Raw genomic sequence first — 250,029 nt, 5'->3', positions numbered from 1 at the left:
TCCAGATAATCTCTACTACAATCATTAGCATCTCAAGAGCACACCATTTATGCCACCATCAGCATATCTCCACTATTTCCTTGACACTGTCTTCACTTCCACAACCACTATAATTTTCACATTCATACCACTAGAGCCACCATTTTGAGCAGCCTGAGCACCATCCACACCAACAGCACCACCAGCTCATCACCACCACTACTACCACAGCTATATCTTTAACTCCTACAGGCTCTCAAAACACTTTTGTGGATTCAATCACAGTGATGTTTTCAGCACATACCGTAATTATTATATAGAATTATAGATTTTTCTTGCGCAAACTAGATTCTTTAAATTAAAAGAAACGTGTGAAGGCAGAAAGATAGAGACTGCCATTTGACTTTCTTTTTCAAAGTTACAAGCACTAGGCCTGTCATCATCAGTACCTAGTTAGAAATTCCTTTAAATGAGCATGCAACCAGTGAAGTCTACGCCTTAACTCCCATCATATATTCTTGTTCCAGGCCAGTGGAACCCAGAGTACCTTGTCAATGGCAGCTCTTTATTTCTGTCCTCACAGAGAAAGTAATTTATGTTACAGTGACAAACAACAAACATTTTCAAAATGTGATATTGTAAATGACAAACATTGAACTTGTATAATAATGTATTGTAAATGTTAATATAATTTACTGGCAATAATGTAAAATAGTACAACTAATGCAAATAGTCGGTCCTGTAGATAGTGTACGTCTGTGATTATTGATGTGACACATTTGGCCTTGGTAGGGCAGGGACAATGATTGATAGTTGGGTCTGGTCTGGGGGTGTTTGGCTTGTCCATGGCTCAGGAGACATTACAACAATTGGAGGGGGGCTAAGAGACCTGAAAAAGTGTTCTTCTCTCTCTAAGGATCTTAGAGAATTGGATAAATATGGATCTGATTGTGGATCTGGCAGAAGAAGGTTCCTACTGTGATATAGGCTATTTGGATGTTTCCTTCCCAGTTGTTTGTTCTCAGGCTTAAGATTTGTAGAAACTTCTCTTAGATCCATGCCATCTGGTTTTTCCATTATCAAATTTGAATCCTCCTTTTCCTGTGTGTGGAGTATTTGTGCTTTGGTGGTCTGTGTGGCTGCATCTGCAAAAAGAGGCTTTATATTGTTTTTTGAACGATTAGAAGGTTGTTTGTAAACAGATGAAATCTCTTTTCTTTGCACACAATGAAATTGGTAGGCACCAGTAGTGCTGTGTCCATCAGTCCTATTGAATGAATCTTCTAACTGTGGTGCGGTCTTGGACAAAATAGTGTAAGATGCAAATCGATAATTGCACCAAGACTGGGACACGGCTGGTGGAAACCTTTTTCCACAGCATTGGACAAACTCTTTGGCCTGTGGGTTGGAGCTGTTGAGTGTATGACCATTAAGGTTTACTTTTAATGGCCTGCTGTAAGTGTGAATAACAGGGACATTTTGTACTGGAATGTATTTTAGCTTCCAGCCAGAGGTTTGAGCTGAAGTCACATGACTACTACGGGCATATTGTACTGTACGAAGTCTATTCCTGCCACTATCTGCCAGGGCAGGGTTGCCCAGTTTAGTGATAGAGATTCCAGTTACATAAAGGTTCTTGTCTCCACATGGCAGGCCTGGGAGCTGTGCTGGTTTCTGGACAGTTATAGGATGATGTACATTCTGCTTGCATGATGAATTCTTATAGGAAATGTGTCTTCTGGTGTGCTGTGAAGGGGATGTCCTCTGAAACTCCATTTCTGCAAAGAAGACACAAGAACTTAATATACCAGGAATGCTGTGTAGAGACCTTACATACTGTTTGTGTATACGGCAGTGTTAATTTTAACTTAAAATTTCATTTTTTGTCATGATGTTTTGACTAAATTTACATTTTAGTTTTAGTCCTATTTTAGTCATCTGAATCGTTTTCATTTTAGTCCTATTTTGGTCGACTAATATCTCCAGTACATTTTAGTAGACTAAAATCTAAATGGTTTAAATAAATTGTAATGCATTACAGTGCCTTGAAAAGGTATTCATACCCCTTGAAATTTTCCACATTTTGTCATGTTACAACCAAAAATGTAAATGTATTACTTTGGGATTTTATGTGAAAGACCAACACAAAGTGGCACATAATTGTGAAAGGAAAATGATAAATGGTTTTCAATTTTTTTTTACAAATAAATCTATGAAAAGTGTGGCGTGCATTTGTAATTCAGCCCCCCTGAGTCAATACTTTGTAGAACCACCTTTCACTGCAATTACAGCTGCAAGTCTTCCTAGGGATGTCTCTACCAGCTTTGCACATCTAGACAGTGAAGTTTTTGCCCATTCTTCTTTGCAAAATAGCTCAAGCTCTGTCAGATTGGATAGAGAGCATCTGCGAATAGCAATATTCAAGTCTTGCCACAGATTCTCAATTGAATTTAGGTCTGGACTTTGACAGGGCCATTCTAACACACGAATATGCTTTGATCTAAACCATTCCATTGTAGCTCTGGCTGTATGTTTAGGGTCGTTGTCCTGCTGGAAGGTGAACCTCTGCCCCAGTAAAGTCTTTTACGGATTCTAACAGGTTTTCTTCTAAGATTGCCTTGTATTTGGCTCCATCCATCTTCCCATCAACTCTGACCAGCTTCACTGTCCCTGCTGAAGAAAAGCATCCCCACAACATGATGCTACCACCACCACGTTTCACAGTGGGGTTGGTGTGTTCAGGGTGATGTGCAGTGTTAGTTTTCCACCACACATAGCGTTTTGCTTTTATTTCTCATTTAACCAGAGCACTGTCTTCCACATGTTTGCTGTGTCCCCCACATGGCTTCTCGCAAACTGCAAACGGGACTTCTTATGGCATTCTTTTAACAATGGCTTTCTTCTTGCCACTCTTCCATAAAGGTCAGATTTGTGGAGTACATGACTAATAGTTGTCCTGTGGCCAGACTCTCCCACCTGAGCTGGGAATCTCTGCATCTCCCCTAGAGTTACCATAGGCCTCTTGGCTGCTTCTCTGATTAATGCTCTCCTTACATGGCCTGTCAGTTTAGGTGGGTGGCCATGTCTTGGTAGGTTTGCAGCTGTGCCACACTCTTATAATGGGAGTATGGCACAGCTGCAAACAGCTGATGAAGACACGTGACCCTGTGTCGAACACACGTAGGGGAGGGGCCATGATGGAGCACGGAGCCTTTCACTCCACTGAGATGCGATGCACAGCTTATACCTCCTGACAGGCAAATTTTGAGGCAAACTTTGGAGACTGTTATCAGATTGGTGCACTCACGCACCTTGCAAATGTGAGTACCCTAATGTGGGGAGCTTTTATTCTAATAAACATTTATAAACGATATCACACTATCCAGTTTTTCTTTTTTATAAACGATATCACACTATCCAGTTTTTCTTTTCCTTTATTTCTAACTGTGGAGTTGCTGCTGAAAACTGTGTATCTGGATTCCATCACTGAGCCATGGGATGGCTCATAAGCTGTTTAGACTTAGTTTCAGAGCTGAGTCGCACACTCTGAGGTGAGCAGCTGTCCCCGGGGGGTCACTGGATGGCACTTGAGCATGGAATTCTGAGCACTAAGCACTAAGATTAATGCACACACGTATTTTTATGAACTGTTTTTATGGACTTTATGTGCATTTCTTTCATAAATTGGACTTTAAGAATCACGTAGCACATCTTGGATTTGATATTCACACTCATTGTGTGGCACTTGGCACTTTGTTGTATTTTTGCACTTATCACTGCAATATATTTATATATATTTTTTACACGGTAAATTTCAGGTTATATAAATGATTTTTTTCATTCATTATATATACAGTTAGTAGTTTAGTAATCGCTACTCTCATTCTAATGGTATACATCTAGTATATTATTTACACATTGCACCTTAAAATCACTTGTTTTTTTTATATATATATATATATATATATATATATATATATATATATATATATATATATATATATCCTTTTCTGTGGCTGGATAAGCCGCTTATGCGGTATGTTCAGTATACCTCATTTGCATTAATAATCTCCAGATTGATATTTTCACCTTAGCGCAGCGTATCTTTTGTATACATTGTATTGCACGGCATATGAAACTTGTTCTGCGCGGGCAGCTAGGTGATTTCCACATTTGAGGCAATATACCATTGTGGCTTGCAAAATCCCCTTTTATCTCTCTATAAACCCAACCTCTCTGTATATACCCAGCTTCTCTGTATACACCAGGCTCTCAGTATATACCCAGCCTCTCAGTATATACCCAGCCTCTCTGTATATACCTAGCCTCTCTGTATATACCCAGCCTCTCTGTATATACCCAGCCTCTCTGTATATACCCAGCCTCTCTGTATATACTCAGCATCTCTGTATATACCTAGCCTCTCTGTATATACCCAGCCTCTCTGTATATACTCAGCATCTCTGTATACCTAGCCTTTCTGTATATACCTAGCATCTCTGTATACCCAGCCTCTCTGTACACACCCAGCCTCTCTGTATGTACACTAGCCTATCTGTATACCCAGCCTCTCTGTATGTACACTAGCCTATCTGTATACCTAGCCTCTCTGTATACACAGCCTCTCTGTATACTCTAGCCTCTCTGTATACCTAGCCTCTCTTCTATATACCCTAGCCTCTCTGTATGTAACAATCCGCACCTGGTGGTAGGTAATGTGACAAGGTCTCTGGTGACCCCAGTGTAAGGGGGAGGCTCTCTGGGGACCCTGATGTAATGAGGGAGGCTTTGGAGACCCTGATGTAATGATAATATATAATGTTTGTATATATATATATATATATATATATAGAGAGAGAGAGAGAGAGAGAGAGAGAGAGAGAGAGAGACAGTACATGAGTTTATATGGAGAAGTGTATATGAAGAAGGAAGAGCTATGTACAGTATATGTAGGAGGTACATGGATGTATATAGACAATGTATATGTATGCATATGGAAAAAGTAGAGCTAAGTTAATGGAGAAGGTACATGTATGTATATGGAGAATGTACATGTGTGCATAAAGAGAAGGTACAGTATGTTTGTGTATATGGAGATGATATACACTGCTCAAAAAAATTAAAGGAACACTTTTTAATCAGAGTATAGCATCAAGTAATTTAACCATGTATAAGGATTGAGAAACCTCAAAAAACAGGCGGACTTTTGTAGGCACATAATGAGAGGAAACCTTGTTAAAAAGTTATATATTTTATTACATATAGGTTAAAAGAACATAGAGACATACAAGCAACACCCTATATGGACACGGTCAACAAATACCCAATAGTGCAAACATAGAGGTTGGATCTTTAATATAAGAGTTAGTACTCATAGGGTTATATATATATCTGAATAGAAAGGTCTGATCTAATATCGCCTCCACACTTGCTTGTCAATGCATTTTGCTAAATAGTAGCTTCCTTAGGACAGTACTGGGTAGGTGCTGATGGACCTGTATCCAAGGGTATAGGGGCACCACACAACGCAGACTAACGAACATTCAAAATGATCATAGGATTAGAAGTATATATGTATCAGGTCAGTGCTCATATATAGACATATACTTGGCTCCTGCGTATAGAATGATGGATAAACGGCTGTACGCCGCTTCCAAAAGGGCCACAGTCACATGTGTACCTAATATATACTAGGCACATGACCAACAGAGTAAAACTCAAAGCCAAAATGGGGGGTATAAGGTCATAGGGTATCAGACCAACAGCCAAAATCAGACACTAAGGAAGTATATATCTCTGCAGTAGAGTATTAAATCAGTATCGCTGTCACGAGTCACTGTGGGCGCATGACCACAGCACAGTGGGGGAGCCAATGCATGGTTTCGGCGGCCCCGAAGTAAACCGGCTTCAGAGAGACAGAACGGGGATCTGCCAGTGTAAACAAAGCAGATGCCCATTTTGTCAGGGGAGTACAGTGTGATCGTCTGTTCCTAGTGATAAGGAACAGCGATCTCTCAATCAAATCATGCAATGCCAAACTGCTGCTAACAAAGCAAACAGAATATTGGCATGCATTAAAAAATGGGATTAACTCAAGAGATAAAGCAATATTTCTCACACTCTACAAGACTCTGGTCCGGCCTCACCTAGAGTATGCTGTCCAGTTCTGGGCACCAGTCCTCAGGAAGGATGCACTAGAAATGGAGCGAGTACAAAGAAGGGCAATAAAGCTAATAAAGGGTCTGGAGGATATTAGTTATGAAGAAGGGTTGCGAGCGCTGAACTTATTCTCTCTGGAGAAGAGACGCTTGAGAGGGGATATGATTTAAATTTACAAATACCACACTGGTGACCCCACAATAGGGATAAAACTTTTCTGCGGAAGGGAGTTTAATAAGACACGTGGCCACTCATTAAAATTAGAAGATATTAGATTTAACCTTAAACTGCTTAGAGGGTTCTTTACTGTAAAATCGGCAAGAATGAAACTATTAGATAACTATTAGATGAACAACTACAACATACAGGGATATACACAGGCCTGTGCTGGCCATCGGGACTACCGGGAGATTCCCGGTGGGCCGATTGGCAGCGGGCCACTACAATGACTCAGATGTCAGACAGTGACTGTGTCACTGTCTCTCTCCGTCTGAGCGTCGCCTGGCGCCGGGCGGCTCCGCTCCTGCACTCGGCGGGCGGGCCGGCCGCCGGCGTCACAAAAGAACAGGCAGGCATTGACACTCCCCCAGGCACTCCCCCTAACAGCTATCAATATAGCTATTTGGGCGGCCTCTTTGTCCCGGCGCCGTGACGTCACTCACGGACGGAGGGCGGAGGCGGCCCGGGGACATAGGAGGAGGCGGAGCAGAAGTTCTGAACCACCACCAGCAACAAGTACAGAGAGACCAAGGCTATAGTGTCACTGAGTCTGTCATCATTCAAGTAAGCAGCAGTGCAGCACTATAGTAATAATAACTTTTCTAATAATAATAGTAATTACTAGTAAGTAACTGAATATACAGCATGGAGGGGGGGAGGGGTAAATCTGTACTGTATAAATGTACTGCCACTGGTCATGGTTAAATTATTCATCAGTTACCATGGCCAGTGGCATTAAATTAATAATTGACCAGTGGCATTAAATTAATATTAATGCCAGGCATTAATATTAATTTAATGCCACTGGTCAATTATTAATTTAATGCCACTGGCCATGGTAACTGATGAATAATTTAACCATGACCAGTGGCAGTACATTTATACAGTACAGATTTACCCCTCCCCCCCTCCCCCCGCCATGCTGCATATTCAGTTACTAAAAGTAACTGAATATGCAGCATGGCGGGGGAGGGGGGGGGGGTAAATCTGTATTGTAAATGTACTGCCATTGGTGATGGTTAAATTATAAAGTAACTGAATATGCAGCATGGTGGGGGGAGGGGGGGAGGGGTTAATCTGTACTGTAAATGTACTGCCACTGGACATGGTTAAATTATTCATCCATCAGTTACCATGGCCAGTGGCATTAAATTAATAATTGATCAGTGGCATTAAATTAATATTAACCACTTACCAACCGGCCCATAGCCGAATGACGGCTGCAGGGCGGTTGGATAACTCTGGGAGGACGTACTATGACGTCCTCCCAGAATTCCCCTCTCGCGCGCCCCCTGGGGCGCACACCCGAACACATCCGTGACCACGCATCACGGATCCTGGTAAATGACCGCTGATCGCGGCCGTTTACCATGTGATCTCGCCGTCTGATGACGCCGGTTCCTCTCCTCCCCTCCTGTGTACTGATCGGTACACAGTGAGCGGGGAGGGGGATGGATGGATGTCTGCAGCGCTGTGGGCTGTATGTGTAGTGCCCACAGCGCTGCACAGAGACATCCATCCATCCATGCTCAGCCATCCCTCACTACTATGCAATGCTGTGCAATACTCTGCAATACCCCCACACTACTCTGCAATACTCTGCAATGCCACCACAATACTCTGCAATGCTGTGCAATGCCCCCACAATACTCTGCAATGCTGTGCAATGCCCCCACAATACTCTGCAATGCTGTGCAATACTCTGTAATGCCCCCACAATACTCTGCAATGCTGTGCAATACTCTGCAATGCCCCCACAATACTCTGCAATGCTGTGCAATACTCTGCAATGCCCCCACAATACTCTGCAATGCTGTGCAATACTCTGCAATGCCCCCACAATACTCTGCAATGCTGTGCAATACTCTGCAATGCCCCCACAATATTCTGCAATGCTGTGCAATACTCTGCAATGCTGTGCAATACTCTGCAATGCCCCCACAATACTCTGCAATGCTGTGCAATACAACAGTTTATATACTGTTTTTGTGTGTGTTTGAAAAATTAAAGTGGGCCGGTCTGGATGAAGTCCAGGGCCAAATTTTTGTCCCAGTCCAGCCCTGGATATACAATGTAATACTGACATATAATCACACACATAGGTTGGACTTGATGGACTTTTTTGAACCTCACCTACTATGTAACTATGTATAGAAAATTTAAAGAAATGTAATGAAAAATAATGTAATGTGTAAAGATTAAAGTGATTGTAAAGTCTCGTTTTTTTTTTCCTATAAAAACATCAAAACATTTCATACTTAACTGCTCTGTTACAGTGGATTTGCACAGAGCAGCCCGGATCCTCCTCTTCTCAGGTCCCTCTTCTGTGATCTTGGCCCCTCCCTCCTGTTCAGTGCCCCCACAGCAAGCAGCTTGCTATGGGGGCACCCGAGCCGAGTCACAGCTCCCTGTGTCCATTGAGACATGGAGCCCAGCCCCGGCCCTGCCTCCTCTCTCCCCTGATTGGCTAGCTAACTTTGACGCCACTGCTGTGTCTCAGCCAATCAGGATAGAGAATCTCGGATGGCTGAAACACTTGACATCGCTGGACAGAGAGAGACCTTAGGTAAGTGTGAGGGGGGCTGCTGCACACAGAAGGATTTTTATAGGATAAAAAACCTGCCTTTACAACTCCTTTTAAAGCGTGTAAATATATATTAAAGGTGTAAAAATATTAATGAACAAAGCAAAAAAGTTTTATTTATCAATAGTTTATAAAATAGAAGTAAATAATAAAAAAAAATCAGCAGGAAACAAATTAAATGGAGAAGGAGAATAAGGTGTTAATAAGGCTGATTTAGAGTAAATTAAGAGTTAATAAGGGGTTAAACAGAGGAACAATTTAATAAAAACCCCTAAAAAAAAAAAAGTTTTATTTGACAAGGTTGCTTTAACCGCTTGCTGACCAGCCGCCACAGTTATACTGCGGCAGGTTGGCTCGGCTGCACAAATCACCGTAGGTGTACGTTGGTCCCCTTAATGGCTATAGCAGGCAGGCCCGGACTGGCCATAGGGCAGACCGGGCATTTGCCCGGTGGCCGGGGCCGTCCGCTCCGTAGCATGTTGCTGTTCAGACCGCACAGTGGGAGGTAAGCGGCGACCGTGGCCTGAACATGGTTAACACAGGCTGTGGCCACCGCTCGCCGCTACCGCTATGCGACCGTGCCTTCTCCGGCGGAACTTTTGGCTGCATGGGCTGAGCTGTGTGTGTCTCTCACACACAGCTCAGCCTCAGAGCCGCACTGATAGTACCGCTCTCTGCTCCCAGGGACTACTCCTCCTCCTAAAGCCAAGGTGTCCGCATGGTGGGGCAAGGGGGAGGGCTGCTGTCAGGACGTTTTCCCCCCTCCCCTTCTCTTGTCGGCAGCACATGTAAGGGGAAAGCTTCCTGCTTATTGTTCCTCCCTCACCATTGGCCACAACAGAGGGCCAATCGGAGAACTTGAGGGGCATCATGGGAAATGTAGTCCCAGAGATAGGTGGCCCAATTGTTTTCAGCAGGGAGCTGACTACACTCCCCAGCATGCACTCTGCTGGGGGGGCGGGGAGAGAAAACCTGGAAACAAGCTGAGAAGTGTCTGTAGCAGCTACTACAGGAGAAATTAAAAAAAACGAAAGAGAGGACAGTGCTGGGGGAACTAATAGCCCCAGCAACACCAGAGAGAGCCACGCTGTACCCGCACCACCAGAGAGAACCACGCTGTACCCACACCACCAGAGAGAGAGCCATGCTGTACCGCACCACCAGAGAGAGAGCCACGCTGTACCGCACCACCAGAGAGCCACGCTGTACCCGCACCACCAGAAAGAGCCAAGCTGTACCCGCACCACCAGAGAGAGAGTCTTGCTGTAACGCACCACCAGAGAGCCACACTGTACCCGCACCACTAGAGAGAGCCACGCTGTACCGCACTAGCAGAGAGAGAGCCACGCTGTACCACCAAAAAGAGAGCAGGTCAGTGTCACTGGGCAGTGTGGGCACAATAGGAGACAGACAGTACTAGCATTGTATGGCCACAATAGAACTGGGACACTGTAATATAAAGGGGACTGCACTGTAAAGGGGCACTGTAATCATTGCAGTGCCCCTTTACAGTACAGTTCCCGTTATATCACCGTGTCCCTGCACATTACAGTGTAGAGGACCGACACCAGCCACCCCCGTGAATGTCTACCAACCATCGTATCGTCCCCCCCCCCCCCCCCCCCTCCAGTCCCTGGAAAAGTTGGCTGCTCAGTCTAAAATGCCTGGGCCTATTTTTTGTCCCAGTCCGGGCCTGATAGCAGGCACGCCCGTGGCGTGCCGCCGGAGCCGATGCGTGTGGCCAGCAGTCCACTGGCAACCCACGATCGCTCCACAGAGAGCCAGAACTGAGATCTGTCAATGTACACAAACAGATCCATGTTCTGACAGGGGAGTAGAGAGAGATTTCTGTTCCTAGTGATCAGGAACAGCAGATCTCTATCTACTCCCAGTCAGTCCACTCTCCCCACAGTTAGAAACACCTCCCTAGGACACACTTAACCCCTTGTTTGCCCCCCTAGTGTTAACCCCTTCCCTCCCAGTGTCATTTATACAGTGGTCAGTGGCTATTTTAAGCTCTGTAATAATGTCACTGGTCCCAAAAAAAGTGTCTGATCTGTCAGTCCCGCTAAAAATTGCTGATCGCCGCCATTACTAGTAAATTTAAAAATGCCATAAATCTAGACGCTATAACTTTTGCACAAACCAATCAATATTCCCTTATTGCGATTTTTTTTTGTGGGACCATGCAATTGTCAGTTAAAGCGACACAGTGTGGTATTGCAAAAAATGGCCTGGTCATTAAGGGGGTAAATCCTTCTGGTCCCTGGGGTTGTTAATCGGTTTCAGCTGCTTTGGTGATAATGAAATCAACAACAGGTACACTAGATGGGCAACAATGAGACCAACTCCAAAACAGGAATGGTTTTACATGTGGAGGCCACTGACATTTTTTTCCCCTACTCATCTTTTCTGTTTTTCACTAGTTTTGCATTTGACTAGGGTCAGTGTCACTACTGGTAGCATAAAGCGATACCTGGACCCAGGCCCAGACTGGGAAAAAAAATAGGCCCCGGCACTTTGGATTGAGCAGCCCATGACATGTTAACCAGCCCCTTCCCTGCTCCCCACCCTGATGGATCCCCCGGGAGAGGGGAGGGGGGAACCGGGCAGAGGTGTGTGGGGGTGGGGGCGAGGGGGGACCATGAAAGAGCATGGGGGGGTTGGAGAGCACAGGGAGGAACCTTGAGAACATGGGGGGGGGGGATGAGAGCACAGGGGAGAGGCAGAGAACACAGGGAGGAAGAGGAGAGCACAGGGGGGAAGCGGAGAGCATGGGGGTATGTGGAGATAATAGGGGGGAAGCGGAGAGCACAGGGGTGCGGCGGATAGCATGGGGGGAGGTGGAGAGCACAGGGGGGCGGCGGAGGGCATGGGGGGAGGTGGAGAGCACAGGGGGGCGGCGGAGGGCATGGGGGGAGGTGGAGAGCACAGGGGGCAGCGGAGAGCATGGGGGGAAGTGGAGAGCACAGGGGGCAGTGGAGAACATGGGGGATGTGGAGAGCATGGGGGGGGTGGAGAGCGCAAGGGGGCAAAGAGTATGGGTAGGGTGGAGAGCAAAGGGGGGCAGCAGAAAGAATCAGGATAGGAGGAGCAGTGGGGGCGGCTGCATATAGAAGAATCATTCTCTCCATCTTCCTCCTGCAGTCTTGGAATGCCTGCCTCTCCTTTCCCTCTTGCAGGCATTCAGAGACTGCAGGAGGAAGATGGAGAGAATGATTCTTCTATATGCAACCGCCCCCACCGCTTCTCCTATCCAGGTTACAGGGGGCTGCACTCACGTTCTCTCTCTCATCCGGCTCCATGGTGTCTGCAGCAGGTGTATGCTCTAGCTCCTCCCCCCTCGTAGTCTTGCCCTCGGCACCGACGGCGGACCTATCACGGAGAGAGCGAAGGTGTCCTCTAGCTCCTCCCGCCTTCATGTTTCCGTCCCCCTGGCGCTGATGGCTGAGCTTAACTGGCAGCCGGGCGGCCGTGGAGAGGCCAGGTGAGCGGCGCGGGCTCAAAGAGCAGCCCAGCTGCCCTGGCCCACCGGGCAAGTGCCTGGTTTGCCCTATGGCCAATCCAGGCCTGCCTGGACCCTATAGAGGTTGCACAGGCAGTCCAACTCCTCCAGGATCGCACATTAATACCTGCCATTGCCAGAAAGCTTGCAGTGTTTTCCAGCACAGTCTCAAGAGCATAGAGGAGATTCCAGGAGACAGGCAGTTACTCTAGGAGAGCTGGACAGGGCTGTAGAAGGTCCTTAACCCATTAATAGGACTGGTATCTGCTCCTTTGTCCAAGGAGGAACAGGAAGAGCACTGCCAGAGCCCTACAAAATGGCCTCCAGCAGGCCATTGGTGTGAATGTGTCCGACTAAACAATCAGAAACAGACTACATAAGGTGCTCACTGCCCAGAACCATGAAGCTTGATTGGCATTTGCCATTGAACACCAGAATTGGCAGGTCCGCCACTGGCACACTGTGCTTTTCACAGATGAGAGCAGGTTCACCCTGAGCACATGTGACAGACGTGAACAGCCTGGAGAAGCCATGGAGAATGTTATGATGCCGGTAACATTGTACAGCATGACCGGTTTGGTGGTGGGTCAGTGATCGTCTGGGGAGGCATATCCATGGAGGGATGCACAGTCCTCTACAGGCTAGAAAAGGGCACCCTGACTGCTATTAGGTATCGGGGTGAAATCCTTGGACCCATTATCAGATCCTGCGCTGGTGCAGTGGGTCCTGGGTTCCTTCTGGTGCACAATAATGCCTGACCTCATGTGGCGAGAGTATGCAGTCAGTTCCTGGAGGATGAAGGAATTGATACCACTGAATGGCCCCCACTCCCGCCTGACCTAAATCCAATAGAACACCTCTGGACATTATGTTTCAGTCCATCCAAAGCTGCCAGCTTGCACCTCTGTTCAGGAGCTCAGTGATGCCTTGGTCCAGATCTGGAAGGAAATACCCCAGGACACCATCTGTCGTCTCATTAGAAGCATTCCCTGATGTTGTCAGGAATGCATACAAGCACGTGGGGGCCATACAAACTACTGAGTACTTCACTTTGATTTTCAGGGTGTCTTTGAATTCAGACATCTGTAGGTTGATAATTTTATTTTCCATAAAACGATGTGGCATCCTTCGTTCCTAACACATTACCCAGTCCATATCAGTATAGATATCCAGCATGATATTTTTCCCCATTGAGATCTGATGTGTTTTCAAAGTGTCCCTTTAATTTTTTTGAGCAGTGTAGTTATGTATATGCAGGAGGTAAAAGTATGTATATGTGAAAGGTATATGTATTTACAGTATATGCAGAGACCAGGATGTGTGTATATGTAGGAGGCACATGTACAGTGTAGAAGGAATTTGTATGCACATGTAGGAGGCACATGCAGGGCTGCTTGTAGAAATAATGGGGCCCTGTACAGCCTAACAAGCCCCCCCCCCCCCCAAAAAAAATATTAATACAATATTTTTTCTAAAAATACATGAAATCATTATTAGCAGACACAAACACAAAATAACTTATAAAATTCCTGCGTAATCTAAAATATAAAATTGTATTGAGTTATTAATTGAAGCTGTGTGTGTGTGAATGAGATCTTCACATGAGCGCTGTGGCCTATGGCTGGAGTTGTGTGTAGGCAGTCTATGTTACTCTATGGGGTACAGTGGCTCTACGAACACAGCTGCAGGTCTTAATTTGAAAGGCGTGTAGATGCAGGCTACAGCCCCGAAAATATGTGCATTTGGGGCCACCTACGCACAACTGCACACCTATCAAATTAGGACCTATGGCTGTGTTTGTATAGCCACTGTGTCCTCAGAGTGACATGCGGCTCCAGCCTCACCAACAAACTACTCAATCACACTGTATGGGCCAGAAAACCTGTGTGAATGAGGCTCCAATTTTATTTTTTTTGTCCTAATTTTTAAATTTTCATAATGTTGTGGGGGGGGGGGAGACTTTGATGAAATATCGGGGGTCTAAACAGACTCCTGATGCCTCACTTTTGAGACAAAGAAAGGGACTAAGGATATCGATTTCACCATCCCTTTCTCTGCAGCCTCAGCTACACTAGACAGTGAATGAACAGAAAGCACTCTGTACAGAGGCTTTCTGTTCATTAAAGTGGTGTTCCGGACAAAATTATACTTTTCAGATAAAAATACCCATATAATACACAAGCTTAATGTTTCTAGTAAAGTTAGTCTGTAAACTAAGGTCTGTTTTCTTAGTTTATAGCAGTAGTTTGTTATTCTATAAACTTACAGCAGGCCGTGGCCATCTTAAGTCTGGGCATCTGAAGCCAGACTGTATTTCTTCCTGGATCTCATTCTTGCAGATCTCGCACACAAGCAGTGTAATAGGTTTCAGGTCAGGTTTCCATAGCAACGGCAGTGTCAGAGGGAGTTGCCGCCCCTTCCCAGAAGGCATTGCAAACAGGAAATGATGCAATGAGCCACGGCTAGGGAGGAGGAAGTGAAAAATGAATACAGCAGATATACAGTAGGTGCTGAGAATTTTTTTTTTTAAATATCCAATTCGTTTGCAGTGCACAGTTTAGTGAGGGATGCTGAAGAGTTGTAAAAGTGGGTGGAACTCCACTTTTACAAACGGAAGAATAGTAAACACGGTTTACTACAGTATGCTTCAGTTATGAATGAACACAATGAGTGATCGGTATCGATTACTCATTGTGTTCATTCACAAAAGGAAGGGCCAGTAAATATGAGATATTTATTGGTCCTTTCCCTGCTCTCCATCCTGAAAGGACGGTGCACAGATAGGGTGATTGGTGCGGCGGGGGAGCAGTTACAGGAATCGTTGCCCTGTGCGTCTCTGCTTGCAGCAACTGAAAGCCAGAGAAGGAGAGGAGGAGAAGCCAGCTTTCAGCCAGTGGCGTCACTAGGGTCGGTGTCACCTGGTGCGTTAAAAAATGGTGTCACCCCCCTCCAGCATTAAGCCAGGCTAGTGCATCGATGTGGCTCTCCCCCCTTAACCTGCCACAATGGATGGAACCGGGATGTGAGGGATCGGAGGGGTGGATGGAGCCGGGATAGGATCGGAGGGGATGGATGGAGCCGGGATAGGATCGAAGGGGATGGATGGAGCCGGGATGGGATCGGAGGGGATGGATGGAGCCGGGATGGGATCAGAGGAGGTGGATGGAGCCGGGATGGGATCAGAGGAGGTGGATGGAGCCGGGATGGGATCAGAGGGGATGGATGGAGCTGGGTTGGGATTGGAGGGGGTGGATGGAGCCGGGGTGGGATTGGAGGGGGTGGATGGAGCCGGGATTGGATCGAAGGGGGTGGATGGAGCCGGGTGGGATCGGAGGGGTGGATGGAGCCGGGATAGGATCGGAGGGGATGGATGGAGCCGGGATAGGATCGGAGGGGATGGATGGAGCCGGGATGGGATCGGAGGGGATGGATGGAGCCGGGATGGGATCAGAGGAGGTGGATGGAGCCAGGATGGGATCAGAGGAGGTGGATGGAGCCGGGATGGATGGAGCCAGGCAAGTGCATTGATGTGGCTCTCCCCCCTTAACCTGCCACAATGGATGCAACAGGGATGTGAGAGATTGGGGGATGGATGGAGCCGGGATGGGATCAGAGGGGAATGGATGGAGCCGGGATGGGATCAGAGGGGATGGATGGAGCTGGGATGGATGGAGCTGGGATGGGATCGGAGGGGTTGGATGGAGCTGGGATGGGATCGGAGAGGTGGATGGAGCCGGGATAGGATCGGAGGGGATGGATGGAGCCGGGATGGGATCGGAGGAGGTGGATGGAGCTGGGATGGGATCAGAGGGGGTGGATGGAGCTGGGATGGGATCAGGGGAGGTGGATGGAGCCTGGATGGGATTAGAGGATATGTACTAGGGGGTGCTTTGGGAAGGAAGAGGAATTGTGCTGGGGGTCAAACTTCAAATCTGCCCCCTCCTTCTACTTCTAGCACGAGTTCTGACCCAAATCAAAGCCCCCTAGCACATATCCTCTAACCCCCACCCCCTCCCTAAAATCACTACTAGCAGCATAGATGTTACCTGTCAATGTCCCGCCTCCCAATCACTATGTTCCCCTCCCCTGCAATATTCCTGTTACTTACAGTACCTTAGCCCCGGGCAGATGCTATAGAGCAGTGTCCCTCCTCCTCCCGGTCTGTGTACTTGTAAGGAGGAAGCGGCTATAGTCCAGTCTGCAGTGAGTGCAGCCAGCGGGGAGAGATGACTGTAGCATGCGGGACGGTGGGATCCCGGGCACCTTATCTCTCTGCCTCACTCCCTCCTCCCCCACTCTAACTGCACATCACGTGCAGCTGAAGAGATTCCAGAAGGGAAGGAGGGAGCCGCGGTACCGGTACTTGTCTGAGCCTGGTGTCACCCTCTGGAGGGTGTCACCCGGGTGCGGACCGCACCCCTCACACCCCCCCCTAGCAACGCCTCTGCTTTCAGCTGTTGCAGGGAGAGACACACAATGGATCGGTTTCTGTATTTGCCCTCCTGCTGTGCCAATCACCCCCTCTCCTGCCCACATCTGATTCCCAAGCTTGCCAGGGCCTTGTACAGGAGGACTCATGCTACCCCCTTATCAGCGGCCCTGTGCACATGTATGACTATGTAGGTGGTACTGTGGTACTGTACACGTATGTATGTTTATACAGAGGCTAGGACCTATGTATACGTAAAAGGCACAGTTGTGCTCAAAAGTTTGCATCCCCTTAGAGAATTGGTAATATACAGTATGTACAATTTTTTAAATAAAACTTGAGTGAGCAGGCAAAACACATTTATTTTATTTCTTATGGGATTCACATTTAACTGTAGGTCATAACAAAATGGCACAATCATTAACCAAAACATGGCAACAAGTAAACAAATGAAATGACCCTTGTTCAAAACTCTGCATACCCTTAGTTCTTAAAGCGGAGTTCCGCCTGGAAAAAATATGAATTTAAAGTCAGCGGCTATAAATACTGTAGCTGCTGACTTCTAATATAAGGGCACTTACCTGTCCAGGGAGCCCGTGATGTCGGCACCGGAAGCGACCCGTCCCTCGGCTCCGTGTGTAGGCACCAGCATCCTTACTAAGGGAAACAGGAAGTGAAGCCTTGCATCAAGGACAGCATACAGTCTTTTGTAATAGTTGTCTATGAGGCCCTGAATTCTTGCAGGTGGTATAACTGCCCATTCATCTTGGCAAAATGCCTCCAGATCAATGGTTTTAAGGTCAAGAGTGATGGCCACTCCAGAACCTTCACTTTTTTCTGCTGTAACCACTGGAGGGTCAACTAGGACTATTATATATCTGCAGGTGAGAATTACTTTTAGTTTAGTTCTATATATGTGAATTGGGATGCCTTTCATAATAAAAAGGAATGCCCCATGGCTTATAAGCCAGGTACTATAGCATTTAGCAGGTCATAACATACTGTACATGCAACGAAATGGAGCCAGCCTAAGAGAAAAGATGATGGCTGAACACGGGGGAAATAAAGATATGAGATTTACGTCATCTGCAAAAGGCCCTTTAATTCTGTTCAGCCAGATTTGTAAACCACAGACACACTGCACACTTAGAGGGTGACACCATGATTTGATCTCACAGCCTTCCATATCACTTCCATAAACTATTAATGATCATAATTATACTGCTGATCCATTGGCCGGTGATCAGACAGTCCATGCAGGAAACTGCAAAGCTGTGGGAGTGAAAGGTGTGATAACCGCCATGAAGTATGTGAATTACTAGACTGGCTGACAGGTAAAACCAATCAAATACAGTATTTGTATAGTGTATTCAGCGGGCCACTTTGAGGTCCACTTTATAACCGCTATTCACTCTTGAGTGTTTTTCTGCTGGTTCCCTATGCCTGACTATGCTCAATACCAGTGGCGGCTGGTGCTCAATTTTTTTGGGGGGGAGGGGTGCAAACAAACTGAAAAATACTGGAAAAAAAAACATCAATTGCAGCCTCACTGTGCCCATCAAATGCAGCCACTGTGCCCATCAAATGCAGCCACTGTGCCATCAATTGCAGCCATTGTGCCCATCAATTGCAGCCACTTATGCCTGTCAAATGCAGCCACTTGTGCCCATCAAATGCAGCTACTTGTGCATATCAAATGCAGCCACTTGTGCCCATCATATGTAGCCACTTGTGCCCATCATATGTAGCCACTTGTGCCCATCAAATGCAGCCACTTGTGTCCATCATATGCAGCCACTTGTGCCCGTCATGTCTGTCATGGCTGTCTGCCCGGCACTTTCCCAATCTTAGTGGCGGGTCAGGCAGCGGGTGATGGTGGCGAGCTGTGGGATGGCTCCTGTGTCCTCCATGCATCCCCCTCCTCTCTTCTTCCATTCTGCCAGGCGTCCAGTCAGGGTGCCTGTGCCTTCAGCCAATCAGGTGACGGGTATTAGACCTGTGCTACCCGATTGGCAGAGAGGAGGTTCAGTGTTAGAAAAGCAAATATTCATTTGCTTTTCTAACACATCTGGGTGGACTACGAGAGCAATGCACTGCGCCACGAGTCCACCTTTTTTGAGGTGGACTGCAATGCATGAATATATGCATTAGTCATAGAGGGGGTGGCTTGAGAAAGGGGGTGGTGCCCATGCGCCATTAATGGACGCACCGCCACTGCTCAATACGCAGAATCCCACTCTTTCTAATTGTCCCTGTTCACACTTGTTCACCCTGTGTTTTATGCCCTATGCTCTAAAAAGTATATTGGCTTTTTTTTTTTAAGTGTATTCAAGTGTTTTTGCCCATAGACTTCAAAGGGTGTAAACACGCAACACACACGTTCGCAAGCATTTTTGTGACTGAAAAACTCCTCTCCTCCTCTTGGACTGCTCTCAGGAAACAAACACCTAAACCTTGATACACATGCAAAAACAGTTGCACAAAGCCAGCGGGTTTAATGAAAAGACTGCAAAAAGAATGCCGGCAACTCGATTGCTTCTTCTTAATTCTTTATTGAGCACAAACAGCAGTGCGACATCAAAACGCTAACATGTTTCGGCAAAAGCCATCCTCATAGCATACAGATTTACAATAAAATCAGTTTTATATAGGAAAAGGTGTCCATTCCTCCAAAAAAGGGGGCGGTACAATCCAATTTAAAATCAATTAACAATTAAAATCATGTGAAGTTAGTAGAACCAGAGAAAAGAGGGGAGGGAAAGAATGGAAACACAGACTGAAAACTCTAGGGCAAACAATTATTAACCCCCTGTGGAATCTTATATTATTTTAGGGGGTTAATAATTGTTTGCCCTAGAGTTTTCAGTCTGTGTTTCCATTCTTTCCCTCCCCCCTTTTCTGCTATGCTATGGGGAAGGCTTTTGTCGAAACATGTTAGCGCTTTGATGTCACGCTGCTGTTTGTGCTCAATAAAGAATTAAGAAGAAGCAATCGAGTTGCCGGCATTCTTTTTGCAATTTTGATGTATGGGACACAATGGCCTGAGCACCGTTATTCAGCTCATCATCCTATAAACATGCGGTAGAGCTTTGGGTGAGTTTTTGTCTATATTACCCTGAATGAAAAAACTGACCTGATTCCCCCATCCACACATTCAAGGTGGATGGGAGAATTCTCCCTGCTGCGATATTGTATTCTGACAGCAGGGAGACCTCCCAGCTGTCAGAATACTCTGATTAGCGATGCAGCCTATTACCTGCAGCGCTGATCTAGTGAAACTATATCAACAGGGCAGTTAAACAGAAGTCAATCGACAGATCGACAACCACAGTGGTCACACATGTATCAAAATTTAGGCTGCCCCTGCTGAACCGGCCGAATTTCAGTCCATATACGACCAAGCTTAAGGGTAACAAAACATTTTTTCATTTTGAGTGAAGTGGGAAATGATTAGAACTTCTGTTGAGTTTTACTGCTGACAATAACAAAAACTTGCTGTGCACAAGTGTGCTGTGCAGCCTCTCACTCATCTACTTCTCCAAGTAAAAAAAGGCTACCACGCTTTACTGCCCTCTTAGAAGAAATATAAAAAAAGACTGACACGCTTTACTGGCCTCTTAGAAGAAATATAAAAAAAGACTGACACGCTTTCCTGCCCTCTTAGGACTGCAGATGTCTTGATACCATAGCACCAGAAAAGCAAAAAAAAAAAAAAAAAGAGGGTGCACCAGCTTAAGGGCATTACCTTTGTACACCATTTATTGATAAAAAAAAAACAAAACAAGATAGATATATACACAAAGACAACTGTATACCACAAGCTCATCAAAATCATCGTAAGACAAAGTTGCCCAATGACTCGGGAAGATGCTGCCTGGGTGTATTTCGCTTGTGTTTTTCTAGGGAATTCCCCTCTTCATCAGAGCCAAACGATAAATTCCTTAACACTTGACTTTATACAGCTTACTAAAAACTTGTTTTTTTTCAATAAATGGTTTACAAAGGAAATGCACTAGGCCCTTTTTTTTTTTTTTGCTTTTCTAGTGCCTGAGTTTTACTGCTACCGGGGACTCCAGTAAAGAAATTTCTCCTCATTTCCTGTCTGCAACAAGGACACAAAAAAATAATTTTCTTTAATAGAGTCACAAAAGGCTAGAGCCCCTTTTTTTATATATCTGTGTCTCGGTTTCAGATTTTCTTTTACTTCCTGTCTGGTAACATTGTTGTTACTGTGACATGAAGGAAGGGGAAACAGAGGCCCAAATAGCAGTAAAGCTGGCCATACACGGATTAAAATTAGGACGGTTCAGAAGGGACTGGCTAAATTTCGATCCTTATGTAGCCACATCAATCTACTGATCAACTTATGTTCAACTGCCCTGTCCATATTTTCTCACTTGATCAGTGCCGCAGACAATAGGCCACATCGCTTATCTGTGTTTTCTGACAGTGGGGGAGTCTCCCTACTGTCAGAGTACAATGACACAGCAGGGAGGATTCCCCCATCCAAATCCAATGTGTGGATTGGGAAATTGAGTCAGTTTTTTTCACTGACCCACTGGTTGAATGAAAAACACTAGCCCATGTATGTAACTATATGTAACCCATGTATGGCCAGCTTAAGACCTGACAGGAGTTCTATTTCTTCCCCTATCCAAGATTAATATTAACATTTTTGATTGGACTTACACTTTAAGTCCATAGGACATCACATGGGTAACATTGTGTGCTGGTATTGACCTATGGGCACCACATTGTACACTGAAGGTTGTCTTTAGTCCATGGGAAGACATGGAGAAAAAGACTGGGAGAGACAGAAATTCATTTATTATAATTAGAATAATTGCTTTTCTCCTCACTCTGTCCATCTGTTTTTGGAATTGCCAGCAATTAATCTGCCAAAGTTTGCGTTAATGTGAAAAGAATCTTTGAAACCTCTTTTAATTACTTAATTCTTAATCATCATACACCTTCTTCCCATTTACTGTATCTTCAATAAGAAGAAATATGACATTGTTTGGGACTAGAATTCGCTGAACGCCAACAAAAGAACCTGTCATGGTTCCTATAATGTCCATAGTGGTGGAGCATCGCTGGTGGATAAAGAAAGGGAATCAGCCATTTATTAGTTAAGGGAAAAATATAAAAGCTTGTCCCCTTTTTAGGGAACAAGACATGTGACAATTTACAAAGTTTTTTTTAGACAGTTCAAAAATGCAGGAAATTCTCCTCTATATAGAACAGCCTAGTTTATTCTTGATATGCCCAGATATTATATAAATGAGTACTTAACCAAACAGAAAATACAAATGGGAAATGGATAAACACAATATCAAGTATACATACAGTACAACTGTTCTATATTTGCCAGGACGGACCCATTTCTTGGCCCTCCTTCTGATGCGGTGTCCTTAGCCATGTCCTGGGATCACTTATTTGCATTACTGCACATATAAATAACTTTTTATGTTGTTTGTTATGGTCATATAAGACTTTTAATTTGCTTTAATATATTCCCCTCTCAGATTTTGTATTATAGGCTGACAAGTAGGGAAAACAGGACAAAAAGTCAAAACATTTTTTTTTCCACTTTATTTTTTTAAAACACTGTACTATCTCCTTTAAAAATATTTGTTTTTTCCCTCCATGCATAGCAATTAAAAAAACAAAACAAAAAAAAAAAACAAAAAACTGTCACCTGTCATTAACAGCTGTTTACAAACAAAGCCATGTGATCACTGTGCAATAACTGCCAGGGTGGTCACATGATCTGTGCTAATTGGTTCCTGATTGTTAGTGGACAGTGTGGTTGTCACAGGTAAAAGAAAACAGCAATGAGCGCTCCTAGTTGTCATATTAAATGTGATTAGCAAAACAAAGATTGTATTCAAAACTCCTAGATACAGAACACAAAAAAAAATCAATAATAGAATACAACGGACCCAAAACAAATCAAATGTACCTTTATTGTGAAGAAATAGTAAAATGGACAAGAGATAGGCAAAATGTGGAAGCAAGGAGGAAAAAGTAAAAAAAAAAAGCTGGAGAGACTTTATTAACAACTTAAACAAAACTGCAAAATCCCATCAAACAAACTAGGGGAAAATTCAATTTCCAGGCCATATAAAAAAGCTCAATAGTGTTCAACTTTAATATCTGCAATCCTAGGTCTGCTGCAACAGCGCCACCTGATGGAGAGAGGCTTCAAGTCTTTATATTGTCCAGCCTAGGTGTGCACTGTTCATATACCAAGTACATTACTGGGCATTAAACCCAATTCACGCCAGGATAAGGATTGTTATTTCCAAAAAACTTACGTAAATTTAGATTTAAGAACGTCAGTCATGTGACTAAAAATAAAGATAATTATCTTTGTGAATTGAGCCTATTGCTTGTGACCACACAGCACCCTAATTGTGAATAAATGTGGTCTGTAGAGTCATTACTGGGGCATTCGGCTGCTGTAAATTTTGAGTTACATTATAATTGTAATGAGAATTTATTAGGTTTTTAAAGGAAACCTATCATGAAACAGAGCCACCAGCACTGATCCACTGGATTCAGTAGTTTAATTTGGAAGGAGTATGCAAATCAGTATCTGTTATTAGACTTGCTGCATACTTTTCCCTTCTCAGTGACAAGTAAAGTGCTGAATCTAAAGAGGATCAGCATTGTGACAACAGTGAAAAATACAAACTATTGTTATTCAAAATCGAAAAGCTCATCCTAGAAATAGTTTGTCGTTTAGTTAAAGGTGGTGCCTCCATTTGCCATCTCCCCTCATGAGATCATTTGATTGGTAACCTCCATCATTAATGATTGATCAGAATGGCTTTCTGTCCAGTTTGTCCATTATCTGCATCTGTTGGCCACTGTGCAATCTTTCTCCTAATTATTATGAAAGTTATCAAATCTTTCATCATATCTGGCAAACAGTCATCCTAGCTATGGCCACCGATATTGCCATTATATAGAGACTTAGACTTTCAATGTATAGGACTCCTGCACATGTCAGTGCCATTGCACAGCTGCTCAGAGGCTGTCTCTGTACATCTGGGTGGAGTTGGACACCTGAAAACCAATGAATTATTAATACATATTTGTGCTGATATGAAATTCCACCCCCTTCCTACTAAACCACACCCCAACCCTTCCCCACTCTATCACAGGGGCTGCAAAAAGCTTTTCTACAGCTTCACCAACGTCCAGGAAGGGCACCAACTGCCACGTGGGGGGGGGGGGGGGGGGTCTACACCTCACATGTGACAATAAAAAATATTTTCTGACCTTGAGTTGGAGAGAAAAACTTTAAACTTGTGTACGGACTTATGTACAGGCACAAAAATGCTCACAGAAAACATTCTCTTTTCAGTGCCAATTAAAAATATCATCTGAGCTTAAAGAGGCTGAATGGTATCAAGAGGCTTCTCTGGATAATTACAAGCTGGCCAGTGCAGCAATGTTATCAGGATCTGCAATCTGCATCAGGGTGGAGAGGATGGCGATTCACTCTGCTGCCGGCTCAGATCAACCAGGAGACAAATGATGGATATTTTCTTCTAAAAGGGTCCCATTTCACCTTCACAGATCTAACCAAAAACTGAATCAGCAATGGATTACCTTCTCCCAGGATCGATAATCTGATGTCAGTCAGTCAGGTTGGTGATTATACAATACGAGAAGGATGCTGTGCTGCTCCGATGCTCCGCCTTTAATTAACTCGATATTAAAGGGAATCTGAGTCTAATCCTGACAAGGCTGATTCCCAGGGGATGTATCCTTCAAAGCCCAATCGATTCGTCTCATGCTAATTATTATTACATCAATTTCCATGAAAGAGCATCAACTCTACAATCATTTTATATTTTATGGCCTGTGGAGTCTCAAGAAGGTGTAACAATAAACACTGAAAATGAGGGGAAAAAAAGGTCTATGGATGGTCAAGGAAAACGCAGTGCCAACTGTAAGAAAACACAGGTTGTCTCAATTTTCTCTGCTCCATTGGCAGTCAGTGTTCAACCTATATTGGTTTGCCTTTAATGAGATTTTAGCTTTTGTGCTTAGCCCTCATTCTGTTGTCAGTCCTGTTTTTTCAAGATGTTTTTAGGGTTATAACAAAGTAAAAATAAAACGTACTGAACTTCAAAACCGAGTTCACACTCATCATGTGACTTTGGGCATGTCATTTGGGCATGACAATTCTTACCCCATGTTTTTCAATGACAACTAGGGCTGCAACTAACAATTATTTTCATAATCGATTACTTGGCCGATTATTGTTTCGATTAATTGATTATTCGGTTAATAACTTTAAAAGTGTGGTGTATAATTTATGTATAATTTAGTTAATATGTAAAGTTTAAAAAAAAAGGCAATTTATTCTTAAAGCATTTTTTTTTTTTTTTTTTTTTACAGACACTTTTTTTTTTTATTAATCTCTTGTAAATCTTGAAAGAGTAAGCCAAGATGGCATGTTAAAAAAAAAAAAAAAATAAGAAAAAAAGAAAGAAATGTGTAACATGGGAGAGCCTTCTATCCATCCAGACAGGTCTCACCATTTTGGCTGAAGGTGCAAAGTGTCTATTTTTCTATTCAAACAGATACAAACAATGAAGAGACGTGTAGACGAGGGCTGTCCACCACACAACATCAGTCAACCTTATTGGCTGCAAACCATTTGTAAAGATGACATCATTAGGAGCATCAAACTGCAGTAACCAGTATCTGGTAACCTGGCAAATCAACTTTTCCGGAAATTCAACATTCTAGGGGAAAGTCTGTCTTTTCGGTATGCAAAATATACCCAGACCTGCTAGAAAGCACACAGCGTGATCCAACTGTACTCCAGGCGAAAAGGACTTGTGTCGTGAGATCCTTCAGGGCAGTAACAAAGACGCTGTTGTGGCAGGCGGTACAGTCCATTGACCTTGCTGGTATTTCTTACTTCACTTCCTGATTCCCTTACCGAGGATGGCGGCAGCAGCATCCGACAGCCGAGGGATAGATCGGCTTCAGGTGCTGACATCGCGGGCGCCCTGGACAGGTAAGTGTCCCTATTTTAAAAGTCAGCAGCTGCAGTATTTGTAGCTGCTGACTTAAAAAAAAAAATAAAAAATAGGCGGAACTCCGCTTTAAATATCTATATGCAGTGGTAAATATAAATAACCAACTATATGGTTAGGGAGACAAATCTATAATCCACTCTGAGAATAAAAGACAGAAGAGATATACTGTATATACTATTAGAGGTTGAATTTGGTAAATATCATCTGATTCAGAGATCTAAATTTTTTTATTTAAAGAAAAAAAAGTTAGAGTGTTTTGCAGATTTTCAGACAGAACTGTAATATATTATATGCTGGCCATACAAAAAACAATGTCTTCCTTCAAAAAAAGTCATTTTAAGAACGTTTGTTCGATTTTCTAATCGTTAGTTGGGTAAAATTGACATTTGTTTTCAACCACAGTGACGGGAAAATTTAGAAATAATAGAAAACCTCTAGATCAAAGGAATTTTCAGACAGTGTATGTGGTTTTGCTGCTCACACATTCACATGTTCTCAGGCACTTACTGACATGTATGGACGGTGTACTGAGCTGTACGTGTGCTGCACTTTAATACCTGATATGTACACAAATAATGCATTTAGTATGTAGGCCAACTAATCGGCTGGCCGATTAATCGATTATGAAAATAGTAATCAATTAATTTCATAATCGATTAAATGTTTCGGCCCTAATGACAACCAAATATGTGTGACTTAAAGCTGCGGCAACTTTAAAAAGGTTCCTGCACTACTCTGGTCCAACTTTCACGTGACTTCATTGCCATAGGCTGCAATGTAAAGCCTCAAAAGTCACATGAAAGTCACACCTAAATGTTATATGTGTGAATGTTGTCTGTTATTATTGGTCAAAGAGTTGCATCCAAGTCACACCCATCCAAAGATGACAGTAAAAGATGTCTAGGATTACACACCCTAATGGGCAGTAAACACTGAAGTAACCGGTTCTAAAAATTACAAACTACAATGTAAAACATGCCAGAGAATCTAGTAACAGAGCCAAATATCTACCCCATAAAACACAAGATAACAGACTTCATTTTGTACTAGAGCAGGGGTCTCCAAACTTTTCAGTAAAAGGGCAGGCAGAATAAATCAGTTTAATAAATGAGTCCCCTCGCGCCCCCCCCCCCCCCCCCACACCCCACACATCAGAGTCCCTCTTTACATCAGTATCTCTCTTACGTCAGGGGCCCCATGAGAACCCCCTCTATATTAGGATCCCCATCAGAATCCCCCCTTACAGGGTCCCTATTGAAGCCCCCATTACATCAGGGTCTGCCCTTACAACAGGGTTCTCCTTAATTAAGGATGAAGAAGAGACCATAAGCAGTCTCTACTGATCTGAATGCACAATATGTGCACATTGAGGATATGCCACTGACTCTAGTCGCAGGCTGGATAAAATCTTGTAGCGAGCTGGATCTAGCCCATGGGTCCTAGTTTGGAAACCCCTGTACTAGAGCAGAAAGATCCACAATACACTGTAACATACACTCATCACAACTGATAAATCCTTGTCCACCTGATGACTGGGGTGTGCTTGTTACCACTTTAAATCTCTCGCTAATGTTCCTCAATTTACCATCAACAACTACAGTGGAATAAACTCCATATAACGCAGTTTATAGAGTTTGTATGAAAACATCAAAAACATATTCAAAACTGTTGTTTGGCATAATTTATATTATGTATGCAGAACCTAGCTAGAGGAGCTTACAGTCTAATGGACCTTTTAGGGTAAACACTTTCAGTTTCAGGATATTTGTGTGTTAGGAGAAAGATGGTGCACACAAACATAGCTAAAACGTACAACCTCCATGCACATGATGAGAGTCAAACAGGAGACCCCAGTACTGAAAACACTACCTAATGTGCTCAGGCCTTCCCCACCCACACCCATGTCCTGTGCCTCATCCAGTGGCATAACTGACACCACACCAGTCAATGTAACTGCTGTGGGTCTGGAGGGGGGTACCAGAGGTTCTATTCTGGGTAAACTGCTGTAAACGGTACTTACTATCAAGTGGACCTGGCTTGATAAAGGGCAGTCTGTTTTTTTATGGGGATGGATTTGCTTGCTAGGTCCAGCATAGTACCAGCCAATATGAGAGATATGAAGTGCCTTCTTCATAGGAGACCCCCAAGCTGTTCTGACAGTGCTAGGACTGCATCCCACCATTTTACAGATGAGGATGAGGACTTTAAAGGTCAGTAACTTGTGCCAATGACTAACTATAAGAAAGATCTTTCCCTGACACCAAGGTACAGGGGTGACATACCTGGATCATTATTATGAGGTGGAGCTTTCCCTGGCCACCAGTGTGTATGTGCTGGGGGGAAGGGGGCTTTCCTTGACCACCAATATATAGGAGAGGTCCTACTAACTAATGTAAAGCGTGTGGACCTAGCCCTGACCACCATGTAATAAGAGGGCCTTTGACTGATCTAATTAGTAAGGGGCACGTTCCTTGATCACCAATATAAGGTGAGGGGGTGGGGATTCACTGACCACTATTATACAGGGGGGTTTCCCTGGCCTCCATTGTAAGGAAGCTTTTTACTGACCTGTAATATAAGGGGCTTTCTTTGACTACTAATGGAAGGGGGGGAAGGCTTTCCTTGACCAACAAAGTAGGTGGGTCTTTTCACTAACCAGCTATGTGAAGGGGGGTTTTCCAGTGACTTTTAATGTGAGGGGAAGCTTGTCCGGACTATAAATTTAAGAAATAAAAGGGGGAGCTTTCCACTCACCATCAACATAAAAGGAGATTTCCAAACATCATTAGCTTAAGGTGGTGGGGTATTTCTCTGGTATGGGTTCTTTTGATTTCCAGTTCTTCCCACATCTGATTATTGCCCATATAATTAAACTCGTTTTCTGCAGAAGCTGAATTTGCTTTACCTTAGGTTTTAGGGTATTTTGGATAGTTGATATAAAAGCACTATTGTCAGGTCTTATGAGATTAGATTGTGAAAGAGTTTGGTGTCAAGTACAGCAATCTGACAGTTCTTGTTACATCTAACTCTGTGACAACTCAACTTACTAGCACCACCATGATAACAGGCACACAGGGCTGGAGTTAAATAACACAATTGCAGAATAAACCAACACAGAATAAACCAATGGTTGGAAAAACCAATTACAGGCTGTGACTCCCCATTCTTGCGCAGTATTATGTTTATCATTAAGGTAGCAAGCCTCAGACATCTCACCTTACCATGTGTCACTTCCACAGTACTAGGCCTCTGGTGCCCCCTACTCTTCCTCCATACAGAGCCAGCAATGATACATCCGTGTCTCTGCCACAGTCCTTATAGTACTGATAATACATAACCGCACACTCAGAGTGCCAAGGGCGTCTTAACACTCATTATCCTGTGACTGGTGACACCGTGACTGTCCCAAGGGAAATGAGCCGTAATTTCTCCGGAGAGATCTCTATTTTTACTGTTACTCATGGAGCCGCTTCTACCTCTGGAAAATAATGATGAAACATTCTCCAAAACAACCACAAACATGTGCTGCTATTTGTCTCATTTCATTGGAATAACCTAAAGTATTGCTTTTTTGAACAGTGTTTTACTTCAGTGTCAGTAGTGATGGGACTTTAATATTATAAAATACTTCAGTGTAAACAGTATTTTTAGTAAGATTTTACAACCTCCATATTAAGAGAAATAAATGTCTTTTTAAAGAAATTTTTATTATGGGCCATACACACCGACCAGCCATAACATTATGACCATTGACAGTTAAAGTGAATAGCATTGATTATTTCATTACTATGGTATCTGAAAGTGGATGTGATATATTAGGCTACAAGTGAACATGTTGTCCTTAAAGTTGATGTGTTGAAAGCAGAAAAAATGGGCAAGAGCCAAATTGTAAAGTCCGGACAACTAGGTCAGAGCATCTCCAAAACTGCAGGTCCTGTGGGATGTTCCTGTTCTGCAGTGGTCAGGACCTACCAAAAGTGGTCCAAGGAAGGAAAACCAGGAAATCAGCCACACGGCCATGGGCAGCCAAGGCTCACCAATGCACATGTGGGGAGAAGGGTGGCCCCTGCAGTCCGATCCAATAGAAGAGCTCAAATTACTAAAAAAGGTTAATGCTGCTTTTGAAAGAAAAGTGTCTGAACACACAGTGCATCACAGTTTGTTGCGTATGGGGCTGTGTAGCTGCAGACTGGTCAGGGTGCCCATGCTTACCCATGTCCACAGCCAAAAGCCCATACAATGGGCATGTGAGCATCACAAGTGAGCAACGGAGCAATGGAAGTGGGTGGTCTGTTTTGAGGAAAAACAAGTGCAGTCCATGGAGGCCCTACCTCACAACTTACAGGGCTTAAAGTAGGGGTGTCAAACTCAAATTTCATCACGGGCCGCATCAGCATTGTGGTTGCCTTTAAAGGGCCGGTTGTATCTATAAGACTGTATAAATGTATCTACTCTTTATCATATGAAATAATTGACTGTGTATATGATTATTACTGGTTTTTGTAATAACTAAAGGATTAAGCTGTGAAGGACACAAAGCCCACTTAGACTCCTTGGGGGGGGGTTGGGGGAGAGTAGGAGCTTTGTCCTCCTCTCTGCTTCGGACTGCTGAGGCAAAGTAAGGGCAGAGTTGAGGGAGGGTGTAAGGGCCACATAAAATGGCATGGAGTGCCACATTCAGCCTGCGGGCTGTGTGTTCAACACGTGGCTTAAAGGATCTGCTACTGCTGAGCTGGTGCCAGATGCCACAGCATGCCATCAGAGGTCAAGTGGAGGAGTCCATGCCTTGACAGATCATGGTGGATAGTCATAAATGTTATGGCTGATCGGTGTATGTATCCCTTACTCATTTCTGTAGGGGGGAGGAGACATCTAGGGTCTCCCTTGTCTTAAAGCGGAACTAAAGCCACTATACTTACTTATTCTCTAACATCAGCATAGGATGAACGACTCCTGTGGATGTACTGGAGACAGCCATCCTGGCACACAGATTGTGTTGACGATCTAATCTGAACTGCGCAAGTGCCACTCAGTTTACATTTCGCAGAAAACTGCAAGCAGACAGGTAGGTGAACTTCCAGAACCAAAAGCACCTATATTTGGCACATGAGCATTAGAATTTGAATCATGGAGCAATGGAAGAAGATGGCTTGGCCTGCTGAATTTTGGAATGGTTTGAGGAACACAACAACGAGGTGCAGACTTTGCTCCAAATCTCAATCCAATCGAATATATGCTGGAAAAACAAGTCTGATCCATGAAGGCCCCCATCTTGGAACCTAAAAGAATTTAAAGGATTTAAAGGATTTGCTAGTGACAGTTTGGTGACAGATACCACAGCTTACCTTCAGAAGCATAATGGAGTCCATGCCTTGACAGGTTATGGTGGGTTCTCATAATGCTTTGGCTGATTGGTGTATGTGGGCCTCATAAACTTGAACATGGTAGTGTAATTTTCCATCTTTATAACTCAGCAAATTCCATTAAAATATTCCCCAATGCCCATGAAATGAAGGTCCTTGATCAGGCACTTTCTATTACAGGGTGGCATCGCAATGGGATTGATTTATTAAAACTGAGGAGTATAAAATCTGGTGCAGCTCTGCATAGAAACCAATCAGCTTTCAAGTTTTTTTTTTTTTTTTGAACAAGCTGAAGTTAGAAGCCGATTGGCTGTCATGCACAGCTACACTAGATTTTGCACTCTCCAGTTTTAGTAAATCAACCCCATTGTCTCCCAATTGTACTGCTGCATTGCCACCCTGTCACAAGGGCTTCTGATCAAGACTAGATAAGGCCATTTTAATATGCATGGTCCACTGTTGTCACTATCAAGAAATCCACTCTGAGATATGGCATGCAGCCAACACTGGAGTGTATGTAGACAAAAAGTGACTCCAAATGAGACTGTAGGAGATCAGCAGTACAGAGATACAATAAAGGATGAATAAAGGGGAAAACAAGCAATTTATTTATTTAAAAAAAGCCAATTGTTTATGATATACAGTGCACATGACAAACTAAATGTCATCCAGTTAGAATTTACCTCTACTTAATGCTGCAGGTTTGTCAGAGGATTGTCCTCATCTCCTGAACACTGCTAAGCACATTATACTTATGTGTCATCCAAGCCAACATAACTGGCAAGACACCATACTCCACCATGCTAAAATACAATAGATAAAAAAAATCTCCCAATAGTACAGATCAGTGCATTACATGCAAGAACAGTGTCCATGCAACGTTAAGAGCAGAAACAGGAATTTCACCATGCAACCACCAAGCACTAACAACAATGCATAAAATGGAAGTCCATGCTCTAACTAACTAAACTTAGAAAGATTCCCACCCCCTTCTTACTACCCTGTAGAAGAAGATGCTTATACTTACCTATTCCCAGGGTCCACTCACATGATCAGCTCCTATAGACCGGCTTCAGAGAAGAGGAGGCACAGCCAACAACGGATGCCCCATAGTAAGTCTATTTGTGATGTCACCACCCAGGCATTCCATCCGTTGTCGGGTACTCCCTCCTCTCCCCTGAAGCCCGGCCGTTGGGAGATCACATGACCAGGATAAAAGCACCCTAAAAATAGCTAAAAAAAAAAAAAAAACACAACATCTTCCTTCTACATGTATTATATTTTTGTTATGGGTTTAGTTATCCTTTAATACAGGAATCACTAAATGGAAGATTGTGGTCCTAGTAACCAATCACTTGCTGGTTAATATAAAAAGTTAACTGCTGGCAGCTCCTGTTCCCACTCAAGGCCTCCTGCACTTAGTTCATTACCATTCTGCTGCTTCCCGCTCTCCCTAAGGTAGGGGAGTGAAGGGGGGCAGAGAACACTTCTGTGGGGCAGGGGTGATATGAAAGGCGGCAGGGCTGGGGGGGGGGGGGTCTTGGATGGCAAGAGGGCAAAGCACACTACTGTGGGGGACAGTGTGATGTGAAAGGGGGGCGGTGCTGTGGGAGGGTGATGTGATGAGGGCAGAGCACACTACTATGAGGGGGGTCTGTGATGTGAGAGGGGGGCAGTGCTGTAGGGTAGTTATGTAAAGGAGGGAAGTGCTGTAGGGGGGTGATGTAAAGAGAGGTAGTGCTGTGAGGGGGGGGGTAAAGAGAGGCAGTGTTGTGGGGAGGGTTTAATGTGAAGGGGCAGAGAACTGTACTGGGGATGATGATTTGAAGGATGTCAAGAGGGCAGAGCACACTACTGTGGGGGACGGTGTGATGTGAAAGGGGGGCTGTAGGGTAGTTATGTAAAGGAGGAATGTGCTGTAGGGGGTGATGTAAAGGAAGGGTAGTGCTGTGGGGGGGGGGGGGGGGGTGGTGATGTAAAGGAAGGGTAGTGCTGTGGGGGGTGATGTAAAGGGGGCAGTACTGTGGGAAGTTATGTAAAGGGAGGCAGTGCTGTGGGGAGGGGTTTATGTGAAGGGGGCAGAAGACTGTACTGAGGGGTGATGATATGAAGGGGGGGGGGTGAGGACACTGCTGTGAATAAAGGGGGTGTGTGATGTGAAGGAGGTTCAGTACACCACTGTGAAGGGGGTGGGAGTGATGTGAATGGGCCCTGAGAATACTACTCTGAAGGGAAAACTTGGATGTGAAGTGGGGAACTATGATGTGGGGGGCACTGAGAACACCGATGTAAGAACATGATTACGATCTAGGAGGAGAGGGCTGTAATTTAAAAGATCCGAGTCATTGCACAAAAATACGATTTAAACCTCTGCTGGAAGATAATTTTCAGGTGCCAGTTTCTATAGACACACAGTGGCTGCAAAGTCCACATTTCTGCCTATAATAGCGAATATTTACTCAGTGAAGAGATGAAACCAAATCTGTAAATAGTCCAGAAAATATGAACCACACTGGAGAATTCATATGGGGCCTCCACCAGAACAGGGGGTAATAATCATATTGGGGTCCACACTGGAGCAGGAGGTAATATATCATACAGGATCTACACTGGAGGAGGGTCTAATGCATTATTATGGGGTCCACACCAGAGCAAAGGAGATTGCATCATGCACGACCCACAAGAGAGCAGGAAGTAATATATCATATGGGGCCCACACTAAAACAGGGGATAATGTATCATATGGGACACATATTAGAGCCCCAGAATATGATATTAATATGGGGACATAATAAGACAACAGAGCAGGGGGCAGTAGGCAAATTATTTAAGGCAGATAATGGAGCAGGGGGTAGTTTTACATTCATATGGGGGCAGACAAAACACTAATGAACTAAGTGCAGAAGGCACAACACAGCAGTGGATGGAGGGTGGGGTATGAAATCCAGCAAAGCAACGGGTAGTATAAGATTCATATAGAGCAGACAGTGGAGAAAGGGAATAGTTTAAGTTGGGGGTGGAGGGGGGGGGGGTTGGCAGAAACCAGAGGAGGAGAAAATATTACATTTATATTGGGGCAGACAGTGGAGGAGAGGGTAGATTCTTATGGTGGAAGGTACCAAAGGAAGGCATATGAGAAAATTCTAATATTGAAAAGACATTGGAAGAGGGGGTATGAGAAGATACGTAAGGGAAGTAGGCATCATAAGAAGTGGTATGAGAAGACACTTACTGGGGTAGATACCAGATGAGGGAGTTTGAGAAAATTCCCATGGGAGAAGATGCCAGAGGAGAGGGTAGGATTCATAGGGGGCAATCTGAAACTTATAGGGGGCAGAAAACACATTACAGCGGTGGCTGGCCCATAAGGGGCGCCGCCCCCCTAATCTCTATGCACCGGCCGCTAATGTCCATGCGTGGCCCTGGACGCATAGAGTTCTATAAGGTTTTTTTTTTTTTTTTTTGAAGCACATGATTATAGCCAGAGGCTCTAATTGGCACTGCAGCCCGAGCCTGCCCTCTTGTGACATTAGCAAATCAACATAGTTATTGTCTTCCTGCTTCCCCTTCCGGTCAACCAGGACAGGAAGCGGGTCCTAAGAACAGATTGGCCAGGAGGAGAAGCGACCAGATTGGCCTAGAGAAGACGGAGAAGCCCCCTGCGACCTGGATGGGGTAAGTGTAGGGCTGGCGAACGGGCAGGGGGTTTGTTTGCCGCCGCCCCCCTCTCAAATATATGGAACACCAGCCACCACTGCAACACAACAGAAGTTAGCATATGATTCATATGGGGGGGGGTAAATCCCAAAGAAAGGAGTATGAGAAGTTTCTTATGGGAAAAGACACTGGAAGAGGGGGTATGAGAAGATACTTATAGGAGGTAGGCACCACAAGAAGGTTTATGAGAAGACATTTTCTGCAGTAGATACTAGAGCAGTGTTTCTCAACTCCAGTCCTCAGAATCCACTAAAAGGCCAGCAAGATAACTGAAATACATCACAGGTGATATAATTTTCTGCTCAGTGATTGCAGTATTCTACTCTGCATCTCCCCAAGGTAATACTTAAAATCTGACCTGTTAGTGGGTCCTGAGGACAGGAGTGGAGAACCACTGTACTAGAGGAAGGGGCGGTAGAAGAGTCATATGGGGGTAGACATTGGAGGATGGGGTATGAGAAAATTCTCATGGGGGTAGACACCAGAGGAGGGGGTATGAGAAGATTCTTATGGGGTAAACACCAGCAAAGAGGGTACGAGAAAACTTTAAAGGGGGTAGATACCAGAAGCAGGGGTATGAGAAAACTGATGAGGAGGTAGACAAAAGGAGGAAGGGGTATGAAAACATTCTCATGGATTTAGACTCCAGAAGAGTGGGTATAAGATTCATGTGAGAGTAGACACTGGAGGAGGGGTATGAGAATATTCTTACGGAGGTAGACATTAGGAGGAGGGAGCCCAAAAGCCTCAGTTAGAGGAGACAGGCCTGTGATCCTCTTCAGCCTATTGGCTATTAGTAGAAAATATCATTCAGCCTTTCCCGGCGGATCCGTTCGCTGCCTCTTTCTCTTGTTTGGAAGCTGAAATATTTATCAGGCGAAAGGCTCGTTTTTCTGCACCTGATGTTACAAAGTTGAACACTGCACTCTCCGGCTGGCAATTAGCCAACGTGAGCTCCTGTGTCAGCGCTGGGACAGAGGAGACATGAAAGAAGATTTCTGCTTCTCTTCTAGAAATACATTATTAAACAAAGGAGTCTTCTCAGAAAGCAAAACAAAGCCGGAGCAATCTGCCCGGCGTACCTTGTTATTGTGCTCATGGAGCGCCTCAGAATCGCCGGCGTGTCACCGCTGCCACCCGGCACTAAGAGGAGAGATAAATATACTTTGTTTACAATTAAGAGCCAGATGTATATGCCGAGTGCCTAGTAACAGTAGCCAGTCGGAGTTTCTCCCAGCGGGGACGGCTCTCCGCAAACTGAATTATGTAGGAACTCATCAGCTTCGCAATGTTCTGTGACTGCAAGAAAACATTGTATCCATAAAGGAACAACATGAAACACGTTTGTTTTCTTTAGAACAACATTCATTAAAGAGCAAGAAAGAGATTGCCAAACATCAATGTGACTGAACCTTTGTATCGCCCGGTGCTGAGAACAATGTTCAGAAAATCTTCTGTACTGGAAAACACTTTGCAGAATACATCATTTTCTGGATGGAGATGTTACAGGGTGGAGCTTCTCTGCTTAGATTAGACTTGATTAGTATGGAGGCCTTGCAGACTTCTAGCTACTAACAGTGAGTTTAAAAGGCTGAAATAACCTTTACATGAATACAAACATAATTCTAATTCCCCCAACCGCAACTGAATCCTATCCGACTCCTATGCGCTGCCTAATTGTAATCTGACCCTAAACCTCTTTCGAAAACCCAACTCAGCCATAACCCTAATCCCCCAAAGACAACTGAATCTTACTCAGGACTCCAATGAACCCTAATCTGAGCATAAAATGTATCCCTAACCTGTCCCACACCCTAATCTAAACCTAGTTGTAAACTTCTCCCTTACCAAAATCCAGCCATAAACCTAACCTTCAACCAAATCTGAATTTCAACCCTAACCCTTATACACAGCGTACCTCTATTTGAAATGTGAAATATATTCTTAACCCGGCCATAACCCCAATTCCCCCCAACTACAACTGGATCTCACTCCTGTGCACAACCTATCCCTAATCTGAAAATTAAACCTTTCCCTTAACTTGCCTCTAACCACACCTGAATCTCACACCTGACTCCTGAAGGCAACCTAACCCTAATCTGAGCCCAAGACCTTTACCTAACCCAGCCATAATCTTAATCTCCCAGCTACAAATGACTTTTACCCCGGACCCCTTATGTACAGCATGACCCTAATCTGAGCCTGAAACCCCTCATTAACACTAACCCATCCATACCCATAACCTTAAAACCCAAAAAGGTACAAATGAATTGCACCACACTTCCTAGATACAGCCTAACCCTAACTTGAGCTTGAAACCCTAATCCAACCTCCCCCAACCCTGAAACAGCCATAAACCTAATTCCCCCCAGCCACAACCAAATGTCACCTCTTGACTCATATGCACTAAGTCTTATGTTTACCTGTCCTTAAACCTAATCCTAACCCAGCCACCCCTATTCCCACAACTGCATCTCACCCTCCTCTCTATAGCCAGCCCAACATTAACCTGAAATCCTCTCCCTAGACCTAACTGTAAGCCACCCGTTTACTGCAAAATACCATCTTAAAACCAGGGGAACAGGAGAAGAGGGGTCATAAAAGAAGATCCTATCTCAAAAAAAAAAAAAAAAAAAAAAAAAAAGGGAAGGAGGCCATACATACTATCCTGTAGTGGTTTGCAAGGGTTGTATTTTTGCATGCAAACACCCTCAAGAACTCCTTGAGGGGCTAAAAAGAATACTATCCGATGAGCTATCTATAAATATTGTCGTTCTTTGTGTAATACCTCATAATATAAGCAATCCAAAATGAATTTAATTTCTGGTAAATATACCACCTTTAACAAATGGAAAAAAAAAAAGACCCTGCAGGGAACAGAAGCTGTGAACATGTACAGCGATTCAATCTTGTATCTCTTACAGGACTCTTCCAAACTCATTCTACCATCATAGAATACATAAAGCTGATGATCAACCAAACAGCTGGGCCGTCTATGCTGAAGGGGCAACACACGTAGCTGGGATAGAGAATCACTTTTTGTTCCTCTGTTGCTCTGTCTTGTACAGTAACCTTGGTGTCGGTGTCGTTGTCCTAGTCTCCATCCATCCTCTCTGCATGTAGGAAGATGGCAAAGCAATGGAGGCTCTCTGGCAAAGGTCTTCTGGGAGAAATACACAATGCCCAGCAATCGGGGGATCACCAAGTAAGCACTGAATAAAAATATATACTGCTGCTCAGTCGTTTTACTTTACTGATATTTGCCTTAAAATATGTGGAAATAATAGCAGCCCATGCCAGAACAAGTTAGGAATTGTACATGCATCCATCGCTTTATTATACCTAATCAGAAGGGACAGGTTGAACACAAAACACCATAATATGGGTGTACCGCACACACAGTGTACAACATCCCATACCCCCAGTATTTAACATCCCAAAATACCATACCTACAGTATATAACATCCAAACATACTACACCCACAGTGTATAACATCCCAAGGTACCAAACCCACAGTATAACATCCTGATGTACCATACCCACAGTGTTTAACATGCTTAGGCGCTACACCCACAGTATATAACATCCAAACATACTACACCCACAGTGTATAACATCCCAAGGTACCAAACCCACAGTATAACATCCTGATGTACCATACCCACAGTGTTTAACATGCTTAGGCGCTACACCCACAGTATATAACATCCAAACATACTGCACCCACAGTGTTTAACATCCTGAGGTACCACACCCACAGCATATAACATGGCGATGTACTGTAACCACAGTGTATAACATCTCGACTTACCGCACCCACAACATATAACATCTCATATACTGCACTCATAACATACTATGACACACTCGCATAAACCATGTGTACCATACCAATGTAACACACCCATCTTATATGACACATCCACATAGCAGGCACACAACATAGCGAACACACTGGGGTTGATTTACTAAGGCTCCATTCACATCTGAGCGATCTGTAGCTGCTTGTTTTTTTAGCTTCTTGTTTTTGGAGCGGCACCATTCATTTGAATAGGCCTCCCTCCATTCCAAAAGAAGCTCATGTACCACATGTATGCACAGAGCCAGGAGCGTTTGCAGTCGTGATTTTTGCCACAATTGTAGCATTATTGGTCGCTCGAATGAATGAATGGCAGCCAGCTTCTAACTTTAGCTTGTTCAATTAAGCTTTGACAATAAAACCTGGAAGCTGATCAGTTTCTATGCGGATCTGCACCAGTTTTAGTAAATCAACCCCACTGCATATTGCACAGGAAATGTGTTGGAAGTAGTTTTACTGACAAAATTAATGCATGAAATGAGTTTGGTTTAGTGAAACTGCTACAAGTCAAAGTTCATTGCATTTGCTTTATGAAACATTCTGCTGAAGACATGATAATATCAAGACAGATCAGAAGAGGTAGGAGAAAATTAGTTTACTGATTAATGTTCAGATTTAAAATGACAACAGTTACAAGTGCTAAATGTCCTTTACAAGCTCACAAATTAAGAAGGAAGCCCCTACTACATGCTGTACATCACATGAACACCACAGTGGAAAACAGCCAATGACAGTTTTTGAAAGTTTTTTTTGGAAACCGCATTGATGGGGGTTGTCATTCCAGCACGATGGGAATCACAGTTGATTTCAAATTCAAGGTTGTTTATCACCTCAGTCACACCCCTCTCTGTGTGAGAGCTAAAGCTTGAGCAGAGGCAGCGCACTCTCATCAGAGCGATGGCGGAAATGAGCGCTATCTCATCAGAGCAAAGGCACAGGGAAGCGCAGTCTCTTCAGAATGAAGGCGAAAAAGTAGGGAGTGCCTTCTCATAGGAATGAGGGCGGGAAAGAGTACCCTATGCTTCAGGGTAAAGGAATATAGACAAGACAATCCCTGAAAGACTCTATTGCCTCTCCTACTGCCCAGATGGGGAGAGTGGCAAACACAGGAGGGAGGGGCCATCCAAGAATAGCCAAAAAAGTCCTGAGGATAAAAATTTCTTATGAGGTATTCATTAAAGTCTCTAATTTCTTCCTTCGGATTTTCTGCTCTTCTGCCAATTCGTATATCGGCCACTCAAGCCATTGGGAGGTCATGGTGCGCTGCGTACCTGCCTGTCACGTGATGGTAAATCTGTTCCAAAAGTCAAAACAGCCGTGTTAATAATGAATACTATAAACAATTACATTTTAATGAATACTTTTGCTTTAGACTAAAGACAAATGATTTGAGCTGGGATCAACGATCACATGTGTGGGAGGTCAAACAACTCGTTCAGGACTCTACTGTACCTGTCTTTCAATATCCGACAGCAGTGTACTGGCTCCAATACGGAAAAGTTCTGGTATTAGCCACTCATCGCCCAGCTCTTCCTTGATCAGAGACAGCCAGACCAAAGCCTCCTTCGCACTACGAATGCCTCCAGCGGGCTTAAACCCTACCTAACAGAAGACATAATAATCCTCAAATAAAATCCAAAACAGGACCACCATTTTCCGTCATACTGTATCTGACACAAATATAGCCCTTCCCTCCAAGTGAAAGGACCACCATACCTGCCTTCCCTCATACCTGACAACACTACCATGCTCATCTTATGTGACATTTGCCATCTACCCTCACTCTAATACCATCCGCCTACTGTGTAAAAGTACACTCTCTACACTGTATAACAGGACTATTCCTTCCTGTGTGCATACGATTGTGGTGCATTTGCAGGGCGGTTGTGTTAGTACAATGAGAATTTTAGCTGGTTGCTAAGGAGTGGGCTGAGAAGCCGGCCACTGTGTCCTTAACAACCAATGAGTCATCAGCTGTCAGCGGGCTTCCCTGCTGACAGGTGAAAAAAACAAAACAAAACACAGCGTGGGGTTCCCCCCTGGTCCATACCAGGCCCTTTAATTCAGATATGGATTTTGAGGGGAAACCCCACATCAAAACAAAAAACAAAAAAAACAAAAAACACACCACACACAGCATGGGGTCCCCTCGCAAAATCCATACCAGACCTTCATCCGAGCATGCAACCCAGCAGGTCAGGAAAGAGGGAGACAGGATGAGCGAGAGCCCCTCCCCCCGGACCATACCAGGCCACATGCCCTCAATATGGGATGCTCTGCCCCCTCCCACCCCAAAGCACCTTGTTTCCATGTTGATGGGCACAAGGGCCTCTTCCCGACAACCCTGGCTGGTGGTTGTGGGGGTCTGCGGGCAAGGGGCTTATCGGAATCTGTAAGCCCCCTTTAAAGGGGCCAACGAATCCCAGGCCCCCCATGTGACTGAGTATGGGGTACATTGTACCCCTACACATTCACCCCCAAAAAAGTGTAGTGTTACAAAAAAACTAAGACATTTTTTGACAAGTCCTTTAATAATTGAAGAATGTCCCCCATCGTAGCTCCAATGAGTCTTCTTCCTCCGGTCTTCTCCTTCTGACGTGGCGGCTGGCTTTCCAGCCTGTTCCTTAGCAACCAGCTATTGTAAGCACTTGTAGTGCAGTTTTAACAAGCTAAAAGCGCTTGTCAACTGCGCCGCAATTATACATAGAGCGTTTAGGGGGGAGTTTTTAATGCGCATTAAAATCTCCTGCACCTACTAACGTGCATTAACGCAATAGGAGCGTTTGAGAAGGGTCAGTATTTTGAGCAAGTGTGAACGAGCCCTTACACAACTTCTACCCTTTCCATAGTGGCCAGACTTCCATTCCCCACCTAACTGGACCTACATTTCCTTCCAGAGTGACTAGACCATCATTCCCCTCCTGAGTGACCAGACTGCCATTGCCCTCCTGAGGGGTCATGTGTCCACCTGGCTCCTAAGGTACTGGACCCACATCCTTCTCCTGAGGGACTAGACTGGAAGTCATCTTCTTGGTCTCTTAGAACCACCATCGTCTCTTCCCCATCTGCAGTACTAGAGTACACCTGTGTGACAGGACTATCACTATCCCCCTTTTTAAAACTTTGGGTAAAAAAAAAAAAAAAAAAGCATAGCTTATAACAGCATGACCCCCCTCCGATTTACCTTTATGCCAGTCTTCCAATAATAATCTCGAATTGCTCGAACCATGACTAGGGCGACGGGGTAAGTAGCGTTTACAGATTCCTTCCCAGTGGAAGTTTTGATGAAATCAGAACCTGCAATGAGAGGACAGAGAGCTTTAACAAGGCATCAGTCAGCAATGATGGCTGGTTCTGTGTCCTCAGATTTAGAACAACTACAGGAGATGGTTCCCGAAATGATGTAAACATTGCAGATAATATAACACACCAAATACGCTGTTGTAAAAGAAAAAAAAAAAAAAAAACGCAAATATAGAGGATCAAACACAAATCTCCCTTAATCCACTTCACCCGATGAACATGAATTCAAAGAACAAAAACCCCTCTTCACTCAGAACATGGAAGAGACCAAACACCAGTCAGCTCACCCCTCATCACCCAGAACACAATTGAGACCAGACATCAGTCAACTATGACTTATCATCCAAAACATGAACAAGACCCTACACCACTTCATCGCCTGAAACATGGAAGAGACCAGACAGTAATCACTTACCATCACCCGAAACACAGAGGAGGAGGAGACCAAACACCAATCACCCCTCATTACCTAGTACATAGAAAAGATCAGACACCAATCACCTCACTCCTCATCACCCAGTACACGACACACCTCTCATGACCTATTACTAGGAAGAGATCATACACCAATTATCTGTTTCCTCATCACCAGGAAAATTGGAAGAGGCCCTACTTCAATGATCTCTCACTCCTTATCAACAAGGACACGAAGAAGCCAGGCCCCAATCACTTCTCACCTCTCATCACCTGGTACTTGGATAAAATGAGTAACCAATCACCTTTCGCCCCTCATGATCTGGTACATAGAAAAGACCAGATAACATTCACCTCCCAACCATTATCACCCGATACATGGAAGAAACCCTACAACAATCACTTCTCACACTTCATCACTCGGAACATAGAGAAGACCAAACACTAATCATCTCTCATCACCCAAAACACAAAAGGAGATCTTACACCACTCACCTCTCACTCTTCATCGCCGGAAAAAACATAGTGATTAGACACCAATCTCTTATCACCTGAAATACAAAAGGAAGCAAGACACCAATCACCCCTCATCACCTGGTACATGGAACAGATCAGACACCAATCCCATTCTCACTCCTCATCACCCAGTACAAACAGGTGACCATACCTCTCACCTCTCTTTCCTCATCACCCTGAAAATGGAAGAGACCCTACACCAATCACCTCACTTCTTATCAAGCAGGACACAAAAGAGTTCAGACATCAATCACCTCTCACAGCTCACCACCTGGTAAATAGAAAAGACCATATACCAATCACCTCTCCAACGTCACCCAGAAGAGAGGAAGCCAGGCATCAATCACTTCTCACCCATCACCCGGTACTTGGATGAGATTTAGCACCAGTCGCCTTTCGCCCCTCATCATCTGGTACACAGAATAGACCAGATACCAATCACCTGGTACTTGGAAGAGACCAGAAACCAATCACCCATCATCTAGAACACAAAAGAGTCTAGACACCAATTACTTCTCTCTTCTTGTCACCCGGAACATGGAATAGACCCTACAGTAAATCATCGCCTAGTACATAGGAGAGGCCAAACACTAATCACCTCTAACCCTTTACCACCCAGTACACATAGAATAAACCAGACACCAATACCTCTCACTCCTCATTACCCGGAACATTGATAAAATCCTACACCAATCACCTCACACTCTAAAACACAGAGGGGACTAATCACTTTTACCCCTTATAACCTTGTACAAAAAGACCAGACACCAACCCCCTCTTACTCATCATCCCCTGGGATATATATTGGGCTTTACACCAATCACTTCTCACCCCCCCATAACCTAGTACAAAATTTAGACCAGACACCAAATCACTTCTCACCAGGTAAATAGAAAAGACTGAGCCAGATACCAATCATCATCATCACCCAGAACATAGGGGAAGCTAGGCACCAATCACTTATCACTCATCACCCAGTACTTCAGAGACCAATCACCTTTCATCTGGTACTGGGAAGAAACCCTATAGCAATCACCTCATCCCTTAGACATCACTTGAACATAGAGACCAAACATTAATCGCCTCTCGTGCCTCATCACCCAGAACATGAAGGACATCCTACATCACTTACCCCTCTCTCTCTTCCTAATGACATGAGCAATGGGGCCCAATTACGTCAATGATGGGACACAATTCCTCTCAATGATACCAACAATGGGGTCCTGTGACATCAACCATGGGGCACAATTCTTCCCACTTACACCAATAATAGGGCACAATTACCCTCACTGAAACTAACAATGGGGCATTCTTTTTTACCACCGACGTTGGGACCTTTTCTACTCCCACTGGCCACAATCCGGCCCATCTGAAGGAAAGTAAACTGGCCCTTTGTTTAGAAAGTTTGGAGACCCCTGACCCAGAAACCAACCCCCCTTAACCACCGCCATCACCTGGAACAGGGAACAGACCAGACAAGAATCATCTCTCACTCTTCATCTCCAGTAACATGGAATGGACCCTACACCATCTACCTCTCACCAGCCAGTACATAGAAGAGACCAGACACTAATCACTAATTACCTCTCACCCTTTATCAGCCGGTACATAGAAGAAGCCAGATAACAATCACTTCTCACTCTTCATCACCAGCTACATAGATCAGATCAGAAACCGCTAACCTGTAACCCTTCATCACCCGGTACAAAGATGCCCGATATCAATCCCCTCATACCCCAGTACATAGAGTCCAGGCAACAGTCACCTCTCATCACCCATTGCATAAGGAAGACCAGAAATCAATCACCTCTCACCCCTCATCACCCAGTACATTGAGGGGACCAGACACAAACTAACCTCCCACACCCCATTACCTAGTACATAGAGAAGACCAGACACTAACCACCTCTCATCCCTTATCACCCAATATGTAGAGGTGACTAGACACCAATCAACTTAGAGACGTGACCAGACCACATACATGGTTGGCTAGGTTTCCCCTTACACACCTAATCACCTGTCTGAAGGGCAAACAAGAAGCTCTCTGCCTTGACCATTATACGGAAGTCACTGAGCTATGTGGCATATTGAGGGGCAAGCTAATATCAGGCGCCCCACCCCCACACTGCGTTAAATCATCAGGCGCACAATGAACGTTCTATGCTGGCTGAGTAGTTCCAGCTTTTATAAGGCCTATAATTACCAGTCTCCCTGGTACAGTTTCATTAAAAACTTTCATTAAACAACAGCTGCCCCTGTATATGGTCTTCTAATCAATTTGGTCAAACAGAATGACTTTTAATCAGCTGTTGATAAAAATAGAAGATGAAATTTTAATTCTAATAGATTAAGCACAAGCTGAAGACAGTCTTTAGAATCCATCTCATCCTGTTCTCCAGTGGCTTTAATGACTATTCAGCAACTCATTACTAAATAGAACAAGATGAACATTTTCCAGTTCATTAAAGAAATGTACTATGTATTTTTGCATTGTCCTCATGATTCGTTACAGGGAGTCTTAATTACATGATAATGGATAATGGTTATTAAATGCAGTCTGCTATAATGAAGCACTATTCATTTGTGTGCCGCAGAGACAGCAGAGAGGGCACAATAAAATTACTACCTTCAAAAGATTAACGGATCAAATTATTATTCAATTCGCAAAATCTTTTTTAGACTTTGTGGAAAGAAGAAGAGATTAAAAAGTCGCATTATGACTGAACAGTCCATTCTGTTTCTCTGCAATATCTTAAAAAGGTATTACTAACATAAATAGCTTAAGCCGCGTGATTAGCAAAACACTATAGCTATAATACTGAACACCAGGGATGTTAGAAATGGCGGAGTACACAGTAATAATCCCGCTAGCCTTTTTACCAAGATATTGCCATTCTTTGCACATGTGATCATCAAATTCTCGGCAGCACCAAAAAACAGAATAAAAAGCAGTCTCAGATAGATAGATAGATAGATCTATATATCATTAATCAGTCCTTAGCTGTGGTAGCTGTATTAGTTCTCTTTTTTTTTTTAGGCTTTTTCTGGTTCAGCAAGGACCAGCCAAATTTTGACCCACGTATGGGCATCCTGGTTGTAAACAAGCCGATATATTGTTTCCCGAACAATTAGTGCCACAAGCTATAAGCCGGCAACACGAATCATTGTGTTCTGCTGGCAGGGAAGGCTCCCTGCCGGCTGAGCACATTAGCGCTGCAAGAGGGATTCCCCTATCAACACTGAATGTGTTGATGGACAAATCAAGCATTCTTCTTTCCTTCCACCTGTGGCGGAAGAAAAGAAGATTGCACAATTTATGGCCTGCTTTAAGGTGTCTGCATTCTGGATAGTAGTAAAGCAGACACCTTTGGACGACAGCACTGTCAATCTGGGCGGAGGGTAATGTTAGGCAGCCCATATATATTTTGCAATTTTCTTTCCATCCACCATGGGTGGAAGGAAATAAAGTTGCTGGATTCCCCCCCCACCCCCCCATCAACACCAAATATCGATCGGCTGGCTCTACACTTGCAGATTTAGCTGGACTAAAAAAAAAAAAAAAAAAAAAAATATTAAAGCTGAACTTCAGAGAACACTTTATAATCAGCTACAGTGACAGTTTTTTTTTCTTTGGAAATATAAGGTTCTATGCATCAAAAGTGCATCAGTGTGAATGGGATCTTAAGCTGCACAAAAGAACCCTAGTCCTTATGCACACAGGGCATTTTTACACTTTTAGCAGCATCAGGCATTTTTTTTTTTTTTTTTTTTTTTTTTTTCAGCTTCAAAATGTCTCAAGATTGTACTGTGTCTCCATGTGCACATAGACTTTTAGTGGCATAAGCGTTTAGGATGCTAAAAAAAAAAAAAAAAAAAAACACACCAAAAAACACAACCCACAAGGGCCAGCACGTTCTGGAGCAGCAGCGTTTTGGCAGGGGAAAAAAAAACCAAAAAAAAAAAAAAAAAAAAAGCTCCTAAACTCTACTAAACGTTGGTGTCCAGCACAGGGCCCTTGTCCCTTGAAGTTTTAGTCCTGTGTCCAGATAGTTCAGTATGAAGTGCTGCTACTAATGCTGCCCAGCTCTGCCCACTGATATGTAAAAAAAGGCAGAATTCATATGTATATCATGGCCCCCTGAGGTCATATCCACCATCACCTATACTGAATGCTGCCCACTGGGGAGGTAAAGGGGCATGCTTGAAAGTCCTGCCTACAACTGTGGTCATTAAGCCTAACATCCAGCTCTTCTGCAAAGGTAAGCAAATTGGTGGTGGGGGAGGGGGGTGGTGTGGGGTGTGCAGAGGTAGGCAGAGAAGGAATTACAGTTTGGGTGCACAGGTGAGCAAGGAGGGGATATATAGAGGTAAGGAAGGTGGGTACAAAGATGAGCAGAGGAGGCAGGTAGAGTTAGAGGGGTGGAAGTTTGGAGTGGAGAGGATGGGGGAGGTTTGGTGTGCAGAGGTTAGCAGGGGTTTTAGGATGCAAAAGGTGTACTCACAGGGTGGATAAAGCTATAGGTCATGTGTAGGGCAGCCCATTCATTTCAATGGGCTGCTCTATGCGCTAGAAATGCGGAAGAAAGTCCCTAACCCTTTTTTCAAAATCACACGGTGCCACAGCACATGTCAGCAGATGCGTGTGGGTGTCATTAACAATTAATGGCACTGCTGTGTATCTGCCGGGCAGCACGTTTCTGTGGTGTCAGGAAAGCGATTTTGAAGACGTTCACGACAAACACAAATGTGAACGCAGCCTTAATGTGTGCTGTAACCTCTAGCAACCAGTCAGTAAGTGGTAATGATATGCTGTAACCTCTGGCAACCGATCGCAATCGCTTCCTGATCTGATACAGTAAACTGATTTTGAGTCTAGCTATTATTTATGGAATGTCTCAGAGCAGGTGGAGAGCGGAATTGCATGGGGGGGGGGGGGGGGGGGGTTCGAATTTTTTTGCCCAGGGTCCAATCAATATTAAAAGACAGCTCTGGTCCAGCGTTTAGCAGAGTTTTTTTTTTTTTTCTTTTTTCTTTATTTTTGTTTTTTAAAGCGGGGTTCCACCCAAATTTTGAACATTATCTCTATGCATTCTCTTCCTTGCCTAGATGCTGACATGCTTTGTAAAAAAATTAAAATTGCCGTAATTACCTTTTTTTTTTTTAATCTTCTTAGCACTTCCTGGTTCTCCTCCCGTGGGAGTAGGCGTGTTTCTAGCCTCTCCCAGACCTCCCACAGTCCCCTGGGAGCTAGTCTCAGGCTTCCCAGCATGCATTGTGCAACAGCGTCATCACAACATCTCGGTGAATGCTGGGAGCACAGCATTCACCGCATCCAGGAAATACATGCTTGTGGGCTTCAAATGCCCACAATGAAGATGGAAACCGCCTTCAGTGAATTTTATAAGTTATTCTTTACAACAAAATCGGACACAGGCAGACTTATTATTATTATTATAAAATTCTACAGGTTGCATGTTTTGAGTTACAGAGGAGGTCTAGGGCTAGCATTATTGCTCTCGCTCTTCTCAAACGCGGCGATACCTCACGTGGTTTGATTTTTATATGGGGGCGCTACTCACGTATGCATTCGCTTCTGCGAGCAAGCTCGTCGGGATGGGGAGTTTAAAAAAAAAAAAAAAAAAAAAAAAATTTTCTTATTTATTTTACTTGATTTTATTTATTTTTACACTGTTTTTTTAGAAAAAAAAAATTGTGTCACTTTTATTCCTATTACAAGGATCGTAAACATCCCTTGTAATAGAAAAAAGCATGACCGGTCCTCTTAAATATGAGATCTGGGGTCAAAAAGTCCTCAGATCTCATATTTGGACTTAAATGCAATAATAAAAAAAAAAAAAAAAAAATTGTCATTTGAAAAAAATGACAACAGAAAAATGTGCCTTTAAGACGTATGGGCGGACGGCCCTGCTATGGTATGGAGACGGGTGGAGACGCGATCGCTCAGGTAAGCAGCGATAGCGATAAGCAGTAACCACCAGTAAAAGTGATCTCGCTGCGAATCCGCCGCAGAGACCACTTTTATTTTGTAGCCGACCGCCGGCCGAACACGGGGATACCGGGGGTTATGGCAGCTAGCTGCTGCCATAACAACGATAACCGTCCCCAAAGTAGAGACGTACATCGGCGTGCAGCGGTCGGCAAGTGGTTAAGGATGCTGGCGGCTCTGCTCCTTAAAGTGGTGTTCCGGCCAAAATTATACTTTTTAAATAAAAAAATACCCCTATAATACACAAGCTTAATGTATTCTAGTAAAGTTAGTCTGTAAACTAAGGTCCGTTTTGTTAGTTTATAGCAGTTTGTTATTTTATAACTTACAGCAGGCCGTGGCCATCTTAAGTGTGGGCATCTGAAGTCAGACTGTATTTCTTCCTGGATCTCATCCTTGCAGATCTCGCACATGCTCAGTGCAGCACAAGCAGTGTAACAGGTTTCAGGTCAGGTTTCCATAGCAACGGCAGTGTCAGAGGAAGTTGCCACCCCTTCCCAGAAGGCATTGCAAACAGGAAATGATGCGATGGGCCACGGCCAGGGAGGAGGAAGTAAAAAATGAATACAGCAGATATAAAGTAGGTGCTGAGAAAAAAAAATTAAAAATATCCAATTCGTTTACAGTGCACAGTTTAGCGAGGGATGCTGAAGAGTTGTAAAAGTGGGTGGAACTCCACTTTAATGCTACAGCTACTAAACGTAGCTTACACACTAGGCCAACACTGGTAAAACATTTGCATTTTTTTTGTCCAGTGTTTTACAGCAGTTTTTAGCTATCTAGTGTGCATGAGGCCTTACTGGCTGTATCACAAAGTGAAAATATAGGAGAAAAACACTAGGAAAAAACAAAAAACAAAAACAAATGCAGCTACCACATCTAAGAACTGGTGAGCTGAAATTTAATACATTTTTGTTTTTCAACATAATTAATAAAAACACGAACATCAGATCTTTATTCAAACAGTGCCTACAGACAAAAGATGATATACTTGAATATTGCCTTTACACTCATTTATTCAACAGACATGTCAATATATGCAATAATGTACACCCTTGCATCAAAAGCTGGTATTGCCACATGTAGAAAAGATAACCTCTTTTAACTGCCCATCAGTCTCAGGATATTGACAAGTGAAATACTTGCAAGATGTTTGTGGGCTCCCCTGTATGAATTTCAAACTGAAATTCCATTTCAGGAAATAGGTTTCAAAATCTCCCTGCACAATTTCAAAAGAAATAAAACCAAAACGCTTTAACTAGGGCAGTCCCTAACCCTCAATTTCTTCTTTTTTGAGACATTTCTTAGCGAATTACTGGTGTGCTTCAGATCATTTTGTGGAAAGACCCATTTCTGGTTCAGATTCAACTTTTGTACAGATGGTCTCGCATGCTTACTAAGCACACTTTGGTATGGTGCAGAATGTACAGTTAACTCAACTACAAGCCACCCAGGCTCTGAAGCAGCAAAGCACCCCTAATCCATATTATTTCCACCATCATGCTTCACAGTTATCAGGTTAAATAACTGTCTTCAGTTTGCAGCAAACATGTCTATTGTTACAGTGACCAAACAACTCTATCTAGCCTTACTAGCTAGCCTGTTTAGTTGCACACATCTGCAAACATATGTGTAAACTACAGTGGCCACATCAAGGCATCCCAGGGTACTGCGGTCCTAATAATTTTCAGTGTCCCAAATTGGAGCACATACAGCAATGGACAGATTAAGGGCAGGTTTGTCTGAAGGGAGACCACCCCCCCCCCCTTTTAAAAAAGGTACAGGCATGCATGGGACACCCAGCAAGGGCACAATGGCAGCTGAAGTTATCCAGTGCCACCCCATATACAAAAACACGATAAAGGATTCTCAGTGTGATATGGGGTGAACGGATGTCACAGAAGCCATTGCTTGTTCACTGTACAATTCATATCTTGGGCTGAGAAACTCTATATGATGGGGTAGAGGGGAGGTCACTGCTCTGACTTATGTCTCAGGGTTCATCTACTGAGCTCTATAAACTTTGTTTTTTTCCCCGTTTTTTTTTTTTAACAGCAGGGGGCAAGGAGAAACATGGTTAAAGGAGCCCACAGCGCCACTGGCAGGCTATGCTAAAACACAGAGTGGGGGGACAGCCCGGCTGAGTGGGGGCCACCTGACTTGAGAAATCGAAATGAGCAAAAAGCTGAGTTAGACTTACCGGTAACTCCTTTTCTGAGAGTCTTCCAGGACAGCCCATGAGACCTTGGGCTCCTCCTACCAGGACAGAAAACACGTCACCCCCACCAGATAAAAGGGCGGTCCTCCAGGCCCATGTCAGTATTCTCAAGAACCGTAGGACCCTGCAAAACATATGCATAATACACATAACTTCAGACAATACCGGGTGGGAATCCGGCTGTCCTGGAAGACTCTCAGAAAAGGAGTTACCGGTAAGTCTAACTCAGCTTTTCTCCAAGCGTCTTCCAGGACAGCCCATGAGACGATGAGCCAGAACTTACCAGTCTAGGGAGGGACAACTGCCTGAAGGACCTTACGACCAAACGCCTGCTCCTGAGCTGATAGGAGATCCAGGCGATAATGTTTAATGAAGGTCGAGTAACTGGACCAAGTGGCAGCCCTGCAAATTTGTTCCGGTGAGGCACCAGCCCTCTCAGCCCAAGACGTAGACAAGGCTCTAGTTGAGTGCGCAGTAACAAAAGGTGTAGGGACCTCCCTAATTTCGTAAGCTTCCAAGATGGCTTGCTTTATCCATCTAGCCAATGTGGCTTTAGATGCACTATTCCCCTTGTGAACTCCAGAAAAGAGGACAAACAAGGCATCAGTTTTCCTAAAGGTCTTCGTGACCTCAAGATAGACCAAGAGAATCCTTCTTACATCTAGGAAACTAAATTTTCTTTCTAAGTCGCCCTGTGGCGAACTACAAAAGGTTGGCAATACAATGTTCTGAGATCGGTGGAATGTACTTGCCACCTTGGGCAAAAAACCTGGATCGGTTCGTAACACAACTCGATCCTCAAAAATCGTGAGGAAGGGCTCCCTAACTGATAGGGCCTGCAACTCACTTACCCTACGAGCTGAGGTAACAGCTATAAGGAACACAGTTTTTAATGTAAGTAACTTAACTGACATACTTTCCAGAGGTTCAAACGGAAATTCTACCAGAGTTTGAAGTACTAGGGACAGATCCCACGTTGGACAACTTCTCACCACTACTGGTCTGGCCCTAGAGATAGATTTGAAAAATCTGGCTATAGTGGGATTTTCCAGGAGAGAAAACTGGAGGAACACACTAATAGCTGCCGCCTGTACCTTTAAGGTACTAACAGAAAGACCTTTGTCGACACCCTCTTGGAAAAATTCCAAAATAGACGGAATATCATGAGCTAATCTATCATTTTCAGATAACCATGAGTTAAACCTTTTCCAAACTTTGAAATATATGGCTCTAGTAACTGGCTTCCTGCAATTCACGAGAGTCCTGACTACTTTGTCAGAGAACCCTTGGGCGCTCAGTATCTTTTCTTCAGATACCAGGCCGTTAAGTTTAAGGAAACCACCTGAGGGTGTGATACTGGACCCTGCAATAATAGGTCTTCCCTTTTCGGAAGACTCCACGGAGGCTCTGAAACCAGAGACTGTAGCAGGGAAAACCATGGCCTCTTGGGCCAAAACGGGGCAATTAGAATCAGATCTGTCTCTTCCAGCCGAAACTTCCGGAGGACTACTGGAATCAGCCCGATTGGCGGAAAGGCATAACATAGGCCTGGAGGCCACGGGTTTGCCAGAGCATCGATCCCCAAGGCTTGGTCTGCCGGGTTCATGGAAAAGAATATCTCCGTCTTGCGGTTGTTTCGGTTTGCGAACAAATCCGCTACCGGATAACCCCATCTCTTGGTGAGGTCTGCAAAGACTTCGGGATGAAGGGACCAGTTGTCTCGGTCTATCCTGTGACGGCTGAGATAATCTGCCAGGCAATTGTTTTTCCCCTTCAGGTGTACAGCAGAAATGGAGGCTAGATTCCCCTCTGCCCATGAAAGGATCTCCTGGGCAATGGACTGAAGCCTCCGGCTTCTCGTGCCTCCCTGCTTGTTGATATACGCGACTGTCGCTATATTGTCTGACAGGATTTGGAGGTTGTGACCCCTGACCTCCATCTGAAAAGACTGGAGGGCTCTCTGGACTGCAAGCAGCTCTCTTTGATTGGATGAGGCCCTTGCCTCCTCTGGGGACCACTCTCCTTGTGCTACTGCCTTGCTGAGGTGGGCCCCCCATCCCCAGGAACTCGCATCCGTGGTAATCCTTCGGGAAATGGGAAAGGACCATGGGAGACCTCCTGCTAGGTGCTGACCAGCTCTCCACCACCACAGGCTTCTTTTTATCCTGTTGGGAAGCCAGATCCTTGACTCCAGGGACCTTACGTCCCCGTCTCAGTTTCTTAAAAGAAACCTTTGTAACGGACGCTGACGGAGTCTCGCCCATGGTACTGCGGGAAAACATGAGGTCATAAGACCCACTGCCCTTGACACCTGTCTCAGAGAGACCGACTGGTTGGTCTGCAATGTTGACATAGTCTGGAACACTTTGGTAATCTTCTCCTGAGGAAGAAAAACTCTTTGGTTCACGGAGCAAAAATCGTAACCCAGATAAGTTACTTTCTGGGCCGGAATCAAGGACGATTTTTCTTTATTAGCCAGCCTAGGGACTGTAAGAAGTCCTGTACAGCCTGGAGATCTTCCAACAGCCTTTGGTATGATTTTGCCACTATCAGGAGGTCGTCTAAGTAAGGGATAACCGTTATTGCCTTTAATCTTAGAGGAGCCAGCGCTTCCCCCAACACCTTCGTAAAGATGCGTGGGGCTGAGGAAAGACCGAAGGGGAGGGCCTGAAATTGAAAATGTCGGGTCCCCATACCCGTCTTCACTGCCAATCTCAAAAACTTTTGGAAGGCTGGATGGATAGGGATGTGAAGATAAGCATCCCTTAAGTCCAACGTGGCCATAAAGCAGTTTGGGTATAGTAGGTTTTTGATTGTAAAAACCGTCTCCATACGGAAATGCTTGTATCTGATGGACTTGTTTAAGGTCCGGAGATTCAGGATAAGTCGAAACTTTCCTGCCGGCTTTCTGACCACAAATACATGGGAATAGAATCCCTTGCCCCGCTCCGATCGAGGAACAGGAATCAGGACTTTTTGATCTAATAAGTCTCCGATCTGGAGAACCAGAGCCCTCGCTTTCTCCCGATCTTGTGGAGGAAATGTGACCAACAAACGTTCTGGTGGTTGGTGAACAAACTCCAGCCTGTACCCGTTGGTCACTAGGTCCAGGACGAAGGGGCTCAGAGTGACTGCTGCCCACTGTGGGATGAAGGCCCTCAATCTCCCTCCCACCGGGGAACACAAGTCACTGCGACTTGGCGGGCTGTTGAGGAGGGTTAAATAGCACTCCCCCTTTGCCTCTGCCTTTGTGCCCAGTCCAATGCTTTTTCGGCCTGCTGTCCTTTTCTCTAGGACTCTGTTGCCTGTTTTGGCCACGAAAAAATTTTCTGGCTGTCTGAACTCTCTTTCTCTCTGGAAACGCCATTTTTATTATCAGCCGTGCGTTCCAGTGCCTCCTGTAGACCTGGGCCAAATAAATGATCGCCAGTTAAAGGAAGGCCACAAAGGCGCAACTTGGAGGCCGAGTCCCCTGACCAGGTCTTAAGCCAAAGGCTTCTCCTGGCCGAGTTCACTAGAGCCGAAGTCCTGGCTGACATTCTTACCGACTCAGCGGAAGAATCTGCCAAAAAAACCCACTGCCTGAAATAGGAGAGGAAAAGATTTTAAAATTTGCTCTCTGGAGGTACCTGCTGACAGATGTGACTGAATCTGAGTCAACCAAACCTCCAGATTTCTGGCCACACAAGTGGAAGCCAAAGCTGGTTTCAGGTTTCCAACTGCTGAGTCCCAGGCTCTGTGGAGAAGGATATCCCCCCTCTTGTCCATTGGATCCTTAAGCGTACCCATATCATCAAACGCCAGGTCCGAGTTTTTTGAAACTTTTGAAAGAGGTGCGTCTAACTTGGGATTCTTATTCCATGGCTGCGCAGTGTCCTCATCAAAAGGAAACCTCCTTTTTAGGTTACTAGAGAAGAATGGTTTTCTCTCAGGATTATCCCATTCCAGTTTAATAGTATCAACCAAAGAACTATGAACTGGAAACACTCTTGATTTTCTCTTATGTAATCCCTTATACATAAGATCATGTTTGGATAACTGAACCTCTTCCTCTTTTAATTCAAGGGTAGTATAGATAGCCTTTAATAAGTCATCTACATCCTCAACAGATAACTTAAATCTTGAGCCTCGAGTGGATTCTCTATCTCTGGGCTCTGTATCTGACCCTGATTCTTCCAGAGAAGAACGGTTAGATCTGACCTCAGCCTCAGAGTCTTCACTCTCTGCCTGCTGCGGAGTGCTTACTGACGCCTTCAGTGAAGACGGACTCTCTGCTGGAGTCTGGAGCTTGTCAATAAGCGTTCTAAAGGAACTGAAGGTGGACGCAAGCTCATCCCTAACAGAAGTAAGCATCTTCTGGCACGAGGCAACCGGGTCATCCTTTACTAGGCCTTCTATACAGGTGCGACAAACTGCTTTGCTCCATGAGGAGCTCAATTTGTTTGCGCAAACCGCACATTTCCTTTTAAATGGCTGCGCTTGGGCCTTATCCTGAGTCTTGGTCTGCAAGACAAAATAAATGACCCACAATGTAATTAAAGCCACACAATCACTCCGTAACACCACGTGCAGGAGGGAGGAAATGTATCCCCTTACACCCACTACTACAGAGGGGGGAGGGGAAGGGAACACTCACAGGGATAGTAAGGTGGTGACAGAACACCCCAGGCTTACCTGTGAGGTGCTGGTGTTGGGAACTGCATCCGCTGCCTGTGCAGGTACTGCAGGAGGATCCATTCTGCCCCTCTTGGTCATCCACAGCCTGGCTGCTTAACACCAAGAAACACCAGCAGCCAGCGTTCTCTGTTCGCGCCATTTATGAAGACTGGAACCTCGTCTCCAGCGCCCGATGATGATGATGTCATATGCCCCGGAAGTAACCCTCTCCAGGCACTTCCTGTGGGCCAGCTTGGAGCGCAATAGCTCCGCCCCCTCGAACGCTGCGGCTTCCTCCATTCCTTGCTCAGATCAGCCAGGCTGTCGGCAGGGAAGGACAACCGAAGCTCAGCTGAGCTAGAGTGCAATGCACTGCGCTAGGGGCACGACCTCACACCAGTCCTGGCCCTCTCCAGGCACTGAGGACAGAGAACAGCAACACAGCCAACCTCCCCAGCGGTGTGCTGCTTCTGGCAGAGGAAGAGGTAAGTGATATGCCCCAGAAAAAAGCCATACAAAGCCCCTGCTTATAAGGCCTATGGGAGCAGGTTCCATGAACATGTTACCCCCCGTCCGGAGGAAACACAAATAACTGACATGGGCCTGGAGGACCGCCCTTTTATCTGGTGGGGGTGACGTGTTTCCTGTTCTGGTAGGAGGAGCCCAAGGTCTCATGGGCTGTCCTGGAAGACGCTTGGAGAAAAGAGGTTGAGAGATAATCACATCAAGTGTCCATATAGCTATATTCTTGACTATGAATTAACAGTATATAAACCCAGCAGTATTCAACATGTTTTGGGGGCTGGATAATCCCTCTTGATCAGGGTTGCATTGATGCTGCAATGTGTGCAGCATTTCAATGGTGTCTGTCTGAAGACAACCACCTTGGTAAAAGCAGGGCTTTGCTTCCTCATGACAGAGGTGCCCACCCAATATTTCATGACTGGTGGGATAATTATGAAGAAGCAGGGGAGGTGAAGTACAGGTCCACAGAATGCATGAACCAGAAGCAGGGAGATTCATGCACTGCAGGTTCTTACATACAGCTTCCTCTACAGCAAAAATAATAGCGAACAGCACAGCACAGCAGTGACTTTACCAAATCTCACTCCAAATCTAGTGAGACTGTCAGAAGAAGCAGTGACTTAGATGATTCCACACTGCAGATATACAGCTAGGAGGCTACGGAAAAGGACTGCTTAGGCACAGACGTGCTCTGCTATTTTTTTCCAGGAAGAACACAAGACATAAAAAGGGAGATTTTTTAGGGTTCTGCTTAGGCAAAAATACTTCTATATGTTCCCTATAATTGATTTCAGACCATAATACATAATGAAAAAAAAAAACATTTATATATCCATCAATATCTTTCCACTGTATCAAGCCTTGCCCTGCAAAACCCAGAAGTATACCTGTATGTAAACCCCAAATAAAAGAAACACAAGGTCTCACATAAATCTTCCCAAAAACAGCCAACAATCGAAGGAAATGTTTTAAAATAGTTCTAATAAAAAGGTACAAAGAGGGCCATCATTTACAGTATAGTAAGAATTGTAAATTATTCTGGAAATATTTTTACACATTTTTTTCTTCTGTGTGAAGCTTCATATTCCTTTCTAAGCCCTTGTTCACACTGCTGCAGCTTCAAAGTCACGCAACTTTGAACATGACATTCCTGCGCGACTTCATCGTGGCTTGCATACGACTTCTTTAACAGAAGTCAATGCAAGTCGTGTTGAAGTCGCACCTGCAGGAACCTTGTTCTAAGTTAGAGCGACTTGAGTTGCACCAATTAGAATGGTTCTATTGCTGTTAATGGGGTGTGACTTCTCATGCGACTTTGATCTCTCTAGTCGCATGGTAAATCGCAGCAGTGTGAATCAGGGCTTAATGCTGGAAACAGTCATGTTTTGTCACAATAAAATACTTTTCTATGTGGAGTCTCCACTGTTAGCTCCTTTACTCTCTACACAGCTTATTAGAACTATTAATATCTCTACATTTTACTTTGATTTTTGGCCGTTTGTGCTAGTTCCTGGTTAATCCATTGGGTGACCATGGTTTATTAGAATTCTCCCAGTGAAGCACGATTTCAAAGTCGCAGTCAATGTGAACGGGGGCTAAGACACAATGTGCGGCTCAGTTCGACCCCGCACCCTCCTCACTTGCTGTGATTGACAGCAGCGGGAGCCCATGGCTGCATCTCAGCCAATGAAAAGGGAGAGACCCGCTGCTCTCGTGCACATCACTGGATTGAGATCAGGCTTAGGTAAGTACGAGGGGGGGGGGGGGGGGGGCAAAGCAGGGAGCTGCACACTGAAGGTTTTTTTACCTTCATGCATGAAGGTAAAAAAAAAAAAAAATCTTCAGCCTTTAGAACCACTTTGGATAATAGTACAGATCACAAATAAACTGTAGCACTATACAATCTGGCAACAAAAGCAGATCTATAGGGAGACATTACTATATCAGCATATTGCCATACAAAAGTGTACACAAAGCAAAGTTTTCTTAAAATGCATTACCTACAGCATAGACCAAAGAAGTGAACCAAAAAAAATAGGCAAAACTTTGGCCACCTGACTGAAGGTGGCATACCGTGCCCCCGAAAATGTCTATTTTTCATTGGTTCTCCTTCTCTATGATCCATGGTGTTGGTAATGCATGTTAGGCCTCATGTACACTGCTTCTCCTAAACAGACGTTTAGGAGCAGTTGGGCATTTTTTTTTTTTAACTGCTCCTGAACTCTCCTCTATGTTATCTTATCAGTACATGTACACAGGGTCGTTTATAGTCCTTTCTAGGCAGTTTTTTTTGTAACGCAAATAAATAGGTTCAGACACTGAGTTTAGAGGCATTTCAAGCGCCAATCGCTTAAAAACCGTACTCGCATTTAGCTGCATTTTGTTTACAGGCGTTTTTCATTTGTGTTAAATGATAGCAGACAGCACCTAGGGTAGAAGAATTGCCTTCCGTCATGGGGCGTCCCCATAATCCCGTACAGAAGTGATAGATACAGGTAAAGCTAATGCTAGTTATCCATGATTCAATATCATGTGTCAAAGCTCCATCTACAGTTCAGCCATAATACTGCAGAACATAACATCTCCATCCAACGTCTATCCATAACACGCCACAGCCCCATCTAGAGTGTATCCATAATACTGCAGCATTAAATTACAGTGCCATCTAGAGTCTATCCATAATACTGCATTATACAATCACAACACCATCTACCGATTATCCACAAATTACAGCACCGTCTACAGTCTAACCCAGCCTTTCCTAATCTTTTTACCATGAAGCTTTCAAGTCTCAGGAAAACCCCACCAAATATTCTATAAGCAATAATAACGATTCAACAGTGGTCCCCTTTATTCATTCCTAGGCTTAAAGGGGACTGTTAATTAATCATTTCATTACTGTGCTGCAATGGCAGGGGGCACGTTTTGTCATTAATAAGGTAAGCAAGTCACACAGTTAGAAAGGATTAGAATAAAGAATACTTGCCCTGAGAGAAAGATGAAGGCTGACAATGCTGATCTATGTCTAAGGCTAATATCAGTGTGCAAAACTTTGCTATGTAGGTTAATTTGGCACTAAATGCTCTGTGACAATAACAATGTCTGGCTGCTAGCACCAAACCCCAATGTACTAAATTACTGAAAGCCCCAACAAGAACATCTGTTTGCTGTGCCTTTCAGACCTGACTCCAGAACATACACAGAACTTCCATATACATCTATGAGGAAAGTGAAGAATGTTATCGCACACACCATGAGCAATACAGCCCCATATTGCATGAGTGAGTGCACTGTGGGTCAGCAGCTGGAGTACTGCTTTTCAGCAATATTACACCTATGAAAATGTCTTTTGACTCACCTCCTATCCCCTTTATCCCAATAATGTCCATGGACTCACCTCCCATTCCCTTTATATTATGTTAACTCCTGATATCCTTGAACTCACCTCCTATGCCCTTTATATGAACCCTTACCCCCGATGACGACCCTGAACTCACCTCTTATCCCCTTTAAATAATACCTTACAGTGAGAGAAAAATAGAGCCACGCTACATAAAAATAAAAAATTGAAAAAGTAAAGAACATTAAATATGACTGAAATAGTCCATTGAAGACATTCAACACCATCTGTGTACAAAGAGTGAAAAGATGTGTATCGCTTTAAATCATCCTCGTGATTTATTAGGGACACACAGCACGACCATAAGTGTACCTCCACCACATAAATTGCACGCTTACCAGACCTCAAGCATATGACCGCTTGTGGCTTAATACCCAGCCAGGCCTTTATCCTTATGAGAGAAGGCAGATGGCAATTGGAATCAGGGAAGCCTCACATATGGTAGAGCAGAGCAGGCGATTTGACCCCTTCACGAGATCTGAGATGGCCAGAATCCTTTTCAATAGGTGTACTATGTTCCAGTTTAAGCTGATGCAAGGACTGCTGCCTTGCACGCCACATTTTTCAGATATTCACTTGTAAAAAATTTGGAAAACCATTTATCATTTTCCTTCCACTTCACAATTATGTGCCACTTTGTGTTGGTCTGTCACATAAAATCCCAATAAAATACATTTAAGTTTTTGGTTGTAACATGACAAAATGTGGAAAATTTCAAGGGGTACAAATACTTTGTAAAGGAACTGTATGACCCCCCCCCCCAAATCCCTTTAGTAAAATATAAAGAGTTTTTTTTTTGTTCTGCAGGAAAGCTGGTATTACTCACCTGCCATCATGGCAACAAGACTAGCCTTGTAGACGTTGGTAAGTGAACCCAGCTCTCCCGTGCCCAGGATGGTTTTCATGTGTGCCTCTCCACAAGCTTCTCGGAACAGCCGAATCTCTTCATACAATTCTGAAAGTAAATCAGATGAATTCTTATCACTTAATAGTCTGAGATTTATTTGCTGTGTTGTCACGCCACAACAGGGCTCTGCAGCACATCTCACACCAAATGTGCCCCTCGATCTCATGCCAAACTGACAAGATGGAGCTCTTTACAACATTTGGCTTTCTGAAAAAAGGATTGCAGAAGAGAAAAACAAAAAAACAAAACACCAACTGATTGGAGACACTGTCCAGACGTGAGACCTCTGATGAAACAGAAACCTGTCAGGACATGGAGCTGCTGATGACCTTCACAGATGAATGCACTGATCCACCTGCATCAGTTAGGAGTGGATTAGTTGAGCTCACCACAGGCACACTACCAACCCATCCTACCCTTCAAGACGGACCTACCTTTCCAACGGCCTGTGAGCACCAAAGTCCTGTTAATAACAATGTCGATTTCAGTAGCTCCATCGTCTACAGCTGTGCGGACCTCTTCCAGACGGGTCTTTAAGGGGGTCTGTCCGGCTGGAAATCCAGTGGCCACTGCAGAATGAGGAAATTAAAGGGTCACTCTGCCCAATATGTATATTTCAGTATTTTTTGGCCTGACGGTGTCTTATTTCTCAGAAACTGTTGGCGAGCTCTCCCTGTGCTGAGTTCTTAGCTCTGCTCACACGCTGTGTCTATTATGAGAGGTTCTCATCATCCCTGTGCCAAGTTCCTGGGTCTGTACACCTGCTGTGCTAATTAAAACGAGTTCTCTCCATCCCTGTGCTGACTTCCTGGGCCTGCATACCTGATGTGCCCATTATGAAGGGTATCCTCCATCCTTCTGTGTTCCAGGGTCTGCATATCTGCTGTGCCTAGGGTTTCATATCATCCCTGCCCTGAGTTCCCAGCACTGTACACCCATTGTGCCATTATGAGGGGTTCCCACCACCCTTGTGCCAAGTTACCAGTTATGCACATCTTCTGTTGGTCTGCATACCTACTGTGCCCACTGAAATGGTAGCTTTTTTGTAATTCCCAAGTTTGACTTTAACCCCAAAAAACTGTACACTTACCTTATTTTTAAAACTACCAGTACCAAGCTGAGATCTTACAGCACTGAGATGTTGGTGTGGACACCAACTGTGCTTTGGCAGGGGTACAGTACCAGAAAGATGCTGAAAACATCAGCACTCATGGTTGTCACATGAGAGGTGAATACTTTAGAGTTTAGTCCACCCATAACTAAGAAGTAAATGCAAGGTGGATTCATGCTGATGCTTGGATCACGCAGATCTAAAATGTTACATGGTACCTACCTGATGCCACCGGTATATCACAGCCTGCATCCTTCAGTGCCTTCACTGTGTCTAGCACGCGGGCTGAATAGACACATACAGCACCCGTGTGCACACCTGCATAAAAAAGACACACATTTCACTTACTGTAAATCAGAGCTGCATGATTAAGCGTTAAAAAGATTGCAATCTCCATTCAACCCCCCCATAGATCCTAATCCAGCGTTTACACAATTCATGTAACAAGTGCAGAGGATTTCCCTGGCTCACAGCTGAGAGATCAAAAGAAACATTGTATTTTTCTGTTCATATACAGATCAAAAGGGATGAACTTCAGTCTGAAATAGAAATCAGTTTAACCACTTCGGCCCCGGAAGGATTTATCCCCTTAATGAGCAGGCCATTTTTTGCGATACGGCACTGCGTCACTTTAACAATTGCGCGGTGCTGCGACGCTGTTCCCAAACAAAATGGATGCCTTTTTTGCCCCATAAATAGAGCTTTCTTTTGGTGGTATTTGATCACCTCGGTGACTTTTATTTTTTGCGCTATAAACAAAAAATAAATGAATTTTGCAAGAAGCATATATTGATTGGTTTGCGCAAAAGTTGTAGTATCTACAAAATAGGGGACATATTTATGGCACTTTTATTATAATTTTTTTTTTTTTTACACTAGTAATGGCGGTGATCAGCAATTTTTACCGGGACTGCAACATTGCGGCGGACAGGGAGGACGACACTTTTTCGGGACCAGTGACATTATTACAGTGATCAGAGCTAAAAATAGCCACTGATCACTGTATAAAGGACATTGGCAGGGAAGGGGTTAACACTAGGGAGCAATCAAGGGGTTAAGTGTTCCCTAGGGAGGGGTTTTTAACTGTGGGGGGAGTGAACTGATGGAGTAGAGAGATCGCTGTTCCTGATCACTAGGAACAGACAATCTCTCTCTACTCCCCTGACAGTATGGGGATCTGTTTGTTTACATTGACAGATCCCGGTTCTGGCTCTCTGTGGAGCGATCGTGGGATGCCGGTGGACATCGTGGCCACCGGCCACGTGCATCAGCTCCAGCAACACGCCAAAGGCACACCTGCTATAGCCATTAAGGGGACCGACGTACACCTACGGCGATTTGTGCAGCCGAGCCAACCTGCCGCAGTATAAATGCAGTGGCTGGTCAGCAAGCGGTTAAAAGCAACACGTCAACTAAAAAAATGTTTTTTTTTTTTTTTTTTGGGGGGTTTTTACTAAATTGTTCCTCTGTTTAACCCTTTAACCCTTAATTTATTCTAAATCAGCCTTATTAACGCCCTATTCTCCTTCTCCATTTAATTTGTTTCCTGCCGATTTTTTTTTTTTTAAACTTCTATTTTATAAACTTTTAATAATTAAAATTAATTTTCTTTTTTGCTTTGTTCATTCAGATTGTTTACACCTTTAACATATATTTACGCACTTTAAAAATGAATTGTAAAGGCAGAAGCCTTTTTATCCTAATGCATTCTATGCATTGAGATAAAAAGCCTTCTGTGTGCAGCAGCCCCCCTCACACTTACCGGAGGTCCCTCTCTGTCCAGCGATGTCCAGAAATGTTTCAGCCATCCAAGATTCTCCCTGTCAATTGGCTGAGACACAGCGGCGTCATTGGCTGCTGCCAAAGTCAGCTAGCCAATCAGGGGAGAGAGAGGGCAGGGCTCCGTGTCTGAATGGAGATAGGGAGCTGTAACTCAGCTCGGGTGCCCCCATAGCAAGCTGCTTGCTGTGGGGGCACTGAACAGGAGGGAGGGGCCAAGATCACAGAAGACGGACCCGAGAAGAGGAGAATCCGGGATGCTCTGTGCAAATCCACTGCAAAAGAGCACGTAAGTATGACATGTTTGATGTTTTTATGGGGGGGGTACACTATGAGACATTACAATCACTTTAATCTTCACACATTACATTATTTTTCATTACATTTCTTTAAATTTGATTGTTTTATAACCTAATGTTCAGGGGTTGTAAAGCTTTAAAATAAAAAAGTTCTTCAGAATCGTGAGAGAATCGTTATCTTTAGTCCAAGCCAAAAAAAATTGTGATTCTCATTTTATCCAGAATCGTGCAGCTCTACTTCAACTAGAGAAACAGAGAGAAGCTGAGACAATCTTTCCAAACACCGATTAATAATAAATACTCCTCCTTACACTATGAGATTAGGTGGCGGGCGAACCCCCTATACTGCCAGAGGCCAGACAGAGACCCCCACCTCCCTCCTTGTACTATGCCAGGAGTCAGATAAAGCCCCCTTCTCTTCCCATGGTGCTAGAGGTCAGGTGCAGCCCTCTTTGGGAGGAGAAGGGAGAAGGGAGAAGAAGAACCAACTGGGTCACCCGAGTAAGGGATTGTATAAGGAGGACCAACCATAGTATACTAAATGTAGAAAAACAAGCCGAAATTGGCAAAATCTTTACCCTCCAAAACACCCCAAAAATATTAAAATAAAACGATGATGACAACGTTGTCACAAAACGTGCAACAAAACAGGGCCCTTCACTCATGCAGCACACAGACCATATTCACTAGCCTCACTGATGACTAGCAGAGCTATAAAAGAGGAAAAGTACATGCCCACAAGGGGCCTGGGTAGTCGAATGACAATGCCAAAATGGACAGCGTAGTCCCCTGTGTCCCCCCAGTGTCTCGATGTACAGCTCAGGGAATAAACCAAGCACTGTGTACAGTTGCCCCTGACTGAGGAATAAACGGCAAATGAGAAAACCAGATACCAAATGCTAGAAATGATGGAAGCAACCGCTTAAAAAAAAAAAAAAAAAAGGTGTAACATTGAGTCTATAGTTACACCCGGATGAAGGTCATCCATAAATGTACCAGTATAGGGCCATATGAGCAAAGATAGCCAATCAGTTCTTGCATGCAGTCAGCCGGTACATGTGGATGATAGTGTATCGTACTTCTAATGACTCCAAGTACACACAGACTCATTTGGTTGTGCAGTAGTTGCCATAAAATGGTTGTGACCCTTTGCTGATTTGTAACTGTCCAAGTATGTGGGCCGTGACTGGATATAGCAATTCAAACTTTTAGGTGACTGGGAATATGCACTTGGGAGCACGCTGCCTGAGGCTGCCACAGCTGACCTCTAAGCAGCTGAAGCTCCGGCAGCTCTGACCAAGCTCAGGTCTTGAACAATGGGGGATAATAATGACATAGATGCGCAAAACATGATCTGCTGAACATAGTGCATGTATCAAGTGTAGGGCTGCCCGAAGAGAGTGTCTCCTTAATGGGAGTCAGGACATAACTGACGAAGCACACGTCACGTGTGCGAAATGCGTTGACGTAGGCAGCGTCACAGGGCCCTGCATTCCATCATCTAGGTGGCGTCACATCTGTGCCCTCACAGACTCACCCGGCATGATGCACCTAAAGGGAATTCACCAACTGCTTGACCTGAACCAAGAGGCCAACTACCATAAAGGGGCACAGGCAATTCTGTACACAGGACTATATTGACTGGCATCACAGTGGAGGAAGACGACTCCCAAGGAGACACAGAGAAGAACACGAATGCGCAAAACCAAGGTGAGCCAAAGCAGCTAAAGAGGACTAAGAAGCCGCCACACATACAGCAGTGTTCCCACACAGAAAAACAGTAAGGTAAATAGAGATATGTGGCACTAGCTTAAAGTGCATAAATACGATAAAATAAATATAATTCAATTCTTCAAGTAAAGTGCATATGCGTAAAGAGCAAAATCACATAAATAAAGTGACTAAACATCCATTAAAGTCATAAAAAGTGACATCGGATAAATAACAGTGAAATTCATGAAATATGACATCAAATAGACAATTCAAATGAATTGGAAGGCCTCAAGTTCGGCAAGTTGGGTGGAGGCATGCAATAGAAAGGAGTATCCCCATTGTGTAGTATTCAAAACAGGTTTATTCAAAACAACATAGTAACTTACATGTACAGCATAAAATGAACAGCACAGATCCCAGTACTCCCGGTCTCGGCCGCGGCCGGAAGTGATGACACCTGACTCTTCCCTATGTTGTTTTGAATAAACCTGTTTTGAATACTACACAATGGGGATACTCCTTTCTATTGCATGCCTCTACCCAACTTGTCAAACTTGAGGCCTTCCATTGGAGATTTGCCAGACCTGTGACGACTGGAGGAGACAGATCGATTGATAGTGTTTCATCCACTTCCTGATTGCAGGCTCGACTTGACCCTAGGGGTCTTTGATAGAGGTGAGAGGCTGGGGGTAACGTGTGGTGCACCATGGAGTATGGTTATTAAGAGGAATCTGTCACCTATCATCGTTTGCACTTGCACTTTTTTCATCTATTTTTTGCACAAACTGTTTTATGAAGACTCACTTTGTTCACGTCGGAACTGTATTACATTAATTGGATTGACTTGTGGCTATTTTTATAGCGTTTCTGCACTTTTTTTGCACTTTATACGATTTTTGTTATTGCATGCAACTTTTATCTCATGTGATTTTTAAAACATTTTTCTAAATGTGTGATTTTTTTTTCATCTTGATGCACTTTTAGACTATTTTTGGATTTATTCACCTTCATTTGAAATGTCTATTTATTTGATGTCATATTTCATGAATTTCACTGTTATTTATGTCACTTTTTATGAATTTAATGGATGTTTAGTCACTTTATTTATGTGATTTTGCTCTTTACGCATATGCACTTTACTTGAAGAATTGGATTATATTTATTTTATCACATTTATGCACTTTGAGCTAGCGACACATATCTCTATTTCCCAAGGAGACACGCTCTTCGGGCAGCCCTACACTTGACAGACGCACTGAGTTCAACAGATCGTATTTTGAGCATCTAATGGGACTGTATGTTATGGTTATCCCCCACTGTTCAACTCTGAGCTTGGTCGGAGCTTCAGCTGCTCAGGGGCCAGCTGTGGCAGCATCAGGCAGCATGCTCCTAAGGGGATATTCCCAATCACCTAACAGTTTGAGTTTGCTATATCCAGTCACGCCACTCATACTTTACAAATATAGTTACAAATTAGCCAACCATTTTATGGCAACTACTGCACAACCAAATGAGTCTGTACCTGGAGTCATTAGAAGTACGATACACTATCACCCACATGTACCGGCTGGCTGCGGGCCAGAACTGATTGACTACCTTTACTCAAATGGCCCTATACAGGTACATTTATGAATGACCCTCATTCGGGTGTGACTATAGATTCAATGTTACACCTTTAAGCTGATGGTTCCATCATTTCTAGCATTTGATATCGTATTTTTTCATTTGTTGTTTAATTGTCAGTCAGGTAAAACTGCGCACAGTGCTTGGTTTATTCCCCGAGTTGTACATTGAGACGCTGGGGGACACAGGGGACTACGCTGTCCATTTCAGCGTTGTCATTTGTGTACACAGGCCCCATGTTCTAAAAGGCTGCATGTCTGCAGGTCTGTGTGCTGCAGGAGTGTGAGCGTGGGACCCTGTTTTGTTGCATATTTTGTGACAACGTTGTCATCATTGTTTTTAATATTTTGGGTGTTTTTGGGGGGGTAATGGCCACCCAGGCCAGAGAATTTGCCAATTTCGGCTTGCTTTTCAATAAAGTTTTTCTACACTAGTATAACGTGGTTGGTCCTCCTTATACAACACCTTACTTGGGTGATCCAGTTAGTTCCCCTTTTTTGCTGCTTGTGCTAGACGACCAGTTGACGGCTGAATCGGTAACTATACTGTTAATTTAGAATATCCCCAGATATGGGCCAAGGCTCCTTGTCATTTTTATTTATATACTCTTCATACTATGCCAGAGGTCAGGCAGAGCCCCATTCATACTGTGTTGGAGGTTAGGCAGAGCCCCCTTCTCTCCCCACTGTTCCAGAGATCAGGTGTAGCCCCCTTCATACTGTGCTAGAAGTCAGGTGTAGCCCTATTCATAAATGTGCCACAAGTCAGGCAGAGCAACCTCCATACTGTGGTAGAGGTTAGGAGGAGTCCCTGCTCCCAGAAAGAAAAAGGGGAGGGGGTGTAATGTTAACTGACTGTCATACACGCTGTATAAACATTCACCATTATACTTTGATCCATTCCCCTCCAGGCAATCCAGGGCCCATATCCCACTGTTACATTCTGTATCCTGCCACCAGGGTGAAGGGTCAGCTATACCCAAAAACAACATTTCAGACTTAAATGCTTGCAGGTATATTGAACAAAATGCCAATGTTTTTTCTCTCAGGGACACAAGCAGTAAGTTTTCTCCAACAGAATTTCCTGCCACTGCAATTACAAAATTTAGTGTTTGTGTCACCCTTCACTATAATAACCAAACAAATATGGAATCCAACTGTGAGGAACTCTCACCATTGTGGGAGCAGCGGAGGCACAAACTTCGGAAGGAAAACGTCACCGTTTTGGGATGGGCGGAGGCACAAATCACCGCTGGGAAAAAAAAAAAAAATCACTGTTGTGGGAGGGGCAAGGACACAAACTACTTTTCTGCCTATATACAGGCTCTGCTCCTTTAGTGTACATAGGCAGAGAGAAGATTGTGAGCTACATGCCAGGTTACCGACAGAAAGTTCCCATTCCTTAACCCAGGTCCAGTCTGGCAGAGATTTGCGGCAGTATTCCACATTAACAAAGAAATCGCAACATTTATGACAATTAGGTGCAGAACTTTTCAGAGTGAAATAAAAACTGGTGTAGGTGATACAGATAGACCTTGAACAGGTCTAACTGCTTTAATGCAGAGCATGCCACTAGGTGGTTGAGATTAAATTGAGGGTTAATACAAGGGTAAGGAGTAATGTTTAGGGTTATAAGTGGGATAGAGGGTTATGTTGAAGGCTAGGACAAGAGTAGAGGGTTATGCTGAGGGCCAGGACAAGGGCAGGGGGGTATGTTGAACGTCAGGACAAGGGTAGGGGGGTATGTTGAGAGCCAGGACAAGGGTAGGGGGTTATGTTGACGGCCAGGACACGGGAAGGGGGTTATGCTGATGTCGCAAATCATTTGGCATTACATCCTCAGGACTGTTTTCCACACATGTAAATTCACTATTTTGAAGTAAAAAGCTGCCATCAAAGAAGTTGATGTGGCAAAAGGAGTAACGATGTTAACCAAGCAGAGGACACAAGTGCTGGAAGAGGTGAAAAAAACTTTTGTTAGTGTGGATGAAGGAGAAACAGCTGGCAGGTGATAGCGTTAGTGAAGCTATGATCTGTGAAAAAGCCAGGAAATTGCACAGCGATTTACTGCAAACAAACCCCTCTAAAAGTGCAGTAAGTGAAGAATTGAAAGCCAGTAGAGGGTGGTTTGAAAAATTCTGCAAGAGAAGTGGCATCCACAGTGTAACAAGACATGGTGAGGCTTCAAGTTCTGACAAGGCCGGTGCAGAAGCCTAAAAGAAAGAATTTGCAGAATTCATGAAGACAGAAGGATACATCGCTCAACAAGTGTTCAACTGTGATGAAACAGGGCTCTTCTGGAAAAAGATGCTGAACAGAACCTATATATAATGCAGGAGGAAAAAGGCACTGCCAGGGCACAAGCCCATGAAGGACAGATTGACCATTTTGCTGTGTGCAAACGCAAGCGCCGATCTGAAGATTAAGCCACTACTGGTGTACCATTCCCAGACCCCTTGTGCATACAGGGAACAGAATGTGAACAAGGCCAGACTGCCTGTCATGTGGAGGGCCAATACAAAAGCTTGGGTCACAAGGCAATTGTTCATGGAATGGCTGCATGAGGTGTTTGCACCCACCGTAAAAAAATATCTTACAACTGCCTGAAAGGTGCCTTCTTCTGATGGACAATGCCCTGGCACACCATCCAGCCTTATGGACGCGGGGTATGACTTTATAAAGTTCCTACCCACCCCCCCAACACGATACCTCTTCTGCAGCCCATGGACCAGCAAATTATCTGCAACTTCAAGAAGCTGTACACAAAAGCTCTCTTCACTAGGTGTTTTAATGTCACTGAAGAGACATCCTTGACTCTGAAGGAATTGTGGAAGAAACATTTCAATTTTCTCCATTGCATTAACCTCATTGACAAAGCCTGGGAAGAGGTCACTAACCAAACCTTAAACTCAGCCTGGAGGAAACTGTGGCCAGAATGTGTCACTGAACGAGACTTTGAAGGGTCTGTTGCAGAGGTAGTGGAGCAGATTGTGTCCATGGGCAAGACTACGGGCCTGGACATCGATAGTGCAGAAGTAGAGGAGCTTGTTGAGGAACATAAGGAGGAGCTGACCACGAAAGAACTTTCTGAACTCCACAGCGAGCAGCAGCAGGTGCTTTTTGAGGAGCATTCCACTGAGGAAAAGGAAGACAGGGTGGAGGTTATCAGTGATGTCATAAAATCCATTATGGAAAAATGGAATGAGTGCCACGATTTTTTTGAGAAGCACCACCCCAACATAACGATGAATGATAACGTGGTCTCGCATTTCCGGAAGGTTATGCAGTGCAGGAAAAGATAAACGACATTGGACAGATTTTTCAGCAAAACTGAGCCTGCGACTAAGAAACAAAGAAGGGAGGAAACCCCTGAAGGAGATCTCCCCAATGTCCTTATGGAGGGGGACTCTCCCTCCAAACAATAACTGCCTCCCACCCGCCTTCCTCCATGCCAGAAGTCATCACAAGCAAGGTTCGCGTTTTCTCTCTTCATACTGTACTGTACTTTCATTATTTTGTGGTTAAAAAAAAAAAAAGTTCAGAGAGGATTAATCAGATTTACCTTGAACCCTATGGGAAAATTAGCCTCAGTTCACGACCATAGTCATTTCACAAATTAAGTTTGTGAACCGAGGTATCACTGTATAGTCAAAACTGACGGAGGGTCTAATCCCTAATCCAAAATGAAATTGGAAAAAGAAAGAGTTTTTTTTTTGCTTTTACATACACTTTAGGGTGCAGGAAGCATGACTACTCCCAGAAAAAGGTCACATAACCCAGGAGGAGGTAAACACTTGCAGTGCGTTAGCCAGCTTTTCCATGCCCAAACATCAAAGGAATTATAATATTGCTCTACATACCAAAGTCCTCCATCTTAATGCTTTGCAGAAGATCATCTCTGATTGGATGTTTTGCCTTGAAGCAGAGCCTATGGATGTTGGACGGTGTGTCATCTCCAGATAGAGTGGTGAGGTCAATACAGGTCACAGCCTTCAACAGCCATGCGGCCTGCAGGAATAGCACAATTACAATCACACAACATGCCAGCCAATAAGTAGCTAAACATCTCAGAGCACCCCAGCCAACTGACATTTTTACAACGACCCAGCCAACTACAGTTAATTTACCTGCCAGTCCTTCTTTACAGTTCGACGAGTCTGAATCTGCTCTGCCCGGCGGAGGACAGCAGGGTGATTGACCCGAACTCTGGAGATCCAGCCAAGATCTGGAAGAAAGGTGGACATGTTTTTGGTTCAAGAATCTCTAGAAATAATCTATTTACAAAATCTGTATAAAAGGATTTATCTAGGACAATGAAAAGCAGCGAAGTTGTGTAAGCAAGGGTACTTTCAATCATTTATTGCTCAGCCGAAATATCTGTACACCAGATAGTGGCAGAAGACCCCACCGGCCGTGCTACGTGCTCACTGTATGGGGGACTTTAGTAAAATAATTAAACTATTAATTTCCTTCCTTTCCAGCATAATGGTGAACTGGTGATTTCTGTCTATTTTAGCATTTTCTGAAATGACCCAAAATTCTGCAGTTCATTCAGAATGCTAAGCCACTCCTGGATTGACTTCAATCGACAACGCCTGGCATTGTGCTAGAAGTTTGATACAAAAGGAGCAGAATACAAATCTTAAAGTGTTTCATCATCCTCAGCACACAGTCCCCGGAGATAGAGGTATACCGATGAGCCCCTTAGCAGCACGTCCTTGTCCTTGTTCTGGGCACAAATTCAAGCAATGTCGTATTTGTAAGGAAAGATGAGGACGATGACAGACAACAGCAGGGAAAAGACACAAACGAGCTTAGAATTTATTAACCAAAAAAGATCTGCAAAACATTTTATAGGACACCGTGAAGCAAGACTGCACACTGACCTCACAAAAGGAAAAACTTGAAGTAAAGGAACTTTGATGGGATACTAATGGCATAAATTTATATAACATCTGATCTGAATATTGCAGATTATTACTGACACATAAGGCCAAAAACTGGATTTATAATAAAATGAGATGTCAATAGAAACATTGTTCACATTGCTAATAGAAAGAGCGTGATAACTAATGTGGATCACAAGGCCCATTTACTGGAAGAGAGAGCAAACAATCCCCATGACTTAACCACACAGTCACTGACCTTTCACCCTGCAGATAGTTCTAGTACAAACCAGTGACCGGTCACCCTGCAGATAATCCCAGAAACAGCCAGTGACCAGCCTACCTGCATTTAATCCCACTACACAGCCAGTAACCAGCCACCCTGCAGATAATCCCACTACACAGCCAGTAACCGCCCACCCTGCAAATAATCCCAGTATGCAGCCAGTAACCGGCCACCCTGCAGATAATCCCAGTACACAGCCAGTAACCAGCCACCCTGCAGATAATCCCACTACACAGCCACCCTGCAGATAATCCCAGTACGCAGCCAGTAACCGCCCACCCTGCAGATATCTCAGGACATTACCCAGCTTTGTGCTCCTCCTTTGCAAAATACCCAGCTCTGTACCCTCTCCTCCTCCATAGTGATATATACCTAGCTCTGTCTCCCCCTTCCAGAATGGTACATTTGTGCCTTTTTCCCCCTCCTTTGTAGTGGTACATACCTATATCTGTTCCCCATCCCCCTCCTTCCTTAGAATGATACATACAGAGCTTTGTGCCTGCTTCTTCCTTTATAGTGATACATATCCAGTTCTTTTCCCCATTGTGTCCACTATATTGATACAGAACAAAAGATTTTCACTATATTGATACATACCCAACTCTGAACCTAACCTCCCGAAACATACCCAGATCTGTGCTCTCCTCCTCCCCCAATGCAATATATACCCGATCTGTGCCCCTCATCTCCCCCATTGTGGTACACAGCCAGCTCTGTGTCCCCTTCTTTAGAATAAGACATACAAAGCTCTGTCCCCCCCCCCTCTTCCGCCATTTTGATAAATACTTACTGTAGCTCTGATCCTTCCTCCTGTCACAGAATGGTACATACCCAGCTCTGTGCCTTTCTCTTCCTTCATAGTAGTGCATACCTAGTTTCCCACCTCTGCACACCACATACGTGCAGGGACACATGCAGCCAACACCTGGCATGTCGCACACAGTTCCCCCCACTCCACACCTCCTGCGTGCGAGGTGCCAGGATATCAGATCCCCTGCTGTGGCCTGTGTGTGAATCTCCTCATGCCAGGCACAGACTTTCCTCCCCTAGGCACCAGGGTCTAGCAGGAATAGCGCACTCTTCCTAATGCGCTGTGTCCTGCTGGAGACAAAGCGCTCACCCCTGTCCATGCACCTGATGTGGCCTTATGGGAAGGGGCAGAGCCTATTGCCCAGGTAATCTGATGCTAAGCATCAGGTTGCCTGGGTTGGAGATTGCAACCTGGCTCAGGTAATGGGAAGGGGCAAACAGTAGGCAATCTCTCTCTGCCAGTCTCCTTAGATGGGCCTCCAGAAGCTGCCTCTAGCTCACATTGCCCAGTCAACTCTCTGCCTGTACCCGCTGCCCAAATTTGTGGCCAGGGTACCCAGTGCTCCTCTCCCTCTCTTTCTGGACCAGCTTACACCTGCCTGGAACTTGCCTCCATGGACCATCCTGGACAAGTCCTCTATCACACAGGCAGCTACCTGGAACTTTCGGGCATCCTCGGTGTGAGACCTTGAACCTTTTTATATGTGCTGTGCCATATTGCCACTCTGAATTATTAAACCTTGCTGTGCCATATTACTGCCCTGGGGATCAGTTCCCCTTTGCCACCCTGCGGACTATCTCCCTGCACTGTGACGTATATTGCTACCCTATGAACTGTTAATGCATACTGTACCGTATTACTGCTCCATGGACTGTGTACCCTTGCGGTGCCATACTTTTGTCCAGTGGACTAGCTCTATGTGCTGTGCCCTATTGCCACCCCCATTTACCCACGCTCCCCAATTAGTGCCTGCACATCTGGTGATTTGCCTCTGTGTGCTCTCTCTCTGCATTTCTAGTTTGTCACACCCCCAGCTTCTTCATAGTGATACATACCCAGTTCTGTGCCCCCTTCTCCCCCAGACTTGTACATATACAGCTCTGTGCCCCTTTCCTCCTCTTCTGTAGGAGTACATACCAAGCTCTGTGCCCTATCCCCCTTCTTCCATAAAATGGTACATACCTAGCGGTGTGTCCCCTCCTCCACCGGAATGGTATATACAGAGCTGTTCGCCCCCCTCCTCCGGAATGGTATATACACAGAGCTGTCCCCCCCTCCTCCTCCCTTGGAATGGTATACACACAGAGCTGTTCCTCCCCTGGAATGGTATATACACAGAGCTGTCCCCCCCCCCGCCCTCCTCCGGAATGGTATATACACAGAGCTGTCCCCCCCCCCCCCTCCCCCGGAATGGTATATACACAGAGCTGTCCCCCCACCCTCCTCCCATAGAATGGTATATACACAGAGCTGCCCCCCCCTCCTCCTCCCCCAAAATGGTATATACACAGAGCTGTTCCCCCCCCCCCCTCCTCCTCCCCCAAAATGGTATATACACAGAGCTGTCCCCCCCCTCCTCCCCCAAAATGGTATATACACAGAGCTGTCCCCCCCCTCCTCCCCCCCCAAAATGGTATATACACAGAGCTGTCCCCCCCCCCTCCTCCGGAATGGTATATACACAGAGCTGTCCCCCCCCCTCCCCCGGAATGGTATATACACAGAGCTGTCCCCCCCCCCTCCTCCCCCAGAATGGTATATACACAGAGCTGTCCTCCTCCCCTAGAATGGTATATACACAGAGCTGTCCCCCTCCTCCTCCTCCCCCAAAATGGTATATACACAGAGCTGTCCTCCTCCCCTAGAATGGTAGATAAACAGAGCTGTCCCCCCCTCCTCCCCCGGAATGGTATATACACAGAGCTGTCCCCCCCCCCCCCCCAGAATGGTATATACACACAGAGCCGTCCCCCCCCCCTCCTCCTCCTCCCCCAAAATGGTATATAAACAGAGCTGTCCCCCCCTCCTCCCCTGGAATGGTATATACACAGAGCTGTCCCCCCCCCCCCAGAATGGTATATACACACAGAGCCGTTTTCCCCCCCCCTTCTCCCCCAGAACAGTCCCACCCCCCTCCTCCCCCAGAATGGTATATACACAGAGCTGTCCCACCCCCCTCCTCCCCCAGAATGGTATATACACAGAGCTGTCCCCCCCCCCCAGAATGGTATATACAGACAGAGCCGTTTCCCCCCCCCCCTCCTCCCCCAGAATGGTATATACACAGAGCTGTCCCCCCCCCCCTCCTCCCCCAGAATGGTATATACACAGAGCTGTCCCCCCCCCCTCCTCCTGACCCAGAATGGTATATACACAGAGCTGTCCCCCCCCCCCTCCTCCCCCAGAATGGTATATACACAGAGCTGTCCCCCCCCCCCCCTCCTCCCCCAGAATGGTATATACACAGAGCTGTCCCCCCCCCCTCCTCCCCCAGAATGGTATATACACAGAGCTGTCCCCCCCCCCCCCCTCCTCCCCCAGAATGGTATATACACAGAGCTGTCCCCCCCCCCTCCTCCCCCAGAATGGTATATACACAGAGCTGTCCCCTCCCCCCCCTCCTCGCCTAGAATGGTATATACACAGAGCTGTCCCCCCCCCCCCTCCTCCCCCAGAATGGTATATACACAGAGCTGTCCCCCCCCTCCTCCCCCAGAATGGTATATACACAGAGCTGTCCCCTCCCCCCCCTCCTCGCCTAGAATGGTATATACACAGAGCCCCCCCCCCCCTCCTCCCCCAGAATGGTATATACACAGAGCTGTCCCCCCCTCCTCCTGACCCAGAATGGTATATACACAGAGAGCCGTTTCCCCCCCCTTCTCCCCCAGAACGGTATATACATAGAGCTGCCCCCCCCCCTCCTCCCCTAGAATGGTATATACACAGAGCTGCCCCCTCCTAGAATGGTATATACACAGAGCTGTCCCCCCCTAGAATGGTATATACACAGAGCTGTCCCCCCCTAGAATGGTATATACACAGAGCTGTCCCCCCCTAGAATGGTATATACACAGAGCTGTCCCCCCCTAGAATGGTATATACACAGAGCTGTCCCCCCCTAGAATGGTATATACACAGAGCTGTCCCCCCCCCCTCCTCCCCCAGAATGGTATATACACAGAGCTGTCCCCCCCCCCGTCCTCCCCCAGAATGGTATATACACAGAGCTGTCCCCCCCCCCCCCTCCTCGCCTAGAATGGTATATATACAGAGCTGCCCCCCCCCCTCCCCCAGAATGGTATATACACAGAGCTGTCCCCCCCTCCTCCTGACCCAGAATGGTATATACACAGAGCTGTCCCCCCCCCCTCCTCCTGACCCAGAATGGTATATACACAGAGCTGTCCCCCCCCCCTCCTCCTGACCCAGAATGGTATATACACAGAGCTGTCCCCCCCCCCCCTCCTCCTGACCCAGAATGGTATATACACAGAGCTGTCCCCCCCCCCTCCTCCTGACCCAGAATGGTATATACACAGAGCTGTCCCCCCCCCCCCTCCTCCTGACCCAGAATGGTATATACACAGAGCTGTCCCCCCCCCCCTCCTCCTGACCCAGAATGGTATATACACAGAGCTGTCCCCCCCCCTCCTCCTGACCCAGAATGGTATATACACAGAGCTGTCCCCCCCCCCTCCTCCTGACCCAGAATGGTATATACACAGAGCTGTCCCCCCCCCCTCCTCCTGACCCAGAATGGTATATACACAGAGCTGTCCCCCCCCCTCCTCCTGACCCAGAATGGTATATACACAGAGCTGTCCCCCCCCCCCCCTTCTCCTGACCCAGAATGGTATATACACAGAGCTGTCGTCCCCCCCCCCCCTTCTCCTGACCCAGAATGGTATATACACAGAGCTGTCCCCCCCCTCCTCCTGACCCAGAATGGTATATACACAGAGCTGTCCCCCCCTCCTCCTGACCCAGAATGGTATATACACAGAGCTGCCCCCCCCCTCCTCCTCCTGACCCAGAATGGTATATACACAGAGCTGCCCCCCCCCCCTCCTCCCATAGAATGGTATATACACAGAGCTGTCCTCCTCCCCTAGAATGGTATATACACAGAGCTGTCCCCCCCCCCTCCTCCTCCCCCAAAATGGTATATACACAGAGCTGTCCCCCCCTCCTCCCCCGGAATGGCATATACACAGAGCTGCCCCCCCCCTCCCCCCCAGAATGGTATATACACACAGAGCCGTTCCCCCCCCCTTCTCCCCCAGAACGGTATATACATAGAGCTGCCCCCCCCTCCTCCCCTAGAATGGTATATACACAGAGCTGTCCCCCCCTCCTCCCCTAGAATGGTATATACACAGAGCTGTCCCCCCCTCCTCCCCTAGAATGGTATATACACAGAGCTGCCCCCCCCCTCCTCCCCTAGAATGGTATATACACAGAGCTGCCCCCCCCTACTCACCCAGAATGGTATATATACAGAGCTCTGTGCCTTCCCCTTCATGGTACATACACAGCACTGTGCCCCCTCCTTATAAATATTAGTACATATCCAATCTGTGCCCCCTCCACACCTTTAAGGTACACACTGCCCCAGAATGGTACATACTCAGCTCAGCAAACACCCCCTTCCATGTTGGTACATACCTAGCTCTGTGCCACATTCTGCTACTTGTGTGCACCCTCCTCCTTCATAGTAGTACATACCTAGCTCTATCTCCACCCCCAGAATGGTATATGCCCAGTTCTGTGCCCCCTAAATGGTACATACCTAACTCTGTACCCGGGTTCCTGCCTCCTGACATGATGCCGATAAAAGTAAGCCCACAGAGAGCCGCCCCTTCTCCAACCAATCAGAGCCGTGAATGCTCACGTGACCGACTTCTTCCAATCCGGGCCCTGCAGCCCCATCCTCCTGAGCTCTGTACGGAAACATATGACTCTCACTGACTACGAGCCATGAGACAGGAGGTGACACGTGACCTGACCAGGAGATACAATGTATAAAGAACAGAGGTGACAGGAGATACACAACTGTCAGCTGTCTGCTCAGCACTGACATGTAGCCTTTCTTTACATAATTGACATCTGAGGTCAGTGCTGTCAAACCCCAGGGAACAACACCTGTATGAGAAGCCTCAGATGGAAGCTGCTGTCCCCAGCTACATGTTGGTTTGGGGGTAATGATTTGATCAGGAGTGAGGCCACCTGGTGATAACAAACCAGACTGCTTATCAGCAGCCCCCTATCTGACCTTTCTCCAGGGGTCTTCAGTCCTGTGATGTCACAGATCCTTTACTTCCTCTGGCACCCCAATGCTTCAGAGAGCAGTGCCACATAATGTCATGACTTTATTCTTTCTGTGGGTGGGGGGCGGGGCATGGACACCCCAGGATCACAAGAAATGGGTTGAGTAATGCTGGATGTCATGCAACCTGAGAGGAGGGGAATACTGCAGCCAGAGCTGCTTTCTAATAATGTGGTGCTGGGGACTATATTTGTTCTCTTTTTTTAACCACTACCCACCCAGGCCAATTCTGCCACTTCGCTCCTACATGTAAAAATCATTATTTTTTTTTTTTGCTAAAAAATTACTCAGAATCCCCAAACATTATATATGTTTTTTTTGTTTTTTTTATCAGAGACCCTAGGGAATAAATGGCGGTCGTTGCAACTTTTTATGTCACACAGTATTTGTGCAGGGATTTTTCTTTGGAAAAAAAAACTGTTTCATGAAATAAAAGTGTAAATAGTAAAGTTAGCCCAATTGTTTTGTTTAATGTTAAAGGTGGTGTTATGCCGAGTAAATAGATACCTAACATGTCACGCTTTAAGATTGCACACACTTGTGGAATGGTGCCAAACTCTGGTACTTAAAGTGGTTGTAAACCCTTACAGATCACTTTTTCCTACAGGTAAGCCTAGATTAAGGTTTACCTGTAGGTGCAAGAAATATCTCCTAAACCTACACAATTTAGGAGATATTTGCAAAAGACCGGCACCGATGTCTACGGTGCATGCACACTGAGCGTGCCATTTCTAAGGGCGATCGTGCCGTTAGTGGCGGCTCTCGCATGCATGCGCTGGAGTGACGTCATCACGGCTCCAGGCAGTCACAACGCCAGAGCCATGATACCCGGAAGTCACTCTGGAAAATATGGCGGCGACGGAGGAGGGGAACCAGGGCAGCTTCGGGGGCTTCGATCTCAGGTAAGTAATTTATAATGAGCTAGTATGCTATGCATACTAGCTCATTATGCCTTTGTCTTGCAGGGTGTTTATTTATTTATTTTTTTCCAGAGGTTTTACTTCCTCTTTAAAAATCCTCATGGGCGACATTTTAAACATTTTTACAGGGTACCTCTTTAAAGTTACAGAGAAGGTCTTGGGCTAGAATTGTTGCTCTTGCTATAACGCACATGGCAATACAATGCACGTGTCATTTGACGACAGTTTACATATGTTTGCTTCTGTGCGCGAGCACGCGGGGACGGAGGTGCTTTCAATTTTTTTTTAATTCTTTATTTTACTTTTATTTTTAAACTTTCTCTTTAAAAATACTTTTTTTGATCACTTTTATTACTATTACAAGGAATGTAAACATCCCTTGTAATAGGAATAGTGCATGACAGGTCCTCTTTATGGAGAGATGTGGGGTCTATAAGACCCCAAGTTTCTCCTTCAGGCTGGAAAGGCTGAGATAAAAAAACTCTCGTCCTTTCCAGACGCGTCCCCGGCATTGTTTACTTCCGCCAGCCTGGACGTGATGTCATAATGTCGCACCCGGGCCTCCAAGGGTCATAGAGATGACTGGGGACCATCTGGTTACCGGAAATATCTATACTCAACTTCCAGGGGCGACCAATTCATTCTCCGGCTCGCCGATCGCAGGGGTGAGCCGGGAGAAGCACCAGAGGGCAGCGGCACCTGTAGGAACGATCAGGTGGCTGAACTCCCACTATGATTGTTCTTACAGTGCACAGAATCGCTGGCCGAAAAAGATGATATCTGGATTATGCCTGTAGCTGCAGGCATCATTCAGATATCCCCACTCAAAGTCCAGGACATCATATGACGGCCTACGGGTGGGAAGTAGTTAAGCTGGGTTTAGGTTCAGTGTGAGCGGTGTTAAAGATCAAATGTAAGGCTCCTTTCACACTGAGGCGCTAAAGTGCTAAAAATAGCGCCTGCAAATCGCCCTGAAAGAGCCGCTCAATGCAATCCAATGTGATAGCCCAGAGGGCTTTCACACTGGAGCGGTGCGCTTGCAGGGCGGTCTAAAAAGTCCTGCAAGCTGCATCTTTGAAGCGCTGTAGGAGCGGTGTATTTACCGCTCCTAAAGCGCCCCTTCCCATTGAAAACAATGGGAGAACGCTCCAAACCCGCCTGCTTTGCAGGCGGTTTTAACCCTTTTTCGGCCGCTAGCGGGGGGGTTAAAACCGCCCGCTAGCGCCGCTAAAATGACGGTAAAGTGGCGCTATATTTACATATATTTATGTAAAAACATAATAAAAGTCATTGACCTGACCAAAAACAAAATAAGCAAGTGATCATTATCTGACACCTTATGCTGGATATGTGCAAAATCCCCCCCTCCCCCCCAACTGCTAATGCTATAATTAACCCCAAAATCCCCATCTGTATATTTCATGCAACACTGTGCTCAAACAAAATTAAAATATTTTTTTTCACACAAATAGAGCTTTCTTTTGGTGGTATTTAATCAACTATGTTTTTTTTATTTTTTTGCGATATAAACAAAAAAGGACAGAATACTTTCTGCTATAAAACAAGTCCCAATAAAAAGTAAAAAACAAAAAAAGAAACAAAATTCTTCATAAGTTTTGGCCAAATTGTATTCTGCTACATTTCTTTGGTAAAACAAATCCCAATAAGTGTATATTGATTGGTTTGAGTGAAAGTTATAGTTCCAACAAACTATGGTATATATACTGACATTGTTTTTTATACTATTAATGGTGGCAAACAACAGGGCAGCCATCAGAAATGTTAGGGCCCCTTACACAGCTTTAGGCCTGGGCCCCCCCAGGCCTGACCACCAATATTCCCAAGGGCCCGCCCACTGACCATCCCATCTAATCACAGTGGTGTAGTGGTTAGCCCTTTTGCCTAGCAGCAAAAGGGTCGTTGGTTCGAATCCTAACCACGACACTACCTGCCTTGAGTTTGCATGTTCTCCCTGTGCCTGTGTGGGTTTACTCCAGGTTTCCTCCCACACTCCAAAGACATGCTGGTATGTAGGTTAATTGGTTCCTGTCTAAATTGGCCCTAATATGTGTATGTATGAATGTGAATTAGGGACCTTAGATTGTAAGCTCCTTGAGGGCAGGGACTGATGTGAATGTACAATGCGTACGTAAATTGATGGCACTATATAAGTACCTGAAATAAATAAATACCACGAATCCTTCAGTGCACCCACTTTTATTTTAACACTCTTACAACTTAATATATGAAAATGAAGATTGTATTCCAAGTCATCAGTGCTTTCAAGATTAAGTGAAAGGAATTATATTTTGGACAAAAACTGCCATAACGACTAGGTAGACTCTTTTGAGCAGGACCCTACACTAACCCTAACTGCACTACCTTTTCAATGCCAACCCCCCCCCCCCCCCAACTATCCTCTCCTAGCAGATCTAAGAAAAAAAAAAATCTCACACCTGTACCCACTCAGCCCCCCTCATACCTGTATATACTCAGCCCTCCTCACACACCTGTACGCGCTCAGCCCCCCCTCACACCTGTACCCACTCAGCCCCCCTCATACCTGTATGTACTCAGCCCCCCTCACACCTGTACCCGCTCAGCCCCCCTCACACCTGTACCCGCTCAGCCCCCCTCACACCTGTATGCACTCAGGGATCTGTAGGGATAGGCGAAAGTGATATATTTGTTGTAAGGGGAAGCTCTCAGTGGGGGGCATCTCCAGGCTTCCTGTGAAATATGAAGAGGGACGTAAGCCTCTATGGTCAAAATAGTCACCTATATGGTACATGCCCCTATTCAGCCACCAGCCATACCTGTCAGGTTGCAAACCCAGTGGAAATAGGGGGTTGCCAAAAAAGGGGGCTGCTGAGATATGTGAAGAGTGCAGAGGCTCTCCTGTAGCATACAGTCAGGTCCATAAATATTGGGACATCGACACAATTCTAATCTTTTTGGCTCTATACACCACCACAATGTGTTTGAAATGAAACGCTCAAGATGTGCTTTAACTGCAGACTTTCAGCTTTATTTTGAGGGTATTTACATCCAAATCAGGTGAACAGTGTAGAAATTACAACAGTTTGTATATGTGCCTCCCACTTTTTAAGGGTCCAAAAGTAATGGGACAGAGTAACAATCATCCATCAAACTTTCACTTTTTAATACTTGGTTTCAAATCCTTTGCAGTCAATTACAACCTGAAGTCTGGAACGCATAGACATCACCAGACGCTGGGTTTCATCCCTGGTGATGCTCTGCCAGGCCTCTACTGCAACTGTCTTCAGTTCCTGCTTGTTCTTGGGGCATTTTCCCTTCAGTTTTGTCTTTGGCAAGTGAAATGCATGCTCAATTGGATTCAGGTCAGGTGATTGACTTGGCCATTGCATAATATTCCATCTCTTTCCCTTAAAAAATTCTTTGGTTGCTTTCGCAGTATGCTTCCGGTCATTGTCCATCTGCACTGTGAAGCGCCGTCCAATGAGTTCTGAAGCATTTTGCTGAATATGAGCAGATAATATTGCCCGAAACACTTCAGAATTCTTCCTGCTGCTTTTGTCAGCAGTCATATCATCAATAAATACAAGAGAACCAGTTCCACTGGCAGCCATACATGCCCACGCCATGACACTACTACCACCATGCTTCACTGATGAGGTGGTATGCTTTGGATCATGAGCAGTTCCTTTCCTTCTCCATAATCTTCTCTTCCCATCACTCTGGTACAAGTTGATCTTGGTCTCATCTGTCCATAGGATGTTGTTCTAGAACTGTGAAGGTTTTTTTAGATGTTGTTTGGCAAACTCTAATCTGGCCTTCCTGTTTTTGAGGCTCACCAATGGTTTACATCTTGTGGTGAACCCTCTGTATTCACTCTGGTGAAGTCTTCTCTTGATTGTTGACTTTGACACACATACACCTACCTCCTGGAGAGTGTTCTTGATCTGGCCAACTGTTGTGAAGGGTGTTTTCTTCACCAGGGAAAGAATTCTTCGGTCATCCACCACAGTTGTTTTCTGTGGTCTTCCGGGTTTTTTGGTGTTGCTGAGCTCACCGGTGCGTTCTTTCTTTTTAAGGATGTTCCAAACAATTGATTTGGCCACACCTAATGTTTTTGCTATCTCTTTGATGGGTTTTAGTTTTTTCAGCCTAATGATGGCTTGCTTCACTGATAGTGACAGCTCTTTGGATCTCATATGGAGAGTTGACAGCAACAGATTCCAAATGCAAATAGCACACTTGAAATGAACTCTGGACCTTTTATCCGCTCCTTGTAAATGGGATAATGAGGGAATAACACACACTTGGCCATGGAACAGCTGAGCAGCCAATTGTCCCATTACTTTTGGTCCCTTAAAAAGTGGGAGGCACATATACAAACTGTTGTAATTCCTACACCGTTCACCTGATTTGGATGTAAATACCCTCAAATTAACGGTGAAAGTCTGCAGTTAAAGCACATCTTATTCATTTCAAACACATTGGGGTGGTGTATAGAGCCAAAAAGATTAGAATTGTATTGATGTCCCAATATTTATGGACCTGACTGTATATCCCACATCTGTAGCGAATGGGAGAGCGTTGCGCGCAGTATAGCCCTGCAATGTTTCGGGGGGATGAGATCCATTGCAAATGGGAAACCTGCCCGCGCCTCTATGGCAACCCAATCTGGTTGGTAATGTTTGCTATGGAGTTGGCCTAATTGAGCGATCTGTGCTGCCACGTAGTATTTCCGAAAGCCTGGCACTCCTAGTCCACCAGTATCTTTATGAGCGTACATTGTGGCCCTTGCTATTCTGGGTCCTTTGGTACCCCAGATAAATCGGAGTACTTTGGATTGGACACTGTCCATCATTCTAACTAAATCTTCATCCCGTGGGCTTCCTGTCTTAGCGGGTGCAGGATGAAGCGGCTCTGATGTGAGGAGAAGTCTGCACACAATCCAGAACCACATGCAGCAAGTGAAGGTTCTGCAGTGATTGAGGTGAGGGAAGAGAAAAGGTTTTGCCCCAGCAGAAATAAAGCAAAAGTATAGAGCTTCCCGTGCCCCCCTTTAATAACACTCATTGTATACCACCGATATTCCTGTCCTTTTAATGTGGCGACAGTAACCGGTCATCCATGTTAAAAGGACAGGACTATGGGTGGCATACAACCGCTTTTTAATCCCCCAGAACATATATTTTCTGAAAGCAGAGGCCCTGTAGAATAAAGATGACAAATTTTAATGTCAGATGAGATTTGCAAAACTGTTTATTAAAAGCTAATTTTTAGGATAAAATGAATTTTAGTGCAAACACACAATATACCTTTTTTATTTGGTAATATATAAAGAGGTTGCATTGAGTAAATTGATACCAAACATGCAAAGTCTTAAAATTGTGTGCGTTCATGATATCGCCAAAACGTCAGTATCCAAAAATCTTCACAGGCGACTCTTTAAAAGCTTTTCCAGCTCATTAGTTTAGAGTTAACGAGGAGCTCTAGTGCTAGAATTATTGTCCTCCCTCTGATTTTTGTGGCGACATGTCACATGTGTGGTGGGACTGTAGTTTACATACGCATGCACACCCTGGGCATACATTTGCGCATGTGTGCGAAGCAATGGGAGCTATGGCAATTTTTTTAATGCATTTATAATTTTATTTTTTTAAACTTATTTTTTACTTGATAGCTATTACAGGGGGTTAATAAAACCCCCTGTGATAGCTTTGGGCAGGTGAGAGGTACAAAGTCTCCCCTGCCCTTCATACCATCTAACCAAACACAGAACTGATTAGATTCATCCGCTGGTTGTACCTGCCGAGAAATAGTGGCTCTGAAACCGGAAGTGACAAAATCATGTACGCTTATGTTTTTTGTTTACATGTGAGATTGAGGCATGGATATGCCTCGTTCTCACACTGCTCTCCATCCTGAACCGAACCATGGGGCCTGCTGCCGGTTGGGGGGAGGCATCGCCTGTTCTATGAAAGTGATCAGCGGCTATAAGGCCGCTGCTGCATCACTTTCAAGCTTGAAGCTAACTGAACAAGCAGAGCGCAAACTGTTGGCTGCAGTAAAAGTTCACCTTTGGAACATGTTCCACCCGTATTTAGGGTGGAGCATTTAATATGTTCCAACTCCTGCCTCCTCTCCATGACGGCAGGCAGGGGATACTCTCCCAGTACCCAGTCGGTGTTTAAAAATAGCGCGGTTGTGAGGGGCTCCGCCCACACAACCATGCAATTTACTCTCCAGCCGATGGCTTGTAGTTCTCAAACTGCAAGGACGCTGGTGAGCGTTGTCGTAGTTTATGGATTCTTCCTGCAATTCAGTAACTGCCTGCCCATACCGGAGGTAATGGCAGACAGTGTACTGAGAGTCTGCAGGATTCAGGCATTGCACCCATGAGCTGCTGATCGCGGGTGCAATGCCATACAGGCGGCAGAGTAAAAATAAATGCAAATTTTTTTACCTACAAAAATATGTGCATTTATTAACAAAGGTGAACTTAGCTTTTAACCGTTCAGCTAACTAGTTTAAATACTCATACTTCTGGAAATCCCCATAGGACAATGACTGAACCACATTAAGGACATTAGGCTGATTGAAGACTTGACCATCTCAATAAAAGGGCACAACCAACACCACATTTCTGAACACTTGGTACTACTGCTTGGAGTTCTTTTGTACAGGTGAATATAGGCAATTGCTTTCTGAGTTATACTTTCTTCCACAGAGTATACATTTAATGTGTTAGGTTATACTTATGTAAAAATTAACTTCTCCTTTTAGTTATCAGGGTTCTTTTTGGTTTCAGAGATGGTTTACCTATCGGCAGATTTAAACCCTTCTCTTTCCCACTTTCCCTAACCCCACCTAAACAACCTAGTCGATGGGTGTTTTTAAAACCCCTTCCTATTACCATGTTTAGGGTTGCACTTACCCCCAATCCTTTACTTACCATATATATATTTTTTTTAAACGGTAAGGTTTGGGTGTACAGCATGGATTTACACCATCTATACTTCAAAGGATGTATTTGGAAATCTGCCACACTCTAGCTGGCTGTACCTCCTTCTCGTTACTAGCACACCTTGTTTTTATTACTTATTCTAGTTGGTTGTACCCAGATTTTGCTGTAGTTACCCCTCCTGCCCCTTGATATCATTCATGCTGTATACTGGTCGAGATCTTTCAAAAAGGAGGACGACACATATTTACACTTTCGGACAGGCGCTAGCAGAAATATTCCAGCATAAAAATAGGCAGTTTTGGTGCATAATTACGAGCATTTACAAGTGTGTGGCCATAATTAATTTACTCTGGCCACTAGAAATTATGCACATAAATGAAAATGTATTATGCTAGAAAGCTCCTCTTTGAACACGGGTTAGGGATTTTATTTTTAATGCACCTGTCCTCTGCTCTAAAATATGAGCCTAAAACACAGCAATGTACATGGGTGCATTGGCTGAAAAAAAGCTGCAATCAGAGGCATAAAAATAAAATAATTTAAAGTGGTGTTTTTTTTCTGCCAGTGTTTATGAGGCTTCATACTCACGAGCACAAACATTTATCAGCTAACTAGATTTCTTGCGGGGGTCAACAGGTGTTTTGTTATCTAAGTGCAAAAAAATAACACCTTCAGGGCCATATTTAGCAGACCAAAAAGTAACAAAAATAAGGTCAGTGTTCGAGTTTACATACAGTAACACATATATGCAACTTAAAGGAGCCACGTCTGTGGCCAGGGGCAGCAACTGGCAAGAATCAAATTCTTTCCGGTGGTTGTAAACTCTGCTTGCTCACACTGTGCGAACAGCTGCAGCTGTCAGAAGTGTAATCTATACAAATCAATGGCCAGCACCGCCACTGTTTGCCTGTAACCATTCATCTGAACACTTACATGTGTATAGAGAGACTGACCTTGGACACAGCTAATTTTGTATAGTCATATCAGAGTGTTGCTGCGTTTAGAAGCACTGAATGCAGCTAACTATTCACAGATAAAACTGCCTTGTGATTGTAGTCTAAAGATTCAGTGTTAGATTTAGTACATTGTATAAATAAGAAAAAAAAAAACCCCACACAAACTGCTCAAGGAGGTAAGAAAGTAAGAAATTAGGAAACATGCAGGGGGAGAGCTTCCATAACAAACTCTTTATATATTAAAAAAAAAAAAAAAAAAAAAAAAAAAAAGCTAGTTTTCTGGCTTCTGTATTTTATAGTCTGGCCAGGAACAAGTCAGAAGGGCAAGGGGAAGCCACAGTTACCTAATCACAACTACTGATATAAGAGGACATGCACAGGACCCAGGTATACATTTCCAAAATCCACACAGCAATGGCAGTTCAGTTAACAGATTACACAGAACACATCTGGGGAGACCAAGCTCCATCCAAAATCAGGTAATTATAGAAGTACCACCCTCCTACTCAGAACAGGGACGCAGTTGTATAGTCATTCCCGATACACTTTATTTACAGAAGTGGAACTACAATAATAAATGTCACAAAGTGGTCAGAACCAGGCCGGAGTCAGAGGAAACTTCCAGAAAATGAATCGTTTTTTTCCATCTCCGAACAGTCTACCACATGGCTGGAATAACTTGTGTGTCCTCTTGCCCATCTGCTACCTCCAATGCTGCTGGGAGGAGTGCGCACTTCCACAAGCATCTGCCATTTCCAGAGTCTCGATATCTGCACGTCTCACAATGCCATTTAAGGCACTTCAGGCTTTAATTTCAGCAGATGTGTTGTAGATAGAGTCTGAATTCTCCGAGACCAGCTCCTCTGCGAAGACAAAAAGACACACACGGTTACCAGTTCCCATCGACATCGTTTTAATTTAAAAAAAACGTAATTTCTTTGCTGAAAAAAAAATAATCGGGGGGGGGGGGAGCTCCCAAGAGCTCCCTCACATGGTGTTGAGTGCTTGCGGCGCGCTCCCGTGATACAGCTGCTCACTGTATCACTCGGCCCCGCCCCCCAGCTCACCGCGTCATTGGATGTGATTGACAGCAGTGCGAGCCAATGGCTGCGCTGCTTTCAATCCATCCACTGTAACCAATCAACGGCCAGGCTGAGCGACGAAGAGGATGTTTGGAGCGAGTGCGGGACTTTGGAAGGGTCAGGTAAGTAAAACGGGGGGGGGGGGATTGGCAGTATCAGATGTTTTTTCACCTTGATGCATTAAAGGTGGAAAAACTTTTACCTTTACAACCTCTTTAAAAAGCAGTATTAAATCCAAAAATGTAATATTTTGCAGTATACCAATCATCGGCTGTGGTGGTCTCTCGCTCTGTAACACCTGCTGTATTTGAGTGCCCCCACTCTGGACATCAGCATTGTCAGTCTGGGGAGAGGTTAGGTGTTCCATGTACTAGCAGATTTAATTACACTAACAAATTAAAGCCAAAAACTCCAGCTAACAGTTTAATTCGTTACAGCAACAGTTTTTTTCCTCCCCTTTCAGGATAAAATTAATAAAAGCTGATCGTAAGCACCACTGCTGCTACATCTGCAGGACAGCCTGTTCTGTTAAACACACCACGCAGGCTTACTGGCAAGTTAAGGTTTGTTTTTGGGTTTAATGCTGCTTTAATCTGGATGAGCTAGGTAGCCAGGGACAATATTTGTTATATGTCAAATATGAAGATTCATTTGAGGATTTTAATATCTCCAGCAATATTTTTGGCTTTACCTGGCAGAACACATTTCCACAATCCATACGTTTTGCCCACTGCTGTCTGCCAGAGGCGTAATGTACCATCTTCTGATCCGCTGGCATACAGTTCACCGTCTGGGCTGAAGCGCACACAATGGACTGGACCGAAGTGACCCTTGTAGGATTCTGAAAAGAACATCATCATCATCATCGAGCAAATCTGCCAACCCATTCCAGAAACCCCAATCCACCAAGCAGGAAATTACTGACTCCTTCTGGGAACCCCAAAAACAGTTCAATACACATCAAATGAAATAAAGAAAACTCTAGAATAGTGCAGCACAGACAAACCCCTTCTAGAAACCCCAATATCCCTGAGCAGAAAACAGCCTCTCCTTTCCAGGAAGCCAAACAGGAACCTACCTACGCCCTGCAGGAACCCCAATACACATTAGACAAAGTGAAGGAGCTTTAGAAAGTGCAGCACACCCTCTTACCACCATCACCCTGAGATGACAAAGCAGCTTGTCAAACTCCACTAACTGCAATTGCGAGGAGGTTGCAATTCTATAAAATGCATATTACTCACTGAAAATGCTAGTTCTGACTTTCATGGGTTCTGCCCACCTGTTATGGGCAAGTGTATTCACTTCTGCAAGGTGCAGAGCTTTAGCTGAGTGCTACACAAAGCAGCTATAAGAAGAGACTGGGCCTCATTCAGAGATTGCATGCTGTGATCAGAACAACGGTGCATACCTAGCTCCTCTCCACTGCTGTAGTCGTACTTGTACAGCTTGAAGTCATCTCCTCCCGCCACAATACAGTCTTTCTCTGGATGGAGTGATGCAGAATGGATGGAGGCTGGAGCTTCAAAAGACTTGATTAGCTCAAGACTAGGAATGAAACCGTTTTAAAAGTTAACATTTCCAGTGATAGATATAAACACACACACACACACACACACACACACACACACACACACACACACCTATCAGCGCAGTTACATGACCAATATTCTCATTTCCAGGACATATGGCTTCCCTAGATATCTTGTATGAAAAACTGACTTGCAACCTTACTATCTCAGAATTCCCCTACCTCTTTATATAGTATAGTAGTCAAAAATATATGGGGGGGGGGGGGGGGGGGGGATGCAGCATTTACATGATTTGTGCAGCCTCATACAATTATCCCAAAATATAATCAAAGACCCCCAATTAAAATGACATCACAATCAGGTTAAAGCGTTAAACCGCAAAAAAAAAAAAAATAAATAATAATAATAATAATAATAATAATAATAATAATAATAATATAATGGATCCTGCTCCTTTAAAGCATTTTATACAGCACAGTGCTTGTGCTGTGTCATTTGGCCCCTTGCAACACCTGAAATACCTGGCTGATCCTGCCAGTTTTTACCCTCTCCCCTCTGTACACCGACCACGATATAATCAGGGTTGCTGAGCCTTGACACCACGATCAGCGTACGTGCCTCCCTGTGTCCTACTTCCCCCTCCCCTCACTAGCGCCACTCTGCTCCTCTCCCTGCTGTTTCAAAACTATCTGACCTTTATATCATCGATAGAGATCTATCCAATTTCTACCTGTTTTAACAGCATCTCCCACCAATCACATGACTCCAGGCTCTTTGCTCTCCCCATCTGATAGCTCCAGCGGGTGGGCTGAGATTCCCCTGCTGATGTCAGCCGGAGAGGAGAGACATACTCTCTCACAGGCACTATAACAGGAGGCACAGGCACTCTTATCTGACAGAGGGGGTAGTATAAAGATGAGATGTGGCTTAATAACCACATTAAGGTATGATTCAGACAAACTTTCTCCGGGGTGGGTAGAATCAACTTGATCAAAATTATCCTAATGCCACAGCTTCTAGATGTGCTCCACAATTCTCCGATGATTGTTCCGCTGAAGCAGTTTCGTATTATCAATTCCATTTCCAGGTCCCTTATTTGGCACAATACAACTGCCAGAGTGAGACGAACAATTGCAGTGCCCTAAGGAAGTAGGTGGGATAGAACTTCCAACCCCATGGTTATACTATCTAGCCTCTCAACTACAGCATATAGCTAGGGCCATAAGCACCAGTGCTCTCTAAATGTGGCCATCTCAACTATATCTACTGTTACCTGTCTAACACAGGCCAGCTAGATTGGAGAGAATGGGTGTGCAAGATGATCCGTCCTGCACTTATTGCATGAGGTACCATGGAGACCTGATCCACCTCCGATAGGGATCAACTGAGTTTTTCAGGTTCAACTTACAGAAGACCCTAAAATCTGCCTGTTAAGAATTATAGATGAAGTTCCTGTGGAAGAGGCCCCTGGACTAGCTATAGCTGTTATTAGCTATAGTTTTTCTGTTCAAATGCTCTGCTCTATGCATTCTGCAATGCACATAGAGCTAAGCATGTCTGAAAAAAAAAAAAAAAAAAAAAAAAAAAAGGCGAGGGGGCTTGCATTTAAAAGAGATGAAAACAAAAGAAATAAGAGTCAGTCGATAAATGCTAACATATTGCATTTCTATTTTATTAATAAAGTGAGTTTAGGGTTGTTGTTTTTTTTTTGTCCCCTCACTGACTAGAGTCAAACCCCCAAAGCAGCTTATAGTGATTAATAGCAGGTTGCAAAACAACAAGCAATAGATTGCTATAGTACAGATCATCTGCTGCAAAAGACCCTGGACAGAGCTAACACACTTCTGCCCAATGACAAAGTGCTCCTATGGAGCAAGATCATTTTGGCTCCTGGACTTAGAACCGGGTACCACCACTAAATCGGATGTGGGCAGCAGAGACCAGTGCCTTAAAACTGCTTGGATGGCTCTGGGACAAAGACACCATCCCTGTGCCTTTTTAATAAAAAATTGCAGCAGTTTCAGGGGCTGCTACATGCGAGTCTCTTTATCTCTTTCTTACCCTCAATGCTAAAACCCAATCTCCAAGTTATTGACCCACAGCTTCCAATATCTGTCACACCTCACCAGCTATTACTACAAGAAAGGGGTAATGCTGTAGTGTGCCCCTCCTTGTCAAGGGGCAATGACACAAAACAGATTATCCACAGATGTCTTTACAGTCGCAGCTCTTAACATACCTGGATGAATTGTACAGCGCTATAGTTCTGCCATACGTGATGAGCAGCGTATCCCCCTCTGGAATGTACTCCATACTGCTGACCGATAAATTAAAGTTTAGCGTTTTTATCTCCGTCATGCTGGCTCGGTCCCACAACCTGCAATTATAAGAGCGGAAATGTTATAAATCGACAGCATAAGAGGAGGTGGAGAGCATCTAGACTGACCATTTAGAGAGCCAAACCCAACAAATACCACAGACCGATCCATATGAATATACACATAGTGGGCTCCATAGATCAGACTGCGAATCAGGAATTTCGATGCAAGACTGTAGAATATACTAGAGCCTAAAGGCTAATGCCAACTTATAAACCATGTTATACCTATATGTAAGGTGTAACATGGTGCCAAGTTGACACAACCCCTCTCCTGACATTGTGCAAGGGTTCTCTCCCATAACAGCTGTGACATTTGACCTTTTTGTAGTTCATGCAGTGTCCATCAGGGGGGAGCCATGCCTCCAATGACTGCAGCCCAGATCACATCTTACCTCACAGTTTTATCATCAGCTGCAGAGATGATCTGTCTGTCATTGTTATACCACAAAGCCTTCTTAATAGCCGATGTGTGACCCCCAATTTGCTCAGGATCTACGAGAAGAAGTAGAAGTGTCAGTTTTAGTGCGTCTCCATTCCCTCCGACCCAACAGTGATTGTTTATGCACACAAGCTGTACACAGTGAGAGACATCATAAAGGACACCATCATGGAGACCTGACCACCAGAGCTGCCATCCGTCACCTACCCTTTCACAAAACAATACAGAGGAAGGCGGTACACCACCACCTACATCACACCTACCAGCTTCCGGCTTGTGGAGGTCATAAATGCGCAAAAGCTTGTCTTGTCCTGCTGTCAGAAGATGACTGCTGTCCTATAATAGAAGGCATTAAATCGTAAGCTCTGGCGAACACCCCTTATACACACCCCCCTAATCATGTTCTTTATTCATGCATTTCCTGTGTAACCTACTAAAAAGTGCCCTGAACAGAACACTAATAAGCCAAAATTTGCCAAACAGTGAAGCTTTTATAGACATGACAGATGCATTTACCTCGGTGAAGTCAACACTCTTTACAATGTGCTTGTGAGCCAAAGTGAACAACTCGTCCCCTGTGACTGCATCCCAGACTTTCCTAGAAGAGAGGACAGGACAGTCAGTGGAAATCACACACTAAGATTTATCCTGGGTATTATTATTATTAGGATTCAGGATTTATATAGCACCAACAGTTTGCGCAACATGAGTGCAGGCAGTACAGTTACAATACAGTACCAGAGAGCCCTGCTCATTAGAGTTTACAATCTAAAAGATAGGACGATAATTAATGACTTATGACGTATTTGTTGACTAAATGTGCCCTTCTCCGATACCCCTACCGGGTGGATACCAGACCTCGGTCATATATATTATTATGTACCACATAGCACAGCCAATCCGAGGAGACTAGTCAAGAAGCTCAGATGACATTTGATTGGATTTCCACTACTGTCCCAAATACAAAGAGAAATGACACCTTCACTCCCCAAGGCACATCAGTGTCACCTCGGTACGGTAAAAGAGGTGAAGCCCCCTCCCCCCAGGCATCCAACTGGAATCACCTATTCGCTATACTTACGCTGTGAAATCTGCAGCAGCTGTGGCAGCTTTTGTAGCATCTTTGTTCAGCGTGGCCCCCCAGACTGCCCCCTTGTGGCCCAGAAATGTTCCAATCCAATCTCCAGTGTCACCCTGACGTAGCATGGGCTTCCCATCTGAAAAAAAAAAAAAGAAAAAAAAAAAAAAAAAAAAAAAAAAAAAAAAAAAGGGGGTCAGTCACCGGGGATGCAGGGAAATCGATCCTATGAGCTAGGGTTGCCACCTATCCAGGATTCACCTGGACAGTTCAGGTTTGGAACCACGTGTCCAGGTTTCGAACTGTCTGAAACCCGGACACATTTAGACTGGACTATGGCTTCCCAGCAGGGTTGCTGGCTGCAGTTGTCTCAGCTGAGAGTGTCTGTTACACTCTTTCACACTTCCCAAAGCCAGCACTAACAAACCGCCCTCCCCCCAAACACATACAGACGGGAGAGGAGAGGGCTCAATCTGCACCTCTTCCCCCCACCCTTACGCTTCTGTGTCTGCCCACACTCCAATCCCCAGCACTGGGCCTCAGAAAAGGAAAGTGTGGGCCAGAAATTTGAAGTCCAGCAGCCTCAAATCCATCTGGATGAGAAATGCTGACTGCCAAGGGGTAAGTGAGCTCACTATCCATCCCCTTCTCTCTCCTGCCTCTGAGTACACCAAGGTAAATCAGGGTTCTCAGAGCACCCCTTACATCAGAGTCCTCTCCGTACAAAGTTCTGAGTGTACCCCCTTAAATCAGGGTTTCCAGAGCATCCCTTATGTTAGAGTCCCCAGAGTTCCCCCTTACATCAGAGTCTATAGAGTCCTCCTTTACAGTGAACGGGAACTATGCAAGTTCAGATGTAAAAGACGGACTGTGGACTCAGATGTAAAAGGGGAACTCTTGTTATTAAATTCATATGATTAGAAATGTTATTTTAGTAGCAAAATATATGTATAGTTTATACTATTAAAAAATTGCTGTGTGCCACAAAAGTGTTGGGCTTTGACTTGAAGAAAAGGTGGCAACCCTAGTATGAGCTTAACTCCCATAAATAGGCTTGTAGACTGGCTGTATTACTGATCTTCTGGCTCCTTGGTCAGTGAGACACAGACCCACAAACAAACATCCAGGACAAGGATCGGAAAGTACTGAAGCCAGGAGGGTCAGCATTACAGCCAGGCATGTTTATCATGATAGAAGAGAGAGGAGGAGGGGCACTGGGTGCAGGAAAGGTGTGTGGAGGAATGAGGCCGTGGATTGGAGGGGTATTAGTAGTCAGCAGTACGGTGAAGGGCTATTGGCTGAGGGGCAGTCTGGTGGAGGGGTATAGGTCGGAGGGGGCAGTATTTGTATTGGTTGGAGGGAGCTGTATGGTAAAGCGGTATTGGCCGGCGGTCTCACCCTTGCAGGCGCTGATAAGGAAGAACCCGTACGGGGTGACCCCGGAGAAAGCCAGGTCCACCACAGGCCGGGTGTGACCGGAGCAGGTCAGCGGAGTTTGCCGCATTGCCATCTCTGCGCCGAATACAGCAGCTGCACACACACACCGACTCGCTACTGGAAGAAAGGGAACCGGAAGTGACGAGGCGGAAACGCGACTGGCATGTTGGATGAGGGCGAATATGTCGGGAAGCTCTGTCCAATCAGGGAGCGCGCAGATGTGGAGTCTCCGTCCTCGTGTAGGCGTGTGGAAGAGCCGAAGGCGGGGTTTCGTGTGAGCTGAAAGAAGTTTTGTTGCCTGTGGTAACAGCGGTGGATTTGCTCTGACTGAAGGCGGGGCTTTCTACCACGTGGCTGTGTGTAAGAATTATCCTGTAGCCTATGGAGGGTGCTGCTGAGCAGTGACTTCTCCAATGTACACCTACAATCAGCTCATCCCATCGCAGCTAGAGACCTCCTAAATGTACCCAATCGACCGCTGTCAGAGCCCCCCCCCCCCCCCATGTACCTGCAAACTATAGTCAAAGATTTGTCCAGTGTATCCGGCTGACCACAGCTAGAGATCCCATGTAGTTATTGTTCACAGACTTCAGACCATCCAATGTATTCGACTGACCACTGCCAGAATCCCCCACAAATGTACACTGCCAGCCAAAGCTACAGACAGCCCCAAGGTACCTTGCTGGTCACATCCCGAGATTCCAACCAGAGCCAAAGAATCCGCTGACCACGGTCAGGGACCCCCCCCCCCCAATCTACTCCACCAACCTCTGCCAGATAACCCCTTAATCTGCCCCACTGACCGCAGCCAGAGACCTCCAACCAATGTACCCTTCTGATCACTGCCAAAGAACCCCCTATCTACTCCACTAACCTCAGTCAGATACCCCCTCAATCTGCCCCGCTGACCACAATCAGATGTACCCCACTCACCACAGCCAGAGACCTCCCCAATCTACTCCACCAACCTCTACCAGATAACCCCTCTCCCCCAATCTATCCTGCTGACCACAATCAGATGTACCCCACTGACCACAGCCAGAGATCTCCAAATGTACCCCACCGATCACAGCCAGAAACCTCCAGCCAATGTACCCTGCTGATCACTGCCAAAGACCCAACTAACCACAGCCAGAGACCCCCCAATCTACTTTGCCAGATACCCCCATAATCTACCCTGCTGACCACAATCAGATGTACCCCACTCACCACAGCCAGAGATCTCCCAATGTACCCCACTGATCGCAGCCAGAAACCTCCAGCCAATGTACCCTGCTGATCACTGCCAAAGGCCCCACCGACCACAACCAGATCTCCCCACCTCACAGTCTACTGAGCCGACCATAACCAGAGACCCCAAATGTACCCTGACCACAACCAGGGACTCCCCAATGCCAACCGCAAGCAGAGACATCCCCACCAACCACAGCCAGAAACATCCTCCAATGTACCCTGTTGACCACAGCCAGAGATCCCCCAATGTACCGCACGCTAGAAACTCCCTACCAACCATGGCTTAAGACCCCCCCCCCCAAATGTATTCTGCTGTCCAAAGCCAGAAAGCCCAAAACGTGCCCTGCCAATCAAAGCTAGAAACTCCCCCAATATACTGCACCAGCCAAAGTTCACCAAATGTACCCTGCCACCCAGGGTCAGATACTCCACTGACCACAGCTATAAACCCCTGAGGCTGCTCCACTACCTCTGCCAGAGACCCCCCTGATCTATCCTGCTGACTAATCAGAACCCCCCCCCATGTACTTTGCTTACCACAGTCAGGGATACACCCCTCTCAATGTACCTCGCCAACCACAGCCCAATACCCCCCTATTCTATTCCACCAACCACAGCCATGTACTTTACTGACTAAAGACAGGTACCTACCAATATAGCTTGCTGACCACAGCCTTAGAACCGTCTAATCCACCCCTCTGACCACAGCCAATGACCCTGGTTTACTCCCCCAATCTAGACTGAGTTCCATTTGTTCCAGTCAGTTATGTCCCCTCCCCTCTATTCCACCAGTCAGAAATGCCTAACATATCAGGTATAATATCTGGGTTCAGTAGTCCATCTATTCACTAACGTGAAATATCTCCATCCCCCTCCTACTGGCGCCATCTGTTCCATGGTGCCGTAGTAGCAGTGCGGGTGGTGAGGAGGAGGGGGCGGTGATAACATTCTGTTAATAGAAGCTTTCCATAACTTTTCCATTCACGTCTGTTGAAGATGGGTTTCCATGGTAACACCATCAGTCCCAGCTCAGGATAACATATAGCAATGATTTTTCTAAAAGGCAGAAATAACGTGCCCCAAAATGATGCCCTCTAACCAACTCTTCCCACTAAAGTGTGGTCACTGGCTGAACTCTCAAAATTCACCAATGTTTAGATTGTCCTTGTCTGGCAGCCCTGGGAAAGATTTCAGGACTATTTTTGCATGCATTCTGTTTTATTAGACAAGACTGGAGAGCTTAACATAGAAATAGTGGCCATGGCTGGCATCTGACTTTGCTCCTAGGCTACATACCCAGAGGCTTTAAAGTGGTTGTAAACCCTTGCATATACCTAGTGAAGTAACTGGCCTCAGGTGATACACAAAGACATAACAAATCCTCTTACAAGTTGTACCTGCTTATTTGCAGCCATTTGTCCTGTACATCCTTGTAAATCTCTGCAATGAAAAGGATTTTTCACAGACTCACAAAGCAGCTGGTGAAGAGCCGAAATTGCATCCTGTACAAGAGCTCTGAAAGCTGATTGGAGGGAGCAGACACACCTCACTGCACACAGGAACAAAGGTGAGGCTGTCAATTACAGATTGATCCCTCCCCTGTCACCATTCTTCACATGGTGTCAGGAAAACTTGTCAGAAGTTATATGTGCAGATAGCAAAGGAACTATACAGCAGAGAGAAATTAAACTTAGTGCTTTGGAGAGAGGCAAGTAAACGCTATAGAATATGTGCTTTGTTCAGATTTTATGTCTGAGGTTCACAACCACTAGGGCAACTGCACTTGTAGGTGCACTTGCAGTGCACAGACTATTTACCTTTAGTAAATCAACCCCAATGGCTCCGATTCATGGAACTGAAACAGTGGTAAAAGCGTATCAAAACCCAAGAAAAAAAGGGTCATATATTGTAGCTTAAATGTGTAGTGGTTTTCCTTTATTTTTACCTATTGATCCTGCCAATAACATGCTTCCTGAAATATTGTGACAACTCTCACTAACCTTACCCTATCTAAGGAGCAGTGTTGTCGCCTGACTGTATCTAAGGAGCAGAGTTGTCACCCCACTACAGAAAATGTGTTTGGACTACAGAACATCTTCCTCTCTGCTGATGTTCATAATATAGGTGGGTTTTATGTTCTCTGAGGTAACTTGGGTAGGGCGGGTTACCACTGCTTGAGATGATCTTACAGGGTTTACAGGCAGGACTGGGTTTCTGTCAAAAACAAGGGATGTTAATTTTCATGTATTGAGGTATATTCAAAGTGGTTATTAAGCCACTATATTTTATTCATACCATCCTCTGTGTTTAATATTTCTGTGTGCCCCTGTGTCTTATAAAAGTAAGCCATTCTATACCCGATTTCAGAGCGCCACTCTGCGCTCACATGACCGGCCGCCTCTCTGCTTTCATTGTCTGACAGCTGCAGTGGGTGGGGCTGAGAAACTCCCATTGACGTCAGTCGGGAGGGGAGGAGGAGAGAGGCAGCGCTCTGAAATTGGGTATAAAATGGCTTATTTTTATAAGGCACAGACATAGGGGCACACAGGAATATTAAACACAGAGGATGGTATGAAAATTTTAATGTAACTTCAGCAGCAGGAGGGGAGGAGGCAGGCATTGACAGAGAGCTGACAGGCAAGGAGGGAGGGGGGAGAGGAGGAGAGACAGGAGAGCTGCGGATGACGAAGGCACGTAAACTGACCGCAGTGTCAGTGCTCAGCAGCCATGATAAACCGTGGTCGGTTTACAAGGGGGTGGGAATAGCCAGGTAGGATCAGCCAGGTATTTAAGGTTAGATTCACACTGATGATTAGGGCCAGTGCAAATAGTAGCTGGCCCTGTTCAGTATGACAGGTTGCCACCGGCCACAGTTATTCGCGGCTCTCTTCACAGCCAGCGATTACCTGCGGTGTGCGCTGCTAGACGCACACAAAGTGTGTCCAGCAGCGATCATGACAGGTTGTGTTGTCAATATTCCTATCGCACACATTCCTGGCAAGTATGGCACTTAAAATGGTGGGTGCTGCAGCAGTTACCAGTTGGGTCCTGGAAACATCGAGCAAGTGTACATATTTGCCAGCATACCGTGGATCAACAACTTCCATCCAAAGGTTTCTTTTATTGAAAGAGATCACATCACAGAGATAAGTGCAATGTTTCGGAGCTGCGCAGAACCCCTTAGTCAAGCATGCCTGGTGAAGGGGTCCTGCGTGGCTTCGAACCGTTGCACTTATCTCTGTGATGTGATCTCTTTCAATAAAAGAAACCTTTGGACGGAAGTTGTTGATCCATGGTGTGCTGGCGAATATCTATCGTTATTGTGGACGGGGCTTGCGGCCACACCTAGCCGCTGAGACCCCCCACACAGGAATCTGCGATTCCTGACGCTACTATTCACATCGGCCCTAATTGCCTAAAGCTGAACTCCATGGTAAACAAAAAAAGCGTAATGGTACAGTGAGGCTCCCCATTGGCCCTGCATTATACTTGATGATGTCAGAGTGCCTATGACCACCAAAGCACCTAAGGGTCACCATAAAAGTTGCGATCTGACCATACAATTTTTGTACAATTAACTTTAGTTTTACCAAAAGGGTAGCTGCCTAATCAATTCAATCAATTTGTATCCAATAAGACAGGCCTTTGCAACACATAGTTGTTGGTGGATCTAAAGGGAATTGGACAATCTGATTGTAATGTGTATGGTAAGCTGTAGAGGCTGCAGGGTTTATGACATGAAAGGAGGAGCCGTCGGGAGCAAGGGATTGGATAAGTAAAAGGCTTCTTGCACACTCAAAAAAACCCCAAAAAAATAAAAAACACATTTTGTTGTCTGTGGGACAATGCACACAACTGCTTACAGCAGAACTATACTCACCTTCAGTCCAGCAACGCAATTTCCTGGTGCTCCCTGTCGGCCGCTGACATCTTCAGGTGGCCGTCTTCTGGGTCTCAGGCTTCCGAGCCGAGATGATATCACTCCTGCACATGTGCAGGGAGTTCCGTCAGCTTCAGCATTGCCAAATTTGTACAATGAGCTGCGCGTGCACAGCTTACTGTACAGGGGTGGACAGGCAGGTAAGTAACTTTCAGACCCCTTTTACACTGCGGCCACGTTAGCGCTAAAGCGCTGCTCGTTTTAGCGTCACCTCTCTTTTCTGCCGCTAGCGGGGCACTTTTAACCCCAAAGAAGGGGTTAAAAATGACCGTTTGGGGCTCTTTGGAAGCTTTGCATTCATTTCAATGGGCAGGGTGTTTTGGGAGCGCTGTATACAGTGTTCTCAAACCACTCCAAAGATGCTGCATGCATGACTTTTCCTAACGTCCCGCAAGCGCACCGCCCCAGTGTGAAAAGACACACTGAAATAAATGAGAGGCGGCTTTCAAGCACTATTTAGAGGCTATTTTTAGTGCAAAAATGCCTGAAAACCACCTCAGTGTGAAAGGGGTCTAATGCAGAAGCGACAAAGCATGACTCTTCTGTATTAAAAATCCTGTCTGTCTGCCCACTTTCATTTTTTAAGCATAAAGCTCCACTTTAAAGACCAATAATGCAGCAATGCATTCATAGCTTTCCTTCGATTGAGGTGGATGACATCACAATCTCTACGAAAAAACAAAACAAAACACAAGGCTTACTGTGAATGGCAGAGCAGTGCTCTGCTTGACTTAATTTTGCAGCTGCTGTCGGAATGCAGTTCTGTATACAGTTTATACCGCACTGACAGCAGCAATATTTCTTGGCAATAGAAAAACTATTTAAAGTGAATACAAAGCTAGAGTTTACATTTAAATTACAACTATGGTTAGGTTAAGGATATTGTAGTATTTACACAATCTTAACAATCAGTAAATTAGCTTTAAAGCATTCCCTCACTGATCTTTGTAGTTGCAGGTAAAGTAGAGTAATTACATTCAAACTGTTTCATTTCAGCAGCTCAGGTACCTCCTCCCAGCAGTGACATTGCAGTTCAGCTCCCCTTGCTCTCCTTTCCCAGCAGTGACATAGCAGTTCAGCTCCCCCTGCTCCCCCTTCCAGCCCCTCCCGGCAGCGACATCTCAGCTCCCTCTTCCCAGCAGCGACATCTCAGCTCCCTCTTCCCAGCAGCGACATCTCAGCTCTCCCTTCCCAGCAGCGACATCTCAGCTCTCCCTTCCCAGCAGCGACATCTCAGCTCTCCCTTCCCAGCAGCGACATCTCAGCTCTCCCTTCCCAGCAGCGACATCTCAGCTCTCCCTTCCCAGCAGCGACATCTCAGCTCTCCCTTCCCAGCAGCGACATCTCAGCTCTCCCTTCCCAGCAGCGACATGGCAGCTCAGCTCCCCCTTCCCAGCAGTGACATGGCAGCTCAGCTCCCCCTTCCCAGCAGTGACATGGCAGCTCAGCTCCCCCTTCCCAGCAGTGACATGGCAGCTCAGCTCCCCCTTCCCAGCAGTGACATGGCAGCTCAGCTCCCCCTTCCCAGCAGTGACATGGCAGCTCAGCTCCCCCTTCCCAGCAGTGACATGGCAGCTCAGCTCCCCCTTCCCAGCAGTGACATGGCAGCTCAGCTCCCCCTTCCCAGCAGTGACATGGCAGCTCAGCTCCCCCTGCTCTCCCTTGCCAGCATGATAACCGGCCAGCTGTCTAATCACTGATGTGTGATAAGACTCCAATCCTTCACATTTGTTCAGGTGATCGGTTGTTTTCAGAACACAAGCACACCTTACCAAAAGATGAAATGACCTCTGTACACACTGGAGCAGTTGTAGGTCTGTTTTGTAATTCAGGGTGTTGCGGTCTGGTGCCTCGGGCAATGTACAATGATGGCTTGTGTACTGCTGTACCATGGCACTACTCTTAGAGCATTGTGCTCAGCAAGTAAAAAGTATGTAACAAGTCTCAGACCGCTTTCCTGAAGTCTGTCCTTCATCTCCAGTATGGGAGCTCTGGTTGTAGCTCTATGCTTCAAGACTGACAGTCAGGTTGTGAATGTTAACTGACAGTCAGCGACAGGTTAAGTCCCTGTTGCTGGTGTCTCCACCCTCTGACTCTTGTCCTGCATTAATGATTAATGAGCGATTCCAGGAACAGGTAAGAGGCAGCATCCCTTTATGTACGCAGTACTGGGTACTGGTCACCTTCTGGCCTGGTAAGTGGGCCTGGGCCCCCACCTGCCTTTGATAATCACATGTGGCCTGTGCCTTATTTACTAAGACACTGTGTTTTTGGGTAGCTGTGTGTGTAGTGCTTGGAATGGATGTGTATCAATGTGTATGCTGTCCTCTGCTGAGTAATTGTGTATTGATGTGTGTGCCCTTTGTGCTTCTGACACGTTTATTGGTCCCCGTTTACACCTCTGTGTACAACAAATGTGTCATAGGAACATGTTACCCAATGAGGCTGTACACACACACACACACACACACACACACACACACACACACACACACACACACACACACACACACACACACACACACACACAGAAAAATGAGATACGTCTGTATTTCTGTGTATTTTCATGCGTAGAGTCCCATAAAAGTCTATGGCAATGCATAAAATTGCACATACTGTATACCTCCTGGAAGTGGCTCCCTCCGAAGTTCTCAACAATGTCACTGCAGGAGACCAATCCTTGCTGGCAAAAAAAAAAAAAAATGAAAAATGCATGCATGAAAACACTTATTAATGCATCAAAAATGCACCACAACTCATAAAGAAAACAAATGTCAATGCACTACAATGGATGTTAAAAAGATTAAAAATAGACAAACAAGGACATGGAAAGATGTGAAAATAGCCTTGTGACGGAAGTCACTTTGGGCGGGGGGGGCCCGTGGAACCCAGCTTACCTTAGAGAGGTTGGGAGACCCCTGTCTCAGTCACCCTGTGCCCCTAGTAGACACAGTGACATAAGAGGGTCGGTTCCATCACAAGCTTTAGTGGGCAATAGTGCTCAGCACCATATCTTGCTGGGCATCACTGTGTGCACAATGTCGCACCTCTGCTTTGTGCTAGGTAACAGTGTGTTCACAGTGCTGTGTCTCCGCTGGGTGGCATTGTGTGTGTACACTGCTTCATCTCTGATGGGTAGCGTTGTGCACAGAGTGCTGTGTCTCTAATGTTGTGTGCGCAGTGTAGCTTCTCTGCTTGGTAAAAGTGCTTAGCACTGTGTCTTTCTGGGTAGTATTGTGCGCACTTTGCCTTGCCTCTGCTGGGCGGTGTTGTGTGTACAGCACCGTGCCTCGGTTGGGTGGTGTTGTGTGTACAGCACCGTGCCTCGGTTGGGTGGCGTTGTGCCTGCACAGCGCCGTGCCTCTCCTGGGTGGTGTTGTGCGCACATCGCCGTGCTAGTATGCGCACAGTGCTGTGCCTCTGCTGGGTGGTGTTGTGCGCACAGCGCCGTGCCTCGGTTCGGTGGCGTTGTGCGCACACAGCGCTGTGCCTCTCCTTGGTGGTGCCGTGCTTTATGTGTAATATTGCATGTCTGCAGGATAATAGTGATCAGCACTGTGTTCTGCTGGATAATGTTGTGCGCACAGTTCTGCATCTGGATAGTGTTGTGTGCACACTGACACGTCTCTGTTGGGCAGCTACATGTGTGCAGTGTCACATCTTTGCCGGGTGATAGTGTTCCGCACTGTGCCTTGCTCAGTAGTGCGGCACACAGTGCTGAGAGCATGTTGTAGAACAGGGGTGCTCAACTTTTTGAAGAGCGCGAGACACTTAAAGAGGAAGTAAAGTTTACCTCTTTAATTGTACCTACAGGTAAGCCTATAATAAGATTGGCCTGTAGGTACTGTAACTATCTCCTAAACTTGCACCGCTTAGGAGATATTTACTGTATACGCTGCTGCCGATGTCGTCAGCGCATGCGCACTGAATGAATGGCCTGCTTGTGCCATTTCTTCAGGGCCTGTGCTGTGACTGGCGGCTCCTGTGCGCATGCGCAGGAGTGACGTAATCGCGGCTCTGGCCAATCATATCGCCGGAGCCCGCAAACCCGGGAAGTAACTCCGGGAAACATGTCGCCATGTCAGCGGTGTGCCAGTGCCAATCCAGGGCATCGCTCTAAGGCAGTGGTTCTCAACTCCAGTCCTCAGGACCCACCAACAGGCCAGATTTTAAGTATTACCTTGGGGGAGATGCAGACTAGAATGCTGCAATCACTGAGCAGCAAATGATATCACCTGTGACGTATTTCAGTTATCTTGCAAACCTGGCCTGTTAGTGGGTCCTGAGGACCGGAGTTGAGAACCACTGCTCTAAGGTAAGTATCTCATAATGAGCTAGTATGCGATGCATACTAGCTCATTATGCCTTTTATCTTGCAGGGTTTATTTTTTTTGTTTTTTTGTTTTGTTTTTGGTTTTTTTGGAGGTTTACAACCTCTTTAAGTGATTCAGTAATTGCTCGTGGGACACAATGAACTATGGGATTTTAGCACCCCCCAAACCACAAATGTAAACGAATCCTTACAGTCCTGAGCGCCCTATAAGGCTCGAATCGAACTATGCATTTTTACTGCTTTTTGCATTATGCTGATTTGCATTACAGTCCATTTAACCACTTAAGGACCAGCCTCGTTTTGGATTTTAGGTGTTTACATGTTTAAAACAGGTTTTTCTGCTAGAAAATTACTTAGAACCCCCAAACATTATATATATATGGTTTTTCTTCTAACACCCTAGAGAATAAAATGGCGGTCATTGCAATACTTTTTTTTTGCACCGTATTTGCGCAGCGGTCTTAAAAGCGCACTTTTTTGGGAAAAAATTCACTTTTTTGAATAAAAAAATAAGACAACAGTAATGTTAGCCCAATCTTTTTTTTTATATTGTGAAATATAATGTTACGCCAAGTAAATTGATACCCAACATGTCACGCTTGAAAATTGCGCCCGCTCGTGGAATGGCGTCAAACTTTTACCCTCAAAAATCTCCATAGGCGACGTTTAAAAAATTCTACAGGTTGCATATTTTGCAGTACAGAGGAGGTCTAGGGCTAGAATGATTGCTCTCGCTCTACCGGTCGCGGCGATACCTCACGTGTGGTTTGACCACCGTTTTCATATGCGGGCGCTACTTGCGTATGCGTTCGCTTCTGTGCGCGAGCTCATCGGGACAGGGGGGTTTTAAAATTTTTTTTTTTTTATTTGTATTATTTATTTTACAATATTTTATTTATTTTTACACTGTGTTTTAAAAAAAAAAAAAAAATGGTGTCACTTTTATTCCTATTACAAGGAATGTAAACATCCCTTGTAATAGAAAAGAGCATGGCAGGACCTCTTAAATATGAGATCTGGGGTCAAAAAGACCTCAGATCTCATATTTATACTAAAATGCAAAAAAAAAAAAAAAAAGTCATTTAGAAAAATGACATTTGAAAAAATGTGCCTTTTTAAGAGGCGTGGACGGAAGTGACGTATTGATGTCGCTTCCGCCCAGCAGTGTATTGGAGACGAGTGAGCGCCATCTTAGCCTCACTCCTCTCCAGACACACCACACAGAAGGACGCGATCGCCTCCGCCGCTACCGACGGCTCCGGTAAGCGGCGGAGGGCACTGGATCGCGGCGGTAGGGGGGGGGCCCTCTCCCGCCACCGATTAAAAGTGATCTCGCGGCGAATCCGCCGCAGGGACCACTTTTATCTGACAGCCGGCCGCCGCACGAAAACGATATCCCCGTTCAAAGTTTGGACGTACATCATCATGCGGCGGTCTTGAAGTGGTTAACATGGTTTCCTATGGACCACGTTCTGTAGTGCAAATCTGCAAAAAGCACTAAAAAAATGCATAGGTGTGAATCCGGCCTAAGGCTGCTTTCACACTGATGTGCTGCAGTTTACCACAGGTACAGTGCAGTGTACCTGCTGCTTTCCTGTGGGTTAGCTGCGCTTTGCCAGAGACTTTTATTATATCTTGCAGGTGTGGTGCACTTTCTGAAAGTGCACCAAACTTGCAGGTAATAATAGCAGTCTATGCTTCAATTCAGGTAACCCGCAGGTATGCTGCACCTGCAGATTAGTTTGAAAGCAGACTGGTAACTATTGCAGAACAGATCTGTCCCTTGCTATATATACTGTAATTTTCATAAACTGACCTTTTAATTTATTGATCCTTCACTTTCTGATCTCCAGGAATTGCCCTTTCTGCAGGCTTTGCTGGGCACCGACCGTAGAAGTATTGCTGTCCCAGATGAAATTGGTAGCACTCCGCCTGGGACAGGAGCTGTCACTAGAGGAAGCATTGGCTTATGCTGCTCTACTCCATACACAGCCCCATGCTTCCTCTACCCCCGACTCCATCCATAACAATGATGCTCTGGAGTGGCGGGTTGGCAAGCCGCGATCTGGGCTTGCCGGCCTGCCATGCCAGAGCAGGAGGTCGTGGGCCACCAGTTGGGGCACCCCTGGTGCGGTTTCGCAGATTTTGTCTTGTGAAGCAATATTCATGGTGAGCTGGCAGTTTGCAGTCATTTTAGTAAATATGTGAGCTGTTTATTATTAATTTACCAGGCCCAATGGAATGCTAGTAGTGGGAGTTGCAACGCTCCCGTCAGACTGTGTTTTTGAACCTTGCCTGTTTCTATAGTGCTGTAAGCCATAGCAACCAATAACAAACTATGTATTAATAATTTGGCTCCAGTTTACTTCCATAGGAGGTGGGGGTGCAGCAATGATCTCGGCAGATTATCTAAAATCACCTGTCTGTGCCCCCTACTCTAAAATGTCAAGTCTTTGCTTTGCCTGTATGTGCCTTCCCTGTGACACAGAAGAACATTTTAAACCAGAGGCCCAAGTATACACTTGGGACTGAGCCACTTTGATGTTCCTATATAAGGGGGTTATTCACATCAGTGATGTATCCAGAGACTGGATATTTTGCACTACAACCCTCACAATGATGGATCTTCTGCACCACAACCCCCACTGTGACTGGATATTTCGCACTAAACCCCCACTGCGGCTGAATATTCCACACCAAACTCCCATCATGACTGGATTTTCCACACTACAACACCCTCACCATGATCATGTATACCGAACTACAGCTCCCACCATTGCTTGACAGTCCATGCCACAACCCCTGTTGTCACACCGCTGAGAGCTTTATACCCAGCCATGGATGCAGGCTGTGGGGCCTGTGTCCATGAGAGATAGCAGGCTGCTTTTGACCTCAGTTTTAAGATGCTTCTGAGATCATTCAGAATTGATTGCAGGTACATTTGACCTCCAGCTACTGAAATCTCATGGACTTGTATCAGAAGAGAATAAAGCCCATCCACATAGGTCCTCAGTCTGGTGGGGACTTTTTGGTGAGCTCTGTGCACCAATCAGCCTTCCTTGTGCATGAATTATTATTATTATACATAATCACTCTTCAGCCTGGGTTCACACATTGTGGTGCCGATCACATGCAATATCTGTGCAACGCGAGTTCAGCCATACAGTGGTATGGCTGAACTTGCATTGTATTTGCATGAGAATAGTGCATGAACTTTCTTTTTACCCTGCGCTGGATTCGTATCGCATGGGTGTTCAAACCCATGCGATCCAATTCCTGTCTGAATTCAGTGTTCGCACTGTGATCTGCGAACCGATCCGGGGGTGTCATTACCTTTTTGTATTGACACCAGCAGTGGTTCGCAGGGGGTAGTGTGAACAGCCTGCGAGAGAGGTGCGATGCAGGAACCGGCACTGGAATCACGCTGGTTCCCGCATCACATCTGTGTGAACCGGGGCTTAGTAATGATGACAATCCATTTTAGTATACTTCTTTATGAATCTTGTGTATTGGAAGTGAGGATGGAACACCACATGATCCTCAGTAAAACCTGTCACTGGCTGCTGCATGACCAGAGCCTCAGAGGAGTTGGTGGAACCGAGCAAAATGGAGGCACGCAAATGCTATATAAGCTGCTCACCTCATTTAAATTATTTTCTAGTGTTGCAATCCCAAGATATACACAGTTCAGGGCCATATGCAGCCTGGGAGGTTTCAGCATCTGCAAAGGTGCTAACATTTCAAAAAAGTTTCCAGGGACACTTTCTTTGCTGTGTGTCTAGCAATCCATTGTAGGTGGAGAATGTACTATAATTAAGGGTGGGGCATTCATTTAAAATGGCATGTTCTACAAGAAGCATATCATTAACCACTTAACAACCACGCTATAGCCGAATGACGGCTACAGCGCGACTCGATAACTCTGGGAGGGCGTACTATGACGTCCTCCCCGAATCGCGCTTGTGACGGATCACACTAAATGGGCGATGACAGCGGCCATTTACCATGCGATCACTTGTAAACAAACCGGAGCTTGTCCGGTTCGGCTCCTCACACCGATCGGTACAGCGTGTGAGGAGAAGGGGAGAGCAGGGTGCAGCAGCGCTGTGGGAACTATAGATCCAGACGCTGCTGCACTCTGCCATGGATCATCCATCCATTTTTCATGCGTGCTTCATCCATGTCTCATCCATCTATGCTCCATCCATGTCTCATCCATCCATCCATGCTCAAACCATGTCTCATCCATCTATCATCCCATCCATCCATGCTCCATCCATTCTCCATGTGTGCTCCATCCATGTCTCATCCATCCATCCATGCTTTATCCATGTCTCATCCATCCATGTCTCATCCATCCATGCTCAAACCATGTCTCATCCATCCATCATCCCATCCATCCATGCTCCATCCATTCTCCATGTGTGCTCCATCCATGTCTCATCCATCCATCCATGGCTCACCCATCCATCCATTCTCCATGCGTGTCCATCCATGTTTCGTCAATTCATCCATTCTCCATGCGTGTCCATCCATGTTTCGTCAATTCATCCATTCTCCATGCATGCTCTATCCATGTCTCATGCATCCACCTGTGCTCCATCCATGTCTCATGCATCCACCTGTGCTCCATCCATGTCTCATGCATCCATCCGTGCTCCATCCATGTCTCATGCATCCATCCATGTCTCATGCATCCATCCATGCTCCAACCATGTCTCATGCATCCATCCATGCTCCAACCATGTCTCATGCATCCATCCATGCTCCAACCATGTCTCATCTATCTATCCATGCTCCATCCATTATCCATGTGTGCTCCATCCATGTCTCATGCATCCATCCATGCTCCAACCATGTCGCATTCATCCATGCATGCTCTATCCATGGCTCATCCATCCGTGCTCCATACATGCTCCATGCATGGCTCATCCATGCTCCATACATGCGTGCATGCTCCATCCATGGCTCATCCATCCGTGCTCCATACATGGCTTATCCATCCCCATTCATGGCTTATTCATGCTCCCCCATCCCCATCCATGGCTCATTCATGATCATCCATGCCACATCAGTGCTCATCCATGCCACTACAGTGCCTCACAAAAGTGTAATAGGTTGTTAGATATGAAATGTATGTCCCTGACGGTGCTCCCTGCATGTCGGGTCTTTCTAAGTGGCCAGGCTGTGGAAAAGTCTCACACATGTGGTATCACCATACTCGGGAGGATTAGCAGAATGTGTTTTAGGGTGTAATTTATGGTATGCATATGCTGCGTGAGCTAAATAACCTGTTAATATGACAATTATGTGAAAAAAAATCTTAATTTTGCAAAGAATTGTGTAAAAAAAATGACAACTTCAAAAAACTCACCATGCATTTTACTAAATACCTTGGGCTGTCTACTTTCTAAAAAGGGTTCATTTGTGGGGTATTTGTACTGTCCTGGCTTGTTTAGGGTCTCAAGAAATGAATAGTCCACACCAAACTCCCATCATGACTGGATTTTCCACACTACAACACCCTCACCATGATCATGTATACCGAACTACAGCTCCCACCACTGCTTGACAGTCCATGCCACAGCCCATGTTGTCACACCGCTGAGAGCTTTATACCCAGCCATGGATGCAGGCTGTGGGGCCTGTGTCCATGAGAGATAGCAGGCTACTTTTGACTTCAGTTTTAAGATGCTTCTGAGATCATTCAGAATTGATTGCAGGTACATTTGACCTCCAGCTACTGAAATCTCATGGACTTGTCTCAGAAGAGAATAAAGCCCATCCACATAGGTCCTCAGTCTGGTGGGGACTTTTTGGTGAGCTCTGTGCACCAATCAGCCTTCCTTGTGCATGAATTATTATTATTATTATTATATATATATATATATATATATATATATATATATATATATATATATATATATATATATCTCTCAAGAAATGAGATCAGTACATCAGGTTTGATCAATTTTCTTGTACAAAGGTTTTATTGAAAATATATCAACAGAAAAGTACAAAACAGTGATGGATACATCATGAATGAATAGGTACATGGCTGCCGGTGACCGGCCATTAGAGCTAATGATCAAAAATTTAAGCCTGTTCTCAGGCTACTCTAAGCCGAGGCCAGGCGACATACCAAGGCACATCCTCAACTCGCGTTTACTGGCGTAGCTATATAGAACCAGCACGAAGTAGTATCTTTGCAAACGCACGTGAATAACTAAAAAAAAAAAAATACACAGCAAGATATTGTTGCAATATGTAACGTTACATCCAAAAAAATAAATAAATAAATGAGGAACCAAAAATAAAGTCAGCTTAATTTGAATAACTTCAAAGAGGAGAACATACCTCTGCATGTGATAATTCGTATGTTATATTAAATATCCAATCTCTGCAGAATTAGGCCTGAGGGCCTGAATGAGGATAAGGAGAAAGAAAATGAAAGTAGGAGAAGAAGGGGGTAGAAAGAAGGGAAGGAAGGGCCCTGGGGTGGGGGGAACAGAGGCTCATTATAGGGAAAGGAGCGTTAGATCAAATCTTGATGGACGGTTATAAGTCACCCAGGGTTGCCATATCCTGAGGAACTTGTCATGTGTGTCCAACAAAATGGCCGTAAGTTTCTCGTTTACCATGATTTCATTCACACTGTTTTTAACTGCTTCAAAACTAAGGTTCGGAGTTTTCCAGGCCCTTGCTATGGTCAATTTAGTTGCAGTGAAAATATGTGCTGCTAATTGACGTTCAGGACGAAGAAGTTCTGTAATCGGTTTCCATAAAAGGGCTTCAAAAGGTATGGTGGTATTAAAAAGATTACGTAGTAGTGCATATACTCTGACCCATAATCTGCAAACCCTGGGACAGGTCCACCAAATATGCGCCATCATGCCTTCCTGTGAACACCCACGAAAACAAAGAGGGGGATAGGCTGGAATGAAGCTTGCTAATCTAGCCGGGGTGTAATACCATCTATAGAAGACTTTATAAGCGTTCTCCAAAAAGAGAACATTCTTAGAGCATTTAGATAGTGCAGGTTTGATGAATTTTCAATGATTGGCACCATAGCTTGTAGACTATAAGTTTCACACAGACCAAATAATTTACACTGATTTGGGTTATATTTACCAAAAGAAAATGTATTAAAAATAAACAATCACACGTACATAAGTATTCACAGACTTTGCTCGATACTTTGAAGCATCTTTGGCACCAATTGCAGCCTCAAGTCTTTTTGAGTATGATGCTACATGCTTGTGTAGTGATGTGATCATTTCTTTGCCCTTTTACTAAGTGTATACTCGTGTTATGCAGTGTTTGTTTGCCCTTTTTCAATATGGTTGCTATGCTTTCTCACCAAGGATGAGGTTATCAGGAAGAGCAGAGGATGGCAAGGGGTTTTGTGGGTAAGTGAGTGGAGAGAAAGACCTATGGAGGAGAGAACAGTAGATTCTTGCTAAGGGAGAAAGACTGTAAGTGCTGCAGTTTCACCTCACTGAGAGATACATAGGCTGTTAATGATTTCATGTTCCTTTTTGGAAAATACTTTATGTTGGATGGTTCACTGAATGTTATTTCTTCAATACATGGACTTTCAAATACAATGCTGTGTGGATTACTGTCTATGTGAAGATATATTTCTCAATTGGGATTTCACTTGTTATTCACAAGCCCCAATTGAGTGGAGGCACTGTGCTTGTTAAAGATCCTGTCCTGATCACACAGATTATGAAGACTCTGCTCCTTAATACTATACAGGTGGTGCCATCATACCTCAGTAGCCACAGAGAGAGAGAAGAATAGTGCTACATTTGGAGGCACTGCTGAGATAAATATCTTGGACCTGGACATTAAGGAACAACCATGTCACTGTTATCAACAGAAGCTGTGAGGCAGTGGGCCCTGGAAGAGGGACTGCCACCTAAAAGGACATTTGCTATTTCGTGTGTACCTATCACTGTGAGCACCCATAGACTGCAGGAGGTGCTACAAGTAAATTAAACCTTGCAGTCTGCCTCTCTTGTGGATAAAAGAGAGGAAGATGAGGGTTATGAACTGTATACCCATTATCTCTGTCTCAGTGAGGTGGATTTAAATCCAGTTAAAGGGCCCTTTTGCATATCTATAAAGGGGGCTGAAGTAATTGGTTGTGCTGTAGTATTTCCAGTAAGGCGGAAGTTACCAGCCCTGCCTGTAAAGTGTGAACCGTTGAATACAACTGCTTCATCAGGAGAAACTCTGTTGACTGCTACAGCCCCTAAGCAGGAAACAAATATTGAGCACCTGCTGCTAAAAGTCACTGAAGTCATTGCTCAGAATTTACATGCTGATTCTTATCGCAAATTAAAGGCTTTTTCAGGGGTGCTCCCTGTCCCCGCTGGTGAAGAAAGCTTTGAAGTGTAGAAAGATTTTGCACAATAAGTGATAGAGGAATGGACCTGCTCACAGGAAAAGAAAAAACAGCGCATCATTGAAAGTTTAAGACCACCAGCATCCATTATAGTTAGAGCTTACAAGGACACTCATGTGAGTACCAGTGCTCAAGAATATATTGATGTTTTGACAGATGCTTATGGACTGCACCGTGACCCTGATCAGATGCTTGCTGATTTTAAACAGATAAAGAGGATGTTTCTGTGTGTGAGGAGGCTAGAAGTGCTTCTAGGGAGATTGCTCACTGAAAATGTAATCTCTCCTACGGATGTTGAAAAATTAAGGACTGCTCAAATAATAAAGGGACTACTGCCACATCACCCAATGTCACCGGTCCTAAAAGTGGTTTTGAGAGAGAGAAAATTCACAGTAAAGCTGGACATGTACAAAAGAAAACAGGGAAAACCTAGAAAACAAATGTTTACCAAACTACCTGGGATAGGCCGCAGATGTACTTTCAATTTGTTTGTTAATGATATACCCACTACTGCTCTGTTTGACACTGGTTCTCAGCTGACTATCATATACAGGCCCTTCTATCAGCAACACTTAAACCACCTCCCTCTGCAACCTATGGACACTATGCCTATTTATGGTGTGGGAGAAAATCCTGTATTTATGGATGGTTGTCTATAAGTTGAGCTTCTCATTCCTGGTGTGATAGCTGATGGGGATCCCCCACTTAAAATCATTGCTTATGTGAGCCCTCCACCTGGGGGCAACGAGTATGTTCCTATGATTGTGGGTTCCAATGTGGAAGCCGTTGAGGATGCCTTCATACGGTATCTTCAGCCCAAACAGGGAACTCCTCTACCTTCACTCCCTGTTGCTCCAGAGCTTCAAAATATCTGCCAAACCTTTGCTCCTGATCTTCCTGGAGGGTGTGTGGGAAATCCATGGCATCCCATAGAGCTTCCAGCCGGGGGAGTGAGAGCGTTGTGGGTTTATGTGTAAATTTCACCAAGTGCAACCGGTAGCTTTTTCCTGCTGGAGACTGATACAAAAGAGGCTACAAAGAATGGCTGGGAGATAGTCTTTCCTTTCTGGTACTATCGTTTAAAATGTCCAAGAATGGATGTTGTTACTGTTCGGAACATTACCATATACCCAGTTATAATACCAGCCTGGAAAGAAGTAGCCTATTGTTACCCAGTGGAAACCATTAGCTCCTACCCTGCCAAAGTCGAGGAGAAAGAAACCAAATTAAACTTTCACCTGTATGATGCTGATAGTCCTGTAGAGCACAAACAAGCGATAGGAGAGCACCTAATGGAATACGAAGATGTTTTCTCAACTGATGACATGGATGTTGGGTGTGCTAAAAGTATTCAGCACAGTATTCGCCTAACAGACCCAGGCGCATACCTCTTAAAGATCTGGAGGATGATCGAGAGTGCTTGCACAGAATGAAAGATCAAAACATCATTGTTGAGTCTAAACGCCCGTATGCATCCCCAATAGTGGTGGTCAGAAAGAAAAATGGTGGAGTACGAATATTTGTTGATTATAGGACTCTAAATCGCAGAATGGTCCCAGATCAATACACCCTGCTTCGCATTAAGGAAACTCTTGATGCCCTGCAAGGTAGCAAATGGTTCACAGTAATGGATTTAAGATCCGGTTATTACCAAGTACCGATGAGTGAGGAAGATCAAGAAAATACAGCTTTTATCTGCCCCCTGGGGTTTCTCCAATTTGCTTGCATGCCTCAGGGTATTAGTGGTGCACCTGCAACCTTCCAGCGTTTAATGGATCGGACACTGGGAGACCTTTGTCCCACTCAATGTATTGTCTACCTAGATGACATAATTGTTTTTGGCTCCACTCTGGAGGAGCATGACCAGAGACTGTTTTTAAAGTGCTAGATCGTCTGGGGAAAGAAGGTCTGAAACTCCCTGGACAAATGTAAGTTTGCTTGCTCTTCAGTAAACTTTTTGTGGGTCACATAGTATCTTTAGAAGGGGTAGCACCTGGTCCTGCTAAAGTGGAGGCTGTGGTAACCTGGCCCCGTCCCACAAATCTGAAAGAACTGAGGTCCTTCTTGGGGTTTTGTGGCTATTATCGCCGCTATTCCAAGACTGCTCGGCCTCTTAATAACTTGCTCAAAGAAACCCCTGGCATTGAAACAACCAGCAAAACTCCTTTCAGTGAGAGGTGGATTTCTGCTTGTGAGGATGCTTTTTTTTACAGCTTAAGAAAAGTCTTACAGAAGCGCCAGTGTTGGCTTATGCAGACCCACAAAAGCCATACATTTTGCATGTAGATGCCAGCTATGATGGATTAGGAGGAGTCCTACATCAGGAGTACCCAGGGGGACTAAAGCCTGTTGCTTATATTAGTCGCAGTCTAAGCCCAGCAGAAAGGAATTATCCTGTTCACAAATTGGAATTTCTTGCCTTGACGTGGGCTATTGTTGAAAAGCTGCATGATTACTTGTATGGGGCTTAGTTTAAGGTTAAAACTGACAACAACCCCCTCACTTATGTTTTGACTACAGCTAAGCTGGATGCCACTGGTCATAGGTGGCTTGCTGCCTTGTCTAATTACCAATTCACTCTCAAGTACAAGCCAGGTCCCAAAAATATTGGGGCTGATGCTCTCTCTAGGCGTCCTGGGTTGCCAGTGAACTTAGAAGAAAGTGAATGGGAGGAAGTACCTGGGCCTGTTGTGGCTGCATACTGTGCTACAGCGGCTGTACAAGGAGACAATATTGTTTTCTCTGACTTACGAGTTATTGACTCCTTGGGAGCTGGTGAAGAGTGTATCCCAAACATGTATTGCTGCCCCACCGCTTTAGGGGTACCAGAAAACATCCAGCTGCAAGAGAAAGATATGATCCTTCTACAAAAGAGAGATCCAGTAATCAGACATGTTAGAGAGTCCTAATTACCTGAGAAAAACCCTACCTGGGCAGAGTACCCTCTATCTTAAAGAATGGGATAAACTCCAAATAATTGATGGACTTTTATAATGGGTACATTTTTGTTCCATGATCATCCTGGAAGGAGACAGCTAGTGCTCCCCCAAGTCTACAGAAAATCTGTTTTGAGAAGTTTGCATGACCAACATGGACATCTAGGAGTTGAAAAAACCTACGGACTAATCCAAGACCGTTCCTTTTGACCACGAATGAGGGAATCTATTGTGGACTATTGCCGCCGTTGTGTGAGATGTCTACAAAGGAAAATTTTGCCTACTCGAGCTGCTCCTGTGGAACACTTGAAAAGTTCTGGTCCGATGGATTTAGCGTGCATGGACTTTTTGTGTATTAACAATGACAGCAGTGGTGTGGGAAATGTTTTGATTGTGACTGATCACTATACTCGATATGCTCAAGCCTATCCCACCAAAGATCAGAAAGCAGTAACTGTAGCTAAAGTGTTGTGGGAGAAGTTTTTGTACATTATGGATTGCCGAATCGACTTCACTCTGACCACTGGTGGGACTTTGAAAGTCGTCTAATTAAGAGCTGCTAACATTGCTTAACATTGACAAGAGCTGTACCACACCTTATCATCCAGAGGGTGATGCTCTCCCTGAACGTTTCAATCGCACCTTGTTGAACATGGTTGGTACCCTCCCTAATGGTGCTAAGCAAACCTGGAGCCGACATGTCGGAGCTATGGTACATGCCTACAATTCTACCTGACATGAATCAACTGGTTTCTCTCCTTATTTTCTCATGTTTGGGAGAGAAGCCCGTCTCCCTATTGGCATTCAGTTGGGTGTGTCTACTGATGGAGTGAAAAATAGAAATCCCTACCAGTATGTGGAACGACTTAAACAGAGTTTAAAAGAGGCCTATTAAGGGGACGTGGTTAAGACAAGCAGCAGTGAGGACGCGTCTTCCCCGTGCTCCGTGGCTGACACCATACATTTAGCACTTTATTTGCTTTTTGCCACTGTTAACTGCTTGAAAACAATGCGGAAGAGGTCGAGTAGGACTCTGCCTAAAAAAGGAACCTCGGCAGGCTTGATAAAACGATTCCTACGCTGAACCGGAGGAATTGGCTGACATGGATAGCCTAGGCCGCTCGCCGTGTGGCGTGAGTTCCGCTGCAGGCTCCACCTCCCGCTCCAGAGCTGAACCCAGACGCCGCTCTCTAGTCTCATCGGCCGGCTCGGAGGGTGAAGAGAGCACATCCAGACACTCTGGGGTTGCGGCCTTGGTGAGTGACTTACCTACCAAATCGGAATTGGCATCCATGTTGCTAGGCCTCGAACGAGCCATTAAGAAAGAGGTTTCCGCTGTGCGCTCCGACCTTTCCCAAGTCCTAGAACGGGTTGAGGAATCTGAGCAGCGCCTTGATCGCCACGCGACCGCCATTAGGAACCTCCAGACATCTACCCGCAATTTAGCCATCGCTCATCGCCATCGCTCATAGGATGACCCTCTACAAAATCGAGGACCAGGAAAACCGCAACAGGTGGAACAATATCCGAATTAGAGGCCTACCTGAGGTAACGGGAAATGAGGACCTCCTCCCATCCATCCGGGGCATCTTCAACGGCCTACTGGGACAAGCGGCTGACCACCCCTTGAAAATTGACCGAGTCCACAGGGCTCTGCGTCCTCGCAACCTGTCCTCGGACACCCCACGGGATGTCATCTGCAGGGTCCATCACTTTCCGGAAAAATAACTCTTCTCTCTTTTTATCCAGATTTGGCTAGGGAGACTCTGGAACGACGCAGGGCCCTGCGTCCCCTAACTGAGAAGCTGCGAGCTGCTTCCATCAACTACAGGTGGTGTTTCCCAGCGGCCCTGATTGCAAATAGAAATGGCAAAACAGCGATCCTTCGGTTTCCGAAGGACCTGGAGGCATTTTGCATGGATGTCAATATATCCCCGCCGGAGCTTCCTGGATGGCAGGACGCCATCCCGCCCCTAACCAAAAGCTCTGAACCGCAATGGCAAAAGGTAGATCGTAAACACAGATCTTCCACCTCCAGCGCTTCACCCCAGCTGGGATAGCCTCCAGAAATACAGGCTGAGGCCTCTCTCTCCCATCACCTGACATTACAGGATTTCTATTGTCCGCAAGTATTTCTTGTTCATTTATGTCTTGCTGGCTACCTTTTTATAATTTGGCGTTTTAGGCTTTGAGCCATACACCTGAACTGATCTAAAATTATTACTCACTTCAGGATGCTTGATAAGCATTGGGTTATATGTTAAAAATTTTAGGATATGTCTTATATGTTTAATAACTTTGTTTTACTGTTATATGATTAGTGCTATATGATGTGCATTTATTTTTGTGTAACTGGTGTTGGCGCCGGGACTACGCCTACACCATCTTTGGTGCCCGTGGTCGGATGCCCAGGATTCCTCACTCCCCCTCTAAGGGGCGTTGTGTGGCCCCATGCCTGCGCTCTTCTGCCTCCCTTGGGGCGGTGGGCATGCGGGTACTATTCCCAGATTCACCATAATTATTCCAGAATTGACATGTTTTTTATTGATCATCTCGCACTACCTGTGGGTGCGACTATCGAGACCTCTCCTATAGCAGATCATGCCCTGATTATGCTTAAATTAAGAATCCCATCCCTGCCACATAAGACCACAAATTGGAAACTCAATGAAGAACTATTAGTCAAGGATATAGATAAAAAAAAAAAAAAAAAATATAGGAGAAGACCTGGCCCTCTTTTTCAAGGAAAATAAACACCCAGACATCTCCCCGGGAATATTATTGGAAGCCCACAAGGCACATATACGTGGTAAATTAATAAAATTGGGCACTAGGAACAAAAGGGAACGGACATTTTTACAATCTAAATTGATCAATGAAATCAAGGTACTAGAGCAACAACATAAAGCTAATCAGTCCCAAGCGATATTACATACTCTCACTTTGAAAAGGGAAGAACTGAACTCCCTCCTTCATACAGAACAAAGACAACAGGTTCGTATAGTGTCCCAACGATTTTATGAATGGGGAAACAAACCAAGTAAATTACTGGCCCGCTCACTATACCAGAAAAAATCAGCTTCATTCATATCCAAAATTAAAAATACATCTGATGCTCTAGTTCATGACACACCATCTATAGCCAAGGAATTTTGTGCGTTCTATCAGCATTTGTAGCACGTACACCACAACATAGAAGATCAAGATACTAAAACCAGGAGCATAAGGGACTACTTATCGCGAACCAACTTACCTAGACTCTTGTTAGATACCCTAGCTACTCTAGAAGGAGAATTTACCACCTCAGAGATACGCATTGCCCTAAAAGCAATGGCTAATGGCAAAGCATCGGGACCTGATGGCCTCACAGTGGCATACTACCGATCCTTTGCTGATACTCTGTTACCTCACCTGACTTGCTATGCAAATGCGATTTCTGATAGTGGTACTCTTCGACCTGAGACTATAAACGCGCATATTACTGTAATCCCCAAACCTGGCAAGGACCCCAGTAATTGTGGAAGTTATCGCCTTATCTCGTTGTTGAACATTGATGCCAAAGCGATCGCAAATAGACTCCTCCCTTCAATTCCACAGTGGGTCTCCAGTGACCAGACAGGCTTCATCCCGGGTAGAGAGGCAAGGGATAACTCCCTTCGCACCCTGTCCTTGATGGCCTATGTTCGCAGGTCTTCCCAGCCCACCCTTTTTGCTTTCAACGGATGCAGAAAAAGCGTTTGATAGGGTAATCTGGGAATATCGCATGGCAACGCTATCCCACTTGGGTATTGGACCATCCCTCTTAACTCAAATATCTGCCCTCTACAACTTCCCCACTGCACAATTGCGCATTAATGGCACTTTAAGCGACCCCTTCACCTTACATAATGGCACTCGTCAGGGCTGTCCCCTCTCGCCTATTTTATATGCTCTTTCGTTAGAACCCTTTCTATCCATGGTAAGACACAACCCCTGCATTCATGGTGTTTCTATAGGAAAATCAGAACACAAATATGCTGCCTATGCGGACGATATAATATTCTACGCGCAACAACCTTTCGATAACCCTCCCAAACTTCATGCTAGAATTGTCAAACTTTAGTGATGTCTCTAATTTTAAAATCAACATGATAAAATCGGAGATCTTAAATATATCTATACCGGCCAAAATGGTATACCATTTAAAACCATCCTTTCCCTTTAGCTGGCAGACGCGCAAGTTTACATACTTAGGTATTTATCTTACTCAGAATCTGAATGATCTCTTCCGCACTAATTACATCCCTCTGTTGAATGCGATTAGGTTAGACATACAAAGATGGTCTCAGTTGGCGCACTCATGGTTGGGGAGTATTGGAGTGGTAAAGATGAATATACTACCCAGGTTGCAATTGGAGTGGTAAAGATGAATATACTACCCAGGTTGCTGTTTGTTTCAAATGATTCCGTATGGAATACCTGCAGGTTTCTTTACATTAATAAGCTCACCGATCAATAAGTATGTCTGGAACAGAAGGCGACCCCGGCTTGCTAGGACCCTCCTCATTAGACCTAAGGGAGAAGGGGGCTTAGCTCTGCCAGATCTTAAAAGATATTTTTTGGCGATAGTGTTGACTAGAATATCCGATTGGAAGTATCAAAAAGACTTTAAGCTCTGGGTGAAGTTGGAAACGGAGCTCAGTGGCGCGGACCTACTCACACAAATTTGGATTCCTAGGAAATACAGAACCTTGTCATCTACCACATCACGCTCACACGTTCCACCCTCATGGTATGGGACTCGATATGCAAAAGGAATAAATGGCCGTATAACTCTCCTCTCATGCCATTGACCGGCTACAACTACTTTCCCCCAGGGAATATAGATCCTGAGATCCATACGTGGAACCTTGGGCCTTCAGCTCAATTACATCATGTAACTACCCCAACGGGGATTGTACCGCTATCTACCATTTTACACAACATCACGCCGACGCTAATGGATCATTGGAGATATCGCCAACTGACAGCTTTTGTGCACTCTCTCCCCAAACCTCTACGGTCACTCTCTGATTTGACACTCATGGAAGCTGCTTTATCGGAAGACCAACCGGTAGAGAAACCTATCTCCCACTTTTACAGAGTTTTACAGACATTAACCAACACAAGCGACCCCACTTTCTTAAGCAACTGGGAAAAGGATCTTCACAAAGAAATATCAACAGCCCAAAGATCCACCATCCTTTATTATGGCTCATACCTCCTCTGGGGCTTCTAAAATGGCAGAGGTTAACTACAAGCTGTTGACGAGGTGGCACTCCGGTGATACTTCATAAATCCTTCCCACGAGCATCACCTCTCTGCTGGAGAGGATGTGGGGACCGAGCAACACACGCCCACATCTGGTGGTTTTGCCCACTTACACGCCTGTATTGGTTGTCTATCCTATACTGGGCAAAGGAGATTCAAGGTTACGAAATATCTAATGACCCTTGGATTTTGTTGTTACATTGTACAGGCGAACCAGTAGGAACGTATAAAAAATCTATAACACCACACCTTCTTAACGCTGCAAGAGCTCTCATCCCCCAATATTGGAAGCGAACGACTATCCCTACCTTACGCCAGTGGCTGTTGAAAGTAGATCACACGTACTATATGGAAGATCTTACCCTCACCCTTAGAAATAAATCAGACCTAGCAAAGAAAATATGGTCCTGCTGGTTCGCCTTTAAGTATACCTCTGCATATGCGGAAATTATGTCTCAACCTAGATAATTTTTGCTGTTAAATAACTATATGAGATGGAGGTTGGGGAGCATCGGTGCACAGCCATTTTCAGATCTCTCTAGAGATGTTCAATCGGGTTCAAGTCTGGGCTCTGGCTGGGCCTTTCAAGGACATACACAAAGCTGTCCCGTAGCCACTCCTTTGTTATCCTGGCTGTGTGCTTAGGGTCATTGTCCTTTTGGAAGATGAACCTTTGCCCCAGTCTGAGATTCAGAAAGCTCTGGAGTAGGTTTTCATCAAGTGTGTCTCTGTATATTGCTTTGTGCTCTGAGACCCCATACACACTATTAGATTTTCTGCAGTTTTTTGTCTTCAGATTTACCAAAACCATGTGGTGCAAGGGCCTGCTTGATTGCATACAAATTGAAACTCTTAAGGTTTGACATTATATTATATGGTTTTGGTAAATCTGAAGACAAAAATCTGCAGAAAATCTAATAGTGTGTATGGGGCTTAACATGCACTATTAACTGTGGGACCTTATATAGACAGGTGTGTGCCTTTTCCAAATAATGTCCAATCAACTAAATTTACCACAGGTGGACTCTAATTAAGTTGTAGAAACATCTCAAGGATGATCAGTGGATATAGGATGCACTTGAGCTCAATTTGAAGTGTCATGGCAAAGGCTGTAAATACTTACTGTATGTACATATGATGTAGGCAGCACAGTGGTTGGCACTTTTGCCTAGCAGCAAAAGGGTCCCTGGTTCGAATCCCAACCACAACACTACCTGCATGGAGTTTGCATGTTCTCCCTGTGAATGTGTGGGTTTCCTCCCACACTCCAAAGACATGCTGGTAGGTTAATTGTTTCCTGTCTAAATTGGCCCTAGTATGTATGTGAGTTAGGGACCTTAGATTGTAAGCTCCTTGAGGGCAATGTAAAGCGTCGCGTAAATTGACGGGGCCATATATGTACCTGAAATAAAAATAAAATGTGATTTTTATATATATATAATATAATTTGCAAAGATTTCACATTGTCATTATGGGGTATTGTTTGTAGAATTTTGAGGAAAATAATGAATTTAATCCATTTTTGAAAAAGGCTGTAACATAACAAAATGTGGACAAAGTGAAGCGCTGTGGATACTTCCTGGATGCACTGTATGCCAGCCTCTTCTCCTTCCCCCTCCTGTCTCTTTCCCTGAGCTGAGTGCATCTGCCTCAGGATGTGTAGTGCCGAAAAACTAGATATACACCTCTGACCGTCCATTAAAAACTATGGACATAGCATGCTTCTAACTGCTATTCTACCTGAGGAGCTGAGAAAATATCAGACCTGACGGCAAAGACTATAATGTGAAGAGTTTATTTCATTATTATTATTATTATTCAGGATTTATATAGCGCCAACAGTTTACGCAGCGCTTTACAATATAAAAGGGAGACAATACAGTTATAATACAATACAATAGGATTAAGAGGGCCCTGCTCAGAAGAGCTTACAATCTAATAGGGTGGGGCAGGTGGTACAAAAGGTTGTAACTGTGGGGAATGAGCTGGTGGAAGTGGTAGGAGATTAGTTGGAGACGTGATAGACTTTCCTGAAGAGATGAGTTTTCAGGGATTGCCTGAAGGTAGCAAGAGTAGGGGATAGCCACATAGGTGGAGGTAGCGAGTTCCAGAGGATGGGAGAGGCTCTGGAGAAATCCTGGAGACGAGCATGGGAGGAGGAGATGAGAGAGCTTGAAAGCAGGAGGTCTTGAGAAGAGCGGAGAGGTCGATTTGGGTGATATTTGGAGACAAGATTTCATCTTTTGCCATATTTCTGCCAGCTGAATATTTTTTCCTGGATGCTGAATCTTTGATTACTTATTACCGTTATTTACGCATTTCTGGAATTGTAAATACAGAGATTTTTATTGTGGCTTTTAAGACATTTTTTGAATTGTTGAGTTATCTGTGGTTAGTCACTTTTGGGTTGTCCCTCAGTTTCCATTTGTTGCAGTGGATGAGTACAAAGTCATCCTTTATAGCTGTCTGTTATCTCCTGACTTAGAACTTTTCTCTGAGTCAATATGGGGTTCTGTTCTTATCTAGGTGTGTTTGCAGTCATAAATGGCTTGGTGAAACTTGCTGTCCACTCCCATGTAGACTCCATTTCCATCAGATGATCACATCTTGTATGCAGCAAGCTTTGTGGACTACTTCCCACACCTCATTGTACAGCCAACAGGTTATGTGTAAATTCCACTTTACATATTTTATTTATATGTACGTTTTCAGTGGGTTTTTTTATGTTACATGCTGTCAGTGGATCATGTGTTTTATATATCTGCTAGTCCTTGATCTGTTACATTTACAGAGTATAACCTATCAAGGTAGAGGGATTTCTGGTATCTTCTGTGCATGTTGCCTTAGCCAGGCTGGTTACCCTGTCCTGTAGGCTCATCTAGGGGGGTAGAGGGATTTCTGGTTCCTTCTGAGCATGCTATTATATCTAGTCTTGTTATCCTGTCCTGTGGGCTCATCTAGGGAGGTAGAGGGATTTCTGATTACTTCTGTGGATAGTCTTGTCTGCTTATTCTGTCCTGTCCTGTGGGCTCATCTAGGGGGGTAGAGGGATTTCTGGTTCTTTCTGAGCACGCCACCATATCCAGGCTGGTTACCCTGTCCTGTGGGCTCATCTAGGGTAGTAGAGTGATTTCTGGTTACTTCTAACCATGCCACCATATCCAGTCTTGTTATCCTATTCTGTGGGCTCGTCTAGGGAGGTAGAGGGATTTCTGGTTACTTCTGTGCATAGTCTTGTCTGGTTATCCTGTATTGTGGAACCATCTAGATCAGGGTTGTCAAACTCCATTTCACTGTGGGCCTCATCAGCATTATGGTTCCCCTCAAAGGGCCAGTTAGATCTGCCATGGTGTTCTGTCTGAGCAGTCTCCAATAAAGTTTATTGTGGATGATAGCAGCGGTGTGTGACCCTCCTTTTCAACTGGCATAGAATTGTATTATTTCAATAATAATTATAAGCTGATGTCAACACCCTCGCTTACATCACAGTGCACCCCCCCTTACCTTATGCTGCTGCCGAGAAGAAGCTAAGGGGCAGAGCTGGGAGGCAGAAAGTGTGGGGTCTGGAGGAGGACCAGAGGAGGGCTGGAGTCAGCTGCCAGAGTCTGAGAATGCTGAGACCAGGGGAGGCGAAGACAAGGGGGTGCTGCGGCTGCACAGAGAGGCGCAGGATCTGTCAAGTGTCCTCTCTTCTGCTGACTGCTGAGATGAGCCTCTCCATGGCTGCACAAAGATGCGCAGGATCTGGTGGAGAAGTTCTGTCCTCCTCTGTGCTGCCGACTGCTGACACAAGATGGAAGCTGGGACAGGAGAGGTGCGAGGGCCAATTGAAATGGCATGGCTGGCCGGATTCGACCCTCAGGCCTTATGTTTGCCACATGTGATCTAGATAAAGACATCTCAGTACATACAGTATAGCAGAGACTTGTGTTTGATACGTTTCATTGTGGGCTGTTGTGCTGAAGAGATCTGTGTGTACACATGATTATATTGCATGTCTAGTGTTGAATATTATCTGTATTATGTTCTGAGGGTGAGCTCTCCAAGCAAAATGTGAGCTAAAATCCATCTGTATATGCAAATATTCTTATACTGTGTATATAATACGGAGAAATACTCTGGGTGTGTACTTCTAGCTGGATTAATAGTGATCTGCTGGTTATTTTTATCTTCAGGACAATTTATAAGCTGAGGTATTGCTCAAACACCAGGTGTCATAAATGCGTTGGTTACTCTTCTACTAACCTACGTCATGAAATTGTTGCTTTATCTTTGTAAATTGCATTACAGGCAGCAATTGTTTGGTGTGTTATAATCGAAGTCTCCACATCTGAGTTTAGTGGCCTCAGCCTGGTAGTCAGCGGCGGGTAAGTACTTGATGTCCGTTAGTTGTATTAACAGGTAGAGGAAAATTTTACAACTTAAATCGGTATCTGTAGATTTACTATTCGGAAAATACCACTTTATCTGTGTACCGGCATTTATTAGGATCCGACTTAACACAGGATTGTCCTGTCTGGATTGATTACATATTTGAAGAAAGCTGAGGGCTGCTCAGACCTAAATCCCTTTACTGCTGAGAGATTTTCAACAAGTAGTTCAATCATCTCATGGGTATTTGATTATATCTGCTAGGTATGATATGACTACAAACAACAAGTTGTTAAATCAGTAGGAAAGGTTATATTGCTCATGTAGCCAAAGCTGTAGTACATGCAAATATTGAAGAGACAGCTGCTATACACTGTTGTAATGTTATATCATATTGCAGTTTTCATAGTACTGCCTGAGGTTTGTGGAAGAATGGGGGCATGACGATGTTCATAGGTATTGAATGGCCCAATTTAGCTTGTGACAGACTGGAAACAAGCTTAATTTCTCCATTTATTGTACCTTCCTCCAAGATAAGCCGATGCAGGGGATGTCGCCTTTTCCTACCCCCAAAGGAATAAACATATACAACCAGCATGTTTATAGCAGGATCTTGGTGATTAGTAGTACTCAATACCAATTTGCTGCTTCTAGAACAGGCAAAATACTTTCTTGTGTTAAGAGACGTAGGGGTTGATTTACTAAAACTGGAGAATGTAAAATCTGGCGCAGCTGTCCAATTAACTTCAGCTTGTTCAATTAGGCTTTGACAAAAAACAGGAGCTGATTGATTCCTATGCAGAGCTACACCAGCTTTTGCACTCCAGTTTTAGTAAATAACTCCCCATAAACTCCAGAAAGGGAGATGGTGAAGCTCATTTATTAAGAATTATTATTATTATAATACAGGATTTTATAGCGCCAACAGTTTGCACAGCACTTTGCAATATAAAGGAAGACAATGCAGCAACAATACAATTGGGTAAAGAGGGCCCTGCTCCTGGGAGCTTACAATCTAATAAGGAGGGGCTGGTGGAACAAAAGATAATAACTGTAATATTTGGTTATTAGGTGAAGGTAGGATAGGCTTCCCTGAAGAGATGAGTTTTCAGGGATTTCCTAAAAGTGGACAGAGTAGGAGATAGCTGGACAGATTGCAGTAGGGAGTTCCTAAGGTTGGAAGAGGCTCTCGAGAAGTCCTGGAGACTAGCATGGGAGGAGGAGACGAGAGCTAGAGAGCAGGAGGTCTTGGGAGCAATAGAGAGGACAGTTTGGTTGATATCTCCATTAGCTCATCCCCCCACAGCTATTACCTTTTTTCTATCACTTGACCCTCCCTCCTAGATTGTAAGCTCTAATGAGCAGGGTGTCCCTGATTCCTCCTGTATTGAATTGTATTGTAACTACTGTCTGCCCTCATGTTATAAATCACTGCGCAAACTGTTGGCACTATATAAATCCTGTATAATAATAATAATATTTGGAGACAAGATTGGCAATGTAGCTCGGGACAGAGTTGTAAATGGCTTTGTATATTATTGTTAATGTTTTGAATTGTATTCGTTGGGCGATGGGAAGCCAGTGAAAGCATTGGCAGATAGGGGTGGTTGATACTGAGTGGTTGGTAAGGTGGATGAGTCTGGCAGCAGCATTCATGATAGGATAAACTGAAGAGAGGATAGCCTTTGAAGAGGTAGGCCAATGAGGAGGGAGTTACAATAGTCAATGGTAAGAGATAACAAGGGAGTGAATAAGTTGCTTAGTGGTTTCAATGGTTAAAAAGGTGCGTATTTTGGAGATGTTACAAAGGCGAAGTCTACAAGATTTGGACAGTGATTGGATTTGGGTTTGAAAGGACAGGTCAGAGTGCAGGATTACACCCAGTACCCTGGCATGAGGGGAGGGACTGACAGTTGTATTATTGATCTTGATGGAGAAGTCAGGGGAGGGGACACGGACAGGAGGGAATATTCTGAGCTCAGTTTAAGAAAGACTGAATTTTAGGAAGTGGTGTGACATCCATGCTGATATGTCAGCTAGTAATGTGAGGTGAGGAATAGTGAGAGATATTTGGGTGTCATCAGAATGGAAATGGTACTGGAAGCCGTGGGAGTTTTTCAAGTGACCAAGGGAGGAGGTGTAAATGGAGAAGAGGAGGGGTCCAAGGACAGAACCTTGGGGGACCCCTATAGAAAGAGAAAGTGGAGAGGAGGAGACCGAGTTCTAGGTAAAACGAAAGGAGCGCTGTGTTAGGTAGGAGGAGAACCAGGAGAGAACAGAGTTTTCAAGAGTTGAAGATGTCTCCAAAAATTTGTGAATATTTACTTCAGTTATGTGAAAAGCAAATTGCCGCTTACTTTGAATATCCAATCACATGCAGATGCTTTTCACATGAACGGATAAGTGAAGTGAATATTTGCACAATTTTTGGAGTGAAGATTCTCAACTCCATTGTAGGTTAACCCAATAATTTGTCCCTGTACAAAGCATTAGTAAGACCTCATCCGGAATATGCAAGCCTCTTGCTGTGGTCATCAACCCATATGTCACCACTGTGTTCTGAGTGTAGCAGGCACTTATTTTTGGATTCTGACACTGAATGTAGTTGATTTTAGGATTTCTCCTCAATAGAGCAGCATTGGCATCAAGAGAGGTAAGCCTTTTTTTTTCTCACAGGGAGACCTTTTAATACTATTTAACACCTCAATTTGTTTGATATGGCACACCTAAATGTATCACTGGTGCCGCCATTTTCTTTCCAAATTCACATAATTGGTGAAATGATGTTGACCTGTGTGTGGTCAGTTTGTAGTATGAAAATATGTGCAGCTGCAAGGTCCGACTTCTAGTGAGTCGGTTTTGTGGCATAAACTACTCCCACGGAAAAAAAGGAACATTATTAAAAGGGTGATTGATAAGTTCAAGTCATAAGATGAATACAGGAACAACTTTAAGTCGCCTAATATTTCTTGGAATAGCATTAAATCATGTACCATTAAAGAAGTTCTATGTCTTGTTTGAAAAAATGTAATACTAAGCGGCTAAAAACACTGTAGCTGCTGACTTTTAAGAAAAGGACACACACCTGGCCAGGGGTCCAGCAGCGTCCTCACCCGAACCAGTTCTTCTCTGGGTTGGGTCCCGGTGCCAGCATGTTTAGTGTGGGCAGCCGACTGTTATTCTCTGTGGCTTCGCAGCTGGCTGCCCACTGCGTATAAGCTAGCCGCGCTGCGTTTTGTCAATGGTCCTGCAGCTTTCTGTGCCTGTGTCGTTTGTGGGCAGAGAGACAGAGAGAGGAAAAAGAAGGGTAAAGTTCTGCTTAAGGAATGGAAAGTGTATGGCACAGCTGTATATCAATTAAGAACAAGCTGTCCACCAAAAAATGAGTGATCATGCAAGGAGACTAGTAAGTAGGCCACCAAAAGATCTGTGACAAGCCTGAAAGAGTTACAAGCCTCAGAGGTTGGGGCTGGAGAGATTATTCATATAATGTACCTGTTTCATTAGTCATGGCTTTGTGGGAGAGCAATCCCTTGTTAACTAGAATGCACTTGACATGTCCTATGCACTTTGCCAGAAGGCACGCAGAAGCCTGAAGTCAGCTGAAAGCAAGGTTTTATGATCTGAGAAGAATTTAACTTCATAGCCATTGGATCTAACAACTTGTTTGGCTTAGGCCGAACCATGCACAAATGTACCATCCCCACCGTGAAGCATGGTGATAGCATCATGCTGTGGGGTGCTTCTATGCTGTAGGCTGTGAAAGTCTTGTGAAGGTAGTGGGTAGAACGAGTACAGCAAAATGCAGGGAAATCCTGCAGGAAACCTGATAGTCTGCAAAAACAGGAGCTTAGGGAGATTTGCCTTTCAACAATTCAATCATCAGAGTAAAGCCAAAACTACAGAAGAGTGGTGTAAACAGAATGTTAATGCACTGGAATGGCCCAAAGCCAAATCCATTGTAGAACTGGCTGAAAAAAACTTACTTAAAGGAGAAGTGTGGGTTACATTAAAAAAAATTTATATTCATCTATATGGCTGCTGCAGCTGTCCTCCGCTGGTCTTTAACCACTTCAACCCCTAGAAGGATTTGCCCCCTTCCTGACCAGGCCATTTTTTGCAATATGGCACTGTCGCTTTAACTGACAATTGCGCGGTCGTGCGAAGTTGTAGCCAAACAAAATTTATTTCCTTTTTTCCCCACAAATAGAGCTTTCTTTTGGTGGTATTTCATCACCTCTGCAGTTTTTATTTTTTGCACAAAAAAAGAGCGACAGTTTTGAAAAAAAACACAGTATTTTGCTATAATACATATCCCCAAATTAAAAAAAAAATAAATTTTTTCTCAGTTAGGCCGATATGTATTTTTCTACATATTTTTGGTAAAACAAAAATCGCAATAAGCGTTTATTGATTGGTTTGCGCAAAAGTTGTTATAGTGTCTACAAAATAGGGGCTAGATTTATGTCATTTTTATTATTAATTTTTTTACTAGTAATGTCGGCGATCTGCGATTTTTATCAGGACTGCGACATTGCGGCAGACAGATTGGACACTTCTGACGCTATTTTGGGCATTTTATACAGCGATCAGCCATTGATTACTGTATAAATGTCACTGGCAGGGAAGGGGTTAACACTATGGGGCGATCAAGGGGTTAACTGTGTTCCCTAGGTGTGTTCTAACTGTAGGGGGAAGGGACTGACTAGGGGAGGAGAGAGAGATCAAGGTTCATACTTAGTATGAACTTAGGGGACACGCGGTGGGTGCGTGGGTGTGCGCGCCTGCTGTGACGTCTTAGAGGAGCGACGTACAGCTACGGCGATTTTTGCACAGCCGTGCCAACCTGCCGCAGTATAACTGCGCCGGCTAGCGATTAAGACAGAGAACTGAGCGATCACGTGACCACTGACTGCTCAGTTCTTGACCTTCAGTGAGCCGAGAGTGGTGACTGTTGTAGAGGGGGCGAAAGTGGCTGGCTCAGGCTCTCAGCGGTGCTCTAAGGCCAGGCATCTGGACATTCTCGAGATCCTTACAGAGCCTCTGTGATGTCAGCCGACCTTTGCCCACTGTCGGCTGATTCTGGGTCCCAGCAGAGCACAAGTAAGTGCACTCCTCTGTCCCAGAAGAGAAGCATGGTCAAAAAAGTTTTGACCATACTTCTCTTTTAAGATGATTTTAAACTCAAAAACAAAATGTAATATTGCAGCTTTTTAATGTGGTGGCTGCATTAGTTTTTCCTTAGTTGTCTTTTTTTTTTCACCTGATGATCTGGTGGTCAGTAACACACTTCCTGTCATAGGTTGTCTACATTCTGGATGCAGTAGTTAAGCAAGGCACCTTTTGGACAGCAGCATTTTCAATCTGGGGGATGGGTAGTGTTCGATGTACTATGTAACATTTTGCATAAATAAAAGCTGACCATTGTAAGCACCCCCATCATTGGCCCCTCTCAACATTGCAGCGTACTGTAATGCTCTACAGAATCGCATGGCGAATGAAGCTCTGAAGAAGGGGGTGCACCCCCGAAACACGTCAACATGCTTAATATGTGAGGTTGTAGAAGCACTTGCACTTTCTACCTCATGGTATCTTTCCATCTACAGTGGGGACGGAAAGTATTCAGACCCCCTTAAATTTTTCACTCTTTGGTATATTGCAGCCATTTGCTAAAATCATGTAAGTTCATTTTTTTCCCTCATTAATGTACACACAGCACCCCATATTGACAGAAAAACACAGAATTGTTGACATTTTTGCAGATTTATTAAAAAAGAAAAACTGAAATATCACATGGTCCTAAGTATTCAGACCCTTTGCTGTGGCACTCATATATTTAACTCAGGTGCTGTCAATTTCTTCTGATCATCCTTGATGGTTCTACACCTTCATTTGAGTCCAGCTGTGTTTGGTTATACTGATTGGACTTGATTAGGAAAGCCACACACCTGTCTATATAAGACCTTACATCTCACAGTGCATGTCAGAGCAAATGAGAATCATGAGGTCAAAGGAACTGCCTGAAGAGCTCAGAGACAGAATTGTGGCAAGGCACAGATCTGGCCGAGGTTACAGAAACATTTCTGCTGCACTTCAGGTTCCTAAGAGCACAGTGGCCTCCATAATCCTTAAATGGAAGACGTTTGGGACGACCAGAACCCTTCCTTGAGCTGGCCGTCTGACCAAACTGAGCTATCAGGGGAGAAGAGCCTTGGTGAGAGAGGTAAAGAACCCAAAGATCACTGTGGCTGAGCTCTAGAGATGCAGTCAGGAGATGGCAGAAAGTTGTAGAAAGTCAACCATCACTGCAGCCCTCCACCAGTCGGGGCTTTATGGCAGAGTGGCCCGACGGAAGCCTCTCCTCAGTGCAAGACACATGAAAGCCCGCATGGAGTTCGCTAAAAAACGCCTGAAGGACTCCAAGATGGTGAGAAATAAGATTCTCTGGTCTGATGAGACCAAGATAGAACTTTTTGGCCTTAATTCTAAGCGGTATGTGTGGAGAAAACCAGGCACTGCTCATCACCTGTTCAATACAGTCCCAACAGTAAAGCATGGTGGTGGCAGCATCATGCTGTGGGGGTGTTTTTTAGCTGCAGGGACAGGACAATTGGTTGCAATCGAGGGAAAGATGAATGCGGCCAAGTACAGGGATATCCTGGATGAAAACCTTCTCCAGAGTGCTCAGGACCTCAGACTGGGCCAAAGGTTTACCTTCCAACAAGACAATGACCCTAAGCACACAGCTAAAATAATGAAGGAGTGGCTTCACAACAACTCCGTGACTGTTCTTGAATGGCCCAGCCAGAGCCCTGACTTAAACCCAATTGAGCATCTCTGGAGAGACCTAAAAATGGCTGTTCACCAACGTTTACCATCCAACCTGACAGAACTGGAGAGGATCTGCAAGGAGGAATGGCAGAGGATCCCCAAATCCAGGTGTGAAAAACTTGTTGCATCTTTGCCAAAAAGACTCATGGCTGTATTAGATCAAAACGGTACTTCTACTAAATACTGAGCAAAGGGTCTGAATACTTAGGACCATGTGATATTTCAGTTTTTCTTTTTTAATAAATCTTCAAAAATGTCAACAAATCTGTATTTTTCTGTCAATATGGGGTGCTGTGTGTAAATTAATGAGGAAAAAAAATGAACTTAAATGATTTTAGCAAATGGCTACAATATAACAAAGAGTGAAAAATTTAAGGGGGTCTGAATACTTTCCATCCCCACTGTATATGCTGTTCACCTCTGTACTTTTGTGAGTATGAATTTTTATTGGTTTTATTTTACTTCAGTAAATACCTTATTACTTGCGTAATGTACCAAGGGCTTGGATACCCCGATCCAAGGAGGAGCTGCATCCACCAGGCATTGGACTGTGTATGTGATTTGTCACTGGTTTAGCCATCCCTCTGATGAGGACCACTGAGCATTGGGAGTGTTTGGCTGTCTTTTCTTGTTGACCATTAATGAAGTGTACGTTTTGTACACTTCAAATAAAGTTTGTCCAAAAGAAAAAAAACAAGGGAGCTGTTTGGCATCCACTATCCAGTCCTGTGCAACTCTGGCCAAACATGACGGATGTGTTTGAAACCTCCTCGTAGAATGCAGCATTCACGGTTTGACCCACAGGAATTAATTCCTTATGGATGATGCCATCATTGTTGAAGGAGGCTAATGCCCAATTCCTCTGCCATTAGTCGTAAAGTCAGTTGCAGATCACATGCTAGTATTTGTTGTACTCGTTCAATCATGTCTGGGGTTTTGCTTGTTGACGGCCGACCCAAAACATGGCTCATCCTCATTCGTTTTCTTTCCCGTCACGAAAGCGTTTTGAACCAGTCGTAAACACAGTTTCTGCTCCCGTACACTTGCACCATTTCATGCGTCTCCATCGCCGCTTTCCCTAATTTGTAGCAGAACTTGATGTTCATTTGTTTCTCCATTGCACTGTGACCCTACTTGTCATGCTGATTACGTTTGACTGCCTGCACCGGGTTTACGCTGACAGTCACATGTACTACACGCTAGCTGGCGCTTCTCAAAAAAAGTCCATTCAGACCACGTAACCTTGTAGTTGTCAGCTTTATCTTTTTCCCATGAGATCAGTGATTCCATTTCACAAGCCTATTCAGTTAGAGGCAGTGTTAGGTTTTCGCCAGGATCTGGCTATTGCAGTACATGCAGATGTTAGGAAGTGTTGAAATAAGCTCTTTTTGTTTTGTTTACAGCAGGGGTAGGCAGATTTTTATTTTTTAGCAGAGACCCCAGAGAATAAACTGGCGGTCTTTGGCATATTTTATGACACACTGTATTTTCGCACTCTTTTTTTTTTTTTTGTTTTGTTTTTTTTTTTTTTTTAAACGCAATTTTTTGGGAAAAAATATATACTTTAATGAACCTTACAAAATAATGTAAATTGTGTAACATGATGTTACGCCGAGTAAATGGATACCTAATATGTCATGCTTTAAAATTGCATACACTCGTGGAATGGTGCCAAACTACGGTAATTAAAAAATCTCCATAGGCGATGATTTAAAAATGTTTAGAGTTACACAGGAGGTCCAGTACTAGAATCATCGCTCTCACCCTAATGATCGTGAGGATACCTCACGTGTGGTTTGAACACCCTTTACATATGCGTGTGCGACTTATGTATGCGTTTGCTTCTGCACGCGAGCACGGAGGGATGGGGTGCTTTTAAATAGTTTTTTTTTTTCCTCTTATTTTACTTATTTTTACACTGTCCTTCTTTCTTTTATTATATCACTTTTATTCTTATTACAAGGAATGTAAACATCCCATGTAATAGAAATAAGCATGACAGATCCTCTTTTTGAGAGATCTGGGTTAAAAAAATCTCAGATCTCTCATTTACTTTTTAAAAGAAAAAAAAAAGAGAAAATTTTGCCTTTAAAAAAAAAAAAAAAAAAAAAAAAAATCCTGTTGATCTAGCCGAGAGGCAGACATGACATTGGACGTCGCTCCAGTCCTCGCTCGACCTTCCTGCCTAGCCGCTGGCCGCACCAGATTGGTTTCATGCTTACCAACGGCTCCGGTAAGCTTGCCGCGAATCTGCCGCCTGACTGAAAAAGATACTGGGGTTATGGTAGCTAGTTGCTTCCATAACACCGGTATTTCATGTATTTAAAGTCATGACGTATATTTTCAGTTAGGCGGTCGGCAAGTGGTTAATGTTTTATATGTAAATGTGAGATCCTTTCAATAGCAGTCCATATTTTTTTTTTTTTTTTTTTTTTATGGAACAAGTCTCAGTCCTGTTCTGTTTAAATGGACCTGAACGGAGGTAAACTGATGTAAATTATGTACATCCGTTTTTGCATCTGCCGTGGACTTATTTCTGCTGTAAGCCACGAGGGATGAATCATTGGTTGGTAAGGAGTTGGCACCTGCTGGCATACTAACAACCAGTGACTCATCACTGCTGTCAGCAGCAGGAATAAGCCATTGGTTGTTAAAGGGGTATTTAAACTCAAAATCCAAATGTATTATATTGCATCTTATTAATCATCAGATGTGGTGGCTGCATACATTTTCTTTTCTTTTCTTTTGGCTTTTTTCCTTTCTGTTTTCACTTGATGATCTGGCCAGTAACTCATTTCCTGTATTAGTAAGATTCAACTCTGGAGGAAAAAAAAACAATAGGCACAGCAGACAGTAGCAAATGTATTAGCAGATTTTGATACACTAACAAATTGAAGACAAACTCCAGCTCGCACTATATAATCCGTTATGCCATGTACACATGGGCGGACTTTTCGACCGGACTGGTCCGACGGAACGAATCCGACGCACAATCCGATCGTGTGTGGGCTTCATCGGACCTCCAGCGGACTTTTTCTGTCAAATCAGGCGGACTTTATATTTAGAACATGTTTCAAATCTTTCTGACAGACTCGAGTCTGGTTGAAAAATCCGTTCATCTGTATGCTAGTCCGACGGACAAAAAAAGGACGCAAGCGCAGCTATTGGCTACTGGCTATGAACTTCCTTATTCTAGTCCGGTCGTACGTCATCGCGTTCAAACGACCGGACTTTAGGACTTTTGTGTGCACAAGTCCGGTCGTTCGCAAGTCTGTCGAAAGTCCGTCGGACGTTTGATGTTGAAAAGTCTGTGTGTACATGGCATTAGAACAAACAGTTTTTTTTTTTTTTTTTTCCTTTTGGGATAAGGGTTTTGCATGAATAAATAAAAGCTGATATTTTTAATCTCTCCTGCCAGTGTTAAAGCAGGAGTAAATTTCCATCTCTAACTTTTACCTATAGGTAAGCCTATAATGAGGCTTATCTATAGGTAGTGTAAATATCTTCTAAACATACACTGTTTAGGAGATATTTACTGTACATGCAGCCAGTGACATGACTGATGCATGCGCACTGAAGGAACAAAATGCGCAGGAGTGACTTCATCACGGCTCTGGCCAGTCACACAGCCGTAGTCTGCGAACCGGAAGGAAGACTGGTGAAGTTGGGAGTGCCTGCAGCTCTGACCTCTCGTGCTGGAGGGTTCGTTTTAAAGTAAGTTTAACATAATCTGCTAGTATGCGATGCATAGTACATTATACATATACCTTGCAGGGTACAAAAAAAAAAAAAAAAGCATCCAGCGGTTTACTAACAAAGTGGTTTGTCTCATTTATGTAAACTGATACATTCTGAGCTTGAGCTGGATCACCAGGTAATAGAAGAAAGCCTAAAAAAGTAAACAGCCATCACGTCTAAGAATTGATAAACTGCAATATAATAAATGTTTGCTTTTGGATTACTGCTTTAAGTAGCTGGCACCAGCCGGCAGAAGAATGTCCACAGAATGTAAACAAATGAGCTGTAATTTAAAATAAAATGTGTAGGGGTCCTCCCCAATCTATATCAGGCCCTCCGGGTCTGGCATGGATTTTAAGAGGATGGCCACACCAAGAAAAAAAAGTATAGGATCCCCCTAAAATTTATATAGGGCCCCTAGTAGGTATGGATTTTTAAGAGACCCCATGCCAAAAAAATGTATTGATTTTTTTTTTTTAAATTGGGATCTCCCCCAAATTCTTACCAGACCTTTTATCGAGTATGCAGAGACCCCCCCCCCCCCTCAAACTATACCAGGCCAGATGCCCTCAGCATGTGAAGAGGCAAATATTGTAGCAGCTGACTTTTACTATTGGGACACTTACTTGTCCAGCAATCCCGCGGTGTCCTCACCCAAGCTGATTCTTGAATTGGCTCCCGGGTGCTGGCGCTGCCATCGTGTAAAGGGAAACCGGCAGTGAAGCCTTGCGGCTTCACAACCGGTTTTCTACTGCGCATGCACGAATCGCGCTGCGCTTTCTCAACAGGCTGGCTGCGGCGAGGGCCGAACTTCCAGCTGAGTTAGTTGCGGCAAACTCGGCAGGTAGTGGGAGCTGGTACCTGTCAAAACCAGTTACCCCCCCCCCCCCCACAAGGTTCCAAATGTGGCACCGGAAGGGGGGGGGGGAGGCAGATAAGCGAAGCTTCCCCTTTTGGGTGGAGCTCCACTTTAAAGTTCACCACCACTTAGAGCAGTGGTTCTCAACTCCTGTTCTCAGGACCCACTAACAGGCCAGGTTTGCAAGATAACTGAAATGCATCACAGGTGATATCATTTGCTGCTCAGTGATTGCAGTATTCTAGTTTACATCTCCCCAAGGTAATACTTAAAATCTGGCCTGTTAATGTGTCCTGAAGACAGGTTGAGGACCACTGACTTAGAGCTTTTACATGTAGCTATACGGCACTGCATGAATGGCTTGGTGGATACAGTGCATTGAAAAAGTATTCATACCCCTTGAAATTGTCCAAAATTTGTCATATTACAACCAAAAACGTAAATGTATTTTATTGGATAGACCAACACAAAGTGGCACGTAATTGTGAAGTGGAAGGAAAATGATAAATGGTTTTCAAAATTTTTTTTACAAATAAATATCTGAAAATTGTGGCGTGCGTTTGTATTCAGCCCCCCCGAGTCAATACTTTGTAGAACCACCTTTCGCTGCAATTACAGCTGCAAGTCCTTTTGGGGATGTCTCTACCTTTGCACATCTAGAGAGTGACATTTTTGCCCATTCTTCTTTGCAAAATAGCTCAAGCTATGTCAGAATAAATGGAGAGCGTCTGTGAACAGCAATTTTCAAGTCTTGCCACATACTCTTAATTGGATTTAAGTCTGGACTTTGTCTGGGCCATTCTAACACATGAATATGCTTTGATCTAAACCATTCCATTGTAGCTCTGGCTGTATATTAAGGGTTGTTGTCCTGCTGGAAGGTGAACCTCTGCCCCAGTCTCAAGTCTTTTGCAGACTCTAACAGGTTTTCTTCTAATGCACTGTACACACGACCGGTTTTGCTGTCAGAATAAACTCCGAAGGTTTCTCCGATGGAAGTCCGACGGACTTCCATTCAAGCGGTCCTGCCTACACACGGTCAAACCAAAGTCCGACCGTCCAGAACGCGGTGACATACAACACTTATGACTGACCTAGAAAAAGGAAGTTCAATAGCCAGTAGCCAATAGCTTCCGTCTCGTACTTGCTTCAGAGCAAGCGTCGTTTTTGGTCCTTTAGAACAGCATACAGACGAGCGGTTTTCCCGATAGGAATTGGTTTCATTGGAAATATTTAGAACATGTTCTATTTCTAGGTCCGTCAGAATTTTCGAAAAAGAAAGTCCGATGAGGCATACACACGATCGGAATAGACGATAAAAAGCTTCCGTCTGACTTTTTCTGTCGGACATTCCGCTCGTGTGTACACGGCTTAAGATTGCCCTGTATTTGGTTCTATCCATCTTCTCATCAACTCTGACCAGTTTCCCTGTCCCTGCTGAAGAAAAGCATCCCCACAACATGATGCTGCCACCACCATGTTTCACGGTGAAGATGGTGTGTTCAGGGTGATGTGCAGTGTTAGTTTTCTGCCACACTTAGGCCAAAAAGTTCAATTTTATTCTCATCTGACCAGAGCACCTTCCACACATTTTGCTGTGTCCCCCACAAGGCTTCTGGCAAACTGCAAAGGGGACTTCTTATGGCTTTCCCTTTTATCAATGGCTTTCTTCTTGCCACTCTTCCATAAAGGCCAGATTTGTGGAGTGCATGACTAAAGGTTATTCTGTGGATAGATTCTCCCACCTAAATTGTAGATCTCTGCAGCTCCTCCAGAGTTACCATGGGCCTCTTGGCTGCTTCTCTGATTAACGCTCTCCTTGCTCAGCCTGTTTAGTATAGGGGGGTGGCCATGTCTTGGTAGGTTTGCAATTGTGCCATACTCTTTCCATTTTCGGATGATGGATTGAACAGTGCTCCGTTAGATGTGCAAAACTTGGGATATTTTTTTTATAACCAAACCCTGCTTTAAACTTCTCCACAACTTTATCCCTGACCTGCCTGGTGTGTTCCTTTTGACCTTCATGATGCTGTTTGTTCACTAAGGTTCTCTAATAAACCTCTGAGGGCTTCACAGAACAGCTGTACTTATACTGAGATTAAATTACACACAGGTGGACACCATTTACTAATTGGGTGATTTCTGAAGGTAATTGGTTCCAATTTTATCACAGTAAAGGGGGCTAAATACAAATGTACGCCACACTTTTCAGTGTGGAGGGGAAGGGCCAGGAACACCAGCAAATGGACCTGAAAAGAGGAGGATTGGGGCTGCTCTGTGCAAAACCATTACACAGAGCAGGTAAGTATAACATGTCTAGTATTTTTATTGTTACAATTAGACATTAAAACTTCCAAGGTGACAATTGTTTTTTATAGTACTGTATACCCAGTCCTGAATGGATGTATAGAAGGTGTAGCGGTGTGCAGACGTTATAAATTCTTTTGTAGGACCTGGAATAAGGGATATTTTTGTAATCACACATGCTGCGGGTGGTGGGAATTAGCATCACTCTTTGTTTGGGAAGGTTTCCATAGTGACTAAGCTGTCAGTCGGATGCACAATGGGTGCTGTTCAGCTGCTGAACACAAGTTGTCTTTTAATGTTGGAGGGCTGTGAGACCCGGATGGCAGGTACAGTGTGATATGGAGGGCTGTGAGACCCAGATGGCAGTTACAGCGTGTGATATGGAAAGCGGAGGAGAGATTTGTATGATTTGCAAATAAGCCTGATCTGCTGTGAATGCTCCCTTGTGTCACACTGTACAGGACGGCTCTTGTGTAACGCTGATATCGGAGACCTGCTGCACCGTGGAGCTGATAATCTGCAGAGCTGCTCCTCTGTACAGTATCCTTCTTTATGTTACACCATCAGCTGTTATTCTGGGCTCATGGTTATTGGGGGTGACACAGATGGATGTGATGGCTCCAATGATTGTCTTCATAGGGTGAGGAGGGCTTGTTGTACCATTCTACAGTGGAATGTATGAGGGATCAGGATGTAAACACAAAATGTCTGTGATTTGGGGGTGGGGGAGAGGATCAGGGGCAGTGGTGCAGGTGTGTTGTATTGGGGTGGGGGCAACGGTGTGGGGGTGTGTTGTATTGGGGTGGGGGAAGCGGTGTGGGCAGCAGTGTGGGGGTGTGTTGTATTGGGGGTGGGGGCAGCAGTGTGGAGGTGTGTTGTATTGGAAGTGGAGGTAGCGGTGTGGGGGTGTGTTGTATTGGGGGTGGGGGCAGCGGTGTGGGGGGGTGTTGTATTGGGGGTGGGGGCAGCTGTGTGGGGGGTGTGTTGTATTGGGGGTGTGTTGTATTGGGGTGAGGGCAGCGGTGTGGGGGTGTGTTGTATTGGGGGTGGGGGCAGCAGTGTGGAGGTGTGGGGGTGTGTTGTATTGGGGGTGAGGGCAGCGGTGTGGGGGTGTGTTGTATTGGGGGTGAGGGCAGCGGTGTGGGGGTGTGTTGTATTGGGGGTGAGGGCAGCGGTGTGGGGGTGTGTTGTATTGGGGTGGGGGCAGCGGTGTGGGGGTGTGCTGTATTGGGGTGGGGGCAGCGGTGTGGGGGTGTGTTGTATTGGGGTGGGGGCAGCGGTGTGGGGGTGTGTTGTATTGGGGTGGGGGCAGCGGTGTGGGGGGGTGTTGTATTGGAGGTGAGGGCAGCGGTGTGGAGGTGTGTTGTATTGGGGGCGGGGAGGAAGCGGTGTGTTGTATTGGGGGTAGGGAGGCAGCAGTGTGGGGGTGTTTTAAATGGAGTGTGGGGCAGCAGTGTTTGTTTATGGGGGAGCAGTGATGTGAGTGTGTTATATGGGGTGGGGGGTCAGAGCAGTGTGTGACGGGGAAGAGGGGAGGCAGTGGTTTATGTAGGGGGGGGGGGGGCAGTGGTATGGATGTGTTTTACTGCAGTGTGAGTTTGATGGGGGGGGGGGGGCGGTTGCTAAACAGGTGTTTTGTATTGGGGGGGGGGGGGCAGCAGTGTTTTGTGAGTGTGTGTGTATGTTTTTTATATTGTGGGGTAGCAGTGTGGGTGTGATCTGGGGGGGGGGGGGTGCTAGCAGTGTGTGTGTGTTTTATATTATAGTGTGGCTGTGTAATATGGGAGGAGTAGCAGTGTGCGTGTGTTTTTTATATTGTGGGGTAGCAATGTGGGTGTGTTATCGGGGGGGGGGGGGGGGGAAGAGGTGCAAGTGGATGTGTTTTTATGTCAGAGGGGCAGTTGTGTGGGTGTATGGTATGGGCAAAGCTGTTGTGTGGGCTTGTTGCATGGCATGGCGGGGCGGGTGGGGGCAGCAGTGTGTTGTATGGGGGGGGGGGGGGGGATGTGGTGTGGGTGTGTTGTATGAGAGGGACAGCAGTGTTTGTGTGTTGTGGGGCAGCGGTGAAGGTAGGAATGTTGTATCGGGTGGAGGGGCAAGAGGTGTGGGTGTGTTATATAGGGGAGGCAGCGGTGTGTGAGATTTGTATGGTGGGGGGGGGGGGGATGCAGCTTCGTGGGTAACGTAGGGAGAGGGTTTAACATGTCGAGTGGGTGGCATTTGGGTGTAGTTGTGTAGCCTATATTCTGGTGTGATTGGGACGTAACGTGTATGTGCTTGGGGGGTGGGGGGAGGTGGTGTGTATCATTAGTGAGGCTGCAGAGTGTGTGTGTGTGTGTATATATATATTATATATATATATATATATATATATATATATATATATATATAATGTAAATAGAGGGGTAGTAGTGTGTATGGTATGTTGGGGGGGGGGGGGTTGTGTGTTTTGTCATGGGTTGGGGGCAGGGTGTGTTTGTGTTAAGGGAGAGGCAGTAGTGTTATTGGGGGCAGTATGTGTATTATGGGGAGCAGTGTGTGCTTCAGAGGAATGTAGTGTCTGTGTGTACTATGGGGAGCAGTGCATGTTGCAGAGGGACGAGGTGTCTGTGTATATTATGGGGAGCAGTATCTATGTATATTATGGGGAGCAGTGTGTGTTACATAGGGATGCAGTGTGTGTATATTATGGTGAGCAGTGTGTGTATATTATGGGGTGCAGTGTGTATATTATGGGGAGCAGTGTGTGTTACAGAGGTGAGCAGTGTGTGTATTATGGGGAGCAGTGTGTGTTAGAGGTGAGCAGTGTGTATATTATGGGGAGCAGTGTGTGTGTTACAGAGGTGAGCAGTGTGTGTATTATGGGGAGCAGTGTGTCTTACAGAGGTGAGCAGTGTGTGTGTGTGTGTGTGTATTATGGGGAGCAGTATGTATATTATGGGGAGCAGTGTGTCTTACAGAGGTGAGCAGTGTGTGGGTTATGGGGAGCAGTGTGTCTTACAGAGGTGAGCAGTGTGTGTATATTATGGGGAGCAGTGTGTATTATGAGGAGCAGTGTGTCTTACAGAGGTGAGCAGTGTGTGTGTATTATGGGGAGCAGTGTGCATATTATGGGGAGCAGTGTGTCTTACAGAGGTGAGCAGTGTGTGTGTGTATATTATGGGGAGCAGTGTGTATGTTATGGGGTGCAGTGTGTCTTACAGAGGTGAGCAGTGTGTGTGTATTATGGGGAGCAGTGTGTATATTATGGGGAGCAGTGTGTGTATATTATGGGGAGCAGTGTGTCTTACAGAGGTGAGCAGTGTGTGTGTTATGGGGAGCAGTGTGTCTTACAGAGGTGAGCAGTGTGTGTGTATTATGGGGAGCAGTGTGTATACTATGGGGAGCAGTGTGTGTGTATTATGGGGAGCAGTGTGTATGTTATGGGGTGCAGTGTGTCTTACAGAGGTGAGCAGTGTGTGTGTATTATGGGGAGCAGTGTGTATATTATGGTGAGCAGTGTGTGTGTGTGTGTGTGTGTGTGTGTGTGTGTGTGTGTGTGTGTGTGTGTATTATGGGGAGCAGTGTGTATATTATGGTGATCAGTGTGTGTGTGTGTGTGTGTGTGTGTGTGTGTGTATTATGGGGAGCAGTGTGTATATTATGGTGATCAGTGTGTGTGTGTGTGTGTGTATTATGGGGAGCAGTGTGTTGCTCAGAAATCTGCAGGTTCCAGTTCTTCTGTGCTGTACATACACATTTAAGTCTACACACAATGGCGTCTGGAGAACTGTTTTGGGTCTGAATAGGGTGAGACTCTGTCCACATTGTAGAGAATGTTCTGCTCTTTCCCGGGGGCCATTTACAAAGTAAATAATGGCAGCAGCAATGGAACAATTCTCTATTGTTCTGATTTGTATTACAACGGATTAACCGTGTGCAGTAGTGTGTGGGGATGATTATTTTACATATCCCAGAAGAGAGGAGTACTATGTTGTATGTTGTTAGGTCTCCTGTTCAGTATACCATATTGTATATGCAGTGTGGGAGTCATTTCTCTGACATATCTCGGAATAACATGTTGTAAGTAGCCTTGTCTCATGTTCAATGTACCGCATTGTATGTTATTAGTGGAGGTCATTCTCTGACATATCCTAGAATAATATTGAATATGTAACTGAGCCCCGTGAGCATTGTCTTTACCAGCAGTGCCAGTATGAAGAGGGTAGACTTTGCCATCTCTTCTTGTATCCAGGACAACCAAGTCTGTGCAGTGTGTGGGATGGCAGTGTGCATTATGCACAAAAATCACTGTGATATACAGTCAGTCTTTCATATCCAGAAATTCCTATTAATACACGATGCGGAGATGTAAGGCTTTCTGCTTGTTCTTGGTAAATATTTTATATGTATTTTTGTGTTTGGAGTGTAATGATCTTTTCATATACATTCTAGAGTGTGATTTGTGGGTGCTGTGTGGAGGTGAAACGTCTGTTAGTTTAATGGTTATTGGGAGTAAAGGTGCCAATAGAGTACATGTCCTATGGCCAGTGGACCATGTCACTATTCACTATAGCAGAAGTAGACATCGCTTACCAAGACTACTCAGAGGAATAGCCGAATAGCAGTTTAGAAAACCTTGTCCAATTGTTTTTGTTTTCTCTAGGATAAGCTGTTGCGATTGGTGTCTGCATTGTACTTCCCACATCTTTCTTCATAGATTGTGCAACTGTTTAGAAGTGCAGCTACAGATCGATAAACCTGTAGTCCAACCACTCTTTAGTGCACGAAAAGACAGTCACTTCCACTGCTACGGGGTCTTCTAAAGTGAAGGGCAACAGGGACATCAATATCCCAAGACTGGGTGGATGCTGCCTTCCTCAGATGGGGTAATCCGATGGAAACTACAGTAAAGACAAAATGGAAGGCGCACACACTTAGTGCATTACCAATGACATTTAATGAATGATAAAATCCATAAAAAGTGGGTATTCACAAAAAGCAACTCTTAATGAGCCATAAAATCACACAGTGTAGAGACATGTGCTAAATCGTATCACGGGGTGCAGTTGACGCGTTTTGGGGGCGCACCCCCTTCCTCAGAGCCTAGCTCTAGGTGTGTGCGCCTTCCATTTTGTCTTTGTCTTTTTTGTTTCCACTCTTTAGTGCAGCCTTTCCCAATCATGGATCCAAGGAACCCTGGTGTTCTAGGGGATGCTAGGGGTTCATTGAGAAAAGAGCTATGGCAGATTGATCTCCTGCCTACACTGACATCAATATAAGGAGTAACTTCTACATTGACCCCCAATGTAGGGGGCACTACAGTTTTCAATGACTTGTTTTTTTTGCTGATTTATTTTTTTTTTTCATGGTTATAAACTTAACCACATAGTTTATCAAAAGTCTCTACACCATGCTGATCAAGCTAATGTACCATGAGATATATGTCGAACTATTTTAGTGGGGGTTCCCTGAGACCTAAAAACTCAAGCGTTTCTCCATGGTAGAAAGACTGGTCTAGTGCTACCTAAGGGGTAGAAGGTGCTGCAGTGTTGGGTCTTTGTGTCTGCCTTGAGGGGCACCAAACAAGCATATTACCCAAGCGTTGTCATCATTGGGAAAAGTGGACCGTGTGCATGTGAAGCAACACTAGTGCATTGATGTTCTTCCCCCAAAATGAGCTACACTGCTCCTTACACTCACTTTGGCCTTTATGGTGAAAGGTTTCAGGAGAATATGCGAAAATGGAAATGGTGAAAAAAATTTGTATAAGTAACATAGGTGTCCGTTTATGAAACTGATCTCAGCTCATAAACGGTTTATGAAACAGAGATAATCGGCGGAGAACAAGTTTGAACATGTTCTCCCGCCAATGATCTCCACACTCTGAGAATCCTCATTGACTCTCAGACATGAATTCATTGTTATATTTTCTTGTTTTATATTCCCAATGTCTTCCCATCTCCTCTGCCCACCCATTCCTATGACAAGAATGGCCACATGCCCTGGTCCCCTTCTCTATGCATGTGAAGGGTCCACTCAGGGCATTTATTCCCCTTTTTTGTGCATTGTTACTGTTTTTATAATTATTTTGAAACCTTTTCTAGTAGCATGTAAAACCTATACTGTGGAAAATATTGCCACATTGACAAGCATGTGTCCTGTATTTTCCTACATATATGGTGGGTGAATCTCATCCTTTAGATATTTCCAAGTGGGTTGACTCGGTCCTTTTGCATATCTCCAGGTTGGTGTGTTAATCTAAATGGGTGGTGGGTCTTATTGTATATCTGGGAAGGGGTGGGGGTTAAGTATAAATCTACATATTTCTAGATGTGTGGGTCTCTTTCTTTTATCTAGATCAGGGATATCCAAACTATGGCCTGGGGGCCAAATGTGGCCCTCTGCATGATTTAATGTACCCACCTTGGGTCGGTTGCCTCTCACACAAGTTGCAAACAGGTCTTCAGGTCAGGCTGTGCTCTCTGTTTCTCCCCAGCTTTCATAGTCGTCGTCGTCCCCAGTCTCCATCACTGATTCCCCAGACAGGCTGTGATTTTACCGTTGTTGGTTACTTGGACCGGTGAGGCGCGCTTGGCACAGAATTTAAAGGAGGATGGCTCCCAGCCATGTTGTAAGTGTGTAAGGGTAGACTCTGTTGTAAGCAAGGGACTCTGATAGTGACCCTAAAGTAAGGGGGGAATCTGATGCGGCAGTCATGTAAGGTTCTGATGGGCTCAAGTTTACTTGGAATTGTTTTGTTTTACTGAAGTTCTCTCTCTGTTCTGAATCATATGATAATTAAAACTTATTTATTTTGTTAAACTTCATTCATTCGTATATAAAACTGATTTTATGTGTCCCGCAAGTATTTGTAAAAAATACAATGTGGCCCTTCAGATAGAAATGTTTGGAGACCCTTGATCTAAATGTTGCCAGGTTGGTTCTGATTTAGATTTTTGTATATTAATTTAGATATTTCCTGGTTGGTGGTTGTAGGTTTTCTTATTTTTATGTAAAAAAGGTTACGTTGGTGAGTCTCTTATATTAATCTCAACATTTCCAGTTGATGTGTGGTCTCCTATATGAATAGGATATTGTAGCTGGGTGAATGATTGATTGGCGACTGCACAGTACTCTAACCACTTCCAGCCCAAGGACGTCATATGAGTGGGGATAGCTGAATGATGCCTGCAGCTTCAGGCATCATTCAGATATCATCTTTTACAGCCAGAGATTCTGTGCACGTTAAGAACAATCATATCAGCAGTTCAACCGTTTGATCGTTCTTACAGGCGGCAGGAGGGGACACCCCACTCCCACCGCCCTCTGGTGCTTCTCTTGGCTCAGATTGTGGACAAGGAAAAAATTACTCCTGCGCTTGTGAGGGTCTGATTTGGTTTTGAGAAGAGTAGTATTGTAAACTGTAGCGAAGCTAGAGGAGATGGTATTGCTTGTCCCGCTGCCCAGAGAATGACCCCGGGGTGGTCAGGTAAGGCTAAGTGGAGAGTGATGGATGAAGGGCGCGTGATCAAGCTCACATCAAAACATATAAAATTTATTTCAGAGGAAATAAAGAGCAAATAAAAACAGTTGAATAATACCAATACTACGTATCATGCAAACAGGTGACAAAATGTAAAAGACATCAAAAATTAAAAATGGGTTAGAAATATCAAGAGCCCATGTTAAGGCAGGTATTTAGAGTTGGCTAACGCGTTTCGAGGATGACCTCTTCATCAGAGCCTGTTTGAGAACCAGGGTGCAGTCTCTATATGCCAGTTTTACAAGTCAAAAGATCTCCCCTCCACCCAGCCAGTGACAGGTTCACACCACCCCATAACCATCTCTCTACATACTTAAAGGAGAACCCACACACCATCTACTATCACATAGAACGCTTGAAGGTGGACTGGTATGGAACACAGAAAATCGCATCTTCCATTTCAGGCCGCTTTGTCCAACTAACCATCATGTTGATGTACATACTTTGGCCTACTGGCATATAGAGACTGCACCCTGGTTCTCAAACAGGCTCTGATGAAGAGGTCATCCTCGAAACGCGTTAGCCAACTCTAAATACCTGCCTTAACATGGGCTCTTGATATTTCTAACCCATTTTTAATTTTTGATGTCTTTTACATTTTGTCACCTGTTTGCATGATACGTAGTATTGGTATTATTCAACTGTTTTTATTTGCTCTTTATTTCCTCTGAAATAAATTTTATATGTTTTGATGTGAGCTTGATCACGCGCCCTTCATCCATCACTCTCCACTTAGCTTCTCTTGGCTCGCCTGTGCGATTGGCAAGCCAGAGAAAGAATCCGCCACTGCCGGACGTTGATCATAGAGATTTCCAGTGACCAGATGGTCCCCAGTCACCTCTATGACCTTCGGAGGCCCGGGAGTGACGTTATGACGTCATGTCTGGCCAGCAGAAGTAAACAAAGCCGAGAACTCGGCTGGACAGAAAGAGATTGTTTGTTTATTTTTATTTTTTTTATCTTAACCTTTCCAGCCTGGAAGAGAGATTTGGGGTCTTGTAGACTCCAGATCTCTCCATAAAAAGGACCTCTCACGTACCATTCCTATTACAAGAGATGTTTACATTCCTTGTAATAGGAATAAAAGTGATCAAAAATTAAATGTAAAGAGAAAGTGTAAAAATAAAAAAATATAAGTGCAATAAAAAATAATTAAAGCGCCCCCATTCCCAGAAGCAGACGCACACGTAAGTCGCGCCCGCATATGTAAACTGCTTTCAAATCACACATGTGAGGTATTGCCGCGTGCGTTAGCAAGAGCAACAATTCTAGCACTGAACCTTCTATGTAACTCTAAACTGGTAACCTGTAAAAAAATTAAGAGTCGCGTATGGAGATTTTTAAGTACCAAAGTTTGGTGCCATTCCACAAGTGTAGGGCTGAAACAACTAATCGATTAATCGACAACTAATCGATTATGAAATTAATCGATTACTATTTTCATAATCGATTAATCGGCCAGTAACATAATGGGGTTAAAAAAAACTAAAATGAGCCCTTTATAGTACAAAAAGAGCAAATTGCTACTGTAAATATTACTTTCACAGTTCTACAGTAAAAAAAAATGAACCCCTTACAGTAGTGATTATCTGCTTTTTTTGTACTATAAAGGGCTAGTTTTTTTAATCCCATTATGTTACTAAACGTAAAAGCAAACTGCATAGGTGTGTACCGAGCCTTATGCTGGCCACACGGATCAATTTTCAGACAAGAATATTCAGACGAAAAATCTTTGTACATTCGCTGAATGAAAGAATGTTGTTTGAAATTTTCACTTGTTTTTAACATTCTGTTTTTAAAATGAATGTAATTTCTGAACGAAAACCACATCCACTGTCTGAAAATTCCTTTGACCAAGAAGTTTTCTATTTCTAAATTTTTCCGTCACTGTTGTTGAAAACGAACGTCGATTTGACCCCACTAACGATTAGAAAATCGAATGAACGTTCTTAAAATTACATTTTTTTTTTGAAGGAAGACATGGTTTGTTTTTTAATAAAAAAATTTGATCTCTGAATCTGATGATAATTACCAGATTCACCCTCTAATAGTATATACAGTATATATCTTCTCTAATAGTATATACAGTATATCTGCTCTAATAGTATATACAGTATATCTCCTCTAATAGTATATACAGTATATATCTCCTCTAATAGTATATACAGTATATATCTTCTCTAATAGTATATACAGTATATATCTCCTCTAATAGTATATATCTTCTCTAATAGTATATACAGTATATCTGCTCTAATAGTATATACAGTATATCTGCTCTAATAGTATATACAGTATATCTGCTCTAATAGTATATACAGTATATCTCCTCTAATAGTATATACAGTATATATCTCCTCTAATAGTTTATACAGTATATCTCCTCTAATAGTTTATACAGTATATATCTCTTCTGTCTGTTATTCTCAGAGTGGATTTGATATTTTGCTCCCTAACCATATAGTTGGTTATTTATATTTACCACTGCATAGTGATATTTGAGAATAAATTGCCTTTTTTTTAAAACTTTACATATTAATTAAATTGTACACTTTTTTTTAAGGTTATTAATCGATTAATCGACACAATAATCGGCCAACTAATCGATTATGAAAATAATCGTTAGTTGCAGCCCTACACAAGTGTGTGCAATTTTAAAGCGTGACATGTTGGGTATCTTTTTACTTAGCCTAACATCATCTTTCACATTTATACAAAAAAAATGGGCTAACTTTACTGTTTTTTTGTTATTTTTTTAATTCATGAAACTGTTTTGTTTTAAAAAAAAAAAAAAAAAACGCACTTGAAAAATTGTTGTGCAAATACCGTGTGACATAAAAAGTTGCAACAACCACCATTTTATTCCCTAGGGTGTCTGCTTAAAAAACATATATACTGTTTGGGGCTCTGAGTAATTTTTACATGTAGGAGAGAAGTGCCAGAATAGGCCCCTTATGGAAGTGCTTAAGAAGCTTTAAATGATTAGTGCTCATCCAACAGCTGACTTGGCAGCTACTAGATCTGAAACACCTTCACATGAACTCTGAAATCTTCTTAATGCCACATTAGAGCGTTCAGTATCTTCCCCACAATGATGCTTTCCCTGCTGCCTGGTCAACTTTTTTTTTATTATTTTGCTATCCTCTGAAATGAACACTACATTTTTTTTTTTTTTTTTTTTGTAGTTCTGGCCAACACTGTGCTCTTGCTAAAAGTTATTTTTTCCATTCTTTTGCCTTTAGAAACCTTAAATTGCAGTGTCAATTGCTGTCATTAATCTTCAAATAATTTCTATGTTACAAACCTCTAGAAAAATCAACCCTATTGCACATCTTTGTGCCCAGCAAACTTTCAGTTACAACACTAACAACCAAATTTGACAGAACGGGACCTAGTACAGAGCCATGTGGTACATCACTAGTGATTAGACTCAAAATGAAACCCAAAAGCAAACATTCATTATATTGCAGTTTACCAATTCTTAGATGCGATGGCTGCGTTTGTTTTCTTTTTTAGGTTTTCCTTCTTTTCATCTGGTGATCTGGACAGTAAGTCTGTTGATTTTCAAAAGAACAAGCTCTCCTTGCCAATGTATCAGTTACAGGGATGAGACAAACCATTTAAGGCCCCTTTCACATGGGGGGACCGATTGGGTCCGCCTGTCAGTTTTTTAGGTGGACCTGATCGGACCCTCCATTGCCTTAAAGTGGAAGTAAACCCTCCTATCGTTTTCAGCCAAGGAAGCCGCCATCTTGGCCTCTGTTTAGTCTAGAACTGCCATGATGCTGCACATGTGATCCGTTATGACACCTCCCATTGGATGGTTTGACAGTTTGGTTGAGAGCACAACCAATGGGAGTGTTACATTTCCGGCACGTGCCGGAAAGGTAGCACAACCAATGGGAGTGTTACATTTCCGGCACGTGCCGGAAAGGTAACTGTTTTATGGATGGGTTTACTTCCGCTTTAAGTGGCGGGTGTTATCTGATCATGTCCGCTAAAAACAGACTGTTCCCCATCCATCTATTGGAACGGATGACAGACAGATGTAAACAGACAAGCGGTCCGTTTATATACAACCGCCCATAGAAAAAAGTGTCCATTCTGCATAAGTGGAGCGGACACAGACCAGTCATCCACCTGCTCAGCAGGGTTCAGCGGAGAGATCCCCCTTTGAGCAGGCGGACTCCGGCAGTTGTGTAAAAGTGCCCTAACACTGACAGGAATGCATACAATGATCAGCTTTTATTTATTTATGCAAATCCCCAAAAATGTATTTATCCCAAAAATTCAAAAAAAACGGTTTGCTGTAATTGCTTATGAAGTGTGAGCTGGAGTTCAGCTTCAATTTGTTTGGTGTTTTTAAATCTGCTAGTACATCTAACGCTCCCCTCACCCCTGACTGACAATGCTGCTGTCCAAAGGTGCCCCCTGTGCTCCTTTTATCCAATGTGGTGTCTGTATAATACAGCAGGTGTTATTAGCCAGATCATAGTTAAAAAAAAAAAAAACGGCCAAACGGTACACTCCTCTTGTCACTCTTTATTGGCTATATACAGGGAACACAGTACATGAAATGCTTTACTTGCCAGATCACCAGGTAAAAACAGGAGGAAAAGCCCAAAAAAAAAAAAAACCTAACGCATCCACCACATCTAATGAGCTGCAACAAAATAACTTTTTGTTTTGGGTTTATTACCGCATTAACAAACCCATTTGCATCCACACTTTCTGTCCTTTAGTCAACTCCGTTGAACCGCTGAATTCCATGTCAGAGAGCTCAAAATCACTGAAGTAGAAGTCCATTAATTTAAGTGAAAGTGCAGATGGCATGACAGCTCCTTCTGGAGGACAAGATATCTCAATTAGCTGGAGGCACATCAGAATTATCATAGGTGATCTCTATGCAAAAAGTAATAGGAAAATAGCTAGGAGCTTCTGCTACTGACCTCTGAATCCACTGCAAAATACATACATCACTGTATAATTACTGCTATGAATGAATGGAATTTTTAAAATGCAAAACCCTACGGGGAACCCACATCCAATTTGCAATAGTGTGAACCCAGCCTTAGGGTTCTGTGTGTTCGAAGATTTCTGTTCCTAAACATACACAGCACTAAGCATGAGTACCACTCGGTACAGTGTTTTGCATTGGCCAGTCACATCATATTTCAGCCTGCTGTAGACTTTGATAGGCTGCAGGCAGCAAGGCCGCATGCTGCACCTGTGCCTCCTTGGCACAATAAAATGCCAGGTTTGGAGGCACAGGAGTTAGATGCCATGTGTGCAAACAGCCTTAAAGAGCAACATTAAAAATACACAATTAATTGAGGGAAGGGACATTTAGAAAGAAAAATTCCCCCCAAATTCATGGCAACCAGGCTGGACAGGAAGGGGGCAATGGGTATACACCCCCCTTCTGAACCATACCAGGCCACTTTCCTTTAATATAGGGGTGGTACCTTGGCAGGGCAGCAAAGTACTATGTCCCTGTGTTGAAGAGAAGAACCTCTTCCCCCACATCCCTGTCCCAGTGGACAAGAGGGCCTGTGGAAGGAGCTGGAATCTGAAAGTCCCCTTTAAAGTGGCACATTAAGGCATTTTACAAAAAAAACAAGCAGGCAGGCTATTTATCGCAGAAAAGACTGCAATATAACAATGTCCCTATAATGCCATAACATTATGATAACCCATCAAGGCGCAAACTCCACTAGACCTCTGATGGCATGCCGTGGTATCTGGCATCAATTCATCAGTAGCAAATCTTTTAAGCCCTGTAAGTTGCAAAATGGGGCCCTCCATGGATTGGACTTGTTTTTCTAGCACATCTCAAAGATGTTCGATTGGATTGAGATCTGGAGAATTTGGTGGCCTAGTCAGCAACTCAAACCATTCCTAAACTCCTCAGGCCAGGCCACCCTCTTCCATTGCTCCGTGGGCCAGTTCTGATGCTCACATGCCCATTGTAGGCACTTTTGGCTGTGGGCACAGGTCAGCACGGGCACCCTGACTGGTCTGTGGCTAAACAGCCCCAAACTACAATGCACTGTGTGTTTCACCTTTCTATGGGAACTCTTTCATCAGCAATTTGAGCTACAGTAGCTCCTCTATCAGACTACACAGGCCAGCCTTCACTCCTCGTGTTCATCATTGAGCCTTGGCCACCCATGACCCTGTCGCCAGTTTGCTGTTTCTTCCTTCCTTGGACCACATTTGGTAGGTCCTGACCACTGCAAACCAGGAACATCCAACAAGAGCTGCAGTTTTGGAGCTGCTCTGACCCAGTCTTCTAGACATTAAAATGTGCCCTTGTCAAAGTCTTGCAAACCCTTTTGCTTGCCCATAATTGACATTGACCGATGACCTACGTGTTATGATCTTTCCTCTGGCAAACTCTTGTTGAAAATGACTGCACCCCAGCAGGGAGCTGAATGCCAACTGTCCTCTTTGACCTTCCAAGACCTCCTGCCCTCTAGCTTCCTAGTAACTTCCATCTTTGCACACTTACAGGACTTCTTCAGAACCTCTTTCATTCTCTAGCACTCCCTATCCCAACCTGTATGGTTATCTTCTCTTACTAGATTTTTATGCACATGAGCACTTTGTCTTATGATTTGAATCACATATCCCCTGCAGTGCTGTTTATATTCAGCACGGTCATTCACAACCTATTTGGACACTATATATTGCACAGGAGCACTTTTTTTTTCTATAGGTTATTTATGTTTATGGTTTTAAACACAGTTATACACGAGGCACTTTAAATGGGTTTTGTGTGTATATCATATCCATTTATTATATTAATTTGATTAAATTTACTTAGTTTTAGTATACACTACAATACGCAGCGTATTCAATTAATGTATTTATCTTTGCACGATATATGTGACATGTTCAACGCTAGCAGCTTTTAGATAATTTATTTATCTTTCACGATACATGTGACAGGCTTAATACCATTAGTCTTTTTGGGTTATTTAAACCACTTTAAGCATCTAGACAGTGGTGGCTCGCAGGATTTCTTTCTATTTTTTTATTCTACTCTGTTTGCCTTTAGGAGATTCCTGAACACTCTTCTCTTTAACCACTTTCCGATCACCTAACGCAGATATAATGCAGCAGAATGGCACGGGCAGGCAAAATCACGTACCTGGTACGTGATCTGCCTGCCGTGGGCGGGGGGCGCATCGCCCTCCCCCCCGGTGCCCGAGGTAGTCGGCTTCGTTAGGGGAGCGATCCAGGCTGAGGGGGAGACCACTCATTCGTGGCAACCTCCTCGCGATCGCTCCCAACGAATGAAAATCTTCTTCTGCTGCTGTAATGTAAACAATGGCAGAGGAAGTGATGTCATCTCTCCTCGAGTCGGTATTTTCCGTTCCGGCACTGAGGAGAGAAGACATCTGAGTAAGTGCACAACACTACACTTACAGTAAAACAAACTAGGCACACATTTCACCCCCCCGATCACCCCCCTGTCACAGTGACACCAATAGCAGTTTTTTTTTTGCTGATTACTTCATTGGTGTCAGTTTGTGACAGTTATAAGTGGTAGGGCAGTTAGTGTTAGCCCCCTTTAGGTCTAGGATACCCACCTAATAAAGTTTTAATCCCTTGATCACCCCCTGTCACCAGTGTCACTAAGTGATCGTTTTTCTGATCGCTGTATTAGTGTCACTGATGACGCTAGTTGGGGAGATAAGTATTTAGGTTCGCCGTCAGCTTTTTATAGCGTCAGGGACCACCATATACTACCTAGTAAAGGTTTTAACCCCTTGATTGCCCCCTAGTTAACCCTTTCACCAGTGATCACCGTATCACTGTTACGGGTGACGCTGGTTAGTTTATTTTTTATAGTGTCAGGGCACCCGCCGTTTATTACCTAATAAAGGTTTAACCCCCTGATCGCCCGGCGGTGATATATGTTAGGTTTTAGGGTCAGATAGGGTCTGCGTCACCCCGGGCAGCGTCAGGTTAGTGCCAGTACCGCTAACACCCACGCACGCAGTATACACCTCCCTTAGTGGTATAGTATCTGAACAGATCAATATCTGATCCGATCAGATCTATACTAGCGTCCCCAGCAGTTTAGGTTCCCAAAAACGCAGTGTTAGTGGGATCAGCCCAGATACCTGTTAGCACCTGCATTTTGCCCCTCTGCCCAGCCCACCCAAGTGCAGTATCGATCGATCACTGTCACTTACTAAACACATCACTGCAGCGATCGCAGAGTCAGGCCTGATCCCTGCGATCGCTAACAGTTTTTTTGGTAGCGTTTTGGTGAACTGGCAAGCACCAGCCCCAAGCAGCGTCAGGTTAGTGGCAGTAGCGCTAACACCCACGCACGCACCGTACACCTCCCTTAGTGGTATAGTATCTGAACGGATCAATATCTGATCCGATCAGATCTATACTAGCGTCCCCAGCAGTTTAGGGTTCCCAAAAATGCAGTGTTAGCGGGATCAGCCCAGATACCTGCTAGCACCTGCGTTTTGCCCCTCCGCCCAGCCCAGCCCACCCAAGTGCAGTATCGATCGATCACTGTCACTTACAAAACACTAAACGCATAACTGCAGCGTTCGCAGAGTCAGGCCTGATCCCTGCAATCCCTAACAGTTTTTTTGGTAGCGTTTTGGTGAACTGGCAAGCACCAGCGGCCTAGTACACCCCGGTCGTGGTCAAACCAGCACTGCAGTAACACTTGGTGACGTGGCGAGTCCCATAAGTGCAGTTCAAGCTGGTGAGGTGGCAAGCACAAGTACTGTCCCGCTGCCACCAAGAAGAAGACAAACACAGGCCCGTCATGCCCATAATGCCCTTCCTGCTGCATTCGCCAATCCTAATTGGGAACTCACCACTTCTGCAGCACCCGTACTTCCCCCATTCACATCCCCAACCAAATGCAGTCGGCTACATGAGAGGCATTTTCTTTATGTCCTCCCGAATACCCCTACCCAACGAACCCCCCCCCAAAAAGATGTCGTGTCTGCAGCAAGCACGGATATACAGGCATGACACCCGCTATTATTGTCCCTCCTGTCCTGACAATCCTGGTCTTTGCATTGGTGAATGTTTTGAATGCTACCATTCACTAGTTGAGTATTAGCGTAGGGTACAGCATTGCACAGACTAGACACACTTTCACAGGCTCTCCCAAGATGCCATCGCATTTTGAGAGACCCGAATCTGGAACCGGTTACAGTTATAAAAGTTACAGTTACAAAAAAAAGTGTAAAAAAAAAAAAAACCCACAAAAAAATATAAAAAAAACAAAAATAGTTGTCGTTTTATTGTTTTCTCTCTCTCTCTCTCTCTCTCTATTCTCTCTCTATTGTGCTGCTCTTTTTTACTGTATTCTATTCTGCAATGTTTTATTGTTATGTTTTATCATGTTTGCTTTTCAGGTATGCAATTTTTTTATACTTTACTGTTTACTGTGTTTTATTGTTAACCATTTTTTTGTTTTCAGGTACGCCATTCAGCTGCAGCGCGGATTTTTTTACCTTGACTCCAACAGCGTTTGCTCCCACGATACATAAAGCCATGACTCCAGCGCTGTCGGAGGTGATGTATGCCGAAGCATGGGGGCAGCAGGGGCGGAGGAGCGATTTGCTCCTAACTTTTGGGGCGGATGCCCCCATGCTTCGGGATATATAAATGGTGCATGCATGCCCATCATTGGAAGTGGGTGGATGAAGGGAGGTATTCTAATGGTGGGCATACCCACCAATCAATCTCTTTTTTTTCATTCAGCCCACAGGCTGCATGAAAAAGAAAAAAAAAATACAATATATGCCCAACAAAGAGCAGCAACGTACTGGTATGTTGCTGGACTTTGAGTGGTTATACCAGAATGATGCCTGCTGGTTTAGGTATCATCTTGGTATCATTCTTTTCAAACAATATATGATTCTACTAAATATCTAAATGATTAACACAATAGACATAAAGAAGAAAAATTAGTGGCGCTACTGTAGATAAATAGTTCAGTTCAGAACATATTCACTGAAAAAAACTAGTGCAAAATAATGTGTTTAACCGGTTCAATACAGGGCATTTTCACCCCCTTCCTTCCCAGACCAATTTTTAGTTTCAGCGCTGTCGCACGTTAAACAATTGCGCGGTCGTGCGACGCTGTACCCAAACAAAATTGACATCCTTTTTTCCCCACAAATAGAGCTTTTGGTGGTATTTGATTACCTCTGCAGTTTTTATTTTTTGCGCTATAAACAAAAGAAGAGCGACAATTTTGAAAAAAACACAATATTTTATACTTTTTGCTATAATAAATATCCCAATTTTTAAAAAAAAAAAACAAATTTTTTCCTCAGTTTAGTCCGATACGTATTCTTCTACATATGTTTGGTAAAAAAATCAATAAGCGTATATTGATTGGTTTGCGCAAAAGTTATAGCGTCTACAAAATACGGGATAGATTTATGGCATTTTTAAAAATGTATTTATTTATTTATTTATTTTTACTAGTAATGGCGGCTATCTGCGATTTTTTTTTTTTTTTTTTTTTTTTTTTTTCCATGACTGCGACATTATGGCGGACACATCAGGCACTTTTGACACATTTTTGGGACCATTCACATTTATACAGCGATCAATGCTATAAAATTGCATTGATTACTGTATAAATGTGACAGGCAGGGAAGGGGTTAACCACTAGGGGGGCACAAGGGGTTAAATGTGTTTCCCAGGGGAGTGATTCTAACTGTAGGGGGTGGGGACTCACAAGGGGAGGAGACCGATCAGTGTTCCTCTGTACTGGGAACACAGATCGGTCTCCTCTCACCTGACAGGACGTGGATCTGTGTGTTTACACACACAGATCCACAGTCCTGCTTGGTTAACGGGCAATCGCGGGTGCCCGGCAGACATCGCGGCCGCCGGGCACACGCACCGGGTCCCGAGCAACGCGGCGGGTGTGCGCGCGCGCGCGCACCCCCTAGACGGCCAGAAAGCCCAGGACGTCATATGACGGCCACCCAGGATGGGAGATCCCATCTGTGGCCATCATTTGACTATGGGCCGGTGTTGAAGTGGTTAAACAATTAAAGCACCATGTAATTTTAAGGTGATTAAATCAAAAAAATGTCCATATAATCATACGTGGATATAATGGGAAATAATTGATTGTAAGTGTCTTCTTAATGTCTTCCACCACACCAGAGTGTTCAGTGCACCCACTCCCTTAAGAAACGCACTCACCGACTCCACACGCCCGCACTTGCGTGCAAGGCTAAATCGCTTTTATACCACACAGATATAGGGTATGATGATCAGCCCGATCTCCAATAATGTGTATGGGAAACACTCCACATGTAAAATTATAAAGTGCTCCAATAGTGTAAACCAGTAAAACCGCTTTATTAAAACACTACCACTCTTCAATTGTTCACTCACTTTTTACAAAATCCAACACAGCAAAAATCGGTGTAACTTGATCACACAATACAGGGATACGGTCACGGCGGACTCGAGGTGTGCAGGCGTCAGCCCCTCAGTTCTCACCCCCTCCTCGGTGCCTCGCGAACAGACCAAATCACCGCTATCTCATACGGCTAACAGCGTGGGACGTAGACGTAGCATTTTTTCACACTGATCTTGGTGTGGTCAGATGCTTTGAGGGCAGAGGAGAGATCTAGGGTCTAATAGACCCCATTTTTTTTCAAAAAAGAGTACCTGTCACTACCTATTGCTATCATAGGGGATATTTACATTCCCTGACATAACAATAAAAATGATAAAAAAAAAAAAAAAAAAAAAAAAAAATGAAAGGAACAGTTTAAAAATAAGATAAAAAAGCAAAAAAAAAATAAAGAAAAAAAAAAAAGCACCCCTGTCCCCCCCTGCTCTTGCGCAAAGGCGAACGCAAGCGTTGGTCTGGCGTCAAATGTAAACAGAAATTGCACCATGCATGTGAGGTATCACCGCGAAGGTCAGATCGAGGGCAGTAATTTTAGCAGTAGACCTCCTCTGTAAATCTAAATTGGTAACCTGTAAAGGCTTTTAAAGGCTTTTAAAAATGTATGTAGTTTGTCACCACTGCACATTTGTGCGCTATTTTAAAGCATGTCATGTTTGGTATCCATGTACTCGGCCTAAGATCATCTTTTTTATTTCATCAAACATTTGGGCAATATAGTGTGTTTTAGTGCATTAAAATTTAAAAAAATTGTATTTTCCCCAAAAATGCGTTTGAAAAATCGCTGCGCAAATACTGTGTGAAAAAAAAAATGAAACACCCACCATTTTAATCTGTAGGGCCTTTGCTTTAAAAAAAATATATAATGTTTGGGGGTTCAAAGTAATTTTCTTACAAAAAAAAAATAATGTTTTCATGTAAACAAAGTGTCAGAAAGGGCTTTGTCTTCAAGTGGTTAGAAGAGTGGGTGATGTGTGACATAAGTTTCTAAATGTTGTGCATAAAATGCCAGGACAGTTCAAACCCCCCCAAATGACCCCATTTTGGAAAGTAGACACCCCAAGCTATTTGCTGAGAGGCATGTCGAGTCCATGGAATATTTTATATTGTGACACAAGTTGCGAGAAAAAGACAATTTTTTTTTTGCACAAAGTTGTCACTAAATGATATATTGCTCAAACATGCCATGAAAATATGTGAAATTACACCCCAAAATACATTCTGTTGCTTCTCCTGAGTATGGGGATACCACATGTGTGAGACTTTTTGGGAGCCTAGCCGCATACGGGACCCCAAAAACCAAGCACCGCCTTCAGGCTTTCTAAGGGTGTAAATTTTTGATTTCACTCCTCACTGCCTATCACAGTTTCGGAGGCCATGGAATGCCCAGATGGCACAACCCCCCCCCCCCCCCAAATGACCCTATTTTGGAAAGTAGACACCCCAAGCTATTTGCTGAGAGGTATGGTGAGTATTTTGCAGACCTCGCTTTTTGTCATGAAGTTTTGAAAATTGAAAAAAGAAAAAAAAAATACATTTTTTCTTTTCTTTCTTCATTTTCAAAAACAAATGAGAGCTGCAAAATACTCACCATGCCTCTCAGCAAATAGCTTGGGGTGTCTACTTTCTAAAATGGGGTCATTTGGGGGGGGGGGGGGTTTGTGCTATCTTGGCATTTTATGGCCTTCGAAACTGTGATAGGTAGTGAGGAGTGAAATCAAAAATTTACGCCCTTAGAAATCCTGAAGGCGGTGATTGGTTTTCGTGGCCCCGTGCGCAGCTAGGCTCCCAAAAAGTCCCACGCGTGGTATCCCCATACTCAGGAGAAGCAGAAGAATGTATTTTGGGGTGTAATTCCACATATTCCCATGGCATGTTTGAGCAATATATCATTTAGTGACAACTTTGTGCACAAAAAAAAAAAAAAGTTTGTAATTTTCCCGCAACTTGTGGCAAAATATAAAATATTCCATAGACTCAACATGCCTCTCAGCAAATAGCTTGGGGTGTCTGCTTTCCAAAATGGGGTCATTTGGGGGGGGGGGGGGGGTTGAACTGTCCTGGCATTTTATGGCCTTCAAAACTGTGATAGGTAGTGAGGAGTGAAATCAAAAATTTACGCCCTTAGAAATCCTGAAGGCGGTGCTTGGTTTTCGGGGTCCTGTACACGGCTAGGCTCCCAAAAAGTCCCACACATGTGGTATCCCCGTACTCAGGAGAAGCAGCTAAATGTATTTTGGGGTGCAATTCCACATATGCCCATGGCCTGTGTGAGCAATATATCATTTAGTGACAACTTTTTGTAATTTTTTTTTTTTGTCATTATTCAATCACTTGAGACAAAAAAAATTAATATTCAATGGGCTCAACATGCCTCTCAGCAATTTCCTTGGGGTGTCCACTTTCCAAAATGGGGTCATTTTGGGGGGGGGGGGGGTTGTACTGCCCTGCCATTTTAGCACCTCAAGAAATGAGATCGGCAGTCATAAACTAAAAGCTGTGTAAATTCCAGAAAATGTACCCTAGTTTGTAGACGCTATAACTTTTGCGCAAACCAGTAAATATACGCTTATTGACATTTTTTTTACCAAAGACATGTGGCTGAATACATTTTGGACTAAATGTATGACTAAAATTCAGTTTATTGGATTTTTTTTATAACAAAAAGTAGAAAATATCATTTTTTTTTCAAAATTTACTGTCTTTTTCCGTTTATAGCGCAAAAAATAAAAATCGCAGAGGTGATCAAATACTATCAAAAGAAAGTTCTATTTGTGGGAACAAAAGGACGCAAATTTCGTTTGGGTACAGCATTGCATGACCGTGCAATTAGCAGTTAAAGCGACGCAGTGCCAAATTGTAAAAAGTGCTCTGGTCAGGAAGGGGGTAAATCCTTCCGGGGCTGAAGTGGTTTAGGAAGCTTGTCCTGCCTCTGCCTCAGCCTAACAACTACATTTTACTTTCTCCATCAGCTCATCCCCACACAGTTATTACCTTTTTGTATCACTTGCCTTTTAGATTATGAGCTCTCCATAGCAGGGCTCTCCCGGCTTTCTTGTTTTGAGGCGTAGAGTTTAACTGTAGTCTCTTTATTTTGTAAAGTGCTGCTATTGGTGTTATATAAATCCTGTATTTATAATAATGGTTTTGTATTCCTCTCTTCACAGAGTGCCTGTAAGTGGCGACTTATCTGCTGACTGATGCGAAAGGGAAAGACATGGGAGCCATAAGACTGTCCTGACGCAGGGGAAAAATAATTCTGCCATTCCATTGGAACATCAGACTGTGTGTGAGCATTTCCAATCAATCTATGCCTGCAAAACCATAATCTCCACCAATACAACTTCTAATTCCAAAGAGACCCTCCCTGGGTCTCTAATGTTTTTTTTTCTACCTATACACAGTGGTCCCGACCTCTGCACTGTATCCTGGGACTTCTGCTGGAAACACATCTCATTTCCTGTCTCTCAGGAGTTTTGCACCTCACCTGAGATTATAATGTAGAGCAACAACTCCGACATGCCCATTTCTAAAATGTATCCTGTGTATATATAGAGATCATGGCCACATCCATATGTATAGCTCCAGGTCATACATATACTGCATCTAAAGCTCTGGGAGGTCACATATGTTGTTGTGTCTACATGTGTGTATCATCTTGTCCTGTTGTACTTATCCCAATATTAGGTTTAAGCATTACTATATTTTATTTTTTATAGATATCCTATAGCATCCGCCCCTGAAGAAGTTTTTACACAGAAAAGCGTCGGGCTCTTAGGATGTAGCTATGTGCCCCATTAGGATTTATATCTAGATATACAATTCATTATTTTAAACCCATTGAACCCTAAATCATGCTGCCAATTGATACATGAATCAACAATGTTAATCATCGTTGCTATGTGCTGATTATGTATATATTTATGAATATGATGTTATTATCAATATCCATATGTACAAATATGATACCATTTATCAATTGACTCTTCCACATGAGTTGTATTATTGCTATGCATTTACAATTTTACTCGATTAATAAAACTTGATCTCACATATTTACCTATACGAGTCAACTACCCCATTTAAAGTCCCAAATTCCCTTTCTTTTGTCTGTGTGTAGCAGCGGTTCACAGAAGTTAACCCAGGATTTGTCTTATAGATATTGCAGGATGAACGGCCATTTATCCAATTATTATCGAGGAGGCTTTGGAAGTAATTCTGCAGACTTTAGGTAAACTTCCTTAACTTTTACAGTCGGACTGATGATTCCTGTAGTTAACTGTGACACCCAAAAATGGTTGAAGTACCCCTCTGAACTGCACAATGCCTTCCTCTCACTCTGTAGCCCATCAATCTCTACTCACCCTGTACAATATATGGTCACCCCATATTCTGGTGTCTCCCTGCACTAACCTTGTAGACTGTGGGTCTGTATTTTTCTGTCGCTCTGTGCCCACTCTATACACAGTCTATTCTGTACTCACCCCATAGAATGTCACTCTTTTTTCTACTTTCACCTTGTACTTCTGTACTCTGAGGTCACCCTATAGACCAGTGGTTCTCAACCTTTTGTAGCGTGGGTTCTCAGCACCCAAGGCAAGACAAGTAATTTGCGCCCCTAACCCATGGACAATTAGTGCTCCCTGAGTCCCTTCCACTCGCACAGTATTAAAACCCCGTACATTTTAGGATGTACCACTCTTTCTCTTTGTTCTCCTTTCTTTCCCTTTTTTATCTCTCTCTATCTCTCTCTCTCTCTCTCTAATTTCTTGTCCCCCCCCCCATACTTCTCTCTAGCCGTCTTTCTTGTTATCTTATTCTTTCTCTCCCTTTTTCTTTGTTCCTCCCCCTCTTTTCCTCTCTCTTCCATGTATTCTCTATTTTTATTCCTTCTCTTACTCCTTGGTGGGGGATGGAGGGAATTGGATCAGTGTCAGTGCTGACGGGGAGTTGGGATGAATGGCAGTGCAGGTGGGGAATTGGATGAGTGTCAGTGCTGACGGGGAGTTGGGATGAGTGGCAGTGCTGGTTGGGAGTTGGGATGAGTGGCAGTGCTGGTGGAGAGTTGGGATGAGTGGCAGTGCTGGTGGAGAGTTGGGATGAGTGGCAGTGCTGGTGGAGAGTTGGGATGAGTGGCAGTGCTGGTGGAGAGTTGGGATGAGTGGCAGTGCTGGTGGAGAGTTGGGATGAGTGGCAGTGCTGGTGGAGAGTTGGGATGAGTGGCAGTGCTGGCGGGGAGCTGGGATGAGTGGCAGTTCTGGCGGGGAGCTGGGATGAGTGGCAGTTCTGGCGGGGAGCTGGGATGAGTGACAGTTCTGGCAGGGAGCTGGGATGAGTGGCAGTTCTGGCGGGGAGCTGGGATGAGTGGCAGTTCTGGCGGGGAGCTGGGATGAGTGGCAGTTCTGGCGGGGAGCTGGGATGAGTGGCAGTTCTGGCGGGGAGCTGGGATGAGTGGCAGTTCTGGCGGGGAGCTGGGATGAGTGGCAGTTCTGGCGGGGAGCTGGGATGAGTGGCAGTTCTGGCGGGGAGCTGGGATGAGTGGCAGTTCTGGCGGGGAGCTGGGATGAGTGGCAGTTCTGGCGGGGAGCTGGGATGAGTGGCAGTTCTGGCGGGGAGCTGGGATGAGTGGCAGTTCTGGCGGGGAGCTGGGATGAGTGGCAGTTCTGGCGGGGAGCTGGGATGAGTGGCAGTTCTGGCGGGGAGCTGGGATGAGTGGCAGTTCTGGCGGGGAGCTGGGATGAGTGGCAGTTCTGGCGGGGAGCTGGGATGAGTGGCAGTTCTGGCGGGGAGCTGGGATGAGTGGCAGTTCTGGCGGGGAGCTGGGATGAGTGGCAGTTCTGGCGGGGAGCTGGGATGAGTGGCAGTTCTGGCGGGGAGCTGGGATGAGTGGCAGTTCTGGCGGGGAGCTGGGATGAGTGGCAGTTCTGGCGGGGAGCTGGGATGAGTGGCAGTTCTGGCGGGGAGCTGGGATGAGTGGCAGTTCTGGCGGGGAGCTGGGATGAGTGGCAGTTCTGGCGGGGAGCTGGGATGAGTGGCAGTTCTGGCGGGGAGCTGGGATGAGTGGCAGTTCTGGCGGGGAGCTGGGATGAGTGGCAGTTCTGGCGGGGAGCTGGGATGAGTGGCAGTGCTGGCGGGGAGTTGGGATGAGTGGCAGTGCTGGCGGGGAGTTGGGATGAGTGGCAGTGTTGGTGGGGGGGTGCGATGAGTGGCAGTGCTGGTGGGGGGTGGGATGAGTGGCAGTTCTGGCGGGGAGTTGGGATGAGTGGCAGTGCAGGGCAGTGGCAACTATAATCACAGGTAGTGTTACTCACTGTGTCTCCAGCTCTTTGGTGTCTCGCAGCAGTGACACCTATGCTGAAATCAGAAGATAGGATCTCCTCCAGCCCCTCCCACTTCACATTCCTCACCAGTCAGCTGACCTCTAATCTCTGCCCCCCAGCCATGCCGTGAACTGAATGGGCAGCCGTGAAGAGGCTGAGTGGGCGGCCGTGGGCTTCAGGGACAGCCCTGCTGGGTGGCTGCGAAAAGGCTGGGAGAGCTGTGCAGGCTTCAGGAACAACCCAGGATTCGGTGACCCCTGGCAAATCGCCATCCGACCCCCAGGTTGAGAACCACTGCTATAGACTATAGTCAACCTTTACACTAATGTTTCCCCTTACTCTTTAGACTGTCACCCCACATCCCTTTGTCACATTGAACTCTCCCTATAGACTGCCACCCAATTCTCTAGTGTCACCTTGCAATTGTCCTATAGACTATAGTCATCCATTCTTCCTTTTCCTTACAGTAATTCCGATGTTGCATCAGTGAAGTCGGAGAAAAGAACAAATGCGAAGAGTCTTTATGGTAAGGTGTTGCTTCGGTGGCCTAATGACTGTAAACCTTCCTGGTCCTTCCTAGAGAGTACTGTGCAAATGTTTTTAGCAGGTGTGAAAAATGCTTTCAGAAATAGAAGTGTTAATAGTTCAGTTTATTTTTATCAGTTAACAAAATGGAAAGTACAGTAAGTCCCCTACTTACGAATGAGTTCAGTTCCGGGAGCACGTTTGTAAGTCTAACTTACTCACAAGTCCAACAAAGATCAGCCCTTGTGGACAATGGCTGTGAACGCTGATCATTGTGTTCTGGCAGGGGCAGTCACCCTGTCAGAAAACAATAGCACGCAGGGGCGGTCGCTGCACCAACATTGCTTGTGTTGCTTCGGTGATCTGTCAGGTTTTTTTTCATTCAGCCCGCTGGGTTGAGTGGAAAAACTGAGTGTGTGTACCTAGCTTTACATGATTGAACATGCAAACACATGTTCACTTCTTTGAAAGTTCACAAGTTGAACGTTCGTATGTAGGGAACTTACTGTAAATGTACAGAAGAGAAACCTAAATCAAATCAATATTTGGTGTGCTCACCCTTTGCCTTCAAACCAGCATCCATTCTTCTAGGTACACATGCACACAGTTTTTGAAGGAACTAGGAGAGTAGGTTGTTCCTAACGTCTTGGAGAACTAACCACAGATCTTCTCAAATCCCTCTGTCTCGTCATGTAATCCCAAACAGACTCGATGTTGCTGATCAGGGCTCTGTGGGGACCAAACCATCACTTCCAGGTCTCCTTTTCCTTCTTTTTGCTGAAGATCATTCCTAATGACATTGGCTGTATGTTTGTGGTCATTGTCCTGCTGCAGAATAAATTTGGGGGCCATTCGCACACCTCCCTGATGGTGTGGCATGATGAATAAGTATCTGCCTCTATATTTTTTTTAAAGCATTCTTTACAGCATTTCTTCACACCTGCCTAAAACATTTGTACAGTACTGTATGTAGGTCAGCAGAGGCTTGGAAGTGAAGAAACCTCTACCTGCTAATCCACTTTATAATTCAGTTCCTGTAGAATATAAGAACATTATTAGTTATACAGTCCGAACGTCTGCTCAGTGGCTGTCAGTACACCCCTCTGCTGCACTCCGCCACCAGGCACCTTTCCCTGGAAATGGGTAGAGTAGTATGAACCCTATCCACCCTAATGAGTCTGTTCATTGTTATCAGTCTGTGTGTTTTGTGTTATGGAAGTAAATTGAACAAATTATGAAGATATTTGGTAGTTGACCCTGTGTTAATCCAGAACATCAGAGAGCGCCCACATTTGGCAATCACATAATGAAATGTGGGGAACTTTCCCATGTCAGTATAGCATAAAAGATGATGTGGGGAGCCTTACCTTGTCAGTATAGCATAAAAGGTGTTGTGGGGAGCCTTCCTGTGTCAGTATAGCATAAAAGATGATGTGGGGATCCTTCCTGTGTCAGTATAGCATACAAGATGATGTGGGGAGCCTTCCTGTGTCAGTATTGCAGATGATGTGGGGAGCCTTACCTTGTCAGTATAGCATAAAAGATGATGTGGGGAGCCTTACCTTGTCAGTATAGCATAAAAGATGATGTGGGGAGCCTTCCTGTGTCAGTATAGCATAAAAGATGATGTGGGAGCCTTCCCTTGTCAGTATAGCATAAAAGATGATGTGGGAGCCTTCCCTTGTCAGTATAGCATAAAAGATGATGTGGGGATCCTTCCTGTGTCAGTATAGCATAAAAGATGATGTGGGGAGCCTTCCTGTGTCAGTATAGCATAGAAGATGATGTGGGGAACCTTCCTGTGTCAGTATAGCATAAAAGATGATGTGGGGAGCCTTCCTGTGTCAGTATAGCATAAAAAATGATGTGGGGTTGTGACTTCTTGTAGCCATACCACTTATGGCATCCCCACGTACTTCCCCAAATTATCCTATTTTTCCCTGGCTCAGACAGTCGAGTTGGTTGTATTATCATTGTGTATTTTATGGCTTTTCTCAATAGGAGGAGATGGAATTTATTTTTTCCGATCTTCATCCAAACAAAAGAAGAAAGGTAGAAGATTTAGTCTTGCAATGCGTGTGCTGTGACCACGTCTGTGTATTTATTAATGGTACTCATTGGTTAGGCTACTTTCACACTGGGGCGGGGGGCGTTGGTGGTAAAGCGCCGCTAATTTTAGCTAACGGGGTGCTTTTAACCTCCCCTAGCGGCAGAATAAAGGGTTAAAAGCTTCCGCAAAGCTGCGCTGCTGAAGTTCTTTGCAGGCACTTCAGCAGCGGTGCCCATTGATTTCAGTGGTAGGGGCAGTGGAGGTATACACCACTCCCTCACCACCTCAAAGATGCTGCTTGCAGGACTTTTTCTAACGTCCTGCAAGCGCACCGCCCCAGTGTAAAAGCACTCGGGCTCTTACACTGCAGGGGAGGCGTTTTTCAGGCGCTATTTTTAGCCCAAAAGCGCTGCTAATTAAGGGAATCTCTTGGGGACCTTCAGGCCACCAGAACTAATGTGCCCATTGGAGGATTTCCCCTCTATTACTTTTCTGGGGACAACCCAAAATGTTTCTTCTTTTTACTTTCACTTTTGATGATAATGGTAAACGGGACAAATAGAGAGGGTGAATGTCCCTAATGGGGGCACAAACAGCAATAAAAACTGACAGGTGTTCTAATCCATCTCCACTCTATCCAAAACTAAAAAAAGTTATGCCTTTAGTTATACTTTAACTCTGGATATAGCATACAGTGTCAGAGGTAGTATTACAATGAATGTAATATATAGAGAAAAAAGGGTTTTTTATTTATTTATTTTTAATCATATTGTGACACTAGAGGGGGTTATAATGGAATGGATATAGGTCTTGACAGTGAGGGGTTGTAAAAGAAGTATATAGTGACTCTGGAGAATATTCTACAATAGATGTATCTTATGACGAAGAGGGGCTATACTGGAGGTAACCTCTTTTGGTCACATTGATTTCTATCTTAATGTTGGGCTTTGCTTAGGTAGAGGGTGTGTTTTTTTTTTTTTCTTTATATATGTTGTATTTTTTTTTTTTTTTTTAATTTGTTTTTTTTTTTTTTTTTGTTTGTTTTTTGCATGTGACTGCAGTGAGATTGCTGTGTTCTTTGTATGAGGAATGCTGTCTGTTGTGGAGTACGACCCTTAGAACAGGGACATGTGATGCAGAGTTGTTCTTTTATGGAGTCCAATTGCTTGTATCTTTAAGCATCACTGTGTCAAAAACCTGCTCCTACTGCCGCGCACTACCGCAAAGTGTGGAAATATCGGCAGCGGTTGCAAAGCAGTAATTTTGCAGAGGCTACAGGAATGGTAAAATATATACATGCTATTCTTTTATAGCCCATGATTTTGTGGTGACCGGGTCCTTTTAAAAAGCTGAATCTGGTATTGAGCTTGGCCTAGGAGCAAGGGGATGAGTGTCTCTTTAAGCTGGCATACCTGTCCCACCTGAATAGCTGCATTCTGAGGCTTCACACTTGAAGATCTTCTCTCCCAAAATCCTGCCCAGGTTACACAGTAGCAAAAATGGAAGAAAGGAGGGTTTGGAGGGGGGCATGACTGAGGACTGGAGGCAAAGCCGCTACCCATCGTTCTCTCTATGCTGCCTGGAGACTGGGGTAGTGCTGCTGGGTAAAGATAGATCTATTCTGGAGCAGTGCAGAATGGCAGGATCTGTAATTGACAGCTCAGTGAGTTTCCAATTACAGTGTATAGCAGGCTGGCAGTGGTAGTATCTTACTGTGTGGGCCACCCACAGCATCACTGTTGACTGACAGTACAATTGCAGCTACAGATTGCAGCTGAAAGTGATGTAAAAGTACCTAGAAGGGTCTGTGATTTCAAAACGCAGACCCCGCTTGGTACATTTTTCATCATTTTTTAACCTCATACTCAGGGCCCACTGGGGGGATCCCTCTTTCCCCTTGTGGGCAAGTCAGCCCCTTCTTCTTTGTCATACAGCTGAAAGCTCAGGACCTTGCTGATAACTCTGTCCATTTTCTGTTCTGGGATAGACACTGCACCTTAATTACCCAAGAGAGTATATTCAAATTGGAATTGTGTTGGTTACTTTGCATGTGGTACCTGACAGGATACACGTGTTTTTGTCAGTTGTTGTCATGCTGCATGGTATACAGTCACTGTATGACTTGGTATGTAAATTCCTTACTTTATTAATAAGGTATTAAAAAAAAAATTACTTTAACCAAGAAAGATTGGGGCTCTCGTTACACATATTCATGTCTCCTCACATCTTCCAACCCTCAGAAATGTATTGGCCCTGAGCTATAGAAATTCTCAGTGAAAGATGCGTCATATTATCTTCTCTGCCATCCACTGAAGAATCCAGAAAGGATTTGTACATTGGATATAGCCAATGGAACTGCGTTCCGGGACCTCTGGCAGCCCTCTCCTCTCCAGCCTGTCATATAATACTGAAGCCCAGGGCCGGTACAAGGCACTTGCCCTGGGCGGAGTCTTTTGAGGCTGAAGGGGGGGGGCGCCAGATTGCAAGTTTCACCAAATCCCTGCTGTCACAGTGCCTGACTCCGCCTCTGCTACCATCAGCGTAGATTAGGGGCTCCCATTTACAAATGCCCACTCGTTATCTCTGCTGCTGCGGCCGATTTCTAATCAACAGCGCCCTTGTCTGTGCAAATCTGCTGTGTGACAGCATCCACCTCCCGTGCCACTGATCACCTTGTCAGTGCTTGTGTCTGGTTGGTAGGACCACCGGCATCCCATCAACCAATCAGGTATTTGCCCTGCCCCCAGTCCATGGTCCTTCATTGTAGGAGAAGAATGGAACTTTCTCCTCCAAACCTGCCTGGTTTCAGTGACCGAGATTCCTGGTGTATGTCCTGTAGCTGCCCTAAGAAGACTGGGACCATAATGTAAGTAGGATTTCTGGGGACCCTGCTATGAAGGGGATCACTGGGGACCCTGCTGTGAGGGGGATCACTGGGGACCCTGCAGTGAGGGGGATCACTGGGGACCCTGCTATGAGGGGGATCACTTGGGACCCTGCTGTGAGGGGGATCACTGGGGACCCTCCTGTGAGGGGGATCACTGGGGACCCTGCTGTGAGGGGGATCACTGGGGACCCTGCTGTGAGGGGGATCACTGGGGACCCTGCTGTGAGGGGGATCACTGGGGACCCTGCTGTGAGGGGGATCACTGGGGACCCTGCTGTGAGGGGGATCACTGGGGACCCTGCTGTGAGGGGGATCACTGGGGACCCTGCTGTGATGAAAGGTGAGCTGAGAAAGTATGTGTGTGGAGGAGGAGGTCAGCAGAGAGGGGAGCTGGGGGGAACTTGTGATGAGAGGAGAGCTGGGGGATTTGTGATGAGAGGAGAGCTGGGGGTTGATTTCTGATGAGCGGAGAGCTGGGGGTTGATTTGTGATGAGCGGAGAGCTGGGGGGGATTTGTGATGAGAGGAAAGCTGGGGGGGATTTGTGATGAGAAGAAAGCTGGGGGGGATTTGTGATGAGAAGAGAGCTGGGAGGGATTGGTGATGGGAGGAGAGCTGGCAGGGATTTTGGGGAATTTTCCTTATGTGATACACAGTTCTAAGCCTTAACTTACAATTTTTTGGCGCTGTTATAAATCTCTCCTCTAAGGAAGGTGTGGCTGGGGGTGGGGTTTGGGTGTGATTGGGGCGGAGTTTGGGCATGGTTGGGGCGGAGAGTTGGACAGAGAGGGTGAGTTCCTGTACCTTTTCTCTGAGAAAAAAAAAGATGTTCTGACTGATCTAAGGAAGGGCGTGAACAAATCAGCCTGAAACGTAATCTTTGTCTGAACTGATGGTTGTTATTCATTTGTTTGGAATGACTACTTGCTTTGTAATCTTTTTCTACAGATTTAATGGAAAAAGATTACAAAGCAAGTAGAGTCATTCCAAACAAATGAATAACAATCAGTTCAGACAAAGATTACGTTTCAGGCTGATTTGTTCACGCCCTTCCTTAGATCAGTCAGAACACATATGTGTGCGTGTGTATGTATGTATGTATGTGTGTATATATATATATATATATATATATATATATATATATATATATATTAGTTCAATATTGAGTTGGCCCACCCTTTGCAGCTATAACAGCTTCAAATTTTCTGGGAAGGCTGTCCACAAGGTTTAGGAGTGTGTCTATGGGAATGTTTTACCATTCTTCCAAAAGTGCATTTGTGAGGTCAGGCACTGATGTTGGTTGAGAAGGTCTGACTCGCAGTCTCCACTCCAATTCATCCCAAAGGTGTTCTTTCGAGTTGGGGTCAGGACTCTGTGCGGGCCAGTCAAGTTCTACCACCCCAAACTCGCTCATCAATGTCTTTATGGGCCTTGCTTTGTGCACTGGTCCAAATCATTTAGTGGAGGGGGATTATGGTGTGGGGTTGTTTTTCAGGGGTCAGGCTTGGCCCCTTAGTTCAAGTGAATGGAACTCTTAAGGGGTCAGCATATCAAGACATTTTGGACAATTTCATGCTCCCAACTTTGTGGGAACAGTTTGGGGATGGCCCCTTCCTGTTCCAACGTGACTGCCACGAGTGCACAAATCAAGGTCCATAAAGAGTGTCAATACTTTTGACAATATACTGTGTGTGTGTATATATGTGTGTGTGTGTGTATATATATATATATATATATATATATGTGTGTGTGTGTGTGTGTGTGTGTGTGTGTGTGTGTGTGTGTGTGTGTGTGTATGTATGTGTGTGTGTGTATATATATATATCACAATCTCTCTATCCATCCTCGCTAATATCTTTCTGAACTGGCAACCTCTGCAGGATATCAGTGGAGCTTCAGATGGGAATGCAAGTCCAGGCAGCAGGAGTGTGCAGGCTCTGGGATGCCTGCTGCATGCTCAGCCCAGGAAAGTGCTCCCGGCCTCTTCTCAGCCCCTGCTAGCCCAGTGCAGAGCCGGGGGTCCCGAGGGAGGATAAGGAGCACGTGGTGGAGAAGCAGCTGGTTACGTGGAGGATGTCTTTGAGAGCGGGCTTCCTGATCACCCTGGTCGGTGCTGGCATCCAGGGCCGCCTGAACTCCTTCACCTATGGCATCCTGCCGGCTGCTTTTAGCAGGACATGTGCTGAATGATGAGATGAATGATGTAGCATTTTTTGCATGCAGTGGTGCAGCCTAGCCACCCGTTTAAATGAGGCCCTAGGCCTGGTTCACACGCAGCATATCAATGCGTAACCTGTGGAGGACTGTTTACCTGCATGAGTATGTACAGGTTTTGTGTGTCCCCATGCAGGCAGTCTCATTCATGTCCATTGGGGCGCAGTGGCTGTACAGACACAGCCGCTGCTCTCAATTTGACATCCGTGTGGGTGCTCGGCCACAAACACAGACATTATGAGTTTGGGTCTGTGCACGCACACTCACACGGATGTCAGATTGTGAACAGCGCCTGTGTCCATGCAGCCACTGCGCCCCAATAGACATGAATCACGAATGAGACTGCTTGCATGGAGATGCACAAAACATCTGTACCCCCTGTACCCATTTAGGTAAACACAGTCCTCCACAGGAAACAATTTCTGGCTATGTCCCCACAGGAAGATTCCCTTACTTCCTGTTCTGGTGACACCAAGACAGGAAGTGAAAAACTGTTTGATGGGAATTGAATGTGTGGGACTGACAACATCCTAAACATAGAAAGAAAGGATATGCAACAAGTGCAGCAAGAGCCTACGCCTTGGACTTTTAAGGCAAAAATGGGAGTAACAGAGTAAGTTTTTGCAAAGAGATGCGTGATGGCTAGATGGCCACCGCTCCACTCTATGCCCTTTTTTTTTTTAACTTTTGCTTTTAAGGGTAGAGGAGAGATTTGGGGTCTTTATTGCTCTGAGCGAGAGCAATAACGACCTCCTCTGTAACTCGAAACTGGTAACCTGTAGAAATTTTTAAAGGAGATTTTTCAGTACTGTCGTTTTAAAGCATAACATGTTGGGTATCTATTTACTCGGCGTAACATCCTCTTTCATATTATACACAAATTGTATGTTATGTTTTTTTTTAATCTTATTTTATTTTTTTAAACCATGAAAAATGACCGCCATTTTATTCTCTACGGTCTCTGCTAAAAAATATATATATTGTTTGTGGGTTCTAAGTAACTGTCCAGCAAAAAATACTGATTTTAACTTGTAAGCAACAAATGTCAGCAAGTGGTTAAAAATGCTTTGGGAAAACAGCTAAAAACCTTACACTCTGTTGAAAATTTGAAAGTATTAATGCCTGAGATGCTGTTGCCAATGCCATTGCCGTTGCCTGAGATGTGTGTATCTGTGTTGGTGCTGTATTTAGCTACTCGGCTGGAAAGCTGACCTTTTATTTTTTGAGAAGTGTTTTCTGCTGTCCCTAATGAAAACATTCAATGCACTAACCATAATGAAACACTTACACAGACACATCTGCAGGTTCCCAATATATCAAGTCTGTGTTTGTGTTCCTGTCTGTCTCTCACTCTGTCTCTTTCTCTCTTTCGTTCTGATCTCAGTTATTTCATTGCTGCCTGTTTCTTAGACCAGCTATGGCACTTCATTTTTAAGGATATTTCACTGTAATAAATATATATAAATATATATATTTAGCTATTTATACATGCTAAAATATAAATATGGAATATAAGAATGTTGATTACCACTCTTCCAGTAGTGGTAGGTCCACTGCATTCTGCTATCTAGTTGTTTCAAAGGTATATGTTTTTGTTTTTGAGTCTTATGGTTAGGCTGGTGGGTCCAGGCTGGAGAACCACCCCCTTATGGTTTGGAAAATCACTTCTGTGACCTTTTGCATGTTTGATTGCCGCATGTCTCTCCTGATGTGCTATACTGTAAATGCGTCTGTCTTCATTAACTTTGTTGAGTGTGAGAATTACACAATGAGAGTCATTTATTAATTATGTCAGACAGCAAGACAGTGCTAAACAGGACCAGAGAGAGATTGTGCAACAAATTTATTATAAAGTTACAACTTGAGTCATAAATTCTTCCCTCAGCTCTCTAACCTAGTATTGCCATGCAATAAAACCTGACCCTGACCACTTGCTGTGTCAGAATTAAACCTGACCCTAACCACTTCTTTATTATGTGTCAGAATACAGAATTAAACTGGACTCTGAACATTTTTTAATTATGTGTCTGACAATGAAACCTGCCCCTGACCACGTCTGAACAGAAAGGCAGCCTGATTTGTCTCTAATTGAGTCCCAAATTTGCTCTCAAGTGTCCCCTAAAGTGTGGCACGGTGTTAGGATAGCATTGTGGGTCTTACAGACAGTTAGTTACTTTCTCAGGTCCACCTTAGAAGATGCAAAATGCACATCTAACTAATACCAATAGCATTTAACTCACTGTTGTGAACAATCACCTGATGTGGTAGGGGGTGGGTCCGGGACCTCCTCTCCTGTTGTGCACCAACAGTAGATAGATGATGGGTGTGCATTTTCTGATTTGTGTCATAAATTTTATTTTTTGTTCACAGAGCAAAGAAAAAACTATGCTCGGGACACTGCCAGCATCATATCAGAGACCAGCCAGTACCATGTGGAGGTATGTTTTGATGACACCTTTTGTTGAGTTGGCATGATAAAGTAAATTTAAGTCTTGTAGGGCAACTACAAAACCTCTTTCCTGGAAAATAAGTTCCAGGAAACCATTGGTTATTTCCATGTCCAGTCACTGTTTAATAAAGGTAATAGTGGCAATTAAGGCTGTCCCCACACCAATGTTTGTTTAATATTTTTAGTAAAAGATTGTGTGATAGAGTTTGCTGTCTATATGCATGTACCCAGGTCCCATGACTTCTTCAATGTTCTCCTAGTTATAGGAAATGATGAGTGTAGCAGAGAAAACATTACTGTTTAACGCTAATTTCTGTGTTGCTGTATACGTAGCTGAAGCCATCCATTGATCACATGGTGAAATGTCTACAGGCACATGACATTGATTTGCTGGATTGTTTAGGGTGACTTCTCTGAGTTCTGTTAATTTTACTTGAAATAGGAGGCCTGGAAGCCTTCCTGTAAAGTATCACAGAATTCCCCCATATTCCCTTCCATATTATCCTTGTCCTGAGGTATACTGCCTCGATCTCCTGTTGTGATCCTGCTGACAATGTCCTGCAGCACCTCACCACCTTCACCATTGATCGGAAGGACGCCATGCTAACTGTGGACGATGGGATCCGGAAGTTAAAGTTACTTGATGCCAAAGGGAAAGTGTGGACCCAAGATATGTATCTGCACGTTGATGACAAAGGTGTTAGTTTGTCCGATATAGAATCAAAGGTAATCCTCCTGTGTTGCCATCTTGCATAATTTTTTTTTTTTTTTTAATTTAACTGTGGAGCACGTTTTCTGTGTCATTTTCTGTCTGGGTTGATTGTGGACTGGCCACAGTATGTTGTAGAAAGTACCTTGCTGGTAGTTGATGTAGCTTGAACTCAAGGCTACATCTTTTAATGTTGTCCTCGTGGCTCTTGGGTAACCCAACTGCTGTCATATTGAGGGTCATCCGCAGGGAGGGCGCTTCTTTAATTACATTTGTTTGGGTAAGGACTAATTGGCAGTATTTTTTTAGGGCGCCCTTTGTTTCCTGGGAGAGCTGCTGCTAAACTTGAGCTGCATATACTGTATCACACTTGGCTTATCTGGGAACATTTGTAACCATTTGTACTGCTTAGCAAATAGTTTTTGTTTGTTTTTAGCCCAAATTATATTTCCTTACCTTGTGCTGCTGGACAGTGTCCTTGACCATATCTTATTTCAGACATGATTGGTATTCCATACAGATCAGCATGTTGAAAGAGTGAAATGAGGGACTGGCACTCTCCTCCTCCTTGCCAGGTCATGTGAGGAAATACAACAAGCTGCCTCAAAAGAGATATCTTGTAATAATATATAGCAAAACCCATGGAGACTTTCATGCTGGGGAAACGTTCATACTGAACACTCCTTGCTGTTAATGGTCCATTCCCTCGCTTCCCTGCCAGATATTCTCGTTATATGATGCGGTCAGTTACTGTATGTTTCCTGTGTGACATGGAGGGATAGTCCTTACCTGGGCCATTTCCTGTCAGCATTCTTCTCTCTCCAATAGCATGCATAGCTGTGCTAGTAGCAGTTAATGTAGCAGCGGGCACAGTAGTGGACCTGTTAGTTTATGCAGCAGTTGGCATTGTACATAATGTAGCACAAGGCATAGTGCTGGACGTAGCTGTTCATGTAGTGGTTGGCAAAGTGGCAGTTGACAGTGTCGCAGCTAATGCATTATTGGGCATAGGGGTGGATGTAGCAGTTGATATAGTAATGAGCATATTAGTGCATGTAGAGGTTGATGTAGCAGGTGGTGTAGTGATAGATCTGGCAATTGATATAGTGGTGAACCTGGCAGTTGATGTAGCACTGGGTTTAGTTGTGCAGTGGGTATAGTGGTTGACATGGCAATTAATATAACAGTTGGCGTAATGGTCGACCTGTTCATTTTTGTAGCAGTTGGCATGGCAGATGATTTGCACAATATGTGATATTTCGTTTTTGCACAGACTGAATTAGAGAACTTTCCTACAAGCACCATTCAGCACTGTAAGGCTGTGATGAAGGCCTGCAGATACGATTCCATTCTGGCCCTTATTTGTAAAGAGCCAACTCAGAGCAAAGCTGATCTGCACCTCTTCCAGTGTGATGAGGTAAAGGTAGGTCTTCGTGGCTGTTTGCCATTGTGTTATCCCCATAACTTGGTGTACACGCGGTGGCTTGCTCAGTGTGTAACCTGTATGCTGCACTTCTGTGTGGCTTTTCTGCCTACCCCAGTGCACAAATTCACCTTCCTCCACCCAGTGCATGTCTACCCATCCTTTCCCAATGCATGAATTCACCTTTCTCTCCCACAGTGCACAATTTTTTTACCTCACCCTCCCCTTTGCCCCCCCCCCCAAGTGCATAAAATTGCCCTATTGTTCCCAGTGCATGTTCTCCCTTCTCCATCCACTGCAGGAATCCCACCCCTTTCCCCACTCGCTCTCCACTGAACGGATTCTCAGCCTTCACCTCCGTGACGTTGGCCAAGAGTAGACAATGGAGGACATATATTGAAAGATTCTTTCTCTACTTGGAATAAAGCCTTTTCAAATAAACAATGCACAATAATGCACATTTAAAGCAATGCAACTGATCAGACTGGTGTGAATGCTCAAATGCCTGTTAAAGCAGATTTTTTTTTTTGAGCTGCAGTCTGCATGAGCCCTTACTGTCTCGTAAAACAATCGGGAAGTAAGGAGAAATCTTGGCTAGCAGTAAAAACTCAACAGAGGATCTAATTCATCTAAAACTCAAACTTTTTTTTTTTTTTTTGTACCGACATACACTTGACTTCTTTTGTTGGATGAAGTTTATTTCCTATTATTAAAAGTTACCAAAACAAGAAAGGACCGTACTAGAAAAATGCCTTTAGTGTGGCTTTCTTTACGTAAATCTGCTGAAGATCTAGGGTCTACTGGATGCAAGCAAAAAAAAAAAAAGTAATTTGAATACTCTGGGCGTACCCTGTCAGTGTATACGTAGATTTAGTACGTAGCTCAGGGTTTCTCAACCAGGGTTCCATGGTACCCTAGGGTTGCTAGTGGTTCCTTGAGAAATGAACAAGTTCTGCCTCCCAAATAAGTTCCTACTGACAGCGTTGATCTTTTTAGCTATCCAGAAGGGAGCAATTCTTCCCAGCGACCACAAGTGTAAGAATTCTTCCCACTGATCATCACGTTAATGTATCATGAGATGTAGATGTAGGAATTTTAGCAGGGGTGCCCTGAGACGAGATCGTTTTTTCAAGGGTTCCTCTGTGCTGAAAAGGTTGAGAAAGGCTGACGTAGATATGTGTAAGACTTGTAATGGTGAGAAAAAAAGTGCTTTCTAAAACAAGCAATCAAATGATTAAATAAGCTCATGGCTCCCAATCACTTCTATATCAGCCTAAGTGCCTCAACCCTCCTAACTAACGGTGCTGGTGCTCACCTGGGACCACTGCAGGGGGACACGGGAGGACAAGTGGGTGGAGACTGGCTACTTGCCGTTTTCCTGATTTTTATCTGTGTTGTGTGAACCTAGAAGCTCTGAATTCGCCCAGCAACAGCATCCGCTCAAACAGGCAGAGAACAGAATACCTGTCACTGCCACTGTACTATAATATAGGGAACTTTTTACCACCCACTTTCTGATATTTATAAAGACTAAAAACAAAGTAAAAGGTATAAATAATCCTATAATAAAAACGCGTAAAACACATACATGTGGTTAGTATGCCTTTTTGTTCATGTAAATGCCTATTACACAGCATTGGTATGTCCACACAAACACCAGAGGTAGTAGAATAATTATTGGATCGTCATTTAGTTTTAACTATAAACTGATGTCCCTTAATTCAAATTTTATTTGTAAATGTTTCTGGTTTTCAGAAGGGAATACAAATATGAGGTTAGATGTGTTTCTTAATGACTTTTACAGTCTCATCTTTTATTTTTTAGTTGAAAATTTGGAGAATCTATTGTTTGTGTGCAACAAAACTGTGCATTTTTACTTAAAAACAACCTGATTTCATAAGCATTTTGTTCAAGTACTAATCGTCGAGAACCTTTTTTATTGCACTCACTATCTATACAAGTAGGTTTGAAGGGTCTTTAGATAACTTTTAAGCAAATGATAAGCACTTAAGAATGTGTGTGAAAAAATGGGAAAGGCATAATTTCTACTCCTAATTAAAGCCCCCTCCCCCTTCCCTCCTTAGCTTTTTTTTTGGGGGGGGGGGGCTTGCTGATTTATTTATTTTTACCATTTCTATGCTAACTTTATTTCATTGGAAAAAAAATTATGCCATGTTTTGTGCCAGAAACATAATTTTAGGGGTATATTTTTAAAGCAGTAGCTTTATTTATATAAAAAAAATGTATTTCAGGTGTATGGTTTTTAAATTACCATAATTTTTTTTATTTATTTTTTAATCTTTATTTAACATTTTAATCTTACACTTAAATTACCCCAATATATTTTCACCTGCAGTGAATGTTTTGGTGAATGTAACATTTCCAGATTTTTAAATATGCCGTTTAGGCTCGTTAACACCATATGTGCATAAAAAGCAATGGAAAAAAACTCATAGATTTGACTTGCATAGACTTGTTTACACCATGTGCAGAGATGTGCGTATTTCTAACATAGGTCTCTGCAAGGACACAAAAAACAAACCAATTGTTTTTTATGTGCCCGTTCACACCATAACACCATACCTTCCAACTTTTTGAGATGATAATGAGGGATACCTATTAGCAAAAAAAATTATGCATAGGTCACCCCACCCCTTATTCCCCCCCCCCCCCCCTCCCGGACCCATAAAGGAGAATTGTACAAAAAAAATTATTAGTTAAACCCACAAGTGTTTTTTTTTTTTTTTACCACTACTATTTCTTTGTACTGGCTTTTTAAATTTATAAATGCAGCAATCTAGAAATTGGATGAAAGGTTTAGCAAAGGAAAACACTTTTTAAAAGATAAAAAGTGCATTTTCTATACAACTTCATAGATCAGACCAAAATGAGGGACAAATAAGCAGGAAAGATTGACAGAGGGACTTTGTTCCAAATCAGGGACAGCCCCTCGAAATCAGGGACAGTTGTGACCTATGCACAGCACTGCTGTCACGTGAGGTTTTTTTTTTCTGCGTAGAAATATGCAACATAAATTCTCTGCAAGGGTGCAGAGAAAACATGACTGCTGAGGCGCAATGGGCTTAGGTCCCACTTAACGTAACACCAAGGGATAAAATCCCCCACCACCCTTGCCCTTCACTCCATTAAATACGACACTTACAACCATTAGGTTGGAAAGGGCAAGGCCACAGCTTTATTAAATTCCAACACATAACATGTGAACATATTTAACCAGTACCAGTCACAGTCGTACTGTGAGCACTTAACCAAAAGAGGGAAGTGGGGCCTGTCCTTACCATAAGTGCTGGACAGACAGCCTATTTCCAATTTTCCATCAAGGGCATAGCCCATTACAGCAACTTTAACTGCTGGCAAGGTCAAGAAAACTGCAGCAAGCTGTGACATACCAAACGTAGGAAAAAAGGGGCGGGAGGGTGGGCAGCTCTTCCAACGACTCTTCCGAAAGACCCAGAATTCCCTGGGGCACACAATTTCCTGAGCTCAGGCCCATCCCATCCCCATGTCCCAACCAATCGTTCCCCTTGTCACACACCTAGCCATGCCCCCATCAGTCAAGGCTCTCTTTCCCTAGGGGGCTCAAGAGGCCTTCAATTGAGCTCTATGTGCCCTGTTCACACAACATTGTTGAAGTCATGCGAGTTTTTTTTTTCTGTGCAGAAGACTGCATACGTGTTCCAGATATCTGCGCAGAAAAACAGGGCGGATAGCGAACAATTGTTTTCTTTGTGCCCTTGCAGAAACAGGTGCAGAAACACTCACAATGATTATGCACTTTGTGTGAAACGCGTCTGCTGAACGTTGTGGATCCCTCGTGTGTCATGTTTTTTAGTCTTTTGATTCTACAATAAACAACATTTTTCATTACTGGATGTGCCGCTTTCTCTCTTCGTTTGTATGGACGTCTCACATTCACTCACGTATTCACATGGCGTGAATAAGGCCTAGTGTTATAAATATACCAAACAGCAAAAAAAAAAAAATGAGCATTTTCTATCCATAGTTTTTAAACTTCTGGTCAAACTGGAAAAAATATCTATATACATATAAAAAAGAAAAATTCTTTATAGAAAATGAGTAAAATAAAATCAATTATAGCTGATATCAGCAGAATATAATCTTGTTTGTCCCTAAAAAAAAAAAAATATGTATTTTTTTCCGTATCATAATTAATGACGACGTTTATTTCCAAAACAGTTTGCCCTTAGCAAAATGAAAAAAAAAAAAAAAATCTTGTCTATTGATGGTATGGAGCACCCAGCAGTTGTGCCATTCAGTACTATTCACAGAGGGATTTTCACATCGAGCATTGCTTGAACATTCACCTTGTGATTTGGTCCTTTTTTTTTTTTTTTTTCTTTCTGTATAGAATGAAAGAATTTTCAGGGAGAAAAGACTTTGTTTTAATGTTTGAGAAAAATTGTTGGTGGGATGCCATGTCAGTTTCCATATTAGCTATGGAATGGCATCCTGCATGAACCCCTTCCCGAAGAATTGTTGGATCGCTCCATAAAGGGGCCAGATACTGTCCTGCAAAAGTAAAGCACTAGGCATAAATGAAAATAGCATAAATGATGCAGTCTGATAGTAGCATTATCAGCGGTTTTTGTTTTTCTGAATCCGCCTTGTAGCATAGTTGTATTTCCTATTAATCCAACCAGTAGTTCAGGCTTTTTACTCCTGGTGACAACGCTGTTTGTCCTGCAGTGAAATCAAGCACCCTGTGGACAAGCTAGTCTTCGATGGGCAAATCATTTTAGATGAACTCTGAGCAAGCAAATTCCAGCTAATGCAATTTGTGCAGCATTTTTTTTCTTTTCGAATGCATTATTTTTCACTAGGGTTGTACTGATACAGTTTTGTTTTTTTTTTTAATCGGCGAGTACAAGTACCAATACCTTCGGTCAAGTGATTACCGATACTTTGCGGTACGATTTGCTCCAATACAAAAAAAATTGGCGCAAATCGCACTGCAAAGAATCTCATGCGATTTGAACAGGAATGCTGTGCAATTCCTGTCCGAATTGCATGCGATTTCCCCCACCGCTCGTGTGTATAGAAAGGGAAAAGCTCCAGCTAGTGGGCAGTTTAAAAAAATGCTAGAACTCACAGTGCGTATCTGGCCACATGCAAAATAATGTACATAGGTGTTGTTGCCTGCCGGTGGAGGTGCTCACAGGGCTGTAGGAGAAGTCCTGGGACCCCATGGGTATAGAGCAAAAGTGATGTGCATCACTTGCATGTGGCCAGATATATATTGTGAGTTCTAACATTTTTTAAACTGCCCACTAGATGGCTCTTTTCCCTTTTCTACACACGCACACACACGAACGATGGGGGGGAAACCGCATGCGATTTGAACAGGAATCGCACTGCATTTCTGTTCAATCATAAATCATGTAATTCTTTGCAGTGCGATTTACGCCCATTTATTTTGTGTTGACGCAAATCCCACCGCAAAGTATTGGTAGCAAATGTCCCTATTTTTCACTTTAATAAGGCTTTAAAGCAACCCTGTCACATAATTTAAAACTGATAAGAAACCTTGTGTCTGCAGAGAGAAGAAAGCAAATACTGTGTCTGCTGCACCAAATGCAGCTCTGGTGAAGAGGATTGAGTTAACCATTGATTGTCATGTCACCCAATGGTTTCTTCTGCTGCTCAACATCACCACCTCATTCCTTTTCGACAGGAGCAGATTTTCTCAGCAAATGTACTTATCTGACAGGGTCACTTTGAGTTACTTGTTCATACACCTACATGCAGGAATTCAGAGCTTTATCCTGATAGAGCTTAGGAAGGAATATTTTCCCTGTGAAAATGTATTTTATTGTTTTTTTGGATTTTTTTTGTCTTTTTTGCTTGGCCTTGATATGAGCCCTTGTCTAGTTTCAACCTAAGTAGGTGTGGCTAGATCTCCCTCTTATGCTTTGTATTCCAATAAGGTTAGTTTCCGACAAATGGAAGAACCCAGTGCCAAGACGTGATGCAAAAAGTTTTTAAACGCCAAAATGTCAAACCTAAAACCTAGTAACTTGGCTAAACAACAGAAATTTGCTAAAATCATTGACAACCAAAGTGAGAGAGCACAGCACCCGATATACAGTAGATGATAGTATGGTTGTAATTCAAAGACCACACCTATATGAATAGACGCAGCTGAACTCCGGAAACACAATATTATTTTGTTCTAAAAAAAATAAATAATATATATATAATTTTATTCTGTACAGATATCCATCCAGTGGCCTTCCTGCTGCTTTGTGTAGAATAGTGGCTGTAAATTATAATAGTGCTGCAGTAATTTCACATTGTGTCATGCATGAGATTGCAGTTTATTAGTTTCCTTTGTGCGGTGCTGCATGCCTCGCCCTCCTCCATATTGTCTTTTACTTGGCATCCCCTTCACTTCTCTTGTATAACACCATGTCTGATTGTGACATTTCAATTTTGCAGGCTTCTTTTATCCAACAAGATATTGACAGTGCACTGAATGACAGCAGAGGAGGAAGACCAAGGACACGGCCAGACATACTAAGGTAATTAGCATGATATAAGCCTAAACTTGACTCCTGGAACCTAATGCATGTCTTTTATTCTTTTAATGGTTAACTCTGTACAGGCTGTATTCTTAGAGCCACACACAGGCATCAGAACATTTACTCTGAATTACTGTATTGGATATGTTGCGATGGCAAAGCTTGCCGCACCCTCTGTGGACCTTGGGCAGAAGCCTGCTGTGGCTGATATTTGCTGCCAGATAGATTTTCTTTTTCTGATATGGGCAGCCAAATATCAACCTCCTTCTTCTATGAAGACAATGGGGCAGTGCCTAAAGGGCTAAATCTTCAGGTAAATCCTCATACACATAGGAACTATTCTCCCTGCTGCTCTTGTGAACTCCCCACTCCTTGTGTGCTTTACGGCTGCATAAGGAGGCTTTGTGCCACTGCCTCACCCCTTGCTGCTTTTAACTGCCTGTGATGACATGACACATTGATAACACCCATGTCAAGCTTTCTTCATCTTTTTAGTCCACCTAAGTACCACCACTGACACACCTAACGATTACAGACCAACCACTGCCAGTGGAAGCCTGATTTCAATTTTCTTAGGCATGGAACAGCTCCATATTATATAAAATGGCTCTATATATAAAACTGGGTAACTACACCAACTGAACTGAAAGTGTGATTTTTGAAAGTGCCTAAAAAAGTGTATACTAATCGTACTGTACAGGACACAGGTTTACTATTCATAGACCCTGGGTTATAGGTTTGTACTTTCAGGTGATTGGATGCTGGCAAAGCTTTTGAGGACACACCCCTTGGGCACCTCCCTTATAACACTATCCGAGTCCTCAGTTTTTGCTAGCATCTTAAGGTGATGTACATTTTCTCGCTCTTGGCTTAACTAGTTTATTATTTTATCTTCGAATTTCAAGCAACTCTTCATTCAGCCCTTCACTGTCTTCTAACACCACAATAGAAGCAGTGCATTTGCTTTGGTGTAGCCTCAGTAATACCTTGGGAGCCATACCAAGACCCCATGCCGTGGGGATGGCCTTTAATGTTGCTTCGGGCACTGGATTCTGCACAGGCGCTCACCTCAGCACTTTGTGCAACGCGTGTATTCAGCCACAGTATGCTATAGAGGCCCGGTATCATGGTCCACACCTATGGAATCCAGACTCTGAAGACGCCTTCAGGGGCGATGGGTGAAGCCTGGACCCTATATAAGGACCAGCGTTGTGGACTAGTAACACAGGGTTAATCTATAATCTCTCACCATTACTGTAAAAAAAAAAAAAAAAAAGGGGGCTATGTTTGGAATGTATTCACTTTTACAGTTTAAACTTTCCAGACTTGGCACTAAAACTCAGCCACTCAGAGCTTAGTCTCAGGTGGATGGCCAGGTGTTACATAACACCACTGGTTGCCCACTTTACCGCCACTTCCGCCTAAAGCCTTTATAGGGATTCCTATGCGAGGACTTCGCTACAATTCTACGGCCAGGTTGCTGCTTACCCCTTACGCACACACTTAATCTGTATTTTGCACCCTATTCCGTGAGTACCCCACAGGGGATCACCTTTACCCATAGATATGGCAGATATCTGGCAAAATGGAGCCATAGCTAAAGCTCAGGCTGAAATGTTTAATCTGCCAAAGGCCTGCACAACACCCAGCCACAGAGTGACCATGTTTCCATTGCACTGGAGCAGAACCCCATTTTAACACCGGTCTCTGCATTCAACTCTTAATTCCATTTCAGGCATGCAACAAGCAGCCTACCTGACAGACAGATTTGTCTGCAACGTTGTCACAATTCCTCAGAAAACGAATGGCTTTAATACCACCATCTCTTTCCAGGGTTTTCTGTACACACAGAGCAGCTGCACCTTTTGAAAAATGTTGTGCAGGCATTTCCTGGTGGGTGCTGGGAACTCTCTACATTGGCACTGCTTGGTCATCATTGGCTCCTGAATCATAGGGTGATTGTGAAAATGCAATATAACAAGCAAAAGCAATGATCTCTAGGACTTACAAGTATGGCCACCGCATACAACCCATGTGGCAGCATAACGGCAGCACTTTAACTCCGCCCAATGCGTTTTGCGCAATAGTGCATCATTAGGGGTCCATCTGATGATGCGCTAGAGCATGAAACATGTTGGGAGGAGTTAGAGTGCTGACATCACGCTGCCACATGGGCTATATGGGGGAGGCCATACTTGTAAGTCCTGAAGATTGTTCCATTTGCTTGTTATGTTGCATTTTCACACTAAACACTACACCATAAAAACTTAATTTGGCTCCAGTTGGTGAGCATTTGTTCCACACAGCTGTGCTACTTACCTGCTGGCTCTAGGGAGTGATAGCCTAGTCGGTGCCATTATTAAAGGGACATCTTCTTAAAGGAACTGCTTCCAAGGTAGAGTTGCAGTTATTTTGATGACCCTATAGAGCTTTTTTGCTGCCTATAGTTTATGCAGCCATATGTTCTGGTGAGTGCAGTGTGCTGGTGGTGGTTAGCACAGTGGAGCCTTTGGAGAGAATTTGGAGAAACACTAATATTCTAATACTTTACTTTTATGAACAGTTGCAATTATTATTATTATTATTATTATTATTATACAGAATTTATATAGCGCCAACAGTTTACATAGTGCTTTACAACTTGAGGGTAGACAGTACAAATACAAGACACTTTAATACAGTAGGAATCAGAGAGCCCTGCTCCTTAGAACTTACAATCTAAGAGGGAATGTCAAGAGATACATGAGGTAATAATTGTGGGTGATGTGCTGATTGAGAAGATAAATGTACAGTTGTTAGGTGGGGGCCAGATAGGCTTCTCTGAAGAGATGAGTTTTCAGGGATCGTCTGAAAGTGGATAAAGTAGGAGAAAATCGGACGGATTGGGGTAGAGCATTCCAAAGGATGGGAGAGGCTCTGGAGAAGTCCTGAAGGCGAGTATGGGATGAAGTGACAAGGGAGTTTGAGAGCAGGAGGTCTTGGGAGGAGTGAAGAGAACGATTAGGTTGGTATTTTGAGACTAGGTTAGAGATGTAGCTGGGGGCCAGGTTGTGGATGGCTTTGTAAGTTATAGTTAGTATCTTGAATTTAATTCGGTGACTGAGTGGCAGCCAATGGAGGGATTGGCAGAGGGGTATAGCAGACACTGAGCGGTTTGTGAGGTGGATGAGCCTGGCAGCAGCGTTCATGATGGACTGAAGTGGGGATAGCCTATTTAGAGGTAAGCCAATGAGGAATGAGTTAGTAGTCGAGGCGGGAGATGACCAGGGAGTGGATTAGAAGCTTTGTGGTGACATTGGTTAGGAAGGGGCGTATCTTGGAGATGCTGCGGTGGCTAATTTTGGATAGTGATAGAATGTGGGGGAGAAAGGTTAGTTCATAGTCCAGGATTACACCTAGGACCTTGGCGTGGGGGGGATGGGTTGCTAGTTGAGCCGTTGATATTGACAGAGAAATCGGGGGAAGTGGCACCTGAGGGACGAAATATCATGAGCTCGGTTTTGGATAGGTTGCGTTTGAGGAAGTGATGTGACATCCAGGCTGATATGTCTGCTAGTAAGTGGGTAATGCGTGAGGAGACAGACGGAGAGAGCTGGGGGTCGAGAGATAGATTTGGGTGTCATCAGTGTAGAGATGATATTTAAAGCCGTGGGAGGCAATCAACTGACCCAGGGTGGTGGTGTAGATTGAGAAAAGGAGAGGTCCAAGAACAAAACCTTGGGGAACCCCAACGGAGAAAGGAAGAGGAGAAGGGGAAGTAGAGTTGTAAGTGACACTGAAGGACTGGTGGGAGAGGTAGGATGAGAACCAGTGAAGAGTACAATCACGGAGACCAAAGGAGTGGAGTTTATTGAGGAGGTGGTCCACTGTGTCAAAGGCAGTAGAGAGATCCAGGAGAAGTAGTACAGAATAGTGTCCACTGGTTTTAGCCGTTAGTAGGTCATTTGAGAGTTTAAGGAGAGCAGTGTCCGTGGAGTGTTGGGGGCGAAATCCAAACTGAAGGGGATCAAGAAGTTTATTCATGGTCAGATGGTCGCTTAGTCGGTTGTAGACCAGTCTTTCAAGAAGTTTGGAGGAGAAGGCGAGTAAGGAAATGGAACATAGGTTGTTAAGATTGGTGGGGTCCAGTGAGGGCTTTTTAAGTATGGGGGTGACTAACGCATGTTTTAGAGAGTTTGGGAAGATGCCACTAGAGTGGGAGAGGTTGAAAATGTGAGTTAGAGAGTGTAGAATTGAGTCAGAGGGTGAGCGTAGCATTTGCGAGGAAGCAGGATCCAGGGGGCAGATGGTTAGATGAGTGTTAGATAAAAGTTTAGCAACCTCCTTAATAGTAGCAGGGTTGAAAGAGGGAAGTAATGATTGTATCTGTGGACATGGGGTGTTGCATGGGGGAGGTTTTTGAACATTGGAGATCTCCTCATGAATTGTATCAATCTTAGTTTTGAAGTGATTGGCGATCTCCTGGGCAGTGAGTGAGTTGGTGGGTGGAGGCAGTGGAGGACGGAGTAGAGTGTTGAAGGTAGAGAAGAGTTGATGTGGACTGGATGAGAAGGTGTTAATGAGTGTGATAGAGAAGTTCTGTTTGGCAGTGTGAAGGCAGAAATAGTATTTTAGGAGGGCAGATTTATATTGTGTGACATCTTCCTGGAACTTAGTCTTATGCCACAGGCGCTCAAGAGCGCGGCTACGTTTTCTGAGACTTCTGGTGTCATCTGTTTGAGAGGGTTGTAGCAGTCGGGGCCTAGTTCTGCGTGTAGTGAGGGGGGCAAGCTTATCTAGGGAGGAAGACAGTGAGCTGTTGTAGATGAAAGTGGCTAGGTTGGGGCAGGACAGGGGTGAGATTTTGTCATAGAGGTGATCAGTAGCAGAGTAGAGAAGAGAAGGGTTGAGGTGGCGAAGGTTTCTATGTGTAACTGTTAGGCGATTGGAAGGAGAGGAGGTGGAAGACAGGGAGAGAGCAAAACTAATAAGGTGGTGGTCAGAGAGTAGGAGAGGATTTTTGGAAAGGGTGCACAGATAGGAGAAGGCAAGGTCAAGGGTGTTGCCGTTTGGAGTGAGTAGAAGCCTGTATCCATTGCTTCAGGTCAATCGATGAGGTTAGACTAAGAAGTTTAGAAATAATAGTAGTGTTAGTGTTAACAGGGATGTTGAAGTCACCGAGAATAATTGTGGGGATTTCAGAAGAGAGAAAGTAGGGTAGCCAGGCAGAGAAGTCATCAAGGAAGGCTGATCCTGGTCCAGGGGGCTGGTAGATGACAGCAATTCTTAGAGAAATGGGAGAGAATAGACGAATGCAATGTGCCTCAAAAGAGGAGAGTGTCAGAGAGGGAGGTGAGTGAAGTACCTGATAGGTGCTGCATGGGGCTAGAAGGATTCCCACTCCACCTCCCTTCCGTCCACTTGGTCTGGGGGAGTGAGTACAGAGAAGGCCCCCATGTGAGAGGGAAGCAGGAGAAGTAGTATCTGATTCATGAAGCCAGGTTTCAGTAATGGCAAGTAGGTTAAAGGAATTTTGTGATAAAGAGGTTGTGGAGGGCGGTGAGTTTGTTACAGACAGAATGTGCATTCCAAAGGGCACAGGAAAAGGGGGTGATGGTTTTGGAAAGAAGAGGAATAGAGACCAAGTTCTGTAGGTTGCGGCTCCTGCCAGAGGGTGTAGGGGGATGGGAGCGTTAGGCAAAGACAGATGATGGTGGTCCAGGGTTTGGGGATATGTCACCAGAGGTTAGGAGAAGCAGGATGGTGAGGGAGGTAATCTGGGAATGTGATTTATATGAAGGGGCATGTCTCAGAGTACTGGAGGTTTTATCAGTATATGGATGTAGAATGAGCAAGAGTTGGTAGGAGCAGTAGTAGGGAGAGGACAGAAGGGAGGGTGATATGTATAGGCAGGGGGGTGGAGAAGAGGGGTGAAGGTGAGAGAGTTTGAGGAGAGAGGATACGAGTGTCAGAAGCAGTGGTAGAGAGCGCATGTTACAGAGTGGAAGGAGAGCTTAATAAAGAGACAGGGTCACCTGCAGTCTGTTAGGTGCTTTCCAGTGCAGTTTGCTATATTTGTTTGTGCAATCGCTGAAGTGCAGAGATTGAAGTGCATATCACTTGTAGAAAGAATCAATCACTGTTTCATTTTTGCACGGACGATCAACTTGCTATATTTATAAAGTCCAGCTTTAGATTTATAACACTTATTTTTGTTACACATTCACTGTATGATATATGCTTATTTACTTATTTTTTTAAGGTGTTTGAGCGGTGCACTTATATACATTTGTTCACAGTGAGGGTTTTGGCATATTTACCTTTAGCGCTAGCTGCCACTGTCCTATGCTGAGGGCCGACCTTATACATTTTTTTTGCATCTATAAAAATAAACACACTTTTTATGATGATTTTATCCATTAGGTGATTTTTCTGAGGACATTGCTGCTTTTGAGTGATATTTTCGCTTTCAGTATGGCAGACTTGGTGCCTTCTGCTGTCAGGAAATGTTGTGATTTGACCTTTTAGATTCATTTAAGCAGTTGCTAGTAATAGTTGAGGTGATCACTTAGTATAGGTGCTCTCCGACTGAGGCTCTCAGTGATGGCTTCAGAGCCAGCAATGGCAGCATGTTTTCTGTCACCTAGTCTACTTTTAATTAGTTTAGGTATTCTTTAATCGTTGCATTTTTTTTTTTCGTTTTAGGAACATTGCAGCAAGTGACAGCAAAGTCCCTCCACCTCCCCAAGCGCCAGCTCCAATGCCTCCTGGATCAGTCACCCAGGTGGATGTCCGCAGTCGTGTGGCAGCCTGGTCTACCTGGGCAGCCGAGTATGGAGACTGTAAGTAAGAGGAAAATACCAGTAAATTTCTATAAATGAGCTTTGTCGGTACTGACTCTCGGAAGCCTTGGCACCAATTGGCAACATGGTTCTTGTGCATCAGAATCCTTGTCAACAACATTTGTGTTTTTGACCATAACATGTGGGAAAACTATGATAGTTTGGGGTCAATATTAATTTAGTTTCAAATGGTTTGTTTTTTGAACTGTTAGCTTTTTTTTCAACTCAATTAGGCCATTTTCAACAAGGCAGCTAAAACTAGATAGATACAGTATACTTATAAAAGTATTGCAGTGCCCCTCCTTCTGGCTGGAAATGAAATGTTTTTAATTCCTGAACATTCAATATAAAAAAAATTAGGAAAAAAAATGCATTTCCTTATAGATATATAGATTGCTGTGTTTAAAGCTTGGAAGCCCCCATAGATCACTAAAGTTGATGTGGGGACCAGTTGCAACCATTCCCGCAATGTTGTTGTGGTGTTGGTGCAATTTTTAGGGTGTGCCCAATAAGTAATGCAGGCCTCTTCTCTACTGTCTGTCTGAAGTCACATGTAGAATTGGTATGTAATTTCTGACCAACTACTTTCAATATTGTATCTGCTACAGATGATCCAACATCCAATCCAGATCAGGTCGAGACGCCACAGATGATTGAAGCAAGAATTGACAGAGATGTGGTGAGCGAGAATCACTTCATTCACTTACCATGGAATCCTATGTGTTTTGGTATCTGTTGGTGATCTATTATTTCACTTACCATGGAGTCCTGTGAGTGTTGGGATCTTCCCAATTTTTTTCTATAGAGTGTTGGGATCTGTTGGTGATTTTACTGTTCCACTTACAGTGGTGTCCTATGTGTGTTGGGTCTATTGATTATCTACTATTTCACTTACATTTGAGTCTGATATGTATTGGGATCTGTTGTTAATCCACTGTTTTACTTGGAGGAGACCTGTGTGTGTTGGGATTTTTTGGTGGTCCACTATTTTACTTACAGTGGAACCCTATGAGATTTAGAATCTGTTGGTCTATTATTTTACTTATTGTGGAGTCATATGTGTGTTGGGATCAGTTGACGATCAACTATTTCACTTGCAGTGGAGTCCTGTACTTGTTGAGATCTGTTGGTGACCTACTATTTCACTCACCATGGAGTCCTATGTGTGTTGGGAATCTAATGATTCACTTACCAGGTGTTCTGTGTGTGTTCGGATTTATTGATCGTCTACCATTTTCACTTACCATTGAGTCTGTTGGTGATCTAGTATTCCACTGACAGTGGAGTCCTATGCGTGTTGAGATTAGTCAGTGGTTTACCATTTACCTACCGTGGAGTGCCGTGTGTGATGGAATCTGTTGTTGGTCCACACATTTTAGTTTCTGTATGTAGCTTGGTCATGTTCTTTGTTATCCAGTATGTACAACACTGCCTGTGATGCCTTCCGTAGTGGTTTCTATGCATACACCGTGTGTGTGTATCTATATAATGTATATGTGTTACTTTTTTATATTGGGTTATTACTTCATCGTATGTATTCTCTCTTAGCAAATCCTAAATCACATCCTGGATGACATAGAATTTTTCATAATGAAACTACAAAAGGCGGCTGAGGCCTTTACTGAGCTGTCCAAAAGGAGAAAGTCAAAGAAGAAGAAGGGACCAGGAGGTACTTATAGGAATTAGGGTAGGGAATGACTGGTTGGTGTGGATGGAAAGACTGGGGAAAAGTAGATATTGATGGTAAGAGATAAGGTTGCCAAAAGGTATTGATAGTGAGAGGAGAGGGGACCAGGAAGTACAGATGGGCCAATGAGGCCTGGAGGTACAGTAGGGATGAAAAGGAAAGTTAAGCAGGGGGAGTGGGCAGGGAGGTATAAGTGGTGAGGAGAAGGGGTTGGCGATAAGGGTGGCTAGAAGCAGCAAAAAAAAAAGGGTGGTTGGAAGGAGGGGGAACAAAGAAGCATAGATGGGAAGGAAGGGGCAGAGAGGTATAGATAGTGAGAATTAGCAGGGAAGTATGGGTGGTGGGACGGTTGGAGGAAAGGGAGATATAGGTTGTGGGAAGGGAGGGGGGGCAGAGAGTTGTTGGTGGGAAGGAGGGTGGGCAGAGAGTTGTTGGTGGGAAGGAGGGTGGGCAGAGAGTTGTTGGTGGGAAGGAGGGGGGCGGGCACGGAGGTATGAGTGGTAAGGAGCAGGGAGGTATGGGTGCTGGGAAGGAGAGGAAGCAGGGAGGTACAGGTGGGTAGTGAGAAGGCAGGGAAGCAGAGAAGTATGGGTAGTGAGAGGGCAGGGGGTCAGGAAGGTGTAGGTGTTAGGAAGGAGGGGGGGACAGTGGTAATTACTTGTAGTGAATTTTTCTTTCTTTTTTTTTTTTTTTCCCCATGTAGAGGGTGTCCTAACGTTACGTGCCAAACCCCCTCCTGAGGAAGAATTCACTGATTGCTTACAAAAGTTCAAACATGGCTTCAACCTCCTGGTTAGTGAAAAGCTAATGCTGTGTTTTTGTGTCTGGCAGAAATCCTTTTTTTTTTTTCATGTCTGGTAAACTGATCGCAGTCATCAGAGATTATGAGCACAGATGTCAGAGAAGGCTGATTGCTATTTTCTTGAGTGTGTTGTTGGCCTTAACACAGACTGGGCAACTGCAGTCTCATGCTTACAGGTAGCTTATGGAGTACTTAGATAATTTTTCTTCAATAATGAATAGGTAAGGATTGGGAGGGAGCCTCCTTATTCTTGAGAACAATCAGACCTCCAGTCCAGAAGCAGCTGTACCAATCCTGGCGAGTCATGGTTCTCACTAAAAGTGATGGGGTAGATGGTGACCAGTTATAGCTTGGGGGCCGCAGACTACAGGTTTCCCATAAAAAAAAGGAGATGGACTTGATAATCACAAGGCAAAGCCTGGAGGCTGGACCCCTTTCATTTTAGTAACTTATAACACTCAACCGTTTAATAACCTCAGTGTAATACAAATATAATCTACAGGAGATTTAAAGAGTTTTTAGTTCTAGAATTAAGTTTGGGGAAGGGCAGTAATTCAGTAGCTGTACTGGCCTATGGTATCAAACAAAACCAGAGAAATGTCCAAGCTCAACTTACTGACCTGCCTGCGACCTACTGGCCTATGGTACCCTGGGAAATTCATGTGTGTCACTTCTCAGACACTGGTAGGCTGTCAACCTACCACAGGTCCTTCAGGGAGATAAAACCTTGCTGAAATAATTTGCACTGTCCATTACCTTCCTTTTTGCTGAATGAAGTATCGAAGTGCCGCTAGCTGTGCTGTTACTAACAGATGAATTGTGTTTTACAGGCAAAGCTTAAGTCCCATATACAGAATCCCAGTGCTGCTGAGCTGGTTCACTTCCTCTTTACACCATTAAGCATGGTAAGAGTTTATATTATCATCTGAAAGTATCTTTTATTTTTTTTCCCCCAATAATTATTGAATTTTTTGCATTTATAAAACAAAACAAACAGTGAAGAAAGAGAAAAAAAACAAAAAGGGGGAAAAAGAACACCATTAAGATATTCACATGCAATTACAGTGTACACACAGACTTCCAACCATGTAGTATGCTGTGGTTTAGGTAGATAAGCTATTATACAAAACATAGAGACGGTACACGCGGTCTGAGATTAGCATTAGTTAGATAATAATATCTCTACCAACTTTATAAAATAACAAGACACGTGAAAGCATTTATAATACTAAATATACAAACTAGAACATTCCCTGCATGCGCACATGTATGACTGGCCACCCTTTTGTAGCTTGAAACAATATGCGCAACCATATTAACTGTACTGACCATTTAGTGACCAGCAAGTTCCCACAATTGTATACATGGGATGCTTTCATCTCCATTTCAAGTTTAACCACACTGTAATAATCTGAAAGAGACCAGCGAAAATGAAGCCAGGCCTGGTACCGCTAGCCATGATTGCATAGTTTATAGAAGTTATTCGGTATGCCCCTATTGTGGTAAATCTGTTGTTCCTTCAGGAGGGTATCATTAACCTGGAGATGCCACTCCTCGAATGAGGGGGGACTGGGTGACAACCATTTCAAAACAACAATTTTATGTGCTAGAAACAGTAATCTGTTAATTGGTGTTAAATACAGTATCTCAGGTGGAAAAATCTCCTCATCTAGGTAACCCAATAAGCAAATCTTAGGGTCCAGGTCAATGTGAGTATGAAAAGTGCTATTAATTGTATTCACCAAAGCACTTCACATTTAACCAATTTGGGGCACTTCCACAGCATATGGAGTAAATCTGCCAGAGATTGTTGGTATCATGGGCACTCCAGGTCATCCCGCCTGCCCCACTTAGACAGTTTAACCAGGGTCCTATATGTCCTTTGTATAATAAACAATTGGGACAGGCATTGTGCAGATAAGGATACAGAGGGTACTCTCTCTAAGATAGTTTGCATACATCATCTGAGAAATCACCCAAGTCTTTCTCCCACTCTCTCCTGCCCAGACTATCAGAGGTATCTTGATATTTTGCCATTAGTTGACTATATAAAAATGAAATAAGGCTATTTTTCTTAGTAATTGCTGCATGTGAGTCTAAAAGTGGCATGGGTCTTATAACTATTTCGGCACGTTTAGACTGGGTCTGTAATGCATGCTGCAGTTGTAGATATTTAAAGAAACTGCAATGGGACAATTGGTAAGACTCAAAGTCCTGGAAGTGCCGCAAAACATTTTAAGAATAAAGCTGGGCAATATATTGGATCCCTTGAAAATGCCAGCGTTTAAACCCTTCCAATTTACAGAGCTCTTCATAGTTCCTGTTTCCCCATAACGGTGAATACTCAGAAGTCCCTTCATATTTCATTATGTCTCATTTCCTGCCAAACTTTATTCATGAGTACCGGTGTTTGACCGCAGTGGGCATGGGCAAAAGCTCCCGACTCTAGCTGGGCTAAGAGGTGGTAACGGGGATAATGACTCAAAAGCAGGGCTTGTATAGGATCTTCCAAGTTCATCACTCCCCAACCAGCGAAGTGTTGAAGTTGGGAAGCCAAAAAATACAGTCTCTACTGAGGCACCGCCAATCCACCCCCATCCTTGGGTAACTGAAGAGTGGAGGGTTTAATCCTGGGGTTTTTGCCTTTCCATAGTAATATACGTAAGTATAGTAATATAATTTTTAACCATTTAAGGGGTATCCAAATGGACGAGTTATGAAGGACATCTGATAATTGATGGGTCCAAATACTTTTTATGAGGTTTGCGCAGCCTACCACTGATAAAGGCAGCTTGGTCCAAGTAAGACTCTAAGTTTGAATATATTGAGAATGGGGGTCAAATTATATCGTAAGTAGTCTTCTACCCTGGGATGTACCCATATTCCTAGATATTTGAAGGATGACACAATTTTAATTTGCTGTGCCTTTCGTGGTAGGGACCGGCTGGGCTCATCTAAGGGGAATAAGACAGATTTGTCCCAATTTATAACAAAACCAGAGAAGCCAAAGGTTTGTATCCATGTTATGCAGGAAACTAAGGAACTGTCCATGTCCACAAGAAACATGGCTTCATCTGCATATAAGGAAAATTTCTTTCCTGGCTCAGCCTCATGCCAGCACATCCTGAAGCAGAGCCAGAAAGGGAAAATTACGGTAAGTATTGGTAACAATTTTCTGTTTTATCGTGCATCACAGGACACAGAGCAGGCTATAGTGATTACTATCTGGGTTATGCGCCACCTATAGGTGAACGGACACTGGCAGATCAATCAAACAGGAAGTCCCCCCCTATATAACCCCTCTTATACAGGAAGTACCTCCAGTTTTTTGCCAGTGTCTGTAAGGTGGTGGTCACTGATGTGCTCTTGGAGCATACTTGGAGGTCCGGAACGGTTCTACTGAGAATTATGGACTTCAATCCAATCCATTCAGAAAAGCTATCAGCCAAAATGGATGGTACCTGAGCCTAGTTGGATAGGAGAGAAGAATCTTCGAGGTTTGCTTGTAATGCAGCCTTATGGCACTGGACACTGCCTAATAGACGCTTGTGCAGTGTTTGCTTTGACCAAGGTGCTTTCCAACAGGGTGCTATGGATAGGATGTGTTTACTTGCATTGAACTGCATGCGAAGATGTTCCTTGCATTGAACTGCATGCGTAGATGTTACTTGCATTTGAACTGCATGCATATATTTTTACTTGCATTGAACTGAATGCGTATATGTTACTTGCATTGCACTGCATACTTTTATAAACTGCACACGGGCATGAACTGCAGAGATACATACTTGCATCTCTGCATACTTGAGTACATAGGTACATAATGGCATACCTGTATATCTGTGTACTTACATGTCTGTGTGTTTGCATAGCGCTTGACCAACTCTGGTTTTGGGCCTGCATCCTTGGGGGACTGGACTGCGTATTATTATGTTTTGGCAAATATACAGTGCCTTGAAAAAATGTTCATACCCCTTCAAATTTTCCATAGTTTGTCATGTTACAACCAAAAACGTAAATGTATTTAATTGAGATTTTATGTGATAGACCAACACAAAGTGGCATATAATTGTGAAGTAGAAGGAAAATGATAAATGGTTTTATATATTTTTTTACAAATAAATATCTGAAAAGTGTGGTGTGCATTTTTATTCAGCCCCCTTTACCCTGTTACCCCTAACTAAAATCTAGTGGAACCAATTGCCTTCAGAAGTCACCTAATTAGTAAATGGAGTCCGCCTGTGTGTACTTTAATCTCAGTATAAAAACAGCTGTTCTGCGAAGCCCTCAGAGGTTTGTTAGAAAACCTTAGTGAACAAACCGCATCATGAAGGCCAAGGAACACACCAGACAGGTCAGGTTTAAAGTTGTGGAGAAGTTTAAAGCAGGGTTAGGTTATAAAAAAAGAATATCACAAGCTTTGAACATCTTACGAAGCACTGTTCAATCTATCATCCGAAAATGGAACGAGTATGGCACAACTGCAAACCTACCAAGACATGACCGTCCACCTAAACTGACAGGCCAGGCAAGGAGAGCATTAATCAGAGAAGCAGCCAAGAGGTATCCATGGTAACTCTGGAGGAACTGCAGAGATCCACAGCTCAGGTGGGAGAATCTGTCCACAGGACAACTATTAGTTTGGCCTTTATGGAAGAGTGACATGAAAAAAGACCTTGTTGAAAGAAAGCCATAAGAAGTCCCATTTGCCATTTGTGAGAAGCCATGTGGGGGACACAGCAAACATATTGAAGAAGGTGCTCTGGTCAGATGGGACCAAAATTGAACTTTTTGGCCTAAAAGCAAAACGCTATGTGTAGCGGAAAACTAACACTGCACATCACCCTGAACACACCATCCCCACTGTGAAACATGGTGGTGGCAGCATCAAGTTGTGGGGATGCTGGGACAGGGAAGCTGGTCAGAGTTGATAGAAAGATGGATGGAGCCAAATACAGGTAAATCTTAGGAGAAAACCCGTTACTCTGCAAAAGACTTGAGACTGGGGCTGAGGTTCACCTTCCAGCAGGACAATGACTCTAAACATACAGCCAGAGCTACAATGGAATGTTTTAGATCAAAAGCATATTCATGTGTAGAGATGGGCTAGAGCAGGGATATGCAATTAGCGGACCTCCAGCCGTGTCAAAACTACAAGTCCCATCATGCCTCTGCCCCTGGGTGTCATGCTTGTGGCTGTCAGAGTCTTGCTATGCCTCATGGGACTTGTAGTTCTGCAACAGCTGGAGGTCCGCTAATTGCATATCCCTGGGCTAGAGCATGCAGCTGCGGATTGGGAAATGTCTCACTGCCTGTGATTAGCCCTGTGCATTGTCGGCTTCCTGGCAGGATCGGGCATGTGGGGCTTCAAACCCATCACTATTCATGTTAGAATGGCCCAGTCAAATTCCAGACCTAAATCCAAATGGGAATCTGTGGCAAGACTTGAAAATTGCTGTTCACAGATGCTTTCTATTCAGTCTGACAGAGCTTGAGCTATTTTGCAAAGAAGAATGGGCAAACATTTCACACTCTAGATGTGCAAAGCTGGTGGAGACATACCCAAAAAGATTTGCAGCTGTAATTGTAGCGAAAGGTGGTTCTACAAAGTATTGACTCAGGGGGGCTGAATACAAATGTACGCCACACTTTTCAGATATTTATTTGTAAAACATTTTGAAAACCATTTATAATTTGCCTTCCACTTCATAATTATGTGCCACTTTGTGTTAGTATAGCACATAAAATCCCAATGGTGGTTGATTATTCAGAATCTGGAGAAGGGGAAATTTTTCCTTCCAGGAATATGGAACATAGCAGCCACTGATGCCAGTCTCTCTGGTTACTGCCCATAAATGAATCGGGCGGTACACCTTGCTCTGGATTAATGGACATACCAGTTGCACAGGTCTATGGTCAGTGTTCAGTCCAATAATGCCATTGCAGTAGCATATATAAACCACCAGGGTGGCACCAGGAGTCGTGCGGCTCAGGAAGGTGAATCACACTTTGTCTGGGGCAAAACAGCATGTACTGTCTCTTTCGACAGTATATATTCCAGGTGTAGAAGACTAGTAGGGTTTTTTTTCCCCCTGTTGTCAGCGATTAATACTGGGGCAGTGGTCCCTGCATCCTGAAATGTTCTCTGCAATCTGCCAGCATTGAGGAACTCTGCAGGTAGATTTACTGGATTCCAGGTTCTATAACAAAATGGACAGGTTGGGTCCGGGACAAGAGTCCTACTAGCAATAGTAATAGATGCATTGGTAACACCTTAGGGACCAGTTCTCTCTAGTCTATGCCTTCCTCCTGATTTAACTACTGACGCTTTGTTTGCGAAGAATCGCTTGGTACACAGACATAGTAAATCTTGCGGGGGACGCTCCTTGGAAACTTCCGGTTCAGCCAGACCTATAGTCTTGGTTCCTGTTATCTGTGTGCTGTTGAGCACCAGGAAGCTGGCTTCAGAGAGCTTCCATTTCAGGACTTGGAATGCCTAGTGTGAAGCCAGGAAGTGGCACCTGTGGAAATATGTGAGTGGGAGATTTTTTCTTTTCTCCAATCGGGAGGGGAAATGAGATTGGCCTTAAAGGGGAGCTCTAGCCCCCCCTCCCCCACACAAGAAAAATGTATAGTCAGCAGTTACAAATATATTGTAGCTGCTAACTTTTAGTATTAGGAGACTTGCCAGTCCAGGGATCCCACGATGTCGGCACCCCAGCCGATTTTTCAGTCGGGACTCGGGTGCTGCCGCCACCATTCCTTGTAAGGGAAACTGGCAGTGAAGCCTTGCGGCTTCACAGCCGGCTCCCTACAGCGCTTTGTGAATGGCCCGGAGGCAGGGGAAGGAGGGGGGGGCCAAGAAATGGGAGCCTGTACGTGTCAAAAACAGGTATTCACTCACCGCTTACCCCCGGAAGATGCCAAATGTGGCAATGGGGTGGGGGAAGGAAGCAAATCAACAGAGCCTCCCCTTTTGGGTGGAGCTCCGCTTTAAGTATCATTTAGGCTGGGTTCACACTATATTGCGCATTGGATGTGGGTTTTACTGCATCCAATTCGCATGTCAGGAGATTGTGAACAGCTCTCAGTGGAGCCGGTTCACACATCTCAGGAGCGGCTCTGGTGGAATTGCACAGGAGTCCTGTGCGTCTTCTGGTCCGTTTTAGGTCCGAAATCAGCCAAAAATTCAGACTGAAATCCAACCTGAAATGGTGAATGGAGATGCACCAGACCCCTGCTGCGAGCCACTCCGTTCCTCAGTGTGAACCCAGCCTTAGGGTCAGATTTCGTTTAGATCTTTTTTTTTTTTCCCAGAGACCGTTGTTTCTCACGCCTTTTATACTTCATGCAGCGGGTAACGCAGACAGTCCTGACTGTCAGGCCTCCTTGTGTCCTTGGGACTTGAGCTTGGTCTTGACTGCCCTTGCAGAAGCCACCTTTTGAACAAATTCAAGAAACTCTGTTAGTTCTTTGACTCGGAAGGTGGCTTCTTTGGTTGCTATCACTTCAGCAAGTAAAGTGTCAAAGCTGGTGGCTCTTTCATGTAAGGAGCCGTTCTTGGTCTTGCATCATGATAAGGTGATGTTGCGTCCTCCTCCATCTTCCTTGCCTAAAGTGATTTCACTTGAATCAGGACTGTGTCTTGCCTTTTTCTTTTTTCTCCCTAATCCAAAGTTGGCAGGAGAAAGATCGCTGCATACTCTGGAGGTAGTTCAGGCGGTCAGGATTTACTTGAATTGTCTGTGCAGGTCAGGAATCCTGGTTTGTGATGCCAGAAGAGCCCAAGAAGGGCAGGCGGCATCAAAGTTAACTATTTCTCATTGGATCTGCCAGTTAATCATTCAAGCCTATGGCTTGAAAGGGGAAGGTCCCCACCCTTTCTGATGAAAGCGCTCTCTACCAGGTGTGTGGGTGCATCTTGGGCTATCTGCCATCAGGTGTCAGGGGCTCAGGTTTTCAAGGCCGCTACATGGTCTTTGGTTCATACATTCACAGGGTTTTACCAGATGGAGATCAGAGCCACAGAAGATATTGCCTTGGCCACAGTATGTTACGGGAGGCAGAATAGGTCCTTTTCAGGTGGCAGTTTCTGTGATTGTGTCTCCCTCCAGTCAAGTATATTGCTTTGGGACGTCCTAGATAGTAATTACTATAGCTTACTATAGCTTGCTCTGTGTCCTGTGATGTACGATAAAGAAAATAGGATACATACTTGCCTGTAAAATCCATTTCTTGGAGTACATCACAGGACACCGAGATCCATCCCCTCTTTCTGGGAATTTATTGCTTGGTAAAAAACAGAGGTACTTCCTGTATAGGAGGGGTTATATAGGGGAGGGTTTCCTGTTTGATCTGCCAGTGTCCATTCACCTCTAGGTGGCACATAACCCAGATAGTAATCACTATAGCCTGCTCTGTGTTCTGTGATGTACTCCAAGAAATGGATTTTACAGGTAAGTATGTAGGAAAAATCCTATTTTTTTTCTCCGGGCACCTCTATTAAACCCACAGATGGTATCAGTGGGCCGAATAGCTGCAACTAATGGTTCGATGGCCAATGCAAATAATAGTAGGGACAGGGGGCATCCCTGTCGTGTTCCCCGAAATAGTGGGAAAAATTTTGAAACAGAGCCACTAATTTTGCATACAGGTCCTTGGGGTGGAATATAATAACTTGACCCATTGTATGAATTTATTACCAAGACCAAACGAACCCAACGCTTCCCATAAGTATGTCCATTCAACGCTGTCAAAAGCTTTCACCATCTTGAAAGTATCTGGTTGATGGGCACTATAATCTGGGGCTTGACAGATGAAATAGAGCCCCTCAATTAGGATGTTTATTGCAGATACCTAATTGCCCTGTGTTTATTATTTTGCAGATGGTGGAGGCAACAGGTGGCCCAGAGCTTGCAAGAACTGTTCTTAGCCCCCTCTTAATCAAGGACGCCATTGATTTTCTTAGTTTTATCCTGAACGAGGAGGAGAAGAAGCTGTGGTGGTCACTTGGTGAAACTTGGACTAAATCCAGGTAATTCTGGGTCTCCTCTGTGATGTAGACAGGTATTGCCTGAGAGCTTCTGGAGACTGTAATGTAGGCAGATATTACATGAGAGCTTTGAAAAGTTGTGTTATAGGCAGGAGTTACCCAAGAGCTCCAGGGGGTTGTGATAAAGGCAGAGTTTACCTGAGAAGGTAAAGATTTACCTAAGAAGGTTGTGATTTAGACCTCATGCACACTGGCCGTTTTTGGATGTTTTTATAGCATCTGTTTTTGGCTTCAGACGTTTTTTTTTTTTCTACAGTCAATAAACTTCCCATCATGTTATCCTATGTGTCCATGCACACATAGGCTGTTAGCTCTAACGTCAAACCGCTAACACAGAAAAACGCTAAAAACTGCTATTGCAAAAACGTTGAAAAAATCACTGCAAAGCTACTGCCATTTTTAGAACGTTATTTTAATGTCCAGTGTACATGAGGCTTTAGGATGTTGATACTCTTCACAGAGGAATTTACTAATTCTACTATAATGTGTGTGTGTCATTTTGTCTACCAATTGTAATTTTTAGAAAACCCACAGTATCTATCTGTGATAATAAATCTTGCATGAAAATGTACAGTAATGTAACGGTTCAGACTGCTTAACCACTTCCGGACCGCCGCACGCCGATATACGTCCTAACTTTGAAGAGGAATATTGTTGTTATGGCAGCAGTTAGCTGCCATAACCCCAGTATCTCCTTCTTCGGGCGGCGGTCCGCTTTCAGATAAAAGTGGTGTCTGCAGTGGATTCACAGCGAAATCACTTTTATGGGCGGCGGGAGAGGGGGCCCCCCCCCTCCCACCATGCTCCGGTGCCCTCCACCGCTTACCGGAGCCGTTGGAGGCATTCAAATCCTTTCACATGCTGGGTATGGAGATGAGTGAGGGGAAGATGGCCTCCACCTGTCTCCATACCATTGCAGGCTCTAAAAGGGACATTTTTTTTTTTTTTGTTAATTGCATTTTAGTGTAAATATGAGATCTGAGGTCTTTTTGACCCCAGATCTCATATTTAAGAGGTCCTGTCTTGCTTTTTTTCCTATTACAAGGGATGTTTACATTCCTTGTAATAGGAAAAAAAGTGACACCATTTTTTTTTTTTAAAGAACAGTGAAAAAATAAAAGGTAAAATAAATTAAAAAAAAAATTTTTTAAACGCGCCCCGTCCCGACGAGCTCGTGTGCAGAAGTGAACGCATACGTGAATAGCGCCCGCATATGAAAATGGTGTTCAAACCACACGTGAGGTATCACCGCGATCGGTAGAGCGAGAGCAATAATTCTAGCCCTAGACCTCCTCTGTAACGCAAAACATGCAACCTGTAGAATTTTTTAAATGTCGCCTATGGAGATTTTTAAGGGTATATGTCGCCATTCCACGAGCAGGCGTAATTTTGAAGCGTGACATGTTGGGTATCAATTTACTCGTCGTAACATTATCTTTCACATTATAAAAAAAAATTGGGCTAACTTTACTGTTGTCTTATTTTTTTTAATTCAAAAAAGTGTATTTTTTCCAAAAAAAGTGCGCTTGTAAGACCGCTGTGCAAATACAGTGTGACAGAAAGTATTGCAACAACCGCCATTTTATTCTCTAGCGTGTTAGAAAAAAATGTATAATGTTTGGGGGTTCTAAGTAATTTTTCTAGCAAAACTTTAACTTGAAAACAACAAATCTCGAAAAGATGCTCGGTCCTTAAGTGGTTAAATTACTTTGCAGAATAAGAGGACATCCTTAACTAAAGATCCATTAATCATCTGCACAGATGTTGTCACCTCATAGTTATTCTCTTGTGTTTGTTCTTGGACACAAACCATGAAGACAAAAACAAATTTGATTGTACACTGTAAATGTATATTTCACTGTTTAATTGAAATGCAATATCAGATGTGTTTTTTTTTTTTTTTTTCTTTTTTTTCATGGTCAGAGCATTAAAGTGTATGACCCAAATTTGCCCTAAAACCAACATCTCGGCATCTAGATTATGACCCAATTTTTTTTTCTGTTACATTATTACTGTAGCAAGAAACAACTTTTAGTACTCACTGTGACATCATCACCAGGTTTCCCACATTCTTGCAGGGGCAGTTGCTAGGAGGTCAGTTCCTACTGATGTAAGCACACCCCATGAACTACATCTCTCAAGAGCCCTTTACTACAATGATGTGTGTGGGCAGGCTCTTGGGAGTCAAGGCAGCAGCGCTGTTTTGCTGAAAATGAAGTCAATGTATGTAGAGGAGAATGGATGTAGGCCAGGGTGGGAGTTCTGTAGTCCAGCAGTATACGTATGTTCTTTAGTCTAGCAGACATAACTGACAATGCTGCTTGGGATTTCAGCAATGGCACTGTGATGTTAGCCCAAACAATATTAGGAGCTCACTGAATTTCTGACAGATCAGCAGGTATTTTTCTGTACATGCATCCTTCCTTTTTTTTTTTTTTTTTATAAAGAGATAAATATGGGGAAATTTACAAGTATTATTGAGATCACTTTTTTAAAAATTGTCCCCAAACACTGTAGCTAAAAAATATCTACACTATCTTACTATGAAGAAAGCTGTCATTTCATCTCATTCTATAACTAGTGAAGTCCTTTGTCATCATAAAGCACCAATAGTGCTGTATTTCCAGGTGAAATCATTGGTGACAGCTCTGCTATGGTTACTAAATTTGTAGATGCTGCTACCTGGTAGTATAGAAAATATATGTATAATTGTTGGCTATATCTACGCCTGCAGGGTTTTGGATGATTGGGTAGCTTGATGTCTCCCTGTGTATGTGTTTCTAATGCTCTGCCTATTTTCACTCATTTTATGCACACAATAATTTTACAGTATACTTGTATCCACCTGACTTTCTCATTACCATCCACAGAATGGAGTGGCCTAAAGATCAGTTTATTCCTCCATACGTCCCACGTTTCAGGAACGGCTGGGAACCGCCATTGTTGAGCTTTGTTGGGATGCCTAAAGAGCTAGAACTAAACCAGCCGACAAACTCTATACCAAATATGACCGATCTCCAACAGAAACGGGAAGCCAGAAGTTTACCGAATGAGGTACCAACTTTCATGTAGTGTTTTTGGGCCTTTTTGTTGCTTGAAGTGTAAGTTCACCTTTTTAGATATAATGAAAAGGAAAATTAACACCTTACATCCTCCCCACCCCTCAGTGCCTGCTGTTCTTACCTCTGTGGGTGATGAGCTGTCAGTTCCAACACAGCCGGATTTAAAATCTATGCTCTTTGCCCTCTTCTTTCTGCAGGGATTCTGGGATGGGTCAGAGCAATGCTCAGCACTGACCAATCGCAATTGCTTTGATCGTCCCAGAAGCCCTGCAGAAAGAAGAAGAGCAAAGATTTTGAATTCCCACTGACCGCTCATCACCTATGGAGGTAAGTACAGCAGAGACCTGTGAAGGGGGTGTAGAGTGTTCTCCATTTAATTTTTTCTAAAAAGGTGAACTAACCCTTAAACTTGCAGTTATTTTGATGGGAGGGGGGTGTTTAAGGTGAGGAATTGTCATTTATTTAGTTATCCCTTAGATATTACAGACTAGCCTCCAAACTTTTGTGCTTTTGTTAACAGATACTTGTAGAAGGTGGAGTTTTGTACATTGTTTGGGCAAGGTATATACACTGTGCTGGGATTGTGTACATGTGGGGGTATACCCATGGTTTCTGGGGTTGTGTACATTGGCTGGGTGGGGGGTATACATATAACAAGTGGGGTATGTACATTGAGTACACCAAGTATACACATTGTGCTGGGGCTGTGTACATTGTATGGGCAAGGTTATGTACACTGAGTAGAGCAGGTGTACATGGTGTGTTGGGGTTTTGCACATTATTTGGCCAGGGGTATACATATAATAGATGTGCTAGTGTACATACATTGTTTTGGGGTTATTTATGTTTTAGGGGGTATACATATAGTTGGTGGGGTTATGTACATTGAGTACACCAGGTATACGCATATGCAGGGGTAGACTGACAACTTATGGGGCCCCCGGGCAGTAGGAGATCATAGGACCCCCTCTATTTCTGGCCATACTAAAGTCACACCCATACAAAGCCCCACCTATATATTTCACTGCCCACATTGCATGCTTTCATGCGTGCCCAGTCTTCTCTACACCCAGTTTCTCGCACAGCTCCACCCCGCCCCAATATTCCCTCCTCCCTCCGGTGGTGTCTCCAGTGTGTCTCTCACCCGATCCTTCATCCTCCAGCTCTTGGCCAGGGATTCGCAGCCCTCGATCTTCTCGGTGTGTCTCTTCTTTAGGAAGGCAGCTGGTAGGTTCCAGTCACTGAGCTTAATGTCCTCCTCCCTGGGAAGTCCCGCCAGTACTGGGCTTTGTAGCTCCATCCCACCCCAGACATTCTACCGCCTCACAGACGGTCTATGGGCGCCGCTCCTGGCAAGCACTGCACAAACGGATCCTCCTAGAGGGCCAAAACTGGGCAAATCGCAATAGGCTGAGGAGGTCTTGTGTTCAGAGAAGTGGAGACCTAAAGCTGGTGACCCAATAAAGGTACCAGGAGCCAGGGCCAGTGTAAGGAATTTTGTCTACACAGGCAAAGGTGCATTTTATGGCCCGGGTCAGATGCCCCTCCCCTCCACTGTATAGTGACTGCGAAATGCTGAGCGGAGGTGGAGATGCCAGGCACCACAGAGCTGCTCCACAGGCCACTGTATAGTAGGCTCGACCCCCTCTCCCCACTGTCTGCTTCACTCCCTGACCCCCCCCTTCCTCCCTACACATTGTTGCTTGCCAGTCTGCTCTACGGAGGACTAAAGCTGGCAAAAAAAATCCCCCCCTGCCGACCCTGCCACGAGCCTCCAATGGAGCCCCCTACTGGCCCCAGGTCCTCAGGCACTGTCTATGTGCCTGAATGGTAAGTCCGCCCCTGATTATATGTATGGGGTTATGTACATTGCATACAAAAAGTATACACTTTGTGTTGGGTTGTGTACATTGTGCGGGTGGGGTTATACATATAGTAGGTGGGTTTTTGTACACTGAATGGGGCAGGTATACATGGGGTTGTCTGCATTATGTGGATGGTGGTATAAACCTGGTGTCTGGGGTTGTCTACCTTGTATGGGAGGGGATCTACATACATTAGATGGGGTTCTGTACATTGTGTGCACCATGTATACACAGTGTGTTGGGGTTGTGTACATTGTATGGCTGGAGGTAGACATAATGTTGGTGGCGTTGTATACAATAAGTACACCAGGTATACACATTGGGTTTGGGCTGTGTACGTTGTGAGGGTGTACATATAGTTAGTGGCGTTATAAACATTGAGTGCTCTAGGTATGCAGGGTGCGCTGGGGTGCTGAGGTTGTGTACAATGTATTGGTGGGATATGCTAGGTGGGGGTTATGTGTATTAGGTACACAAGGTTTACCCACCGTGTTGGCATTATGTACACAATGTGGGTGTTTTTGTTGGGTACATTGACCTAGTTTATGGGCAGTGAGGATGACACAAGCTTTAAATGTCTTTAATTTCATCTTGCAGTTCTCCCGAGTGCCGGACTCACCCAACACCGACCGGTGAGTGTATGGAGAACAAAGGGGCAATATCTGAGTGTGGGGAATCTTTGTGTTATTTGCTAATCTCTTTCCAGCCTTACTTAACAAGAGGCAGCCTAACATCAGTAGCCTAACATCAGTAGCCTTGTCTACATCTGATCATTCATTGCAACAATAAGGGCTCGTTTACACTTTCGGTTGAGGGCGGTAAAAATAGGCGGTTAAGCCATGGTTTTAACCACCCCCGACTGCCACCTTAAGCTGCAAAGACAACTGGAAGGGGTTGTCCACATGCTGCTGCTGCCGCAATGTCTTACTTTGCAGCCGCTGCAAAATGTATTCCCCTTTTGCGCTCAGCAGGCCAGTAGGCAGTACCGCCACCGAACATGACCCATTCAGGTGAAGGGGGAAGGAGTTCAGTGCAAATGCATGGAATGCATATGGTGCGGCACAGTGGTGCAGGCTTTTGAGGATTAAATAAGGCAGTGACATATCTCCTTCCAGCTGCCTGTCAAAGCAATCTTTTCACTGTTCAGAGGGACGGTAAGGTCTACCGCAAGTGTAAACTTAGCCTAATAGTAGTTTGCTCAGGCTGACGATTCCCCACAATTTAAAAAGGCACCTTCATGTTTTCACTGAACTTTGGCCCAAGCCAGGGAATGTGTTTATGTTCTTCTACTGACTGGTTTACTTCTCTCCTTGTCACAGGAATTTTTATTTCTATAATTCCTAACTTGGCCTCCCCCACCCTGCTGGAATATGTGAATTAGCTGTACCTGGTCACCTCCGGAAGACCAAATGTCCTATTGGAGACGGGTTAACCCCACAACTGTCATTAACTGCCAATGTTGCGGTGTTCAAATTTACACCATTTAATTCTGCATGTCTCCTACTAATCCTGCCCACCTTTGTATATATAAAGTTATAATTAACTAAGCCTTTCCTTATCAATCATCATAGTAATAACGCCGCACTTTGTGCTTAGACATCTCCTAAAGGGAAATTGTTACTGCTTCTTCTACTCTCCTATACAGGCAATCATTCCTGACCAATCAGTGCGACTCCCCTCATAGATCACTTAATTAACCACATGACTCTTTCTCTGCATGAAGCATATGGCTTATGAGAAGGACTCTCTAATCTCTAGCTGTAATTGCCTCTGATATATGTATATTTTCATAATGTAAAAAGATGCAAAAATCAGTCCAAATCAATATTTCTATAAACATCTTTATATATATATATATATATAAATATATATAATTTATTATAAATATGCCACATTATTTACAATAAAAGTATTTTCAGATATTGGTTTCTTGAGCTTTTTATTAACACACGCTGCAATACTTCTAAACCAGCTGGTTGCTTTTTCTCTTTCCAAGATCTTATTTACCTTCATTACCCTCCCTACAAGGGAAACACCCCATTTTGGTGCAGGAGTCACAAAAATTGACAAGGAATGGAGGGCAAATCGCCATTATCATGATCACAGCATGAAATCTTCTATTGTTCTAGCTGTGGTCTATTGAAGAAAGGCGTTTATTGGGGTCCCCCAGTGGAATTTGTAAGTCCCTCTAGAAAGCCACCAGGTGGATGACAATCTTGTAGGTCATGTTTGTGTAAATGTCTCATTTGTAAAGTTTTACACACTATGATATACACAGTACATGCAGGCAGGCGTGCAGCAGGCCACGCTTCACTAACCTAATCTTAAAGCGAAACTACACTGCATCTGAGCACCAAAAACACTATTCAATTCATTTTTAATATTTAAAGCAAACTCGCCCAACCATCTGTGTCTTCATGCTTTATTTTGCTGAGAAATCACTATGAAATAGCTCCTAGCATTTCTGGTTGTGGCCATCTTGAGTAAGGGCAGATTATTCATGTAGCCTTTACCTCTTGGAATCCAACTGACTTTAGTTCAGGCATGCAAGAAGGAGGGTGTGCTTAGCCATACCTCCCAACATTTTGAGATGGGAATGAGAGACACCTACTAACAAACATATGTAGGCATATGACACGCCCCTGCCACGCCCCTTAAAGAGGACCTAACCAAAAAAAAAAAATCCACTGGTGCTTTTTTTTTTACCACTAATATTCCTTTATATTGGCTTTTAAAATCGACAAATGCAGCAATTTAGAATTTGGATGAAAGGTTTAGCAGTGGGAAACAATTATTGAAAGATAAAATGTGCATTTTATATACAAGTATATAGATAAGACCAAAAGGAGAGACAAATGAGGAGGAAAGGGGGACAGAGGGACAGGCTCCAAATCAGGGACAGTCCCTTGAAAATCGGGGACAGTTGGGAGCTATGGCTTAGCTGTAGAACCCCCCCCCCCCCTGAAGACAACCAGGATGTAAATGGAGAAATGTAAAAAAAAACATTTTACAACAAGTAAATACAAAATACTTTCCTATGTATTTACTAATGCTAGCAGCATAAGGATTACAAATAGTCCATGGTGATTGAGAGAGTGAAGTTCCGCTTTAATGAGCTTTATTGACATGCTGACCACTAACTTTGTGCTGAATGGCAGAGGAAACGTGGACAATAGAATTTTTATCAGAATAAGGTTATGACTGGGCCTTTGAAACTCAATAACTAGCCAGATTCCACAAGGCACGTGTTGTTTGTGAGCCTTGAGTGGTGCCCACAGTAGAGTTTCCACAATCCGTATGTAAAATGACAATTTGCACTTTATTATGGAGCTATTGAGACAGACTGGGCATAAATGTGTTTTTGCGATAATCCAGCGCTCCAGGAAGATTCCTTAAAATATTTTCCAGGACTCGTTCACATGTGTGTTGATTATGGGGAATGAAGCAATGCTCATTATCACATATACAATGTGTTTGATGTGTTTTCATTGTGTGTATCTTGCGCTCATAAAGTGTCAGGAATGCTTGATCATGAAGGTGTAGTTTTCCAGTGGGAAGGGTTTAAAAGGGAAGTAATGTAGAGGAAATTATCTGCTCTGAGGCGTGGTTGGGTTGTGGTGTGATAACAGGCAGTTTTTTGCATTCTCTACAAAATGGATTTGTATACTTGGATCTCTTTGACTTTTGGCTCGGTCCAGAACAACTTTGCTGACACAAAAAGCTTCACCACTGGCAATAATGCTCAATGCCTTTGCTTCTACCTGGCACTGTCAGTATTGCTGGCTGGCCGGCCTAATGTTTTTGCTTGCACACAGAAGCAAATGGTGTTACCAGACTGCTGCTCTGTACAAACAGAAAGTGGCTGGAGCTACCCTGTACTAGTTCTCTATTATTTCCCAGGAACCTCCATTACCTCTCCTCCCAGTGAAATTTTTATAAATGCTTCACTAACATCCAATGCTCTAGGTGCTGTTAAGGTGCAGTTACAGAGCATTACCATTGGAATCAATGGAGACGGCTGACAAGCGTTGATGCCTCATGAAAGCGGCTTAATGAAAATGCTGTTTAATTTTTAGCGCAACACTACAATATCGTTCCTGTGTGAACAGCACTCTGTGGTGCCATTGTAATATTGATGGCAGACGTTGAAGGGCGGTTATGAGGCGTTATGCCCCTTTCACACATGCGGACAGTATGTTTTCGGATGAAATACTGACATACATGCATCCCTATGGGATAGCGGGTGTCAGCGGATGAACATCCGCTGACATCCGATATCATCCGTCCCCACTATGGTCCGATTCTGCAGAAGGAGGAAAATCCTATTTTTCTATCCGTCTGCAGAGCGGATCGGATGAACACGGACAGACGGTCCGTGTTCATCCGATCCCCCCCATAGGGGAGAGCAGAGATCTGTCATCCGCCAGCTCAGCAAGGATCAACGGAGCGAGCAAGAGCAAGCGGATGTTCACGGGGCGGATCATTACGGATCCGTCCCGTGTGAAAGGACCTTAAAAAGTGCTGAATAAATGCCAAATAAACACAGGGTATTGACACGCATGTGAACGAGCACAGCTTTAGCTAAAGGCACCAGTGTTACTGTATAGGCTCCACACTAGGAGCAGAAAAAAGTCAAAGTTTTTAGCCTTAAAAAAGTGGCATAAAAGACACAAATAGAAAGAATATTGTACAAAGTTTAGGTGAGTCTATGAGAGTTTAAGCATTTTAGTTAGGCATTTTTTGAACTACACGCCCCTCTGCAAAAGTTTTACTCCCAAAATAACCAGAATGCATTTCACACTGCATTGCATTTTTACTAAAAAAAAAGTTGAAACTTGACGTTCAGAAGAGATAAGAGGAGTTTAGGAGAGACTGATATTTTTACAGCTCCTAAACTTCTCCAGAAAACGCGATAGAGAAGGGTTTTTTTCCTGCCTCTGAACGTCCCTGACAGAAAACGCCTGTAGTAGTAATAATGTGCAAAGACACATAGAACACAATAGAAGTGCTTCTAGGGGCAGGAGAAAAAACATCAAACGCCTGTAGAATCGACGTTTTTTTAAGTCCGGTGTGCATGGATCCTTAAGATCGCTCTCTCATATATAGAAATCTTTCTGGGTGACCAATCGTATCTAAAACCCATTGTGTAATGAGCCCTGTAGAAACAATACAACATGACCTTGATTTTCCCCAAATCCCTACTCATTGGGGTTGATTTCCTAAAAAAAAAATAGACTGTGCACTTTGCAAGTGCAGTTGCTCCAGAGCTCAGTAAATGAGGGGAAGCTCTGTTGACTTATATCATCCAATTATGTGCAAGCAAAAATGTTTTTTTTTTTTTAAATAACATCCTGCATGTGATTGGGTAGTCTTTTGAAAGTAAAACTTCACCTCATTTACTAAGCTCTGGAGCAACTGCAACTGCACATGCAGAGTGCAACTGCACTTAAAAAGTGCATAGTCTATTTGCATTTGGAAATCAACCCAATTGGGTTTAGATGTTTTTTGGGGATCGGGTGACTAATTTCCTGATGGTTTTCTGCTTAGTCTGTATATGAGCGTTTTGATGGTAGCAGTTGTCACTGAGGGCCGTAGTCTGAAGCAGGTAAGTAGTGTATGTATTTGGTACAAAAAACAGTCATTTCCAGTGCTAATAGGTCTTCCAAGGTGTGGAGTCAGATAAAATGGTGGTGTGAAAGGTAAATATGGTATCCCAAAACTAGGTGGATGCTGCCTTCCTCAGATGGGGTAATCCGAAAGGAACTACAAGAAAAACATAAATGTAAGGCGCGCACACCTAATGCATTACCAGAGATAATTTAATAATAAGAAATTTTTGTATAAAAATTTGAAAATTTATGTGTCAAAAAGAGTCACGCCAAAGAGGCAGGAAAGGAAAAAGAAAAAAGTTCATTAGAAATAATTAATAAAAAAAATAATAATAACAAAAAAATATATGCACTAATGTAAAAACGACAGAATCCATATCAAAAACCAATATCCAAAACAGCAAACTCCATCATAAATACACAAATAAATGATAATTCATTCAAATCCATGATATATTGCACATTCATTTATATTTAGTCAGATGAATACAGGTGTAGGAACACACAAGCAAAAAAGGGATGCAAGATTGATAAGTCAATCCATAAGTCTCGCCTCTACATGCCTGAAGTAGCTGCGGGGGGGGGGGGGGTTGGGTACTCAGAGGTGTCCACAAACCACACACTAGGATCACCTAACCGGAAGCTTCAGAATTGCCAGGAACGGGGGAAAAAACCCCAACAGACGCCAGCAGGATCATCCCCGCTGTAGTGCGTCGATCAGTGAACACCCAATGTTACACAGGCACCTTACCAGACCCCAGGGAACCAGCTCAGTGCCAGGGGAAATCCACTTCCTGGAAACTCAGGAAGAGGCCTGATAACGAGTGGCATCACTTATGGTGCAGGAGCAGTACAACGGTGTCCTCGTGGACATGAATGGGCAAAGATGGATGGGAAAAAAAACTTTTTTTTAAATATTTTTTTTCAAAAATGTAATTAAAAAATAACAAAAAATTCTGACAAAACTGGACCACTAGGAAATAGTAAATTAATAAAAAGTAAAATAAATGAATTTTTAATTTTTTTATCGTGATGAATTTTGCACAACAATAATAATAATTCCCAGATGTGTAACAATTAATGAAAAGCACTGAGCCCTGGAGTACATGAAAGCCAACCCTGCAAAAAAATCTATAAAAGTTTGTTGCTATATTGGAAATCAGTAGCAACTAGTCGATAAGAACAATGGTAGATTCAAGTAAAAATTTTAATAATATATAAATATGAATATAAAAATAAAGAAAAATTTAAATAAAGATAAAAATGTACACACATACTTGGATGAAAAAGAAGAAATAAGAAACCAAAGAAACAGAACATGTTCAATAAAAGGTACTTTTAGGAACCCATCTGGAGTACAGGAACACTGTGGTATTTATGTACTATTGTACTATTTGTAGGAAGACCACTTCTGTCGCCTGGGACCACTGAAACCATTTTATGGGTGAGCTGTCAATTTTTATTTTTCTAGAAGACCCCCTAGCCACCAATAGCTGGATGCAGAGGCATGACTCCCCCCAACTTTCTGGGTATGTGTTCTGGGTGGGGTTCGAACAGAAGACCCTGAATGATGCCTTGTGGCACTGCTGTGGATAAAAATGTGGAAGCCCACCATAGTGTGGCATATGGGCCATCAAGAGCGTAACAGGGAATGGCCTTTCATAATTCTCATTGATATCAGCCTGATACAGAATGCCCTCATTGTTCTCCCTCCTGTGAAATCACACACTGCAAACAGTATAGGACTCCGGTAAGTATGTCTTTATATACTGCATATATTAAGGCCCAAACTGCCTCAAAATGGACTTATTTTTATGAGTGGATGTTGTCATGCTGTGCCACCCACCAGTGTGACATGGGTGACACCAGGATCCTGACTTTTTATCTAGTCATAGTGTCTCACTCTGCTAGCTGCATAGAGCAGAATCTCAATCTCCTTTCTGCAATATTGATACTGTAACAGGAAGAGTGAGACTTCTCTGGCTGACAGCATGTAGTTAGTCTGACAGTTATTTCCTCTACTATGTATTTATGGATGTGTTTGTATTCGTCTAACTTCTGCTTATTATACAATTTACATCCCAATTTTCTACCCACACAGAAATCAGGAGGCAAATACCCCAAAATATGCTGTATGCAAGTATGACTTTGTAGCCAGGAACCTAAACGAGCTTTCCGTGATGAAAGATGACACTGTGGAGGTAAAAACTGTGCAGGATAAAAATCTGTATGGGATATTTTTTCTGTGGAGATAAAGACCAAGCAGGACAGAAAGCTGGGTGGGATATTTTATTTGTGGGTGTAGAATTGGCGGGGTAGGGGACGGGAGAGGGAATTTTGATTTGATTAAATGATTTGGAAGCTTGTTATTTGTAGAATTTAGTTTTGGTTTAAAAGGTAAATCTTTCCTGTAGCTATTTGTTTTCTCTCTCCGCAGTTTCTGTCTGTCTCTCTCTTTCTTCAGTTGCTTATGCCCCCTCTCTCTATGCAGTTGCTTGTGCTTTCCCTCTCTGTCTCGGCAGTTGCTTGTGCTCTCTATCTCGGCAGTTACTCTAGTCCTGGGCTCTGTCTTTTGAAGATCATCGATAGTAAGAAGCAATGGTGGAAGGTCCGTAATTCCAGTGGTTCTTCTGGTTTTGTGCCAAACAACATCCTGGGAATGGTGAAGGCTGAAGAGTCCTCATTGGCCCGTTCAGACCCACTTTACAGCCAAACTTTCCAGGTAAAGAACTGTCACTCTCCATAAAACTTGTGCTAGCTGTTGTACTTTGTACATCATATCTTTACATAATGGTGACAGCTTTTAGGCCCCATTCACACCTGAGGGTTTTGTAGCTTAAAGCCTGAAGCTACAAAATGCTGAAGGGGAAAAAAAATCAGTTCTTCTCTATGGAGATGGTTCACATCTGTACTCCAAAACGCCTGAAGCCAGAAGCTCAAACAAGTTCTGGAAATTTTTTTTAGGCAGATTTTAGCGTTTTTCTTCTTTTTACATTGGTGACCTTTTGACCTGTACAAAATTGCGGTCAAATTTTCTGCTACACTCAGGTGTGAATGGGGCCTTAGGGTGTTTATGCCATCAATTCTTCTCCCTGTTAGGTCTCCCTTCCCGCCCTGCTTTTTTTTGTCCTTCCCCAGCTAGCTGCACACTGATAGCATTTAGTACTGGATCTCTGTAAATAGAAAATCACTGAATCTTGTATATATTGCACTGGATCACAGACCCGGTAGTATTCCCCACGTGCAGCAGGTCTCTGTACACTGCTCCTTTTTGTAGTAGATCATTGAGCGATGCTTTAGATCGCTTAGCATAGCAGATCAAAGGAGTGCACTGGGTCCTGGTAGATTGCTCATAGACAGTGGATCACAAAGCACAGTTCTGGATTGGATGTAACTAGTAATAACTTTGCATTTCATACAATTATTTTGTGTATTGACATGCTCCACCAAAAGCTTTTGATGCCAAAGAAGGAGTTTGAAATCTTCAAGGTGGGTCTCCAGCATGGTTTGTCAGATCTGCTGTCCCTTCCACTCTTTTTGTGTAATTCCATTTTGTGGGTTTGATGCTGTTCTATTTTCTTAATACATACCAAAGTGTGATGATCAGCAGAAATATTGAGGTCTTCCTATCAATGATAAAATGTAGTATATCACCTACTGATATTCCACCTCCACCTGCTGGATCATCAGCTGCACACTACAAGTTCAGTTATTTCCAAGACTGCACCAAACCAACAGAGCAACAAGCACAGGAGGGATTTCCGCTGTGTCAACCTTTGTGGTGTTAACCCAAAAACGAAATCGTAGCCATCATTGAGTCATTGACTGCAAATATTAATGGTGAAACAAAAGTACTCAAAGATCATATCTGTGTGTCTAGTGTATGAAGTAAAGATTATCCTTGTTCACAATCTAATGAATAATTTCCGTTGTTTGTTTTTTGGTCAGAAATCCCTTTATGTGATGCATTGTTAAATCTCATAAAATATCACTGTGCTGAAGTATGAGGCAGCCAAAAACAAGTATGAGTACATTTGCCACACATACATCTTTAGTGTGTTTTAATTAATTTACGTGCATTTTTGAAGGATTTTATTCAAAGGAAAAATTGCAGTTAAAGCGGAACTACACTGCATCTGAGTACCACAAACCAAAAACACAATTTAATTCATTTTTAATACTCAAAGCCAACTCACTCATCCATCCACTTCTCTATGCTTTATTTTGCTGAGAAATCACTTAAAAAACACCTTCTAGCACCTTGAGTAAGGGCAGATGAATTATGTAGCATTTACTTCCTGGAATCCATCTGCCCTTCGTTCATGCATGCAGGCAGGAGGGTGTGCTTAGTTGAGAAAACCCCTCCTCCCCTCTCGAAAGCATCTGGGATATATGACCTAATTTGCCTATGCCTGAAAAACCTGGAAATAACTGAAGAAATGTAAAAAAAAAAAAAAAAAAGTAAATATAATATACATTTCGATCTATTTGCTAATGCTAACAACATAAGGATTAAAAATGTTGATGTTGATTGAGAGAGTGAAGTTCCACTTTAACAGATCAGAAATGCAGCTTGCCCTTCATTAATGTGTTGATCGAAGACATTTGTTCACCAACATGGAAAAACAACCAGCAACATTGTGGTGTGAATGGGCTCCAGCCTGAACAATGCAAGCTGAAAGGCCCTGTAGTGAGAGTGGTGTATACCATGCGATGTATAATTATGAATACCTGTATAATGCGCTATTATGTGTCTTTTTACAACAGCAATTGCTGGGGGAGCTGTCAGAGGTAAAGCATGTCTAAATAATGTCCCCTTGCTCTGTCATCCACTAATTCAGACATTCTGCAATGTGAGACTTATTCTTCTGCCTGTGCTTCTAGTCTACCAGCCTCCCTCCCTTTCTAGTCATCTCTTTTGCTGGGAATAGGAAAGAAAGAGAAAAAAAAAAAAAAAAGATTCCGTGTGGGTAGATGTGTGTTTTGTTGGGTCAGGCAATTTGATGCACCCATGTAAAAAAAAAAACAGGAAAACATATCAAGGATAAAGGAGATTTACAATTATTCGGTAAATTATATTCTCATATGTCACTTTCCTTGCATATGTTCATGATGCAAGGAAAGTGACTGACAGGTTTCTGTTTGGCTTGTTCTCAGTCCTATTTTAGACTGCATAAAGCCATGAAAGAATGTAGAAATTGTCTATTTATTGTGTAGCCTCGTACACACGGTACAATTGTTGGCAGGGGATTGTCTGTTGACAGACTGTTGTCCTAAAATCTTATCGTTAGTACGCTCCTTTTGACAATTGTTGTCCAACTTTTGGCCAAGAAATGTTGGATGGCAGGCTAGTAAGTTTTCGACGGGCAACGATCTGTTGTCAGATTTTCGTATGGTCATTACACAAATCCGTCACACAAAAGTCGAAAGTACAAACACGCATGATCGGAATCAGTGCTCACCAAATACGAAATTAGCAGAAGGAGCCCAAAGGGTGGCGCTCAAGAGCTGAAATTCCTCATAGTACGTCACTACATTCGTGTTTGTTGCACGACAATTGTGTACCGTTAGTATGCAAGACAAGAACCTGGCACATGCCCTTAAGACAAAAATCAGACGCTCCATTGGCCAATGATCGCATCGTGTGTACGAAGCTTTAGTTAGGTTATAGATTAGGCTGTTGTTCAGTGGATATTCTTCTCTAATGGGTTATTCTGCTGTCTGTGAGTGATACTTAAAGGAGAAGTATAGCCAAAGCTCGTTTGGCTGTACTTCTATGGATCACATGAGTGCAGCTCGTTTTGCACTCCTGTGACCTGTTTTCAGCAGAGAGCAGGCTGAAGTCTGCTGTCTAACGTCACTGATGTCAGTCCAGGCACTGCGTCATCGCGACAAAGTCTGGATCCGCCAGGTGCCTGGACTGACACCCGACTCAACCTCTCAGTGAGCCGCTGAAAGATTGAGCTGGCCAACCCTCCACAGCTCAGCCCTCCAATGAGCAAGGAGGGAGGAAGAGCAGAGAGCCGACAGTCTGCAACTCTCTGCTCACAGAGCTGTGAAAACCGAGTGATCGCAATGTTAGATCCTTGGTTCTCAGTGTGGAGAGCACCAGGGACAGATGCAGCTTTGGACTGATGTAAGTATGATTCAGGAAAAAAAAATCCTTTACTTCTCTTTTAACCACTTCAGCCCCGGAAGAATTTACCCCCTTCCTGACCAGAGCACTTTTTGGGATTCGGCACTGCGTCGCTTTAACTATCAATTGCGCGGTCGTGCGACGTGGCTCCCAAACAAAATTTACGTCCTTTTTTCCCCACAAATAGAGCTTTCTTTTGGTGGTATTTGATCGCCTTTGCGGTTTTTATTTTTTGTGCTATAAACAAAAAAATAGCGACAATTTTGAAAAAAACGCATTATTTTTTACTTTTTGCTACAATAAATATCCCCAAAAAACATTTTTTTCCTCAATTTAGGCCGATACATATTCTTCTACATGTTTTTGGTAAAAAAAAAATCGCAATAAGCATTTATTGATTGGTTTGCGCAAAAGTTATAGCGTTTACAAAATAGGGGATAGTTTTATAGCATTTTTATTAATTTTTTTTTTTACTAGTAATTGCGGCGATCAGCGATTTTTATCGTGACTGCGACATTATGGCGGACACTCCGGACATTTTTGACACATTTTGTGACCATTGTCATTTATACAGCAATCAGTGCTATACAAATGCACTGATTCCTGTGTAAATGACACTGGCAGTGAAGGGGTTAACCACTAGGGGGCAGTGTAAGGGTTAAATATGTCCTGGGGAGTGTTTCTAACTGTGGGGGGACGTGGCTACGTGTGACACGTCACTGATCTCTGCTCCCGATCACAGGAAGCAGAGATCAGTGACACTGTCACCAGGCAGAACGGGGAGATGCTTGTTTACATTAGCATCTCCCCGTTCGTCCTCTCCGTGAGGCGATCGCGGGTATCCCCGTGGACATCGGGTCCGCGGGACCCACGACCCGACTCACGGAGCTCCCGGCAGTCGCACGCAATGGCATGGCAGCAAATTTAAAGGGACGTGCGGGTACGCCCATTTGCCCAGCTGTGCCATTCTGCCGATGTACATCTGCGTGCGCCGGTCGGGAACCGTTTAAAGTGTTACTAAACCTAAAAAATTTTTTTACCTTAATGCATTGCTTGCATTAAGGTAAAAAAAGTTTTCCATATCCTTGTGCCCCCCCCCTTTCCTGTGTGAAGGGGAAGAGAGGGGAGAAGAGATTAGCGCTGTGCACGGCTGCATCTTTTCTCCCCTTCCTCTTTACACAGCATTCGAGCAGCAGCAGGAGCCATTGGCTCTTACTGCTGTCAATCAGAGGAAGTGGGGTGTGGCGTAAGTCCCTCTCTGTAAGTCTATGGAGCGCGGCTCCGTAGACGCACACCTCGGGAGCCCGGGGGCTACCTCTCCCTATAGCCAGCGACCAGAAAAAGAGGAGGAGCCAAGATCGCCGACTGGGGCCCTAGAAGAGGATTGGGGCCGCTCTGAGCAATACCACTGCACAGATCAGTGAAGTATAACGTGTTTGTTATTTTAATAATAAATAAAAAAATGGAGTTTAGTAACACTTTAAAGCTGAACTCCAGGAATTCAGACACTTTCTAAAATGTGCTGGCTTACTATGGGCCAAGTCTAATGAAATGCATGCCACTTTGTGGACTTATCTCTTTTTTTTATTTAGAGCTGGGAGTACAGCTGTCCCTATATCCCTGGCAATCTGACAGGAGAGGTGCTGTCTTCTCACACACAGTAGTCGCTCTGCCTGCCTCTCCCCTTTGCTGTCGATTCACATAAACTGTAATTTTTTGAATGGGTTCGCATAATACAAAGTGTTCTGTGATTTGGAGGAGGGGAGGGGTGGGCAGAGTGGCTGCATACGACTCTGCAGATTCGTTTGCAGCATCAGAGAGCTGAAAGTATAGCGATAGTTGCGCTCCCAGTGCTCAGTAAAAATGTACTTTAAAGCGGATCTTCACTGTGTCTGAGCACCACAAACCAAAAACGCAAGGAAATAACTAAAAAAAAAAAAAAAAAAAAAAAAAGTTTAAGACTAGTAAATATGATATATTTCCTATCTGTTTTACTAATGCTAGCAACATGAGGATTAAGAATAATCAATGTTGAGTGAAGTTCCACTTTAACCACCTCCCACCCACTATATAGACAAATGACGGTGGCAGGGTGGCTCTCTCACAGACAATGTCATATGACTCCATCCCACTGTCGCCACACTTGGGCGGCTGCCGGGGCGCGCGACAGTGGACACTATGCATCCCTGATCTCGGTAAAGAGCCCGTGACGAGGCTCTTTACCCATGTGATCAGCTGTGCCCAATCACAGCTGATCACATGTAAACAAGTAAATACCGGTTATCGGCTTTCCTCGCCGATAAGTGGAATTTTTTCACAGGGGAGACCTGCACAGATAATCAGGGCACTGATCATCAGTGCAGCCCCAACAGTGCCCATCAGTGATGCCAGTCAGTGCTGCCTTTCAGTGTCCATTAGTGCCACCTCATCAGTGCACATCAGTGAAGGAGAAAAATTACTTATTTACAACATTTTCAGAAACAGAAACTAAGAAAAAAAATTTTTTTTTCAACATTTTCGGTCTTTTTGTTTTTTTAGCAAACAATAAAAAAACCCAGTGGTGATTAAATACCACCGAAAGAAAGCTCTATTTGTCTCAAAAATTCATAAAAATGTCATATGGGTACAGTGTTGCATGACTGCGCAATTGTCATTCAAAGTGCAAAAGCGCTGAAAGCTAAAAATTGGCCTGGGCAGGAAGGGGGTGAAAGTGCTCAGTACTGAAGTTGTTAAAGAGAGAAGCACCTCGTTGGACTTAACTCAGAGTAATCAGACACATTTTAGATAGTGGTCGCATTCCTGTGTTAAACTTGCAAAAAAAGTTTTGTAAAAGGAAAACCTTTTTTTTTTCTTCGTTCCACCTTATTTGATTTCTGTAGCAATAAAAAAAAAAGGCCAAAATGAAGAAAGGTGACCGCTTCAGAACTGTTTGAGCCCTGATATTAGTCCAGGCCTGTCTGTTTTATCTTTCCACCGAAATAGAAATTGGCTTCCTAAATGGATCTTTTTAATGTTCTATATAAACATTTTGGTAGAATATGATGACTAGAGAGCCTTTTATTTTCAATCTAGTTCCTACAACAATTTCTCTCCACAAAGCCCTCTGTCCCTGCTGATTTTTATTCCTGCTTAGGTAGTATACAGAATAATATTCAATATTCCCACTGTCTGGGTGGGTTAGTGACTCTGGAATAATTATTTCCAATCTATTTCTGTCTTTCTAGAAACAGAAGTTGGAGAATGTCCCAAAACAAGGAGACCCAGTCTTGACAGCTCCTACCCCACCTCCACACCCTATCCCCTCCCCTCTTTCTATACCGATATCCAAGTCCTGCCCATCTGGAAGTCTGATCAGTCGCCAGAGCAGCACATCCAGCGATAGTGGGGGCAGCAGTCTGCGAGACCACCAGAGGGACAGACCCATTGATCGTAAGTAATAGAGGCCAGTGGCCACTGTTTTTACATGACACAATGAAGTTTTCACATGTCTTGTCTTAGTATTTATGCATTTTTGTGAAGACTCAGCAGAGGTTTTGAAAAACATTAGTAAAACGTTTTAGAATTGTCAGTGACATTCTAGTGTCTCGGACATATGAATCCAGAGAAAGGAGGCGATTTCATTGGTGGAAATTATATTCTAGGCAGGAAGTCTCAGATGGAGGAGGTTCAGGATGAATTGGTGCAGAGACTCACCATTGGACGCAGTGCAGCCCAGAAGAAATTCACTGTACCACGCCAAAACACAACGCCGATCAACATTTCCTACAGTTCATCCACAGAAGATGTGAAAGCATGGCTGCAAGCAAAGGGATTCAGTTCTGTGTAAATTGACAGATTCTACCTATAGCTTGTTCAAATGACTCAACATGCACCATATTTCTGCCACTAATATAAAGTTACTGTTCTACATGTATGCCACATTGTGTAATTGTCCCCTGTCCCTGGAATGTGCATTATATCACCATCTCCTGTTATCATTCAGATTATGTTACTATTCCATCTTTTTTCCCTGTTCATCATTTACATCATGTTGTCCTGTCCTGCATACTTACCTCCTGCAATATGTTACCATCCTGTGTAGCAATGCCTTATGTTTTTTCACTTTTATCAGTTTGTCTAAATTTTATTCTGTCTTTCTTCTTTTCCTATAATTCCTTTTCATTCCTTCCCATAGTGCTTCTACTTCTCTTCCAATAGTTCGCTATTCCTTCTCCTCTACTTCAGATTGTACCCCATTCCTCCATCTATTGTCATAGTGCCTCTGTCCCTCCTCTTCTACCCATAGTCTTCTATTCCTCCTTCGTTTCTTTCCCCTCTACCATAGAGTCCTGATTTCTTCGCCCCTTCCTATAGTTATTAATTTTCTTTTCTTCCCATAGTCCGCCATTCCACCCTTACCTGCCTCTCTTTATAGTGTCTCCATTCCTTCTCTATCCATAGTTCTCCATTCCTCCTGTTTCACTTCTTGCCATAAAGCTTCTGGCCTTTCTTCTTCACATAGTGTATACACTCCCTCTGCTCTCCCTCTTTCCATAGCACCTCCATTCCTCCTCCTTATCTTCCTATCCCTACTCCATTTCTCTTTCTTTATTTTACCATAGTTTCTTAATTGTTTCTCTTATTCCTCCCATTGGGGTTTATTTACTAAAGCTGGAGAGTGCAAAATCAGTCTCACAGCTGCATAGAAACCATCAGCTTCCAGGTTTTATTGCCAAAGCCTAATTGAACAAGCTGAGGTTAGAAGCTGATTGGTTTCTCTGCAGATGTGAGACTGATTTTGCACTCTCCAGCTTTAGTCAATAAATCTCATTGTGTCTATTACTCCATCTCCTCTTCCCATGATGCCATCATTTCTCCTCCTCTTTTCATAGTTTCTTCATTCCTACTTCACCTCTTGCTCTTCCCATAGTGCCTCCAATCCTCTTACTAATCTTCCCATATGTTGTAAATAATATTAATAATTTATGGATTATTATCGTGGAAATAGGAATGTGCAAGGGTAGAATGCCCTTAGGCAAACACATTTCAGTCAACATCTCCAAGCTATCAAATCTTTCCTTGATATACATTTATTTTTCCTTCTTTAGGGCTCTTTCACACGGGGCGGATCAGTGATGATCCGCCCCTGTGAACACCCGCTTGCTCAGCGGGGATCGCTCCGCCGATCCCCGCTGAGCAGAAAGATGACAGGTCCATCGCTGCACACTGTGCAGCGACGGACCTGTCAGAGCGCCGCTCTCCCCTATGGGGGATCGGGTGATGACGGACCGCAGTGTCCGTCGTCACCCGATCCGATCCGAAAACGGATGGAAAAGTAGGATTTTCCTCCGTTACACTTTTCGGATCGGAGTGGGTCAGATGTCAGCGGACATGTCACCGCTGACATCCGACGCTCCATAGGGATACATGTATGTCCGTTTTTCATCCGAAAACGGAAGAATGAAAAACGGACATACGGATCCCTCGTGTGAAAGAGGCCTTACTAAAATGTAAAGAAAGCTGATTGGTTGATCAAACACATTTGATCTAGTTTGTTAATCAAGATGAAAAGACCCTTCCTGCAGTTACTGAAAATAACAATTAAGGCCACGTGTAATCTTTACAACCCTTGTTTCTTTGCCCATTTGTCTAATTAACATAATGTTAGCTTGTTTTGATGCTACAGTTCACATTGGCCTTTTGAATATAAATCGCATGAGAAGTATCTGCAAATTCTATTCTATCAATCTTGAGGAATTTCTTTTAAGAGTCCAGTCTTTTTCATTTTTTCAAATAAACAGTATAAGAGTAATAAAAGTATCTCAGGCATTCATAAAAGTATGACAATTACATATGATGTCAGTTAGCGGGTTCAAATGCTTTTTCCCTGTGTCATTCCATTTTATTACACATAACTTAATTTCCGAACTTATTTGTTTTGGTTTCTTTGTATATATAGATTGCATGGGTTGCTACCGACATGTGGTGAACGTTTCATGTCAATAGCACCTTTAGAAATATATTTACCTAGACAAATGGTGACTTGTTCATTACTTATTTTACCCGCTGTATTCTCCATTCCTCCTTCCCTTCCTTCCCCTGTACCATAGAGTCTGTATTTCTTCTCCTCTTTCCATCATTTTTCATGCCCTTATCAACTTTTCTTCCCGTAGTTCCCTTTCCCACCCCAGCCGCCTCCTCTTCAGTGTCTCCAATTCTTCTCTTCTTTCTATAGTTCTGTACACTTCCTGTTTCTTTTCTTGCCATAGTACTTCCAGTCCTTCTACTCCTTCACTTCCCATAGTGCTTCATTTCTTCCTCAATCTCCTCACAAAGTGTCTCCATTCCTCCTTCACTTTCTTCTCTCATCATTGTGCCTTCATTCCTTTTCTTCACGTAGATCCCCCTTTTTCCTCTCCTTGTCTTCCTTTTTCCTATAGTTTTCCTCCTTTCTCTCTCTAGTTCTCCGTTCTTTCTCCTTCTCTCTTGGGCAATAACAGTCTGTTTTGCTGTATTCTTCCAGGACAATCACTAGTCTTGGTGTGCTAACTGGCGCTCAGCTTTTTTCCCTCACCAAGGATGAATTAAGGACGGTCTGCCCAGAGGGACCAAGAGTTTACAACCAAGTGACACTTCAGAAAGCTACTCTAGAGGTATCTATTCTGTGCAGTGTATGAAAATTTGACCTGCTAATAAAAATTACCAGAAAAATATATTCTGTATACTGGGGTTTATAAGAATTGTCCTCCCACACTACCCATGTCACCTTGCCATTGCACCCTTTTGCTATATACTGTTAAGTGCCAGTTTTAGTTGGTTATATTGGCTAAAAAATGTGTCCATTAGTTTTCAATGGTATATTGTAACACTCTATCTCATATATATGTAGCGGTGACCCTTCCATAAGAGGCGCAGGGGCGCCGCCCCCAAAGTTTATATTCATAGAACAATTTATTTTTAAATAAATGATAATATGACTAACATTTTTTAACATCTTAAAGTTAAATGTTAGTCATATTATATTTTATTTAAAAATAAACTGTTCCACTGTGTGGGCCCTGGACTAATAGCTGTCTATTAGTTCCATCATTTGTAACAAAGCACATGATTAGAGCTTGAGGCTTTAATTGGCTTGTGTAATGTTGTCCTCTGTTGTGCTCTACGCCCAAACCCTCCCACTTTTGAATTTAGCGAACGAAAATTTGCCATTGCGTCACTTCCGTTTTTTTTGTCCTGGAAAATTTGGAACATGGAAGCCTGCCGGGTATCAGGGGAGCCGTGACAGGCCAGGCTGGAGGCTGCAGGTAAGGAACTGGAGGGGTTTGTTATCACCAGCCGCCACTGTATATATGCACCGCAATTTCCTACCTTTTTATAGATTAATAAGACTTCTATGGTAAACTTCAGAGTGCAATGAGACTGGAAATTCCAGTTTATGATAGATTTTCAAGGCTAAATCATTTGTGGACCTTGCAGTTGGAGCTGAAGGTAATCCTTGCTCTCTATCGCCCCACCATGACGAACATATTCACAAAAAACTCAGCTGAACTGGGCCAGGATTGGAATTGGCTTTTCCAGTCGTTTGTGACTCAAGTTTTGCAGTGTATTACATGGTTAATAAATGTAATGGGCCAATATTAATCTCATATTGACAGGTTCTACTCTTTTGTGTCCTTAAGGAACTCAGTGGAAACTCTGAGCTGCGGGAAATCATGAAAAAACGCCAAGAAAAGATCAATGCTGCTGCAAGCGATTCTGGTGTAGAGTCATTTGATGAAGGAAACAATCACTGAAGATTTTCTAGAAGAATTAATACTATCTGGAAACTCTGCAGTCTTGTAATTCATTTTGCCAATTTGACATTCTAAGAGGTTTTGATTGTACAAATTTTCTCTCTAGTCTGTGTGTGTATTTTAAGACTGCGCTTTATGGTCATGTTGCCGTTCACTGTTGTAGCAGCAGAGGGCAGAGTCCACTCCTTCCATCATGCCTGGAGCATGTTAATGGGATCCTGTATAGTGTTGATTAGGGCAGAGCTTGTCACTCCAGGTAATAACAGTAAAAGTGTTGCTATGTCAGCTTTCAGTTTCACTAACAGCCATTGGAAGAGATTTCAACATTCCCTGTATATTTGTCTGTATGTAAAAAACATTGGCCTACCGTGAATATAGAAAGTTATTGCAGAAACAATAAAAATGTTTAAATTATTTTTTTCTGAAATTTTTAATGACCAGTAAAGTGTTTTTTTTTTATAGAAAGGGTTTCTTTGTTGTGTCTGTTGTCAAATTTGTCTGTGTTTTTGAGACATATAGCCACTCTATAATAGAACACTAAGGCCTTTTGGAAAGTTTGGAGAGTGATCCGATCTGTTATCAAAGTGCTGGTGGTCTGTTAGGACTGTTTTATGTATCCCTAGACAGAAATAGAGACAGATGTAATGGAGCCTTTATAATATTGGGTATAGATCTCCCCAAATGGGAAGCAGGAAGAAGTATGGTATGGAGGATTTGCATCTACACTCACTATTCCAGTACAGTGGCAAGGCAGCAGGAATGGCTGTCATTTATATGTGCAGCTGTCATTTACCAGTTTAACTGTATGGCTTTAAACAAGAAAATCATCTGTGGTTGTTGTGCAATAAACATTTTTTTTAATTGTACATTAAGGGACACAGAATGGTAGTTCAGGTACATAGGGTTATGTTCCCCATGATTAAGCTCCAAGGGGCAGAGCCAAACGTGTTGGGGACATGGCCTGGCTGGAGTCCAGGCTGAGGCTGCTATTCAACTCACTTCATGCACATGGGTCTGCTTCATGATAGGCGGCTTATGGATTTTCTCTTTTGACATTATATAGGGTTCTGCCTTCAGGAAATTTGACACTGACAAAACAAAGCTGCAAGGTCAACCTAGTGTAACCTCTCCTAGGAGAACAGAAGGCATCTCTTCTCTTAAGGAAAGCAAGCCACTTATTACTTTTTATTCTGATTTTTATTAAGCTACTTTTTTCCTCTGGCAAGATTCTACAGTTGCTGCAGAGCCACTGGAGCTCTATTTGTGTAGCTTTTCAGCTGATCTTTGGAATAACCTTGGATCGTGTTCCTGGGCCCTGCTGTGAGGAAAAAAATAAGGTTTGCCTGTAATGGGCCCTTCAAGCACTGGACTCTGCTGAAGTCGCTCATCTAAACACTCTTGGTCTATCCTGTTGATTAGCAACAGAGTGCGCTACAGATCCAGGGCTGCGGTGCATCCTTCTGGTGGAATCCTGTCCTTGAGGACTCCTTAGGGTGTATGCCCACTGAGAGGGCAAAGTCTGTTTGGATGGGGCATAAAGCTACTTGGTGGGGTCCTCAGGGTGACTCGGGACCAGGGCTACGATAAGTCCAGAGCATTGCCCCTTTGGGAACCTAGGTGTGCATGAACTGATCCTCAACTCCCCTAAAAGGTTAACTCCGACCTCAACAAATTGGTTGCAGGAAGGTGCCGGGAGGCACAGTGCCATTTTTAAAACTTGAGCCATTATACTGGACTCACAGCCTGTACGACCATGCTGAGTCTATGCAGCCTACTTCTGGTTCGTCATACTGCACGCATGAGTGACCTTTTCTGTAGCATGCATGGACCTGCTCAATCCGCACTACTATCTTCCAGGATGTTTACTAGGTCTCTTGCTGCATCCAGTGACAAGTCACAGACAACCGTGTTCTTGTGAGTACCCTTGGTGGGAATCGCATGCCTGATGAAGGGGTCCTGCGTGGCTCTGAAACATCGCTATCCTTTGCTGTGATGTGGTTATTCAATAAAATGTTGAACCCCTTTATGGAGTTCCCTGGTGTGCTGGTGAAATATATCTTGCTCTGAGTTCTGGTTTCCTGCCAGTGGTTGCTACCGCACCCTTATACTCTTCAGTCACTTTTAGGAACGTGTGCGCTGGGAATATTGCTCTTGTCTTGGTGGAAATATATTACCTGCATGCTTATTATGGAGGATCATAAGCTCAAGGGCAGTGGTCACGTGAGTGCAGGCCATGCCTGCTTACGACCCACTAACCGTTCTGGGTTGGTAGGTTGCAGTGTACCTTCTAAAGGATCTAACACCAATAGCCCAGGCCAATCCTTATAGTCCTTAACCTCTTCAGGGGTGGTTTCCTCCTTATTTTCTACTACCATGTCAGAGGTTAAGGGGAACAAAAAGGACCATATCAGAGGTTATGGGAAACAAAAGCTAGCATCCACACCCTCTCCTCTGAAGTCTAATTCTGATTTTTCTCTAGCTGCAACTGTTTCTGCACAGTCAGCTGAGCATAAAAAGGAATGTACCCCATCTTTTTTTAACTTGGTATATGAAGTCTCTGTCTACTGGCAAAACTCCAAAGCTTAAAGCGGTATTCAACCCAAAACGAAAAATGTAATATATTGCAGCTTACCAATCCCTAGATGTTGTGGCTGCATTTGTTTTCTTTTTTTCTGCTTTTTTCCCCTCTGTTTTCATCTGGTGATCTGGCTGGCCAGTAACACACCTCCTGTATTAGAGTGCACCCACTCTGGATGAATGAGCACAGGTAGCTTATTTGGACAGCAGCATTGTCAGTCTGGGGGGGGGGGGGGGGTGAGATGTACTAGCAGATTTAAATACAGTGGCGTATCATCCATAGGTGCAGGGTGCTCATTGAACACAGGCCCCGAGGGGGGGGCCCACTGTGACCCACACTGCACTAATGGATGATCCGTCCCCGGTTGACAGTCGAGGTTGATTAAGGGGGGGGGGGGGGGACAGTTGCAAGCACCGATCTCCCTGTATAGTTTTCAGGAGAAGCGGCTGTCAGCTGTGTGCTCCTCCGCCGGCCCCCCAAGTCCTCTGTATCCCCCCCCTCGTCGCCCCGCAGCCGGCTTCCCTCCTCTTCCCCCATCCCACCCCCAGCTGCTGTGGGGGATGTGTCAGGTGGGAGAGCGGAGGAAGGTGCCGGTAAACATGTCATTTACTGGCCCTTTCCTTTTCCGAATTGGACACTGTGCGTGATCGATACTGAGCATAGGGGGTCTGTCTCAGCCCCTGATATCTCACCAAAGCCCACCAACAGGGCTGATAAAAAAGAAATTGCAATAAATAGAAGGAAATAAAACTGTAAAAAAATTTATAAAAAGCAAAATTGTAAAAGATAATATAAAATAAAAAAAAACTACTGACACTGCCCCCCCCCCCCCTCCCTGCCGTACCGACCCTGGCCACTCCCCAACCTCCTTCCCCCTAAAATAGCATTGAGAAAAAAATTAAAAACAAATTAAAAACTTAAGCCCCCGGACCATTTGGCTGGCCAAAGACCAGAGGGTTTTTTGCGATTTGGGACTGCGTCGCTTTAACTGACAATTGCGCGGTCGTGTAACATGGCTCCCAAACAAAATTGACATCCTTTTTTACCCACAAATAGAGCTTTCTTTTGGTGGTATTTGATCACCTCTGTGGTTTTATATTTTTATATATGTATTTTTTGCACTATAAACAAAAAAAGAGCGTCAATTTTGAAAAAAACGCAATATTTTTTACTTTTTTGCTATAATAAATATCCCCAAAAAATATATAAAAAAACTTTTTTCCTCAGTTTAGACCAATATGTATTCTTCTACATATTTTTGGTATAAAAAAAAATTCGCAATAAGCGTTTGGTTTGCACAAAAGTTATAGCGTCTACAAATAGGGGATAGTTTTATGGCATTTTTATTAAATTTTTTTTATACTAGTAATGGCAACGATCTGCGATTTTTATCGTGACTGCGACATGGCGAACAGATTGGACGCTTTTGGCGCTATTTTGGGACCATTCACATTTATACAGCAATCAGTGCGATTAAAAATGCACTGATTACTGTGTAAATGTAACTGGCAGTGAAGGGGTTAACCACTAGTGAGCACTGCAGGGGTTAAGTGTGTCCTAGGGAGTGATTCTAACTGTGGTGGGATGGGCTACGTGTGACACGACACTGATCACCGCTCCCGATAACAGGGAGCTGTGATCGGTGTCCTGTCACTAGGAAGAATGGGGAAATGCTTGTTTACGTCAGCATTTCCCCGTTCTTCCTCTCCGTGGGACGATCGCAGGTATCCCAGCAGACATCGAGTCCGCGGGACCCGCAATCACACTCACGGAGCTCGCGGCAGGCGCGCGCCGGTCCACAATGCCGCGTCTTAACCACTTAAACCCCGGATCCTTTGGCTGGCCAAAGACCAGAGCATTTTCTGCGATTCGGCACGGCGTCGCTTTAACTGACAATTGCAGGTCGTGCGATGTGGCTCCCAAACAAAATTGACGTCCTTTTTTTTTACCACAAATAGAGATTTCTTTTGGTGGTATTTGATCACCTCTGTGGTTTTTATTTTTTGCAGTATAAACAAAAATAGAGCAAGAATTTTGAAAAAAAGCATTATTTTTTACTTTTTGCTATAATAAACATCCCCAAAAATATATATAAAAAAAGATTTTTTTTCTCAGTTTAGGCCGATAGATATTGTTCTACATATTTTTGGTAAAAAAAAATTGCAATAAGCGTTTGATCGGTTTGCGCAAAAGTTATAGCATCTACAAAATAGGGATTAGTTTTATGTCATTTTTAATAATTTTTTTTTTTTTTACTAGTAATGGCGGCGATCTGCTATTTTTATCAGGACTGCAACATTATGGCGGACACATCGGACAATTTTGACACATTTTTGTGACCATTGTCATTTTTACAGCAATCAGTGCTATAAAATTGCACTGGTCACTGTAAAAATGACACTGGCAGTGAAGGGGTTAACCACTAGCTGGCTAGGAAGGGGTTAAGTGTGTCCTAGGAAGTGATTCTAACTATTAGGGGGCGTGGCTACGAGTGACACGTCACTGATCATAGCTCCCGATCACAGGGACCTATGATCAGTGACAGTGTCACTAGGCAGAATGGGGAGATGCTTGTTTACATTAGCATCTCCCCGTTCTTCAGCTCCGTGAGATGATCGCGGGTATCCCCTCGGACATAGAGTCCGCGGGACCCGCGATCCTACTCACGGAGCTTGCGGCATGGTCGCGCGCGCTGCCAGTGGTGCGCACGCGACCTCACGGCGGCAAATTCAAAGGGACATACAGGTACGCCCATTTGCCCAGCTGTGCCATTCTGCCGACGTAAATGTACATGCGGCGGTCGGCAAGTGGTTAAAGGGCAAAGTACAGGTACGTTAATATGCCTGTACGTGCCCTTCTACCGACGTTAATCGGCGTGAGCCAGTCGGCAAGGGGTAAAAAAAAAATTGACACCATCCACTGCTCTACTGACACTGCCCTCTCCTGCACATACTACCCACTGCCATACACTCAGCACTCCTCTTCTGCACATAATACCCAACGCCATACACTTCACACCCATCTCCCGCACATACCACCCATAGCCGTCTATTCCACACTGTCCATGCCCTACTTAACATTACCGCATTCTCCACGATGTAAGTCATCTCAGACTCTATTAAACCACTTTAAGCCATGCCCAATATTTAGGGCAAATTAAACCACGCCCACATTTTGCCATGACTCTCTACGCATGCCGCATTTATTTTATTTTTTTTAAATGCCTAGGGCCCACTTTTTATCTTGCACATGGGCCCACTGATTTCATGATACACCCCTGTTTAAATACACTAACAAATTGCAGCCAAACTCCAGCTCACACTTTTTATAGGCAGTGATAAATTTAAAAAAAAATGATCATTGTAAGTACCCCTGCCAGGCTTACTGGCCAGATCACCAGTTGGTTCCTATTGACACAGTGCACACATTTCTTAACCTGACCACCTGCGTTGGCCATACCTTTGGTCTCTTGAAAGTCCCCTGCCTATTAAAACATTTCCTGTACACTCAATTTTGCAACCGGTTATATATAGTGATTGGCCAAATCCTGAAGAAATGTACTCTTTTCAAAAAAAATTTCCCAGCAATATCCTATTAAGGGAGAAGGGGATCCTTTTAAAAGGTGTGCCATCCCCATAATAGATGCAGCAATTTCCTGTCTTGACAATACTTTCTGACCCTCTAGAGCAGGGGTCTCCAAACTTTCCAAGAAAAGGGCCAGTTTACTGTCCTTCAGGTTTTAGGGGTGGCCATATTGTGGCCAGTAGGAGTAGGAAATGCCACGGCATCAGTGCCCCATCATTGGTTTTAATGGGAGGAATAGTGTCCCATTGTTGATGTCAATGATCTGAATAGTGCCCCATTGATGGTGGTAATAGAGGGAATGGTGCTCCATCATTGGTGTTAGTTGGTGGAGTAGTGCTCCAAGGGCCAGGTAAGAGCAAGCAAAGGGCCACATCTGGCCCCCAGGCCACAGTTTGGAGACCACTGCTCTAGAGGGCCAGAACCCATGGCTAAAAAGCCCTTTCCAAGGCAATATTCTCCCTCCCTGGCTCTGCCCTGCAATCTACTATTGCTGCCATGACTGTCTGCCTGACCTTGTCTAGTCCAAGGATAGGTCTCTGAATCTTGGATAGATCTTTATCCTCCAACAACTGGAGCTCATGATTGTGGCCGTACTCCACTGCATTGATGGATTGGTGGACATTATTTGCCTAATATACAGCATGAGTCTCTTTTCAGTACAGATGCAGAGAAACCCTTTGACTCAAATGTTGTTCATCTGAACATCAGTGCAAGCAATGCTTTTGCAATAGCCTCTTTGCTGAATCTCTGGATAACTTTATCAAAGATGTCTCCGGGGGAAAGACCCCTTTACCACATTTAAATAAGACTAAGCCTCAGGCTGGGTTCACACTTATGCGAATTGGATGCGGATTTCCTCGCATCCTATTCGCATGACAGGAGAGTGTGACCGGCTCTCAATGGAGCCTGTTCACACATCTCCGGGTGTCCGCAGAGCAGAAGGGTCCTGTTTTTTTTTTTTTTTTTTTGGCTCCGTTTTGGTGAATGGGGAGGCACCAGACCCCCTGCTGTGCTCTGCGCCATACATAGTTTGAACCCAGCCTCAGACTAGCACACCCTCTACCAGATAAACTAAGAAGAGAGGCTCTGTTCCATTGTAAATCCTGGCTGCGAGCAATCCTCCTTGCAGTGAGTGAGCGGCCCCACTTTTCAGAGTTGGGTGATGTTTGTTGGCCCACCTGGTTAGATTTTCAGTCTCTACCTCCACTCTGCTTTATGTTGTTAAATCTGCCAACATCCTCACAAAGATTAAGAAGCACAACAAGAAGTCATAGGCATTGAATACTATTAAGGGTCAAATCTCCACCCTAGCAATTCTCTTTTCAAATACAGCTTTTGTCTTACTCTATAGTGAAAGCGCTTTTACAGGGGGACCCCCTCTAAGTTACCCAGTGACTCTGGGATCTTAACCAGTGTTAATTTAGCTAAGGAAAATATTTTCGTAATTTTCGTCAGCTGCATGTTTTCAGTGATAAAAATAAAATCCGAATTAAGTCAATTGACACAAAACTATGACAAAAATAAATTCGAATTTTTGTTAACGATCGAAAATGTGAGGGAGGGATGTTTACCCATCTCAACTTCCGCTTTCCTTGGAGATCCGCCTGTCTGTTAAAGCCTAAGCCCCATGACAATCTGTATTGGCAGAGAGACGTAGACTCTCTCTGTTGGCCTGGTTGCTGCCTGGGAGTTCTGGAACAATGCCCTGCAAACCACATGGTGAGTGTCTCTCCTCCCAGCAAGGTAGCAGCCTCCCCAGACCGCCCAGTTCTCTGCTCTGTGCATTCCCTCACTCCCATTTACTTCCCCATCCCCACTTCGTTATTAGATTTTTACTTCATGAGTATATAATGAGTTTGGAAATTCTAGAGAAATGCTTACACTGTGGAAAATTATTGATAAAATTCAGGGGAAATGTGAATTACCCCTAAGAAATGTGGATTTTTGAAGGAGACAATTATATCTGTATAGTGAAGTAAGCACACAATCATAAAGATTAATAGAAAATGTATTGATACAAAAATAATAAATAATATAAAATCATGCTGCGACGCCTTTGAAGCAGGAAACTGCGAAACATGTCGGCTCTCAGCATATTCAAGCATCTTGTGCAATGTAAACAAGGCAGATCCCCGTTCTGACAGGGGACAGCACTGAGATTGTCTGTTTCTTGTAATCAGGAACAGCAATCTCTGTATTGCCTCAGTGAGCCCATCCCCACACAGTTAGAACTCACCCCTTTGAGCGCCCCTGGTGTTAACCCTGTCCCTGCCAGTGTCATTTATACCGTGATCAATACATTTTTTTAGCACTGACTATTGTATTGGTGTCACTGGTCCTCAAAAAGTGTCACTTAGGGTCAGATTGATCCGCCGCAATGTCGCAGTCCTGCTAATAATCGCAGATCGCCGTCATTACTAGTAAAACAATATTCCCTATTTTGTAGACACTATAACTTTCGCGCAAACCAATCAATATACGCTTACTGATATTTTTTTTAACCAAAAATATTTAGTAGAATACATATTAACCTAAACTGATGAATACATTTTTTTTTTAGATTTTTTATTTGGATATGTATTATAGCAGAAAGTAAAAAATGTTTTTTTGGTTTTTTTTCAAAATTGTCCGTCTTTTTTTGTTTATAGTGCAAAAAATAAAAATCGCAGAGGTGATCAAATACCACCAAAAGGAAGCTCTATTTGTAAGGAAAAAAAGGACATCAATTTTACTTGGATACAGCATCGCACACTCGCGCATTTGTCAGTTGAAATAACACAGTGCCGTATCGCAAAAAATGAACTGGTCATTTAAGGGGGTAAATCCTTCCGGGGCTGAAGTGGTTAAAAAAAAATTAAGAAAAAAATGGCGTGGGGTCCCCCACCCAGTCCATACCAGGCTCTTCAGTGCCCCCCCCCCCACACACACACACTGCAAAGTGCCTTGTTCCCATGTTGATGGGGACAAGGGCCTCATCCCTACAACCATGGCCCGTGGTTGTGGAGGTCTGTGGGCAGGGGGCTTATCGGAATCTGGAAGCCCCCTTTAACAAGGATAATAAAAACACAGAGACTGTTTTTGACAATTCCTTTATTAAAAAATAAAAAAAACAGTATCCCCAGATCATCAATTACGCCGCTTGCCGCACCTGAAAAATAAAAACGCTCCCACCGACATGAAGGCTGGCCGCCTACTGCAGGCTAAGCCGTTTGACAGTTCTTATATAGGTAAGGGGTGGGGCCACCTGGCTACCTTACCTGGTGGCACCGCCCCCTTTTGATGTCACTGACCCAGCATGCAAGGTCCATGATGTCAGAAGGGAGTGGTGCCACCAGGTGATGCAGCCGGGTGACCCCACCCCTTATCTATATAAGAACTGTCAAGTGGCTTAGCCTGCAGTAGGCAGCCAGCCTTCATGTCAGCAGGAGCGTTATTCTTTTTTTAAATTTTTTGGGTGCGGCGTGATTGACGATGGATTTACATCAGGGGACATTGTTTTGTTTTTTTTAAATAAAGGAGCTGGCAAAACTCTGTTTTTATTACTTTTTGACATTTTTTTGGTGAATGGGTAGGGTTACTATGTACCCCATACTTGTTCACATAAGGGGGGTTGCTGGGATCTGGGGGCCCCCTCGTTAAAGGAGCCTTCCAGATTCCGATAAGCCCCCTGCCCGCAGACCCCACAACAACTGGCCAGGGTTGTGGGGATGCCCTTCTCCCCATCAACATGGGGACAAGGTGCTTTGGCGTGGGGGGCCCTTATTAAAGCACCCACCCCCTCATCAGGGCATGTGGCCTGGTATGGTTCAGGAGGGGGGGGGTGCTCGCTCATCCCCCTCTTTCCTGACCTGCAAGGCTGCATGGCCAGATAAGGGTCTAGTATGGATTTTGGGGGGTGACCCGAAGGGCCTGGCATGCACGGGGGGGACCCCACACCGCTTTTTATTTTTATTTTTCGTCAGCAGGGAATTCGTCAGCCCATGGACAGCTGATGACTCATTAGTTATTAAGGACGTCGAGGCCGGCTTCCCGGCCACGCTTCTTAACAACCAGCTTATAATGCGCCCTGATTGGGCAAAGCTTTGCCAATCAACGCACAAAAAGCACTGTGCAGTGCATTGCAGGGCATTCAGTGGGGCGAACACCGGCCAAACACCCTGCAAATTTGGGTGTACCTTGAACGGGGTGAACAGCCAATGTTCAGCCCTGGCATTATTTCAGCCAACTCTACTCCTGGCTCTGCTAAGATCTCGGGACATCCAGGACATGAAGAATCCCTCAGCCACGCCCCTGTCTTCCAGTATTCAAAGGACAATCCTGTTCTTTCAAACTTTTGGATGTATGATCAACTTCAAGAAGCCTGCTCTTCAGACAGACATTAGACAGTCTAGGGAAAAAAATAAAAAATGCTTTCCCAGGGCAAGATTGCTTTTCTGAGGTCTAGTTTGCAGACTCGTACACACGATCGGATACCGTGGATTTATTTCTGACGGATGTACACACGGTCACACAAATGTCAGAAATTCCGAACGTCAAGAACATGGTGACGTACAACACGTACGACGAGCCAAGAAAAATGAAGTGCGGCTCTTCTGCTTGATTCCGAGCATGCGTGGAATTTTGTGCGTCGGCATTGTGTACACACAATCAGAATATCTGAGAACGGATTTTGTTGTCGGAAAATTTGAGATCCAGCTCTTAAATTTTTGTTGTCGGAAATTCCGACAGCAAATGTCCAATTGAGCCTACACACGGTCGGAATTTCCGAGAACAAGCTCACATTGAACATTTGTTGTCGGAAATTCTGACCGTGTGTACGCAACATTACTGTAAATCAACCAGACATCCCTCTAATTATTTCTACATAAGGGTTCTGGGCTTCATGGTAACCTTCTTTAAAGTAGTTCCCTTTGCTCAGTTCCAATTTAGACCATTGCAGTTCATTGTTACCATGATGTGGGACAAGCCGATCCTTTCTCTGGATTGCCCAATATTTCTATCCAACCAGGCATAAACCTCTATCATGAAAAATAGAAGAAATTCTGCACTCTGATAAAACAAATATCAAAAAGATGAAAAAAGCAGCTAGAACCAACGGTTTGACTAACTTAAATCTAAATATATACTCACATGTGCAGCTCTAAATCAAATTGTACCATAAACTTACCAGAGTGAACAAATAAATAAATTGTGTAAAAAAAACCTCACAGAACGTGCTTTTGTGTCCCGTATACCAAAATACTACGTGACTATACATACAACTGTGGTCATCCACAAAACAATTCGTAACAAAAATTAATGTGAATAAAAGTCCACCACTGTGCATTCATCCAGATGAGTATAGTCTTGTGCAGGGTCAAATTTCACTTCCAGGGCATATTACAAAATTCTGTGGAGATAGGGACCACACACTCTTTGCCAGAGATCCATCGCACTCTAATTATTGAGTAGCCATATGCACTTGCGGGATCAAATCCCAGTATAGCCGAAATAAGGAATAGCTCCACACTCCAACCAATATCATCTCAGACCATAAAAAGAGGGGAAAAAAACTCATGATGTAGTAAATTAGTAAAAAGCCTTTTTATTTAAAATAGGTATCGTACTTGCACTAATACTCCTTGGTACCATGCATAAAATGAAAGTGTAAAAGTACAACCCTGATCTTCCGACCAGCGGCCTCTATGCGTGAAGAGCCTTTGTGATTGCTCCAGTCTGGCCTAAACGATTGTGGTTCTATCTCTTGAGAAGTAAGGTATTAAAGGGACCAGAGCAAAGGGGACCATCCATTTCTAGAGATCCTTGAACTGGCTGTCTAACTTTTGAAGGAAAATCTTCATAACCTGGAAATTAACTTAAAAACTGTACTTGCACATATTGAAAACCTGTTTCTTTTGGGCATCCTAAAGTAAAACATTAATGGATTTTTATGTAAGACTTATGGTACAGAGTTTTATAATATTAGTTTGGCTTTTCAATCCTGTGTTTTGAGATTCATGTCCCTTGCACAGTCTCCATATTTTATCCATGAAGAAGGTCAAGGCATCTCCATTGCAATATCTATCTTTAGAGTTAGGATTCTCATTTTTAAGATGTGCTTACTGCTCACCGTTACCATAGCTAGAAGGATCAGTATGAACCAAGCATTGACCATTCAATAACTTTATTGCTCCGTCTAAAAGGACAGAATAATCCTGGCATATCCAAAGTAAATTAGAATTAGAAAAGTGTTGTAGTGCCCTCACACTGACAGGCCAGGCCCATGGCCAAGGAGTTTTAAACTAGAGGTGGGCTGAACCTGATGGGGAACTGAGAAACCAGTTACCCATCAGGTATGCTTTACTTGATTGACAGCAGATAGCAGTGGGTGGATCCATAGCCTCTATTCTGACCAATAGTGGTTTTGGAATCTGCCCACTGCCATGCGCTGTCAATCACAGGCAAGGCAGAACTGATGGGGATCTAGGCTTAGAATTCCCCTTAAAGCTAAACCCACCCAACAGGTGCATCGGCCGTGAATTTGATTTGTCAGGTGGGCGGAGCATGATGGGGAATTCTGAGACTAGTTCCTCATTAGGTCCACCTTGCCTTTGACTGACAGTGGAAAGAAGTGGGAGGATTCCAAAGCTGCTGTCAATCACTATCAAAGTAGACCTGATGCGGAACTAGACTCTCCCCATCTGGCTCCACCCACTGTCAGTTCAGTGTGACGTCCTTCATTGGTTGCTAGGACATGGGCCACCTTTGTCCTAGCACCCAATGCTGTACATTTAAAACATAAACATATTAAAAAAGTAATGAGCACACAACACCCTCCTCCCCCCATACAACAGCTTTGAGTTGGTCTGATGTAGCCTGGTCCCAGCTATCTGCCTACTCATCTCTCCCCCCTACCCCCTGCTACTCCATGCAGAGAGAGAATAGGAGGAGAGGTGGTTGTGCTGTGGGCTATTATCTGCCAACCCCACACACTGGGACCCGAGCGGCAGGTCTGCCCACTTTGCTTCTCCTCACTCTGGCTTCCTCCCCTCACTTTCCTGACAAACACTGCAAGAGTCAATCAGCAACAAGAGGGAGAGGACTTGGGCATGTAGTCTCTTGGAGAGACTAATAAACTATCTGGATTAGGGTTGTCCCGATACCACTTTTTTAGGACCGAGTACAAGTACCGATACTTTTTTTCAAGTACTCGCCGATACCGATTACCGATACTTTTTTTTTAATGTCACGTGACAGTTTTTTTTTTTTTTTTAACAGTGCTTTTTTTTTGGGGGGGGGGGGGGTGAACGTTGTATGTGTGTGTTATTTTTTTTTTTTTATAATTTTTATTTTTTACAATAATTTTTTTTATTCTTTATTTTTTTATTTTTTTTTTTTTTTTTAATCAGCCCTGTTGGGGGGCTTTGGTGAGATATCAGGGGTCTTAACAGACCTCTGATATCTCCCCCTTGAGACAGAGAAAGAGACAGAGGATAGAGATTCCCCAGTCCCTTTCTCTGCAGCCTCAGCTGCACTGAGAATGAATGGAGAGAAGACAGCGGCTCCTCTCCATTCATAAACTGACACATCCTAATCACAGAAGATTACAATGTTTCAGTTATGTGAATGGACAGAGTCAGCTGACTCTATCCATACACAAAGGAAGGAGGAGGAGGAGGAACGGAGGGGGAGAACGGAGGGGGACAGATAAGGAGAGAGGAACGGAGGGGGAGAACGGAGGGGGACAGATAAGGAGAGAGGAATGCAGGGGACAGCGGAGGGGGACAGAGGAAAGGAGGGGGCATGGAGGAGGATGCAGTGACAGTCAGCTGTGAGCGATCACCGCTGTATGTCACTAAAGCTGGTGAAAGCCGCTGGGGGAGAATCTTGTAACTCCCCCACGCGCCGATCACAGCTGTCCTCTGGGTATCGGGGGAAGCATCGGGAGCATTTGCCCGAGTACAAGTACTTGGGCAAATGCTCGGTATCGGTGCCGATACCGATACTAGTATCGGTATCGGGACAACCCTAATCTGGATGATTACAGAACTACTGATCCCTATAGACTTTGGGAGAAGTGGATTTTTATTAAAATGCCCAGGAAGATTTGGGGCTTTTTACCACCTGGACCAGGAAGAGAACAGACCCGTGCTGTGGGCTTACTGGGAACCAGACCAAGAGGGGCCCAGGTCCAGAGACTGGGAGTGAGGACAGTTAACACAGCTCAGTATTGGTCACATCTGCACACCTGTTCTGTGCTACAGATGAACTAAAACAGTCACCTACCATCTACCTCCACCGCTGTTCATCAGAGGCTTCAGAGAATGACCAAGGGGGCCCCTTCCACCACAGACATTTACAGCTGTACCCTGGGGACTGGTGAGAGGGCTATTAGCCCATCGTTTACACTGTTTGCAGACATTGAGCTATTGAGGACAGGACCCTAAACTCATTCCACACAGACTGCATCTATTCTAGCACCTTTTACAAACACCCTAGTTCATTTTATACTGCATCCATACCAACTCTATACCACTGTTATACTGAACTGACACTACATCTGATTCACCTTTACCCAGTACTTGCCCCACATCTAAAATGCATCTGTGCAAAGACTATAACACCTCATAGTATACTTTAACTGCATGCAGGTTCTTCAGGACTGTGGTTAAGTGCATCAACACCTTTAAAGGGCCCCAACAATAGCCGGCAGTAGAATCATCTTAAGGGCTGCCACTGTCATGTTATCTGTGTGCCACTGTCAGTGATTTTCTGTGATATTGCGTGTTTATGCAATCAGCTTGGAGTGTCAGAGGGGCTGAGGTCCGTGAGAAGGTCGAGGCCAGGAATAGAGAATTCATCTTAACCAGCGGCTCCTTCAGGGGTAGTGCTACACTTACTTACCGCCAATTTGCTCATTTGCGAACTGGTGGATCTGTCACAGCCATAAGGGCAGATTCTAAAAGTAGCGGTAGTAAATGCTACCTGTAACAAAACTGGTGCAAGGCTTTCATATATTAGGCACAGGCCATGTTAAAAGAGCTATACCATTAGAGAAGTGAGGTTACTGCTTTATCAATTTCTCCTGATTGTGCTTACCCAAACATACAGTGGGGACGGAAACTATTCAGACCCCCTTAAATTTTTCACTTTTCATTTTTCACAGCCATTTGCTAAAATCATTTAAGTTCATTTTTTTCCTCATTAATGTACACACAGCACCCCATATTGACAGAAAAACACAGACTTGTTGACATTTTTGCTGATTTATTAAAAAAGAAAAACTGAAATATCACATGGTCCAAAGTATTCAGACCCTTTGCTGTGACACTCATATATTTAACTCAGGTGCTGTCCATTTCTTCTGATCATCCTTGATATGGTTCTACACCTTCATTTGAGTCCAGCTGTGTTTGATTATACTGATTGGACTTGATTAGGAAAGCCACACACCTGTCTATATAAGACCTTACAGCTCACGGTGCATGTCAGAGCAAATGAGAATCATGAGGTCAAAGGAACTGCCTGAAGAGCTCAGAGACAGAATTGTGGCAAGGCACAGATCTGGCCAAGGTTACAAAAAAAATTTCTGCTGCACTTAAGGTTCCTAAGAGCACAGTGGCCTCCATTATACTTAAATGGAAGACGTTTGGGACGACCAGAACCCTTCCTAGAGCTGGCCACCCGGCCAAACTGAGCTATCGGGGGAGAAGAGCCTTGGTGAGAGAGGTAAAGAAGAACCCATAGATCACTATGGCTGAGCTCCAGAGATGCAGTCGGGAGATGGGAGAAAGTTGTAGAAAGTCAACCGTCACTGCAGCCCTCCACCAGTCGGGGCTTTATGGCAGAGTGGCCTGACGGAAGCCTCTCCTCAGTGCAAGACACATGAGAGCCCGCATGGAGTTTGCTAAAAAACACCTGAAGGACTCCAAGATAGGATTCTCTGGTCTGATGAGACCAATATAGAACTTTTTGGCCTTAATTCTAAGCGGTATGTGTGGAGAAAACCAGGCACTGCTCATCACCTGTCCAATACAGTCCCAACAGTGAAACATGGTGGTGGCAGCATCATGCTGTGGGGGGTTTTTTCAGCTGCAGGGACAGGACTACTGGTTGCAATCGAGGGAAAGTTTAATGCGGCAAAGTACAGGGATATCCTGGACGAAAACCTTCTCCAGAGTGCTCAGGACCTAAGACTGGGCCGAAGGTTTACCTTCCAACAAGACAATGACCCTAAGCACACAGCTAAAATAACGAAGGAGTGGCTTCATAACAACTCTGTGACTGTTCTTGAATGGCCCAGCCAGAGCCCTGACTTAAACCCAATTGAGCATCTCTGGAGAGACCTAAAAATGGCTGTCCACCAACGTTTACCATCCAACCTGACAGAACTGGAGAGGATCTGCAAGGAGGAATGGCAGAGGATCCCCAAATACAGGTGTGAAAAACTTGTTGCACCTTTCCCAAAAAGACTCATGGCTATATTAGACCAAAAGGGTGCTTCTACTAAATACTGAGCAAAGGGTCTTAATACTTAGGACCCTGTGATATTTCAGTTTTTCTTTTTTAATAAATCTGCAAAAATGTCAACAATTCTGTGTTTTTCTGTCAATATGGGGTGCTGTGTGTACATTAATGAGGAAAAAAAATGAACTTAATTGATTTTAGCAAATGGCTGCAATATAACAAAGAGTGAAAAATTGAAGGGGGTCTGAATACTTTCAGTCCCCACTGTATGTCTTAATAAGGACTGACAAATAGATAACATTTTTCTTTTCAATTCCATGTCAATTGAAAGTCTTGCAGGTGACTATAGCTAGAAAGATAACAATACTACAGTTGTAGCTTATAGTACCTTAAAAAGTCCATCTTTGTTGGCCTTAAAGGGGTTGTAAACCCTCGTGTTTTTTCACCTTAAAGGGGTTGTAAAGATAAACATTTTTTCACCTTAATGCATTCTATGCATTAAGGTGAAAAAACTTTTGACAGTACCGCCGCCCCCAGCCCCCCCGTTTTACTTACCTGACGCCTCGAATCTTCGCTGCTCATCCTCATTGCAGCTCAGCCTGGTCGCTGATTGGCTGCAGTGGATGGATTGAAAGCAGCGCAGCCATTGGCTCGCGCTGCTGCCAATCACATCCGATGACGCGGCGCGCCGGGGGGCGGGGCCGAGTGATACAGCGAGCGGCTATAGCCGCCGGCTGTATCACGGGAGCGCGCCCGCAAGCACTCACCACCATGCGAGGGAGCTCGCATTAAGGTGGTAAATGCTTGCGGGGAGGAGCTGAAACAGCCGCCGAGGGACCCCAGAAGACCAGGTTCGGGGCCACTCTGTGCAGAACGAGCTGCACAGTGAAGGTAAGTATGATATGTTTGTTATTTTAAATTAAAAAAAAATTACCTTTACAACCCCTTTAATGCATCCTATGCATTAAGGTAAAAAAATTTCTGACACTGACCAGCCCCCCAACAACAACAAGCCCCTCGAACAACAAAAGAATGTTCTTGAGGATTTTTATTCAAATTTTTGTTTAAAATTCTATCCATTTAGGGCTAGCTTAACAATTGTTGATAGGTGTTTCCACTTAAAATCAGCACATGGGTTTTCCCTCCCTGTTGTGGCATATGGCTGTACTGCACGTTGAAGCTGTATCTTATTCTTTAGCTTTGGAGCAGGTTTTCATCAAGGATGTCTCTGTCTATTGCTGCATTCATCTTTCCCTCAATCCTGACTAGTCTCCCAGTTCCTGCCACTGAAAAACATCCCCACAATATGATGCTGCCACCACCATGCTTCGCTGTAGGGATGGTATTGGCCAGGTGATGAGCGGTGCCTGGTTTGCTAAGACATGACGCTTTCCTTTCAGGCCAGAGTTCAATCCTTGTTTCATTAGACCAGAGAATTTTGTTTCTCATGGTCTGAGAGCCCTTTAGGTGCATTTTTGGCAAAATCCAGACCGGCTGTCATGTGCCTTTTACTGAGGAGTGGCTTCCGTCTGGCCACTCTACCATACAGGCGTGATTGGTAGAGTACTGCAGAGATGGTTGTTCTTCTGAAAGGTTCTTCTCTAGCCACAGAGAAACACTGGAGGTGTATCAGAGTGCCTATCGGGTTCTTGGTCACCTCCCTGACTAAGGCCCTTCTCCCCCGATCACTCTAGGAAGCGTCCTGGTGGTTCCAAACTTCTTCCATTTACAGATGATGGAGGCCACTGTGCTCATTGGGACCTTCAATGCTGCAGAAATTTTTCTGTACCCTTCCCCAGATCTATGCCACAATACAATCCTGTCTCTGAGGTCTACAGATAATCAATTGGACTTCATGTCTTGGTTTGTGCTCTGACATTCACTGTTAACTGTGGTAGCTTATATAGACAGGTGTGTGCCTTTCCAAATCATGTCCAATCAACTGAATTTACCACAGGTGGTCTCCAGTCAAGTTGTAGAAACATCTCAAGGATGATCAGTGGATACAGAATATGCCTGAGCTCAATTTTGAGTGTCATGGCAAAAGGCTGTGAATACTTATGTATGTATGAATGGGAGAAACTGCCCAAAAATAGGTGTGCCAAGCTTTGTAACATCATACTTAAAAAGACTTGAGGCTGTAATTGGTGCCAAAGGTGCTTCAACAAAGTATTGAGCAAACGCTGTGAATACTTATGTACATGGGATTTTTTCCTTTTTACTTTTTTTAATAGATTTGCAAAGATTTCAAACAAACTTCTTTCGCGCTGTCATTATGGGTATTGTTTGTAGAATTTTGAGGAAAAAATGTGTTTAATCCATTTTGGAATAAGGCTGATACATAACAAAATGTGGAAAAAAGTGATATACAGTTGCAATAAAATGTATGTGAACCCTTTTGGAATGATATGAATTTCTGCACAAATTGGTCATAAAATGTGATCTGATCTTCATCTAAGTCACAACAATAGACAACCACAGTCTGCTTAAACGAATAACACACAAAGAATTAAATGTTACCATGTTTTTATTGAACACACCATGTAAACATTCACAGTGCAGGTGGAAAAAGTATGTGAACCCCTAGACTAATGAGATCTCCAAGAGCTAATTGGAGTGAGGTGTCAGCCAACTGGAGTCCAATCAATGAGATGAGATTGGAGGTGTTGGTTACAGCTGCCCTGCCCTATAAAACACACACCAGTTCTGGGTTTGCTTTTCACAAGAAGCATTGCCTGATGTGAATGATGCCTCACACAAAAGAGCTCTCAGAAGACCTACGATTAAGAATTGTTGACTTGCATAAAGCTGGAAAGGGTTATAAAAGTATCTCCAAAAGCCTTGCTATTCATCAGTCCACGGTAAGACAAATTGTTTATAAATGGAGAAAGTTCAGCACTGCTGCTACTCTCCCTCGGAGTGGGTGTCCTGTAAAGATGACCGCAAGAGCACAGCACAGACTGCTCAATGAGGTGAAGAAGAATCCGAGAGTGTCAGCTAAAGACTTACAAAAGTCTCTGGCATAAGCTAACATTCCTGTTAGCGAATCTACGATACGTAAAACACTAAAGAAGAATGGATTTCATGGGAGGATACCACAGAGGAAGCCACTGCTGTCCAAAAAAAACATTGCTGCATGTTTACAGTTTGCACAAGAGCACCTGGATGTTCCACAGCAGTACTGGCAAAATATTCTGTGGACAGATGAAACCAAAGTTGAGTTGTTTGGAAGAAACATACAACACTATGTGTGGAGAAAAAGAGGCACAGCACACCAACATCAAAACCTCATCCCAACTGTGAAGTATGGTGGTGGGGGCATCATGGTTTGGGGCTGCTTTGCTGCATCAGGGCCTGGACGGATTGCTATCATCGAAGGAAAAATGAATTCCCAAGTTTATCAAGACATTTTGCAGGAGAACTTAAGGCCATCTGTCCACCAGCTGAAGCTCAACAGAAGATGGGTGTTGCAACAGGACAACGACCCAAAGCATAGAAGTAAATCAACAACAGAATGGCTTAAACAGAAGAAAATACGCCTTCTGGAGTGGCCCAGTCAGAGTCCTGACCTCAACCCGATTAAGATGCTGTGGCATGACCTCAAGAAAGCGATTCACACCAGACATCCCAAGAATATTGCTGAATTGAAACAGTTCTGTAAAGAGGAATGGTCAAGAATCACTCCTGACCTTTGTGCACGTCGGATCTGCAATTACAGGAAATGTTTGGTTGAAGTTATTGCTGCCAAAGGAGGTTCAACCAGTTATTAAATCCAAGGGTTCACATACTTTTTCCACCTACACTGTGAATGTTTACATGGTGTGTTCAATAAAAACATGGTAACATTTAATTCTTTGTGTGTTATTAGTTTAAGCAGACTGTGATTGTCTATTGTTGTGACTTAGATGAAGATCAGATAACATTTTATGACCAATTTGTGCAGAAATCCATATCATTCACATACTTTTTATTGCAACTGTATATAGTACCAGTCAACCTATTAATAATCAGCATGGGTTTATGGAAGGAAGTTGTGCTAAAATAATATGATGCGTTTGAGAAGATAGTAGGTTCAAATCAGTATATTCACAATGCAACAGGTAAGTAGGGTTACCATCTTTTCCTCAAGACAACCCCAAAAGACATGGGACACCCCTGGGTGGCCCAAGGAGAGTAGTACAGAGAGTAGCTCCTATCCCCCATGAAGAGGTCGTAGGCACGGCCGGCAGGTTGCCGTTACACTCAGAGTTCCTGTCAGTGTGTCACACCTCCAGCTAGACATCAGAGGACAGCAGACACTCAGGCTGGAGTCGCTCCTAGGATGGGTTGTGGACCATTGATATGTTAAAAGGAGAAGTCCAGCCTGAGCTTGTTTGGCTGGGCTTCTCCTATGGGTAACATGAGTGCAATTCGTTTTGTACTCCTGTGACCCATTTTCAGCAGAAAGCGGTCTGAAGTACCTGGGCTCCCCGCCCCTCCACAGCTCAGCGCTCCAGTGAGCATGGAAGAGCAGAGAGGAGAGCTGCTGACTGGCAGTCAACAGCTCTGTGCTCGGGGAGCTGAGAGAACCGAGCCATCGGTGGTGTTCGATCGCTCGGTTCTCAGTGCAGAGGCAGACCACCGTGGCCAGTTTGTCTCTGTCATCCGTTGTCTCCTGTCTGCTCTCCTCTTGTGGCAGTGCCCGCAACACCCCGCTGCTGAAATAACATTTACATTTTCATATCATCCGCTCTGTGTCCTAATGCTGTGTCCCCCTGTGTGTGATTTATAAAAAATGATGATTTTACCTCATTTTGGAGCGCCAATCGGCGCTCACATGACCAGCTGGCTCCCTCCTCTCCTCGTCCTGCCTGAAGTCAGTGGGGGAATCTCGGCCCTGCCGGCTGCAGCTGTCAGACGGGAGAGGAGAGAGCCAGCCGGTCACGTGAGCACCGAATGGCGCTCTGAAATGATAAGAATTAAAATCACACACAGGGGGACACAGCATTAGGACACAGAGCGGGTGATATAAATTAGTCAGAGTGGCATAACAACCACTTTAAGGGCTCGTTTATACTTGCAGTGCTCTCTGAAGAGTGACCTCAATGCAGAGAGCATTTAGAGAGCATTTGAAAGGTGGTAAGGAAGCATTGTATCACCTCCTCACCACCTGCTTTAACCCCTTAAATCCTGCACCAGTGTGCCACACATGCAGTTCCAGAGTGGCCCCATTCACTTGAAACGAAAGGGGGTATAATTCCTGCCACGGCCACAATGTGAAGCATCGTGGCCACAACATGTGTACACCCATGGCCGCTGCTTTTTCAACTAAGGGGGGAGTGGCTGGGGGGGAAATGCAAATCACTGCTCAGTTTTACTTCCCTCCCAACCAATAGCGTGAGTGAGCCCTAAAAGTGAAAGTCAGCACTCCCATTAACATTTGTGCTTAACCTTCCCAAATCGAAACTGAAGCGTTCTATAAGAAGAGTTCAACAAAGCTGTTTGAAGCTTGCTGTATGCTTTGTTCATGTGCAAGCTAAAGCCATGCAAACAAGATCTGAAGGTTATGATGTGGTAATTATTTGTGGTTTTCATTCGGGAAAGTCCAATCATTCCAAAATTGAATATTAAAATCAAACAAAATTTTGAAGTGCTTTCGTGCTACATTAGTTAAGTCATTGAATGTACTGAGATTTTTGTAGTAACATTAGTTTGAAAATCTACTAGTGTGCGGCTGAAAGCTGTTTCTACAACCCTGCCACCTAGTACATTGAAATCATTTTATAGAAGAAATGTTTGCTACTTGTTTCTCAGGACCCTAGTTTCACTTCCAGAATTTGTTCATGAGACTTCATAGCTCTGTATTCATTTGTAATCAAGTTTGAGAACAATGGCACTACACAATTGGGTATCCCAACCAACAGCTCTTTAAAGTGGAAGTAAACCCTTCTATCATTTTCAGCCAAGGAAGCTGTTATCTTGGCCTCTGTTTAACCTTTAACTACCATGATGCTGCACGTGTGATCCGTTGACACCAGCCATTTGATGGTTTGACAGTTTGGTTGAAAGTACAACCGATGTGACAGTTACATTCCCGGTACATGCCGGGAATGTAACTGTTTTTTTAAACTGTTAAATCAATGGGTTTAGTTCCGCTTTAAGTCCCTTGTTATAAACTGCAAACACAAAATGGTACTTTACAATTTTCTGGTGGTCATATGATGAGGAGTAAGGGCTCGAACAGTAAACTGGTTGAACTTTCTTCACATTGCCCTATTTCCTGGTTATTGTTTAAATATTGCTATGTCTCTTCAGCTTCTACCCTCAAGTAGCTCCAGTTCTGATCATCAGGAAGGGAGGAAACTATAAATCAGACATCAGACTGGCTTGGAGCGTTCAGTACAAAAGTGTTATAAATATATATATATATATATATATATATATATATATATATATATAAAATGAGGCAAATGTATCAACCACAGTTAAAGTGGAAGTAAGATTTCTGTTTGCAGAAATGGCAGACTTAATGAACTTTTTAGTCTTTCATAGTTGGCTGTTTTTCACTCTCTATTATTGGTCAGTTTTTGGTGGCAAGTCATAGATTTCACCCATCAAGAAAAAAACAGGAAAACATTTGCCTTCTCTGCCAAGTTGGAGAGAGAAACATTTTGAATTGCAAAATGGTTAAAAAATAATCTTTAAATAACTGATACACAAGTCCCGCACTCCTAAACTCAATGTGTCACCACTGCGCTCATGAACAAAAGAATACTAACCCCTAAAAGCTGCCAACTTAAATATAAATAAAACAATAAAGTGTTTTAAGGAAAAAACAGTGGCAC

The 250,029-nt window shown here is 44.1% G+C and overlaps 3 protein-coding genes across 34 annotated transcripts; 1 reads left to right on the top strand and 2 right to left on the bottom strand.

The window, feature by feature from the left end:
* Nucleotides 1–39,461: 39,461 nt before the first annotated feature.
* Nucleotides 39,462–78,264, bottom strand: DERA (deoxyribose-phosphate aldolase). 5 transcript variants are annotated; one of them, XM_073621355.1, is made up of 10 exons: nt 78,127–78,264; nt 71,479–71,576; nt 71,212–71,359; nt 68,526–68,603; nt 62,161–62,256; nt 61,262–61,396; nt 60,747–60,875; nt 42,066–42,178; nt 40,334–40,483; nt 39,462–40,175 (listed from the first exon to the last, which is right to left on the bottom strand). In XM_073621355.1, the coding sequence occupies exons 1-10, from the start codon at nt 78,158–78,160 to the stop codon at nt 40,119–40,121; spliced, it is 1,038 nt and encodes a 345-aa protein (XP_073477456.1). In that variant the 5' UTR covers nt 78,161–78,264; the 3' UTR covers nt 39,462–40,118. The 5 variants fall into 5 exon arrangements, with proteins under 5 accessions (XP_073477456.1, XP_073477454.1, XP_073477459.1 ...); XM_073621353.1 differs by lacking the exon at nt 78,127–78,264 and adding an exon at nt 78,003–78,124; XM_073621358.1 differs by lacking the exon at nt 78,127–78,264 and adding an exon at nt 78,063–78,107.
* A 9,756-nt stretch (nt 78,265–88,020) lies between these two features.
* On the bottom strand, nt 88,021–101,624 carry STRAP (serine/threonine kinase receptor associated protein). 2 transcript variants are annotated; one of them, XM_073621352.1, is made up of 9 exons: nt 101,594–101,624; nt 94,012–94,147; nt 93,447–93,528; nt 93,194–93,266; nt 92,884–92,983; nt 92,351–92,488; nt 89,991–90,127; nt 89,271–89,420; nt 88,021–88,360 (listed from the first exon to the last, which is right to left on the bottom strand). In XM_073621352.1, exons 1-9 carry the CDS (start codon nt 101,607–101,609, stop codon nt 88,299–88,301), a joined length of 894 nt encoding a protein of 297 aa, XP_073477453.1. In that variant the 5' UTR covers nt 101,610–101,624; the 3' UTR covers nt 88,021–88,298. The 2 variants fall into 2 exon arrangements, with proteins under 2 accessions (XP_073477453.1, XP_073477452.1); XM_073621351.1 differs by lacking the exon at nt 101,594–101,624 and adding an exon at nt 95,407–95,620.
* EPS8 (EGFR pathway substrate 8, signaling adaptor) lies at nt 95,781–227,010 on the top strand. Of its 27 annotated transcripts, none has more exons than XM_073621333.1 (24): nt 95,781–95,805; nt 161,822–161,943; nt 162,814–162,885; nt 165,442–165,500; nt 175,020–175,087; nt 175,663–175,824; nt 177,081–177,230; nt 183,708–183,790; nt 190,475–190,611; nt 191,220–191,290; nt 192,160–192,280; nt 193,002–193,090; nt 193,931–194,005; nt 201,986–202,134; nt 205,023–205,206; nt 207,677–207,711; nt 214,790–214,889; nt 215,267–215,410; nt 216,142–216,177; nt 217,456–217,479; nt 222,049–222,253; nt 222,466–222,646; nt 225,327–225,456; nt 226,483–227,010. In XM_073621333.1, the coding sequence occupies exons 3-24, from the start codon at nt 162,824–162,826 to the stop codon at nt 226,594–226,596; spliced, it is 2,379 nt and encodes a 792-aa protein (XP_073477434.1). In that variant the 5' UTR covers nt 95,781–95,805; nt 161,822–161,943; nt 162,814–162,823; the 3' UTR covers nt 226,597–227,010. The 27 variants fall into 27 exon arrangements, with proteins under 27 accessions (XP_073477434.1, XP_073477433.1, XP_073477443.1 ...); XM_073621332.1 differs by lacking the exon at nt 95,781–95,805 and adding an exon at nt 98,107–98,245; XM_073621342.1 differs by lacking the exon at nt 95,781–95,805 and adding an exon at nt 102,613–102,754 and having other exon boundaries at nt 161,822–161,939.
* Nucleotides 227,011–250,029: the final 23,019 nt, after the last annotated feature.

This window comes from Aquarana catesbeiana, linkage group LG03, assembly GCF_042186555.1.
Source record: "Aquarana catesbeiana isolate 2022-GZ linkage group LG03, ASM4218655v1, whole genome shotgun sequence".
Classification (NCBI taxonomy): Eukaryota; Metazoa; Chordata; class Amphibia; order Anura; family Ranidae; genus Aquarana; species Aquarana catesbeiana.
The sequence above is the reverse complement of the archived record's forward strand: the minus strand, read 5'-3'. Positions and strand labels throughout refer to the sequence as shown.

Coding starts and splice junctions, on each gene's coding strand:
- DERA (XM_073621353.1), bottom strand. CDS start 78,060: ATGTACTACTATGAAGGAGGAGGGTGCACACAAGTAGCAGAATGTGGC. Junction 62,257..68,525: donor CCTCCGCTGCTCCCACAATG/GTGAGAGTTCCT, acceptor TTTTTTATGCAG/GTGTGCACACGGGTGCTGTA. Junction 61,397..62,160: donor TGATATACCGGTGGCATCAG/GTAGGTACCATG, acceptor CTCATTCTGCAG/TGGCCACTGGATTTCCAGCC.
- STRAP (XM_073621351.1), bottom strand. CDS start 95,518: ATGGCAATGCGGCAAACTCCGCTGACCTGCTCCGGTCACACCCGGCCT. Junction 93,529..94,011: donor GCTGCTGCAGATTTCACAGC/GTAAGTATAGCG, acceptor CCTCTCTTCTAG/GAAAGTCTGGGATGCAGTCA. Junction 93,267..93,446: donor AGAGTGTTGACTTCACCGAG/GTAAATGCATCT, acceptor CTTCTATTATAG/GACAGCAGTCATCTTCTGAC.
- EPS8 (XM_073621333.1), top strand. CDS start 162,824: ATGAACGGCCATTTATCCAATTATTATCGAGGAGGCTTTGGAAGTAAT. Junction 162,886..165,441: donor AGTAATTCTGCAGACTTTAG/GTAAACTTCCTT, acceptor TTTTCCTTACAG/TAATTCCGATGTTGCATCAG. Junction 194,006..201,985: donor TCTTTACACCATTAAGCATG/GTAAGAGTTTAT, acceptor ATTATTTTGCAG/ATGGTGGAGGCAACAGGTGG.